The 254,267-nt window shown below is 35.6% G+C and overlaps 17 protein-coding genes across 30 annotated transcripts; 7 read left to right on the top strand and 10 right to left on the bottom strand.

The window, feature by feature from the left end:
• Window positions 1-4,519: 4,519 nt before the first annotated feature.
• Window positions 4,520-34,528, bottom strand: LOC105226668 (protein patched). Its single transcript, XM_011205664.4, has 6 exons — window positions 33,001-34,528; window positions 8,756-9,309; window positions 6,725-8,660; window positions 6,445-6,652; window positions 6,058-6,329; window positions 4,520-5,982 (listed from the first exon to the last, which is right to left on the bottom strand). Exons 1-6 carry the CDS (start codon window positions 33,136-33,138, stop codon window positions 4,987-4,989), a joined length of 4,104 nt encoding a protein of 1,367 aa, XP_011203966.2. The 5' UTR covers window positions 33,139-34,528; the 3' UTR covers window positions 4,520-4,986.
• Window positions 34,529-80,031: 45,503 nt separating this feature from the next.
• LOC105226667 (zinc finger CCCH domain-containing protein 15 homolog) lies at window positions 80,032-81,672 on the top strand. Its single transcript, XM_011205663.4, has 4 exons — window positions 80,032-80,211; window positions 80,331-80,633; window positions 80,692-80,829; window positions 80,889-81,672. The coding sequence occupies exons 1-4, from the start codon at window positions 80,143-80,145 to the stop codon at window positions 81,597-81,599; spliced, it is 1,221 nt and encodes a 406-aa protein (XP_011203965.2). The 5' UTR covers window positions 80,032-80,142; the 3' UTR covers window positions 81,600-81,672.
• Window positions 81,673-81,702: 30 nt separating this feature from the next.
• Window positions 81,703-84,239, bottom strand: LOC105226666 (mRNA export factor Gle1). The gene is made up of 4 exons (XM_011205662.4): window positions 84,081-84,239; window positions 83,761-84,006; window positions 82,634-83,707; window positions 81,703-82,570 (listed from the first exon to the last, which is right to left on the bottom strand). Exons 1-4 carry the CDS (start codon window positions 84,090-84,092, stop codon window positions 81,884-81,886), a joined length of 2,019 nt encoding a protein of 672 aa, XP_011203964.2. The 5' UTR covers window positions 84,093-84,239; the 3' UTR covers window positions 81,703-81,883.
• Window positions 84,240-84,384: 145 nt separating this feature from the next.
• On the bottom strand, window positions 84,385-85,214 carry LOC105226665 (vacuolar protein-sorting-associated protein 25). The gene is made up of 2 exons (XM_011205660.4): window positions 85,056-85,214; window positions 84,385-84,994 (listed from the first exon to the last, which is right to left on the bottom strand). Exons 1-2 carry the CDS (start codon window positions 85,106-85,108, stop codon window positions 84,520-84,522), a joined length of 528 nt encoding a protein of 175 aa, XP_011203962.2. The 5' UTR covers window positions 85,109-85,214; the 3' UTR covers window positions 84,385-84,519.
• A 1,785-nt stretch (window positions 85,215-86,999) lies between these two features.
• On the bottom strand, window positions 87,000-102,890 carry LOC105226664 (latrophilin Cirl). Of its 4 annotated transcripts, none has more exons than XM_049453659.1 (15): window positions 102,848-102,890; window positions 101,068-101,842; window positions 100,444-100,991; window positions 100,013-100,381; window positions 99,634-99,947; window positions 99,239-99,566; window positions 98,003-98,230; window positions 97,724-97,943; window positions 97,373-97,613; window positions 93,994-94,159; window positions 92,257-92,486; window positions 92,068-92,165; window positions 91,711-91,897; window positions 89,830-91,637; window positions 87,000-89,506 (listed from the first exon to the last, which is right to left on the bottom strand). In XM_049453659.1, the coding sequence occupies exons 2-15, from the start codon at window positions 101,391-101,393 to the stop codon at window positions 89,062-89,064; spliced, it is 5,508 nt and encodes a 1,835-aa protein (XP_049309616.1). In that variant the 5' UTR covers window positions 101,394-101,842; window positions 102,848-102,890; the 3' UTR covers window positions 87,000-89,061. The 4 variants fall into 4 exon arrangements, with proteins under 4 accessions (XP_049309616.1, XP_019846013.2, XP_049309618.1 ...); XM_019990454.2 differs by lacking the exon at window positions 102,848-102,890 and having other exon boundaries at window positions 101,068-101,257; window positions 101,600-101,842; XM_049453661.1 differs by lacking the exon at window positions 102,848-102,890 and having other exon boundaries at window positions 101,068-101,257; window positions 101,674-101,842.
• Window positions 102,891-104,245: 1,355 nt separating this feature from the next.
• LOC109579569 (uncharacterized) lies at window positions 104,246-154,249 on the bottom strand. Its single transcript, XM_049451838.1, has 6 exons — window positions 152,225-154,249; window positions 112,287-112,388; window positions 111,870-112,214; window positions 111,396-111,779; window positions 110,624-111,251; window positions 104,246-109,507 (listed from the first exon to the last, which is right to left on the bottom strand). The coding sequence occupies exons 1-6, from the start codon at window positions 153,287-153,289 to the stop codon at window positions 109,152-109,154; spliced, it is 2,880 nt and encodes a 959-aa protein (XP_049307795.1). The 5' UTR covers window positions 153,290-154,249; the 3' UTR covers window positions 104,246-109,151.
• A 6,616-nt stretch (window positions 154,250-160,865) lies between these two features.
• On the top strand, window positions 160,866-161,658 carry LOC105226662 (39S ribosomal protein L41, mitochondrial). The gene has a single exon (XM_011205655.4). The coding sequence runs from the start codon at window positions 160,959-160,961 to the stop codon at window positions 161,463-161,465; it is 507 nt and encodes a 168-aa protein (XP_011203957.1). The 5' UTR covers window positions 160,866-160,958; the 3' UTR covers window positions 161,466-161,658.
• On the bottom strand, window positions 161,319-162,493 carry LOC105226663 (serine/threonine-protein kinase prpf4B). Of its 2 annotated transcripts, XM_011205657.4 has the most exons (3): window positions 161,671-162,493; window positions 161,517-161,608; window positions 161,319-161,461 (listed from the first exon to the last, which is right to left on the bottom strand). In XM_011205657.4, the coding sequence occupies exons 1-2, from the start codon at window positions 162,298-162,300 to the stop codon at window positions 161,528-161,530; spliced, it is 711 nt and encodes a 236-aa protein (XP_011203959.2). In that variant the 5' UTR covers window positions 162,301-162,493; the 3' UTR covers window positions 161,319-161,461; window positions 161,517-161,527. The 2 variants fall into 2 exon arrangements, with proteins under 2 accessions (XP_011203959.2, XP_049309897.1); XM_049453940.1 differs by having other exon boundaries at window positions 161,456-161,608.
• Window positions 162,494-162,661: 168 nt separating this feature from the next.
• On the top strand, window positions 162,662-169,909 carry LOC105226661 (uncharacterized). The gene is made up of 9 exons (XM_011205654.4): window positions 162,662-163,693; window positions 163,821-164,125; window positions 164,233-164,757; window positions 164,829-164,919; window positions 166,149-166,999; window positions 167,079-167,214; window positions 167,305-167,408; window positions 167,466-167,593; window positions 167,655-169,909. The coding sequence occupies exons 1-9, from the start codon at window positions 162,805-162,807 to the stop codon at window positions 168,490-168,492; spliced, it is 3,867 nt and encodes a 1,288-aa protein (XP_011203956.2). The 5' UTR covers window positions 162,662-162,804; the 3' UTR covers window positions 168,493-169,909.
• LOC105226660 (nischarin) lies at window positions 169,748-172,350 on the bottom strand. Its single transcript, XM_011205652.4, has 5 exons — window positions 171,855-172,350; window positions 171,565-171,798; window positions 171,359-171,490; window positions 170,499-171,291; window positions 169,748-170,421 (listed from the first exon to the last, which is right to left on the bottom strand). Exons 1-5 carry the CDS (start codon window positions 172,062-172,064, stop codon window positions 170,264-170,266), a joined length of 1,527 nt encoding a protein of 508 aa, XP_011203954.2. The 5' UTR covers window positions 172,065-172,350; the 3' UTR covers window positions 169,748-170,263.
• Window positions 172,351-172,618: 268 nt separating this feature from the next.
• On the top strand, window positions 172,619-174,978 carry LOC105226659 (Golgi pH regulator). Its single transcript, XM_011205651.4, has 7 exons — window positions 172,619-172,827; window positions 172,897-173,167; window positions 173,230-173,455; window positions 173,516-173,700; window positions 173,761-173,942; window positions 174,005-174,190; window positions 174,266-174,978. The coding sequence occupies exons 1-7, from the start codon at window positions 172,786-172,788 to the stop codon at window positions 174,533-174,535; spliced, it is 1,362 nt and encodes a 453-aa protein (XP_011203953.1). The 5' UTR covers window positions 172,619-172,785; the 3' UTR covers window positions 174,536-174,978.
• Window positions 174,773-176,123, bottom strand: LOC125777254 (protein GVQW3-like). The gene is made up of 2 exons (XM_049451574.1): window positions 175,698-176,123; window positions 174,773-174,778 (listed from the first exon to the last, which is right to left on the bottom strand). Exons 1-2 carry the CDS (start codon window positions 176,121-176,123, stop codon window positions 174,773-174,775), a joined length of 432 nt encoding a protein of 143 aa, XP_049307531.1.
• Window positions 176,124-176,760: 637 nt separating this feature from the next.
• Window positions 176,761-233,942, top strand: LOC105226658 (centrosomin). 8 transcript variants are annotated; one of them, XM_049450653.1, is made up of 13 exons: window positions 194,511-194,679; window positions 194,869-194,972; window positions 198,908-199,486; window positions 215,224-215,267; window positions 218,061-218,284; window positions 218,358-218,516; window positions 220,011-220,106; window positions 220,285-220,488; window positions 220,745-220,912; window positions 223,989-224,261; window positions 225,153-227,217; window positions 228,333-228,464; window positions 228,543-230,485. In XM_049450653.1, exons 3-13 carry the CDS (start codon window positions 199,404-199,406, stop codon window positions 229,022-229,024), a joined length of 3,930 nt encoding a protein of 1,309 aa, XP_049306610.1. In that variant the 5' UTR covers window positions 194,511-194,679; window positions 194,869-194,972; window positions 198,908-199,403; the 3' UTR covers window positions 229,025-230,485. The 8 variants fall into 8 exon arrangements, with proteins under 8 accessions (XP_049306614.1, XP_049306606.1, XP_049306612.1 ...); XM_049450657.1 differs by lacking the exons at window positions 194,511-194,679; window positions 194,869-194,972; window positions 198,908-199,486 and adding exons at window positions 176,761-177,116; window positions 232,671-233,942 and having other exon boundaries at window positions 228,543-228,673; XM_049450650.1 differs by lacking the exons at window positions 194,511-194,679; window positions 194,869-194,972 and adding an exon at window positions 180,738-181,370.
• On the bottom strand, window positions 211,477-212,944 carry LOC109579568 (lysozyme 1). The gene has a single exon (XM_049451022.1). The coding sequence runs from the start codon at window positions 212,074-212,076 to the stop codon at window positions 211,477-211,479; it is 600 nt and encodes a 199-aa protein (XP_049306979.1). The 5' UTR covers window positions 212,077-212,944.
• A 2,996-nt stretch (window positions 233,943-236,938) lies between the features above and the next one.
• LOC105226656 (ubiquitin-associated domain-containing protein 1) lies at window positions 236,939-240,053 on the bottom strand. Of its 2 annotated transcripts, XM_011205648.3 has the most exons (7): window positions 239,908-240,053; window positions 239,228-239,801; window positions 238,482-238,989; window positions 238,212-238,417; window positions 238,016-238,145; window positions 237,649-237,952; window positions 236,939-237,588 (listed from the first exon to the last, which is right to left on the bottom strand). In XM_011205648.3, the coding sequence occupies exons 2-7, from the start codon at window positions 239,611-239,613 to the stop codon at window positions 237,440-237,442; spliced, it is 1,683 nt and encodes a 560-aa protein (XP_011203950.2). In that variant the 5' UTR covers window positions 239,614-239,801; window positions 239,908-240,053; the 3' UTR covers window positions 236,939-237,439. The 2 variants fall into 2 exon arrangements, with proteins under 2 accessions (XP_011203950.2, XP_011203951.2); XM_011205649.2 differs by lacking the exons at window positions 239,228-239,801; window positions 239,908-240,053 and adding an exon at window positions 239,093-239,219.
• Window positions 240,054-240,542: 489 nt separating this feature from the next.
• Window positions 240,543-246,783, top strand: LOC105226655 (poly(A) polymerase type 3). Of its 2 annotated transcripts, none has more exons than XM_049451016.1 (8): window positions 240,543-241,177; window positions 241,928-242,161; window positions 242,246-243,051; window positions 243,124-243,320; window positions 243,827-244,041; window positions 244,106-244,463; window positions 244,541-244,768; window positions 246,508-246,783. In XM_049451016.1, exons 3-8 carry the CDS (start codon window positions 242,262-242,264, stop codon window positions 246,781-246,783), a joined length of 2,064 nt encoding a protein of 687 aa, XP_049306973.1. In that variant the 5' UTR covers window positions 240,543-241,177; window positions 241,928-242,161; window positions 242,246-242,261. The 2 variants fall into 2 exon arrangements, with proteins under 2 accessions (XP_049306973.1, XP_011203949.2); XM_011205647.4 differs by having other exon boundaries at window positions 240,543-241,189.
• Window positions 246,784-246,888: 105 nt separating this feature from the next.
• On the top strand, window positions 246,889-254,050 carry LOC125777101 (probable serine/threonine-protein kinase DDB_G0282963). Its single transcript, XM_049451017.1, has 3 exons — window positions 246,889-247,534; window positions 251,318-251,491; window positions 253,649-254,050. The coding sequence occupies exons 1-2, from the start codon at window positions 246,889-246,891 to the stop codon at window positions 251,320-251,322; spliced, it is 651 nt and encodes a 216-aa protein (XP_049306974.1). The 3' UTR covers window positions 251,323-251,491; window positions 253,649-254,050.
• The last annotated feature ends 217 nt before the right edge of the window (window positions 254,051-254,267 follow it).

Below are 254,267 nucleotides of genomic sequence, written 5' to 3'. Positions count from 1 at the left end.
ATACGCCCTGTATCGCTGAAGTACATAAAGTGCATTTGACGGCTTTCACGATGAGTGAAATTATTCAACAAAGAAGTTCGATTAAATTTTGTGTGTGGAATTGAATTTCTGATGCCGAAACGTTTAGAATGTTGGAAAAGGTCTACGGTGATAATTGTTTGTCTAATTTGATTGGTACAAATTACTCAATGAGGGTCACGTTGACGACGAATTATGTACGTCCATGAAGGCCATCAACATCAACAGATAATCAGCACGTCAATAAAATAAAAGAATTGGTGCTTGAGAATCGACTGTTAATCGTGCATTGACCTTACTGGCATCGTAGGAATATTGGAAGGATCATTAAAAACTATATTTAAATATTTTTTGGGCTTAAGGATTGGTTCCAAGATCACTCTTTTTTTGTCGCCTTAACGTTTGTGAAACAAAGCTTTCCGCTTAATAGAATATCATGAAACGTATCATTACTGGCGATGAGTTTGAGATCTATGCTTACGACCCGAAAACAACCGATCAATCAGTTAAATAACGTGGCAAAGATGAACCGAAACGGAAAAAGCACGTCAAAGCAGTCAAAACTCAAGGTTGCGTTGACAGCTTTCTTCGATAATCGAGTAGTGGTGTACTCCGAATACCTTCCGACCGGCCAAACTGTCAACAAGGAATGGTATTTGAGTGTTGTGCGTCGCTTGGATGCTGTTATTCGTAAAAAGAGGTCAGAATTATAGACCGAAAACGTTGAGGTTCTGCACCATGATAATGCAGCGTGGCATAGACATAGATTCTTCGTGAGTTTTTCACCAAAATTTCAACCAATATCGTTGTACTTTAAAAGCATGTCTTTCAGTTTTTAAGCCATATTTATTACGGCCCAATGTCGTCGCTGGCCCATAAAGCGCACCAAATTGTAATTTTTTCGGGTTGCAGTGGTAACTCATATTTTGTTTATTGACTAAACCATTCAGCCGGAAATGAGCCTCATCGCTGAATATGATTTTTCGAAGAAAGCCCGGTTCCTTTTTAAGTTCAGCCCAATTCACGAACATAAGACGATTCTGGTTCTTGTCTCAATTTGATCTTGTAAGGATGTACATAGGCCAAAATCTTTTCGCAAAATTCGCCACAACGACGTCACAGAAATGTCCAACACCTGAGAGTGTGTGTGAGAGACTCATTTGGGTCTTCCTTAATATTCTCGATGCTACGGGCACTTCTTTGCCTCACTAGCATGGGAACATTTTGTACTGTGCCTGTGGATTCAAATTTTTCCACTAGACGCTCAATTGTTGATCTGACAGGACGATTATGACGACCATAAATTTACTCCGAATTTCAGTAGTTATTTTATGAATTTCGACTCGTTGTTGGATCGTATATCTTTCCATGATTAAATGGCATACCTTACCGAAGAGAAATGTCAAAAGAACGGGGAAAAATATGACGTCGGTTCCTGTCCCTATTAGCCTACTTTTTTTGGCCTTTCTATTGAAAACCCCTTTAGAAGGAGATTTCACGCATGGGCCTTAGAATGCTAAAGTAAAAGCATAAATCAGCGAGGGCTTGCATTACTCAAAGCCTTCTGGCTACTTGTTATTGTGTTGCTAAATTTTCCAAATTCTTCTTCGTCTATAACCGCGTTAGCGCTTTCTACGCTAGTAAAGAAATCCTCCAAATAATTAACGCAAACAAAGCACATTCGTTTTCAAAAAGTTTTTAATTATATTTTCTTTTTTGTTTCGAACACACGTAATACAATGATTTTGTTTTAGTGCTACACTTAGAAAAAATACCTAATCAAAATTATTAAATATCGTTTCGCTCTTGAATCGGTATACATACAGGGTTGCTTATAATTAATATAATTAAATTATGAAATAATAATAATATTATTAATAATAGTAAACAACCATTAACTATGCACTTGCAAATAAATTTCAAGCGCAAAAATTAAAAAAATAAAAATAAAAACAACATTTACAAAATATTAACTACTAAGCGTCGTACAAAACGACGCAGTCAATCTTGTGTTCGTAAGTAGATCGCTAAAACGCTGTTCTGCAAGCGAGCTAGCGATAAACTATGCATGTGATAGCTAGTCGAAAATGCCTTTTATATAACATTAGAGTATTAGCATTAGTTAGGAATTTTGTTTAAGTAAATTTTGTGTTGGCTTAAGTGTAATGCCGTTATGTTTAATTTTAGTGCCACATATTTTTTTATGAATACAATTTTATGCGCAAACTAGAAAATATTTTTAAATTATTGTAGGTAATTTTAAAAAATTTTGAAATTTTAATGCATATTTTTTCATAAACTAAAAACGTGATAAATTAAATTTATTTTAGTAATAAATAAGTTTTATAAAATTTTAAATTTTCAACGCTTTTTAGTTACGATAGTTTACATATTATTACGACTACTAGCAATTGGCGAAATTTCCTCAACATAAAGCAAGCTGGAATACTTTGCGTTTAATAAGTAATTTAAGCGTTATTTTCTAGACATTCAATTGTGCGGCAAATGCAATACTTTTTATATACAAGCATATATTTTTTTAAATAAATTTTAATTTCTATAATATTTACAAACATTTTCTTTCATAATTATGTGCATTTTGGTGCATAAATGCAGCTTTGAGACGTTAGGAATTGTGCTAGTTTAAATATTATATAAATTTATATTTTTATTAAATTTTTGTTTTTATTAAATTTATTTTTTTTATTAAATTTTTGTCTTTATTAAATTTATATATTTATCAAATTTATATTTATATACCCAACACATGGTAGAACATGCATACGGTTATTTTTTTATTTTAAGCAATTATGAGTATTTTCCGTTTTTATTCGTTTTATAATTTTTTTTCTTTAAAATTATATTTTGTTATATTTTTTATACTTTTCACTATGTTAAGTTCTGTCTGTTGCCTTGAATTTTCATTAACTTAAAATGTATGTCATACTATTTGGTTTACAATGTAACACTATTTACACACGCGCATTTACCTAAGAGCTAAATAGTTAACAAAATGCTTATAATACTCAGAAAATCGCTTTACAATTACAATGTAACACACAAATTAAGGCATTGCTGCAAATTTTTTAATTAAAAATTAACTTTAATTTTTGTTTATAATCAACTCTTTACTGGGAAGTGTTAATTTTGTTGTTTTATAAGGCATTGGCCGGCTACAGTGCTGTGCAAAAAAATGAAGAAGCATTTTTTGAAGTAAAGGTGCAGTGTGGGCTATATAAAACTTTACAAAATATTTTAGTAACATGTGGTGTGAAAAAAATGTATTTAAAAAATAGAAAAAATTAAAAAAAGTATGCAAAATTGATGAAAATGGAAAATAAAAAAAATGCCAAAGTAAAAAAATATGCAAAATTAAAGAAAAAATAATTTCCTAGACAGTGATAAAGAATTTCTAAATTTTTGAAAACTAATTACAAAAATATTTTTTTAAAATGTATGCTAAATTAAAAAAAAAAGTATTTCTTTGATATTTCACTGACACTAAATTTCTGAATTTTCAAAAATTAATTATAATTAATATTTAAAAAAATATGTAAAATTTAAAAAAATTTTTTTTGACACTGATACAGAAAATCTAATTTTTTTAAAATTAATTATAAAGGATATTAAAAAAATGGAGAATTAAAACAAATGCAAAACTAAAAAATATGCATAATTAAAAAAAAAAAATAATTTCTTTGACACTGATACAGAATTTCTAAATTTTTGAAAATTATATATAAAAAAATGCAAAATTAACAAAAAAAATTATTTCATTGACACTGATACAGAATTTCTAAATTTTTGAAATAATAATAAAAATAAATTTTTGAAATAATAATAAAAATAAATTTTTGAAAATTATTTATAAATATTAAATGAAAAATAATTTCCAAAATTTGAAAAAATATGTGAAAAATTAAAAACAATGCAAAACTGAAAACTATTAAATACAATTTACAATTAATTAAAAATAATATTTAAAAAAAATTAATGGAAAATTTAACAAAAATATATATTTTTTGAAACTAATACAGAATTTCTAAATTTTTGAAAATTTTATTGTGTGATAAAAATTAAAAAAAAAAATATTTCCTTGACACTAATCCGAATTTTTTATATTTTTTTTAATAAAAAAAATTAAAAAAAAAACAAACATCAATTATTTATACTGTAAAAAATTATTGTAAAAAGTCAAACAAATATTGGCTGGTTCTTCAAGAAAAATATTAAATTAACAAAAATAAATATTTATATAAAATAAAATATTTTCCTTCACAACAATTCACAATTTCTAAATATTTTAGTATAGTGCAGTTAAAAAAATAAAATAAAACGAAACAAAACTAAATATGAATAATTTATATTGCAAAGCTATTATCGCAACAAGCCAAACAAAATATTGGCAAAGAAAATAAAAAAAATGCAAAAGAAAATATAATTTTGTTAATTTTAAATTAAAAAAAAGAAATTTTTTACAACAATTCACAATTTCTAAATATTTTAGTATAATGCAGTTTTAGTTTAATTTAAAAAGTTTTAGTTTAATTAAAAAAAAATAAATAAAACTAAATATGAATTATCTATGTATATTGCAAAACAAACATTGTTACAAGCCAAACAAAGTATTCACAGTGTTTGCTTTAGGAATTCACAGTGTTTGTTTTAACATTTATGTACATATAACTCAGCTGTCGACTGACAGCACCACACAAATACTTCAAAGTGCGCTTTGACATTTCATTGCTTGCACTGCTGCATTTCTTTTGAAAATGAATTTTAGTGATTTTTGTGCACTAGACGACCAATGCTATTTAACTGCATTACTTCGAGCGATATTTGTGCGTAAGGAAAAAAATGTAGCACCGCTTTAATTTTACAACTACTACTACTACTTAACTAAGCAAATAAATACATGCACCCGTTACACTAAAGCGCCTATTGCGCACATTCAACTAAACGTGAGCGCTAGCTGCTGAAGTTGTAGCTACGCACCGCGCGCCCAGGCGTCACCAATTCCACTTTGATGTTCGCCGTCGCTGTTACTTTTGTTGTGTTCGTGTCCGAGTGGTGCGTTTCCACAGTGACTTCCGGTTGCACCACGATACTCTGCAGCTCGGGAAAGTTACCCGTTTCGTGTGGCCCACCCAGCGTATGCGTGCTGTGTTGTGCTGACGTTGTTGGTGGTGGGGTTGGCTGCTGCTGCTGTTGCTGCGGCTGCTGCGTTTGATGATGCGCATGTTGCTGTTGTTGTTGCTGTGCTGGATGTGTTGTTTTGAGAAATGTAGGCGCACCATAAATGTTTTGTTGCGTGCACTGTTGTTGTGCCGGTGGTGCTGATGGTGCTGACTGAAAGTGATGATGCTGCTGCATGTAATTCGGTTGCTGCCGATGCATATAGTAATTATTCATGTTGTAATTGTTCATTTGTTGTGGCGCGCCATTTGTAGCATAATGTGCGTTATTCATATTCATATTGGTGCCATTCCATTCGTTATTCATTTGTATGGATGAGGAGGAGGATTTCCATGAGGGTGGCTCTTCGGTAATGGTCGTTAATGAGGGATCATTAATGTTGATATCCTTGTGATGATGCATATTCTTGCTGCAGGAACGTGACGAGCGACCACCATGCACCACCACCGTTTTGTTGGCACGTTTGCAACGCGACATTACAGGGGATGGTGTTGAAATGCGATCTGGATGTTCGAGTGGCACCAGTTCAGCCTCAGGACCGCACATGCTTAAGATAATAGGAAAGAGTACGAGTCCATTGCAAGCGCCGACGCAGAGCACAACAAGGAGTAACCAAAAGAAATGACGTATGACGAATTCGAAGGGTGAGGTAGAGAGCATAAATACGGCTACAGCGGAAGTGAGTACGCCGTGTATAAGTGGACCGAGTGACATTTGCATGGAGAGATGTATGCGACGCTCGCGATTACCCACGGAAGTGATGAAACCCTGTTGTTAAGATTAAAGAAAAATAAGTTTTAAGTATAAATTCATGAAAATTTTAAAGTGTTGCTGTAAATTTACCAGTGAAATTTGCACTGTAAGACAGACAATCATGCCGACACTTAATATCAGTATCACTGCCGGGATGGCTGAGAGTTTTATGCCGAGTATTGTCATGGCGCCGAATATTTGTATCAACGATGCGACAACGCTGAATACGACCAAAACGGCAGCCCAAACAGAAAGCAGCAATATTGAGATCAACATGAAAGCAGCGACAAGCGAAATGCATAGTATTAGTGCGAGTGACCAGCGTAGCGTCATGTACTGTTCCCAGAATATAAAGGGTATGCCTGCAAATTGAAGAAATAAAAAGAAAAAATATTATACGAATGCTGCCACAACAAATTTTATCATCATATTTTATATCATAAAAGTATTCATGCAACATTTACATCGCCTGCTTACCTGATGGATAATTTGGTAGACCGCGCGCCTCAAATTTCACGCTCAAATCACGTATATGTCCAATTAGCGTCTTAATTTCCGATGTGCAGTTCAGCCCATGCAAATAGAAAGGCATCTGCGCATACACCAATGGTAGACTCTTCGGTATTTTGAGATCGTATTCACCGGCAGTGTGGTAAAAGTGACGTGGCTCTGGATGCAATTTACCCTAAAATATGGAAAACAGTAACATTATAGCTATTTTACCGCTATATGTATACTCATTTTTGCTTGAACTTACCTGTGATGCACCGTAGGCGAATACATCATTAGTGGCCCAAGCTGACAGATAGTTGTAAAACGCCTTTGGATTGATTATGCCCTCACTGTCGACTAAACGATTTTGTGTGACGCCACTTTTGTCTACAGGGTTATCAACATAACCGGTTTGCACGAGTAATTTGTACGCCAATATAGCATCGCTTGTAGCATTGGGCAGCCAACCTTCGGGCGTTAGACGTCCCTCACTAAACTCACGGTCAAATATGCGTTGCAGGTTGATTAACCAATCACGGAATAGTGAGAGCCAAAAGTCGGGCAAACCGCCATTATCATTCTTAATAACGTGTGGTACACGCACAAAAGCCTCATGGTACTCATGCAGCAAACGTTGATTGGTGGGATATTCAAAATTTCCCTGCGTCACCGCATACATGCTATAGAAACCGAACATCGATGCTTGTGCATTAAGAAATTTAAACTCATTTGTGTCCTTCGGCACCAGATCGATCAGATCAAGTCCATCTTGTAGACGCGTCGAGGCGTATAAACTGAAGACTAGCGTACCAACGAATGTGCTAATTGTTAAGAATTTCACCCAGCTTTGCAACAAGAATGGCGTATAGTATTTGAAAGCGAAATTCGACAGCGAAAAGGATGGCATGCGTTTCTCGGCGCAGGAAAGTAGTGCTTCCTCTTGCTGCTTCAGTTGTGGCTGTTGTGCCGACATGGCAGTGGAACGATTGTTGCAGTTCTTCACAGCATACGAATTACGGCGATTAGTGTTGTTGTAACGCGTGTTGCACACAGCTGTCGCTACCGGTTTCTCCTTCCACACAGGAAAGCAACAGCAGAAGATATCCGCACGGCCAGCAGTACGTCGACGTAAATCCAAAGAAATCATGGCGGGGAAAACGAGTAGCGCCGCAGCTAAATTGAAGCACATAACAATAGCAGCTTGTAGGCAGAACACTTTCAAGGCGGGCACTGGTATAAAAACGGCTGCAAAGAATGAACCCGATGTGACGCTAGCGCTGAAGAGTATGCTCGGTCCGACTTTCTTCAATATGTATTTTGTCTGCTCTTTACGATTACTCTCCGCATAAGCAGCGGTGAGCATAAAAATGTGATCAACGCCAAAGCCGAGCGCAAGAAAGGGTACAACTTGCGTGCTCGCGGCATTGAAAACGATACCGAGTAGCGCGCAAAGGCCCAAACCAGCAGCGGTCGAGAAACCGATGAGCAGCACGCCCGCTACACCAACACTACTCTGTCCCTTAACCGGATCCTTCCAACGTATGAGCGTACAAAAAGCATAAATTACCGTCGCAATTACGCCAATTACAATACTAATCGGACTGGGATTGGAATACTTGGCCAGTATATCATCCAATGTGGCCGATGAAAACACATAAATGTCATACTTATTCGATATACGTCGATTGCTTTTCAATAGCGTCTCAACCTCTTTGGAAAAATTACGCTGCCACGCATTCAACACTTCCGCGGCTTTCTCCTGTGTCCAACCGATATGATGTACTTTATAGTTTTCATTCCACAAATCAAACATTTCTTTCTCGGTCATCAGTTGCACCACCGTTTGTAGACCTTTCGCCTTACGCAAATGACTGGAACGATTGCGTTGTACACCGCCGACAATGAGCTCTTCCGGCCAATGCATGTACTTGGTGGCATAGCCGTAACAGCCGCCGGTGAGTATAGCACCGACATCAGGTGGTTGCTGGCTATCCTTATTCGGCGCCGTTTCCGGACACTCAGCACTCTTGGGATCCAAACACGGCTTCTCCGTATAACCAGCCGTAATGCCGGCACGCTTCATATACTGCTCCACCATATCAAAGTCGAATGGTATTTTCTGATCACTCATTTGCTGTTTCATCGTCTGCACGAGATTCGACGGATTCATTGTGCTCCACATGATGCGCTTATCGATGCCACTGTGGAAAATATCGAAAAATAACGTCCAATTAGTATTACAACCGAGGTTTGCCGTTTCTAACTTAAAGTTTCACAAGCTAACTTCGCTACTTACGGTATTTGCACTGGAAATTCCGGTCCCAACAGTTGACTACCCTCCCAGAAGCAATCCAGCGGCGTTATTATCGAACAAGGTATTAAATGCTTAAATATCTGTTCGATGTAGTAGTGACCCTCAAAGCTTGGCGTTGTCGGCGAATTGCACATATCACGTAAACCCCACTCCGTATCGTACATATGCACCTTTACCGCCGTCGCCTTCTTTAACACTTCCAGATGCGCCAGCAATGCTTGCGGATGCAGCACCGACGCATTCGCATCTTGCGCCGTCTGTATGACAAGCTGGTGCGTTGAGAACTCATCTTCACCAATCGTTTTTTGTGTATAGGCGAGTTCAGATTCTAAGCGGCCACCTTCTTGTATCCACAGTTGGTGTACTTTCGAATGTATTTGTGCGCTCTTCAGTCCCACACAAAATGTGCTTAACACTAGTATGGCCACGAAGAGCATTTTACCCGCATGCTTTTGTACCGAACTACCCAATGATTCGAGATGCGATTGAAATACTGAACGTAGGTAGATAGCGGTGCGGTTCCCTCGCGCTTTGCCCTGTAAATATAAGAAAATTAAGGAATTAGTGCGGTTCGAACAGCAAGAGGTGGCTTAAAATTGAAATATAATATGTAAAGCGTAAGTCACAATCGGTCGAATTTCGTGTGCAATATCCTTATTAATACTTGTATCATAAATTTGGTGGATTTGTTTACCAGTCGAAGGATCGTGACAGATTGAAACAAAACAGAAAACACAAATAATATTGAACTCTGACAAGATCGGTGGACAAGGGAACGGGTTATGGATCACAGTAGGAAACACAGCGAGGAGAACTAATACGTAGCCAGATGCTCTAGGGCCACATCTATTTCCGAAAATACCGCCACAATATGGCAAAAAAAGAAAGTCCTATATGCATTTACGGAGAAGAACCACTGGACACCGCGAACCATAACTTTTTAAGTGAGGGCGATGGAAGAAAGCATGGAAGAAGCACGGAAAACGTTAGAAATATACTTTGGAGAACTCAAAACGGAGTAAAAAACATGATTACCAGAGACAAAAACTGGCCGCAATTGTATTGTAAGTAAAATATTTTCTGCAGACTAAAAAAGGAACATGGACGCAGACTCTGCGGCCCCAAAGAATTAAAGTCAATAGAAGGTGAGCCAAATACCTTGACGCTGGCTACAACATCGTAGGCATTCCTGCACGCAGGGAGTGTAAAAACTGACCTGCAGCAGGTCCGCCTGGGCCTTGCCCTGAAGTAATGCAAAAGTAGTCCCGAAGCAAGGGAAAAATGCATACCAGAAGGGACAGAGTATTTTAGTGGGTACACCACTCACGTACGATAACGATCCCTATATGGTACGAAGGCAGTTTAAATCCTCTTTATGGCCTAAAACCGGTCAGTGTATATGACAGCTATATGCCAGAGTTGTCCGATATCAGTGGTTCCGACAAATGAGCAGCTTCTTGTAGGGATAAAGACATGGAGAGGATTTCATAAAATATCAATATCTCAGAAAATAAGGTTCACCTATGTATAGGCAGACACAGGACCATGGCTAAATCGACTCAGACTGTCCCGCTGATAATTTATGTTTCCGAAGGTTTCTTTTGGATGCTCTAACATCGTGGAAACTTAATATACTCTGTTCGGGATATCAAAATGTTTAGCTGAAGACTTTCCTTTCGACTTTCCTTTTGCTTCACCAACGAAAGTCTTCCTTTCCGTCTTTCCTAGGGTGATACATCGTACTGTGGTAACCGACATAGAACTCAATCTAACGTAAACTCGCATGAAATCGTTGAAAAAGTACGAAGTACCGTAAATGAGAGCGTATTTCGCTATAAAAACGTGCAAGAGCGCAGGTGCTTGCAGGCACCGTCTCACCTTGCATTGTTTTTTCACCAACAAAAATTGGAATCTAAACCCAAAATGGAAAAAAAATTGTTATTCAGCACATCTTGCGCCAGACTCAAGAATGTGAGATACATTTCAATTAATGCTTCTATTTTGTACAGTGTTTCGGCAGCATTACCTGCTTGCCTTCCAAACGATTACTTAATTTTCCTTCATTTTACCGTACGCGCAACACCTCACCTCACAGCGCCTGCGTTGCAGCGGACGCACATTGAAGTCGTGCTGTGCACGCTTTCGAGGTCTTAATTTCGTTGCAATTTTCCGAATTCGAAATATTTCACTCGCTCCCGCTGGCGGCACATTTCGCTTGGAAAACAACATGCGGGCATGCAGATAGATGCGCCTACAAAGAATTCCTAATATACCCATTTTCCACTTAGACGTCATTTCTTTGAAGTCTCTGACAACTACAACGACGTCGGTGCCACAGCGCTCTGTCTATTCGTTGAATTGTACTCCCTTTCGGTGTATTTGTATGTATTTTCTAACGTTTTCTTGTTTTTGTTGTCTTAATTGTTTTTGTACTTTGTCTGTTTTTCCGTCAATTTCTCGGTATTGAGCGCACATAAGCACGCTACGCACAAACTCAGCGCGGACATCGTCCTTTCGTTCCGCAGATTAGGCGGTACTCAGTGGAATTAAGTTGTCGTTGCTTCGTCGCTCTTGTCCGAGTTAATTGTGTTTGTCGTTTCGTTGCAAATGCACCTAGCAGCCAGAATACACCTTTCATGTTTTCTTATTTGTTGTATTGTTGTTGTCATGCATTGCACGCAACTGTCGGGGGTGCGATTGGTGTGTCATCGCCCGGATCTTTCATCAAACTCATGCGCACAGCAGTGCAACACACACTCATACAGCTGTACTTATCTTCATACATTTATAAATAGACATATCTACGCAGGACAATGCACGTTCTGCGCACAAATCAATTACCCTGAAGTGTCTTCCATGTAGGCTGTGTGTGCCTGTTGCTCTGCTGCTTTGTGCTTATATCCCTAATACGAGGAATTTTTTGGTTTTGTTCGTGCACACTATGACACGATCGTTAGGTGGTCGATCGGTCATACACCTTAGACGTCTTATTTTCAAAGCAAATACAATGCGCATAATTGGAAATATCTGTTTTTGTTTTTTTGAGCAGAGACAGTCTTTATTGTCTTCATTTCTTTCTTTTTTATATAGAAATGTATTAGAAGATCTCGGTAATTCATCATACATTTTGGCGATCTCTTACATCATTTTAAAATTTTATTTTTAAATTTTTTTTGCGAAAACTAATTGTTTTTTCTTTTAAGTTTCGGCCTATATCACTCATTTATTCTATTTTTAGTTTTTGAGTAGCATCCCTGTGTTTCAAATCACAATATTTCAGGTATCTGTATATGATATTGATTGAAGGTTGATCGCTGGGTTGAAAGCTTTACGGCAACATTGAGGTTAAAGACTTCCCATGCAAGCTCTTAAGCAAAATGTAAAATATTGACCGAACATTTTTGAGGTTAGGATTGCTCAGAGCCATGTTAGTAGATAATTTACTTATTAGAAAGCAAACCCAACAAACGAACGAACAAATGGTTATACAAACGGAAAGAATAACACAAGAAACGAGCTGGTAGCTTTAGCTTTGATCGAGAGTTCTTCGCTAGCATCGAGTTCTGCGACAGAATTCAAAAAGAGTCAAAGAGTTTGATATAATTCTTTACAGAATAGGAAAAAAGTTTTTTGAACAAAATCGACAAGAAGTGAAGGTGTTTAAATATTCTTCTTTCCAGAAAGAAAGACCGATTCGATGAAAATACATTCTCATCTCAAGAAACGATTTGGCAATGTGTAACAGGAAAGCATTAAAAGGTTAGAGTCCCCAGCAGAACTAAGAACGGCGATTTTATTAACCTCAAATTTATAGCAATTTTCTTAAAAAAAACCTGCCGACCGGTACGAGGCTTCCAAAACCGCAAGGAGTATCAATGTAGTTAGATTTTCGACGGCACAGTAATAGATGGCTCGCATCTCTATATGGGTGCATTAATGGATGGAGCCATATGTTGAAGTTCACGCAAGTGAGGAAAGTTCTTTGAGCAGCTCACAACTTCCAGTGTTAGACCAAGTATCCTCTGGGTGGCCAAAAAACATCTTTTTGAAGGCGAGCTAAAGTGAGAAAGCGAATCACCTCTCCCCAGGGTTGTGCGCTGGGTTTGAGATCCGGCACCCCAAATGAAAGGCATTATGCATAGATTAGAAAACTTTATTTAGTTTCGGTCTACATCAACTTAAACTTTTGAAGTAGCATCTTCTGTGACTGAATACTTCAGCCATACGATGCATTGAGGTTAAAGACTTCCCCAAGCTTCAGCCAAATGTAAAAGATAGACCGAACTAAAGGTAGCTCGCCTTGATTTGCCATAATATTATATATGATTACAGGAAATGCAGACATTCGAAAGGATGCTCCTGTTCAGCTCAATTTCTTTTACATTAACGGTTTAAATCATTAGATGACCCAGAACGTAAATAATTCTTTGATTTCTCGAAGCTGCGATAAAGACTTAGAATTTGTTCTCAAATTACTTCGATCAAATTGATTGATTTCAAGTTATACCATATGAATGATCTGGCTTCATCAAATAACTGTTTTAGATAATGGATCCTAGGAAATTTAGACTTCCCTAGTACTACCCCCTACAACTGTATTTTTCTTACAATAGTTTCCCTCAGACAACCTGGGATGTGTATAATGCTCTGATTATTCGTAGATGCTTGAGAGTGTTAGAGAGAGAGTTGGAGAGACAGAGACTTAGGAACTTATTTCTTAAATTATTACTGTCAAAGTGATGTTCAGAGAAGGTTGTACATATATCAAATTCTGAATTTCACTCAAACTGCAGACATTCGATAGAGCCAAGTAGACATGTAAAGGAGCTCAGTTTTAGTTCCTAACTCCACCTTACATAAAGCTAACTGCTAGTCACCCACGAAAGGAATATAAAAAGAAGCTCACAAGGCAATAAGCAGTTTACGGATACATATAAGGTATTGATGATTGAGATCTTAATATAGCAATACTTCAGCTAGAGCATTGGATCTCTATTCTAATAGCTTGCAATGTATGTATGTGAAAGGACAATAAAGTTTAGTTGAAAGCTCAAATGCTTCCAAGCTCAAAACAAATTTAAATGGGTTTTCAAAAGCTCACGAGTGAGTCTAAGATTGACAGATAGCTCAAACAATCTAACAGGTTATGTAAATGTATCCACATATCTACATATATATACATATATGTATGTATATCACATCTACAGCGGAATATACGTGCTTCATATACTAATTAGGCACCTTTTAGTTTACTGCTTGTTTCTCCTTCGTTTTATTTTCCCATGACTCGAGCCAATTTAGTTATTTTAAAGCTCATATTCTAATCCACGGAAACTATAAAAACAGATAATCAAAGATGCTACCAAAAAATAAAAAAAAACACAACAACAAAAAAGAGAGAAAAAATTAAGCACTTGTCATTAGAACGAAGATCAGCCAATTTAAAAACCATTACGAATGCCACACAGGCTAATGGAAAACCCATTTTTGTGAGAGGGACGTGATTGCCCTACAAATTTTGAATATATACATATATACATACATGTACATATGTTCACCCGTACTTAAATATGTCTGTATGTATATAAATAAGTATATGTGGTTACTTTTATACCCAGCCAGATGTGCAGCATTCCCACATGTACTGGGTAATAAAATCAGTGATCTTTCCTCAACTCTAATCAGCTCCCACCTCTCTCCTCACCTCTCATACGCTTCTAATATGCATTACTCGCCTTTAGTTCAGCAAGCGCGTAATTTTCATTTTCTATTTCGTTAACTGTTGAATGAGTTGTATTGAATCGAAGACAAATGTAAGCAAAAAAAACAAAAACAACAATAACTGCAACTGCAGTAAAAGACAAAAACCCGAAATAATAATAATAATAAATGAAATATCAAAAGCAATAACTCTACAACTCCTCTAATAATACAATATAAAAACAACAATGAAAACAGAGAAAAACAAAACATTATCTGAAGCAATAAAGCAAAGAAAGCGCGCATACATATGCATATGTATGTGTGTTTGTGTAGCGAGTGGACCACCCAGTCGGCTGTAGCGGCAATGCCGATGATGATATCCGGCGTTGCTTGGTTGGCTAGCGTTTTACTACACACACACATACACATAAATATGTACAAATAATTAAACCTATATTTGTACATACATATTGTCTGTGTATGAATGTTTGTATGTAAATTTGTATGCACGGAAATGTGTACTGTTTTGGCGGCCTAACTAATGGACTGTAGTAAAAGCATAAAAATTGTAGATAAAAGAGAAAAAAATATAATTAGAAATAATTAAGCGCTAGAAAGGCAAAAGCACACACACACACAAGCACATACATATTTATGTGTTTTTATGGCGGTTTAATCGATGTGCGCGCGCTTGTCGGCTGTCAGTTTGAATAGCTGGACCGCACAGGCAGTCGGCAACTCGCTACGACAACAACAGTAATTACAGATACAACAAATACATATATGTATGTATGCATGTTAGAAACAACAACAACAACAACAAAAGTAATTCCAAATACAACAAAAAATTTTGTCGGATACACAACAACATTTATGTTAGGTACAACAACAACATAGATGTGAGGTACAACAACAGTAATTACAAATACAACAAAAACATGAATGTTAAACACAAAAACAACAGTAACAGCAATTTCAGATACAACAAAAAAAATTCGATCAGATGTCACAACAACATACGAGTTAGATACAACAACCATTGCATTTATGTTAGATACAACAACATTCGCTTTATATCATTTTACAACAACAAACACATTTATTTTAAATACAAAAACAAAATTCAAGCTTGTTACAGCAACAAAAAAATAATATGAGTTACAACAACAGCAACATTGATGTTAAGTACAATATTAATGTTAGAGATAACAATAACATTTATGTTAGATACAGCAACATCAATATTGGTAGCAACTCTCAAGTTAGATACAGCAACATTGATGTTAGCTACAATAACAGCAACATGTATCTAACATACAAGCAACAGCATAAGTGTCAGCTACAACAGCATTCATTTTAAATACAACGACAACAGTGTCACAAGCCAATTTACGTAACAACAACAACAATAACACGAAATATTTCTACATTTTTACAACAACAACAGCAACGTTTCACAAGCAAACTTGCATAACCACAACAACAATAACATAATATATTTCTACAACAACAACAAAAACAACAATAACACAAACGTTTATTTCCACAGCTTTTGACGTATCAATGAAGACAACTAGCAGCGCTTCTAAGCTCCGCCGCCTAGCGCCTTCTAATAATTTACTTATGTATGTACAAATGTATGTATGTATGTGCTGCATAATTATAAGCGTGTAGCTGAGCTTAATGCCCCACACAGCGTACGCTATAAAATGATAAACGATTATTTTCACATGGGTTCATGTACAATTGTAGTGGATACATTTCAACTCGTGGCCCAGCGCACGTTTTGGCGCTGTGGCTATACATACACATACACATTTGTGTGCGTAGGTATGTATGTGTTTATACACAAGTAATAAATATCGGCTTTGCGAACAACTCAATTAAGCGTAAATTTTGAATTCTTGTTATTTGCGATTGAGCAATAGAAATAGTAACAGCAACAACAGGAATAACAACAGACACGCTAATGAAGCAGCGGTGAAGAAAAAATATTAAAAAAGAAACAATTAAAACTAAGAAAAAACATTTAATTCGGCGGCTTAATATGTACCTTGCAGATGATTTCTGATTTTCAGCCATCAGTTTGTATGACAGCTATATGCTATGGTGGTCCGATCTGAACCACATATTAGAAGATTGTAGCGCTACCTTGAGAAAGAATTCACACCAAATTTCATGAAGATAACGTGTCAAATAAAAAAATTTTCATACAAGAACTTGATTTTGATCGGTCAGTTTGTATGGCAGCTATTAGATATAGTAGTTCGATCTTAACCATATATTTTGAGGTTGTAGCGCTACCTTGGAAAACAAGTTGGACGAAATTTCGTGAAGATAATTTGTCAAATAGAAAAGTTCTCCATACAATGACTTGATTTTTATCGATCAATTTGTATGGCAGCCATGCGTTATATTGGTCGGATATGAGCGGTTCCGACAAATTAACAGCTTCATGACCATAAAAGAACATGTGCAAAAATTCAGAACGATATCTCAAAAACTAAGCGACTAGTTGGCATATAAACATATGTATGTACGTATGTATTTTACAGGGTCTACGATGTTTCTTTCTGGGTATTACAAACTTTGTGGCAAACTTAATAGTATATCCTGTTTAGGGTATAAACAAACTCACAAACCAAAGCGTTCAAATTTTATTTTATAGCTTACCGGCATTTTTGTATGTCCGTTTGAGGCGGCGTTTGCTACTGCCCAGCGCTAACGTTCGTGCATGTTTTATTGAATGAATATATATTTTTTTTTTATAAGTCTCTAATGTATGAATTTTTGTGGTAATTTGGGAAGGCTGTTGCCTGTTGTCTGTTGCTACAGGCTATTTGCGCACGTATGCCTGCATTTATCGTTATTGTGCTAACTTAATGAAGGTGGGGCGCCTGCATACATACCAATACATTTATATATATGTATGTACGTACATGTGTATAAATAGACTGGTTGGAGAACACCGAGAGCGTTGATTAAAAACTTTTTTTATGAAAATGTGAGTTTGTATGCATGTTTGTGCGGTCAACTCTTCAATATGCAAGTCGCGCAAAATATTTTATGTATGTATCTTTAAAAATCGGCGTGTGTTGTTTCGCCATTAATTGACGTCAAAAGTCAGAAAGTTTGCAAATTGAAATAAGAGAAAGGATTAAATAAAGAACATGGCTTTAATATGACAATAATTTTCATATTTATCGATAACACAATATAAAATTTATCGATAAAAACCAAAAGGTTATCGATGACACAATCGAAAAATCCAAAAACAACAATAATTTGGTAAAATTTATAATAACTTAACATAAAATTCATCGATAATAAAATCGATAAACGTGAAGAAAAATTTATTTTGAAGACAACTTAGAAGCAATAAAAGTAAGCCGATAATTATAATGTAAGACAAAATTTTACATCCGGTCTGATTGATTTTTGGTTGAAACAAAAACGCCAAATTCGATCAACAAAGCATTCTTGAATTTAAATGAAATCAATCCCAAATAAGGTTTCATTTTATTTTAATGACTTCACAACAAATTTGGTATCTTTCATCAAAGTTGATACGCTATTAAATCAGTGCTACCTAATCAGATATTAATTAGTGTCTAATAAGGAATAGAGCCAACAATTTTGGTTAGCTAGAGATTATGGACATAACCAAACTGAAATATTCTGAAGAAAAGCTAGAGCTTATAGACATTGGCATATTTCGAAGAAAATTAGAATTTTGGATATTTGCTCAGAATTTAATATTTGCTAATTGTATTGGAGACAAGCAGAGCCAAATGAGCCCATTAGCCTATTTTTATTGCTCCTAAGTTGTATGCGGTATTAGTTGTCTACAATACTTATTGAAATGAGTTATCGTTATAAACTTTTGTACTGAGTTCAATTATACAACTATTTGATGTTGTGATGTATCTCAAATGCGCAATACAAAATAAATTTTCGATTTTTTTTATCGATAAATTTTATGTTATGTTTTTATAAATATCATCGAAAATATTTTTATCGATTTATTACCGATAAATTGTTGCTCTGATATCGATAAATTTTATGTTATGTTATCGATAACTATGCAAATTATCGTTTTTTATGCTGCCGATAACTTTTATATTGTGTTAGCGATAACCATGCAAATTATCCTTTTGTTATTTTAGCGATAGCTTTTGTTATCTATAACTATGAGTTCACTTATGTATCTTGTTGTTGTTGTGACGTATCGTACTATTTTAGAAATATTCAAAATAATTTTTTTTTCACATTTATCCATTGTGTCATCGATAAATTTTATGTTATGTTTTTATAAAAATAAACAAAAAAATATTTTTTTTTCGATTCTGTTATCGATAACTTTTTTGTTATGTTATCGATAAAGTTTATATGTATTATCGAGAAAATATTTTTTGTTTTATTGATTGTGTTATCGATAGCTTTTTTGTTATGTTATCAATAAATTTTATATTGTATTATCGAGAATTTTTCAAAATATTTTTTATGTTATGTCATCGATAAATTTTATATTATTTTATCGATAACTATTCAATTTTTTTATGTTATCGATAAATTTTATATCAAGCTATCAATAACTATACACACTGGCTTTTTGTTTTCTTTAATTTCTTTACTTTGCCTATCAAATGACACGCACATTTTGCTTTATTTGCCTGTTGACAGATCCATATCGAACGAAAGGCAACCAAACAAACATACAAATGTATATAGGCACGCATTTATGCACCAAATGTGGTGATTATAGTGAAATTCAGTACAAAACACACCGTGTACTTTGTGTAGGAGTACTTGATACATTTACTTTTTGTATTTTTGTGTTCTTATGTGTATGTGTGTGTGTGTGACTTGAGCATGTGTGTCGCCATGGGTCTTAATAGGCATTTCGAATGAGTTATTGTTGTTGTCATGCCAATGCAAGCAAGCAATTTAAAGCAGTCAGGCCTGCCAGACGACAACGACGACAAGCATGAGACCACCCAGCTTGACATATAAGAATTTTCAGTGTCTCAAAATATGTACATATGAACATGTATGTATGTATATATGTATGTATGATATTCGTGAAACAGCTGCTGATGATATGCTCGATTGTTGTAGCATTTGTTGTGTGCATGTAAAATATCAAAATACATGTATGTATGTGTATGTGCGCGCTCTCAAAAATCTCACAAAATGAAAGTGAGCGACAAATTGAAAGCAAAAGATCACTCGTAAGAGTACGTGTAAGAGAACCATTTACATGTTGATTAAGAGTTCATATCAAAAACTGCCAAAATGTCAGGATATGGCAAAGAAAGATATTTTCATTACGATATTTAGATCCAACTAATCAATTTGGATGAGAACTGGTAATAAATATTTATATTAAAATATATTTTTTGTCAGTCCGGTTCAAATTTGATCACATGGTATATACATTCCTTATCATATCTCGACAAGTAATTTAAGTAAATACCCACTGTTATATGTATGTATGTACACATATCCGTGCTGATCACCAACTAAGCTTGCGCCTTTTATAGTTTGTGGTAGCGGCGGTCCATATAAAAGCTAATTTTTTTTTATAAAAGCTGAATTTTTCGCTCACACGCAGCGAAACGCGGTTATACTCGTAAATAAGCGGATTTCCTGCAAAGGCGCGCTTGATCTTCTTTTGCGTTTTTTCATCTTTACAACAGTATTATAGCTGCGGCGTGCAGGTATTATATGAATTTATTGCTCAGGACGCTATACGGCAGCAACGAACGGCCGGGTGTTTTCTAAGAAGCTCAAATTCGTACGGACGATCGTCGATCGGTCTTGTGGTCAATAAAAATTCATACACAATGTACTGTGTGTGTATTTTTAAAGGTAAATTTGATGAGTTGCTGCTGCCTAGGGTAGATTACGACAACACGGTTATTGCTAGGTGAGTTTAAATTAGTGTCGCAAGGGTATTCTAGGAAGTTGCTTGCTGGATTTCCAGAAGGATTAAGCGATTTGAGCGTCCTCAAAACGGATTTGGCAGCAATTTTGAATGCTTTTATAATGTATTCTCTGCAATGTGGAATATCTAGTGCATAGTTAAGAACTGTACAGCACTAAGTTCTCGAAACCCTGCTCTCAAGCAGCCATAATCTCAGTATGGTCAAGTGGTTCAAAGCTTAGAACTGAACTTAAGAGCTTACAACTATTAAATGTCGAGAATATTTTAGCTTAGAGGGTGGAAAATCGCCCAGGAAATTATATCAAGTCTTCGAAAAAAGGGACGCAACTAGTTCCTCAGTTATTGAAATATTTCTAGGAAATTTCGCAAACGTTCTTTGCCTCTCAATAAGTTGCTTATTTGTCGAAACTGGCGATACCGGACCACTACAGGATATAGCTGTCATACAAACTAACCAATCGGCAGCTAACGCTTGTGTAGAGAATTTTTCCATTCGATGAGGTATCTTCCGAAAGTCGGCATACATTGTTGTCTAAGGTAGCTCTACAATCTACGAACATAGTGTTCACATCGGACCACTATAGAATATAGCTGGCATACTCTAAGTTCTTGTATGGAGCTTCACTACAGCGCTGCACTCTACGAATATAGTGTTCATGTCGGACCTTTAAAACATATAGCTGTCATACAAACTAACCGATCGGCATCCAGCACTATAGATTATTGCCTAAAGCAGTGTTACATTAACAAATTGTTCATATCGAACTAATATAACAACTGTACAAACTCTGATCAAAATCAATATACAAATCTTTTTATACCCTTTTATGCTATAGGAAATGCAACTTTGGGGGTATTATAACTAGGTGCTGCTAGAAGTTAATGTTATTTCTTGTTCTTTTTTTCAATAAAAAAATCTGTAATTCTCAACCGAGTTACAAAATCTTTTCCCTACAACAAGCTCTTCTGTAATTCACGGTGTACCCACCCTAATGCATTCAAAACTGCGCAACGGCAAACAAAATATTATTAGCAGTGTTGCCACTAAGCACAGTACGTACGTTGTCATACTGCACGCGCAAAACGGGTACAAAAACAAACAGACAACAACAGCGAGGCGCACTTTTCGTACAAAAAAGTTAAAGAAATTACAACATTACAAATATTTCCTCTAACATGCTAGAATATTCTGCTGACTTCTCAGTTACAAACATTCTTTGCTTGCTTTCGTTCACCTTCTCCTAAAACGCGCCCACATAAAGCTATTAAGATACGACATCTTTGCCGTGCGGTCGCGGCCGCAGCTGCTGCAATCTACAAACATGCTTTTTTCTGCTGGCTTTTAACGTCATCGACAACAAGAACAACAACAAAAATATAGACACAAAGCCGTAGCGTTTGCCTTGCTAGCTGCTTTATACGAATTTTCTTATTTTTCGTGTTTTTTTTTTTTCATATGGCAACGTCACAACATGACTCCCTTGACTCCCTTTTCTGCTGACTTTGCCAGATTGTGCTCGTAGTTGCATTGTATGTATGCATGTGTATGTGTGTATGTAAGTGGTATACGTTTGCCGCTTGGCGGTCGCCGTCAACATCAATTCTCCTGTTGCTTTTTAACAGTTTAATGTCTTTATTATTGCGCTGTGCGGTTGTTCACGCCTTTATTGCCCCCAACGTTTGCGCTGTGGTTGTTGTTATTATTGTTATTAATGCCTGCCTTGCCGTTGCTTTCGTATCGTTGGTGCCGTTGTCGTTGCTATTACAGTTGTTGTTGCCATTGCTCGCGCTGCTGTCGATCCGATCGACATTGGTGCCCCGGAACGCGGCATTTACTATTACCGTTGTTGTACTTATTGTTGTTGTAATTTTTCTTATTGCTTTTGGGTTGTGCCCTGATATGCTGTTATTGTTGTTGTTATTTCGATTTTTACTTTTATCGTGTTGTAGGTAGATAGTGTTTGCGGCACATGCACTTGGCTGCGCTCACCGAAGAAGGTAAGCGAAGCAGCACACAATGCCGTTTAACATTTGGTGGCACGCTGAGTGTGGCATCATACCTGGCTAGCTACCTATCTACCGACCAGCCTACCTACCTACTCTGACTGCCACACACCGTCGTGTCTAACTACTTTCGTACTTTCTTATAATACTTTATACATTTGTATGTGTTTGTGTACGAAGTAAGAGTCGCGCGCATGTGGAGCTTACTTCTCAGCGCGGTCGGCCTAGGCGTCGAAACGGCAGTTTTTTAAGAAACCATGATTGTTGTTTTGAATATCTTGTTCCGGCATTTTAGTCTTTGCGTTGATATACCTTTTACGTTAACATTAGAGAGGTGGAATTATGCGGAAAAGATGCTCCTTACAATTCAAGAACAGATCTACCACTGCAACGAAAGGACTGATTATAACAACCAAAGGACTCATCATAAGATTCAATAGATACAGAGTTGATCTCAAAAGCGTAAGTACTCTCGAAGTCGTAAAGACTCTAGTAAGTCGTATAAAAGTCGGAGTGGATTTCCGCCACAAAATCAAATTTTGAAATATTTTTTACGAATTTGCGATTTAGACATCAATAACAGATCTCCGTCTGAGTTTCTATCCGGTCGAATTGTTCATAAGATCCCTTAGTGTCACAGTTAAACGCAAAAGTGTGAGGACTCTCCACTCATTAGACAAATGCCAGAAAATTAATACATGAAATACAATTTAAGAAAGTATACCAAGAAGATGTTTCCAAGAGTTATTATACAGATATCCGACTGAGTTAGATTTAATAGTTCCAAAGACTTAATTACTGTCCCGAAATAAACTGAACTTAAGATTCAATAGTTCCAAGACTGAGTTACTGTCCCGAAAAAACTAATCTTAAGATTCAATAGTTCCAAAGACTGAGTTACCGACCCGAAAACAATGATCTTAAGATTCAATAGTTCCAAGACTGTGTTACTGTCCCGAAAAAACTAATCTTAAGATTCAATAGTTTCAAATCCGACCCCAAAGATTTGAGTACTCTTCAACTGTTGGATAAAAGACGGAGGTCGAACTCTCGACCAGAAAATTAATATATCGTAAATGGTGTGTACATTCTCTACCAAGACTTGGAAATATGCTAGGAAGACAGTCGTAGAGATCAATGACAGATCTCCAACTAAGTTACTTTCCTCAAGACATTATTGAAGTTTGTGGCATATATATGTAGATCTACAGAGGTCCACAGTTTAAAATCATCTTTGTTTATGAGAGCGAAGATGGGAAGTAGCGAGTTTTCCTAACGATTGACAAGTAATCGAAACACCAGCTAGTCCCTTGAAAATAGCGAGTTCTACTAACGATTGGCAAGTAGTCAAAAAAGTTATTTATCGATTCAGCGAAAATTTCGGCAAATCTTCTTCTGACCGCGAAACTTTTGTCACTCGTATATGGTATAAGGATTTGTGTCGCCTTTAAAGTTTTGTCTTGTTATTGTTTTTCCAGTGACTGTGCGCTCCACTCGCCTGCTCGTAGCTCCCCGCATGCAATATGCATACAAACATATGTACATGTGTATGTGTGTGTGTCTGTATTTGGGAGCTCGCTTGATCTTTCGCTCGTTCACTATTCGTTAGTTCGACAATGTGTTTTGTTTTTCTCGTTTTGTGCTTTGTGCCGTAACTGTGCGAGCATTTTTGTTTTTGTGTGGCACAAATTGTGTGTGTTCGCCTTTTACCGGCACGCTATGGCACAGCACAGACGGTGGCCGCCGCACAGGCACAGGCGGCACAACAGACAACCGCACAAATAAGTGACTGCCGCTGGGGCGAACGATCGTCGTCGGCCGTCCGTCCGTCCATCTAAATGTCTATATTTCCATCTTTCACTTTAGGCTTGCTGTAATTTGTGTGCGTTTGTGTTGTTGTTATTGTTGTGTGGTTGTTGCTGCTGCGCTGTTGGCATTTCGTAATGCCTTTCGTGGCGGCAAGGCACAGTTGTCGATTCTGGGCATTGGTACGAGTATGTGTGTGGCCAAGTTAATATCTTCATAATTCCTACGGCCGTTCGTTAGTTGTTCGCTGCTGTGTTCTGTTTTTGAATTTCATTTTTTTTTTGTTTTTAGTTTTGTTTTTGCTTTGCGTTCTCATGTGCTTGTGTTTTTGTTCTTGGTAGTAAGTTGACGTTGCCCCCTCTGGCTGCTCAAGGTAGTCATTTGTTGCGCCGTTTTGATTTTTCGGAAACTGGAAATACGCTCTTTCGCCTGCTGTCATTGTTATTAAAGTGGTCGTTGTTGTTGTTGCTGTTGTTATTTGCAATGTTGTTGCCTGTATTTTGACTGAAAATTGACTTGTCCCCTGAATTGACGGACGCTAACACACGCAAGCAACCACAAAAGGTATGTTGAAAAAAACCTGTGAACCTGAAACGCAAGTCAAAATTCACACAAAATGCAAGAAAAAAAAAGCAAAAACAAAAAAACTTTATACAAACAGATAAAACCGGAAATGCGAGTAGGTGGTGTGCGCGCTTATATCAACTAATGTATTTGTTATTGTAGCGGCGTTTGCCTTCTACACGCTATTGACTGCGACTTCGTCATTAGAGCGAGCGCCAAATGCATGCAAGCAATCAAAGAACAACCGTAACAACAGCAACAAGCAGTTAAGTTGCCGTGGCCAGCACTCCAGTTGACTCGCCGCGCCGCCACGCCACAAAGGTCGTTGTTGTGGCCGCCTGGCGCGCGCATTTGATGGCTCAATCGTGCGGCGATAAAAATGTCGGGATTAGTGCTACGACAAGGCGGCGCGCAAATACAGATACACACACATATCGGAGCTATTGAGCCAACTAGCACACATACTACTATACATATACATATGTGTATATGTGTGCGTCTGCAGTTTTGTTGCAAATGCGGCTTAAATCGCTGTTAGTCTAACAGATGTTGATGAGTCAAATCAAGCGCCTTATAATGGCCACACGCAAACATATATAACATTCTCATAGTTAAAGCCGCTTTCACAGACTCCTACGTTGCATGCGTGTTGTGCGCATGTTTGTGTCCATATTTCTTGCTTCATTATGTTTGCTTTAATGACTGTAATCGTTGTTGTATTTATTTGAAGAAACTAACAATTTATGTTAGACCATAAATTATCGTCTACGAATTCTTTTCGTTAAATAGTTTTCAGCAGAAAATTGTGAAGACTTTGGAAGGCTGAACTCTGAGAAGACTGAAATGCCGTGCAATTCCGTGAAATTCGCTTACACGAAGCATTTACCGCGTTTCTACTTAATAATCTCAATAAAAATATAATAATATGGCGCTTAAAGTTCACTTTGCCTCGTATATTTGTGATTGGTAGCACTGGAGATATACGGCTGCAACGACATATATTGACAAAATACGAAAAGACTTTATCGACTACCCAATATTAGAGGTTCTTCGGAACCCTTGTTGTTGTTGTGCCGGCATGAAATATTTCTAGCATAATTTTGAAGATATTCTTTGGACTAATTCAAATTGTCAGGCGGTTGGATATTATTTTTCTTCTAATGCATACCGAGGCTTGTTAGTGCCCACCCACCCCTTTGAATTTAATAATATATTTATGGATGAAATTATGCTATTCAGGCAACGGAACTTATGTCTAAACGATGTCAGAGATACATAAAAATGTCCATTCCATGTCGAAGCTTGGTAGTGCCTCAGTATAACCTCTTTTCAACAAAAATTTCGGTGATACTAGATTACTACGGACGGAATTTGAATCACAGATTCAGCATGCTGAGTAGTGAGAGAACGACACTGTCAGCAGGCAACAGGAATGCGCCACGCCAAACTACATACTACTAAAAGCGTACAACCTTGCAAGGTTTAAAGAAATGATTAACCTCCCCCGAGACAAATTTCGCCTCCTTGACGTGCTCTATACTGAGCATTGCCGGTTTTGCAACAAGTAACAGGAAATGCCAGAACACCTGATTTTAGATTTTCTAGCAATTTGTAGAAGCAGGCTCGGGGCCCTAGGTTCTATATACGGGACGGACAGGGATCAAATCACCTCAGTCGCGTACAGCAAACTCCTGGAATTTTTCAGAATGTTGGATCTTTGTGACCATATGTGATTTAGCAGAGGGCACAATAGGCTATAGGTCGCAGTGAACAGCCTCAATTATCTATCTATCACTCATATACGCAATTTGTAGTTTGGCTGCCTCTGCAGTATATTTGAGGTTAGACTACATTGCAAACAGCGGGTTTTTGGTGAGTGTAAAGTTCCTTTTCGTTGAAAAGAATTGTCTGCAATAGTTATATTCTATATTTATTTGGACCTATAACTTTAAGAAATCATATACTGGCAAGTAATTTCAGGACCACGGATCATTTTAGGCCCCAACAAGGCTATACTCGTATTAAGTAAGGTATATTAAGTTTGTCACGATATTTGTAACACATCCAAACGGAAGGGAACGTAAAAAGTATAGATTTAACTGATCAGCGTTACGAGCTGTGTGAACTTTAGAAATTTGGCAAAGGTTTTTTCTTTGGATTGGACCACTATAATAATGAAGTCTTTGTATGGAGAACTTTCTTATTTGACAATATATCTTAGCGAAATTTGGTATGGTCTCTTATCTTAAGCAAGGCTATAATCTCCTAACATATCGTTCAAATCGGACCGCTACAACATATAGCTACCTTACAAACTGCTCGTGATAAATAAAGTGCTTGTATGAAAAACTTTTTTATTTGACAAGATATCATAACGAAATTTGGTATGGAGAATTGTTCAAGACAAAGCTATAATTTTCTAACAAATTTTTCACATCAGAGCATATGGCTGCCATACAAACTGTTCGATCAAAATCCAGTTCTTGTAGGGAAAACTTTTTTATTTGACAAGATATCATAACGAAATTTGGTACAGATTATTGTGTACAACAAAGCTATAATCTCCGAACGTATTGTTCGGATCGGACAACTATAACATATAGCTGCCATACAAACTGATCGATGAAATTCGAGACAAAAATCCATTATACCCTTTTATACATTAAAAAATGCTCGATCTTCGGAGAGCCGAAGTTAACTACTTTGTTTGTTTTCAAATCTAATAACTCCATCCTTCATGAAACTTGATTCATAGCTGCACATAGGCATAATCTCTTTTTTTAGAAATTTTAATTTTCCAAGGATGTATTAAGCAACAACTTGTTGCCACACAAGACAGGTAGCTTTTAGTTATTTATATTAAATATGTTTACGTACATATACACATATGTATGATTGCGTATCTCCATCAAATTTTTGTTTATACATTCGCAATAGGCACCCACCATGCGGACATACAGACGGACATATACAGCTTTCAATTTATATGAGGAAAATATGGAAAAAAATTATATATGTAACTACACATAAGTATACATATATATACTCATAAGTGTATAAATACATACACAAATACATACATATGTATATGTAAGTATACTCCAACAAATAATTGCCACATTTCTGCCTTTGCGCGTGTGCAGTTGTGCAACTTTAGCGGACGGTAGCTGTCTAACCCGCTGACAGCTGAGTTAGTACGTCATTTATCAAACAGATTGCGTTGTTTTCTCTACAGGATGCTGCTATACACATTTGTATGTTATACATATATATGCATGATATTTATTTGATTTTGTGATAAACAAGCAGAAAACAACATGAGCAAGCATACTTATAGGCGCTTACACATATAACTAGCGAATACACGATCAGTTTTTGAGTTATTGATCTGAAATTTTGCGCACATTTTTGACTTTTCAAGAAATAACGAATTTTTAAGAATCTGTGATATTAAAGCACTATAGCTTATGCATAGCTGTCATACAAGGAAAGATGCAAATTAAGTTTTTATATAGAAAACTTTTTTATTTGAGAAGATATCTTCACGGAATTTGGAACAAATTATTACCTGAAATAGTGCTACAATTTTTGAAGAAATTGGTCAAATCGAATAACTGTAGCTTATAGCTGTCATACAAAGTGAACGATAAAAATTAAATTTTGTATGGAAAACTCTGTTGTTTAAGAAGATATCTTCAACAAATTTGGCAAGCATTACTGATTAAGTTAACTCCATAATATCTGTATATTATTTTATAAATCGGAAGATTAAAACATATAGCTGCCATACAAAGCGAACCACGAAAATTAAGTTCTTGTATGGAAAACTTTTTTATTTGATCAGTTATCTTCATGAAATTTAGTATAAATTATTATCCAAGTTAACGCTACAATCTCCAAAAATTTTCTTCAGATTGTATCACTATAACATATAGCTGCCATACAAAATGATCGACAAAAATCAAGCCAAAAACCAAAAATTTCGCATACTCAGCCATTAACGTGCTTACTTACGTTTACGTACGAGTATATTGTTATTATTTTATTTTGGCACATTGTTTTTGTAAGCAATTTTTTCTACGTTCAATTGACAAGAGCATGGGGCCACAAGCAGTGATTGCAGTCAGTCTGTTGTTGTCCGTCACTCATGGTGGCTCCATTCAGTTTATCTTCAATGAGCTTTCAGACATAATTACATACACAAACATAGTGCACAGACATAAGCGTGTGTGTGTGTGCTGATGCGCTCGTGTGGCGTGCTTTGCATGCGAGCGTATAATTTCCCTCCCAAAAAGCAACTGCAACAACAGCGCAAACAATCGGCGCATATATCGATGTATGGTGTGGGCCACAAGCATGCTAACAGCTAAATTCGTTGTTATTGCAGTTGGGTTGATCATCGTCTGACGACGACAATGACGCTGACGATCAGTTGGAGTGGCAGCAAACGTAAAATTTAAGTGCATTTGTTGTTTTTGTTGCTGGTGAGTCGTTTAACTCGCACGAATAATGTTGCCCAAAATACATGCAAACTTTATGTAGTTGTTGTTGGGATTGTTATTTTAGTTTTTGTTGTTGCCGTAACATATGCAAACAGCTGTATGAACATATTTATTTGTATAGTACACGAGCGCCGACTGAACGACGTTAAGGCACACACACACACACTTGCACGCAAATAAATTTAGAGTATCCGTAAAGGCGGCAAAAACCGCAACGACCGACTGACAATCCATGCTGCAAGCCACCGCCGGCTTACACAGCCTACGGAAGCAATGCCCCAGCGAGCAGCTAGTCAGTCAGTGAGTGAGTGAGTGAGTGTGCAGCTAGCGGGCAGCAGCCAACGCTGGCGACACGACGCTGGCCACCCATGTTGTGCCAGGCGCATGGGGCTGCCACACAGTTGCTTAAAAACGAACATGCAAATGTAAAAAAATTTTCTTTATGTCTGTGAGTGTATGTGTGTGTGGCTGTAGACGGCTAAAGATTTGTTTGGTTGCCAATACTGACTAACTGGATAGCTGACTGACTGACTGAGTGAGAGACTGCAAAAGCAAAAGCCAGCAGCCAACTGGCAGCAAATGACGACAAGCAAACGTAAACAGAAACAGAAATGTAGCCAGCAGAAAAAATGGAAGGAAAAAAAAACAAATAAATGCAAAAAATATTTAAAAAACGCGACAAAGTCTGTTGTAGTGAGTAAGTGAAGAAATGTACGTAAGTAATATGTGAGCGTATGTCCGATTACTGTGTGAAGCAAAAGTGCGTGATAGAAAATTGTATAAGATTGTTACGAGTTTAACCAATATAATAATAAAAATATAACATTTTTAAGATTTTACTATCTCGCTAGCCTGACATTGATGTAATTTCTCAGTAACAAATAATTTTTATAAAATTAAATTTTTTAATGATATGTATAAAAATAATAAGAAAATAAATAGAAAATAATAAAAAAGTAAAAAAAAATGGAAAATTAAAAAAAAAATAATAAATTAAAAAATAAATATTTTTTTTATTATTGATAATATTTTAATTTATTATTAATATTTTTTAAATAAAAAAATATTAATAATAAATTAAAATTTTTTATTAAATAATTAAAAATTAAAAAATAATAAATTAAAAAAAAAATATTAAGAAATATTTTTTAATTTATTATTATTTTTTTATTTTTTTAACTATTTTATTATTATTTTTAATATTTATTAAAAAAGTAATAATATCAAACAAAGATATGAATATTTTTTTTTTTTGTTAATATTTTAGTACAATTTTTTACTTAATTTGTGATTATTATTAGATTTTTTTAGTTTCTTATTAATGAAAGACATCAATTGAAGCTACAGATTTGTTTTATGTTAAACATTTAAAAAGCAAGTTTAGTAACGGCAATATTTCAGCAAAGCACACTTTAGGCAATTTAAAATATTTTTCAAACTATGAAAATTTTAATTAAAAATTATTATTATATTTTGATATTAAAACATTAAATTATTCAAAAAAAAAATATTAAAAAAGTAATAATAAATTAAAAAGTAAATATTAATTTTATTTTTCAATAATATTTTAGTACATAAATAATTTTTAGATTTTTTGTTTTCTTTATTATTTTTTTAAATTTATTATTAACAAAAATTATTTATTTTAAAATTTTTTTAATTCAAAATTGTTTTTTGGTAAAAAAAAACAATTGTTGTTAATAAAAAAATAAATTAATGTTAAAAAAAAAATGTTTTTAAGTAAAAAAAAACAATTCTTGTTAATAAAAAAATAATTCAATGTTTTCACGTTTTATTATTAAATTATTTAGGCTGCAACTCTCATTAATTAAAAACTTGAAATTCAAATATTATGTATATATGTACATATAAAGACTTCAGTTATGACAAACATTTCTTTTTAAACTTTCATTTTTTTAGATTTTTTTTTTTCTAAAATTTTTTTTTATTGCAATTTCATTTACTAATTTTTATATTTTAATTTATTTTTTATATTTTTTGTATGAAAACAAGTATTTATGTATAATAAAATTAAGAAATACTCATTGTAAGTGTGCGCTTGACTTTTACGACACACTGTTTGACTCACTACTGGGCACATTTCAACCAGCAAAAGCAGTGGCCGCACTGCACAGGAAAGTCAGCAAAAAATACACTAAAATAATACAATAAAATATGCTGAAAGCGAAGGCAGGAAGGCAGCTTTTATTTATGCGCAATCGCACAGTTTCTTTTGTTTATGTACATATTTACAATTTTTGCCTTAACTGCCGCTTTTGTTGCAGCTGCCAACGCTTAAGGAGCGAACGATGCGCTTTGATTGAAATGTTGCACTGTTTTTTTTTTTAATTTCACTTTTTCTTTACTTCTAGCTTGTTAAAAGCAGGCTTACAGCTAGTAGCAGCAGCAAGCGCTTAACTTATGTGGACAGTGTTTAGAAGTCAGCTGATTTTAAAGTGAGGCTTTGCTGATAAAAATTGCTTACTAAATACAAATTCTTATCGGTTTTGGAAATTAAAAAATAATAAATTTAAAATAAAAATTAAAAATTTTGCTGAATTAGTAAAATGAAATAATAAGATTTTTCTTAGAAAATTCTTATCGCTTTACTTTTATATTAAAAATAAAAAATAAAAAAAAATAAAGACAAGAGAAGGCGCATGAAATTTCAAACACAGCTTCTTTGTGATTCATCTTCCGGCTGAATATTCCTTACTTATATAAAAAAAAGTTTTTTTTCAGAAAATCTTATCGGTCTACTTTTTAATTGGAAATAAATTAGTAATTAATAAACTCGCTTTTTCACTGCTAAGCTGCTGACAAGGGATTGTATTTTATGAGAAATTGTTTAACGAATGAAATGCTTCTACTGTTAGGTCCATTGAGAGAAATTGTTTATTGAGAGATCGCTATTAGTAAAAAATTAATAAAAGTAAGTTATTTTGGGTGTTTAAAATGTGTGAGTTCGGAACTCAAAGCTAACGGTATTTTTTGACTAACTGTTGATATTATAATAAAAATACAGCTTTTAGGAATGATTTAGGCTAAGTAGCTCAGAGAATCAGTTGACTAATATGTATATGTGAAGCACTTGCTTTAGTATAAAAACTATGTTAAAAATACATTTTCAGTGGTATTAAATACAAGTGTTATTGATTATCTTTAGCCGTTCACTTCACGTATGATAAGTTGATAGATAGAAAATAATTGAGAATTGCACAGCGACCTATGGTCTTTTCTCCTATATCACATATGGTCACAAAGATCCAGCACTCTGAACAATTCCAGGAGCATGCTGGATGCGAATGAGGTGATGGGATCCTTGTCCACATAAATAAAACCAATGACCTTGAGATTGTGAGATTATGATAGAGAACACATTAAGACTTATTCAAAAACTTTTATTTTTCAAGCGTAAGTCGCTGTGTGTATACTTTTTCGAAATATACTTTCAATGAATAGATGTCTTCTTCTTTCTTATAAAGAAATTTACCAAGAAGTCTCAATTCTTCAGTTCTCAACATTCAGTTGAGCAACATACAAAATTTCCGCATATTTTTTATATCGATATACATTAAATTTGAACTTGGCTGCATATTCGGCATTCTTTCCAAAACAAACGATAATCATTAAAAATGAACGATAGCAGTACTATTCACCACAATACATTTATCTAGAAAGGAAATAGATAATTTACTCACCTTATCGATTTGATCGAGTGCAACGTGCGCATCCACCCAACTGGTGCGTACATATAAATCTGAAAATAATTTCTCATCGACGACATCGCCATGTGTGTCCGGCACTCGCGGCAGCCCATCCATGGTGGGCGCAACCATTTTTAGGCGGTTTTTGTTTTTTTTTATTTATACGATTACTTCACCACAGTCGCCTGTGCGCAATGTTGATTAGCGATTTATTGAATATTTTTGTTTTTGCTTTTGCTTTTGGTTTGCAACTTCACATACACAAGTGCCACACATAAAATTTGCTGCGCATGCACCCTTATGTTGCCGCTGTGGCAGCGAATGCGCCGAGCCTTATTCTGCAGTTGACGCGCTGCTGTGCGCGTTGCGTTGCAAATGAAAACCGAAAAGGTTAGTCGGTGAAAATGTGACGTTTAATGAAGCTCGTGGGCGCAGCAGGCAAGCAGTTGACTTTAATTGTATTTATTTTTTGTTATATATGTTTGCATAAATATATATTTATTTCATTGATACACTGTGCATAGTAATTTATTCAAATTACATTTTCGTATGCATTTTGCTTTGCCTAGCTTTGTTCAGTAGCCACGCTTTACGCACGTTTTAGTAATATATTATATGTTTGGATTTTCCGCACTCGATTGACAAATTTATCGGCACATACGCGTTTGTTTTCATTCATTAATTTCTGTTTTCATGCAAATATACATATTTATATATGTATGTATGCAAGCTATACGTATAAGTATACGCGTGTAAAAACAAAAAACTCAATTACTCGCTCAACTACAAATCTTCGGCGGCGATTTGTGTGGCCATCTTCAGCAGTTGTTTTTCGCTGTCATTCATTTATTTACATATTTACTATGCTTTAATCGCGCTTTTCGCTACTTTTGTTACGTTTTTGTTTCGATTCGCATTTAATTTCGTTTCTTACACTTCTTATATACATATATAAATTTGTATTTATTTATTTATTTTTTGCCTCTTTCACATACACTTCGCTCACGTCAAGTGAATAGCGTCGTTGTCGCACACGAAAATTCCAATGAATGTCGTTTATAGTAGCTCACAGCAGTTGTGTTGTTGATCCTCGTATGTATTTCAAGGAACTCTATATTTTGTTTTCTTACTTTATACACTTTTATAACATGTACATACATACGTACACGTTAGTAAATCACTGTTGTGTTATGTACGATTCAAAAATAAAGTGCACATTGACGCAAAGACCACCAACGAATTTCTTTACTTCGACTTGCTGCTAAAGCAATTTGGTAGAAGTTGTGGAAAAAAAATTCAATATACACTTTTCACCACGCGACGTAGAATTGCCAACGTGCTGCCACAACGAGGATCGAATGAAATCTGAGCGTATTGGCTGAGTGCCCTGCACTCTAATGCCAGAAATTCTGCTGCTGCTGCTGTTTGTGCTGCTGGCAGTGGCAGATAGAGTTGTTGCTATTAATGTTGGTGTGCTGCTGCTGCTGTCTACCGCCTGTCGCTCAGCGCCAGACCTACCGATGGCAGCGCAGATAAAGCAGAAATAACTTCATTAATTCATACAAAAAGTCAGGCACTCATCTCGCACATTGTGTACAAACGCTGCTGGCGTTGCGCTCACATACACAAACACTTGCCAATGCACTCTCATTATAACAAGCAAAAGAGCGTTAACACTCCCGCTCCGACGGTTTGTTGGCATGTATGTGTTTCCTGTCAAATGCGGCCATTTTGATTTCTGCGCTCACCGTTACTCAACTGAGCAGCATAGGCGCTCACTGCCTTGCTCATAGCAAGTGTTTTTCTTGTAGGTGTGTGTGTGCATGTGTGACTGCGCTCCCGATTTCCGTTGGCGCTTTATCCGGCAATGTGCGGAGCACGCCGCTGAGTCGTTGTTTTGTATAGTTGGGTGTGTGAGTTTCAGTTAGTGTTTCGCAGAAGCCAGTGCGCACTCTCTGGTCTCTTATTAGACAGCGTTTCTCTTGAATCTTGTTGTGCGCATAAACAATGCAGTTTTCGGAAATAGCACTATAGTGCAGTTTGTTAAAAATCATGTGCGGCAAAACATTAATTAAAGGTAACCAAACTTTTTTTCTCAACGTCTGTAGAACTCACATTGATTGTCTTCCCGATAAATAATATATGAGATTTTATTGTAAAATACTTATGTATGTGCTCTTATGAACACTGCTTGGCGCGAAAGCAGCCAATTTTTGAAGTTGTTGCTGTTGCCAAAGACGATTCTAGGCTTTTCAGGTGTACGACCGAGCGCGCGAAAAGCGAGAGCTGAGCATTAAAAGTTATGCTCTTTGTAGTTACAATTGAATTTTTTTGTTCAGAGTCATCTCATTGGTATGTCTCAGTGGCGTTTCCAAAAGAAAATAAAGTTATTAAGACGCGCTTAACAATTCAATTAGGAGTACAGTGGTACAATTTCGTGAAAAGGTATTTAAAATAATTGAAAAAATATATTTAAAAATAAAAAAATTTTTAGTTAATATATGAATAAAATCCTCTAAAATTTTAAAAGAGGCTACCCATCAAAAGAAAATATTGTTAAATGAAAGCACATAAAAATTCAATTAAAAGTACAGTTCGAGTAAAATAAATTAAAAAAATTAAAAAAAAAATTAAACAAAAATTATAAAAAAAAATTAAAATAATAAAAAATAACAAAATTAAACAAATTTATTTTTTTGACAGAATTCATATTTTCAATAAAATACAAAGCAAAATACGCCTTGTCTGAACCTCGTTTGGTATCGAACAGCTCAGAGAGGTCCTTCCCGATATTGCTCAAAGAAAATTTATATATAACCTTAAATTTGATGTTGAGGAGGCTTGTCTCACGGTAGTTGGCGCAGATTGTGGGGTCTCCCTTTTTGTGGATTGGGTACAGCACACTTAAATGCCAATCGTCATGCAAGCTTTCGTTCGACCATATTCTACAAAGAAGCTGATGCACGCTCCTTATCAGTTCTTCACCGCCGTATTTGAATAGCTCGGCCGGCAATCCACCGGCCCCCTCCGCCTTGTTGTTCTTGAGACGGGTAATTACTTTTCAAACTTCTTCATGTTCGGTCAATGGAACGTCAGCTACATCGTCATCAATTGGTGAATCGGTTTCACTATCTCCTGGTGTTATACTTTCACTGCTATTCAGCAGAGTGGAAAAATGTTCACTCCATAATTTTAGTATGATCTAGACATCAGTCACTTGGTCACCTCTGGGGGTTATACAACGTAGATTGGTATAATTTTGTACCGAAAACATCATATTCCCCTAAGTATAGCTGCGAGTTCGGACTTTTCACCGCAACTTTTGGTGAATATTTACTTGGTTCTCTAATTTCAAATTTGGGGAAGTAAAAATAAGTTTTTTCACAGACATGTTTGTGTAGCAAGTCTTTTAGATCAGAAGTACACAAAATTGCTATTGGCACTCGATAGAAGAGACTTTAGGAACATGATCGGAGTACTAACTTGTCACTGTCTGGTACGCCCGCAGAATGCGACTGACAGATGGAGAGGACTGCAGAAGATGTCGAGAGCAACGGACCAGCGAAACAATGGATCGTCTCTTCTGCACTTGTTTCGCATTGAAAAGACAACGTTGTAAACATCTCGGGTCACCACGGTATGATATACTGGAGGAAGTATCGATGGTGAGGCCACAGAGTTTGTTGGAATAGGCGTCAAGCCCAGGCATCCTAAAGGATGACTACTTCTCATGAACTTAGTAATTGGACTCAATTTAGTATCGCAAAGGACCAAAACTGATCTATGCGTGGCTCATTGGCCTACCAGAGTAACCTGACCTAACCTTTTATATTATTTTATTAATAATTTAGTTATCATTTTGAACTTCCATCAACTTTTAAGCTAGAGTCAAAATTTGGCATAATATTACACCCTTTAATCTTGTTCAAATCAGATAAATTTAACGCAGTTTTTCTCTCTACCCAATTACTAACCGAAAAAGAGTGATACGCGGTAAAGGAAGAAGACTGTAAAAAATTATATTTTAATCCTTTTGTTCTCTTTTTTATGGCACCCAAAAAATACGTATGTTATTGGTACCCTTTTCAGTTGAAATAGAAATCCCAACGTTCGACCAATACTTATTGCCCATGCCGCTTTTTCGTATTCTCTCCCTTTATTATAAATGTATGTATGTTTTTTTTTGTGCTTTCCCTTTATCCTGCCTGTGGCACAAACATAGTACTACTGCTATTGATATCGAGCCCTGCCCTCTAAGCCTTTCTAAAAACAATTTATTGTATAATCACAACAGCTTGGCTGAATTTAAGTAGGGTGCGTCGCACACACACACACGCGCACACACATGCACGCGCTTGTAGATTTTCAGTCTGTCAGATCACTTAATTCAAGTGAGCCGCGGAACTGCGCCTAGCTGAAGCGATCAGTCGTCCATGCTATGCTGCCGCCGGTGCCACCGCCATCACCCAACGCCATGCCAGTCAAATCGAAACAACTACACCAACAACAACAATAATAATGCCGCTTTTGTAGCGCATACAAACGACGTTAATGTCGTCATTCACAATTCAATATCAGCGCTTTGACGTGTAGATGGACGAATCGCGGACGGACAAACTTGTGGACGGACGGACATGAGGAATGGCGCGGCTTCGCTGTAGGTCGTCTGGTTGGCGGCTCATTCGCTCACTTGCTTGTTCGCGACTCACAGTTCGCGACCACCCACAATGCTTCCGATTAAGGGAGACACACACGCATACACACACACACACACACATATGTAGGCATACGTAAAGGCACTCATTGCTGCACAAACAAATCTACATACAAATGTACTCGTCTGAATATGTGGAGATAGTAGCAAGAGCAACAGCGTCGACGACGTTGGGGCTAAGTGCCGAATGCTAAACGAAATCCGCCGCAGCATTGATAAATGGTTATCATAAATTTGCGAACTTGATGCAGGCAAAATCAACAGTCGGCAGGCAGTCAGCGGTCGAGAGTCGGACAGTGCACAACACTCGCAATGTGGATGGTGGTGGCGACGGCAGCGACAGCGGCAGCGTTGACGATGGCGACGTCGCGTCCCCCTTCGTTAGCGTTGTGTGTGGTGGGTCCAGCGTAGTGGTGCCGCTACTCTGATTGCACGGTACGAGTGGTGGTGCCTCTTATCGTTTGTTATTTATTTACGTGCATGAAAGTAAACAAATTTTTGTCATGTTGTTGTGTTGAAATTTGTAACATAAAAAATGGCATTTTACGATTTTATTTTACGATACAATTTCAGTTAATTCAATATCCGATATCCATATGCTTACAAACCAATACATTGTATGTCAAATGTCATTTGTTCGAGGAATGTATGAATGTGTGTACATATACATATGTACATATGTAGATGGGCGCATTACGGTGTGTATTTATTAATTTAAGGGTTTATTTCCACTTGCACATGTTTTTTTCTTTTGAAAAATCATTTAATATATTTAATAAAAAAGGGCAAAATATTTAATGTACTTTAATAATCAGCGATTAATTTTGAAAAAATTTGTACTTTCCTGATCACTGAGCGGAGTTCCGAAAAAAGTCCTCTGGCGGTAAGGAAGATTTGTCTGCTTAAAATTACCGCAAATTCAAAAACCAACAAAAAAATTATTATTCCTATAGATAAGTACAGGTAAAGAGCGAAGGACTGGCCAAAATGTTAAAAATTAGTACTTTTTTCTGAAAAAAAATTTACTTCAGAGAGTATCAGAAAATTACAATTAATTTCAAAAAATTTATTTCTTCCATTATTTTATGATAAATACATCTAGAAGGTCGTGTGAAAACTTCAGTTCGATTGGGCGTTTCGTAGAAATTTTCCGCACTGGCTCTGAGGACAAGGTTTCGACAAAAACATGTTGAAAGTTGTGGCAGCCAATCACACTACTTTTTAAAAATACGTCTATACATATGTATCTCCGAAAGTACTAAGCGAATCAACTACAAATTTTCTGAAAAAAATAAAAATAAATTAAAAATAATAATTTTTGAAATTCAGAAGTGGATATAACACTTAAGAATGTAACGTTAGTAAGGCTTACGGGATTCAAAAATTATATTTTTTTCATTATCTCATTAAATTCTACAACACCTTTAGAATAATGTACTAAATTTTCAAGTTCATCCGAGTAATAGTTTCTGAGATACTGTCTTGTGCGCTCGAGGCTAGCTAGGCTAAGTGCATCGTCTTTAAACGCATTTTTCTCGGAACTCTTTTTTTGAAGTCGATTGCAAAGATTTTTCGAGAACTGCTAAATCCATCTTCATGAAATTTTACACAGGCCTTTGAGATAAAATTCTGACGGCTTGGACGAAGGATTATTTTTTCGATTACAACTATTTGAAAAAAATTTCGCGAAATTTTCATTGAAATTTCCATTTTTTTTGTAAAAAATATCTGCCAAAAATCCAATTTTCAGTATTTTTTTCCTTCGTCCAAGTTCTAAGTTAAGGTTTTAACGAAAACACCTATTTTTTCACTTTAGATGATCCTGTAAGGGGTTATCCTGCCAACCCGGGAGCTTTTATTTTCCGAAAATTCACCAGAAATGGCGTCGCAATGGCCGGGTTTAAAATTTTTTTCCAAAAATTTTCAATTTGTTAATAGTATATGATTGTAACAATAAAGAATTCTAAGAAAATATTTCATTTTTTATGAAAAAAAAACATTTCGAAAAAGGCTATTTATTACCCTCCTGAAAAAATTAATATCAATTTTTATTTAAAATTTAATGAATTGTTCTTGTTCTTCAAAGGAAAAAAAAATTGTCTATGTAATTATTGCACTAAAACCAGACCCACCCTAATGCTCAAGCTTAGAAACTATAAATTTAATTTTTAAACTATATTTTGAAATAAAACCATAACCAATTGTCATAAAAAACCGCTCACCCTAATGTGCATGCAACGCACTTGCAAGCCTTTTTGTGAACTCTTATATTTCGAAAGAGTTGAATTTAATTGCATTGCTCGTTATTATCGCCCAGCGCGTTAAAACTACATACGCTTGTCTCTGTTTGTTTTCCTGTTTTTTATAAGATTTCATTGAGTAATGTCGAAATGTCACTTATTGCGGGAAAGTGCTCAATGAGCGCGATATATTTAAGATGAACGACAGAAACGATAATGCTGACTCGGCGATGCCTTCGAATTTTTATTTGTTTAATTTTATTGCTGTTATCGCACAATGCTCGAAAGCCGAATGGGTAATATAATATTCTATTATCATTATTTTTTTTATTGAAATTAGTTCGGTGTTGATCTTAAACCGCTTTCACATTGTTATGACTGCGCTGATAGGCACACGAAGTCAAAGTTTAACCGTTTTGTATTTTGGAAACAAACGTATTGCTATTTGACAGTCTGTCAAAGCGAGGTCTCTATGCGAAACGAGTTAAATATTTTTCTTTTATTGTTAGAATAATATCATGCTTTAAGTGACGACGAGTTTTTCCCGGGTCATCAAAAATGTGTGTGGTCTAGCGTTGTTCTGTTGATCAGTTCTGGCCGTTTTTTTCGATTGCTTGCTTCAATCTCATTAGTTGTTGACAGTAAAATGTAGAATCAATCGTTCGGCCAGGCTGGAGCAAGTCATAGTGGATGATTCCTTTGCAATCTCACCTAACACTCAGCATAACCTTTCGAAACGTCAATCCTGGCTTTGTGACCATTTGTTGAGCTTCATCACGCCTAGGTCATGATCTTTGTCGCACATTATTGTCGTATTTGATCCACTTTTCGTCTACTGTTACCATTCGCTTCAGAAATGGTTCGATTTCAGTTCCTTACAGCAAAGAATTGCAGATGTTAATTCGGTCCATTAAATTTTTCGCAGACAATTCAGGTGGTACCCAAACATCGAACTTCTTTTTGTAGCCTTTTTGTAACCAACCCTTTTTAAATAGTTCAAACCCGTTTTATGATGAATGTTAAGTTCCTTAGCGATGTCATGCCTGCTTATGTGACGGTCCTGGTCAATCCTTTCCATAATTTCATCGCCTTTTTCAACGATAGGTCGACCAGAGCAAGATGCATCTTTCACATCGATTTTCAGAACAGAAGCGAGCGAATCATTGTTGTGCTACACGAACTGCATCGCCTCGGTAAACTTCACAAATTTTATTGGTGGCATACTTCCCTTTTTATACAAAAATTTCAAAATATAGGTACTTTCTTCATTATTTTCATTCATTTTTGAACAGCTGTAAACTTTTTTCAATTTCCCCGATTTTAATTTTTTTTGGTTAAATGAAGCTTAAAATCTCACCTTTCTAACACTATGCGGCATGGTAGCACTGGAGATATACGACTGCAACGACATCTATTAAAAAAGAACGAAAGGACTTTTTCGATTACCCAATATAAAAATTATCTGGGAGACGAGCTGAGTCGATTTATCTGTCAAAATTAAATTCTGGTATAGAAAATCTTTTGTTTTTTTGACAGGATATCTTCAAGAAATTCTTAAATAAAATTCTTGGTTTAACCTAAAATTTGCCGCGTCTGAGCTCGAACCTAACCTCAACAACTTCGCTAATAGGAGTAATAACACTTAGAGAGTAAGGTAATAATAACAACAATAAACATATTTAAAGGCCAATAAGCCAAAAACACAGTAACGGCAATTATAAGAGAAGATAAAAAAAACAACAGTAATTACAAGAAAACACGTGATAAAGAGACGGTTACTCTAGCTGGACCACAAACAACAGTGTAAACAAGATTTATGAAAGGAAGGTATAAAAAAATCACTATCAACGTAAATAACAACATTTCCCTAACAATAGCAAAAAACAAGATACGTTATAATTACAAAAAGAGCAAAAACAAAAGCAAACGAACTGCCATACGAAGTGGCGCAGAGAAACGAAATGACGAAAATATGCAGCAACGGCACCGAAAGGCGAAAAAATGCAACGCTGAGATATGAGGACCCACCAACATGCAACGTGCAACCGCAATAACAGCAGTGACAACAACAACAACAATTGCACATAACCGACTAGGCATTTACAAAAACTCGGGAAAGAACAGAACTATTAAAAGATCACAAAAAACGCAAAGTTGGAACACCACCAACAGCAACAACAACAACCAGAGCATTAACAACAACACTGACAATCGCGATAGCGTCGTAAACAGCGGTAACAACAATAGTAACAACTGCAATGACTATATAAAGCTCAGAGTTTATGTTATCTGCAAGTTTTTGCTTTTCTTCTTCTAGTTGTTGTTGTTGTTCGTGTTAGTAGTAATAGCAAGCGTAAAAAAAGCACTGTACAAATAGCAAAGACTCATCAAAGTTGTCGGCTCGTTGCGCTCAAAAGCAAAAGCAAATAGCGGCACAGGCTTTGGCACACGCTCCCGAGAGGACGGACAGACAACTGTATCCACAACGCCTATATGTACATAAATATTTGTATAGTTAGACAAGCAGATCATGCGAGAAATTGTGTTTGCTGGTGGGGTCGCATTTGCTCCAACTTTTCAGCGTTTTTGTTTATTGAAATACATACATACACATGAGCAATACAAGTGATCGGTCTAAATGATCTCCAAAGGCATGGCTCTGGAAGAACTAGTACACCAAAACCCTAGAGTTAAAAGAAGAATATAGTTTGGGAACCAAAAGTCCAGCTGCTGCAAATTCTGATTTTGTCTCTTCTAAAGTTCCAGCTATTGAAGAACCTCAACCCAAGTCGAAACCCCGAAAGGGGAAGAAAAATATAGTTTCGGATCTAAAAGTTTGTACTAAATCTTTCCCAAGTTTCCTTTAGTTTATTTGTCAATCCCCTCTGAAAACATAGGAAGGGCGAGAAAAGCCAATATACTTACTTCGAGGAATGGGCTATGGTGGGGTCTTGTGTGTGGTCGACCGCTGTCAGAGAAACTGAGTGAAGTGATGTTGATCTCAGGTTGAGTAATCAGAGTTTTATGAATTCCTCCTACCTGGTATAAACCAAATTTTTGGCAGTAAAATGGCGTGACTACTAGAGCGGGTTTATTTACAGGGAGCCAGAAAATCGGAAAAATCTGATACGGGAAAATATTCTACGGATCATTTCGAACAACTTTGCCTAAGAGGCTATGGGTCTAAAACAGGGTTGAAACAAGCATTTTTAGTCGAAGTCTTATTGATTGTTCATCAATCTATGAGATATCCGAATGAAATTTAATACCTAGGGGTAGGTGCATTTTGATATCAGACGGGTCTTTTGATCGAATCAGTTAAATCGGAGAACTATAACACATAAGTATCTCCCACACAACGAATTATTCAGATTTTTTTTAATTCACTGGCCCGAAACCGGTTTTAGACTCTTGGTTTCTTAAGCAAAGTTGTTCAAAATGACGCGTAGAACATTTCCCAGCTACACGACTCTATAGAAACCTAAAACTACAACTTGAAAAAGTCGAGCAGTGAAAACCATTTGAGCATTGGAAACTTAAAAGAAAATACCTTAATTTATTAGGCACTTTGAAATACCGTTGTATATTACCGATATTCCATCTGTACATAAACATATCTTGTTCCAAAGTACACTCCGTAGCCGAAAATCTATGACGTAAAAAATAGTAGATCGTGTTCCTTTCCGAGGCTTCTAACTTATTGGAGTCCTTCCGAAACATGTTTTATAGATCTCCGCTCCCAGAACAAAGCCTTATTGGCGCAGTTATAACAGAGTTTTCAATTGGGTCAGTCGTTCTTCTTTTCGCTGTTCCTAATGTAGCCAGGTCCTTCTCCACTTGGTCTTTCCAAACGAGTGGAGGTCTTCATCTTCCTCTTCAGAGCTGGAGTGTATTCGTCCATTCGGACGACTTGACCTAGCCATCGTAGCCGCTGTCTCTTAATTCGTTGAACTAAGTCAATGTTGTCTTATATCTCGTACAGCTCATCGGTCATCGACTACGGTATTCGCCGTTACCAATGTTTTTCAGGATAGAGAAATGGGGCAATCTGTTTCGATACCAAATCGAAACAAAACGAAACTGATGTTCAGACGTTCATCGATACCTCAAATGTGGAACATAAGAACGTTTGAATATCAGTTTGAAGCACAGCCAAAGGCCATTAGACCGAAGATCGATCTACGTCCGTTCGCACGACAGTCCTGTCTAGGTAGCCAGAATAAACCCGGATTTTTATGCCGCAAGGACTGTCATCTCAAGAGCAAGCCTGCAAATTACTTTATGGAATATATGAACATTGGTCCTACTAAAGTAATAAAAATTGTAAACAAGGAAAACAAAGAAAATACTCAAAATCAGTAAAGAATTCCAAAAAAATAAAAAATCGAAAAAATGCTGCTCTATTTGGCGCGATCGCTGGCTCCGAAGCTTTCAACATACCGTCGCCGGCTTGGGTCGACCGGCACAAAAAATTGTTTACCCACACAAAAAACTTATGGCAGGCAAATATTTATACAAAGATACCTACACATACATATGTATGTATGTATGTATGGTTAAAAAAAATAACGTCATACAATTGCCACCAATGATGCGTGTGCCTACGCGCTGCACCTACCAAAACAACGACAACCACCGCCATCACTTTGCAAACCACTACACCAACAACAAACAACGGCGCACGTTATAAAAGCCCCTTTCTTAGCGCGCGCCTCTATTACCCACCAGACGCACCCAAAAGCCGAAGCTATCGCACCAAAATGCTCGTCTAAATGCTTAACGAGCGAAACTGGCTGAAAAGCGTGCGCCCCCCACTGCACCTACGTGTCGGAGCGCTCGGCTCAATCATTCGCAGTTGATCTGTGAGTGTGTGTGTCTGTATATCACACTTCGTCGTTTGTCGGTGAATCGTTTGTATGTGAGTATATATGTGTGTGTGTGTATGTTTGTTTATGGCATCGTCGGCGGTGAGGCCCAGCGACCACCAACGTCGTATGCCAATCTTTGGTGGCAAGTTTGCTTTGACTTTAACGACGCTGTTTGTTTTTAATCGTATAATGTCTTAATTTATAGTTTTTCGATTTTTTTCATTGCTTTGTTTTTGCATGTGTCCAATTGCCTAGGCGTACTCTAGGCACAACAAAAAATAGCAATCACAACAACTGCAGCGCCAACATTAAACAACAATCAAACAATCGCATGGCAAATAATCTCGCCGCGCACCAGATCGCCACCACCAACCCCCTTCGCTGCCGCGCTCTCCTATGGTTTGGCTGGCGAAAAACTAGTTTGCAATTGCAGTCAATCGCATAGCCATTGCCGTTACGGACATTTACCGAGCATTATCTAGCTCTAGCCGTACATTGCCACCCGCCAAGCGCTGCGTTCCCCATTCCCAACAATCCGTTGTTTAGATACTATTACTGCGGATCATTGCCAGCGTAAAAGCTCCAGGCTATTGACTGTTGCATTGGCAGAGGCGACAGTGTTGTCAAGACAAGGTGACCAGTTGACTTTACCGCCGCTTAAAGCTCGTGGAAGTAGAAAGCCGTGATCTCATGTGTTAAAATGCGACTTTGCTAATAAAATTTTGGAAATCTGTGTAACCATTGGAGAGGCGGACTGAACTCAACCAAAGTGAAAACGGTCTGAGATTTCGATATGCGTTCCTACAAACTTTCTTTTTCATAACCTTCAAGGCGAATAAGTATTATTTGTACTTAATAAGGATATGGGCCGGCCCGGCACTTCTTCGTGATGATCAAGATCAGCACGTTACTATGAATGGGAATTGCGACCGCTCTATGATAACGGAATAATTTTGGCACGAATTGAATGATATGGACTTGGACAATATGTGGTTCCAACAGGACGGTGCCACAGTCGATTTATTGAAAACCAAGTTTGGTGAACGAAATGGCCCACTAAATTGGCCGCCTCGGTGGTGCCTATGATCTATGCCAACAAACCAGCGACGATTGATAAACTTCGTATGAATATCGAACGTGAATCGTCGAAAATTGGGTTCAGCGTCTGGACTTCTATGACGTAAAAAATAGTAGTTTGGATGCCTTTCCGAGGCTTCTAACTTATTGTAATCCTTCCGAAATGTGTTTTCTTAGTCTTCTTTATTAGCGCAGTTATAACCGAGTTTTCATAGGGTCAGTCGTTCTTCCTTTTCGCTGTTCCTAATGTAACCAGGTCCTTCTACACTTGGTCTTTCCAAACGAGTGAAGGTCTTCATTATCCTCTTCAGACCTGGAATGTATTCGTCCATTCGGACGACATGACCTAGCCATCGTAGTCGCTGTCTCTTAATTCGCTGAACTATTTCAATGTTGTCTTATATCTCGTACAGCTCATCGATCATTGACTTCGATATTCGTCGTTGCCAATGCGCAAAGGACCATAAATCTTACGCAGAAACTTTCTTTCGAAAACTCGTAACGGCGACTCATCAAATGTTGTGAACGCCCATGCCTCTGCACCAAATAGCAGGACGGGGCTGATGTGTGACTTGTAGAGTTTAGTCTTTGTTTGTCGAGAGAAAACTTCATTTCTCAATTGTCTTTATCCGATAACTACCAGATTGGAAGAAGGAATTCGACATTATTGGTCCTTACCTGATAACTACCAGGTTAGAGAAGAGAATTATTTCGACTTTTTAGCTAACGGGGATGCCGTCGATTGCAAGATTTTTTTCTCAGCAAGTTTTGGTTTCAACTCACTTTCATTCGCTGACTTGTAAAATGACCATCAAACCATTTTCCAAGTGGTCCTTGCGTCATTTGCCATCAGAAGCGCCTTGTAAACATTTGGCCACCCTAATCGGCCGTCTTGGAATGGGTCTCCTTTAGTTCGCTCGTTTGCAATGATCAACCAACTATGACTATTGGCATACAATGACACGGCACTTACATTCGGACACACTCTAAGCAAACATACACATACGAACATACATACATATGTACATACTTATATGCAAATAGCACGCCACCCCACCCCGTGCCACCACTTCATGAGCCGCTGCACGCCGCGTCGTGCCTTAGATACAATTCATGCGCATTTTCTGCAATGGAGCTCCGGGTCTGTGGGCCACACACCACTACCGCACAACAACAAAAGTGGTAGCGAACAACACAACAACACTAATAACAACAGCAAACAACGATCGCGCCATGGCGTCTCACATTTAATGTAATAATTACTACTTGCCACTGGTGATACTCGTCGCCGCCGCTATAAACATCGTCGTCGTCGTCGTCACTGCCTTTGTGGCTGTAGTCGTGGTCGCAGTCGTGGCCGTTATTGCCGTAATATCGATGCCGTGTACTTGAGGTGTAACTTGGTGCATGAATGATACATCTACATACATATATACATATGTACATATTTATATTTGTGTTCGTGTGTTTGTCTGTCGTTATGTAAATATGGTATATTTTGCCGACCACTTTAGTATGATATGCCTGCGTGTTGCGGTTTTGAGCGCCGCTTGCGGTTAACGTTTGACCGTTGGCATTTGCGGCAGTTTGAGTTGTTGTTACGGCTACTGGATAAAACAAACGCAAATTAGTTGATAGTTGCGGTCTATAGATGTACACTAGTGTAGAAATTAAAAGCAGCGTGTAGATTTATGGTTAAGGGAATGGTTAAAGGGAGTGGGAATCCTTACTCAATTTGGACCAAACTGTGAATAAAAGATTGAATCTTTTAAGTCGCTGTGTATTTAAGCGTTATGAGCTAAATCGCTTTTAAATCGAAGCAAAGTCGATCCATTTTCGAAGCGCATGATTATAGGTTATGAAAAGTGAATCACATAAGACAAGATCAAGTGAAAACGGTGGTGGTCGAATTGAGGGGGCTCAGTGACTAGGTCAAACTCTTAATTTGGACCTATACTGCCAACAATTGGATCGCCCGAAGGAAGCAATCATCCAGAAGCGACCAGTTTTGGTCAATAGGAGAGTAATTGTGTTCATTCAGGGCCACACCCATCAATAACGACATGTCAGTTGCTCAGGAATCTGGGTCCTGGTTCTGGCACCAAGTAATTAATAGCTGTTCTTGTATATGGCGAATGACGTTGGCGAAAAATTTCCTTCAAGGTGCGCAACTCCAATTTCAGACTTCCTGACTATTGCAGTGTCTTCCAGGCCGAAGTTGCAGCCATTAAGGTAGCAGTCGATTTACTGCTCCGGAGTGCAGCATCGTTCAGAGAAGTGACCATCCACTTAGATAGCAGAGCGGTCTTGAACTCATTAACAGTGCGTTCAGGACTGGTCAAAGAGTGCCTAACCCCGATATCAATAGCATCTTTGTGATAAGACTATTATGGGTGCCGGGTCACAGCGAAATCGCAGTACAGTAAAACTAGCAAGTCGAGGCATCCTAGAACCTCTATCGGTAGAATGGGAGCGGATCGGTGCTCCCGTATCCTCTTGTGTTCTACTACTAGATAGCTGGGCTTCGCGGTAGCTTGGCCAACGCTGGGCCACCATCGGTACATGCGCTGTCACAGAAGCCTTTTGACCCAAGATCGATCACAAGAGATCTAGTATCTCTTTGCCCTCAGTAAGGATATGCTCTTTCTATTTTTGTAGCTTTTTACCTATTACCGTCAACGCAGTATGGCTGGGAATCCTACCACACGCCATCTGCAAAAGCTGTATGGAAGAAGATGAGGTGGAAACCACTCAACACTTCCTTCTTGACTTAAACGCATACCTTAAGACATCGCACCGAGCTGGCGGAAATGGAAGTTAAACTCCAGTGCAAATTTATATTGGCTGCTAAGCGTTTTGCTAATTTATAGTCAAACACAGGAATGCTTCTTTTCTATGGCTTCACAAAGAACTACATATAGTAGTCTACGGGCGGTCTTTGATCAGCCAACTGACGTAACCTGACCTACCCGAACTAGTCTTTCAATGTTTGAAATATGATCTGAAATTTCCCACCCTTAAGAAGCTACTCAATTATCGGAACCGATATCGGACATATGGCAGGCATACAAACTGACCGAACAAACTCAAGTCCATGTATGGGAAGCTTTTTTATTTGATCAGATATTTACCCGAAATTTGGCATAGTTTGTTATTCAAGGCATAAATAACCGAACAATAACGATCAACATTTTTTTTCTATAATTTTGAATTGCGTTTGTAGCCAAGTTTCAAACCCATAATGCACGAACTGGCTGTTATGTGCTCAACTCACTCAAATGCTTGTCTTACTCACTCACTGCTACTTTTCTGCCCTGAACTGTGGTGTTTAAATGTTTGAAAGTGTATTTGTACATACATATGTATGTTCGGCGATGGCATGTTCAAATTAATAAGTATGTTTGCATGTAGCTTGTGCCTTCTATCGGTTATTACTGCTATTATTTTTTGCTTATTTGGACGCTTGTATTATTATTTTTTGCGTTTTTCTTTTCAGTTTTATTGTTATTATTTTTTGTTATTTTTACTCGCTGCTAATAGTGGTTGTTGGCGCTTTCGACACAACTTACACTTAGGTAAACCACAACTTAGGTGGTCTTCGTGGTGGGTATAAATGATAGCCAACGGCAACCCATGGCTAAATTAGCTCGATCGCCAACGTCTTATTTTATGGCCAAATAACAATAAATAATTTGTATGTTTTCATTAATGTGCACATTTAACTACATACATAGGTATTTATGTGCTAAATAGCCGTTAAAAAATCGAAAACGTTTTTCAACGGAAATATAAATTCGCAAATAAAAAGTGTTATTGGTGTTATTGCGGAATGGCAGAGTTTTCTTCGGTAAATGACTTTGCTGGGCGGTGAAAAGGCATTTTTCTTATTGAAATTTTTTTTATTTTTTTGTGTAATTTTTTATGATTTTTTTTTTTGTATTTTTGTTTAAGGATTTTTAAAAGAATTTTTTGTGATTTTTTTAAAGCATTTTTTTAAGTTTTTTGTTGTATTTTTTTCTGATTTTTTGTTGTGAAATTTGTTATGATTTTTCTTTGTGTTTTTTTTTGTGAATTTTTTGCTGAATTTTTTTGTATTTAATTTTCGTATTATTTTCTTTTTAGTTTTTTTTTATTTACCAAACTACCTAAATGTCTCTAGAAAGTATAAAAACAAAGCATAAAATACGCAACCGCATAAAATGCGATTTGCTGAAGACCAGTGGTGCTGTGGCAAAAAGGTGTGAGAAAATTGAATCCACCCCAAGCGCATGACGACAGTCGTGTCAGTGCATTAATTGTTGCGGCTTTCGGCGGTCTTTTTCACATTTTTTTCAAATTTTTTTAGATTTTATTTTTGTGTTTGTATTTTTTTCGCCAACACAGTTCGCAGCGAGCAGTTTGCCACCGCCTTAGGTGCGGAAGTTATTATTATTTTTAGTCAATAATCCAGCATGAAGATTAAAAAGTCAACGATGTATGTACATAGCTCCCTCTGAATGCGGCACTTTGATCTTGAGCGCAAGAAAAATAAAAAAAAAACCGAAAGAATAACAAACATATATACATATAGTATATGTATGTACATGTACAGCCAGGTGAGCCCGACAGCAGCACAACAACACAAACAATTCCCGAAACAACAATTATGTAAGTGCAATTGTAGAAACACACTAATACATGGCTTAATGAAGTTGTAGGTATATATTAGGGTGGGCCAAAATTTATTTTTTCTTTGTTTTTCATTTTATACACTGAAGAATTGGTTTGTAGACACTTCGAAAGACTACAGATATTTCGGCCGCCAGCAAAGTCGATCAGCCTCATCCCATTTGCCATCATGGAGGCTGAATCTACCGACCGTTGTGCCAAAGATATCTTTTTTGCTCAACCGGGCGATAAAGTCGCCTAGCATGATTTTGAACTCGTGGTGAGGGCAGCTCTCATAGGTGCGCTCCGAGCGTTCATAAAAGACATCTTTGGTCACATCGTCCTCTTCTTTCGTCGACGCGTTGACGCAAATCAGCGATGTGTTGAAGAACCTCGCTTTGATGCGAATTGTGGCTAGACGTCCATCCACCGGGGTGAATGCCATGACTCGGCGACGGAGTCTCTCTCCCACCACGAATCCCACACCGAATTCGCGCTTCTTTATATGGCCACTGTAGTAAATGCAACCGGGACCTACTCGTCTCAATCCTCATCTCATTCATCGCACTTCTTGGAGTAGAGATGGTTCGCTTCTCAGTTTTGTTCGCCTTCAAACGTTTGTTCTTTGATCCAGAGGATGTTTTGTCTAAGACTAGAAGTCGTGAGCTGCTTGAGTCATATATGAATGACGATCAGAGAACTTTCCTCACTTGCCTGAACTTCTACACTCCATCAATTTGCTATCAAGCGAAAAAAAACACTTTTTGTACCCACCCTAATATAAACATAGTATATGTGTATGTGTCCATTAAATAATGATGTTCCAAATAATCTCTTACTTTTGTTTCTGCCTCACCTTTTGTTTGCTATACATACATATATACACATAGATATATATTTGTGTGTGTATTGTTTTTTGTTTGTGACTAGTGTCTCTAGCTGCTGCTAAGCGGTAATGTTTGAACGCGGTCAAAAAATCTTAATTAGCCGTAACAGCAGTAACACCTCTATTTCGGGTCAAACGTAAACACTTGTTGGTCGCTTACATTAGCACTTACCCGTACTTAAATATATATGTACATACTGAAAAATATATAAATACGTAAAAATACTGATGTACTTATGTATTTATTTAACGTAACCGTGTGTAAGTGTGCGCGTGTGTACTTTCGCACTGTGCCATTAAGTAATTTTCTTTTCCCATGGAGTTGCTCAAGCGCCAAAAACGATTAAGCAGCAGCTGAACTAAAGAGTATTTGCCGAATTACATACATAAATTCATAGGTACATACCTACATCATGCTAATTATGCAATGATTGCGTTAATCTGATCTGATTTCTAGCTCTAGAAAATTAGCTCGACTGAGTTCGGAGCTCCGCGTTCCAAGCTTGTTTAAAAGAGGTTTTTCTTTCTTTAGGAAGCCAGCTTGAGACTATTGCTAGCATTGTTCTATTCTTCCGTTACTCTATACTTTGATCCGAAGATCCCGGATCCAAACATCAAAATCAAAGTTAAATTCCAAGACAAAGAAGTCTGATAGTTTGCAAAACCGTAGATCCCGCATCCACACATCGAAATCATTTTCAAATTTTAAGACAAAGAAGTGTAATTGTTTTGGGAACAGTAGAGCTCGGATCCACACATCGAAATCAAAGTCCAGTTCTAATGCAAAGAAGTCTATAAGTTTGCAAATCCGCAGATCCCGGAGCCACACAGCGAAACCAAAGTTATATTTTAAGACAAAGAAATCTGATAATTTACAAAACCGTAGATCACGGGGAAAACACGTCGAAAACAGAGTCAAATTCTAAGCCAAATAAGTCTGATAGTTTGGAAAGCCGTAGATCGCGGATCCACACATCGAAAACAGAATCAAATTCTTCCGTTACTCTATACTTTGAGGTTACCTTAAGAGGAACTCAAAACAGTTAGAAATATGAAGTATACCAGAACTCGTGATGAGTAGAATACGTTAGTCTAATACAAGTAGTGCGTCAAATGAACTGCCGTTACATTGTTCATGAGAAGTAATCATCGTTCAAAATGCCAGTGCAGGACCCGAACTCCCATAGGTTCTAGACCTCACTAGTAAGTATGCCAATCATCTTCCCACAGTGAGATTATTGCCTTCACCGCTGCTTGGCTGTCTACGTAGACGTTAACTCTGATATTACCTGCTGATGCATTTGAGGCTAGATCCGCGACTTTTCTAATAGCAAAGACCACTGCTTGTATATTTCAAGCAGTGATTCGGCAATCTAAAAACTACCTTATGCTTAACTCTAGAAAGTGCTTGTATGTATATCGCCGCACCAACTCCAAATGTTGGCCAAACCAAATGTTTAATGTGTTGCTTGCAGCTGACGTAGTACGTATGTACCTTTAGTCCAACGAACTTTTGCTATGTTAAGTTAAGATTAGAGTTAAGATTAAGATGAGAAGTTAAGATTATCTGCCATCTTATGCCATCACGACGACAGACACTGTCTCTTAACCTTTTCGATGTTATGGTCATTAATAGAGATGGATGGACAACTTGCATGCAGCAAGTTTTGGATGACGAACACTAACACGACCACGACGTCGTCACTCAAATATGTCATTCAACGGTAGACCCAGAAAACGCACCCTTTTGAAGAGGTCGGACCAATGGAAGAAGAGTATCCGATGTGTAGAGTAAGCAGGGTATGCAAAGAAGTGGCTAGTGCGGGGACTCAGTGCACCCTGGATATATGATTGATATGTCAGGGACTATTCTGAATAAATAGGAGTTTAACCTGCTACAGCATCCAGAACGAAGCTGCGCAAGGATTACTCTCGTTTCTCGTGGTAACTCGAGCTCTTCGTCTGCAAGGGGCTTGACTCCACGTACGCCATACACTGAGAGCGAGTCGGCGAAGGTGTTATTGGCTCTACTGTGAATGACGGTCATTGCATGTCTGAAGTTAGTTGCGTGCGAAGTCTGGTCGGCGTATTGTTTTCATGTCGTCGATATAGTTAAGGAAGGATCTGGAAGCGGTTCCGTTCCAAGCAGGTGACTTGCAAGGTGATAGAAATATAAATTGTCCATTTTTCACCCCGACTACTTTAAAGTTCGGTGGTGAAATTGATTTCACTGGTGTATTTATTTTTTAACAGTACCATTATATTAGAGAGAGATCGGGATTATAATCCGATTTCATCAGTTTTCACAGTGACGGTAGGAGTTGTTATTATATTTGCGTGAGGCGAATTTGGTTGTTGCAGCTTGAGTTGCTTAGGAGATATGTACATTAAACCTATTGGAGGGTGGGGCCATGCCCACTTTTTCAAGTGATCCAGTAAAATTTGGACCATCAGATGGTTTTTAAACAATTTTAGTAAGAAATTAATACCTTTAAGATTCGACTAAGGTACCGTTAAAAATCGGTTGATCCATTAATAGTTGTTTGTGGAGATATTACATAATTATTCTCTGTTTTCACTGCCTAACCTTTATTTTTGTTTCCATTATTGAGTATTATTGCCCGCAGAGCTAATTACAGCGGAAAATAAGCGTAAACTTAATCAAGACATTAATTTAATGTGATGCTTCTAAGCTTTGCACACAAAACCACACATACATATGTATGTATGTATACATGCTTATACTATATATGAAATTAAGATACCAAAAATTACCAACAGCATCCAAAACGAACGAAGTGAGCAAGTATAGTAAAAAAGTACAACAAGACAAAAAAAACAACGAAAATTGTTGTTTTGATTGCAGCAGCAAAGGGTGCCAAGCCACGCTACACGTAGTCTAGAGTCTAGACAATTTCGACGGCACTTAAGCGCTCCCTGCGTCAGTGGCTTTGGTAATGCCCTGCCATTGTGTTGCGAAGCTTTAAGCAGTTCTTGTACTATAGACACACATACATATTCAGGTATGTGTGTATGTATATGCTACACTAAAGACGTATGCATGTATATGTTGACGGTATACGTCTGTATGTAGGTAGGTAGGAGGTCGATTTGATACCTCCATCATAAATTAAGAATGCACTTACCCAGCTATTAGTGGCTTGCAGCTGTTGTTATTATCAAATGTTGTTGTTGCTGCTGCAGCTTACTGCAATATTGTTGTTTTGATTTTCTTGTGGTGCTTGTGGCATATTCGGCGTCCAGCTTATAGAAAGCTTGGCTGGCAGTGAAGGCACTGAGTTCAGTTAAAAAGCGTACGCAGTTGGCAACTTTTATCACAAGTGTATATACATACAAGTACATATGTATGTATGTAGGGCTCTACAGCATTTAGTATATATTTGAGGTATAAACTAAATCTCAACGAAAATATAGAATCTCGTAAGAATTTAGAAAATGTTGAAAAATTGAGATAGTTTCGAACGAATGAACGTGCTTCATTCAAGATCGATTGGAATGGCGCATGAGGTCTAAGGACCAGAAAAACAAACAATTTTAGATAAATATCTAGGAAGAACTTAGAACTTTTTCTACGCAAGTTGCTTCATTCAAGATCGGTTGGAATGACTCATGAAGTCGAAGGACCACATAAAAAGTCTTCGCAGCCGTAGATCCCGGATACACATATCGAAATCAAAGTCAAATTCAAAACAAAGACAAAGAACACTCATAGTATGCAAAACCATAGATCTCGGGTCCATACATCGAAATCAGAGTCAAATTCTAAGACAAAGAAGTCTGATAGTTTGCTAAACCGTAGATCCCAGATCCACATATCGAAATCAAAGTCACATTCTAAGCCGAAGAAATCATATAGTTTGCAAAACCGTAAATCCCGGAACCACACATCGAAATCAAAGTCGAGTTCCAAGGCAAGAAGTCCGATAGATTGCAAACCCGTAGATCCCGGAACCACACATCGAAATCAAAGTCCGATTCTTAGACAAAGAAGTCCGATAGTTTGCAAACCGCAGATCTCGGTTCCACACATCGAAATCTATGACAATTTTCAAATCTTCATGCCGATCTCTGGGCAATCGCCTAATGTAACGCTAGAATATTATATTTTCTACTCCATTTTTCCAGTTAACCACGCCTTTTCTCTGATCCAGCTTTTTCACCCTTGATATTGGTCGACGAATAAGGAATCCTTCCAATCTAACAGCGCCTACAAAGGTGTTAATGGTTTGTATTGGAAGTTCTTAATACAAATAGCGCTTCGAAATTGCCTGCCAATGAATAATTTCAATGAAAATATATTGCAAAACAACTTTGGAATCGGATGAGATTGGAATTTTAGGAAAGCAAAAGCACTGTTAAACCTTAAACATTTCTTTCAAAATACTTAGTATGTCCTACCCCATTCTGCATACGCAAGCAGAAATATTTGCTTGTGTATTTTGATTATTAATGCAAACAAACAAACAAATAGCCGGGGTCCGCACTGTCCTGCGGCAATGTCCGATTTTAAGCTGACCGCCGCTGCTGTGCTGATCACGGCCGCCATGACCGCTGTTGTTTTTACAAAAAATGCTCGTACATACATCGCGTTATATGCGAGATCGCAGTTTTATGATGCAATCGCGTAGAACAGTGGCAGCCGAAAGCGATTTACCCCACACCCATCAACATTTCAATTCGAGACTGCGGATTACTCACATGAACGCATGCGCGTTGGCTGCAAAGCAAAGGCAAACATAAACGTACATATAGACTTGCAGCTCCCAGCTTCCAGCTTCGAGAATATTGCAATTTTCGGCTTGCACTTGCTTATAATCTTGTGTGCCTTCTGGCAACTTCTGGTTTCTTCGGCCTTGCCGGACCGCCCTGAATACAAGCTGCTTAGCTGCTGCATGTTGTGGGGCGTATTCGCTGTGTATTCGCTTATTTTTATTGCAATCGTTTTTTAATGTGTTTTCTTTGTTTAAACTTTTCTACACAAAAAAGCATCAATTTATTACACAAAAAAGACTGCGGCGCACCGAAACGGTAGCTGTCCGGTTGGATCGCATAACCTTTTGCGTTGGCTAACACCGTCTACTGCCATACACATTCTTCCAAACATTGCATACACTTTTTTCAACGATATTTATTCACTTTGTTAAAGTGGAAAATCCGCTTAAATTTGAAAGCCGCTTTACCAACACAACTTTGTGGGTATCCTTCAATTACAACAAATGTCTTAATCGGCTGTTGTGCAGGGAGTTCGTTTTTGTACTGCAATGCGCTTACTTGCGGACGGCAGGGCAGTTGGCTGTATGACCGCCGGGTGTGAATGAAATGAAAATGAATAATGATGTGCGACTCTACTCTGTTGTTTAAGATGTAGGTTGGTTTAAGCCTGAAGTCAGCTGCCACTGTTAGCGTTTTGTAGGAAGCTCCAGTGCAGGTCCTGCCGACTATTTTTTTTCTTTTTTAACCGAAGTCAACAAACTTGGCTATGATGATACGCCGGCGTTGCTCTGCGTTATACTATAGGAACTGTTTTCTATTAGCCGAGTGTTGGAGAGTAGCGAATCGAACCATCTATGCATGTCAGAAATTCAGGCAACCAGGCAGCACTTGTGGTTCAAACCTCACTTGCCTGATGACGGGACAAATGTGTCGCGATGCTCGATGTCTCGAAATTCTAGACACAACGAACTTACGATTCGATCTTAGCATAAAATACATCAGGTTCGGTGAAAAGAACCCCTCAACGACTTTTTTTTGTGGACCTAGGTCGTTAGTCGAAGATTCACTAGATTTGCGATCTCCAGCAGAACCTTCTAACCTGACAAATATATTGAAGAAAGTTGTATGAAAATTTCAACTTGATCAGTCGAGCAGTTTCGAAGAAATTTTCCAGTCGTTTCACCTTCTCTTCATTGATCTTAGACTTTCCCTCGGTTCGGCTACATATCCCAACCGCCGCCTTATATCAAGCTTTACCTACAGCCCTTTCTGCTTGACTTTTTCGGGCACCCCCTCTTGCCACCAAATTTGGAATCCTCGGTCACCTGCTCAGGAGTGCGCAAAAGCTCTTCTTCCATTTCCTCGTTTAAGCTCCCAGCGATTTCTTGGTCGTAGTCTTCATGGACTGCGGAAGTTTGACGAATCATTGTGCTCGCCGGTGGCAACACTCTCGTCTGAAGAAATGAAGAACTTCGTTGTTGTATTCCTCTGTTCAACTCCATCTGAGGTTATAGATAAAGGAGTCCATCACAAGGAGGGGTTAAATACATAAGCTTTCGCTGGACGACTCCTGACTGTAATGTCAAAACTCAGGCATCTCCGAGGCAGCTTGAGAGCACGACATTACAAGCAGCGGCACCCGCGCGGTTCATGCAGCTAAAAGTAATTCTTGCCGTCCTAGATGACTGATACATTTTTTTTTTAAATCCTTACGAGGTTGTTGCACTGCCCAGTTGACAGTCCTTGGTCGGATAAAAAAATCCAAATCCGTTTCGGTCGGTTGAACCCGAATGTCGTGGAAATGGGTCCTAGCGAGGACTTCGTCATCAGCTTGTGTAGTTATATAGCCTTTAGCTCTATCCTTCACGCCTATTGAATCTGAAAGTAAACCAAACAAAAGTCGAACCATCTCTGTTCCGATAAATGTAGCGGTGAAAAACTCGGCCGACGTTCTGCTTAAAAACTGTGAGGGGAAAAACGAGCAATGATAAGCGATGCCTTTAAATTGTTGTATAGCTCAGCTTAATGTGTAGAAGCTGTGTGATCTATACCACAAACTCAAATCTCTAAGAAAACTTACAAAGCTATAGTTGTGCCGTTAATAAAGCGACCGCTGTTTATCAATTTTGTTCCTGTTTACCGCACACAACTCAACTTTGTTTTGTTTATTGGCCAACAGCAAAACAAAAATGCCACCGGCATTAAAGCGCGTGGGTATTCATCATGCCGATCGGTGCCGGCGCATATAATTTAGAAGACAGTAGATGAAGTTATTTGGCCGCCACACAGTGGCACTTCCTGAGGCAATGGGGCTAAGGCAGGGGTTGGCGCTGACGTGCAGACGACGGCTGAGACGATGACAGCGACGAGGACCGTCAACGGTGGCGTTCATCGCCACGCAACGGGTAACGCGCACATTGAGTTGGCAATGCCGCTGCTCGCAGGCAACGTGGCGGTGGCACCAGCATGGCGGCCTAACATCAAAGCAAGCGCCAAAATGAAAATTATTACAAAGTGATGTAGCATGACTAAATATAATTTTATGTTTGTGTATACCAAAGTTTCTGCTGTGTGGCGGCAGTTGCCGCATGCCGCATGCCGAAAGCGAAAACAAAACAGAAAAAATCAATGGAGCCCACAAACAACCCAATCAACTGCAGGAAACACTACGTGTGCATGCACAGCTACTGGCGCAACTGGTAGCTCGTGTGTGGGGGAAAATGCAAAGAAAGTCTGGTGTGTGATTATCAGTATTTGAATGTTGCACATGCAACACAATTTACATACATACATGTATATATGTATGTGTATGTTTTGAAAGAACTACAAGAAAAGGTGTTTTCGCGTTATTGACGTGCAACATTGACGTTTGCATAATTGTTGTTGTTGCCACAGGCGGTACATTGGCCAGCTCAAAGGCATTACTGCAAAACGTTGGAGATATGGATACAAAGATAGATATAGTATATGTCATATATTCTAATTAACCTGTTACGATTGTAGTGCTCATAACCAATTATTTAGTATACTCCAAATACAAAAATTCAATATAAACAAGTTAAACAGTAACGTCGGTGACACCGATGCTATAACAACCTTCACAAACACAAAATATTCCCTAGAAGAACTTGATTTGGATTGATCAGTCGTCGGCGTCGAACCTTCCTTGTGTTTGTTGATGTGCGCATCTTGGCTGGATCAAAATAATGAACCGAGTCAAGGTCAGGACCTCGGAGCATAAGCATGTCGAAAACACTGGTGATGTATCTTCTGTATATCACAACATGATCGATCCGGTTGGAGGCTTTTCGATCCGGAGATAGCCAGGTAGCTTGATGAATTTTCTTATGCTGGAATCTTGTACTACAGATAACCATATTTCGGGTACCAGCAAAGTCGATCAGCCTCAACCCATCTGGGAATGTTTCATCGACCGTTGTGCCAAAGACACTTTCTTTGCCCACCCTAGTCGCCAAGCACGACTTTCACATCGTGGCGAGAGCAACTGTTTAGGTGCGCTCCAAGCACTCATAGAATTCATCGTCCTTCTCTTCCGTCGGGGCGTGGTATCAGCGATATGTTGAAGAACTTCGCTTTGATACTGATTGTGGCTAGGCGTTCATCCACCGGGGTAAATGCCAGGACTCAGCGACGGTGTCTCTTTCCCACCACGAATCCCACACCGAATTTGCTCTCCTTTATATGACAACTGTTCTTTTTGGTACTAGGACCTACTCGTCTCAGTCCTTGTTCTGTCCATCACAATTCTTGGATGCGGGGTTGTGAGTCTTTACTCTTATGAGGACATCAACCAGCTGGGCAGCGGCACCTTAATAATTAACGAACCGGACATTCCAGGTACATGACCTCAAATCATAATCCTTAACACGTTTGCAGGAGTCGTCATCAAAAGGGGGGTCACTTATCCGAGGTTTTTGTTTCCTTTTCATTGGTAGTGTTTTTTACGTGGCCTCAAACCCAGCTAACCCAAGACTTAGCTAAGAGGGAAGAGTACACTAGGTTTCTTACGAGTTACCTCAGGGCAGAAGAACCTTGCGACAGCACAGTTGCTTGTAGTTGACTAAGGCTTGCTGAGCTGGCCCATTCCGCAGTTATTGAAATTGAAATACCTGTCTTAGCAAGCTCATCAGACTTGCAGTTTCTTGCAATACAAACATGGCCAGGCACCCAAAGCAATCTAATCCGTACGGGAAAGTCATAGTTAGCCTTTTTAACAAAGTATTGCTGTATAATCTTAGCTCCATATACGCCCTGCTAGTGGAAAAGTATGTCTCCAAAATTAAAAAAAGAAAAATAAATTATGTGTAGATCGTGGTTGAAAGAGAAATTTAGGTTCGTTGCTTAAGTCTTTTGTTTTCACTCTCAGCTATATTTCTAACGCAATATTGAGTAGTCGAAAAAGTCTTTTCGTATTTTGTCAATAGATGTCGTTGCAGTCGTGTATCTCCACTGCTAACAATCACATTGTGTCATACCATATAGTTAGTGTTGGAAAGGTGAGCTTTTAAGCTTCATTTAATAAAATGAAAAAAAAAAATTAAATTCGGGGAAGTTTGAAAAAAAGTTACAGCTGTTCAAAAATGAGTGAAAATTATGAAGAAATTCGGTATATTTTGAAATTTTGTGTAAAAAAATATGTTAAGCTGTTTATTTGTCGGAATCATCGGTCGATATCAGCTTTTCGAAAAATATTTTCAAATATACATACACAGCTCACAGACGGACATAACGTCTTAATGCGTTTTATTTGAAGAAACCTCCTTAGAGCTTCTTTTTTATTAGTAACTAGCTGACCCCGCAGCCGTTGTCCTGCGTGAAATTATATGCTTTGAAATGAAAAGAAATTTGAAATGAAAATTCATATTGTGTTGATATCATTTAATTGAGATTTTTCTACATTTTTTTCAATGTAACGCAGCTTGATAAACATCATTTTTTGGTTTCTGTCCCGGTGCGTTAATGTACAGAGAAGATGGTTTTCCAACTCGTGTGCACGCCACTTATATCTGGCCGTGTGAAAAACATAGCATTTTCAAATTTATGTCACCCACTATGCGACTATCCTGTTGATCGTCATCTCAAATTCAATTTTCACTGGAAACGGAATACATTTGAGCTGAAATGGCAAATCGTTAGAACTCAAAGGAATTCGTACAATCAAGCATTCTGCGCCCTTGTTTTCGATGGGTGCTTCACAATCAGTCGGGTTTCATTACACAGTTTCGGTGCATGAAGATTGCGAAACATAATAATGACAGGTCCAACTTTGAGACGCACAGGATGCGGTGGCATACCAAGCCTCTCCAAAGAATTTAGAAATTTCACTGGATAATTGACGGCGTCGTCGTCATTGTCAAGATGATCGATTGATTTGTATGAACGCAAGTCTCCCGGAATTTGACTTTGAATCTTCCAGTTTAAGTCATCAACATCGGTATTTTTGGCAGCTAACATTGCGCGTGCACTTAAGGAATCGTAGTTACGATAATTTGGCCAATGTCCGAACATTCGTGATGAGTTCATCTTTCGTGAATTGATAAAGGGAAGATGGAATTGATATCGAACCACCGGAAGTATCAACCGTTATTGTACCATTTCCAATTTTTAGCGAAGACGATGTAAAATGTCTTTGACAATCTTTATATCGAAAAGTATGCGAACTTCATTTTCATTCCAGTGATTAACGTGTTCCAGCATTTGTAATTGCTGGCTTACTTCTCCAAAACTTTCACATATTCCCATATACCATTCACAGTAAACAATGACTCAAATAAAGTTGAACCGCGTACCTTAATCAATAGCAACCGAAGGTAGAAACAATCGTTGTTTTTCGGGTGGATTGTGTAAATTCGTCCTAATGCATTAGTTAATAAGACACCTGGATGTCAATCTACTGGTTGGCCTTGCTTTCTGCGTAACTATTTCTTCGACGATGCATCCCAATTATAATATCAAAGTATTTCCGAATGTCCTTGCAAATGGATCACTGACGAAAGTTGTGCTTCCTTTGGTCACGTATTTCCAAACGTATTTTATCGATTTCACCAAACTGCAATACTAAACACTGATATGAGTTTTGAATGTGAATTAGACAATAATGGTGAATACAGTACGATCCATGTGTTGTCAACTTCGATATTCACTCTTCTAAGTTGAATGCTGAACGTTCTGTTATCTGGTGAGCGACGCCGATAGAGTTGATATCTACCATTTCTAGTTTGTGCTTCCGAAAGAAAAGCAGAGTGAATAGTGTTTCGTGCATTTATTGTCAGACATACAAACCGAAGTGGGATTGTAATGTCCGCAAGGTCCATGAATCATATTATGGTGTAACCATCATCCAAAGAAGAATGTGTGCATGCAAAATAGAGGTTTTTGCCACTCAACAAAGTACATCTCATCCAACAGCACCACATATACGTTGCTTCAAGATAAAGACAATCAAACATCGTAACTGTTGTAGGAAAAGTCGTGCTGTAACATCGTGACGATCACTTGCTGATTGACCGCGAATTATAATTCCGAACGTATGTCTCCGCATCCTGGGAGTACTTCTTGCCTTGCCTTGCCTTGGCCTGCCATACTTTGTTGGCAAAAAGAACACCGACCGATATTAGGTCGACCTCTTGGTGGCTTCGTAACAAATTTCAATCTGCAATTGACCTCTTTGTGTGAAACACACTTAAAGTTTTCACTGAATAATTTTCAATAATTTTTCTTTTGAATAGACGAAAAAAAAAGCAAGCGACCGAAATTGAACGAATCAAATAATTTACAAATCAAAATATTGAAAAACAAAATAAACAAAAATTGAAAAAAAAATGTGTATGGAAAAAATTTACTTTTTAGAAATGTCCAATTTTCCGACTTTTCCTCATAATGATATATATCCAACGATATCGCCTTTTACTTTGGCATCGTTTTGTTTCATACACGTTTACGCCAATTTAAGGTTTGAATATTGGATACTGCGATGGTAGCGCCATCTATCGATCAAACATTACAAAATTAAAAATTGATTAAAAATGAAAAAATAATTTAAAAAACATTTTCCAGTGGACCAAATTGTAAACATAAACCTTTCCCGAATCTCCTTGAACGTACAGACAAAATTTCATCAAAATCGGCCCATCCGTTTAGGAGCAATCTCAAGGCAAACACACGGTCAGAAGATTTATATATATAAAGATAAAAGCAGTTTAGACAAAAAGTATGTTAAAATTTTCATTTTCTAATTAGCATTAAATATGCGCTCAAACTCGAAACACTTCCGCTGTTTTCTCACCCCTTCTTGCAAGGCGTCGAGGTCAAAGTGGTTGCTGTGTTGTTTGTGGTACTTCAATAGTGACACTTTATATGGTGATTTACAGCGGTGATACTGCCACAAACAACAATAACACTAAAGGTCGATATTCTTACAAACAACAATAACACTAAAGGCCGATATTCCTACAAACAACAACACTAAAGAGCGTTTAAAGTCATTTGCCCTTCAATCCTTTTTGGTGCAGCCGCAAATGCACTTTACATGTAGCCGAACGCTAAGTACAATATTTATTAGTTGCATTTACTACAGTCGTAATTTTTTTCTGATTATTTTTTGTTGTTTTTGTTTCCTTCATTTTCCAGCACAGCATGCGCGTAGCTTCCTACATACACACAAGTGCGTGTAGGAATTCAAACTCATCACATCACAGCCAATGTCAATGCCGAACGCAGCTAATGCAACGGTACGCCACCAGCCCACACATACTCGTGTGCATAGCGAGCGATCCAGAACAAAACGACAGCATAAAACGCAGTGCCATCAATCCATTCACAATGCTTTCCTACGCACTCGTCCGCCTTGCAATGGCAAGACAATGCATGTAAGTATGTATTAGTAATATTATAGGTGTATGTACAGTATGTGCTTGAGGAAAATAACAGCATTCGGAATTGGAAATAGAGATGTACCATTATGAGCCTACGCATTCAAACTCACAACAACACACACATTCATATACATACATATGTGGTGCATTCATATATTTATACCTTGAATAAGAAAATAAGAAGGAAAATGAATGACAGGCGAAGAAAAACCGTTATAATAGAAACCCCTCATATTAAATAAAATTTGAGTTTTGGTTATAAAATGGTTATATATTGGTTACGTAACGGTTATGTATTGGTTATGTATTGGTTATATATTGGTTATTATATCTGACAGCGTTTTTCGATTTTTTTATGATACGTTGTTTTGCATTTTGGGTGACGATGATATAGTATAATCGAAACAAAAATTGTGTTTTGGTTATAAAATGGTTACATAATGGTTATATAATACTTATATATTGATTTTATGTTGGTTAGTATATCTGACAGCAATTTTCGCCTTTTTTTTTTTGATGATACATTGTTTTTTTTTTTTAGTATATCGAAATTCAACATAGACTAGTCTACGTAGACTAGATCGCACCGTGATGACACGATCAACCAACTTTAATGCTGATTCAAAGATTCTTTGGACTTTAACATCGCTTCGCAACTTTCAAAAAATATCTAGCTCTAATGGCATTCGTAGAACTTCAAGATTCCTTACGTATTGTAATTGAAATTTAAATAAACGAGGTATGAACTCAAAGCAAAAGGAAAATTTTCTCCCTAGGTTAGGTTCGGTTGGGTTTCAATGTGGGTCCCTGTAAGAAAAAACACAAAGAACTCACTTGATAGTACTATAATCTACATATTGTTCAAATCGGACCACTATAACATATAGCTGACATACAAACTGACCGATCAAAATCGAGATAAGGACCATTTTATAACCTTTTATACAATAAGAAATGTAACTGTTAAGGGTATTATAGCATCAGTGTAGCCGAAGTTGACCTCCCTATTTGCTTTATTTAGAGATTCCCATAAAGTGCATGGAAATTGAAATGTTAGCCCACATTACCAACTACGGTGCATTTGCACCGGCACTTATCTAGCCCACACACATACATACATACATAAAAACATACATACACGTAAGTTACATAGCTGCGGCTCTATAGGCAACTTCACACCGCCGCCTTAGTCTCTCTGCACTCGCTTGCGATTCTATTCAATTTCCATCCGCAACTGATTGCTTTGAAATGCATTGTGTTTGTTGTCGTCTTCATCTTTGAGCTCGTTCATCATTTGTTACATTTGTTTGAGGCTTTCGTATTGAGTTGTTGTTTGTTGCTTTGCGTGCCGTAGGACATCTTAATTGGTTGTGCGCTTCGACGTTTTGAAAAGAATACCGCACACAAAGGTGTCAGAACTGTTGCTGGAGTGTGCGTTGTTAAGCTAAAACAACAACAATAAATCTTTACGCATACATCCAATAGGCTGGTGTGGGCAATAGCTTGAAGCAACGCTTCAATTTCGGTTTGTTCATCGAAATTCAGTTGTCTTCGATTTTTTCCAACTATTTTTTTAGTTTCGTTTGATGCTACGAATATGTGTCTTTCTGTGCTGAGTTGAGTTGATTTGTATTGGCCGAGATTAGTCGTTTGAATGTCTTCCTCATTTCAATGTGTCGGGATTCCTTGAATTCAACTCAACGCGCCACACATAAAATAGTTGTTGTATTCATAAATTTGGTGGAAATTTAAGCCCATTATAGGGTTTGGCTTTGCAGAGGCAATGCTTTAGTTGTCACTGGCGACCATGTAGGAAAATACAAGATCGCTTTTAAATTATTTCACAATATGCTACCGCAACATGATCAATCTGGTTGGTGGTTTTCCGGAGACCGCCAGGTTGCTTGATGAATTTTTCTATGTTGGAATTTAGTACTACATATAACCATATTTCGGGCCCCAGCGAAGTCGATGAACCCATTTGGGGTTGTTTCATCATGGACGCTGAATTTCCCGACCGTTCTGCTAAAGATACCTTCTTTGCCCACCCTGGCGTTAAAGTCGCCAAGCACGATTTTGACATCGTGGCGGAGTCAGCTGTCATAGGTACGCTCCAAGCGCTCATAGAAGACATATTTTGTGGCTAGACGTTCATCCACCGGGGTGGATGCCAGGAATCGGCGGCGGAGTCTCTCTCCCACCACAAATCCCACACCGAATTTTCGCTCCTTTATATGGCCAGTGTAGTAAATGATACAAGGACCTACTCGTCTCAGTCCTTGTTCCGTCCATCGGACTTCTTGGACGGCGGTAATGTCAGCCTTCACTTTTACGAGGACATCAACCAGCTGGGCAGCGGCAACTTCGAAATTAAGGGTCCAGTCATTCCAGGTTCATGCTCTTAAGTAGTAATTCTTAATGCGTTTGCCATGGTCGTCTTCAAAAGGGGAATCTCTCATCCGAGGCTGTTGTTTCCTATTCATTGGATGGCGTTGGTTCCAAACCATGGAAAGGATTCTCACTTTCGCTCGCCTTCAAGCGGATGTTCTTTGGATACCCAGAGGATACTTGGTAAGTCGTGAACTGCTTGAGCCATATGTAAAATAAATAATTTCTGGCCACTCCCAAGTGAATGGCTTTCAATGAATTTTCCTCACTTGCGAGAACTTTTACACATAACTCCATCCTCCAGATAAACGCAATCAGTTTAAATTTCTATCTACTTAAGAACTATCTGTTGTTGTTGTTGTAAGAGGTAGAAAACATTACTCAATTAATTTTGAGGAAAAGCTGCCAAGTTCTCAGTCTTTGGCCGTATAAAAATCTGTGTCCGTACCGATTACATGAATCCGACTGTCGTGGAAACGGACTATAAGAACTAACTTCTAAGAAGATTTATGGAAAACTAGTACATGAATGTTTTACGAGGCTTCGACTCACGTTACTCAATTCTACGTAGACTAGTTGAAACCGCGACGATATGATCCAGCATATTTAACGCTGCTATAAAGATTCGCTGAACTCTAACACATCTCTTCGCTCATTTCGAAAAATATTTAGCTCGAATGGTATCCCTAAAACTTCCTGCTTTCGCCGCGATGTAGTTGAAATTTTAATAAATACGGTTCGACTTCAAAGCAAGAGGAAGATTTTTCTTTCTAGGTTAGGTTAGCTAGGGTTTCGGTGTTGTTTCCTGCGAGAAAGCCCTTAAGGAGCCCACTTGTAGAGATGAAGCACCGGTTCTTATTATGTTCTTGAACTCATAAGTGTGAGCCAAAAGTTCCGTCTATTGGACAGTTGAAGCACCGTTCTTGTTCTTAAATTTATAAGTGTGAGTCAAAGAACAGTCTATAAACGAAGCTCATTTAACTTGTTGTGGCGGCTAATATCGAATGGGCTTACTCGTTCCGTTCCGGATCATCTGGAAAGTGTTCCACACTCAGTCTGTCGAAAGTTGAATAAAGGCGAGGAAAGTGATATGTTGTTTCCATCTTGTTTTATTCTAGAAATTTTTGACAAATGGTATCCGTCGTAACCCTTAACCTCGCCATATATACATACATATGTCTCTTGGACAGTGTCCCATTAAAACCCCAGCAATGTCCGCCAAAATGACAATTGCTGAGAGCAAGTAATACAATAGACTTCTAGCGTAACACTCTGGGCCAGAAAAAGCTTGCAGTCGCGTGGCTTATGTTCTTTAAGCAATTCTTCCAATACTACTGAAAGTTAATTCATTAGTCTATAATGGTCCCTAACATATGTATACTAGAAGATAAAACTACTTCATATAACCGATTTTCCCTACGTGGAATGCTTTCGTATACAAATGGAGACATACATACATATACATTTATGTACCAATATTTAAATATATACATACATACATATATTTGTATAAATGTCTGTGTTTGTATGTTTATGCCTGCGCCTGTCTTCTTTGACTTTGTTTATGCGTGCGCATCTTACATTGCGTGGGTTTGACAGCTTTAAAAAATTAATTTTCGAATTGTCTTCCCCTTTTACTTATGCCGTGCTCATACATTCCATATGCATGTATGTATGTATGTTTGCATGTTTGTCTACAGTTGCTGCATGCGTGTGTGTGGTCACAGCCCATTTGAATTTATGCCTCAGAAATGGAGCTCTCCACATACGACACCATTGTAATTGTTATTATTGTGAATGCTGTTGGTCTTGATTATGTTGCTGTTGTTGTTGCTGTTTGGGACTATCGATGGTGGTCCACAACGTATAAATATAATAAATCGTTTTGGGAAAGAGACGATCGTTTTTATTTAAATCTGTTTCCTTAGTTTGAAACTTCTAATGTTCAATAACAACATCAACAACAACACAACAACTTCATTGAATTTTTTCGACTTGAATGGAGATGGCTCTATGCTGTGTGTCTTTATTACCGTTCGCTTTCAAAAGGGTTTTAACAAGCCAACCCCACACATAATAAATTCATATTATAGTGGAAATAATGAATGGCCGAGCTAAGCTTGAAGGCAATACCGTCATAAATATGTACATACATATTCAAATTTATTGAATGTGAAAACAGTTTGAATGCGTTTTTGTTGGCGATTCACACGATTTCCGGTTAACAATTCAATAATACAAAATAATCTCCCGACTAATCAAATCGTTACCAAGAATTGTTGATGAACGGTTTGGGGGAATACATCGTGTCATAGCAGGCCATTCGTGCGTACATTCGGTTATGGCAATATTTGACACTCAAAACCTCTGGATATACATACATATGTATGCATTTATGGAATCAGTAAGAGAGTAATCCACATCTATCATTATTATTAGGTCCTTTAATCTTTAAAGTTTAGTGACTGATGCCCAGAACATATTAAAATTATGGAGCGAACACTTCTTCTGCCTGCTGAATGGCAGTGAAAGCATAACGCCAGGGAATGGTGAACCCGATTCCCCAATCGATGACGTTGGGGCTGGCTTTCTTTGCCCGACCATGAAGAAGTTCAAAAAGCATTTGTCCGTCCTAAAAACAGCAAAGCAGAGTGGGCCGCCGGACGAGCTGTTCAAATACGGCGGCGAAGAACTGATAAGGAGCATGCATTGTAGAATATGGTCGGACTAAAGCATGCCCCACGTTTGGAATTTAAGTGTACTCTGCCCAATCCACAAGAAGGGAGACCCCCCACAATCTGTGCCAAATTCCTAGGGATAAGTCTCCTAAACATCGCATATAAGGTTCTATCCAGCGTATTGTGTAAAAGATTAAAGCAAACCGTCAACAAACTGATTGGACCTTATCAGTGTGGCTTCAGGCCTGGGAAATCAACAACTGGCCAAATATTCACTATGCGCCAAATCTTGGAAAAGACCTGTGGAAAGCGAATGACACACACCACCTCTTCATTGATTTTAAAGCTGCTTTGACAGCATGAAAAGGAGCTGCCTTTGTCTGAATTCACCGCAAGACTAATGCGGCTATGAACTAAAGCTGACGTTAAGCAACACCAAAAGCTACGTCAGGATCGGGAAAGACGCCATTCAATACCAAGCGAGGTTTCAGACAAGGCGACTTCTTCTACTAGTAGGGAAAATAATTCGAGGTGCAGAGCAGAATAGAGAAGCTATAATCATCTACAAGAGTGTACAACAGCTGGTGTACGCCGATGATATCGATATCCTTGGCCTCAACGTCGCGCCCTTTCTTCTGCTTTCTCAAAACTTGATAAGGAAGCAAGCCTCTGAGTCTGGCAGTGAGCTCGGGCAAGACGAAATATCTCCTGCCATCAAACAAACAGTCGTTGCATTGGCGACTAGGCCCCCACGTGACTGCTGATAGTCATAACATCGAAGTCGTAGATAATTTCGTCTCTCTTGGATACCTATAACAATGTCAGCCTGGAAATCCAACGCAGAATAACCTTTATCAAAAGGTGCTACTTCGGACTGAGTAGACAATTGTGAAGTAAAGTCCTCTCTCGACCAAACAACAAAAACCAAACTCTATAAGTCATTCATCATTCCCGTCCTGCTATGTTGTGCAGAAGCATGGACGATGACAACATCTGATGTGTCGGTGATACGAGTTTTCGAGAGAAAAGTTCTGCAAAAGATTTATTGTCTTTTGCGCATTGACAACGGCGAATACCGCAGTCGACGAAACGATGAGCTGCACGAGATACATATGTATATGTACGACGACAATCACATAGTTCAGCAAATTTAGAGACAGCTCTGAGAGTATTCGACGCAGTACCCGCCGGGGTATATCTATGAAATTTAAAATAATTGATTCAGTATTTTTTCTGATTTCCAAAAATATTTGTTTTCTCTGGAGAAGAAAGAACTTTTTACTCGAGTCTATCCGATATGACTTTTACAATAAGGTTCTTTGTTACATACTTATCCTAAAAAGTAAAAAATATGTATTTTAATAGAGTGAACACTATTCATATTTTGGAACTACTTGAGAACAATTACATATGTACATCTTAATAGAAATTATTTGCCGGTCTTTATAATATGAGACCTCCAACGGAGCCACTTTAAATAACCATTTATCATGTGATACATATAACTCCAGCTGTTTCCTTATATTATAAATTGCCACACATACATACTTACATATGTATGTATGTATGCTGAAGTGCCCTGCGGGAAAAGAAGTGACGATATCATAAGCATGATCTAGCCAGCGCAGCCGCTGTCTCTTGAACCTCATACAGCTCATCGTTCCATCGACTGCGGTATTCGTCGTTGCCAATTCGCAAAGGACCATAAATCTTCCACAAAACCTTTCTCTCAAACACTCCTAAGATCGACTTATCATATCATTGCCCGTGCCTCCGCACCATATAACAGGATGGGAATGATGAGAGACTTCTAGAGTTTGGTCTTTGTTTTTTTGGAAAGTACTTTTCTTTTCAATTGCCTAGAAATTAGTATTAAAAATTCTCTGAGTTACGGAGTTCTGCGGTAAATTATTGAGAATTCTATATCTATAGTTAATTCTAGAAGCTTTCAAATGTTACCATCTTCATAGCAAAATAATTCGAAAATTTTAAATCAAACGGAGAAGACCTGAGAGTTCTCATATATAGTACACAAACTGGTTTCAGCTCTAAAAGCTTCAAGTGGGGTCCTCATAGCGAGATAACTCGAAAATATTAAATCAAAGAGAGAGACCTGAGATCTGCTATAATAGAAATCGACTACACCTCGGTAAACTTGCAACTCCGGACTTCATTACCGAAAAATCGAACTCACCTTCGTCTTTTTTATGCTTGACTAATGATGAGTCCACCGCGCTTATAATTTATTGGTTACTAGGAGTGCGGAGCCTTGGACCATGGCTTTCAACTCTTAGTCCAATTAAGGATTTACCGAAGTCTGCAGCTAATATCCATCTATCGGAAAGTATGGTCGCTAAAGGATTTCTGGAATTGCTATATCTATAAACATCAGCTTTGTAAAACTGAAAACAGTCCTCAGTTAATTTTGAGGAAAGCTCCCGAGTTGGCGGTCTTTGGTCGTATAAAAACCTGGGTTCGTACCGATTACATAGATCCGACTGTCGTGGGAACAAACTATAAGAACTATTTCCTCAGCAGATTTGTGGGCAACTATTACAAGGATGTTTTAGGAGGTTTCGACTCACGTTACTCAGTTTTACGTAGACTAAATCGAACGGCTACGACACGATCCTGCATACTGAATCCCTGAACAATAACACAGCACTTCGCTTATTTAGAAAAATATCTAAGTAGTTTCAATGATATCCCACGAACTTCCTGATTCCTTCGTGATGTAGTAAAACTAAGCTTCTGCGCTGGGCTTGAGTAAAGCATAACTATATTGAAAAAAGTCATGTCAATACAATAAGGGAGAGGCTTGGATAACATCTACGTCGCTGTGGGCGTCAATTAAGAACAAAAATAAAACCATGTCTGATGAAGCGATAATGTTACATGAAGTAGTTTTGAGTTTATTTTGAATCTTCCGCAGATCTAGTTGTAATTTGTTCCCCTCGTTTGTGCTTACTCGTACATTTTCACTGCAGGGTATTTTGAAACATCCTTGTGAACCATCTAATATGCATACCTACGGTACTACGGATACATAACTGTACAAACATATGTCCGTCTTGCTGAACATAATAATATTTACGAGTATTATTTAAACTTCCACTTCAATGCAACGGCGTATGTGCACAAGTAAGTATGTCTCCGTGTGTCTCCATGGGTTTAACGCTGCGAATGTATCATCACATTTTGTCCATGTTTGTTTGTGACACACGCGACCACACACATGGCGACGCATTCGGCGCACTGAGTACCTCAATCGAACCGAGCCAGCAAGGCAGCCGCAAGAGGCGTGAGGAGAAGCCAACAGACGCGTAGTGCAGCTAAATGAAACGACCACCCGACTGAAAGAGCAGTGTGGCGACTGCTATGAACAATAATAACAACAAATACGAGGGTGGTGCGATTAGTACTTGATCTTAAAGAAAGAACCGGTTTATTTCTAAATATATGCACCTTTTAGTTCGATATACTCAACCCATGTGTGCCGTGGTGAGGGCGGAAGTGTCAGCAGATTAAACCGAGATGGTTTCATTTACTAGAAGATATAAGATCTCGGTGCCACCGGTGCCGCTAATGGGTGACATACGTCTGCTACGGTCGGATACACTGAAATATCTAGGGCTCATCCTAGATAGGAAGCTTTCATGGAAGCCGAATATCGAAAAGAGAGCAAAAACGGCAGCGATTGCCTTATACTGCTATAGAGGAGCCATTGGCAAAAGGTGGAGACGAAAGTGGTCCGCTGGCTCTAAGACACCATAGCCAATCCCATTGTATTCTATGGAGTCTTTAGGTGGTGAAGAACTCTAGAAAAGGCCACAGTTGCAAAGAACCTCGAGAGCGTTCAACGAACGGCGCTCATCAGCATGTGTGGTACACTAAGGCCCATTCCAACCATGACACTTATATCGGTATTCTGCGTGAGACGATTGTCTCATGTCTCTAATTGTCACAATAGTAATTTAGTGACCCTGTTAGTCAGGAGTCTCATTTTGGTATTCTGGCAGACACAGTAAAGTAGTATACTGTATAGTAATATACTGTATCTGCCAGAATACCAAAATGAGACTCCTGACTAACAGAGTCACTAAATGAAGATTGTGAAAATTAGAGACATGAGACAATCGTCTCAAGCAGAATACCGATATTAATGTCATCTTGCACAAAGTGCCCGTAGACATCATCGGAAGGTTTATGGCTACGAAATCTAGTATCAGACTCAGAGAATCTGAGTTCTTAAAACAATGCGTAACTGAGTACTCGGATAACCTCAACACTTTGACTTCAAACCGGATCAGTTGGATATGCTTCTCTGTCCATATACCCACGACATACCGAGGGGCAGTGAGCTTCTTAACAGATGGATTGGTTTGGGGGGAAGGTTGGTGGAGGGGCTTACAGTCAGAACCTATCTATCAATTCCTGTTTCAAACTTCCTAACTACTGTACTGTCTTCCAAGTCGAGATTTCAGTCATTAAGGTAGCAGTAGATCTACTGCTCCGGAGTACAGCGTTCTGCAGAGAAATGACCATTCACTCGGATAGCAGAGCGGTGATACTAGCATTGAATTCATTAACAGTGTGTTCAGGGTTTGTCGAGGAGTGAATAACCTTGCTATCAATAGCATCGAGTATCTTTGTGATAGTACTGGTATGGGTGCCTGGCCACAGCAGAATCGCAGGAAACTGTAAAGCTGATGAATTGGGAAGAAAAAGTACTCTAGAACCGCTCTCGGTAGAATTGAAGCGGGTCAGTGATCCCGTGTCCTCTTGTGTTCTACTATTAGATAGTTGGGCTTCGCGGAAGCTTGATCAGCGCCGCGCCACCAGCCAAAATCTATCGCATAAGATCTTGTGATCTCCTTGTCATCAGTAAGGCTAGCTTCTCCCTAGTTATGTGCCTTTCAACTGTAGCATTCTCACGACCTATACTTCATGCAGGTTATGTCCACCCGGTCTTTCGTGCGCCCGTGCACAGGTAGCAAGCGTGCCTTCAATCGGCGATCTATCGTGAACTTTAGTCACGCTATCTTATGTGGTAGTTGTAAAAGAGGCATAGAGGGAAAACCGGGACCTTGGGACCACATAAGTTGCAGGCCATCTGATCCATTAATTGTTGGAGAAAAATATGCGCTAATTATTTTGCCGAGCACCGGGCCGGTCTGCAAAACCAAGCTCCGCGTGAAATTATCCCCGGTCCACGTCCTATCTCTCTGTAACTAATAATACTCATCGGACCGACCTCGTATGTTCATATGTATGCTTGTATACAATGGAAGTCACTGACGTTAACGTAACCGTTGCCGTTGCCATTGCCGTTGCCGTAAATCAGGAGGTAAGGAGGCGGCAAATTTTTTCACTGACGCATGAATCAGCGTAAAAGCGATGTCAGTGCGGCAATAAAAACGACAATAACAATAACAATAATTCAATTAAAGCTGGTATGCACAACAACAATGCGAAATGCGTAAATTGCAAAACAATGCGGTGGCGGCAATGCACACAAGAAACAGCTAAGCCGTCATGTAAACATGCAGCGGAAAATATATTACAAACCAACACATTTCAATATGCTTATAAAATACTTATAGCTGTTACTTGTAATGCTAATAATTTGCTGAAGTGCCTGCACGCGCAGGATGAGTCGGCAAAACAGCTGCTGCCCAGCAAGAAAAGCATTCGTACACATTCATGTACATGGGCGCATACTCAAAGGCATACTTGAGCTTCGCGGCCAACACCGGCTGTCACCTTCGTTAAAGTAATCGCGCGATGAATTTACGATATTCGCCTGTCATTTGAATCAATTTGTGTGAGCACTCGCGCAATTTCCGCCCCACATTGAAGTGATTGAGGCAGCCGCAGCAGCAGCATTAGTAACAACAACAAAAAGACCACAAATGCGCGACGCGTCGTGTGTGGCCGCGTTGAGGGCGGTGAGACAGACTAACCGCAGCACGCGACTACAACACGAAATCGTCGAAAATAATAATAAACAATAAACAAGCAAACACCGGGTGCCGGTTGCCGTGTGCCGCCAATGTAGACCACACGCAAGCCACTCGGGCATGTAGAGGAAGTAAAATTAGTTGGCAGCAGCAGCAGCGACAGCAAGCGCTGCCTTCGTCGCGCCAACCGTAGCTGACGGCCTCGGCAATCCTTTACTTTGCCCGCTTTTGATTGGCTGTTTTGGCCCCCTGCGCGCTGCCAGCCCCCTCTGGTGCTGCTAATGCGGTGAAATGTTATTGTTGCTGTTATTGTTGTTATTGCAATTGTTACTCTAGCCATTGCTGCGGCACTAAGCCTCAACCGCAACCACTGCTCCACTTACGTAGTTCTTCTTACTTTGTGTGTGTTTGCTTTTGTTGTTGTTGTTCTGGTTTGTGTTGCATGCTTTGTTTTATACACATGCTTTTGTGTTGTTGTATGGTTTTCTTGTTCTAGCTTTGTTATTATACAGTTGTTCACTTTGTTGCAGTGTTTTACTTTCAGCCTGGCTGGCTACCCAACAGTGTTGGTGACTTCGGCGCAATCGCATCAGCTGCGACTTTCGGTACAAAGCACTCATTTTAGATAAAATAATAAGACTGGTACTGGGTCAGTGACCATTGCTATTTACATGACCATTTTGGGGTCTATCTGGATCTGTAAAAATTTGCTCTCATTTTTAAACTCTTACTAAGAAACGAATTGCGCTGTGTTGGAGAGGGAGTGGTCCAATTTTTGTATACCCTGAACATGGACCATGGGGTTTGTAATTCCCATTGGAATCGGAGACCCTATGATCATGACGAGCTGATTCAATTAAGGCTTGTTCGACTGTCTGACAGTCCGTCGGTATGGTGTCTTTTTCTCCTCTGAAGTCGGACGGCTAATATGGAACCACTATAGCATATAGCGGCCATGCAAACTGAGAGATTAAGATAAAGATCTTTTTACACACTTTATATTATAAAAAATACACCTGTGAAGGGACTATAATTTCGCAGCGTCCGACGATCCGATCTAATCGTTAGATTCGCTTTACTGTGTCTTGGTTTCGTTTCCGAAAGCTGTAAAAGCATACCAGAGGAGCTGTCGATTGAGTTCATAGGAAATCACTGCTAAAACTGAAACCCATCCCGTAGAGTGCCTATTAAAAATGTGTGCATAGACTTAATGGGGATAATAGGGTTTGGGCCAAAATTGATGGGATGATCCATTCCTTCCACCGTATCGTTTTCGGTGCAATAAACATTTTATATCAGTATTACTTAATAGACGTGTTTAATATTTATCAAAAAACACAATCCTACGAGTGATACAAAGCCTTCAAAGACGGTCGAGTGATCGTTTAAGACATGCCTCGTTTTGGACAACCTTCGAACTGATGCAAATATGAAAAAAGTGAAGGGTATGGTGCTTGAAAATCGTCAGACAAGTGTTAGAGAGATGGCAAGAGAGCTCGTTTGAATGATTTTGATGGATATTTTGGGTATGAAACATGTTTTGGTCGAATGTTTTTCAAAATGAGTACCGTAAACAGGTCTCTTTGGACTTGATGCTTGATCATATGAATTCCGATCCCACGTGATGAGACATGGGTTTATGAGCAAAAAAATCAATCATCGGAATGGAACCCGTTTACAGTCTTCTTGAGTTATTGTGACATTTGTAGACCCAAATAGAATTTCTAACAAGATTTATTATAAGACTAAGTGTCCCTTAAATCCCTAATGGACGAAAACACTTCAGCACTGAAAGTATTCGACGCAGTACCCGCCGAGGGAAGCAGAGGAAGAGGAAGAACTCCACTCCATTGGAAAGACCAGAAGAAGTACCTGGCTTCGCTTGGAATCTCCAATTGGCGTCACATTGCGAAAAGAAGAAACGACTGAGCCGCTGTTGTTAACTCGGCTATAACCACGTAAGGGGTGTCTACGCCAGTAATGAAGAAGAAGTCCCTGAAAAATTTTACATTTATTACGAAAGGAAAACGAAAACTAACCTTAACAGCCGTTTTTTCAATGTCTGGTTAGCAACCATCTCTTAGTTAAGTTCTGGTTAACCTTCCCATAAACTACTTCTTTTGGTTAAGTTAACCACAACTCAACGAGACATTGAGAAAACTGCTCTAAGCAAACTTACTTTAACTAAAACTTCAGCTTTAAATCACTTTACGGTACATTTCATACAAATTTGGTAGTGTTCCAACGATACTCAAGGGAATTTTGTCCAACACTGGCACACAAAGCTGCGGCAAGTACGTTATTATGCTGCTCCGTCGACCGCGTCGCCGCTCTGTTGCCTACGTCTGCTTGTGTGGTCTTTAATTCGCCTTTTGGGTGGTCTCATCCAAATTCGGTCGACGTCGTGTGTGGCCTGGGTGTACCGAACGTCCGTATGTACATATACATGTGTATGTATTTATATGTATGAATTTATTTATATTATCGGCATGTGTGGTCCACACCACATCATGTGTGTGGTCCAAGCATCAACATCAATAGCGTACTTATTGTTATAGCTGCTGCTGCGTGCATCATACACCTTCTGGCGCTTCGTTGTTTTTCGCATAAAACTGTTGCTATTTTACCCCCTCGACTATAATTTATTGTTCTGCCATACAGACGTTTTGGTTTTTATTATTATTTCAATTTGCAATTGCGGTAATAAAAAACCGGTGGCACTTAAGTAAATTCATTCATGCGGGTATACACTGCATGTGGGTACATGTGTGTTTGTATGCAAATATCTATTGTGTATTGGTGTAAGTGTGTGCTTTTTAAAAGTCCATTTAGAATTTCTCAAGTGCCCATAAGTATTTTATTGTAATGTTAAATACATTTTTGTACACAGTCAGCGGGTCATAAACTGTTTATACTATGTATATGTATATGAATGTGTGTAGATAGCCTTGCTTTTTAGAGCCCCATTACATGTATGTATGTACATACATATGTATGTTTCATATGGCTTTACTATAGGTCTCTACAATTCTACAGCTTCACTGAGTGATCGGTCGATTCTTTATAAATGAGAGTAATCCACTTGAATTGCTCGCAAGAATGCATAAGAGGGATGATTAAATATCTTCGAATTGTCCACAGAGTGTTCCTACATGTCAACGAGTGGTTAACCTTATAAAAGAACTTTCTGACTGGTTTAGATGTATTGGGAAGGCTTGTAAGAACGATACGATACTAAGTCGATATCGTTTCGAGGTAGACAGAGTACGATACTCCGCTATGGCTGTACCTTAGTCGGGTCTACGTAACCAGACTGGATCCAGATTTTTATCCGGCCAAAGACGGTGATCTCAGCAGAATTATGCCACTACAACAACCCGTTACCACGACAGTCGGGTCTACGTAACCGGAACAGACCCAATTTTTATCCGGCCAAGGACTGTCAACTGAGCAGAATTCTGCCACTACAACAACAACAACATGGCTGTAGCTTCCTCATCTACCGCTTTCAAGTCTCTAGCACTTATATCACATGGGCCTAGGTCCAGCGCAAATTGCCGATAATGCGGCAGGGAGCCTGAAACTCCAGAACACCTCTTAACTGACTGAATAGCAGTGTGTAGACGCAGGTTAAGGGACCTGGAATCCAAGTTTCCAACTAGGGATCACGTCGCCTCACTAGCACCTAGCAGTATATTGAACTTTATCAATATACTGGGGCTAGGTGAGTATTTTGTGAATTAGGAAAAGGGCACAGTAGACCTAAGGTCGTGATGCAATACTCGTCTATTTATATTATCTTACAAATCTCTTGCGGCAATACCGGGCGATCCGCTTAAACCGCACATAGACGTAGCTATTTATTTGTCTCGTTTGCTTCTCTGAAAAATTATCGCCTTACGATTTGAGGCTATTGTGCGAGTCATACCTTGGTAATAACTCGACCGTCTGTTAAGTATTAGAGAGCCGCCTGACACCGACTGTCAAAGGTAACATCGGATATTTACAGATTTGCACTTACTTATCCTCCAGTTAGTACAAAAGACCGACGTAGAAATCAAGGTGTAAAAGATAGGCTTCTAGAAGTGGAGAAATTGAAAGGACAGGAGAGCTTGGTTGATTGACTTTCAAGATATTTGTGAACACTTTCAGTATCCGAAGCAATATCTACATTTGATGTGAATGATATCTCTTCAAGTAATTCGACCTCCATATAAAGACGAAAGTGGAGAGAGAACATAACCCTATGGAACCCAATTAGTACATACCTCAACTCTAACGATTGATAGATATGTGCCGAAATGATGTATTTATCCTTGATAACAGAAGATCCAGAACATTTATAGATAGCTAATATAACTCAGCCTTGTAAAGATTTTTGGGTATTTATGCTTTAGCCACCACATATAGAATTAAGGATAGATTGAGAAACTTATAAGGTCTGCGACAAGTCTCTTAATATTAAAATCCGTTGGCTATCCTAAGCCAAGGTATCATTCAATTACATAAAAAGCCTGAAGTTCTCAAACTAATACTGGCATTGGCAAAGTCAAAACATCGGATCCATTGGAAACACCAAACTCAAGACGACTTTAGGCTCGCAAAATGGGAATTGATAATAAACAAAATATGTGTCCTGATGCTGTTAAGCCCGGCTTATATGGCACCGAGCTAGAAATGAAGTCTTGAAGCTTGAATTTTTTTGTGAAAATTTCGTTATATAAGAAAAAATAAAGTAATAAGAAAAATGTTTTCATATTATTTAACATTTTTAACAATTAAAATTAATTTTAAAAAATTTATGTATAAAAAATTTAAACTATAAATACAAGTATTAAATATTAATCCACTTGTAAAAAATAGAATGGCAATACTGTTTGTGGACACTGTATCGTTGTCATTTCCCAATTGCTCTATTGACATTTGATAGCAGTCTTTTGACAACCAGTTGTCGAATGCAATTTTCATATTTCTTTTAAGAACTGTTTTCATTTTGGCACACGGACGGAGTAAATTGCTAAGCTGTAAGGAACAAGCAAGCTTTCCAAAATGCCACCAAAAAAAGCACCAGCGACAAGCAAAAAAACTGAACAAAAGAAGAAAGAGAAGATCATTGAGGTAAGATGTCTCTAGAGTTATATACTAAAGGAATGTTAAAGTAGACCTAACCTAACTTTTTATTGCTGATGTCAATTCGTGTCCGCCGCAAACTAACCAATACATTCAATTGAATACAGGATAAGACTTTCGGCTTGAAGAATAAAAAGGGTTCTAAACAACAAAAATTCATACAGCAAGTACAGAAACAAGTGCAGTCGGGTGGTCAACACCCACGTACCGATGGAGACAAGCGAAAGGAGGATAAGGAGAAAAAACTGCAAGAGGCAAAAGAATTGGCCTTGATTTTCCGACCGGTGCAAGGACAAAAGGTTGAAAAGGGCACCGATCCGAAATCAGTGGTATGTGCGTTCTTTAAACAGGGTAGTTGCACAAAAGGCGATAAATGCAAATTCTCACACGACTTGTCCATTGAGCAGAAGGTGAGTTTGTTTGTAATACGTGCAATTTTTTAGCTTAATTTTATTTGTTGCTGTATAGACCGAAAAGCGTTCAATGTACGTTGATATGCGCGATGATGATCCCGATGACAACATGGCCAATTGGGATGATGCCAAATTGAAGGAAGTGGTGGATAAGAAGCACTCCAATGAGAAGAAAAGGCCAACTACTGATATTGTAAGAAATTATATATATTTTTTCTCGACTTGCTACTTATTTAAAGTATAATTTTCCAGATATGCAAATATTTCTTGGAAGCAGTTGAAAAATCCAAATACGGTTGGTTCTGGGAATGTCCCAATGGTGAGAAATGTATTTACCGTCACGCATTACCGCAAGGTTATGTATTAAAGAAAGATAAAAAGAATGTTGACAAACCCAGCGAGATTTCATTGGTTGACCTTATCGAAAGAGAGCGTGCCGCATTGGGTTCAAATCAGACGCGTGTAACGCTGGAAACATTTTTGGCTTGGAAGAAACGCAAAATTCAGGAAAAGAAAGAAAAAATGGCTGCGGAAGAGGAGAAGAAGAAGAATGACTTCAGCAAAGGCAAACAATTCGGTATTTCAGGTAGAGAAATGTTCAGCTTCAATCCGGATCTGGTCGATGACGGCCCAATGGAGGATGGTGATGCTGCATTCGATAATTACGAGCGTTCGGACGATGAAGACGCTGTGGAATTCAAAGAATTGGATTTGACGGCGCTTTCGCTGGCAGCACAGGAAGCGGATGGTTCGGGTACAGTAGCATCAGAGTCACGGTTGCAGGAACAATCCGAGGCGGCGGCAAAGCAGTCGTCTGAAGAGGAAGCAGCAGCTGCAACGAACGATGGTAATAGCACACCTGCCAATGATGCGGCACCCATAAACAAAGAACTGTTTATGGGTCTCGTAGATGAACTGGAAGATTTAGATATTGAAGATGGTGACGATGATGATGATGACTAATGCCAGTAAAGAAATTTTGTTGTATCTATTCAGAATGGTGAAAACAATATTAAAACAAAGGAATATCATGGAATTCGTAACTTTTTCAAACGTACTCCAATAATTATAATTTGCAGGGGAATGCGAGATTTTATTAGAAATGTGTTATTCTGCTTTCAAGTGACATCATAATTAATTCGAAATTTATTTGTGTAGTCCGTGAAACAAAACAAAAAATACTACAAGCACAATGTTTGCAAGACAATAATTGTTGTGTACGGTAAAATGAAAAATCCGTCGAGCGACTACCAGAAAGAGGCTGGTAGCATGCCTTGTGGCTCAGGAATCTGTTGTTGATTCAAGTAATTCATAAAGAGCATTTCCAAGCGCGTACGCGGACCACCCTCATCCACTTGAGCTAGTTTTGCGAAATAATCGCGTTGTATGTGTAAAAGTAGCTTCGTAAATTGTCTGCCATAAGCACGACACATCGAAAAACCTAGTGTCTGTAGCATTTCTAATATTAATGTAGCACTAATGTCGGGCAGTGGTTCAAGACTACTAAAGTCGACCAGCCAACGCCAAGCGTGCTCCAACCCAAACGGGTGTTCTGGGCCTTCAGCCCGTCGTCCATTTGTTATCATGACAGCGGCATATAAACGTGTTATACCCGCTTGACGTTTCAGATCGTTATACTCTTCCACCGATTTGCCACGTAAGGGCACCAAAAACGGTGACTCCTTAAATATGTAAGCTAAGAAAAGTTTTCCAAAATCTGGTATAAGCTTCCATAGAGAAACCACAACCGAAGCGACTGGGAAAGCAGCTTGTGGATTGCTGGAAATTGCTGTTTCGCCCTGATTAACAAATCGTTTCGCTGTTAGTAGTAGACAATAGTTGCGTCCCAAGGGATGATCGTTGGCACTAACTTGACCATCTGCAGTGGAGAGCGGTTGTCCATTAAGAAAGTTAAATATTCGTTCAAATTTATCCTAATGCGTTGTAAAAAAAAAATTATAGCAAAGGTGATATTGCAGTACTTGCCGGAAACTAACCTGCAAATGTTGTGGGCTGACTGCAGAAATGGCATTTAACGGTATATTAATGGCTTTTTGGCAGGCGAAACGATATTTTTTCATATTCTCATCAGTCTGTAGTGGTTTCACGCTGTCAACCTTTTGTTGATAGAAACCGTGAATCTCCTGATAGAAAGCCAACGCTGCTGTTGACTCCTGGGCACTTGTGGTTGTTGCGGATTGGCCCACTTGCTCTGATTGCACTGTTTGTTGTGCTACATACTGTGTTGGCTGTTGTGGTTGCATTGTTTGTTGCGACGTCATGGTTTGTTGTGATTCCACTGTTTGTTGTGCAACAACACTCTGTTGTACGTCTACTGTTTGAGGGGCCGCTTGCGCTTGTTCTGCATTAGGTGGTGGTGTTGCTGCTACAGCTTCAGCAGATACTTCAGTGGTTTGTGACAATGCCAATACGGCAGCCACCGCTTCTTCCTCTGCCGCTTTGCGCTGCTCTTCTAGTTGAGCTTGCTCTTGTTGCTTCAGCAAAGCATCCAGATCGTCATGTATTGTACCATGCAAATCATCCATCTTATTGCATAGGCTGTCGGCAAGTTTCAGCTCCCCCGCACCACAGTCGTCTGTTTTTATTTTACTTGTGAGCTGATCAAATAATTCGACTAATTCCTTCAACTGGCGGTTATAGTCATTACAAGGCAGCAACGATTGCTTATCGATGGATATAAGCGCCTTGGCAACTGCTTCATATTTACTGCGAAACACGCCGTGGTACTTTGCAACACATTGAAATGAGAAGAGTTGAAGTTGACGTTTGGCATTTAGGCGCATAGCATCCATTTCGCGTTCGCTTTCCTGTAGTTCGAGCGCTGTTTGCTTTTCAGCCTTTTGTATGATTTGTGCATCAGTGCGTTGTCTCTCCGCGATTAACTCTTGCACCAGCTTACTTTGCTGCTCGCGCTGACGCAGTGCATTGTCACGTAATACTACCAATTGCTTTTCCTGTATTTCAATCATTTGCTGACGCACTTGCTTTTTGCGTTTCTCCTCTGCGTCGCGCAGGAATATTGTGGCGCTGACAAGTTCGTAGTCCAATGACTTCAATTTGAAACAAATTAGAGCGATTTAGCATTTTTAAACTTGCTACTTACTGTGGATGGTTTTAATACGGGTATTATTAGCTTAGATGAACTTTCGTTTCTCTGCGGCGTTTTTTGTTTTTGTGGTGTAATTTTCTTAGGTGTACTCGATTCGAGGTTCGCTTTCTCATCTTGCAAATCTGGTAAATCTGGCCCAATTGTGCGCTCCTTAACCAAGGATGAAATTTCAATTGCGTGCTGGAACGTTATTTCATGTGGCTTCATATCGCCTATTTCAATAATCTCTATCTCCACGCCCTTGCATTTAAAAAAGACAACGATATAATTTTGTTTTATGCATAAATAATGTTTCTTTGACGTATTTCACTTACCGCTTCGCCCATTATAAACGATAGAGATCAACAACTTTTTTCTTAAGATTTGTAATTACATATAAAAAATTTATAATAATCGGTAAACAAAACTGTGCAGCGGTTTTGGCGCATAAATGTTGATGAAAAGTGCAACTTTATGGTATTATGGAACACAGGGCGGTGCATTTCTGAAAAATAACAACTGTAAATCTGCTTTCGATCGAACAGCTGATTAACAAAGCAAACAAATTGACAAAACAAAAGAAAAACATAATTTTATTTTTGTTGTTTTTTTTAATGCAAATGATTATCATAATTAAAATGCTTTATTGATATTTCAAACTTTTTATTTATATCTGTACCACCTCATTAACAGCCATGAGTAATACTTACACTGTACACATATTTATGTATGTTTAAAATATAAAATCTAACATCATATATATAACTACCCATCTTAAAAGAATTTGATGCCGAAACTATCGTCCAACTGCACCACCTCACATTTGCCTTTATTTTCCAGTGTGCGAAACGCATTTAGTAGCACAGCCTCATCTACACCATGAAATTCTGTCCCCTCTGAGTTCTCACCCGACGCAATCTCATATAATGTACAAATCGTATTCAATTGTCCCGTCTGTTGTATCCAATCGTAAACCATATTCGCATACTCTTCCAGTGTATAGCTATATACTTGCCACTCTATACGTCGTTTGTCCAATGGCGCTGCATGCCCAGTACGTTGCAGTTGCTCCAATATCACTGTTATTGTTTCAGGCGATAAACGTCGTTTAATGGCGTCATTGTTAAAAAGTGGGAATGTATTTTCATTAATGTTCACTTGAAATTTGTTTAAATATTTGAGGTAGCGCAAGAAAAGATCGGACCACACTTTAATTTGCTGATTACGTGTTTCTTCATGTGGTTGTAAGCTATGGGGGAAAACAAATGCTGAGTATTGTAAGAGCTGTTTATATAGTTTTATTAACTTACGTGAAAAAGGGTGGAAATGTATATTCCCATGGCCATTCAAATTCCGTCATCATGCAAATATGCAATGTTTACAATAAATACAGGTAAAAAATAAGCTTTTGTTTGCAGTTTTTAGCTAAGTGACTAACATATCAGAAATGACAACTACAAAACAGACAGGGTGTTAGCAAAATTAATATTATACTTATGTGGTGTTCACAAAGTACTAGTAAAGAGTTATCGTATATAAATATGGTGATATCGATAAACAACATTTAAACATCTCGAAATACAATTTCAGCATTGTTTATGTTAATATCGTAACTATTTCCGAAAAATAACTAACATTTAATAGATGGACTAGACTAAATTTGCTTTATACAAGGCAATCAAAAGTAACACAAGTGCTATGCCGTAATAATTATCAATAAGGCTTACGTGAGTAACAATAAAATAGGCAACTGTTGTTTTTGTATTGTCAGACAATATTCTTGAACTAATTTCATAGATATTTTATCTTTGCTAATTTCGAGAAGTGATGCGGAGTTGACAGTCAGTGGCCGGCTAAAATTCGGGCCCGTTCTGACCCCATTGACGGGGAAACAATTTTAGTCGCTCTATGCTGTTGCGTTGTAAATAAAACACAAACACTTATTACATTAAAATGATTTTAGTATATTTAAATATACACATTTTTACTTATTATTTTTTTTAGAAAAAAATGCTTTAACATTTCTTGCTATATAATTTTTCTTCTTGCAATTTTCATTTTGTGTCTTTGTATTGTGTTTTTGTTGCGAATTCCTTCGATAAATATTTTCTTTCTTCAATATATTTTCTTATAGACTTTTTAATATACAAAATGGGACCGACCAGATTTTAACCTTTGCGACGCCACGCCTTCCAAGCTTCAACTGCGTGAAAATATTAGCGATTTTTAAAACACACACTTTCAGCGACATAAACATGATCGATACATACTCTTTTGTTTCTTTTGTTTGGATTTTTATTTTCTTATATATATGTATATATACGTATATATGTGTATATATAGATTTATTTATTCATTTAATATTTATAAATATACGCGCGAAACTTACTGCTATTTTACATATACATTTAAAGTTTTTTTTCACGATTCCTTTCATATTTCAGCATTTGCTCTGCGCCTTCTATACGACGTTTGTGGCAACAACACAATACTAAACTTTTTATTATTTACTAATTTTTAGTGTATATATTTCTCAGTTAAACATTATTTACTCATCAATTTGTTTTACATACAATATATTTCAAATATACAAGTTACATAGAGCTATGGCAGCGTGTACACATATAAAACAAAATTATAAAATCGCTATAATATGCAAAAAATTAAACAAAACCAATACTATGTTATTAATATACATACATACAGTGAAATTATTTGCAATACAAAATAAAAAATCAAATTCAGCCATTGTATAATATTTATAGTTACAAAATTATCGCAACGCATTTTTGCTGCTTTTATAACAGCATTTTCAAAAAAAAAAAAATAACAAAAATAAAAACAAAATTGCATTGCGTTTTCTTTTAGACTTACAATGTAATAAATGCCTATATCTGCTTTTTTACTATTAATTTTTAGTACAATATTTATAAATGTATGCATAGTACTCAATTTTATTGCATGTATATACATATGTATATATGCAAGTATATAAATTACACAATTTGTGTGCGCAAGTATTTTGTTTTTATGCTACAAATATGCTATAATTTTAATACAATCTTTCGTGTTTTATTTTTTTCGCCAAAATCACACATAACTACGCCTAAATGTTTGCGCGTTTCATTTTTTCTTAATTTTTCAAACGTTCATGCTACTCTTACGCCATTACTAAATACAAATTACTTGCGTTTATTGTTATTCAAAGTGTTGCATTTAATTAATTAGTTTACTTTTTGCTTTTGTTTTGCTGATTTTTGGTGCGCAGCGATTTGTAAATTACAACAACACATAGAAAATGTATACGAGTGTCCTACATGCAGATTGTTTCATTATCGCGTACTATTTCGGGTTGCATATAAACCGTTGCTTTAGTTTTTGCTTTTAACCATTACTTAATACTCAACACTTTTCATAAAAGTTTCATTTATTTTCTCTAGAGGCTGATTTATATTTTTTTATACACTTTAAAACACTACAATTTTTTAGTTTGCCTATTTGTTTTCTTTTTTTATTTGTTTGAAAGATTTAGTTGGTGCGATTTTGTAATTTAAGTTGCTGTTGTTATTGTTGGACCACAATTTGCTGTTATGTTTCTATATTTATTGTATCCTAGCAAACGGACACAATTTCAATTTTCTTCTATGCATTAAATTTTTTCCTGCAACTAATGCGCCTCGCCGTGAAAATACACAATTAACAACAACATTGGTAAGTGCCTGCGTTTGTTGTGGCCGCACAACTACACATACAATAATTATTTGAACATTTATTTGCCTTCTCATTCTCATAGGTCAGTAGCTACACTAATGTACAACAACTTTAGTTCGACAGGATTCGAGTGGAGGTATTCGATAGCGTTTTTAGTTATTTACTTATTTATTTTGTTTAAAGTTGAAAGGACCTTTGCTTTATTTTTGTTTTTTTTTTTTAGCAATTATGTAAGTAGGTTTTAACGGATTTTGAAAGTTTGGTAGACTGAAAATTTATTGATTGTGAAGTGTTGTAGGATTCTCAATTAGTTTTGAAAACGACTTTTTGGAGTTTAGCTTTTAGTTACAACGCCAAATTCGCAAAAATTTGACAATTTCAATTAATTAACATATTTATGCGCTTATTTATAATTACAGTAGAAGCGTTAGTTTTTAGTTGCACTTAAAAGCTATGTTGATTGCATTTAAATAATTTTTTTTTTACAATTTAAAGAAATTTAGAAAATAAACGGAATAAGTTTTAAGAAAATTTTACAAATTAGGTAAAGTCATTGAAAACGGTAAAAGTTTTAAATTAACGGAAATGTTATTTTTTTAAATAAATGTTGAAAAAATAATTAAAAATAATAAATCTTCATGTCGACGAAAGAAATCAAAACAAATGCCAAAAATGTATACAAATAAAATAACAGGGTGTTTATGAGAAAATGTTATAAACTTTTGCATGACAGTTGCTTAATAAATATTGAACAAAAAATTGCAGGTTGTACATTTTAAAGCGTATTTTAAAGCAAACGAAGTTAATTTTTGAACGCAAAATGTTAAATTATTCTAATTTTTGATTTTGTTTAGAAAAAAAACCCGCCAAACTAACTCAAAAACATAAAATTTAGTTTAGAAAATTAAATAAAAAAGTAGCGAAATATACTCAAAAACATAAAATTTAGTTTAGAAAATTAAATAAAAAATACTCCCTTTAAAAATGTAAAATCTAAATTTAAACAAAAAATCCACCGTTAAAAAATCTTAAAGTCAAACAAAACAAAAATAAAATTTAACCTCCACTATTATCTGCGCTAAACGACGTATACTTGCAAGAAGCGTGCCCTAATGAACAAAAAAAAGAATTGCTACTTAATAGTTGCTTAAAGCTTTAAAGGTAACAACAAAAAGTTTCATACTTTTTACAACTGCAAAACTCAATGGCTTGGTTTACTTGAGTGTCTGCGTGTTTCGCGCAGCTGTGCTGGGAATCGTATGGTGTGCAGTAGGAGTTTCATAGTTTCTCATTGTCATATACATACATACATTTATAATATACCTTTTTGTTTTTAATTACTTTTAACATTTCATAATTTATTATTATTAGTTTCCTTACTTCAACCGACGCTTAACACGTATGACATACACACATACATACACGATTAGTAAATGCCTATAAACCGAGCTATGATTTCAGCCGAAAAAAAACAAAAGCTAAACACTAATGTCTTACGCTCTTATATAGCCTGTCTTTTGCCATACGCTCTGCAGTTAAGCTTATTACATATTTATAATTACACTACCTCACCTATGTGTGGGTTGGTTGAGATACGCATGCACTTCATTTGGGTAACGGTTCGAGATAACAACGTACCGTATTGTTCTCATCCAGCATTGCAGAAATGTTCCGGCCAATTGGTTGTGTGTGCGACGATGACGGTGTTGTTGCTGTTAGTGTTGTTGGCGACACTTGTTGCCTCTTCGACAGCGGATATTGTTGCGCTTGCTGTTGATTGGCCGGCGGTAAGGGAGGACCTAAGCTGCTTCCACCACCACCTGCAGCGCCGCTGCTATTATGAGTCGTCGTGAATAACTCATGCACACCTATTCGATTATTCGGTGAGATCTTTTTTATGGCGCGGATTGAGCTCGCGCCGCCACTGCCACCGCCGCTAATGCCAAAAACCGCCGCACCGCTTGACGTTGCCGCATTGTGGTGATCAAAGTATGCCGCCGCCGCTGCCGTTTTGTCATTTAATGAGGCCTCGGCTTTCTTGCGTTGCCTTCTGTTGAAGAGAGAGAAAGATATAGAGTGAGTGACGTGAAAGAGAAATAAGAAAGATAGGGGAGGAGAGAAATAAGGGAAGAGAGGAAGAGAGAGAAAAGGAGGCAGAGTAAGAAAGAGAGAAAAGGAGTTATAATAAGGAATAGAGGAAAAAAGAGAGAGTTGAAAGGAAAAAAAGATAGGAAATGAGTTAGAAAGGGGAAAGGAAAGAGAGAGAGTTAGAGGGAGAGAAATAGAGCAAAGGAGAAAAGAACGAGAGAGAGACAAAAAATACCGTTATAGTCAACAGTACCAAATAAAACCACGAAAAGTTTCAAAACTTACTGAAACCGCCGCTGAAACTCTTCATCTTGCAAGGCAATCAGTCGCCGCATGCGTTCATCACCCTGTGGCAACCCGCGTCGCTGCGCGTTTTCTCCATCATCGTCGTCCTCCTCGCTGGACGCGCCGCTCTCCGCGTGACCATATCGACTGCCACTGTTGCCTACACCTGCACCAACGACGCCATTTCGCGCCGCCTCATAATGATGCCTTTGACGCAGCTGTTGCCGACGCATAGCGCTATTGCTAACACCACCACCACGACCATTGTTCACTACCACATCGTTGTCGCAATCGTTAACATCATCGTCATCATCATCATCATCGTCGTCGACATCGTCATTATCACGACCATACATATTCAAATCCATTTCGTAATGTTGTACATCGGAATTACGATTGCTGAGAATCTCCTCATAAACCGGGCCGTCACCGCCCATTGAATTTTGATTGTAGTACTGTTCGCTGCCCGCGCGTCCGCTCGGGTCGTACTCCTCGTGGCTCAGATCACAGTTGGAATGCTTATTTCTATAGTAACGCTGTGTGGGCGTGTGCGCGACACCCATAAACTCTGGCGAGTGATGATGTGGATAATGGTAGGCGTGCGATGCGGGCGCTGGCGGTGGTGGCAATTGTGAGTTGGCGCGTCGTCCCAAATGCAACAAATGCGCATGCGCAGCGGCTGCTGGCTCCAATTGTTCCTCATCTGAGGACAATTGCTGTTGTTGTTGTTGCTGTTGATGATGTGCCGCCATCATCATGGCCGCTGATGCATGACGCCGGTGTTGTTGTTGCTGCTGTTGATGCTGTTGTTGCTGATAGTAGGCAGCAGCACCGACCGCCTCATCGTAGTGCGGATATTGTTGCTGCTGCTGCTGCTGCTGTTGTTGCTTCAGCGTGGTCTTCTTGTATGACGGATAGAAAAGTATTTGCTGCGACGCCGCTGTTGTGCGACTGTGCAATGAACCGCTCGGCGATTCACCGCCAATACCGCTGCCGCGCTTCTTCTTGCCATGCGGCTGATGCTTTTGCGTCCAGTAGAAGAACTCATGCGCCTGCTGGGACGCAGCCGCGTTACCCACGTAATCGCGCGGATGTGCCAGGCTCAATGCATTGTTGTTGCCGCCAACGGGATTACCCATTTGCTGCTTCCAACCATAGTAATCCGGCTGATGGTAGTACGCCTCTTGTGGTCCACCACCTGCTGAAATACCTGCGCCAATCATTTGCTGCTTTTGACCACCGAAAATCAGATGCGTCGAGCCGGCCGATGAGGTGGGTGAAGTGTGACCAGCGCTGGGCGTACGCAGCCCACCACTGCCGCCAACTGAGTGCACGCCATTCGCGCCACCGCGTTCCAGCACAATATGGCCTTGCATGGCATCAATAATGGAGTGGCCACCCTTGCCGTGCTGCAACGTCATATTGCCGCCGCCGCCCTTCACCGCATCCATATCGGCATCACTAGTTAACGACAGATTGCGCGCATCATTCAATTCACAATCTGATGATGCAATAATGGCATCCTCAGCGGCCGATATAATACCGCCGGTGTCATCTGATACCAAACCCTCGCTGCCGATTGGCAATTTGGACTTCTTCAATTGCACCGTGTTCGAGTTGCCACGATGTGTGCCGGAAAGTGTACCACCGCCGCTACCGTTGCCTGGACCGATACCACCGCCACTGCCGCTGCCACTGCCAATGCCGTTATTGCCGACAATGCCCGAGGAAATTGAGGCCTTCGAGCAGCGCAAACACTTGGGCAACCAAGAATTTTGCCGCACATATTTACGATATTCGCGACGAATCTGCAGAAAATTATAAAAAAAAAAGTTAGGAAATAAGAACATTTGTGTAAGGTTAAGCGCCTGCGCAGCTTACCTTCTCATTTTGTATGCAATGAAACACGAAAATATACAATCCCATTAGTGTGTTGAAACTAATGAAAAGATAACCGCATACAACGGCCAAGTCGTCCTCCGCTTTGGCCAGGCGTAGATAATAATAGGCGGATATCCATACAGCGCTTAACAGTAGTAGGAAAATGAAGGAGCAACGCATGTCGAAGCTGTAAAAGAAATTTAAAAAAAAATTACAAATAAGAAAGAACTTCAAAGAAGCTTTAAAGCTCTTCACAGGTGCATTTTCAAATTTTCATTTTTTTTTTCAAAAATTTCTAATGATTTTTCAAGTTCTGCTTAACCGATTTACTTGAACTTGCTTTACGATTTTACTTACCGCACATTGGCGAGTCGCGTATGCTCTTTATTTTTCAGCGTTGTGTGACTCTTGCGACACATAATGACCCATGACAAGAAGGTGTAGCCCAAAGCTCCCTATAAAATCAGACAAATCCATATTGAATATCACAGTTCACAAAGTGAAATTTATTTATTTTTTTTTTCAAATATATATATTCGCACTTACCAGCAAAAATAGCAGCACAGGCGCCACAAAACTCGAATAGAACAGCGTATTCGCCTCCATAAGTACACAAAAGTCATTTTGTGTGTAAGTATTTGGATTAATGACCAGTGAAATGGCCACAATTGTAAGGGATAAACCGTAGGAGAGTAAATAGTAACAATTCACTTTGGAAGTCTGATCAACTTCGAGTAACATGTCATCGGTGGTTAGTGTAGAATATGATTGGAATGCTGAGAAGAAATTGCGATGAATAGAAATTTGTAGAGAAATTTGAAAATTTTAGAATTACATAAAAGAAAACAAAAATTTGGAATAAAAAAATTGAATACAAAAAATAATAAAATAAATTTATGCAAATATAAAACAAAAAAATAACAATTTTGATGCAAAAAAAATTTAATTAAAAAATAATAATTAAAATAAATTAGAATAGCAAGATTAGAAATAATAATTAAAAAAATTTTGAATAAAAAAATTCGAAAAAAAATTTGAAATAAAAACTAAAAAAAAAATGAAAATTGGAAAAAATATAATTTAAAAACTGGAATTAAAACAGAAAACATAATTTAAAAAACTTAAAAGTGAAAAAATATAAGAATCAGATTTAAAAAAGAAAACATAATTAAAAAAAATTAAAAGTGGAAAATTTTGAATAAAATAATGCGGAATAAAAACAAAATTTAGAATAAAAACTTTATATTAGAATAAAAAAGTTTGAATTAAAAAACTTTAGAATTAAAAAAATAATTTAGAACTAAAAAATATTACAAGTAAAACTAGAATTCCAAAAAAAAGTAATAAGACAAAATAGAAAAAACAAATTAAAATTAAAAAAAATAATAAATTAAAATTAAAAAAAAAATAATAAATATTAAAAAAATAATAAAAATATAAAAAATAATAAAAAAAGTTTGAATTCAAAATAAAAATTTAAATAAAAAAATTTAATAAAAAAAAATTAATTACAAATAAAAAAATTTGAATTAATAAGTAAGGAGGGCTTACAGTCGAACAACCGAATATTTTATACTCTTGGATTAAAGCCAGCTTCCTTCAAGTACTTAAGGCTTGTTAGTTATAAAGGATTTATTGCGAGTTTTCACACAATCTTATTCATTCTAAGCACAAATGTGCATTTATAATAAAAATATATGGGATATAAAGTCCGCAGGAAGTTCGAAAATTTTTATTTTAGGGGGGTGTCCAAGGGAAATATTGACCCGGTTCAACTTATTTTTGACACACAGACACACCATTGGTAGGAAAGGTTATCCCAGAATTTCAATTATATACTGACCGATATTTTCGGTTCAAATATAGGTACTGGGGTCCAGATATTCGGTATCATAGGGGCTAATTCATAAAGTGGCACACCGCAATATAAAATAAATTTAGGATTAAAAAATTATTTAAAAAAAATTAAATTATATGAAAATTTTCGCTTCTAATTTTATTTTTATCATTGAAACGGTCTTCGGAGTTCATATTTTTTTCCGATCTTATACACCAACGAAATGTAACAAAAAAAAAACTAAACTGCTTCAAAAACTAAACAGTACTTATAAGAATATACTTCAAGTTATCAAAAACAGAGTCCCTGTGTCTCTAAAGAAATTAAAATAACGGATTTTCATAATTGTTTCAAATACCAAAAAATCACTTATTTACCCTCAATTGAACACCGACGAATTAATAGCTATATAAACTAAAAAAATAAGTCATAAAACCTTAACTCACCTTCGAAACAGAACCACGCTATCGCCGACAATATCGAACAATGTAGAAAAACAGTAGTGAAACCACAAAGGATACTCGTCTCATTCTGCTCAATGCCAATTAGGAAAAGAATTTCAATGAAAAGTAGGCATATATAAATGCTGCGATAGATGGAAGTGCGCGCAGACTGCAAAAAATATGAAAAGAGAATAGCGAAAATTTGGAAAAATTTTGTCAAAAAAGTTGAAAAGCAGTTTATGGCATTCAAGTGAAAATAAAAGATAGTTTGCTATTGTTGTAGGTGGTGGTATACAATTAACGGCAGTTGCGCTGTTTTTCGTGGTAGATAAAACAGTAATTTATAATGCAAATAATTTGTAGAGTATTAATACAGTTATACATTAAACAAATACTTTTCGAAAATACCAAAAAACATTAAAAAATGTTGGAAGTTTTAAAGTTACGAAAAAAGTCTGAAATCCAAATTTTGGTTCCGAAATTACAATAAAAGTTCGAATTTTTTTCGAAGTTAGAAAAAAACAAAATTATTTCAAAATTCCAAAAAAAAAAATAGAAAAAATTTTTCAAAATTACAATAGAAACGAAATAGTTTCAAAATTCCAAAAAAAAACAGACAAAAATTTCGAAGTTACAAAAATAAGTTTTTTCTTGACGGAAAACTATTTTTTTCGAAACCTATTTAAATTTACTTTGTAGAAAAATTAAAATAGTTTCAAGATTACAAAGAATTAAATTCGAAATTTTTCGACGTTAATTAAGTTCAAAAAATTACCGAAAAAATATTTTGAAGTTAGAAAAAAACGAAATTGCTTAAAAGTCCGAAAAAAAAATTTTTCGAAGTTACAAAAAAGTTCTTTCTGGACGGAGTTATTGTTTTGAAACCTATTTAAATTTGCTTCGTATATTCGAAACCGCAAAAAAATTCGATTAATTTCGATTTTTAAGTTAGAAAAATAAACAAAATTACAAAAAATTAAATTCGAAAATTTTTTCCAAGTTAGTTAAGTATAAATTTCCAAAAAAAATATCGAAAAAACATTTTGAAGTTAGAAAAATAAAATTGTTTAAAAGTTCGAAGAAAAAATTTTCGAAGTTAAAAAAAGTTGTTTCTTGACGGAAAATTATTTTTTGAAAGCTATTTAAATTTACTTCAAATATTCAAAACCGCACAAAAATTCGAATAAGATCAATTCTTAAGTTAGAAAAATAAAAAAATTGTTGCAAAATTACAAAAAATTAAATTCGAAATTAGTTAAAATTAAATTTCCCCCAAAAAAATATCGAAAAAATATTTCGAAGTTAGAAAAACGGAATTGTTTAAAAGTTCGAAAAGAATTTAGAAAAAATATTTCGAAGTTAGAAAAAACGAAATTGTTTAAAAGTTTGAAAAAAAATTTTTTCGAAGTTTCAAAAAATTTGTTTCTTGACGGAAAGTTATTTTTTTGAAATCTATTTAAATTTACTTCGTAGATTTGTAACCACACAAAAATTTGATTAAGTTCGATTCTAATGTTAGAAAAATAAACAATAATGTTTCAAAATTACAAAAAATTAAATTCGAATATTTTTCGAAGTTAATTAAGTTTAAATTTCAATTTTTCAAATTCATTCAAATTGTTCGAAAAAATGTCAATTATAAAAATATATGCTTTTGCCATAATTTTTTTGCTGCCATAATTTTGAAACTTAAATTTGACTTTTTAGAATACATATAATTTTTTTTTTCTAATTTCGTGCTTAAATTTAAGTATTTCTTTTGTTTTATAACTGTATTAATTATTTTATAGTAAAGTGGTGGTGGTTTTTGGTATTTTTGGATATTATAGGATAGGTTGTAGACACACAGCAAATGAGACGAATATTAAAGAACAAAAACTACACAATAATTACAACAAATTTAATTAAATTAATGAACACAATGACAAATGAACGAAAAAATTCAAGTTTTCAAATAGACAATATGACATTTATTATTTTAATTATTATTTTGCATGAAATGTGATGTGATAAGACTTGAAATAAATGTCAAATTTAAATACATATATTTTAAGCTAACTTATTTAAAAAAAATATAAACAAAAATTAACATAAAAATGGATATGCAATCTAAAAGCTAAATTTACTAAAACGAAACAAAAAATGCTACATAAAACATACAAACTAAATAGCGCGTAAAATTAAGAAATGTATGTTATGCAATGCTATAAGAATACACATATATTATAAGGCACTAAAATATAAAATTTACTTACGTCGCTGCTAAAAAAATTATACTTAATAGTATATCACATTTACTACTACAGTAATCAGTACAGATAACAATGAAATGCGTTTAAAATTAAATAAAAAAAATTTTAAATTAAAATTAATTTTTTTTTTTTCAAACATGCTATGCAATGCTACTTAAGTAAATACGCTGTTTTTCAGATTTTTCACATGCGACTAAAATAAGCTACACATATACTTACTTACACATAACCTATAAACTACTTAAAATAAATTTTAGTTATTATACAGTAAACAAAGCATGTAAATTGCTTTAAATATTTCACCACCACCACCACTTATACTGTAAATCTTCCATATTGCCTTGCATTATAATATTATTTGTATTCGTATTCGCATCGCTCAAGCGATTGTTGGCGCCCACATTGCTGTTGCTGTTATTGCGATTGACATTCAAATTATTATTACTGCCGGCATGTTGCAGCGCCGCCGCGATTGTGGCCGCGGCCGCCATTGCCGCCACCGACGTGGTGTTACTCATCGACGTCTCCATGCTGCCGTGATGCGGTGTCGTATGTGCCGTAGCCGTACTAACATGCATATGTGTGGATGTCGCCGGCTGATTGAGGTTATGTCCGTGCGGATTGTGATGATGCGGCGGTTGCAAGTTCAAGTTCAAATTCAAATTATTCATTTGTAAATTACGTTGATTGTGTTGGGCGACAACAACGGCAGCAGCAGCAGCAGCCACAACTTGTTGCTGTTGCTGCTGCTGTTGTTGTTGTGCCGCAGCGGCTTGCTGTTGCAAGTTGAAATTATTCGCATTCAAATTGTTGCGATTGGAATTGCGTATGGAATTGTGTTGTATGAAATTTGTGGGCGCCGTTGTGCCAAGATGACTACCCGACGCCGCACCCATTATATTTGGAATGTGTTGTAAATTCAATTGTTGTTGTATATTTTGTATATTATTTGTGGGCGCCGGTTGGCCGCCCGAGGCAGTTGCTGCCGTCGCAGATGTAGTTGTGGTAATCGCAAGCGTTTCATGCGTCTGATCGCGTATATTATTTTGACGACGGCCACTGCGTTGACGCTGACTGCCGCCGCCGATTTGACCACCACCACCACCACGTCGATTACGTCGCCCGCTTACCTTTATGAAAACGCCATTGAATATCTTCAACGTGAGCAAGGCGATAACGACGAACACCAGGCAAATGGCGACACTTATGTAGATGAGTATGCGCATATTGCCATCGAAGACGCCAAACAACGAATGATTGTGCTCGTCCATGACATCCATAAGTATGGCAAAGTTGGTAAGATGATTGCACATGCAAATGCTGTGCGTGCGATTTGTTGACTCCAAAGTGCAGCCATTCGCTGACCAAGCGCTGTGTGAGTGGGAATGAAGTGGTGCACAATAAATTTAAAATTTAATAAATTTTAAATGTCATAATATAATTTATGTTATAATTCAAGTGAAGTCAAAAATATGACTTACTGATCTATATAGTTCCAAAAGACGCAAGTCGGATTGGTGACATTTTCGGTTTTGATGTGTCGCAACACCAATTTGATGGGTTGTGAGAGTTGTATGTGTCGTCCTTTACCCAAACTCGCTGATATCACCTTACTATTGAGTATGCGTATGCGTTGTTGTTGTAAATCAGCGCTAGCGCCCGAATCGTTGCGCTCGCTGGCCAGCAAGGCTGTGTTGCGCACTATTTTGAAACGTGTTCGGTAATAAATTATAGTTGAATGTTTTTATAGCAAAACTTACCATAACTGCGCGAACTTTTTGTGTCAAAGTGATCGTAAGACGGTTTCAAGATCGACTCCAAACGATCGAATGCGGCGAATACTATGCGCACAAGGCCGCCTTCGCTGTTCTCCACGAGTGCAGTGCGCGGCAATTCTATGCGGTCGTCACTGATTTGCCATTGCTCGAGATCGGGGAACACTTCATTGCCCTGAATGTTCTTAGTCTCCAAAACACGCACAGACAACACTGCGTGGAAGTGAAAGAGAAAAATTTAATAACTAATAATAATAGTTATGTACAAGAAAATAATTTTATTTACTTTACAACAGTGACTCAAAATAATCTGTTTGGCTTGGAAAATAATTTTTATGATTTCGTTAAAAAAATTAATTGATCGATAAAGTTATTATTTTTTGTAAATTATAATGAAATTTGATATTTTCTTTTAATCATAATTTAAATTAATATTTTTTTTTTGGAAAATATAATTGATATTCTTTTTGTAAATTTTAATTGAATATTTTTTATTTTTATTTTTACATTATAATTCAATATTTATTTAATTTTTTTTTTATTATAATTTAACATTTTTAAATATTCTTTATTTTTTTAATTATAATTTCTTAAACAAATAATTATTAATGTTTATTTTTTGAAAATTAAAATTTAATTTTTTAATTAGAATTTAATTTTTTTAATTAAAATTTAATTTCTTTATTATAATCTACCATTTTTTAATATTATTTATTGTTTTTTATAATTTCCCAAAAAAGAATTACGAATTTATATGCATATTGTTTTGTAAATTATAATTTAATTTTTTTTTAATTTAATTTTTTTTAATTTTAATTTAATTTTTTTAATTATAATTTTATTTTTTATTTATTATTTAATTTTTTTTATTATAATTTTATTTTTTTAATTGTAATTTTTTATTGTAATTTAATTAAAATTTTACGTTTTTAAATATTATTTATGTTTTTAAATTATAATTTCCACAAAAAAAAGAATTAATTAATAATTTATTTGTATATTTTTTTGTAAATTATAATTTAATTTTTTTAACTATAATTATTTAATTAACTTTTTTTTACTATAATTTTACATTTTTAAATGTAATTTTTTTTATCATAATTAAAAAAAAATTTTAATTACTCTTAAATTTTTTAAAGTATAATTTAATATTATTATTTTTTTTTTAATTATAATTTAATACTATTTTTTTAATTTCCCCCCATCATCCTTATTACTTACGTATATTCTTGACCTTCTGCACAATATTGCGTTCACGTATGATAGTATCGGCTAAAAGAAATGCATTATACTCCAGTCCAGTCAGCAATGATGTGGCCACACGCATTTGATCTTCCTGATTCAGATCCATCCACGAGGACAATTGTGATTCATCGAGCAAATTTGAACCAGTCTTTACCACACCATGTAGCAATTCTAATATGATAGCCTCACGCTGACGCTGATCTGGTAAGGTCTCTTTGTCGTGGAACATTTTCTCCGACATGGTTTGTATGATTTTCGTAGTTACAAGCATGTCACCACCATATAAGGTTTTGCTACTAGTTACCTATTAGCAAACAATTAAATGTCAACACATAAATTTAATACAAAAGTGTGCAAAGCAGTAAACAAACCTCTGATAGATCGTTTGCTATCGAAATAACAGATGATTCGCGTTGATTTACGCGCACCTCCAAGCTGTTCAGCCACAGACTGCGGCATTGCGTAAGATCTGGCGTCATGGGATGCCAAGTGGGCTCGAAATTGCCGATGCGTTGACTTAATCTATCAGCGGCATTTTCGCAGCTGCTGTTGCCATTACTGCTGCTGCAATTAGTACGTGGTATTGCACGCATTGTGGTGGTTTCCGCTATGCCACCATCCTCTTCTTTGTAGTTGACGCGCTTCATAAGTACACAACGCCATTTGGCAATGCCAGTTGCGCCACCTAATAAAACATTTTATATTTACATACAAACATATGATACATGCAGTTATTGTGTAATATATTACCTGGACAGGGCTGCACATTTACATCACCAACGCGTGTTATATTCCAGAAGAGATTACGCGCATTCGTTGGCCCGCAGAACATATTCGACTCGTCCTCGGCTACCGCACCCAAACCCATATTCAGATTATTTATATTGTTTATGGTACGTATACCATTACCTCCACCGCTAGCTTCAGCGCCCATTACGTTGTTATTGTTGTTGCCAGCAGCATGTTGTTGTGTTGGGGTACTCTGCTGTTGATTGCCACGATTTTGTGCGGTTTTAGCGGTGAGTATGGTGCCGTCATCCGTGCCGCTGCCACCAACACCACTCAGTATGCGCGTATTGGGTGTGGTGGTTGTGTTGGACGGACCCACATGTGATTTGGCTATGCGTAATCATGTGTTTCAACTTAAGCTTATAAGAATTAAACAAAATTGCTTGACTTACTTTGATTTGTGCCCGGCGTGCGTGTTGATAAATCATTTTTCGCCGTTGGTCGCGTATTACTGACAGTACTATCAGCCGCGTTGACGCCTTCCGCAGGCGCTGCTGCATGATGTCCCGTATGATGATGATGATGCAACGGCGGTGGTGGTGGTAAACCATCGTGTCTGTTGGAATTTTTTATCACCGTTGTATTATAGTTACCTTTCAGACGGCCGCCTGGTAATGTGGGTTGCGGTGGACCTGGCGTTGGCGGCAGTGTATGCCATAGACCACCTGCCGATGGAATGCCACCATTGGCAGGTAGTGGTAGGCGCCCTGGTCCTTGCGGTTGCAACGGCACACTTGGATTTATTAATGTGCTGCCATTGGCAAGCAATGGTGGATTATTCGCTAATACCCATGGTGGACTGGGTCGATTGGTGGTAGTTGATGTTTGTGCCGCCGATATGCATTGGTAATGCGCCTCGAGATACTTGTGTGTACCAGGACAGGGATCGCCAAACATACTCGTCGTTGCTAGCACACTGCAACTTTGTTTGTGCGCGCATCTAAAACAAAAAACGAAATGTAGAAAATCGTGTGATGTTATAGCTTATGCCTCTAAATGTGAAACGCTTTACTTACTTTGAATTCAAAACGGTCAAACTCTTTGGGAACATGCAGTTTACACTCCATTCGACATTGCCATGGTCATTGCATATCGTTATTGAGAAGCGTCCGTAATTCGCACGTATCAGGTTGATCAGGTCGCCTGGATCGCATTCTATTGTTAATTTCTTACCTTCACAGGCGTATGCAGTTTGGTATTTGGGCGCTATTAAGAGAGGAAAGCATATAATTAGTAAAAAAAAATTGTTTAATTTATAATTTTGCAACAGAGCAAGAAATTTTTTCGTACATAAACATATGAAATATACAATGTAATGAATTATATAATGTATTATATGCATTTTTATAAATATAATAATTAAAAGGTTGTGTTAAATGTCGTTGTTGTAGTTGATTTGGTTTGGTTTAGATTGGTTGGATGATGTTGATCTGAAAATAGATTAAAAGCTATGCATGGCAAATGTATGATTTTATAAACATGTAACATATAAATACATAAGTATACAAATAGCAATAATTTGTGAGCACAATCATGTTTTTAGCCTACGTTAGATACTTAGAATGCTTCCAGGCATGCCTGCCACATGATTTCTTAGCTTTGTTGCTTATGTTCATAAATACCAATGCCATCTGTAATAATGTAAAACTCAGCGTACACTTCCGGACATTCTGTGAACCAGTTCAAGATACATCGCCATGTTGATGAGTCACCATATGCTGCTTTCTTTTCACCCGTTTCTTTCGCTCATGAAATGAAGTCATAGTTGAAGTGGAGATACTTGCGGCCAGACTGTAAAAAAAATTGGACAAAATTAACAACATTTGGACAAAGTTCTGTTTCTACATCAACTTTATATATGCATGTCACCGAATTCAATGAGACAATAACGAAATGGCGACTTTTAAGCAAATACTGAGATAAGTTGGACCTACACACACATGACCCACAAAACAAATAACATGTATTGAAATACCATTAGCACTAATGTGGTGTGTGAGGATAAGTAAATACCAGAAGGTATTACTGGATTTCAGTGGAATGCACTTGGTAAGCACTTTTAGCACAAAAGTACACAGTGAAAGGGAAAATCTCCATTCACAGCACATTCCAATTACGACCAAAGAGATAGCAATAAAGCAACGAGCACTTTTGCTGCAAGCACGAAAATAACCCGAACAACGAGCAGTTGCATGCATCGGCATTCACACAACACGAAATGTGCAACGCTCAACAATGCATTCTCAATGCAATGCTAAGTGTTCCAGTTCATAATATTCCACAAGACACATTTTTTTAAAACAATTTTCATAAATTCAGTCGACTATATTAAAGTATATACAAAAAAAATTCACTGGAAAACTTTGATTTTGTAACACATTTTATTATTTAAAAACTATCCAGCCAATTTTTGTTTTTAAAAATTTCCAAGCAATTATTTACTAACAAAGGCCAACACAACCATCTGCTGCTGCACCACTTTACATTATAAATGCTATTTACAGCGGTTGGTAACATCATGCTGTTAAAATTGCGTTTGAATTTACAGCGCGGCTTGTGTTAACAGTATTTTAACAGCGGCGCCCGACATTTTTCACCAGGCTACTGTTAAAAACTTTCCCCAGTCAATTGATGGCTCAAAGTTAAACAAAGAAAAATCCTTAAAATATCACTTTTTTTCAAAAACCTTTAATGCAATCATCATCTATAGTTGCTATTTACTATATTTAAGCACATTTTACTATTTAAATGTAATTAAAATGACAAATAAGACGAAAATATTGAGGAGCTACACACCTTTTACTTTGCTACTTGTAAAAATTCTCTACACTAAATAAATGTCGAATGCAAAGCGAAAATGTTAATTGGGCGAACAAAATGGAATCAGAAAACTAGTGGATTTCAGAAAAACCAAATTGAGGGTTTGCGGAGACAATTTCAAGTCTCCAAAACTACTTTTGTACATAGTTGCACATACATATAAATTATTTTTAAATAAAGTTAAATGCGTTAAGTTCAAATATTAATTCTTTTATTTTTTAATTCAAATATTATGATTTGATAAGCATTTCTGCAGAAATTTATGTTTGGGGTAAAGCAGTTTATCATAGTGCATCTTTCTTAACCACTTAATTTCTTAACCAACGGACATAAAAACGACAGACGAGGCCCTAAATTAATTGAATATGTTTTTAAATACCCTCCAATAGAAACGAACTTAATTCAACTTTCTTGGGCTATCGATATCAAATCGATAACTATTTATTCCCACAGGCCCGCTACACTAAAAATTTAAATTTATTTGTGGTCAAGCGCTGTTTCTTCAGCATAATATCTATGAAGCATTCTGAGCTGTGCCAATAGAAACTACTATCGACTAGCTGTTAAAGTATTTGCTCCCTTATATGGGTAAGAACAGCTGGTGCCTTTTCCTGTACAGATATAAGTTGAATTATTTGCTGGCTTAGAAACATACATACTTATGTATGTATGTATGTATTACAATGCATATGTGTACATGCTATCTCATTCATTGGTCTCAAGGTTGAAATATGTTCGTGCATTTTATTTCCTGTCCCAAATTTCCATCCTTCACTACATACATGTATGTATGTATGTATGTATATACGTCGATATGCACAAATAAAAGTAGTTTGCTTTGCTAAACCAAGGAAAATTAATTTAAATATTTGCATTTCTGAAAGCCTTTCATACATAAAATCCATCATCAATTAAAATTTTAGAAATTTTGTATATTTTCTTAGCAAATAAAAGGCATGACAATTTTAATACTTATTTTTTGAATTTTATTGACAGACACTATGGCAAACAACGACATCAATTATATATTGACAAACTTTTAAGTTAGTGGGATTAATGAATATAGAGTTTATACAATGTCGCTTAAGCGCTTTGCAATAACAACTATCACATACAATGCATGTATGTTTGTACATACACAGTTCCATATACTTATGTACTTATTCATATCTATACAAATATTAACTATGGCATTCTTTTTTATTTAAGTAACTACACATTTTATCGCTTATCATAAGTTTAAGTACTAAAACAATTTATCAATTCCTTAATCTTAAAACTAAAAAATTTAAGCATAATTAAATAAAATACAGCTCACTTGTTTGAATTGTTTTTTTTTTTTATTTGATATATTAAAATTTATTTATATGTATGTATGTACTATATGTTAACATGTGTGGCCTGATATGTTATAATTGAAATCGGTTGCGACAGGCTTAATATAATTTGTGTGTGCCTCTACATGTGTAAATTTGACTGCATCATGCATCTTTATTAAGTAGAATATTTTTCATGCTGCATACATACTTACATACATGTATTTAATATAGACATATATTATTGTATATTTTCTTTATGTATGTACATATGTATATAGTAGCAAGTCAGTATAGATGCACTTTCAATTGAATCCGCACAGACATAAAAATAACTATTTCTAAATATTCCGTTGGTGAAATTGCCTTAAGCCTCAAATTAATTGCTACATACATACTGTACATGTAATGCTTAGAGTCATCAGTCTGTGATAAAATAATAATAAAACAAAATTAAGTAAATTGTGTCCACAATTGTACATTTGTCCGTTGTTACTTACGAGTATATGGGTCAAAGCAAATGTATTTATTGTATTGTACATTTCATGTTTTCAAATTAATTGCAGCCATTCAATTAACGATCACAAATGATCACATATTCGATAGAAAGTTATTGAGAGTATAGCTTTGTGAAAGACCGTCGTCTTAAGGGTATTGAGTGGCTTTTATTGGGGGTGACTATTGATAGTAATCTTGAATTCTTATTTATTGTGGGGAAATGCACACACGTCAAATGCACTTATATATATTTATTTATTTAGATTGCCGGCAAGCGTGAGAAAATGATTTTGTAAACAATATGACATGATGGGAATGGCACATCGTTGGTCATGACTGCTATTCAATTCGCAATTAATTCTGTTTCAAGCTAAATATGTTACTTAAAGGGTTGATTAATAATATATAAATTAATAATAAATATAATTATTAATAAAAAAAATATTATAAAGAAAATTATTAATAAGAAAATATTAAGATAAAATTAAATATTAAAAAAAAAAATTAAAAAAACTACACTGAAAAACTTGAAAAACATGATTGAAAACAAGAAATGAATAATACGAAAATATTAAAAAAAAAATTAAACAAAAAAATGTAAAAAGCATAAAAACAAGATTGAAAAAAATTTAAAAAGCATGACTAAAAACACAAAATGAATAATAAGAAAATATTAAAAATAAAAATGAATAAAAAATAATAAAAAAGAATTTTGAAAAAATTTAAAAAGAATGACTGAAAACACAAAATGAATAATAAGAAAATACATATTTAAAAAAGGAAAACAAAAACAAGATTGAAAATTAAAAAAAAAAAACATAACTGGAAATAGGAAATTAATAATAAGAAAATATTATTAAAAAATAAAAAAAAACAAGATCGAAATTTTAAGAAACATGATTGAAAACAAGAAATGAATAATAAGAAAATGTAAAAAAAAATAAAAAACAACACGTTTGAAAAAATTTCAAAAGCATGACTGAAAACACAAAATTAACAATAAGAAAATGCTAAAAATATTAAATTAAAAAAAAATCAGTTTGAAAAAATTTAAAAAGCATGATTAAAAATAATAAATGGATTATAAGAAAATTTAATTTAAAAAAAATTTAAATAAAAAATTTTAATAAAAAACGATTTACAAAAAAAAAATATAAAAAAAAATTATAAGAAAAAATTAATAAGAAAAGATTAATAAAAAAACATGAGTAAAAAAATATAAATATATTAATAAAAACTTATACTCAAATTAGAAAATCTTATATTTAATTCAATCTTAAAAACTCATTTAAGTAAAAACTGCAAAAATGTTATGATACCATGCGTTCAGACTAGTAAATTTTTTTTTTTTAACAAAACAAAATTAATTTTTTTAATACCTAAATTTTGCAACGAATTTCATATTATAAAAATGTGAAATTATGTTACCACCGTGCGAACGGGTAGCATTTTCTTTATACAAAAACTTTAAATTTTTTTTTGAATTCCTGAAATGTGAAATTTAAATGTTTTCTATTAATTAAACAAAATTATTATACTTAAAATAGCATTTACAGCAACAACAAAGGGTGTTATTTAATAAAGAACTGCTTTGTTATTATGTTTGTCAAGAATGTCATAATACCCGGCACTATCACTGAAGCAAATAAAAAACAAACAAATTTAATAAACAAACAGTGAGACCTAGTAGACTTTCTTAGAAAAAATAAAATTAACTGTAATTCAGTTGTGGTGGCGCATTCACAAATAATTAATATTTATGTATGTATGTACTTATATGGAGATATTAATGTTAATGAGAAATTTATATATTTTAGTTTTTTGTCAAAGATTTATAATTTTTATATTGCGCCACGAATAATAACTTTGAAACTTTGCAAGAAAACAGCTAAGTATTGTCTAAACACGCAAAGAAATTGTTGTTGTTGTGCAATAATTTATAATGGAAATATTATTGCATGCAAGTACGTATTTACAATATTAAAATTAGTTATAGATAGATATGTGCCATCTGATCAAAATTGATCCGGACTGTGAAAAAATTACATTTTTGCGTATTTTAATACCAATATTTATTATAACATTCATATGCTTAGTTTAAGTGGGCCAATTCGGTTCAAATTTGAACAGCTGGTAAGTATATTCAAAATTAAAATTGGTGGCTGGCTTGAAATACGAAAATATAATTTTTGTTATTGTATTTAAGTTACTGAAATTTCGGTGTACATACAGCGCGCGGGAGCAGAGTAACTTTTTGGTCATATTTTGGCTTTTCGCGGATTCAAGTTTTGAAAATGAAAATCCGTTACATTTTTGTGTTAGTTTTTAAGGGGTTACATGGGTTTACGTGTTTCAAAAAATCGATCTTTTTATTGTCTTATTAAATTCTACAACACCTCTAGAATATTGTCCTAAATGTTCAAGTAGATCGAAGTAATAGTTTCGGTATACAACCTTGAAAACTTGTGCGCTCGAGGCCAGCTAGGCTCAGTGCGCCGTCTTTGAGGGCGTTTTTTTTCGAAACTGTGTTTTTAAAGTCGGTTGGAAAGATTTTTCGGGGACTGCTCAAACGATCTTCATGAAATTTTACACAGTTCTTTGAGATACAATTCTTAAAGACTTGGACGAAGAACTTTTTTTTCGATTACAACCGTTTGAAAAAAAAAAATGTTGCGAAATTTGAATTTTTTTTTTGAAAAATGTCCGCCAAAAATCAGTTTTAAGTTTTTTTTCCTTCATCCAAGTTCTAAGTTAAGGTTTTAACTAAAACACGTATTTTTTCACATTGGATGATCCTGTCAGGAATTATCCTGCCAACGTGGGCGCATCTCTTTTCCGAGGCAATCGCAATGGCCGAGTTTAAAATATTTTTTTCCAAAAATTTTAGAATTTCTTTATTAATAGTGTATGTTTGTAACAATAAAAATATAAAAAAATAAAAATAAATAAAAAAGAATAAAATATTTCTAATAAAAATAAAAATAAAAACAAATAATTGTAAAAAAAAATAATAAAATATTTAATTTTTTATATGAGAAAAAATTGTTGAAAAGGTTGTTTTTTACCCGAGGAAACCTATGTGACATCTTAAACTTCTTTACTCTATAGAAAAGGTAAAAAAAAATTCAGAAATTATATTAAAAAAACTTATAATGGGTTTCAATAGAAAAATTTTAAGTGTACATATGTTTATCGTCACCTAAAATGCAAAACAACGTGTTATCAAACAAAAATTTAAAATCATTGTCAGATGTAATAACCTATATATTGGTTATTTTATAACGAATACTCTAATTTTGTTTCAATATGATTGTAGGATAACCAATATATAATATTATATAATCATTTTATAACCAAAACTCAAATTTTGTTTCCGTAAAATTGTAGGATAACCAATATACATATAACCATTTAATAACGAAAACTCTAATTTTGTTTCAATATGAGTATATGATAACCGTTATATAACCATTTTATAATCAAAACTCAGTTTTACTTCAATATGAGTGTATGATAACCGTTATGTAACCATTTTATAACCTAAACTCAAATTTTGCTTCAATATGAGTGGCTTCCATTATAACGTGTTTCCTTTGCCTGTAAACTTATAAAAAGTGATTTTACGTGATTTTGCATTTTAGCTGTCGATATGTATTTTGACGTGTGCATTTTAAACTGCTTTCAGTTTCGCAAGTGACAACCGTACGGTAACTACTGTAACTAATCTTGAATTGTGCTAGTCTTTTTTTAAGTAGCTCGATTTATTTGTCGGAGTATGACGTTTTAGACACTAGATAAAAATTCTATTGTTTTTGCATTTGTTTAAGCGCGTAAACGTGTGCAAGTGCATAAGTGTAAATATGTATGGCGCGAAGTAACGTGTGTAAATTTTTTGTTCTAAATGCTAAGTGAGGTTACTTTTGACTACTTAACAACAATTGCAACATTATATTATTTATTGTTGTTTTTAATATATTTTTGCAAACTTTTAGTAGAGGCCACTCCAAAAAGCATTCAAAATGCGCTGGCAGCTTACGTACAGGTGTTTACATTTACATTATATATGTATATGTATGTGAGTATGTGTTGTGGTCTACTACTCGTAAATACCGCTAAAGGCACTTTAAAATTGATTGTGTGCATAATACTCGTAATTGTTTATTTTACTAACAACTAACAACTACCGACTACTCACTATCAACAAGCTAAGTACACGCTTGCTTACATATGTACGTATCTATATACATATCTATGTATTCCTAACTATTTATATACTGGCATTTTCTATTTAGGATTCATTTAACGTTAAATTTTAAAATTAAAAATTAATAAATTATTGAATACGCTAATAACTAAGTTAAACTTTGTTTGAACCACCAGCAGTGAAGTAGCACTATTTTACCAACATTTAAAATGCCACATTTATATACACTTCAATCTTCAATAGGCTACTAATTTCACCCACATCACTGTTCCATCTGTTGCGCATGCGTTTTACGCTTGTGCCAACGCACGCTGGCGAATTGCGCAAAACGCTGCCCGCAAATGTCGCATTTGTACTTCTTCACTGGCAAATGCAGTTCGTTGTGCTTCTTCAAATTGGCGAATGTGGTGTAGGCCTTGCCGCACACATCACAAACATGTTTACGTATATTCAAGTGGCCATTCATGTGATCCGTATAACGATTGCGCTCGTAGAAGGCCTTGTCACAGATGGGACAATGAAAGTTGGACTGGTTGAGGTGGGCGCGTCGGTGTGTGTCGTAAAAGGACCAAGTTTTGAAGGATTTGCCACAGAAGCTGCAGATGTAAGGGCGCTCGCCTGAAAGTATGAAGAGTGGAAATGTGTGTTAGTAATGTGATAAAGTGTATATGAAGTTTATAAGGTTAGAAAATTGTTATAGTATAAGGGACACTATGCGAACTCCTTTAAAGTCGGTCAAAAAACAAAGTGATGCAAAACATTTGCTTTGATTACCATCTTGTGGTTCGAAAGGAATTCGTTCCACAGGGTCAAACGATTAATAAGAAATACTGCTTGATCGTTTTGAGGCGTCTATGTGAAGCGATTCGTCGTATTCGATCAGTTTTTGTCGACATAAAATTCTGTTTCTTTACCAAGATAGAGTGCAGTCACATACTAGCCCTGTGACCGACTTTTTGACGAAAAACAATCCCTTAGCTTTTTCGAAAACTAAAAAATCTAATTAAGGAAACACGCCAAAAGTTGATTGAAGCCATAAAGTAAGTTACTGAAGGCGTTAACGGTCATTTCAGCAGGGACTTATAACATGTGTATGGAGAATTGTGTAAAGCGTTGAATACACTACGTGCAAATTTTTAGTCAGTCCGGGTTAAATTTGATCATGCACGAATTACACCCATATTCGGCATTCAATCACAGTATTCCAAAAAATAGGTATATATTTTTTTTGCCAGTCCGGGTGAAATTTGATCATGCACGGATTTCACCTATATTCGGCAGTCCCAACCACAGTATTTAAAAAAAATGGTTTTCTTTTTTTTCAGTCCGGGTCAAATTTGATCATGCATAGTATTCCAAAAAATGTGTTAATTTAAAGTACTTTATAGGGTAATAGTATGTTATGGCATAGCTACGGACCGCTGTTGCCGTTCCCACGACAGTCGGGTCTAAGTAACAGGAACGGACTTAGATTTTTATCCGCCCAATGACTCTCAACTCGGCAGCATTTCTGAAAATTACTTCAGGAATGTGTTCTGTCGCTACAACAACAACAACTGCCGATCTTGCCACTTTCAAAAACAAGTTCCAAGTTCCAAAGAACATTTGCACCAAGTTTTATAAAAATATCACAATTTTTCCACAAGCTATAGCTAGCTATATAGGACTCACGGACGGACAAAAAAGGAAATTCAATTTATATTTGAAAACAACCAATAATAATATTAAGCTCACCTGTATGACTACGCATATGAATGGCGACCTCGGTTGATGTAGCAAATTTCTTATCGCATACTTCGCAAGCATACGGAAAATCACCTTTATGACGACGTATGTGTATGGTTAGATTGCCCGGTATTTGGAAACCCTTACCGCAAAGTGTGCAAATAAATGGTTGCATGCCATCATGGCCAGACTTATGAATCTTATACTGATCGGAGGTCTTAATTAGTTCAGCGCAAACATCACAGCGAAATGGTCCCAGATTAACATCGAGAAATTCCATCAGCTTCGTTTGTATAATTGACGGTGGCGGTGGTGGCGGCGTTGTGTTGTTTTGTGTGGTTTCGACTAGACGCTTATGCTTCTCGGCTGAAAACTCTTTACGCATCTCATATAAGGTTTTCTGCAATTCTTCCAAGGTACTATCAATGCCAAGCATCAGATTAACCTCCTCGAGCATTTGGTTGAGCTCCTCATTGCGGTATGTGGTCGAACGATAGTCGGGGTGTTCGACATCCCAAAGCGCTGAATAGCTCTTGTAGATCTCAATGAATGTCAGATGATCATCGTTACTTTTAAACTCGATAGTTTTAGCTTTTAAATATTGTATCTTTGGTTTGCAAGCGATAACACCTTTGCGCTGAAAGACGTTAAATATATTTTGTTAGCGGTTGCTTGCGATTAAGAAAACCTTATTTAACTCAATGTTGGCAAACATACATAGAAATATATGATCAATCACAACTGAACTACTATGTCATGGCATATAACCAAAATGGCTTACCTTTTTTAGTCGATCGCACAACTGATCCTCGAAGATCTTCTGCAGGAACTCCATTTGTTCAAAGCACCATAATTTTGGCGCATACAGTCCTTTTTGTTCGTGTACTATACGTAATTCGCGCCGAAAGCGCGTTCGTAGTTTTTGTATCTCGGTGGCACATTCATCGGCGGTCATGTTAACATCTTTCTCCAGCAGCAAATTTATTGAGATCTCACGCATCAGTTCATTCTTATTACATAGTAAGTAGTTGGGGTGCTGCGGATTCCAGAGCGCTTCCTGTCTACGAAATGCGTCCAAAAGATAAGTAAGTACGGTACGATTATGTGTGGAACGTGTCGATTCTGTGCAGTCTTCATCAAGTGATTTATCAGTATCTAATTGTTTCTACAATGAGGAGGAATACAACACATTGAAAGAGTTCAATACAGCATGTACTTAGTAAGGCAGAAGGTGGCTTTCTTCAACTAATCGTACCTTGACTCTACGTGCAGCACGCTTATTCTCGATAATATCACGGAGAAACTCCATTTTCTCGAAATATTTGAAACGTGTCTTATATTTGCCCTTGCGTTCGCGCGCTTTAGCCAATTCTAGTCGATAGCGTGAACGTAGACTCTTAATGATCGCATAGATCTCTGAGCCGTCCAATGAGTAGTTCATATCTCGCAATAGTGGGCGCGACAATTCCTCGAACATCTTACGATTTGCGTTGTATTTGTATTGCGAATGATTGGGATTCCACAGTTTTTCATTCTTTTTGTACGCTTCAAGCAGGTAAAAGATCACTTCGGTGCTATGCTCATTCTCGTTGACCAAGGGCTAAAAGGACAGACATAATCGCTATACAAAAATACGTATGTATATATGAGTGCTCTTAAGTTTGCTAAGTACCTTTTCGCCATTTTGCGTTTTCGATGAGTTCAACGGTAATGCTATAAGGTTTCTACGCAATTCTCTGTTGCTATATGGACTGGGTACATCATTTTCCGGACACTGTAAATATGTAAAGAAAGACGTGTCATTTTTTTATTACACTTTTTGTAGTTCTAATCAACAGTTACAAGCAGAGATAGAGACAACTTTTGCATAAAATTTAAGGAATCTGGAGTAATGGTGAACTTTACGAACCAAAATCGAGTAAATATATAACCATACTACCACCAATTAAGACCTAGCGCTTTTAGAATGGATTTTATTAATATAAACGAAAAGAAAGACTGGGCATGAATCGATATTTCAAGTTCGTGTCAACTTGAAGAACCCTCGAATGGATGCCGCGACATTGTAGACCCGACCAAGCTCGAGCTCAAATAATTTAAGGGGCCGTGCCATGTGTTGGTTACTGGAATAATCTGGTGTGTTGCATAGCTATTTTTAGCTCCAATTACTGGATCTTTTGATGTCATACACTAAGTTAGTTTAATCAGGGTTTGGCATGTGAAACATATTCGCGAAGACGTTCGTCATTTTAACCACAAATATTCATATTATCGGACAGTATAGAACCAGGGTTTGACACTGTTGCAGCGCAATCCAAAGCAATTTCTGCGTGGTTTCATTGACGAAACGAAGGTCCAAAAGTCACCAGAGACCAAGGAATATTTGAAATAGTGGTTCAAGTCTCTGAAGAAGAAGAAAACTGCCCTATTAGACTAAAAGATAGTGGTAATCATTTACTGAGATTCACAAAGTTGGTTTATTTCGATTATCTGGCGAACCCAAAAATGGTGACTCTACTATGCCGAATTATTGAGACGATTAAACGGCGAGTTGCATGAACAAGAAAGTACTCTACCACTTTGAAAGCCCAACGGCTCACAACTTTACTGTCTCAAAGGCCAAATTCGTCCAATTGGCTAAGATATGTTCGACTGTTTCTTGTTTCCGAACATGATGAAGTTGGTTGGCTTGCAGCATTTTGGCTCAAATGAGAAGGTTACTTGCAGAATTTTCAGAACAGTTCAAAGAGGTGGAGCATTGCTGGGTCAAGTGTTGAGTCTAAATTGCAGTCTTACATGGGTGAAAAACTCGTTGATAAATTCCAAGTAAACTCTCATCATCTCTTTATGGTAAAGCTCAATTTTAGCGTCCTCTCTGCAGTCATAATGAACCGGTGTACATGTTAGTGGAATCATTTTTTATTATTTTCCTTTACGTCAAAGCTATTAACTAGCTATTAACCACCTCTCACTTGCTCCAAATTTACAGGAAATACTAAATACAGTTATATAGTACATCAAAAATTGCCTGGCGCCCATGTAGAAGTGTTCGTGTTTGTTAAAGACTTGCTTTTCCTGACTTTTGGTATCGTAATATTAATTGATTGGCGAAGTAAATTGCTCCCAATTTTCGCGAATTCAAATGTCTAAGCATTTATTTGACATTTCTTGCACAACATACAGTACATATTTATGTATATACATATATATATATATGTATGTATTTTTAGTAATCATACACAAACAACCATAAAATTATTTTGATTGCCTTGGCTGCCAAATATAAATATTTATTTATTTGCGGTACATATATACATATGCAGATATGTATATTAATGTACTTATAAAGGTTTCCAGCTATGTTTGTATGTTTATGTGTAATAATTCCCAAAACCCTGATAAACCAAAACAGCAGTCATTAAACAAGATATGCATCTTGATTTGCCACGCGGCGTACAAACATAACTGACAAATAAATTTCATATTTACAGTGGGTTTGATTAGATTGAAGCGCTTGATTTTTTATTAAATATACCGCCCTTCATTATATTATTAGACGGTGGAGAGATCGTTGAGGACATGCCTCGTTCCGGACGACCTTCGAACTCTTCAATTGATGAAAATTTAAAAAAGTGAAGCTTATGGTGGTTGAAAATCGTCAAGCAAATGTTTGAAAGATGGCAATAAAGCTCCACATTTCTCGCGAGTTCGTTCGAATAATTTTAGTGCATATTTTGGGTATGAAAAGCGTTCTTGCTCGACTCGTCCCACTACTACTTTTTCAATAAGAGTTGGTTTTGACTGCCTTTAAAGTCAAAAACGCAATGAATGCCATCGATTCACCAGGTTTGGCTCCGCGTGATTTTTTCTTATTCCCCAAACTAAAATTGCCGCTCCTTGGAACCCGTTTTCAGTCGATCGAAAAAAATAAAACCAAACTCGCTGAAGGCCATCCCAAAAGGTGCTTAGCGTTTCGAGTACTGGCAAAATCGTTGGCATAAGTGTATTACATCTGGAGGGGATTACTTTAAAGGTAACAAAATAAATATTGACGAATAATTTAATATTTTGCGTTTTATTTCTAATTTCCGGGAATTTTTTGTCACAATGTACAACAGAATTTTCGCCAGATTTCACTGAATTGATACTAGTCCGAATAGGCGGAACTGACAGATATACTATAACTATTTTTTCAGGCATACCGATCTTTCCTGAACACTGAGTATTGATATTATTAGAGACAGTCATCTGAGATAATTTTCTTTTTAGAATTTTTGATAACTTTTGTAAATTTTTCCTTTCTAAAAAAACATTCGACGGCACTGCTTGCTACTAGGTGGCTGATAGTTCCCTATGTAATCCAATTTTTATTGTAAGAAATCGGAGGAGTAATGAAATCAGATCGTCATCGAATTGATAACTAATTTTTATGAGAGCTCTTCGGGATTTTTAAGCAATACCCAAAGACAACTGGCTCAATTCACCATAAGAAAGTGTAGAAAAAAATGTCAAAAGCAGACGAACAACTTCACAACTTACACAAGAAAGTAAAAACTACATACCCATAGGGACCCTGGTTCTTTTGTCTTTTAAAATAACTGGGACAGTTTATTTTTCCAAGCTTCTCTTAAGAGAAATTTTTCACCATAATCATTCGCCATAGACAAGTAGTATTCAATTGCGGCTAGGTCCGAACTATAAAGTGGAGCCATAAGAGCTTCCCAATCAAGTTTTCGGAGCTTCTGACAAGACACTATCGATGTGTTTGGCCCAGCGTTGACCCTATGCAACACAATTCCTCTCCTTTTTTTCCAAGCTGGCCGCTTCTGGCCGATTCCTTACTTCAGACGATCTAATTTTCAATCGTACAGGCCCGAAATAACAGTTTGGATGTTTCGAAAGCATCTTATAATAGATTATTACTTGACAATCCCACCACACATAATAATTTGCGCAAGCTCTTAGTGACCAGTTTCGCTTGGCATTATGCTAAGTGATCCACTTTTCATAAACAGTAACCATCCGCTTAGTACTAAGCCACAGCGAAATCACAGGACATTGTAAAGCTTATGAGCTGGCAAAGAAAGGCATTATAGAACCGCAATCAGTAGAATGGGAGCGGGTCGGTGCTCCCGTATCCTCTTGTGTTCTACGATTGGATATTCGGGCCTTGCAGGAACTTAGCCAGCGCTGGGCCACCATCGGTATATGTACTGTCGCAACAGCCTTTTGGCCCAAGATCAATCTAGTGATCTCTTTGCCTTCAGTAAGGCTAGCTTCTCCCTAGTTGTGGAACTTGGGAGCGTATACTTTCAGACATTCTGTGCTAATTTATATTGGCTACTAAAGGTCTTACTAATTTCGAACACAGGAGTTCTTCATTTCTATGGTTTCATAAGGGAGTCCATATGCGAGCACTCTAGATCAGTCATCTAACCTAACAACCATCCGCTTCAGAAATAGATTGAGTTTTTTGCGATTCTACAGCCATTAGTGATGGAAATTCCGTTCATGAGGTATGACATCCATACATCGATACCATTTTTATATCAAAAACTGTCTAAAAATGTTTGGTACGAAAGTGCGCAGTACGGAAACCATAAACCGATCACTTCATACAACACGAGATACAGATTAGCAAAAGCATCTATTAAAAAAATAATGTATTTGCTTTTACTAGACCTCGGTGCGAATCTGAAACTAAAGATACTGACGGAGTCATATAAAGTCAGGAGGGTTTATACTATACATTTTCATGTAATGATTTCCTTGCAGGTTCCATTCACTCCTCATTACACCCCGGTTAGTATTCGCATTTAAGCTTTGATGATTGCCGGAAGACAACGTCTACTAATTTCTTAATCTGCTGAAGTTGCCACATCGGTTTCTGTAGGAGACTTTTTTAACGTATTTAGTCGTTTGCTTCGCGGAATCTTTATGGACTATACAGAACGAGTATACCTATGTATATACTCATGAACGGCATTTTAACCGACAAGAAAGTCATGTGACCACAAGAATGTTTGTAGAAGCAGGCGGTATCAAGAAAAAACTTCTTCCTGCAATGCTGCTACTAAGCAAAATGTCAACAGCTGGATTAAAATTAATGCGTGTTTGACTTTGTGGGGTGCCTCGCCGCAAACGCCGTATGCTTGCATATTTCTACATATATAATGATATATGGAATTATTAATCAACTTATGATGCTCATGTCCTACATAAGTAATTATAAAAGCAGTGAGTGTTGACATAGCAAGCACACAACAGCTGATATTTAGTGAGCACTCCTGCTTGGTAAGAGTATTTTTAGCTTGAACATCAAAACTTGTTTTTATGTGGCGGCAAATTTGCCATTTTATCAAAGAATTTCAAATTCAAAGCATAAAAAAGAATATGCAAAAAGATATGTGTGCATATGTGGCCACCATATCTGCAACCAGAAGACCGAGCAAACACACATATATTTTATGCAAGCATACATAATGTGTATAAATATGTAGGTATACAGGATTAATCAGATATACTATTGTAAGACATATACGAATATACTCAAACGCAGTAGTGGAATTCGGACCAGATGTTTTATAGCAGCCTGGAAATTCAGATAGGTCCTGAAATCCTTGAAAAAGTGAATATGAAAACGAAAACGAAACCGAACAATCCGAATTGCACTGAATATGAACTTCAAGTATATATTTATAACATACTATATTTGGTTAATTACAAGTATACTCCCCGTGCTTTTTCTATTTTCGAAACAGAAAAACCCGATTCGCGCAAACGCTGGAGACACTGACCATCCTACATAGTTGTTGCTGTAGCGATAGAAAATATTCTTGTAGTAATTTCGAGAAGGAGGATGGATCCACTTGTAGTAGTTCACGCCATTCATTTGGGAGTGGCCAGAATCGTTTATTTTACATATGTCTCAAGCAGCTCACGACTTCCAGTCTTAGACCAACTATCCTTTGGATGGTAGCCAAAAAATATCCGTTTGAAAGCGAGCTAAAGTGAGAAGGCAAACATTCATTCCGAAGGTCGTACGCTGTGACCAAGTATACTCTGAATAGTCAAAAAACAGCTAAAGTGAGAAGACCCTCAATGAAAATAACAAAATAGTTTCGGATGAGAGACCCCCTTTTGAATAGAGCGAAAGGTTCTGTACCCGAATGTGGTGGTCACAGCCCAGTTGAGGTTTATAAAAAGTGTATAGAAAATTGGATTAGGCGTTGTCATCTTTGTATAGGGTGTTTATGAAATTGTTATTAAAATATGTCAAAATGTTTTTTTTTTAGTGAGTCCAGGACAACTTTTAGTTTAGTTTTGGCCTGTCATTTGCTCTACTGGGATATAAATACATACATATGTTCTTACATACACTCAGTTGATTAAAATCCATGTTCATACACTAGTCTGCACTTGTTTCAGCCAGTGTGCCGCTTGAGCTTTCGTAACCCTTTTCATTTTCGATGAGAGCAGACATATATGTACATAAGTATATGTATATACATCGATATGTACTAGATTCATAATACAGGTAGTCAAAAAATTGCACAAGAATACATTTTGAGGTTTCATCAAACACCTGTGTATTTAAAATTTCCAGCATTAAGGATCGAACAGTAGTTTGCGACCAGACTTGGAAGTGCGTTCAAGGTCAGTATTTAATAAATCAATATAGCTGATCAAAAATCTTTTTTGAATAAGAGAGAAATAAAAGTCAGTGAAAGTGTTACTGAATGTGATGGAAATACCGTCCAGATCGATGTATAGATAATGCACGGGTTTTCCAATGTTGATCACGGTTTCGGGAGTTAGCCGTCCAGGAGCTATACATTGCACAAAAAACCGTCTGGAATCTTTTGAATTTTGAAGCTGGATACAAAAGAGCCCAATGTACATATGTATATGTATACAGGTACCACATGAGTTAAGGCAAAAAGCCACATTTACCGAATTTCCATCGAGCCATCCCTGAAGCGTGAAGTGGTGATGAAAAGTGGATCCCTTAAGATAGCATCAAGCCTGGTCGAATCGAGGTAAATCAGCGCAAATGGTGGCCAAGTCAGTTCAGGAAGGTTTTGGCGGATTTACCAGCGAATCATTCACTAAAAGCTGCTATCATACTGCAAAACGCTCAACTTGAACCTGTACGGTCACCAATTGGACCGTCAAAAAAAATCAATAGCCCAGAAGCAGCCAGTTTTGGCCAACGCCAGATCTTACACAGCGATAGTGGCTCACCAGAAGCTCGGGAGCTTAGCTGGGAGATTCTAATGTAGGCCAGACCCAGCAACAAATTATTATTATATGTTCCTGCCTATAGGGAATGATAACATCAACACCCATCATTCATATTTGGGTAATATCCGACCGAATAGATCACACAGTGAGGAAAATATAGCAGCCTCTGCTGAGAGTGTACACGAAGACCGTGGAGAGTCGATTCACCGCTGCTCGTAGCAGTTCGAACTGACGTGTGGAACAATTTGGTGCATTTTACGTCGAGATCTTAAATTAAAAGCGTACAAAATGTACAAGAACTGACACCGCTCAACTTCAAGATCCCATGTTTTCGACCCAAATTTTGTTCAGCGATGACTTCCTTTTATGGGTATGTAAACAAGCAAAATTTCCGCATTTGGGACGAAGAGCAAGTTAAAGAGAACTGTCATTTCATCGGAAAAAACAACGGTTTGGTCTAGTTTGTGGGCCAGTGGAATCGACGGTGCATTTTTCTTCAAAAATGTTGACGGTGACGACACAACCGCCAAAGGCACCTGTTATCGCGCCATGATAATCGACAATTTGATGCCTGAATTTGATGCTCTACAAGCTCAACAAGACGGCGACATTTCCCACATATCGCACCCTTCAATGGGTTTATTGAGAGAACACTACGGTGAGTAGATAATTTCACGTTTTGTGACGGTCGATTGGCCACCAAGATGATGGCATATCACAGCATTAAAATTTTACTTTCAGAGATTTCATGTGTAAAGTCTATGCGGACAATCCCGCTTCAATTCAGGCCTTGGAGCAAAACATCGCGCGTGGCATCCACCACTTACTAGTCTAAACGTTCGAATGATTCATCGAAAATTGAACTCAACTAATGGACCATCTGAGACGTAGCCGCGGGCAACTTTTGAAACAGATAATCTTCAAAAAGTAAGTAGCAAAGATTGTTCTTTCGAATGATAGTAAACATTCCGCATAAAATTTGAAGTTTCTGAGTTGTCTCTTAAAAAAAAAAGTAGAGAACCTGAAAATGGATCACTCTTTATATAGTTCTCGTAAAGAGTGATCCATTTTCAGGTTCTCTTATATAGTTCTCGTAAAGAGTGATCCATTTTCAGGTTCTCTACTTTTTTTTTAAGAAAAAACACAGAAACTTCGAATTCCCCAGTTTTTGGGATACTGCTCTGAAATTTTGCATACGTTCTTTTCTTTACTAGAAGCTGCTCATCCGCCACTATAGCATATATTTGCAAGATAACTGTTCGATCACAATCAAACCTTTGTATAGACAACTTTTTTATTTAATAAAATATCTTCACAAAATTTGGAATGGATTATTGTCCAAGGCAGCGGTAAAAGCTCCGTATATTAAGATCGGCATACTATAGCATACATCCGGTGAAATTTATACTATACACTTGAAGGTAGTCTCTCGGTGAAAAATTTGACTACACTTGTGCGCGAGTCCGCTGTAAAATGGAAAGCTGTCAGCAAAGCCGCAGCTCTAACTATGAAAAGATTGAGACATTTACAATCTATTAGACTGACTGATGCAGTCCGTTCAATGGAGGAGACTTAAATATCCTCTTTTCTCCCATGAAGTAATACTTTGTCTAGTGGCCTCGTGGGCGAGGCAAGAGATGGCAGTAGGTTAGGTTTAGCGGATGGAAGTTGCGCACTCCGACATTCGATGATTCCTACTAGAAAAAAATACTATTTTAAATGATCACTTCTAGCGTTCACTGTAGCTGACATGCAAGAACCGCCAAGAGCAACGCTAGTATCTGCATCCATTCACGTCATATTGACATGTGTGACGTAATTTCACAGCGACAATACAATCGAGTCTTTATTCCTGACTTCAATGATTCAAGCAACACTAATTGCTGTGAACCAAACAAAGGCACATACATGCTGTACACATACACATATACATACATATGTAAATATATACATGTGGTGAGTACATACAAAGTCTGCTCCACATGTGAAATGAGCATAGAATTTACGAACCTTTGTAAGTCCTTTTTTAATAATTCATGCATAGCCTTCATTTAGGGTTTTTCGGTGGCAACTTGTACAGAGTCCCCAACATATTATATTTATACACACACAACACAACGACAATGTGTGTACGTGTCATTTTGAAAGTACGTTTATTTACATATGAAGCTTATATCTAAGTGTGTGTATTACTGCAGGTCGGTAGGCTGTTATTTGCAGGCATATTTTATGCCGCTACTAAGTGGTATTTAATGAAAGCAACATGACTTTAGTCACACCCGCACTATTGAACACAAAAAAGTCCGCTATTTGCGCGCTGGTGCTAATCAATCTTTTATGGTTTAATTAAGTCGTCTAATTTGTGGTGGATTTTCCAGTATCAAGTTATCTCTACATGCGCTATTTGCTTAACTTAAAGCTTTTTGTAACTTTATTTTTTTAGCTTATTTTTGGGGGCATAAAATATTAGTTTTCTACTTAGTTAGTTGTTAGTTGTTAATTGAGTGGTGGCATTAAAGTGCAAACCTTCAGCACCTAAGCGTGAAATCGCATAGCAAATAACGCTGTATTTAAATTTATTTATTTATGCCGCCTTTATTTGCTTGGCGTGGCTGGAAAACCGCATTGCATGCCACCTTGACGCATCCACGAATGTGGAAAATGAAGCATTTCCATGCTTGGCATTCTGCAGTGCGACCCAGAAAAGCATGACGACGCGCCGGTATATATAGTATATGTATATAGTATTTTATATACATATGTATGTACAAGTGCAAGTGGTTACGTCACAGTGATTCAACGATCGATCGATCGTTCAATTGACTGGTTAACGAGCGTCGATAAACGCGATCATTCCATTCCATCATGAATGGATACTGAGAACACTGATTACTTTGATATGCAGGCAATTGGCGGCGCTTCAATTTATGCGTACATAAGCGGGCAGACTAGCCGAGCAAGAGCGGGTCATTTTCAATACTTTGGTAGTAAAAAAAAATCGCAAAGTTAACAATTTGCGACGCGTTTTAAACAAAAAACGATAAAATTTGCGATAAGACCTTCTTTCGGCTTCAATTTTTGTCCGGCAAGTGATTTTTTTCAAGCTTGGCAGCAAAGAGAGGGAGTCCGATATGGGGAATACGGTGCTGAGGACAACAAATCGTAGGCCAATTCGATAAATTTGGCCATGGCATTAGCGAAGGTTTAAGGTTTTGCGTTGTCATAATAGAAGAACACGTTTTCTTCGCCAAATAGGGCAGCTTCTTTACTATGAGAGATCAAGCCGGCTCAATAATGTGGTTGAGTAGACCCTCTCGACCGTTTTGACTCTTTTTAAGTAGTCGATGTAGATCACACCTTGTGTCACCAATGGATTATCACTTTATCGACCGATAAGACAGTCTCCGCTTTCTTGCGAATATGTACGCCGGGTGAAGTCAACTGTTTCAATTATTCCTCTGACTCAGATATCTACCAGTCGATTCATATTACGTTGACGGTTAAAACGCGATGCAGAAACCTCCACGGGTTGCAATTCAACAGTGTCAAAAACTGGTGTCTCGCTTGCGCTTATAGTCCTGATATAAAAGAAGCGACGCATTGTCATAAAGTGGGGTAGTCTGGTTTGAATAGAAGCGACGCAAACAGCTTTCTCAAGGACAATAGAAGATAAAAATTCGCAGCCTACCATAGTAAAACATTTTTTTTGGCAACATTCGTTTTTTTTTTAAGTCAACATAGTTTCCTTCAAGGCTGACACTGATTATAGCGAGCCTGCCACTTTTAAATACAGTTTTTTTTAGTACATATGATTTGTCCTTTTGCTTCAAAATAGGCTTCAGTTTCGACGTTCACCTCTTCATTCGACGAAATTTTTTTTCCAACGAAACTTCTTTTGATATCTGAGAACAGAAAATGGTCGCTGGGGGCCAGATCTGAAGAATACGGTGGATGCGGAAATAATTCGAAGACCAATTCGTGGATTTTCTCATCATTTTCACTGACTTGTGACACGGTACATTGACTTGGTGAAACAGCACTTTCTTTTTCTTCAAATGCAGCCATTTTTCGGCGATTTCGTTCTTCAAACGTTTTAATAACGTTATGTAATAGTCGCTCTTGATGGTCCTACCTTTTTCAAGGTAGTAAATAAAAATTGTTCCCCGCGCATCCAAAAAATACAGACGCCATAACATTGCTTTCCATCACGCTTTGGAGCGGGTTCACCGAGTGCATTGCAGTCGGATGACTGTCGATTGGACTTCAAAATAAAATGAAGGGGGTTTCATCTATTTCACATATCGAAGTAAAAACTCCGGTTTATTAGGCTTGAACATCTCCAAACACTGATCAGAAATATTAATTCGTCGTTGTTTATGATCAAAGGTGAGCTCGGGCGGCACCCACTTTGTACACAGCTTTCTCATACCCAAATATTCTTGAATGATATGACATACACGTCCAGTTTATATCTTTAGGTCTCAACTATCTCGAACAATTTCACTTTACAGTCAGCCAAAATTATTTTGTGGACTTTTATGATGTTTTCGTCGGCAACAACCTCTTTCGGGCGACCCCTGCGCTCACCATCTTTGGTGCTCATTTCATCCTTCTAAACTTAGCATACCAATCTTTGATGGTTGATTTTCTTGTGGCAGTGTCCGGAAACTCGTCATCAAGCCAAGTTTTTTCTTCAACTGTACTTTTTCCCAACAAAAGGAAATATCTTATCAACAAATGAAATTCCTTTTTATCCAATTTTATTGACAATAACAAAAGTTGGTACATTCAAAATGATATATGTAACTCATAAACTAACGAGCCGACAGATGTCAAATTTATACACGCGCCTTTTGAAGGTTAGGGCTAATTAAAAATCATATGCATTCTATTTAGTAGAGCCACAAGTCTGGCCAGGGACTTTTTAATTGACCTGTTATCTAAACGCTATTTGGTTGCGTTGCGTGATTTCTCCTCTAAAAATCTTATCGATGATTGTTCTAGTGGAGAAGAAATTATCTTCAGCTAAATTATGACTGGTTTTCTTAAAGAACACAGACTTGATTATTATATTAGCTTGAGACAATTCTTTAAGAAAGAAGTAGGGAGAGACGTTTAGATAGAGGAAAGTATTTAGAGTAATTGAATCTCTTTGTATTTGCACGACTAGCACATATTTCTTATATCTGACAGGAATCCAGATCCGACTGAGATTCACGACTTAAAAATAATAACAGGTACTCCAGTTGGCAATTATATAGTCGAATTAAGCTTTCAACGCCCTATGAGGTATACATACCTATGTACAATATAGAAGTATATAAAGTAGTTATAGTATTAAAATAAGTCCAAAAAAACTAACTAATATATTTTCATTTGAAGCGTCTGGAAAAGCGCATTCATCTCAAATGCCACTTTACAAGCTTGCATATACCAATCATATACATATATGTATGTACCAAACATTTACATTATATAGGGTGTATTTTTGAGAAATATAGAATTTCACAGACGAAATGCTGACAGACCTGCTGTCAAAATATATACATGAGTTTGATATTTATGTTAGTTTAATATGATTTGGAAAATTACCGTGCCAAGACTCAAGCGAACAGCTCTGGAGAGACAAGAGGCTCTCAAATGCCTCAGTGCAAAATGGTTCCATGATCAACATACATATTTTGGCAAACTTCTGTCGCCCAACTCGCATCTAGAAATGTGCTTGGTCAACTGTTTTACTGGCACTGCTGATAAACCAGCTGTGACTGCTCAGTTAGAAACCAGCATTTACTGAATCCTCCAAAGTGGAGATTTAAATGTCTTATCACTCCCACGAAGTAACCAGGTGGTTCCGTGCGAGAGTCTGAAATTGGCAATATGTTAGATTTAGCGGATTAAAAAAAACCGCACTCCGTCTTTTAATGCTTCCCCCCACTTAAAAAAAACAGCATATCTCTTCTGGAGAATGTGATACAAATATCGACTGAGAGAATCGCCTAGAGAGTTTTTTCAAATTTAGTACAAACACCAGATGTCATGTCAATTATCACTCTTTTTATTGAATTTTTTGTATTTTTATTGAAACTGAAGTTCTATATATCTGGAAAGAACACCCTGTGTTTTCGTTCGTGCCATATAGTAATATTTATATGCATGGGTCTGTGCGCACGGCATGCATTTGCGCCAATTGATTAGTTAACAACAATTCGTTTAAAGTTAACTAACGAGTGCATTCACTTGTCGGCCAATAAAATGTGCGGAGTTGTTGTTGAGCTAGTAGAGTGTCTTAATTGAGCAGGCGAGAAAAAAACTTAATTTTGAAATTGGGACATTATGTGCATTTTAGAGAAAGAAAAGAAGTTTTTGATTACAAAAAAATATATGGATTACATACTAATATAAAAATGTGTATAAATAAGAACGTATGTAGCCTTCTGATGAAATAGAAGAAAATTTTAGAACAGTTTTGGGTCTTAACGCTAGATCAAGCATGCTTCCTAATAAATAATAATAATGTTGTGATGTGAAAGTCGCAAGTTAAAATCACTGTAAGCTGGCTGCCAGCTGCCTCTATAAAAGAAATGCAGGCACCGTGCCTGGCCAGTGCTTAGGTGACACTCGCACCGCGATTTGCTGTAATGTGAAAGTCGCAAGTTAACATCACTGTAAGCTGGCTGCCTACTGGCTAGTAACATCACTGTAAGTTGGCTGTTAGATGCCTCTATAAAAGAAATGCAGGCACCGTGCCTAGCCAGTGCTGAGGTGACACTCCCGCCGTGATGTGTTGTGAAAGTCGCAAGTTAACATCACTGTAAGTTGGCTGTTAGATGCCTCTATAAAAGAAATGCAGGCACCGTGCCTAGCCAGTGCTGAGGTGACACTCCCGCCGTGATGTGTTGTGAAAGTCGCAAGTTAACATCACTGTAAGCTGGCTGCCTACCGGCTAGTAACATCACTGTAAGTTGGCTGTCAACTGCCTCTATAAAAGAAAGGCAGGCGCCGTGCCTAGCCAGTGCTTAGGTGACACTTGCGCCGTGATGCGTTGTGATGTGAAAGTCGCAAGGTAACATCACTGTAAGCTGGCTGCCTACTGCCTAGTAACATCACTGTTAGCTGGCTGTCAGCTGCCTCTATAAAAGAAATACAGGCACCGTGCCTAGTCAGTGCTGAGGTGACTCTCCCGCCGTGATGTGTTGTGATGTGAAAGTGGCAAGTTAACATCACTGTAAGCTGGCTGCCTACTGGCTAGTAACATCAATGTAAGCTGGCTGCCAACTGCCTCTATAAAAGAAAGGCAGGCGCCGTGCCTAGCCAGTGCTTAGGTGACACTTGCGCCGTGATGCGTTGTGATGTGAAAGTCGCAAGGTAACATCACTGTAAGCTGGCTGCCTACTGGCTAGTAACATCACTGTAAGCTGGCTGCCAGCTGCCTCTATAAAAGAAAGGCAGGCACCGTGCCTAGCCAGTGCTTAGGTGACACTCCCCCCGTGATGTGAAAGTCGCAAGTTAACATCACTGTAAGCTGGCTGCCTACTGGCTAGTAACATCACTGTTAGCTGGCTGTCAGCTGCCTCTATAAAAGAAATGCAGGCACCGTGCCTAGCCAGTGCTGAGGTGACACTCGCACCGCGATTTGCTGTAATGTGAAAGCCGCAAGTTAACATCACTGTAAGTTGGCTGCCTACCGGCTAGTAACATCACTGTAAGCTGGCTGTCAGCTGCCTCTATAAAAGAAAGCCAGGCGTCGTGCCTAGCCAGTGCTGAGGTGACACTCGCACCGCGATTTGCTGTAATGTGAAAGCCGCAAGTTAACATCACTGTAAGCTGGCTGCCTACTGGCTAGTAACATCACTGTAGGCTGGCTACCAGCTGCCTCTATAAAAGAAAGGCAGGCACCGTGCCCGGCCAGTGCAGAGGTGACACTCCCGCCGTGATGTGTTGTGATTTGAAAGTCGCAAGTTAACATCACTGTAAGCTGGCTGCCTACTGGCTAGTAACATCACTGTAAGCTGGCTGTCAGCTGCCTCTATAAAAGAAAGGCAGGCACCGTGCCCGGCCAGTGCAGAGGTGACACTCCCGCCGTGATGTGTTGTGATTTGAAAGTCGCAAGTTAACATCACTGTAAGCTGGCTGCCTACTGGCTAGTAACATCACTGTAAACTGGCTGTCAGCTGCTTCTATAAAAGAAATGCAGGCACCGTGCCTAGCCAGTGCTGAGGTGACACTCCCGCCGTGATGTGGAAGCCGCAAGTTAACATCACTGTAAGCTGGCTGCCTACTGCCTAGTAACATCACTGTTAGCTGGCTGCGAGCTGCCTCTATAAAAGAAATGCAGGCACCGTGCCTAGCCAGTGCTGAGGTGACACTCCCGCCGTGATGTGAAAACCGAAAGTTAACATCACTGTAAGTTGGCTGTCAGCTGCCTCTATAAAAGAAAGCCAGGCGTCGTGCCTAGCCAGTGCTGAGGTGACACTCCCGCCGTGATGCGTTGTGATGTGAAAGTCGCAAGGTAACATCACTGTTAGCTGGCTGTCAGCTGCCTCTATAAAAGAAATGCAGGTACCGTGCCTGGCCAGTGTTTTGTTTTTTTAAGTTACAGTTCATTTCCCATAATCCAAGAATATGTATCTAATATATAATAGTAGTATATATGTATCTGCATAGAATCCAAAGCTGATGTATATAAATATAAAGAGCAATAAAAAATATTTCGAAAATATGCAAAATCTGCTTTTAATGCGTTGTATGAGCATTTTATATCTAATTACGCCTAGCATTTGAAAAATGTAAAAGATTTTTTTTTTTTCAAAATAAAAAATAAGCGCCCGATAATAACAAAACAACAATAGCTTATTGCCTGCATTGTATTTGTTACTCATACGACCTGTTTGACATAAATCTCAAAGTACTAAGCTGCTTTGCGGCGTAAGTTAAAACACCACGTGATAACACAATAATTTTATACAAAATCAGAGTGTTTTTAAATTACCATTTATTTCATATTTAATTGCAATTTGATTTCGCGTCATATGCAAATTGCACAATGAAACCGCGTCTGTTGGACGGGTGGTATGAGTAATTTTTTTTTTGATAGAAAGGAAATACTAATAAACTATGAAAGCTCTGACATTTATTATAAGCTTGAAAATTAATAAATACTTTCAGCGCACGGAAATATCTTCTTATTAGAGCAATGCAGATAAGCAATAGCTAAATGTGTAGATGATGTAATAAGAATTTTATTCATTGGAAAATTCTTAGTATTTTCAGTAAGAGCTAAGAATAACCTATTATGATTTATCATATATGATTTAAAAGGAAATTGTTTGTTTTATTGTTATTAATTAATTAATATTTGGTAAATTGAATTCACTTGGCAATAGAAAATTAATTTTTAAGGAAACTCCATTGTCAAAAATATGGAGAAATTAATAAATTAAAAAAAAAAAAACAGTCTACAACTGGAGAAAATAATTCGACGAATAAAGACCAAATTCGATAAGTCACACATCATACTCGTATATACATATGAAGCAGAGACAGAGGAAGACATCCACTCCACCTTTGCGCCTCGCCACTACAAACATATACCATATACCTAGATGCATGTACATATGTATGTGTAAACTGTATTTGAAAAGTATAGCACACTTTCACCTTTCCATTTAACTCATTCCTCTAACAAATTTTTGATTACAATTTTTAATTAAAATCATTTTGACAATTTCCGTCAAGCACCGGTAAGTCGAATTCATTTCTGCAATTTCCATATGCAAATTGACATGCTAAATGGTTGATTTTAATTAATACAAACAGTCGTACATGCTGCTTACCCATGTCTGGGGACAGACATCAATTTCTATGTTTGCATTAAAGAAAAAAAAAACATTTTTTATACAAAGAGAGAATGCCAAAAAGACGTGAATGAAAGTATATGCGTTATAAATATAATAAAAGACGCGTAAATCAATAAAATAAACAAGTGGACAATCAGAGACACTCACATACTGACACACAAGCTGATATTTGATATGTTCTATATATGAAAAAAGACCATTGCCTGCCTGGCATTGTTGATTTCCGTTTGTTTTCCAATACAAATATTTATGTCTGCGCTTAAAAATGTGTCTGTATATGTATATGTATTTATGTATGTCAATTTATGATTTATGTACTCGTCTGCTTGTTCCGCACATAAATATATTTATAGCACTGTGTACCTTTGTAAGTGGAAATCATTTTTATCGCCTTTTGATTGGACATCAGTAATGGACAGTTTAGCGTCTTTTCACGGAAACTCAACTGATAGCGCAAAAACACAGTCGTACATGTGTCAAATGACGTAGATATCTTCAATTAGACAGCTGGAGGTACGTACATACTTGTACATATGTATGTATATACATATCTATGAGTAGCTTCTAAGGTTTGCAAGATCGAAAGAGACTATGAGATTCGCACTTTCGGGACAAGCAGTTGATAGATAGACGCAACAGTTACAATCACATTCAGCTGCCAGTTTAAGGAGGTGCCAGTATTTAATCAAATGAAGGCAGACCAAAGCTTATTTGTCGTTTTTTTGGTCATGAAACCTTAGACTCCGGAGCAACTGCTATGAAAAGTTCTTTTCATAAACATTATCTATAACCTGCGTAAAAGAGCATTTGACCACTTAAAAGACCACGTCTGACCTATCCCGCATAAAATATTAGGCATTTAAAAGCTATTTGCCGACTCCGAACTACTTAAAATCGCAACCGAGAGAGTTTACTCCAATCTATAACGCTATTTATGCCGAAGTTTCGAGGTTTCTTCGTCGTTTCGTGACCGTTGACAAAGCTTCAGTCCACTAGTACACAGTCAAATATGTGGACGAACTTGATTCGAACAGGTAGAAAGTTGTCCAATCGTCCGGAAATATGATCACTACCGTTTTCTGGAAACTATATATTCCGTGTGAGTTAATGGGATTTTCAATAAGGATGCACCAAAGTAGACCGATAAAAACAGCAAAATACGCCATATTTTTTCTAGCTCTTTTGACATTTCTTCAGTAAGGTTTGCCATTTCATCATGGAAAGATATATGATCCAACAACGAGCCGAAATTATTAGAATTTACTAGCAAAATTCGGAGTCAATGGGCTCACCTTTAAGAGCACTATGTCTAATTTATTGTCGTCATAATCGTCCTATCAGATTAACAACTGAGCGTCTTGTGGAAAAATTTTAATCCACAGGCACAGTACAAAATGTTCCCAAGCCAGTGAGACAAAGAAGTAACCGTAGTGTCGACAATATTGCTACAGCTAGCGCATCAATTGAGGAAGACCCAAATCAGTCTCTCACATATCTTTCTCAAGCGTTGCAAGCATCGCCAACCCTGTGACGACGTTGTGGCAAATTTTGCGAAAAGATTGGACTACATTGCTACAAGATCAAATTGACGCAAGAACTGTAGCCGTTTGGGCACCAGAGTCGTCGTTTGTTCGTGAATTGGGCTGAGCAACAACTTGAAAATGAACCGGATTTTCATCAAAAAATCATCTTCAGCGATAAGGCTCATTACTGCCTGAATGGCTTCGTCAATAACGAAAATATGCGTTCTTATTCAGGCAGCTATCCACTCATGGAGAGTCACTATTGCATTCCGAAAAAATTACGGTTTGGTGCGGTTTATGGTGGCGTCATTGGGCCGTACTTCTTCCGTTATGATCAAGACCGGCACGTTACTATGAATGGGAGTCGCTACCGCTCAATGGTAACCGAATATTTTTGGCCCGAATCGAATGACATGGACGTGGACAATATGTGGTCCCAACAGGATGGCGCCACAAGCCACACAGCGAACGTCTCAATCGATTTATTGAAAACTAAGTTTAGTGAAGTTGTTATCTCACGAAATGGCCCAATCAATTGGCCGCCTCGGTTGTGCGATTTGACGCCGTTAGACTATTTCCTGTGGGGCTACGTCAAAACTATGGTCTACTTCAACAAGCCAGTGCCGATTGATGAACTTCGTACGAATATTGACCGGAAAAATGAAGCAATATCGGCGAAATAATGCTTGAAAACCGTCGAAAATTGGGTCAGCGTCTGGACTTCTGTAAGCGTGTCCGTGATGGCCATGCAAAAGAAATCGAGTTCCATACATAATGGCATCGAATCTGCTTTCACAGAAATAAATAATGTCATTGTTAACCCAAAACGTTTTTGTAGCGTTCTTCTTGAAAAACCCGTTATATCGACTACATGGTGAAGGACAAAAACCACAAAGTCGAATTATTTGACGGATTCGGTGGCGAATTGAAGAAAAAACCACAGTGGTCGAAAAAATAACTACGCTAGTTAATGTACTCGCTCAAAACTCTACCGTCGACACCTAAAAATTGGTCGAATTAGCCTATGAACTGCTCTTGAGTGGAAAAATTTATCCAGACTACATTGAATTCTGAAATAAAATATTTAAGTGGTTATATCCACTTACAGGTGAGAAAATTTTATGCACATCAAAGTGGTTTATCGAAATCGAAATGATTTCTTCCATCATTAGTGAAATCTAAGAAGATGAAGTATACGAGTATCAGTAAATTTACAAAAATGTTAAGGTAAGCAGCTGATGTATAATTTTAAATAATAAGTGTGGTAGGTTGCGAACCTACAACTCAACGTGTTTCAGTCAAAAGCTAATCTAACTCTGCTTTCCTCCGCCAGCCAGCCATTAAAATATTAATTTAATAAATTTATAGTTATATGGTTCGAATAATAAACACTTTTAGCGGCAATAAATGTTGGCGTCTATAGTTTTTTAATATTTTATTATTTTAATATATGCATGTAAAGTTGCATGCTTATATTTATAAACCATATATAATATAAGCGTATATGTATGTATGTGTGTGTAGATTAAAGGCACTTCACTGTATCCATAACGCCAGATAAGCAATTCAAAGAGTGCTAAAAGTTATACTAATAGCAATTAATTATCACCGTCACAATGTTAATTTACTATACTAATTTAACACCCGCAACCAGCAAATAGACACCGACATGCATATGCATACATATGTACCTAAATATATACATATACTTAGATATATATTGATTTTAGATAGACAACTCACTAAACCAAGGTATCTTCCTCGCTCATTTTTTAACATCACACAGCTTTGAATGCGCGTGTTTATTATAATATTCATCAAAAGCAACTTGTTGCTGACGTTCTGCATTAGCAACATGTTGCTAAATGTATTTGAGTTTCATTTTAGTTAAATATTGACTGAAATCAAAGCAAAGTCATAATTAAAATGGCTTAAAGCCCATAAATTAAAAGATTAGTTGTCGGAACATCCGCCGATTTATTATATTTCTGAGTAGTCTTCGATATGCTAAACTTTACAGAGTAGCGAATCGAATAAACAACGGGTATAAATCAAATAATCCAACAGCGATAGCGATTGTAACACCTTATGGACGTCCCCACATGCTATATTGTATTGAATTTAACTGGCTAATTTTGTGGTTACTGTCCCATGAACAGTTTTTGATAACACCAAAAACACCGTCAGTCTCGAAATTCAACGTAAAATATCTTTTCAACAGGTGCTGCTTCGGACTGAGTAGGCAATTGAGAAGTTAAGTCCTTTCTCGACGAACAAAGACAATATTCTACAAGTCACTCATCATACCCGTCCTGCTATATCACCGTCACGAGTTTTCGAAAGAAAGGTTCTGTGGAAGATTTGTGGTCTTTTGTGGAGCTGTACGATATAGATATAGGACGACATGGACATGGACTTAGTTTAGCGAATTAAGAGACAGGCGATGGCTGAGTCATGTCGTCCGAATATATGAAAACACTCGAGCTCTGAGAGTATTCTACGCAGTACCTGCCGGGGAAAGCTGAGGAAGAGGAAGATCTTTACTCAGTTGGAAGGACCTGGCTACAATTATAATTTCCTGTTGGCGCCCAAAACGGCGAAAAGGAAGAAAGGCTGACCTATTCGATTTTAAGGAATAAAGATGATATATTTGGTATATTCAAAATTCAGTACGTGACATCTGGCTACAGCAGTGCGCCTATGTACTTAAATACTAATTATGATAAAAGTGTCGAAAATTATAGCAATTCAGCGTGAATTATTTTCAAGTAGTCCAATTTGAGCGAAATGCCATAAATGTATGATATAGCATTATTGAAGCAATCGCTCAGGTCGCAGCACTCATTATTGGTATGTTCTAGTGTAGTTCTCAAGTTTTTATTAAGTCTATTGATTTTTATGCTAGTTATAAAAATTTGCTGTTATTAAAACACAATTTGGCGGTATTTAATTAAACATTATTTTCTACTTAAGGCTTATCGCTCCAAATACATACATACATACATGCTACAAACATAATAATAAAATTCGACAAGCTCGAGATAGTGTCGCAGTTGGCGGCAGTAATTGGCATGCGTTGCGTATCTTGTCGTGCGTTGGCATAAGAATTCGAGTCGAAAATTCAGAAAACTTGTACCTGCTCTGTGCAATATTTACCAACTTTTTGTGCAAATAAATATATCGCATTGATTAGGCTTAGTATGAGTGTGTGTGTGTGTTTGCGAAAGACGCGATGAGTCAACTTGCTGATCAAGTCACGTTACAATGTGAACAGTCCGTTCGAAAATAACGGTTATATTAAATATAGATTTAACTCTCTTGTGAGCTTCACTTATTATTCTAGGCAACAGCCGTCCCTTTAGTATCGACAATCACCGGAGAATTTTCATATAGAAAGATGTTCAATGTCCCATAGCTCCTGAGGTTCTACTTTAAACTTCATATTAGAGAAATTAAGAAAAAATATTTTTAATTACCATTTTCATGTTCTAACAGACTATTTGACTTCGTCATGTATTTAGAGTAAACTGTGTCAGTCGTTATTATTAAACGACTGGCAGAGATTAAATATCAACAGTTCTACTACTAAGAAGTTACAGAAATAGTCTTTTCAAAGGTTTGGCTGCAAAAGTACTCCAACAACTTCCGTTGAACTGAAAAATAAAACCATCCATGGTCAGAAAGAAACTTTCTTTACTGCTTCATTTACTTTGTTATCTCTACGTTTTCTATCACCGGTTCTCTCATAAAATACAGTTTTTCTGAAGAATCATCAACACTACTCAAAACATGTCCAAGCTAGCACTGCCGCTGGATCTTTATTCGCAGGACCATGTCAATGGCTTAGTACAGCTCATACAGCTCGTTTTTTGTCCGGATACGATAGAATATATGTATATGTAGGTAATTCAACTAAGGTTTGCACCGCGAGTGCGGTAACGACTGAATTCTTCACTAAAACCTTTATATGTAGATCTCGTGATACTCAGCTAATTCCTAAAAACGAGTTCTTAAACTACATAGAGACTAAAAAACACTTTTTCTTTACCTGTGAATAAATGTAAAGAGTTCTGAGGACACTATTTGATATTTAATTCTTCATAAGCGCCATGTCTTTGACCCATTGAAAGATTGTTGAGTGTTTGAAAAATAATCAACCAAAATAATTTAGCTTTTGTTTACCTAACTAACCAATTCTGAATAGCTGTATACATCAATGCATGTAAGACATCAGATAAAAGTAATTTAACAATTTTTCTAGTAATATGGTTCTTTCCGTGGATGGTTTATAATGTAACCTAGTCGGTTTGAAATCCCCTAAGCTTACCTCTGCTCAGATTTTATTAAACGAACCTGCAAGTACTCGGAAATGGTCGAATTCGTATGACCCATGTCTTCCTCAGTGAAATAATATATTGAGATTAAGAGAGATTTTTGAGTTAAGACATCGAATACCAGTGTGATAATCCCACCTTACGGTGATTTTCCAGTTAATTAATATAGAGATGACACTGAACTTTTTTGGGTATATAGATAAGTGTATTACGAATTGACATATTGAAAAAAAAAATTATTTGAAAAAAACTATTGAGTTGTGACTCTTTTGAAGAGAGTGTGCGATATGTCTGTATGTAGTGATTTTATTCACTCAAGAAATTTGCTTTCCACCACTTATCACGTTTCATAAACACCCGGCAATGCAATCAACACGATGGAGACGATATTATATTACAACAAGAAAAAAACATCAACTTCAGCTGCACCGAAGCTATTATACCCTTCACAGGTGCAGTTCTTCCTCGACGCATAAACTGGAGTCTATTACGTTTGGACATCTCCAGACACTACTCCGAACCATCAACTTGACGTTGTTTTTGGTCAAAAGTGAGCTTTGCACAGAGCTTTCTGATATTTGGGTATAATATTCGTGAATGATATGGTGTACACGTTCAGTTGTTATCTTTAGGATCAAAGCTATCTCAAACAACTTCACTTTAAGATCATCCAAAATCATTTTGTGGAAGTTTTTGATGTTTTCGTCGGCAACAGCATCTTTTGGGCGCCCACTGCGCTCAAAGTCGTCGGTGCTTATTTCATACGTCTAAAGTTATATACCATACCATACCAATTTTTGAAGGTTGATTTTCCTGGGTCAGTGTCGGGAAACTCGTCATCAATCCAAATTTTTGCTTCAATTATATTTTTTCCCTTCAAAAGGCAGTATTTTATCAACACGCGAAATACCTTTTTATCCAATTTTTTTCAGAATAACAAAAATTGCCTGACTCAAAATGATATACAAGGTGCGTTAGTAAGCAGGACTTTTTGAAACTAGCGCACCCTGGTGGGGTTAGAATCTGCTATCTTTATTGACTGTCTAGTAAGAATTTCATGACATTTCATCGATTGGAAGTGAAGTTATTGCGTTTTAAGTTTCAGTATGTTTGAGTTATCGGCTTCGAACAAAGTGCCGACATTAAATTTTGTTTTAAAATTGGAAAAATTTTTACCGAAACGTTTCAATTGACAAAACAAGTTTATGGTGATGATTGCCTATCCCGTAGCAGAATGCACGAGTGGTTTCAACGCTTTCAAAGTGATCGTGAGAACATAAATGAGATCAACACGTGGGCCAATCGAAATTCGTGATTACCGGAAATTCCATTGAAACTGTGCGTGAATTCATCAAAAATGAGCCGAAATCATCATTGAAATTCATGGAAATGGAATTGGACATCTCCAAAACATCGATTTGTCGCATTTTGACCGAACATTCGACGTGTTCGGCCCGAATATCGCGAAGATGAAAGTTGGCGTTTGTTGCACGATAATGTGCCGTCTCATCGATCGACGCTTGTTACCGATTATTTGACCAAAAATCACATTTTAACCATTAACCACTCCCCGTATTCACCTGATATGTCACCATGTGACTTCTTTCTTTTCAGAAAATGCATTTGCCCATGAAACGAAAGCGTTATGCAGACGTAGAGGCCGTTCAAAAGGCTTGCACCGTCATACTGACGGCCATACCAGCCAACGAGCTAAAACACACGTTCGACATGCTTTTGGACCGTGCAAAAAGCTGTATTGAAGTAGAAGGAGACTATTTTGAATAAAATAAATTAATTTTGCCGAAAAAACCATTTGTTCTGTTTTTTGTCCTGTTTTAAGTCCTGTTTACTTTGGAACACACCTTGTAATTCACAAACTAATGATCCGATAGTTGTCAGCTTTATACAAGTGCCTTTTGAAGGTTAGGGCTAACTAAACATCACATGGACTCAATTTTAGTTGCGCCATCCATGTGTAAGACCGGGGACTTTTCAATTGACCTGTTTTATATCTTGTTGAGGGTCTAGAAACAATTATACTGTAGCAAAGATTAAAGATTGTCGTTTAGCGAAATACGACTATTTGTTTACTTGTGTGCGCATTACTTGTCATGAAGATCTCAAGCGTATGCCTTTTAATATAATTGATAGGGAAGGTGCTTTTTATCGATTAAGAACTAGAGCTGCCGGCACTGGCGTGTACGACTAAGCATACAAGAAACTAAGCAAGGCACATACAAATATACATATGTACGTATACATATATGTATGTAGAAATGTGTGTTGACATATCTAAAATAATATGTCGGTTGATATAGTACATACAAACATATGTATACTATGTATATTGAAAATATGTTAGCTGAGTATGCGTGTAAACAGTAACGCAAATTGGAATCTATTGAGTACACATAGCCATGGAAGAATGTCAATATGTGCATAGGCGTTAGAACAGAACTTGCGACTGCGATTTCGCGATTTTAATTCGGTCACGCACCCAGCACGATGCACAACAACTAAAACGACACTAGCTACGAGCTTTACTGCGGCAAGGAAAGCAATGGGAAATGACTGCTTAGGCACCTGCCGGCACAGCTGTTTAGACCGTAATAATAATTATAAGTACATACATACATACTTACAGGCAGGCGAGCTTACATAAATAAATATAAATTAAACGGTATTTAATAGATCAAATTGCAAGGATTTTCAATGAATTTTGCTAAAAAGACTTTGCTGAAGTTGAACGAAACAGCTGAACAGCTGATTGTCAACAAACGGCGCTTTCCAAGTGTAGATAACTATTATTTTTAACTATATAATTATGTATGTAGGTATGTATATACATATGCATGTAGGTACGTATGTATGTACCCACACTTTTGTATTTGTGTGTTTACATAGCAAAATAGTGCGCACACAAGAAAGGGATTTCAATTTCGATTTCAATGGCAACATGACGTAATGCGATAGGCCAAATGTAACGGAAAATATGTATGTACATATGTAACTTTTATGCGAAAACAACGCCGCCGCCGCCCAGCAACACCCACCGCACACTTCACATAAGCGGCGTAGCAACTCCTTCGGCGGCAGGTGTCGGGAGGAAAAATGCGTGTGCCGAAGCGCGTAGGTGTTGCAATTCTTGTCAATAAGGCAACTATAACAAGAAGAAGCACTTGTATATGTACATATATATATATGTAAGGGTATGCGTGCAAAAGCTATTTATTGCAAAGTTGTTTTATTGTCTATGTACACAAGTGCGGCGATATCGGTACATGGAATGTCATTATGCTGTTGTTGTTATTATTATTGAGCAATATTATTATTTTGGGGGCGAATGTTTCAAGCACGTGTGTTTGCAGACGCACATATGTACATATACATAAATAAATAAATATGTACATACATATGTATGTATGTATGCATGTAAGCATATTTTGTGCGAGTGCTTTTGGCCTTGTTTACTTTGCTAAAGGTTATGATAAGCAGATAAGGCGCAGGAAAGTTCAAATGAAAACGAACGCACTGCAAGCGCTACAAGTGTGGCGGTGAACTCATGCCAATGTTGTTATTAATTTTTTATGTATGCTTGTAATGTATATGATATCGGGCATAAACAATATTTTATTTGTTATCTTGCAAATTGAATGTCGGTTGTCCCACATTTTTTATGAATATCGAGTGTGCATTTTTCTTTTTTTATCGTCTGCATAGCTTTATAGATAATGTAGAAATAAAGAATTATTAATTTTCTGTTGAACAAGGCATTCGGCGACGGAGTCTGTCCTCGCCCCGAATCCAATACCGAATTCGCCTTCCTATCCTTATATGGACCTCGTAGTAAATGCCAGGAGGACCATACGAGCACAACAACCAGCTGGGAGACATTCTAGGTGCATGCCCTTAAATCGTAATCCTTAATACGTTTGCAGTGGTCGTCATCAAAAAGGGGCTCTCCCATTTTTTGCAACGTGACCTAGGGTCTATCATCATATGCATTACCAAAGGACCAGTACTCTGACGAATTCTAGAAACTTGCCGGAAGCTTTTGATTGGTGATGTGATCTCTATCCACAAAAATGGATCTAATAACCTTGAACCTGCAGCTGCAATTTGTTGTGCAAACTCGAATCAGGTGTTATGGAGTTTCCGGTTTCATGTCATAAAACCCTCAGTTTGCACCTATTGCTTGCTGCCAGTATCTTTCTCTACCTACTCTCTCCCCCATGCGGAGCAGTTCTTTTATGGGACCCCACCGCAATACATGATTCCGGCACCATCATCCTAGAACCTGCAGCAGAGCGGACGAGTTCGTCGGCCAGCTCGTTGCCGGCTACCCCTTTATACCCCGGCACCAAGATCAGGTGAACTCGGTAGCAAACTAATAGTCGGTTCAGCCATCCTATACACTCTTCTAACGGATGGGCCATATAAAATTTTAAATTTAAAGATAGGGCGTAAAAGATTGAGTGTAGCGTTTGCTGTATGGCACGTAGCATCGTCCTGCTGGAACCAAATGTTGTCCAAGTCTTCCTCTTCAATTTGACTGAAGAAAAATTCGGTTCGGTTCCTGATATCACTCACCATTGATGGTTACGGCGATTCCTTCTTCATTTTCGAAGAAAAATCCCACCAGACCAAAATCCGCACCATACAGTGATTCGTGCTGGGTGCATTGGCTTCTCGACGATTACGTGCGGGTTTTCTGTGCCCCAAATGCGACAATTCTGCTTGTTAACGTAACCATCGAGGTGGAAATGAGCCTCGTCCGAAAAGATGATTTTTCGGTAAAATTGACCATCCTCGGTCAAACGATCTTCTGCCCAATCTGCGAACTGTAGACGGCTTTTTTCTAGTGAATAGCGACCCATTTCGTAAATTTTAGACTTTTTACTGAATATCTGTCACTTTCCGAATGGTATTTGATGTTTCCAATGTCGAAATATAGATAATTCAAATTTAAAACGTTAGATGACCCACCTTATACTAATAGCAAAATCGCTATATCATACACTGAGATCGCTTGTAGTGCCGCTTGACTGTCGCTAAGTATAGAGATATGCTGGTTATGATAATTGCATTGGAGAGTAATTTCTGCACACTGACTTTAAGCTAAGACTTCATGAATATGGAAAGCTTGATATGCAATCCCGCAATGCCTACTCCAATGCCCTCCGATGTGATGTTGAGACGAAATTATCCTCACTTTCATGGTATTCTTCGCTGTCTATTTGTTCACTAGATGGAGCGGTGTGAGCTCCAGCATGACCTCAAGTGCTGCGGTTGGACAATTGCAAGTTAACCCGAGCACTGATACAGACGCCTAACAGCAAATGTAAACAATTACATAACTGCAACTGCATCTGCAGACCACACAACGCGCTCTATCCGCGGCTTAATTAGATATGATATTTATTTAACTTGCGAATATGCGCATTTCAGTATTCTAATATTTCATTTTTTGACTTGCAGCTTTCTAAAGTCTAGACCCTCAGTCAAATCAGCATAACTTTAAATGCAAAAACAACTGTTTTCTATATTCATAGTTCTCCAAACAATGACGTACCACTTCCACATCTGAATAAAAATCGAGTTTCGGGTAAAATTCAGCTTATTTTATGTCAATAAATAATTATAGACCTGCCTTAATCGAATAAAAATGATTCACAGAACTGTATGAAATATCAGAAATTCCACAATTGAGCGGGTTTTTAAAAAATTAAATTGAAGTACGTTACTAGCTTTGGTGTTAAAAGATAAGACGATGCTACAATAAAAACGTTTCTTATTGTATCAATTACTCATGTCTGTTTGTTTACAATCAATTAATTTATTATTATCAATAGATAAGAAAAAACCCTATATACGAGTATGTATGTACATAGTTGATTGTTGAAAAATATTTTTAAAACTGATAATTCAAGATTACTTCCAGATCTCAGACCGCGTAAACAGTTGACACCGGTTCACGGCGTTTATCAATATCTTTTCCTTTTTGACTCAATAAAATACAAACAACATCACTTTGTACCCTTCAAGAAGTATTCGAAAAACACTCAGATTCCTACTTTCTAGGCTACTAGCGGCACTATGCACAGGAAGAGGACTAGCACAGAGCGTGGCAATCATAGCTTAAAACCGTTTGTGGGATAACTGTAGAAATCACATCGTCGCGGCGAAACGGATCACCTCGGCAAAGTATCTAATAAATATTTACATAGATGTCTAGTCTCCGTTCGGAGTTGTCATCGAGGTCGTCTAACGGTATGCCCAGAAAACGTGCTTTTTCGACGGGGTCGGACCATAAGAAGAGGGTGTCAGATGTGTAGGGTTAGCTGGGCATGCAGAAAGTGGTTAGTGTCATGCAAGGACTCGTTGCGAACTGGACAGATGTTTGATGCGTCGGAGTCGATTCTAGATAAGTAGGAGTTTAACTTGTTACAGAGTCGATTCTAGATAAGTAGGAGCTTAACTTGTTACAGAGTCGAATGAAGGAACACTCTCGAGTTTTCGCGGAAACTCGAGCTCTTCTTCTGGGTGGTAGTTTGACGCCATGTACGCCATTCACTAAGAGAAAGTCGGTGAAGATGTTTATGGCGTCACTGTGAATGGTGGTCAGTGCATGTCTGAAGTTTATTGCGTTCGAAGTCTGGTCGGCGTACTGTTTTATGACATCGACGTAGTTGAGGAAGGTCCTGCAGGTGACGGCAGGGATGATTTCTACAAAAGCACCCTACCTGAAACTGATTGGAGAGGAGTTCATTATGCTCCTTAACTGGCAGTATGCGGGCCTTATAAAGCAGTCCGGATAAAGTATACTTCGGGAGATATAGTGCAGTGCTGTTCAAAACTTTACAGATAAATATTTAGGGTAAGAAGCGCCTTATTGCACTCTTTTTTTCTTATATTGAGTAAGTATTGAAGGACATAACACTTGAATATAAAGGAGTTGCAGGCTTAAACTGTGAAAAAAAGAAATTTATCGAGAATTTAGTTATAAAAATAATCGATTAATTCATAACTTTCTTGGAAAAATAGTCGCTTGTTCTATAAATTCGCTGTAAAATTAACGTTTAACTGATAATTTGATTGTGAAAATAATCCATTAATTTTTTGGTAAAATAATCGATAAATTTTGTTGATAAAATAATCGATAGTTTTGCATTAAAAAGAAGATTTAGTTGTAAAGAAAACGATTAATCGATAATTTTTTTGTAAAAGCATTCAAGTACCAACAATTTAATTCTAAAAACAATCGATAGTTTTATTGAGAGATTAATGTTATTACAAAAAATAATAAATTAATCGACATTTTTGCTATAAAAGCAGACCACATATCGATATTTTTTTTAAATAATCGTTTCACTCATGCTAATGAAAAACCCCTCTCAGAATTGTAATTTCATTGTAAAAAAATCGATAATTTTATTGTAAGAATTTTCGATTAATGTTATTATATTAGAAAATAATCGATGATTTTGCATTAAAAAACAGTTTGAACTTGTAAAGCAAACGATTGGTCCAAAATTTCATTGTAAAACTATCCATAAATTTATTTTAAGAAGTTTCGAATAACATTATTACAAACAATAATCGAGTAATCGATGTTTTTGCTATAAAAACAGACCACATATCAATATTTTTTAAGTAATCAATTCGTTGATAACTTTGCCGCTGAAATTAATGAAAAGCCCTTCTCAAAAATAGAATAATTAATACATGTAGACCAGCATATACATACATACATATGTACCTACATTTCTGTGCATATATTTCGCAATTAAACAGCATATCACTTTTAATTTGCTTCATTAAATTATAAACAATTTGTTTTATTAATTGAAATAGCAATTAATCAGTTGTTGTAATGAAGAACGTTTACAACCGTAATCAAGTGCTGCTACTCTTCTTTAAGTATAACGTTGTAACATGTCAGTATAACACAAGCATGCGCTCAAGCATCGGAGAAAATTATGAAATTAAGGTTGGTACGCAGCTCTCAAGTAATTGCTCAAGAACAAAAATACATTATTTCTCAAGTAATTTTGACAGCTGGTTACGCATTGTGAATGATCCACATTAGAAGAGCAAGAGAGAATAAACAAAGTAAACAAACTTTGTGCGTATGTATGTATGTATGTATGTGTATGGTAACACAAATATTTTCATTGAGATTTAAGGAATGTTGTTGATGATTGGTTGGTTTTATACAACATTTCAAAACGGAACATACTTTATAATAATGATTTCAACTAATTTAGGATGAATTTGACGATTACTTCGAATTTCCTGCAAGAAACAATTGTTGATTTGATGTTTCTTTGCAAAACCAGGTTTGCCATATTCACATTTTATTGAAAAAAAGTATTAAAAATTAGTACTAGCTTTCTTAAGAGCTGCGTACTAGCACAAGTAACTTTATCGCAGGAACGTTTCTGGACCGTTTCTTAAGCGTTTTTTTATATGAAGTTTTTACGTTTCTTGAGAGCTGCGTACTAAGCTTTAATTTGAAACGTCACGTAAACGACAAATTGCCAGCGAAAAAGTATAAATAATACAATAGACGATAGATTATAAATATGTATTTCCAGTTCTATTTTAATGACACGATGCTGAAAAGTATGAAGTATGTAAGTGTATGCATGCCATTGCATTAATTGTCGCAGATAAGTGCTCTTTTTTGCGCTGGAGTAAACGAACGGGTTACCGATAAGCGAAGTTCATTGTAGCTACAAGCAAATATTTACGTAAGGAGCGTACGTTTAACATGTGGCAACCATATGCTAGTCAACCCTAGAATGTAGAAAAAGGTCAGGAAACAAAGCCGAACACACGCTAATGTTTATAGCCACGGCTGTGTTACTAAGTACTCTTTGTATATATGGGTGTGTATGTAATATGATTAAAAGTATAATTATCACAAAATATTTAACTTCAGAGGGCTACTTCGCCTGCTATGGTGACTAATACTGTAAATATATCAAGTGCATGACCGTAAGCCAGTTTGGGAAAGTCCCCCATTAGAAATTAATAATTGGTGGTTCGTGGACTTTAACCGAACTAATCAGAAGAGCAACGATTACATTATTCTTCACCAACCATTCAAGGATACTGTCGCTTTTCATTCAATAACAACAATAAACTTATGTTCAAGGAATAATCCTTGCTTTTTTTAAATACCAACTGATCAAATATGACCCGGACTGACAACATTTTCATGTATTTTAAGCCAAATCTTTATTATCAGCTTCAAAATAGACTTCTTTTTAAACCATTACAAGCATCCCAACGCTAAATTTTTCATACAATAACAGACCTCAACTGGGTTGGATTTCAGTGCCTTCAGCGAATGACTTTTGATAGCTTCAATGGCGGATTTTTCAGTTTAGAATATGAAAAAAAGCCAGAAGGAACCAAAAATCTGGCGAATACGTTGGCTGACGGACGACTCTCGTTTCGTGCTTAGCTAAAAATCAGTCACAATAATTCTAGAATGTGACAGCGCATATAGTGGTGAAAAATCCAGGGAATTTCGGCCCACAAATCAAGTCGTTTACGACGAAATTCGCCACGTATACGCCTCAAAGCGACGAAGTTAGATTCCGCTCGATCTTTTAACCTTTTGGAACGTATTCAGGTAGAACCAAGCCATACAATCAAAGAAGCAATGAGCACTTGACTTGTTTTTTGACCGACTTTGACGTGATTTTTTCGGTTTCCGCGAATTTTTGGAGCGCCATTGGCTAGATTAATGGTAATTGGCTACATAGTTGGATATTGCCTATTTTGTTGGGGAATTTCGACGCTAAATTCGTAAAGGCATTTCAAGAATGCTCGGGATTGCATTCTAATAACAGGTATTTTTTCTCCGCTCTTCAGTAAGGTTTGCCATTTCATCACGGCCAACAACGAGTCGAATTTATTAAAATTTACTACCGAAATTCGGAGTCAGTGGCCTCAACTTTAGGAAGACCACGTCCAATTTATGGTCGTCATAATCGTCCTTTCAAATCAACAATTAAGCGTCTAGTGGAAAAATGTAAATCCACAGGCACAATACCAAATGTTCCCGTGCCAGTGAGACAGAGAAGTGCCGTTCCCATGATCAGATGGATGCAAAAACTAAAGCCGCTTGACTACTAGAGCCGTCGTATGTTCGTGAATTGGGCTTCGCGATTTTCATCGAAAAATCATCTTTAGCGATGAGCCTCATTTCTGGCTGAATGGCTTTGCCAATAAGCAAAATATGCGTTATTGTTATTATGTAAATTTATTAATTATAATTTCGATAGCATTTGAGAATCTAAATACATATGTTATGTCATTGTTAGAAAATAAACGCCTAGGAAATGGTTGCTGACTTCACTACAACTTTGAGAGTACTCGATTTGAAACTTGAGTGCGCCGAATAGCAAAATTATTCCGAAAGAAATTTTCCCCGCTGCAGAGGAGTCACAGCAGACCAATATTGTATTGAATGTGAACCCTTAGAGAGTATTTTTGATATAGAAATGGTATTCATAACAACATTATAGCCCTTCAGTGAACGAGTTTTAAGCTTAGCATGTTTAGTATCGATTTGATATCAAAAGGTTTCGAATTCGTCTAGCTATCACACTTTCGAGAGACCACTTTTTCAGCTGACGATACATTTAAAGCTTAAAACATTAAATAAGTTCTACAAAATCAGCCAAAGAAATGTACTCCATTAGCCAAAAAGATATTCTTCTTCTTTATTGTCATACACAGCGCTTACGCGGTTATAGCCGAGATATAGCCTGTCTTAATATACGCAGGCTTGTTACTAGAAGTCTTAGCATATTTAACAGTACAAGCACCTCAAATTTTCGTATAAACAAGGCTATAGCAATGAACTTTCCTTTATTGTCAACCTAATTTATTTGTTTATTTATGCATTTTTTTAAACATTTGTTTAATGCGATCAATTAGAAAACGAGTTTGTCTATGCAAATTGATTTTATAAAAATTAAAAACCAGTACACAAGACATTTTAAGAAAGCTTTAACTGAATAGCCGAAAAAATATTCAAATATGTGTGAAGAAAGTCTAATATATTCGTGATTAAGAAGTGTTTGTGCAAAAATATATTCAAATCTAAATGGATCTATAATATGTACATATGTATATACTATATATATGTATATGCATTCACTTAACCTCTCCCTTTATTGCAATTCTCAAATGCAATTTAAGTCATAGATAGTACGTCATATCAATTCAAATTTTTACACACTCACACGCGTGCAGAGATACAAACTACAGCAGCGACAAGTGCTAGTCGAACAGACAGTTTGCATACGAAGCAAAGTAATGCGAGTAAAAGTGGCGAAATGAAAGCGCAAATCCTTAACAGACAATGAATTGATTGCACTGAAAATGATTTCAGATATTTTTTAAAGCAAAAAGTCGACAATGACCGGTAGAGAGGCTTTAAGAGAGACAACTCTATGCTATCCAGTGAAGAAATCATGTCGTTAGTATAATAATTGTAAGCTAAAACGGTTATAAATGTGAAACTCTCAATGTTTTATCGGCGAGGACATTTTTAATTTTTTTAAGTTTCACAGTAATTCAGTTTACTTCCTGAATCCTTAGATGACCCTGTAAGGAGTTATTGTGCCAACGCGGGCGCATCTTTTTTCCGAGTAGTCACCGGGAAAGGCGTCGAACTTGCGGAGTTTAAACTATTTTTTTCTAAAAATTTCAGATTTTCTTTGTTAATAGTGTATGTTTGTAGCAATAAAAAATTCCAATAAAATATTCCATTTTTTATATCAGAAAAAAATTGTTGAAAAATGCTTTTTACGATGTTCCAACGTTTGTCACATCTCGACTCAATAAGAACTGCCGAGATTACTGAGAGTCCGCTCGACAATCAAAAAATCACAATTTATTTCGAGGTTCTCTAATATCATCAAATCAAATACATTTTCGTTAGTAAAATCCAACATTTATAGCTTTTAAAATTTCTGCAAATATTTAGCCCAGTTTTCGGATGTTCCTATTTGTGTGTTCGCCACTGTATATTGATAGGTTTTTATCAGTGTGTAGCACAACGAAATGCCACAATTTCTTACAGATAAAAATTGAATACAATAAAATTACTTAGCGTTTTTATTTTGCAGTATCAGCAGGTCATTGCGTCGCGCGATACCGACAACGAATACGCTGAATTTTTTCTTTTAAACGTGTTTACAAATATTGGCTTGCGCTTTGTACTCTTGGGAAAACAAAATGTTTTTTGCCTGGCTATTATTATGTGAACGAAGAAACAAAAGATTGAAAACAAAAACTACAAATCTTTCATACTGTATAAATAAAATATGTATATATAGATAGATACATCTGTATATGTAACATGCCTGTACTTGATAGCTTTTCTGCTTTTGTTTAAATTGTCTGGCCGCTTTGCAATTTTATGATAATGCAATTTTCACGCAGAGTTGTGTGAGAAGCTCTGTACGCACTTATCCTGTATTTTGTTGAGACTGTTTTGGTGAGGGGATGCTCAAATATATGTCTACGTACATATGTATTTACTTATTTTAGTCTTTCTTTCTTTGTGCAGTAATCTTGGTTCAAAATAGCATCTAAAGCTTGAGCTCAGTAAGGAACCCGGAAACAAATCTCGCAGGTTTATAGTTAGTCCTTGGTTTCATTTTTCTAAAGAAGTTCCTGTAGTGTTCTGAACGGTTTTCGAATATCAATATCCTTCAGTAAGAAAATAAATACAGTAAGCATTGCTTTTCACATGGCAGTCATTTCTTGTGGAGTCCTCTAGGTGAATATCAGTGTGATCGACAAGATAACAAGGTTTCTGAATGAAAAACGCTCTCCACATTTCGTATATATGTATATATCTTGAGTTCACTTGTTGTATCTCTTTTTCTCTGAGAACCACCAATATATTCCTGAAGCTTTCTGTCACACTTTTTAAACTCTTCTCACAAGGTTGTGATTCAATCGCTTCAATAAAATCAACACTTTCCAACCTTTATAGTTATTCAACAGTGCCGGTAATTACCTAAAATGTACAAGTGTATAGAAGAAGAATATAGGATGTAGGAGAATAGGGGCTTTCATACGGATGGTTTAAAGCTTGTGAAGAAGGTTAGTCAAACTAGCGTTTGTTGAATACTGTCCATGAGCTCGACACTTCATTTATATAGTCTCTCAGGCTTCCTGACCTGCCTTTTCAAGAGATATATTGAGGCAGCATTGAATTTACTACCACGAAGCGCAACCGCCTTCAAAGAAGTGAGCAACAACAACGGATTGTAAACTCGATAAGACAAGTATGAATGCCTGGCGAAAGCGATGTCACAAAGTTACCTAAAAGTGGTAAGTTACAAACCGAACTGTAACCGAAACTTATAGTGACAAACATAACACATAACACTAAAAATTTTCAACTAAAACACGGAGAAGAAAAAAAAAGAATTTGAAGTGTTAATCGAAGACGATTATTATTAGAAATCAGTAAGGACTAATCTAATTAAAAATGATTGGAATTTCAGAGTAAGAGGTTAAAAAGACAACGACTGGAAAAATATGAAAAATGACAAAGCAAAAGCCAAAGGCTTATAGAGTTAGATGCACATGCATTGTTTGTCGAAAATATCTAAAAATGTATTGCTTTTTCTCAAAGTATAACCTTTTGAGATTGCTTCTTCTAAATTTCGTAAAGAACTGAGAACTAGAGCCAAAGTTACAGCTGCCAACAACGCGCTTCTTACATATGCCCCCAAGTACGTGCCGACCGTTTAAACGTAATTATCTCAAAGTAATGCTTTTCAAAAGGTCCCATTGCGATTAGCAAGGTGTTGCAAGTACCTATTAAGTGACCTATCGATGTAATTTTTTGTACTGGGATGAAGAATGTATTTTTTTTGCCATGAAATAACTGAAATTAAAAAAGAATCGAGCGACGGTGCAGACTATTGTAAAAACTTAGAAAAATATGGACTTTACTGAAGTTAAGCTACTCGGTGCACATTCGAGTAAGCTATCTCATAGAGACGTTAACTTGAATCTCATAAAAGTGGACAAATAATGAAGGGGCACTGCTGCAAATCTAGCCGAGCACATAGCAAATAGATCACAAAAAAGAAAAAGATAAGAACTTTTAACGATAACCGGTTCCGTAATAGAACACTACACAAGAATCCTTTTAAACCAGAATAAAACGAAAATTCCGTTTAGAATTCGGCAAAGAACTTAAAGAGAGGGAGATGGATTTTTGTAAAAAAAAAATATTTTATCTCCAGATGAGTCCAAATTTAACATTTCTGTTAGCGATGGAAGAAAAAAACGTTTGAGGCAAAACTAAAGCTGAGCTTGAACCGCAGAATTTAGTACCAACCCTAAAGCACGATGGCAGCAGCGTTAGGGTTTGTAGAGCTGTTGCGGCCTCTAGAGTTGAAATTTTAGCCTTTAGTGGGGATAATATGGTCAATTAGAGATTCCAAGCGAAGCCAGGTCCTTCTCCACCTGGTCTTTTCAACAGAGTGGAGGTCTTTTTCTTCCTCTGCGTCGAATACTTTCAGAGCTGGAGTGTTTTTGAACGCCAATAAAGAGCATAAGAGGGTAGTATGGATCCTTATAAGAAAAATACGCTATTGGAACATAGTAAATTGATACCTTTGGTGGATAATTTGGACCTCGCTTCCAGTTGAATCTTCGAACATGATAGAGACTCAAGGCACAGGCTGAAAATTATTACGGATTGGCCGCTTTATTACGGTCTCAAAGCAATTAAACATAACAACTAAAATCACAATTTTGAATTTTTTTAATGTGTCTAGAAATTTTTAGGAGAGGCATTAGGAAAAAAACAGATTTTTACCGCTTTTATACTGAAAGAACGTATAGTAAGAGCTTGGAACAGCATTACATCTGCATAGTTACCAAATTTGGTAGAATGGATGCCAAGGCGGCTTCAGGCAGTTATAGAACTAAAACCTCAAAGAGTCATAGATGTAAACGGTCTCAACTAAATTCTACAAGTATAATACAATAATACCTAGAATTATCTCCACTTGAAAAATGGTGTGTATGTAGACTTTTGTCTGGCACTGTTACACACCAGTTTTACCAGTAAAAATACATGATTTCTGCAAACTAATCAACACTTCAAATTCTTTTTTCAAAATTATGCAAATTTGAATTTTGCTTCTCTCTGTTTTAGTTGCAAATTTTTGCTTAAATTGTATACATTTTGCTTCGTGCTAAATTTGTCTGTGGGTTGAGGAAATGTAAGGCAAAATCCAACGCAAATCAAGTTTTTCTTTTCTGCAATTTTAATGAAAAAATTTTGTTAAATACTCGAATAAAAGAGAAAAATATCTAATCGAGCGTTGCAAGATGCAAATTCGAAGAAAAACTGCCAAATATGACTTGCGTTTGCAATATTTTTGGTAATAAACTATGCATTTTATAAATATAAACACTTGTGGGTGCCAGCAACAAGCTGTTATATATATAGGTGATTTTTTAAGAGCGGTTGATTTTTTTTTAAAAAAAAACGCATAAAATTTGCAAAATCTCTTTGTTTCATTTAAATGTTCGAGTATCCGGAAATGTTGTCTTCCAAAGCTGGAATAGTTGCTGGCTTATTTCTGTAGACTTTAGACTTGTGTACATAAGAGCGGGTCGATTTTTTTTTTTTTTTTTTTAAAAGCGAGTATCCGGGAAATGTTCTACGGATTATGCTGAACCACTTTGCCTGAGAGACTATGTGTTTAAAACCGGCTACATATTAAATTCCATTAGGATATTTTAAATATTGGCGAACAAATTTTTATAATCTCTGAAAAAAACTTCGCTTTAAGCGGTTACATGAGCTTACGGGTTTCAATAAATCGATTTTTTTTTATTGTTTTATTAAATTTTACTACATCTCTAGAATATTGTTCTAAATTTTCAGGTTGATCCGAGTAATAGTTCCGTAGATGCAGCCTTGAGAACTTGTGCTCTCGAATTTAGCTAAGATAAGTGCGCCGTCCTTAAAAGCGTTTTCAGAAAACTGTGTTTTTGAAGTCGGTTGGCGAGATTTCTCGAGAACTACTCAGCCGATCTTCATGAAATTTTAAACAGGTCTTTGAGATACAATTCTTAAAGTCCTGGACGAAGGATTTTTTTTTTTCGATTACAACTATTTGAAACAGGTCTTTGAGATACAATTCTTAAAGTCCTGGACGAAGGATTTTTTTTTTTCGATTACAACTATTTGAAAAAAATTTCGCGAAATTGTAATTTTTTTTTGTAAAAATGTCTGCCAAAAATTCAATTTTCAGTTTTTTTTCTTCGTGCAAGTTCTAAGTTAAGGTTTTTTAACTAAAAAACGTCAATTTTTCACTTTAGATGATCCTGTAAGAAATTATCCTGCCAACGCGGGCGCGTCACCGGAAATAACGTCGCATTTACCGAGTTTAAAAACTTTTTTCTTCCAAAATTTTAGAATTTCTTTGTTAACAGTGTATATTTTTAACACTTAAAAATTCTAAAAAAAAATATTTCATTTTTATATGAAAAAAATATTGTTGAAAAAGGCTGTTTTTACCCGAGGAAACCCATGTAACCCATAAAAAATCGCTGACTCGAAAAAACCGCGAAAGCGGTTTTAGACTCGCAGTCCCTTAGACAAAGTTTTGTAGCAAGATCCGCAGAACATTTCGTGGATACGCGACTTTATTGAAAAAAAAATCGACCCGCTCTAATGTATTTGTATGTAGAACTGTATATTTATAAGTGTCATCTGCTCCTTGGATAATTTAACGCAAATGCCATTTTTCGTTTTTTTTTTATATTTTTTTTTGGTTTCCTTTAAATCGACCCGCTCTAATATCCATATATATAAATGCATATTATTAGATATTATTAGATTTTGCAATAATTTACTATTGGCTACAGCATTTGCAGCGCTGAAATGTTTACTTTACTGTAATTTTATTATATTTAAACAAAGTCTGTGTGTTTATTGCGAAAATAACGCGCATTTTCTACGTCTGTATGTGTGTCTTATATAAAACACGACTTGGAATTGCAATCTGCCTTTGATATAAAAACAAATATTCGTGTCAACAACACTTTTAATGCCATTTAAATACAATTCTCTAAGAACTAAGTCAGAGAAGAATGCATTGTGCGGAATATTTAGAAAGAAAGAAACCAAACAAAGCAGCAAATGAAAGCAATTATGTAAATATCGGACTAAAAAGCGACGCGAATTTTTCCATATCATTTTACATTCACCTCACAAAGCGCTACAAACATATGTACACACACACACAAACGCTCAGCGCACAACTCGCGCCGCGTATCCGCCTGCCAAAGCTTACAATAATAAACTGACCGGCCAACCGCGCCGCCTACCGCACGCTTTTCGGCACACCTGCCCAACGAGGAGCGCTACTGTTCGGCGCAACACCTTTTTGCACACAATACAAACATACATACATACAAATGTATGTGGATCGCATTAACCCATTTCAATTTATAACAGTATTGAATTAAAACCACACACATATACACAAGCGCTCTCGTGCGCTTCGCAACCCTTCGCTGTATATTTCGCACACTAATTTATGGCCACACGTTTTGCTTTTTCGCACACCAAGTACTCACCTCCGATGAATCTGTTGAACGCCGCCAGCCTTGCGCCATTTCGAATGGATCGACCACGGTCTCCTCTTCGATGACACCATCTGGCGTTGCACTTTCCATTATATACACCAAGTCCACTTGCGCTTGCGGCGCTTCCGGTACACTGTTGTGCGCCTGCATATCCACATCGTCGTCGCCGTCGTCGTCGTCGTCGCACAGCAAAGCGTTCATGTCTATTTGCGCCGCCAAACTAATGTCGAGCGTGTCGAGTGTGTCCATTGCAATGGTCGCCGTTTCGCTTTCGTTTTCAAACGCGTGCACAGTGTTATTGCCGTCTTTAACATTTTGCACTGGCGTTGTCCAGGGCGATGGTGTCGGTGCCGGTGTTGGTGGCGTCTCTGTGTTGGTGAGTGTTTTGTATTTACCCAAAGTCCCATTATATTTCGCTGACGGCGCTTCATTCCAACGGCATAGTTTGCGCGGCTTATCTTCTTCGGCGCTACCATTTACAACAGCTGTGCGACGTCGATGGCGCTGTGGGTAGCGACGCGGTGGGGGCGAAACTTGTGCCGTGGCATTAGTCGCGGAGTCGGTGTCAGTGTCACTGCCAACGTTGGCGTCGGCGGCGGCGTCGCGTACAACGGCGTTGTTATAGTTGCAATTGAAAGCGCACTCGTCACCGCCATCAATGCACTCTACATCGATATCGTAATCGTCGTGGTCGCCGCGGTCGCCGTCGGCAGTGTGATTGGCAATGGCAGCTATGAAGGCAGCGTCGTCATCATAATCATTATAGGTTTCCAATTCGGTTTCGTTTGGTGTTTGCGTGCTCTGCTCACACTTAGCCTCGCCACCGCACGCGTCCGTTTGCTGATAGAGCGCGCTCACACGCTCCGCATGCACCTCGCGTATGTGCTCGATGAAAACGTCGAATTGCAGACAAATGCCGGCACAGAAGCGACAATTCATGCCGTAGGTTTGCGCATCTGGGGACACGGTGATTTCGCCGCATTTGCGAAAACAAGCAAAATCCTCCAGCTGCCAATTGTAGACTTGTTGAGCCAGCAAAGTCGACACAACACTCATCTTCGGCGGTCGAGTGTTTTGTAAGCGCGCGCGGACAAGGCAGTTGCTGAAATATGCGCCACGGAAAACACAAACAAACACACTCGAACTGAAGCACGCGCTGTCGGTGATTTATGCACGGAAGACGGCGCGCGTTACATATACAATTAACGACGCAACGGTATATGTATGTAAGTATGTATCTATGTAATTTTATAAGTAGACAGCGCAGTCAGCACTTCCGATCAACCCCAAATATCACGTAAATTACCGCGAACACACGAAAAACACTAAACTTCGCATACACATCCACAACATTCACAAAATTTGACGATTTTTTCTTTATTCCTTCAACGCCACTAATTTTTCCTACCGACTAACTTCCACTTCGTGTATTATATGGGCGTTCGAATTCCTTAGATTTTATTAATTCCTTTTTGCACCACTTCAAATTCGACACACAACAAGCCGCTTATGTTTAAAGTGCGAAGGCTCTACGTAAACGCCCGTGCGTCGTGGCCGTTTTGCTACCAGAGAGACCAGCCAACCGATTCAATGTTACTCGTTCCACTGCCGGCCGTCAACTAGTTCCAGCTGTTTGGTCGCAACTTCGGCATGGCGTAGTATACACGAATACACAAAATCGGAAAACACTTTCTGCGCTGCAGCGCGTCACTGCTATAGACGCGCGCCAAGTCGTAGCGTTGCTCGTAATGCTCGCATACAATGGTTACGCAGTGTTTATCAAGCTTTTTTTTGGGGGGCTGTTGATAGTGACTTCTCCACTACCGACAGCCAAACGACAAACAACACAAACAGCACAAACAACAATGGCAGCAGCAGCGCTACCGTTTTAGGGGTGTGTGAGCGAAGTTGGAAGGCAACGCACACATGACACACACAAATACATACATACATACAGGCATGCGAGTAACTGGCATGTTTGCTTATAGCGCAGCGTTGGGAGCGCGTTTTGGTTGCACTAATAACTTTTTGAGCGAAAGTAGGTAAAGTGGCATTAACGGGAAAACAGGCTTGTTGTTGATTGCTGCTTGGTGCTGAAATGCTGAGGATCTTACTTGAAATTGTTATGCGGCAACGCAGAACGCAGCTTAATTTCAACGGCCTTGTGATTATACTCACTCATTTCTTCAAGCGTGTGTGTGTGTGTGTGTGTGTGCGTCTAAAAAATAAGTATTAGCGTGTCTTCTGCTTGTCATTAAATATGTTATTTATTTCCTGTTATTTCACTGTTACACCATTACAACGTTATATTTCATGGAGAACCTCAGCTGCGGGTAAAATAAATTAATGAGGGGTTATTTTTCAACATTTTGTAGAAATATTTTTGTTATCCTGCAAAATGAAAATGAACTGTTCGAAAGTGTGCTCGATTAACTTGACTAATTAAGGCCCAATTTTGCTTAAATTCTGCAATTAATTATTTTTTTGTTTCAACCAACAGGTGTCGCAATGAAATCAACCAGAAGTGATGCTAAACAAACATTATAAACTCCCCATTTTGGGGAGTACAACAAAACAGACCGTGAACATTAATCACAAGTGACGCTTTCGCATCAAGCTTTCGAGTTTGTGGTGAGTACCTTTGGTGTTAACCAATAAATGGGAGTTTGAAAACTGCTTTTGTGGCGGTATTGGATTATAAAAAGTACTCTTTCAGACAGAAATACAGAAATACACTCGGAGATTCGATATTGCCGGTTCAGTAGCAATCACTAAAGCAAAAATGTGGTAGATAGATAGATATGCCAGGATCGTGAAGGACCTCTCCAAACCGTTCGATACCAAACCAGATTTCAGACAAGATGATTCCCTATCGTGCGAATTCTTCAATCTACTCCTGGAGAAAAAAATTCGAACTGCAGATCGGAATAAAGATGGCTAGGTCATGTCATCCGAAAAGATGAAAATACTGAAGCTCTGAGAGTACTCGACGTAGTACCCTGCGGGGAAGCAGAAGAAGAGGAAGACCTCTACTCAGTTGGAAAGACCAGGTGGAGAAGGATCTGCCTGCACTTAGAATCTTGGCGTCAAACAGATAAAGGAAGAGCGACTGGCGCGCTGTTGCAAACTGCGTAAGCGGTGTGAACGCCAAAAAGGAAAAAGAAGATAGACAACTGGCATTGAAAGGGTTTTGCAAAATTCGAAATTTTTAACTTATAACTTTTCTTTAGAAATAAAAAACTCATAAATTCACGAAGTAAGGGAAATCTTACGAATTTCCAGTAGGAAAATCATAAGTTCTTGAAGCAAAGCATAATTCTAGTCAGTTTTAATAGAAACTGTCTCTGAAAATATTTCTGTGAACCAGGATTCTAACCACGATTTTCAATTTTTTTGAAAAACAGCGTCGCGTTAAAGTCTTGGGAACAATACTTTCCGACTACCAGGATCTCATGAAACGTATTATTACCGACAATGAGTCTTGGATCTATGCTTACGACCCGGAAACAAATGATCAATTAGCCGAACCATGTCAAAATAAGTCAAAAATAAAGGTTATGTTGACAGTTTTCTTCGATTAACAAGGTGTGGTGCACTCCGAATTTCTTCCGACCGACCAAACTGTCAACAAGGAATACTATTTGCGTGTTATGTGTCATTTGCGTGATGCTATAAAAGGTGGATGGAATTAAGGGCTGACAAATCTTGGTTTTTTAGCTACGATAATGCACCGTTGCATACTGCATTGATTCTTCTGGAGTTTTTCTCCAAATTTTCAACCAATATCGCGCCGTAACCACCGTATTCACCTGATTTAACTCCGTGTGACTTCTGGCTATTTAGCAAACTCCAACGACCGGGGAAGGAACTTCAGGGAAACCGCTTTGAATCAATTGAAGGCATTAAACATGAATCGCTACGCACGTTGAATGTTATTCTGGAAATTGATTTTAATAACTGTTTCGAAGATTGGAAAAGTGTATTGGAGCCAAGGCGGATTACTTTGAGACGGACGACAAAGATTTTGAAGAATAAATTAAGAATTTTAAAACTATGAACAAAGTCTTACTATTTTTGGGTATACGTATAAACAGCTTCTAAAAATCAAATAAGAAGACCTATCTTTCCGCAGCTAGAGTTTTTACTGTTCTCTAGAGAAACTTTTGAGGACGAAAATGCTGCGAATCAATTTCTTTATTCAACTCCACAGCAAGGAGACATATTTAAAATACTAATTCCAATATCCAAGCCTTTTATATAACCTCCTAACCATCCTATACACTCCTTGCGTGTGCACCCCAGTCCACGTTACTACTTTTCTGTCAATATTAATGGAACTTGCGCCTGTTTAAACTGAAGAGAAAAGAAGCACAGCACAGATAGTTAAAATACTCCTGCAAATTACTTCTAGACCCCCTCGGACCCCAGTCGTATACGCCCATGTTCAACTTTATTGGTGCACTTGATGGTGGACATAAAAATTCGACTTTTTATTACTTCAGCATGTACATACTCTACATATGTAAGTACATATGTATATGCTACTGTGTCCTCTACTCTGCCGCTGTCATAGTTTATATGGTATGTAAAAGTATGGGTTTTCCGCTCAAGCTTGTAATATTTTTTCACTTTTCTAATTTTATTATTATTTTTATTCTTTTTTGTATTTTTTGCTTTTTTTTTTGCTGAGTGCACAATACCAATCACAAATGCAGTCTGCGCTATACGAAGTGAAATTAAAATCGAAACGGCCACGCGCCTTCGACAGCGACCAGTTTACAGTTACGCACAAAGAAATTGCACCGCAAGCTTTTTTGGAATTTTTTTATTGAAATATAATAAGTGATTTTCAGTTTGATTTGATCGGAGAGTTTATAGGGCAGCTATATGCTGTAGCCATTTGGCTATTCTGACAGGTGACATTTTGCCAGTTTTTTTGACAATTCGGCAGTTACTTTGAAATTTTAACAGTTTACTTAATATTTTGGCAGTTTGTTTGACGCTTTGACAGCTTTTTTTGACATTTTGACAGTTTTTTTTTAACATTTTGACAGCAACTTTGACAATTGCTTTGAAATTTTGACAGTTTGCTTGACTTTTGTTTGGCTGACATTTTTATAGATTGTTTGACGTTTTGACGGTTTGCTGGACATGTTGCCAGTTTATTTGACCTTTTGTTAGTTTGCTTGACATTTTGACAGTTTGTTTGACATTAATATTTTTTAGAATGACTGAGTGTTTTGGCAATTTAAGCGTTTGTTTAACATATTGACAGTTTACTAGACCTTTGGACCGTTTGGTTGACATTTTGATAGGTTGTTTGACGTTTTGACAGTTTGCTTGACATTTTGACAGTTTGTTTGACATTAATGTATTTTTGATTGACAGTGTGTTTGACAATTTAACCGTTTGTTTGACATTTTGACAGTCTGATTTTTTCAAAATTTGATAGTTTGTTTGATATTTTGACAACTTCCTTGACATTTTGACAGTTTTTTTTTACCTTTTGATAGTTTGCTTGACATTTTGACAGTTTGTTTGACTTTTCGGCAGTTTGCTTGACATTTTGACAATTTGTTTGACAATTTAACCGTTTGTTTCACATTATGACAGTTTGTTTGACATGTTGACATTTACACCTTTTTCAAAACTTTTGCGCTCAGCATAATCATTGTTTAGTGCTTATACAAAACTATGCAATTATGCCATTTTTAAGCACATACATGTACGTGTAATGCACACATAGAATTTTTCATACGAACTGATATAAACAAACCAACTTGCGCATTTATTATCAATGTAACAAGCGGATAAGCGCACATATCCGTTACCACCCAGGCGGAATTCCATAAAATGTTTTTGGCATGACATCAGTCATGACATGTCAGTAAGTAATAAATTGTTAGAAATTATAGTACGCATTAAACGCATAAAATATTGTCAGATTGGTATGAGCAGTAGACAAAAAAATTAAATACAGTTGTTAGGTGCAGTGCTAAAGATAATTCAACATGCAAATTTGTTGTTTTCTTTTGCAAAATGTTCGCGCTGTTCGCACAGTTTGTGAGGAACTGAGCGCTGTAATTTAACATAAAAGGCACTAGAGTTGAGTTGGCCACTAACAATCTGTTGGTTCGTTATAACTTCTTCTGTAATATTGGATAGTATATCAGATATGTAAGTGTCCAGGTTCCTAGCTGGTTTTCGATAATTAAAGACATTGTATATGCGAAAATTCTCTGACATCTGTTAACAAGCGGATCTTATTGTACCAAGCAGGAAATTTAACTAGAGCGAAGGTGATATGTGGAGGGGTATAACAAACTGTCGAGAACCAGTGGCGGGTTCGGAGGTGAGAAATGGATGAAGATTAACTGTACATTATTATTTTTTAATTTACTACCATATGTCAGTCAAGTATTGGTTAAAAAAGGGTTCTTTACCAAAAGCAGGAGTCTCGGTTAGTTAACCAGAACTTAACTGACGGTTAGCAGCCATCTGACTGATAGTTACGAGCTGTCTATCAGTTGAGTTTTGGTTAAAAACATGTTCTTTAACGAAAGAAGTAGCCTCGGTTACCAGTACTTAACCGACAGATAGCTGCAAACCAGACTTGTGAAAACGGTCCTGCTTAAAAAAAAGGTTCTTTATCGTAAACAGGAGTCTCGGTTAGTTAATCAGAACTTAGCCGACAGATGGCTGCCAACCAGACCTTGAGAAAACGACCCTAAAACTATGAATTAACACGCAAGAAACTCTCTCAAAATTTTCTAAGCCAATATTACAATATTTTCCTACAGGGTCTCCTTGCTAGTTTGAGTATATGTATATGAATGTACGTAAATAACTTTTGTGAATCGCGAAAATTGTCCATATTTTCAGAAATAAACGTGCGGTGACTTGGCAAATGCACTTTCTTCCCACTATACAGATACACTTATGTACATATGTATGTATGTACAAATGATGCAAAACACAACCTAAATGTGTATTCATGCATATGTATGTATACGTATAACCGTGTATTTATAAATACAGAAGTGCACGCCCGGAAAATGTGCATATGCAGTTCAGTAAAAACTTGTGTTTCATGCATACACACACACAACTACACCCACACATGCGCGTAATATAATAAATTATTGACCAACAAAAGTTAAGGTCAAAGAAACTGCTTGTGAAGGCCAATCAATTGCAATTAGAGGTGCACCATGAATAAAGTTCTTTGTATTTATGTTTGTAAGTAGCTACTATAATTTCCCTTTTGACGGTCAGAATGCGTAATGACAAAGACAGGCAAGGATAATGGGCACAATATGCACAAATGAAGTAATGTAGTTTATGAAAGTAAATATAAGGAAAGGACGACAAATGCACATACATACATACATTGTACGTATATGGTAATTGCATATTTTACTATGTAGGTTGGTTGTTTGCATACACATATACATATATAATTATATTTCTGCATATAACATACACACATATGGTATTCTATATCCAATGAGGCGTTCAATTTTTTTGCTCAAAAAAGGAATTAAAACATGAAAAAATGTTTGGTACGGCTGCACCGAAGCTATAATACCCTTCACATATGTATTTCTTATAGCATCAAGGGTGTAAAAAGAACTTTATCGTCCTTTTAATCGCTAGGTTTGTATGGCAGCTATAAGCTTTAGTGATCCAATCTGGGCAAAATTTGCGGAGATTGTAGCGTTTTCTTGTACAAAAACACATGCCAAATTTCGTGAAGATATCTTATGAAATAAAAAAGTTTTTCATACAGGGACTTGATTTGGATCGATCAGTTTGTATGGTAGCTATACTTTATAGAGGTCCAATATAGGCGATTCCGACAAATAAGCAGCTTCTTGGCGAGAATAGAGCATGTGCTAGATTTCTGACCGATATCTCAAAAACTGAAGGTCTAGTTCTCGTATATACCGACAGACAGGAATAGATAATAAATATATTTATAAGAGTTTATTACAGATTATAGGGTCTCAGATCTTTCCTTTTCCGGTAGTACAAACTCTGTGACAAATATAATATATCCTGTTCAAGCATTAATATCTAAAAATATCTAGATACATAACCAGCCACATCCCATACAATCGATGGGAAGGTTCAACCTAATATCTCAATCCACACGCAAGTACTTACGTACATATGTATATTTATACATATATACAAAACATTACATTGTAAAGAATACCAGTTTCCCTATTAGATTACATAACAACTGATAAGAAAATAGTGTTTATTTCGAAACCGAAATGCATTTTCATTCAATTTGTTATGTCAGTTTGTAAAAGATTATTTCTTTACCAGTCAACTACAGCAACTGATAAGGATAGTGCATTGATACTGATCGATACTAATATATGAGAACAGTTATCGATAACTGCTATGATTACAAACGCAAAGGCGATAAACGAATGATTTATTACTTGAATTAAAATAAGTAGATGGTTCAACTATATGATTATATATATTTTTAAATATTCTAAATATATAGCAATATAAAAATCGGCAATATTACACTTACCGCTTTTGTTCTTTTTTAATTCATTTACCAATTGCATGCATCTATCACTCACACTACACTGTTTCACTGTCATCGTTCCGTTTTAAATCGCTACCAACAGCAACTACTTTACTTGTGTTTATACATGTGAAGCTTCAGCTGGTTATTTAACCATATTCGTTTAAAACTGAAAATATGCAAAACTGCACAAAGTTAATCCGTATTATGCCAGTTATTGGCAAAAGTAGTCGCGGTATTAGCACTACAACACCACTTGATGGTAAACGAAATTTTCGCAAATTTCAAGTACCCAACAAACGGGGTACACGCAGCGTCAAGGAAGCACAAAAAACATTAGCAAATCCTCCAGTACCTATTGACAAGCGTGGTGTACGGGACACGGGCGTCATGGTTGATGGCAGATTTGTTGAAATTCCAGAACGCATACCCGAATTAATAGTACCGGATCTGACTGACTGCAAACTGAAACCTTATGTATCGTACAAAGCACCAGAAGTAATTCAATCTGAGTTTACCAGCCTGGATTTGTTCAATGCAGTTTATTCTAAGAAGATAATTGAAGATTTCAAAGAAGGAAAACTGAATGATGATGGTAGTCCTGTGACACCTTCAAAAGATGAACAGTTGACTGCTGATGAGGCTTTAATACGCGCACGTAAAACCGGTTCAGATATATTCTAAAGCATATATTTTCATTATTAAAAGCAAATTAGCAGTGGTACTTATACTAACATAAGCTACAATTACTCTTGATAATATCTTTGCCGGTAATTATATAGTTTTCGCAACCATTTTTCCGCCTTCAAGTCTGCATCACCAATGAACTGTAATGTGTAAATAAACTATATAAATAAAAGTTGTTACTGAAATTCTATATATTGTTTACATTTGGGTGGAATATTTTCTCATCGGCTTTGGTGTCTTTTGATGCATCGGTAGGTTTTGGTAACTTCACTGTTTCCGATTCCAAATCAATAATCACCTTTTCTGGTAGTGGTTTCTTTTCTGGAGCTTCTCTATCACGTGTGCTAAAAAATGTTTTTGGTTGAAACGCCTCCTCCTCAATGGCGTCCAAGGCCTTTCGCACCTGTGCATCAATAGCATCTATACCTTTGAGGGTAGCAACGGCCAATGAAGCGGACGCTGCTGTGCGTGAATTCTCTTCTGAACTAGGTGCACGGGTACTTCTGGCTTGTGAACGGGATTTGTGTGAATTTCGACTGCTACGACTAGCAACAGAATAACTGGAGGAGGATGATGAGCTGCTACTGCTTGGACTGCGTCTTGAGTATTTTTTTGACTTCTTCGATTTTTTGCTTTTTTTCGAACGACTGCTGCGGGACTGTGATCTGGATTTTGAACGATATTTCCGTGTGTAGTGACGATCTCGGTCCCTTTCCCTATCTCTCTCGCGGTCACGATCTCGTTCACGTTCACGTTCACGATCCCGTTCCTTATCTCTATCTCGTCCACGGTCTCGATCTCGACGGGAGCTCTTGGATTCACTCTCCCGCATTATTTATTATTGAAATATTTTTTACCGGCAAAACACAGGATTCGTTGTATGTGGACAAAAATTTGTTCAGAAGTACATTGTCATTCAATGTTGCCATATTTTTTTACGTAAACGAACTGTTTGCAGAATCTGTTTGGTGTAATAAGTCAAATAAATGTACATACTGTTTTTCTCAAAAGAATCACAATTTTTGTATAATATTTATTAATACGCAATATATACAGTATTATATATTGTACTTCATTCTTAATGCATACATATTCTAAAACTTTTTATTTAACTTCTTACCAATTTGTGCTCCCAATAATCTCTCTTTCTTAAATTCCTCTACTTTTCGTAATATTGGCAACGTCAGCATAGCAACGCCGCCATCGCCATTTTTCTCTATGTGAAAATTTTTATCAGTCGAATTGAATTGTTGCGTGTGAAAATATAATTACAATTTTAATAAAAAAACTTGGATTTTTAACATTTTAAAACGCGTTTTGCTTGCCAAGGAGAAAAATGCGAGTTACGAAAAGTGATATAAGCTTAGAATTAGAATGCTGGGTTGAGGAGTTATCCCCAGCACAATTAGCTGCTTACGAGAAAGTTACCAATGAGCACAATGCAATTAAAAATGCACTAAAATCAGCATTGACTAGCAATGAGGGTCGTGAGCTCTTCAATGGACAGGTATTTCAGGCGTATTCATTTAAGGGTAAAGTTTTACAGGAACTAAAAGAGGCCACATTACCACCAAAAAAACCCGCTAAAGTTGATGCACCTTCTACGCCAGTGGGCGGCACACGCGGTGGTGCGCGTAAACGTCCATCTAACTTTGTATATTTAGAATCTTCGGATGAAGAGGAGGACGATGTGCCATTAGCGAAGCGCATTGCTGTAGCTGCAGGCAAAAAGGGGTTAACTCCTGTTGCTGTTGGCACACCTGGAAACGTTACAAAGGGAGCTAAAGGTCAAAAAGGCCTGCAGGCCTCTACTTCGCCAGGCACAATTGGTAAAGGTGGAAAAGCTGGTGCAAGCGGTAAAGCAACCACACCAAGTAAAGGTGATAAAGGCGCATCACCTACAACCCCGCCAACAAATTTCAAACCATCAGAAATTAGTTCCGTCGGCGGTTTGGTTATTGGTACGGATGGTAAAGATGGAAAGGACGGTAAAGACCAAGGTAAAGAAACTAAACTTCAGGGCAAAACATTTCCATCTTTGGTGGTTTTGGCCAAACCTTGGCTCAAAGTTAAAGATATGTCAAGTACACGTAGCAAATTGGATTCAAAGGTAAAGTTGGTGCTGATGTTGACACCAAATAAATTTACTGAATGGCTTATACAAGAGGGTCTGTTAAAAGCAGAACAAAAGTGCGCAAATCATCGCTCAAATGAGTTAAAATTGGGTGAGTTTATCGTAATAGTTTGAAATATTAAAAATAAATTGATACATTTAGTTTTTTTTATGTTCAAATCTGAAAAGTTGCTTTTCTTGGTAACTATTTAATAACATCTTGCATATTTATTTTCCAGGTGTTTATTCTGATGCCACAAAGTTTCCCTACACCGGTGGTTATGTTTGGATTAGTGAATGCTGTCCAATGCGTTTTGTTTCTGTATTTCACGGTTCCATATTTGAAGGTGCACCACACCCACCATCATGCATACTCAAACTAATTTATCATTGGTCTTGTCAGACAAATATACAAAACGTCGTACAGTGGGTTAAGGTGGACAATGTCTATATAAAGGGTGTTTATACTTGGCTGCGTGCAATTTGTACATTAGCAGTGCACCAAAAGTGTAAAAAGCTAGGCGGACCAGAACGATTTGTAGAGGTAATTGAAAATGTTTATTAGAAAAATATATATATTTTGTTTGTTTTGCTTTCACTTTTTGTAAAATTGTATGTTTATATATATTTATACATATATATTTTTTGCAGGTTGGGGTTATCTCGTTGGGCACCACATCCCAGGATGGTCAACAACGTCAAGTGAAAGTTGAAGTTTTAGGCGTTCTTGATTATGCAGAGAAAACCATACGACTGCGTGCCGTCGAACCGGTATCCGATGCTGATCGCAATTATAAAAAACGTTTTCAGACTATACTGGAGCCATTGCAACGTTGGGTGCACAAAGACAGTGTTATTTGCATTGATTTAACTGTGGATAAAATGACCCTATACACCATGGGCTTCAAAAACATCATACAAGCTGCCGCAACCGATAGCTCTGCCAAGCACACAAACTCCGCCGTAATGGATTACTTGCGTCGCATTGTGCCACGTATGTTCCAGAATACCTTATCTCTGCTGTCTCGTCAAATGATCCAACAATTTTTGGATGAATTAGTTTGGCGTGAACAATTCGGCACATATGCATTGCAGGCTTTCAACAACATAACCTCACATATAGCAGAGCAGACACGTATGAACACCAACGAAACACTCACGCAGCGCTTATATCAGGTGTGTAGTGCGTCTAAAAATGTTATAGCATTACAAATTCATTACTTACATGTAAATATATTTTTAAACAGGTTGCAACAAATCCCTTCAAGGATTGGAGCGTGCTGCCAGCAAATTATCGAGAGACGCCAGCAAATACAACACCGAAAAGGTTGAAAAAACGTTAGTACCACATTTTAGCACTTAAGGATGGCGACTATTATTTAACATTTGCAAAAATATTTTGGCGGCAGTAACGCCAGGACGTATATATTATTATGCAACTAATTTTGGAATAATGTTTTAATATTTTTTATTTGACTAATGTATAAATTTTATTTATTTTTATTTCTTCGTTGCAGCGCTCGTTTAAAACCACAAGATGCAAGTTTTTTTTGCTAAATCATGTCTTAGTTTTAGCTAATGTGCTTAATCCTCAGGCCTTATACCTCAACTAGTTGCTAAGTACCACTCAAAAGAGCAGTATATTGTGTTGTCATTACATTTTGATTGAGCGAAAATTGTTGCAACGTTATATGTTACGATATTTCTTAAAATATTTTCATGTTTAGAGTACAAATTCTTTAAATAATTTCAATTACTTAAAACTTTCATAATTTGTGCTAAAAATTATAAACTTAATGTATGATGCTTGAAGGTTTCATTCCAAAACAAAAAACATAATAATTTTTGTTACAAAAAAGTGTTACCATAAATTTGCATATAATGCCAAATTTAATCATTTGCCCAGTCTCTTGTTGTTACTGTGTTTTTTCACTTAATTTTGGAAAAAACCTTCAATATTGTTCACGTTGCATAATAGCTATGTAATAAAAAGAAATTAGTCGTATTTATATACAAAAAGCATAATATCTTATTTATAAATAAGTGTAGTGAAGTTAAAATAATGGCTATTTGATTTTAAATAAATTTCTTGTTTTATTAAAAACTAAACAAACAAGACAAGCTTTTCTATTTTTATTTTTGGTGCACATTGATGATATTTACTCTTGGATTGAAAAGTTGTGATTGTTAAAAAGTCTTCATAGAAAATCTTAGAAAAATACTTAGCTTGTGGTATTATGCTTTTTGTATGCGATTTTAACGCAAAATTTGATAAACTAAATAACAGTTGAGATATAAAGGCAACATTTGTTTTGAGGTTAGGATGTAAATATGTAAACAAGAATAGGAATTATTAACAATCAAAAGAGAAGTTGCGCTAACAAACACAGAATTCTTTACAAGAATATATTCTTCTTTAAATGAAAATTTCATTTACAGTATTCTCTCTTGCTCACCACAACTATTTTTGAATTTCAAACGCTAATCCAGTTAGACCACAACAACTAGTCTTGATAATACTTCCTAAATTTCTACTTTAAATTATTTTACTACTATCTTGTTTACAGCCATCAACGAAGCTGATTACGTTCAACCGGAAAAAGTCAATTTGAAATCTATTAAGAAGGAGAAACCCGATACATCTCGTCATGACACTTCATCGCCCGTTACAAGTGGCCGCCGTGGACGTCACGCAGCTGCTGCTGCTGCTGCAGATGATGATTACAAGCCGGAACCGAAAAAATCCTCGGCAAAAAATAGTAGCTCGTCAACGAGCAAAGCGCCAGCAGCATCAAAATCCTCATCCTCTAAACATCATGCGTCTAGCGCTAAGTCAGAGCCCACTTCTAGCAAGAAACTGCTTATCGAGGCCAAGGTAAAAAAAGAAAAGGATCTTGAGGACGATTTAAAGGGTATTGAGGAATTGTACTATGGCGTACGCGATGGTTTGGATGTAAATTTCGAGAGTTTTCCTTACAAGAATGACGCCGGCGCTGTTGTTGAGGCCACCAACGTTGATTGCCCCATTTGCGATCTTACCGAGTCTTTCGATTCAAATGAGAAATTACAAACACATTTAGTCTCACATATTATTGCCGATAAGGATCATCAGTTCCAATGTTTATTCTGTTTGGATAAGCATCCCAGCGAGTCGGTACTCACTAAACACAATCAAATTATGCATCCACTCGAAACGAAGTCAGCTGCGTCAGCTTCTTATCACTGTTTAATTTGTCAGCAACGCTTCAATTCGTTACATCATTTAACGGTGCATTTGCAGAAGATGCATAATATGTTGGAATTGCCATATGTTTGTCAGGCATGTGGCTATCGTTCATCGTCGCATCGTGATGTAGTGCGTCATTTCTATGATGATCATAAAAGTCAGAATTTCTTGCAATGTCCATTCTGTTTGGATGTGAGTAGTGATAAAAAAAATGCAATTTATTAATTGCCATAAACTATTTTTATTTTATTTTATTTTTTGACAATTACAGATTTTCCGCTTCTCCTACAAAGGACATGTTAGCGTATCCAACATTGAAAACTATTATATGCATCTTCGTGCCCATCTTCATAAGAAGGATATACAGTTGCGCTGTCAAAAATGCGCACTCAGCTTTATCGAAAAGGGTAAGTGTTATGAATTTAAAATTTTTTATGTTATGTTTCATTTTATATTTTTCCAAATAAACTAATATTTTCAATTGCTTGTATTTTCAGGTGCATTAAAGCAGCACTCGGCCAATCATCATACTAGCCTTTTGAAGAGTACGCAAAAGGTGCTGCCACTGCTCGCCAACTCTATGCTTATTGCACCACCGAAGGTATGTGTGTGTTCCTGATATAATAAATTAAATAATTAATTTCTTACACAATTACAGATACGCAGTCATCATCGGGAACCACTACCTTACACCGTAGTTTCGAAACTCGGCGAGTTCTATGCATTCATTGACGGTTCCATTTGTGCGGAGTGTAACTCCGAAATTCTAAGTGAAGAGCATTTCAGGTACTTTGATGCTTCTCCTTTAATTTTTGTACAATTTTTAGTTTTACTTTCAACATTTCAGTGGCGTTTTGAAATGCAATAAATGTAATTACAAATCGTGTTGTGAACGTGCTGTCTTCGAACATGCGGCTGAGTGCAGCGGCGGTAGTGTTGCGCACGAAGTTATGGAATTGCCACTACCAAATGAAATGCATTGTATTTGCGGTTTCTCCACATCGATTGGCAATAAGATGGCACATCATTTGGCCACATGTGGTCAAAAATCGGCATATGCCTCAGTGGAGGCTGCACAAGAAAACACCGTCAAACGCAATATGTTAGATATGTTAGGTTTGGTGCGACGCGACGGTGAATCTGGTGCCGAAGGTGATGAACCAGTTGGCGAACAAGCCAACGACACTGCAACCGAAACTGTAGTTAACGCGGCGGTAGAACCAACCGAATTGCAAGCACCACAACCGGCAATGGACACCGATACAGTGCAACCAATACAATTCGGTGACATGGAGGCCAGTCCTCTATTGGATGGCCAAAATGTAGAGCAACAGCAGCAGCCGCCACAGCAACAAGAGCCGGCGACACTCGACAACACAAGCGTTGTGGATCAGCAAGCTGCCACGGCATATAGCACTCATATGGTTGATAGTGGCGATGTGCAGGCAGCACAATATCACATTGGTTTTGGACAGCCAGAGCAACAACATGCGCTCAATACATCCGATATTGATATGCCGTTAATTGGTGAGTTGGCCGATCCAAATCCGCCAGCAACGCCACAATTTCTTGGTGAAGTGCACACACCTATGTTTGATGCGGTGGCAGCTGCTGAGCAACAGCACTATCATCAAATGATGCAGCAGCAGCAACAACAGCAGCATCATCATAATCAACAGCAATGAAAACGAATGAAACAGCGCCAACGTGACTACACGTTGCCGTGGCAAAGCTATTAAGTAACGCAAAGTGACGAATTGTGAGATACTATTAAATAAGAGTAAGTTTGTAAGGGATATTCACTTGGTGTATAAATTTTTCGTTCATCAACATGATTGGTGTATAGGAATTTGTTGCAAAATGTAGTACATAATAATATCTACTACATTTCGCAACTACACTAGCAAATGTTGCATATTTTTTCTTTTGCAATCGTTTGCCATAATTTAAATTAATAAAAAAAATCAAATTTAATTTCATTAATATTTACAAATAATTGTACTTTTTATAAAAAATAACGATTTTGTCAAAACAGTTTTGGAGCTATTCACGGAGCTGCGTATGACAGCTGCTTTGTTTACATTAAAAATATGGCCGGCACGTTAGCGCTACCCAAAACTCCAATGCATTGAAAATATTAACACAAAAAACTGATAAGTTTTTATATATTATTCTTTTTCTAATGTGTATGTAATATAAACAAGCTGGAGCTTCGTGAAAACCTCCAATAAACAAAATACTTAACGATAGCAACTTATCAAAATCAGAATATCTATAATTAAATATTTTTTTTATTATTTTCGTTTTTATATTTTGAAAAATAAAATATTTATTAAACTTTTTATCAAAGGTAAAAGAAACATGCGCAACATTTATACCGTAGGTGAATATTCCTTTTACTTTCAATTGTCTCGTAAGTGCTTTTGGCTTTATTTTACTAAATTTGTTTTATATATGTATGTATGTATATATAAATATGTTTATAATGTCTAACCTAGTATGTGGTGCACTTTAAAGTTAATACAGGTTTGCATTTTGCTTGGAATTTCGCCGTTTATTGTTTAGCAAAAGTTCTTATTTTATTTTTAAATAAGCAGAAATTGTTCAATGCTAAATAAATACAACCAAAATGTAATAATCATATACAAAGTACACAATATATTTATATAAGGACGAGAATAATTGAGAAAAACATAATATATAAATAAATGTGTAGTCAGAAAAAAGTAAAAGCGTGATTGCATACATATATAGGAATACATAAAAACAATATACATATATACAATAAAGATATAAACTACAACAATATCATACGTATATACATACATACCAAATTAAATTGCATTAAAATGCTTCAAAAAGTATATATATATATATGAAAAACAAATTTTAAACACAATAATCTTATATATGCATGTGCATATATATAGATATATATATATAAACTTATAGCACATTTATTTGAAAGCAACTAACGAGATATTGTAAAGCGCAAGCGCACGAATGACCACTCTACGTTAGATTTGCTAACTTGGTTAGCCGCAAACTCAATGTGTATAAAATTTGTTCTTTGAAAACTGAATAAATTCCTTTTAAAAATAACCGAATATTGCTTTTTTAACATAGTTGTTTGTGAATACGTCAGATAGCTAGAAATAAGTTATTGCACTCGCGTAAATAGTAAATAGCAACAAATAAGAGGTATAGGGAATGTATACGCAATTCGGTGAGCAAAGAATTGTTTCAAAAATATTCGTATACAAGTTTTGAGCAAAAGTTGTGACCAACATAAACATATATAATATTGCTAGTTTTTGTTGTTTTTTCTCTAGTTTTTTTGTTTTGATAATTTTGCTACTTGCTGTTCGTCATAAGCGTAGTCTACTTTTAGGTACTCTATGCAGTTTGGCTTCTTGTTTTTACGTATTTGGCATCATCATACCTGTGACACGCACACTAACGCTGGCTACCACTGCTCAATTGACGCATTTTCGATATATGCAACGCTGACAGCACCAGTGCTGTGTCGAGCTCCTTCTGTGTGCCACGTTCGCTATCAAGTGAGATTTCAGCGGCACGCTCGTGAAAGCGTGACAATACGCGTGGACGATAATCTGGCATAAAAAAATTATATTAATTTTTTTTTTTAATATTTTTTTTAAACGTATGCATGTGTGCGTTAAAGACTCACCAACACTGCCCGCTAGTGGATTACCGGTCAAACGTAATGTCTCTAATATCGGCAGACGCGCCACGCAATCCACTTCTTCGAGATCGTCAATTAAATTACAACTCAAATCCAAATTTACCAATGAAAGTAACTTACGCAGCCCACTTAGCTTTTTTAAACGATTCTGCGCTAAGTTCAACGTAACCAAATTACCTAATTCTAGATGCCAATCAATGCATTCAGCTATTAAATTTACCGACAGCGATAGTGTCTGCAACTGTGAGAGTTCAGCGAGATTCTGTACGGCCCGTATACGATTCTGATCTAATACTAGTGTACGTAGTTTCGGCGCTGTACGTACACTGGCGTCAATTTGTGTTAGTAGGTTGCCGGTCAAATCGAGATCAGCTAGATTAGCCCAATCGGTTTTCAAGTATGGTAAGTTTACTGAAATGGGTGCATCAGTGCAGCAACTACTGTTCGACAATGATTGTGCTGCCGCCGAACTATTCGAGGTGTAGGAGATAGCATCTGGCGCTGTTGTTGTTATAGCCGCAACTGTATCTCTGTGTATGTTATCACACATGAGTATCTGATTGATGTGTGTCATCGTTGTGCTATGTACGCAAATAGTTTGCACAGTTGGCTTTAGTAACGCAATATCGACTATGTTCTCCGTGGACAGACCATGAAATTTGAGTACCTTAACGTTACGGAATGCATTGAGTGTAAAACGGAGGTTTTTGGGTATAATATTACTACGTTCGATGGGTACATCTACCGTATTGTAATCGTTGCTAAAAGTAGTATTGTCCTGTTGGTAGTAAAACATACTAGTATAAGGAAATATTGTATGTATGTATATTTAAAAAATGGCTTACCTTAACTGGCGTCACAATGAGCACCTCCAGTTGTGTACAAAAATCAAGCACATGCGAAAAATCAAATTTACCGCGTTGCTCGATATTCTCCGGGGAGCAAGGCAGGCACAAGCGTTCACTTATCGCATAAACCTGTTATGCAAAAAAACATAAAAAAATTACACATATAAAGCTTTTAGTGTTTTAGCACAAGGTCATACAAATACCTCTAGCGCAGAGAAGTTAAATGCTTTTTTCGAGCTCAAAAGCGTACTACCAGATTCGTTGAATAATTTTGCCAAGTCGTGCAGCAAATATACTATGTCGTATTTATTAAAATCCAGGAATTCCGCTAATACACGCGGTAATTGTATGCGAAAGAATACAAGCAATTCTTGCAAATATTTCTCCAACTGTTCACGTCGTTGTTCTAGAAATGCTGGGTTTTTGTTGCCCACCAGCTGGAATGCAAACTTACGTTAAATCAAATGCATGAGTTTTCAATAAGCGTATATACCTTTTTTGGTGGTAGTAATTTTTTTGATATTGCGATTTCATCAACTAATTTATCATGCAGCTGCGCGAAGTCACGATAACGTCGTTCTACCAGCCACTCCACCTGATGTACGCGCACTTTGATATCATAATACACAACACCAGTGGAGGATTCTATATATTTTGGTATAGTTACGTGTGTATCGCCGTTTTGTCGGAAGTAACAGGACATCTTTAATATTTATGCGCTTAAACAAGTTGACTTAAATAACTCCTAGGCTCTTTTTTTACGCAGAAAACTGCAGTCCCGTGTTACGTTGCGTATATACTTAATTAGTCATCTTTCTTAATTTTACAATTTCGTTAATACTTAAAAGTTGTTAAACACATACAATAGCAATTTATACACCTTAACGAAACGAGTTAATTAAATTACACTTTCTTTTTTTATTATGAGTGAGAAAAACTAGACAGACAGATTTTAATGCCTTGGAACTTATGAGCAAACAGCTGTTCAAAGGGGGCGTATAAGTTGCGTTGGCTTCCAAACTGTTACCTTTGAAAAGCGAAATTAATATTAAGTCAACTTATATAAAAAGGTTTTCAGTAGCCTATATTTATTAGAAAATGAAAGTATTAGCGTAGAAAATTTATTAATATATTTCCATTAAAAAGTCAAGATATATTTTGGAAAAAATGAGACGAAAATTTAGTTACAATTTCTATGTTTTTTTTTTTAGCAACTGGTCACTTTATATCACACAGCTGTCAGCCGGCAATTGTTTACATCTGTTTTTTGGCATTAGTGATTTGTTGGCTCTTTGCGGCTTTTGCGTTTTTAAAAAAAGACATCGGCAAATCCTTTTTTTTTTGTACAGTAAAAAATGGTACTAAATAGACGAAAAGTGTAATAAGATTTTAAATAATAAAGCATTCGCAAATACCACATCGGTATGGCATTTTTGGAAGACTGTATAATCGTGTTCGTATCACAGGTGGGCATGCACTAAGTCTAGTATTTATTTTGTAAATTTTCTACAAATTTTTCACAATTTTTCTTACAGATCCTGTTCTTTACAGGAGGCTGGTTATTTTTTATGAAACAACTATTTAAGAATTATGAAATACGACACATTTCCGTACAACTCATATTCTCGGTGTGCTTTGCACTCTCGCTCACCATGTTTGAGTTGATAATATTCGAGATTTTGGGCGTGTTAGAATCAAGTTCTCGTTATTTCCACTGGCGACTAGGCTTAACGCTGTTACTACTCATGGTAATAGCTGTCATACCACTATACATTTTATATTCCGTGATACATAGTTTATCTTTTGGTATGATTCTGTGTTTATGTACTAGTATTACTGTAATAATATTGCTTTAAATACTCTTACAGTATCTGACAAAGCGGTGCGTATAATGACCGTACTCTGTTGGTTCGTATTTCTATATGGCTTATGGAAAATTGGTGATCCCTTCCCACTACTTAGCGTTTCACATGGAATTTTCACCATCGAACAAGGCGTATCACGTATTGGCGTAATTGGTGTTACCGTGATGGCTGTACTTTCTGGCTTTGGTGCGGTCAATTGTCCATACCAAAGCATGACTTATTTTATAAAGTAAGTTGACAGCGTTTTCTATTACATTATATATTCATTCATTCAACTTTTTATTCTCAGACCTGTTTCGCAAAGTGATATTATAAATTTGGAAAGGCGCTTGCAGCTAACAGTCGATATGATTGTAGCGAAAAAGAAGCGTATTGCGCTAGAAATACATCGGCGCAAGAAAGAAACTCAGAACAAGAAAGGTTTATGGAATATATTGAGTTCGGCAGTTAATCGTTTGGATAGTAGTGGTCAAGGTTTGCATTTATACAAAATTTGGCATTGTTTTTTATTATTTACATAAACGAATTCTCTAGATATTGGCCAACTACGTTTAGAGATCTACGGTTTAGAAGAACTGATGCGTCAGCTGTTCATGGAAATCAATTCTATGAAAAATATGCAAGAACGTCAAAGGTGGTCGCAAACCTTGCAGGGCAAATATTTTAATGTTTTAGGACACTTCTTCAGCATATACTGTCTGTATAAGATTTTTATTGTAAGTAAAGTTGTAACATTTACGATTTTAATTTTTATAACTACCGTTACTTTTTTACTTAGTGTACAGTTAATATTATATTCGACCGTGTGGGTCGTAAAGATCCTGTTACACGTGGTCTGGAAATTGCCGTGCATTGGTGTGGCTTCGATATAGATCTTGCCTTCTGGAATCAACATATATCCTTTTTACTTGTTGGCTGTATTGTTGTGACGTCTATACGTGGTTTGTTGTTGACATTGACGAAGGTTATTTACGCATTTTTCATATATATATATATATTTTTTTTTCATTGCTTAAATGTTATGCTCCTCTCTTTACAGTTTTTCTACAGAATATCGTCTAGCAAATCATCAAATATTATAGTGTTAATAATGGCGCAAATAATGGGCATGTACTTCTGCTCCTCAGTCCTACTGATGCGTATGAACTTGCCCGCCGAATATCGCGTTATTATCACAGAAGTTCTAGGAAGTCTGCATTTTAATTTCTATCATCGTTGGTTTGATGTTATATTCCTCGTTAGTGCACTGAGCACTATATTAGTTCTATATCTATCACAGAAACCGAAATATGATGCCAGCATAGATTAGTGAAACGTTTGCCTACGATTTGTAGCAACAAAAAAGTTATTTATAGCTAAAAACCTATTTGTAATATAATGCTACAAAACCTATAAGTAAGCACATATGTGTATGTATGTGTGTTTTCGTACAAGTACATGTACTCGTATTTAGTAAACCAAAAATATTTAATTGAAATTAATTGTAAATTTTGTTAAGCTTAGTATATTATATAATTAACTGAAACTACTAAAGCTGTAAACAATTTTATGTCTGCATGTGAAACATATTAGATTATTTGGATTATTCCGCTAACGCACAAATCGCATGCGATTAATACGGAATAAACTATTTCACCACTGCTAACGCATATTGCATTAAAATGTTCCATTATTTTAAAGCAATTATACTATATGTATTCTTATGAAATTATTTATAATAAATAAAAATATTAAATTTGTATACAAAAGGAGCATTACTGATTTTTATTATGGACAGAAAGGTTCAAAGAGCATTTCCATGAGTGGAATAAGCGATATCTGCCACTTTGTGTGAAAAATTTTTTCTAAAAAGTGGATTTACTGAATGTGAACTAACTTTCATAAAATTATAATTTTCATACATGTATGTACGAGGTGTGTTCAAAAAGTATCGCGAATTTTGTGTTTTTTCAAAAATTATTTATTTATTCATGAATATCTATTTTGTCCCCTTCAAAGTAATCCCCATGAGATATTATACACTTGTGCCAACGGTTTTTCCAATCTTCGAAGCACTTCAAAAAATCATTTTTTTTTATCTTCTCCAGCACCTCCTTCGATGCCGTCTTTATCTCGTCAAGAGAAGCGTAACGTCGTCCTTTCATGGGCCTCTTCAGTTTAGGGAACAAGAAAAAGTCAAAGGGGGCCAGATCTGGGGAATACGGTGGCTGCGGCATCATTAGTGTGTTGTTTTTGGCCAAAAAGTCGCGCACAAGCAACGATGTGTGAGCAGGGGCGTTATCGTGGTGCAAAAGCCAATTTTTGTTCTTCCACAAATCCGGGCGTTTCTGGCGGATTGCCTCGTGCAAATTGCGCATAACTTGCAGGTAATATTCCTTATTGACCGTTCTTCCCTGTGGCAAGAACTCATGATGCACCACGCCCCTGCAATCGAAGAAAACTGTCAGCAAAACTTTCACATTCGACCGAACTTGGCGCGCTTTTTTCGGTCTTGGTTCGTGCGGCAGCTTCCATTGAGATGATTGAGCTTTGGTTTCCACGTCATAACCATAAACCCACGATTCGTCACCAGTTATGACCCTCTGGAGCAAATTTGGGTCGTCGCGGACAGAATTTAACATCTCATTAGCAATGTTCATGCGATGCTGTTTTTGGTCACAATTGAGCAATTTTGGTACGAATTTCGCGGCGACCCGTCTCATGCCCAAATCATTGATAAAAATCGAATGGCACGAGCCAATCGATATGTTTAGGTCCTCAGCAACTTCTCTAACGGTGATTCGACGATTGGCCAATACCATTTTCTCCACTTCATTAATTTTTTCGTCTGTTGTTGAAGTGCTCGGGCGTCCGGCACGCTCTTCGTCGTTCACATCTTCTCGGCCTTCTGAGAACATTTTGTACCACCGATAAACGTTGCTTCGGTCCAAGGTAGCTTCTCCGTATGCCACAGTCAACATTCGGAATGCATCCGCGCACTTAATTTTGTTTTTCACACAAAATTTGATACAGGTTCTTTGATCCATTTTTTTGAATAGGTAAAAATCGAAGACGATCCAAAACACCTGCAAGCGAAGCAGCTGTCAACAATTAAATGAACATTTAAAATGGCCAAGCTTGTCGGCATAAGTGGGCGACATGAGTACAAACATAAGGCCACAAAAAATTCTAAATTCGAATATTCGTAAACCGCGAAAATTCGAAATTCGCGATACTTTTTGAACACACCTCGTATGTATGTGTATATTTTGCACTGATCATGAAAATTCGGAAACATATGACACCACACACTTTATCAAATTGGGAATTATAAAAAACATACTGTTAATAAATGAATGTAATTTCCTAATAATTGTTCGTTTTTATTATTATTATTTTTTGTTTTTTATTAAAACTTTCAGCAATATTTTAGTTTTTACCTGCACTCAATTTTTCATTGACTAATATAAATATATTTGTAATATTTCCAATATATGGCAGCACCACCGCTGTTCGTCTTTGTGCCATCCACAATCTGCATATTTCGCTTTCATAAATTCAGTTGGATTTCAATTGGCGCTTATTTTACCTGTGTAAAAATATTTGTTTGTTTTTCTTTTGACAATTTTGTTAAGGAATTTTTAAAAACTTATCAGTATTATATTTGTGTTATAAGTAAACAGTTTAAGAGCTATAAACATGAGTGATAATATGCGTGTGAATGTTTCAAAGGAACGTGCCGATGCTGAAATGGCAAATGCAGCAGCTGCTGCCGGCTCGCATCCTGACGTAGATGAAGAGATCAGCGTGATCCAGAATATGACATCATTTCTATTGGAGCATGGTGGTGCAGAAGTGGACTCGAAAGTGCTGCGTACAATTGCGGAGGCGCTTTCCAAACGTTTAAATGAGTAAGTAATTGAAATAATGTTTAAAAAGCCTGTTGTGACCTAACACTGCGTACAACGAGCAAGAATATGTTGTTAAATGCACTTTTCACTAACTAGTAAATAACGCCATTTGCCGATTAACAAGATTGTTTCAAATTATCCTAGGGGAAAATATCACAATTTCACCACATCATTTGATGAGTAATTAACACAAGTATGTTGTCTATATCGCATGCTTCACTTTTGATTCACATACCCAAGTCAATACTCTATATGTTGCAAAACTGAATTTTAGATAGTATATTTAATATTTTTACAATAGCTTATGTTGTAATATCACAGCGACATAATCATGTCGCTACGTCATATGATTTAATTAGCGGGCTCATATCATATCTCACGGCGAATATATCTACATCACATCATATCGTCTCAACATCATAACAAAGCGACATTTATCGATTACAAATTTTAATGGTTGGTGAAATCGAATAGTAACGCTTTAAAGCGTTCAATAAGGGGTTTAATGGAGCTGTTATATTACTTTTCATGATTTGGCAATTAACGAATTATAAATATAATATTTGTGTAAAAAGTTTGTTTAAATATATTGTAATGCTTGTGAGATATCAAAACTATAATAATAATAATGCAATGAATTGAAAATGATTTATATTTAATTGAAAGTTGTCAGTCAGCCAATATTTTATCATTGTTTATCAACATCAAATTAAATAGAGAAATCTCATAAAAAAATTTTCACTTCGAACAAAAAATTAAATAAATGTATAAAAAATTAGAAACTAAAAAAGTGAGAAAAAATAGAAAATAAATTAAAAATAAAAAATAAAATTAAAAAATTGAATAAAAAATAAAAGATTTCTTTAAAAAATCTCAGTTTGATGTTAATACTAACATCATACATACCATATGCATATGTATATTAACTTAACTGAAAATATTAGTAAAAATACTTTTCAATAAAATATATACAAATCCCAATGAATCATGTTATTGTTTAAAAAATTTGATAAGCTTAGAAATACTTTTAAACGAATTTAAATTTTTTGAATAATTTTTGTTTATGTAGGTCACTCCTTACAAAATGAAAAATACATTGATAACGCGGATCACCAGTTTGATTTCATTACATTACAACATAATGCCGCTCTCATTTTGCTAACGACAGTCGCTCGTATTTACACGACTCTCATAATGCAGGGAATTTTATTATGAAGTTTCACTTTTTTTTAAGATAACACGCGACAACTCATCGATCAGTTTCTGATAACATGATATATAAATAAGTTAGCGTCATTTGTTTGTTTTCGAATGATTTTCTTCCCCTTCTCATTAGTACCCTGTAATCTAGCATTAAAGCGCACGCTCAACTATATTACAACCCTAAACTGTGAAAACAGCCGTTACATTATGCTCATTTCATGTAGTTTGTGCAGTGTGTACCTCATTCACCGTCACTTATACAAATGCAACGACAGGAAGAAAGTCAAAGGGCTAAGTAGGAAAAACTGAAAGGTGGGGTCTTTGTTTTATATAAAATGGTGTGTTTGGTTTTATAAAGTTTGATCTGTTCAAACCCCATAGCACTACTGAAAATGTCTTGTTTGGCATGCAATTACCTATTTCTTAAAAATACAGCGAGATTCTTAACATTTTTATTTTGTTTACTTGAAACGTTATTCAAAAAATATATGTACATACATATGTATTTGTATATATTTTACATGAAAAAATTGTTAATGACTTCTACAAACATCACGTCAAGGTCACGAGAGAAAAGGTAAGAAAAAGTTTTGGCGATTGTTGATTTTTTAAAATACTCGTAAACGGGTAATTTTATAAACTAACTATAATAATGTATTCTTTTCTGTATGGCAATGAAGTTTCGTTATTCTTAGTAATATATGGTATAAAATTAGAAACTTCGAATTTTTGAATTAATCGAAATTTTTATAGAAACGATTTATAGGAGCTATAATGCTAGTGTAATATTGAGATTATAAATCATTTCGGATAAAAAAGGGAAACTTCGAAATTTCGAAAATCATTATTCCATTGAAATACCATTATAATTTATTCTAATAACTTAGTTCAACAATTCGAATATAAAACATAAAACTTCGCATTTTCGAATTTTCGAACATGCTGAAATTTTCTTATTGAACGTAGTTTTGCGACGTGGGTATAATCCAAGCGTAAAATAGAGGCTAAAAAGTCTATTTCGATTAAAAAAGAGCAACTTTATTACTGCTTCGCATAAATGATTCCAAATAATTTTAACTTCTCACCTTAATTCGGGGTTTCGAAAACAAAACTTGAAGCTTCGAATTTTCGAACGAGCTGAAATTTCTATATTAAAAGAAGTTCTGGCACTTAAACCGTAAAATTAAAACTATAAAATCGATTTCGTATTAAAATGAGAAATATCGAAATTTCGAAAATCTTAAATGATTCCAAAAACTTTAAACTTCGGCACTTAATTCGTACTACAAAACTTTAAATTCCAAACCAGTCGAAATTTACCCTTGAAACAATGTTTTTTAGTATCTAAAGCGTAAAATATTTAGATGCTATAGAAGTCATTCCGGATGGAATAGAGCAACTTCGAAATTTAAAAAATAATTCAAACATTTGACTTAATTCAATTTGAACTTAAAATTTCGAATTTTCGAACGAGACAAAATCTATATATTGAAAGAAGTTTTGGTACCTAAAGCGTAAAATATATGCTATAAGTTATTTCGGATGGAATAGAGTAACTTCGAAATTTCAAAAACTGTATGTATGTATACTTCTCCGTTTGACAACGGATAACAAATAATTTTTGCTAAGGAATTGAATTTAAACTTTCGAATTCAAAACTTGAAACTTCGAATTTTCGAACAAGACGGAATTTGTATATTGAAATGTTGGTATTTAAAGCGCAAAATAGAGGCTACTGAAGTCATTTCGGATGGAATAGAGAAACTTCGAAATTTCGAAAACCGTATATTCCTCCGTTTGATAAGGATAACAAGTAATTTATACTAAGGAATAGAATTCAAATATTCAAATTCAAAACTTCGTAATTTCGAATGAGACGAAATCTATATATTGAAACCCAGTTTGGAGATAGTTTTCGATGTTATCGCGAATAACCTTGAACTATTGAAATAGTTAGGTTAGGCGACTCGTACATACAAACTTTCCTCTTTAAAAAGGGTTGATAAGTCGGGCAAAGTTAAATTGATAATTTATATGATAATTTTTGTTATTTCTATAAATATTTCCCTGCAGGGGCGCACACAAACATGCAATATTATCAATCTTCCACCTCTTTTGCTCTCGTAACAACACACACACACATGCGCGTTTACTAAATTGCCGAGGAAAACTCTGGCATCGACATCTGTTCTTTGCTTGTGGCTGACATTTTCCACACACACACATTTGAACTCGTGTATTTATCTATGTATGTATGCAACTATAGAATTTCACTCGCTCGTGAAAATGTTTACTGTGCCGCTGCTACTGTTGTTGTTGCTCCGCATTTATGAGCGCATGTTTACACATTGTTGCATAGTGGCTCGGGCGCCGAGTTGTGAGCACACTGTGCTTCAGGAGGCAGTATTCGTGCATTGAGTTTTCAGTTGCGTTCTTTCTTTCGGTTTAATTAGACGTTTCATTTGTGTTTGCTACATTCGTTCGCACGTCCGCATGTTCTTAATATACATACATATATACACATAAATGTAGAGATATGTAGTAGCAATCGCATTTATACAACACACTATATAAAATCGTATATACGCCGCGTTTTACTGTATATTTTTATTGTGTTTTTGATTCGAATACATTGTCCGCGTATCACATTAAAGTAGAATTTTGCAAAATTTCTTATGATTTCGTGTCGGTCGCGTGTTTTTATTATTGTTCCTGCAAATGTCTTTGTTTTTATGATTGCCCAAAAATTTTATTGCTTGGCAATTTTGAATTTCATCTGCTGAATGATGCCGCTGGCTGGCGGGCTAAAAGTGCGCCTAGAGTCGCTCAAATCACACCAATTAATATACTATGTATGAATGAAACGTGTAAAAAGCGCGTGAAAAGTGTTGAAAAATATTATGAAAAAAGTGAAAAACAAAAGTTTGTGAACCAAAAAAAAATTCGAAAAATAAAGTTTTATAAAAATAGTAATAGTGGCTGGACTCAGCGTCGCACAAGTGAAACAGAAATTTCGTAAATACATATACACGTGTGTGCATATGTTTATGTGTAAGTTGGTGTAAAGAAAATATAAAAATTAATTCCGCTTTTAAATTATCAGCGGAAAGTAAGAAAAATAACTAAAAACAACAAATATAAGCTCTGTGCTCAGCAAGTGACAAGGAGAATTGTAAATTGAAATATGCTTTCTTGACCTCCCCTTTTGCTTTTTGCTGAGCACACTATAACACTATAGTGCATGTATGTGTATGTGTGTATGTACGAGTTGGGAGCGTATGATGGATAGACAAATGGTTGGACGGATGGATGCTGTGCGCTAGCAAGGGCACGGAAATCTATTATATACATACATATACATACGTATATGTATGTATCTAAAGGGGTTGCTATATTTAGTTTTTTTTTTCTTTAAATTTATATGAAATTAAACACAACAACTGTGTGCATTTAGTGCTGCTGAATTATAAAATTCTGTGGTTTTTGATATGTGATTTTGAAAAGTTGCAAAATCGGCATAATTTTTATTACGCAGCCACTACGTGTTGGCTTACTTCTTAAATGCAAATAAATATAGTGCTGCCCATAAACCATATAAAGGGTGATACATTACGAGGTTCCCTATTTTTTGAAAGAAAAAACTCAGAAACTTCAAATTTAATGGGGAATGATTGATGTCATTTCAAAGAATCTTCTTTGGCATTTCTTTTTGAAGATTATCTCTTTCAAATGTTTGCCGTGGCTACGTCTCAGATGGTTCATCCGTTTAGTCCAATTTTCGATAACTTGGAGCATTTCGACTGATAACTGGCGAATGACACGCGTGATGTTTTTCTCCAAGGCTTAAGTCGAAGTGGGATTATCCGCATAGACTTTAGAATTTACATATCCGCACAGAAACAAGTCTAACGGTATGATATCACACGATCTTGGTAGCCAATCGACCGGTCCAAAAAGTAAAATTATCTGCTAACCGAAATGTTCTCTCAAGAAATTCATTGATTGATGCGATGTGGGGGACATGACGCCGTCTTGTTGAAACCAAATGTCGCAGAGATCACGAGCTTCAATTTTAGGCATCAAATAGTCGGTTATAATGGTCGCAATTGACGGTAACGTTCTCACCGGCATCAGTTTTGAAGAAATATGAACCAAAGATTTTACCGGCCTTCAAGCCACGCCAAACCGTTGTTTTTTCTGGATGAAATGGCAGCACTTGAATCAATTTAAGCTTATTCTTCGTCCCAAATAGGGCAATTTTGCTTGATTACATACCCATTGAGCCAGAAATAGGACACATCGCTGAACAAAATTTGTGTCAAAAACTTCGGATTTTCTTGGAAATTTTTCAAGAGCCCATAGAGCGAAACTATGATGATGAGGTACCTCTACTTGGATCACCCTTTATATAGTATAGTTCTTGTGTTGACACTTGCCGCGATTTTGTAAACATCGTTGCACATGTAGTTAGTTGTATGTGTGTATAAATTTATATCATATGCAAATACATATTACATACATACATATGTATGTGCTTTTGCATTTATTCTTTCTTCTCATATCATTTATTGTTTTCTTATTCATTAAACAAATACTAATGATAAATTATATGCATTTATTATCGCAACGATGACTATACTTACAGATAAGCATGTGTGTATTCATATATAATATGTATGTACATAACAAAATCAAGTATAAAGCAATATTGAAATCATAATTCAATATTTAAGAGATTAATAACAGTAAAGAAAGTCTGTTAGATAGCTGATCGAAGATCGCACGTGGACTGCTATACATATGTATGTAGTACTTTGGAAGCCATTTCTATTGCTTCACATCTAACCTAACATAATCTTAAGACGGTAAAGCGCGGCTGAATCTTTTTTGTTCTCTTACTAACTAAAGCTATGAAAAACTGAACAAAATTACCATCAATCGTTTTGAAATTTTTAGCTCATATTATATTTATAAATATTTTATTGAGCTCTTTCCGCCGCGCTAATGTGTTTTTAATTATCTAAAGTTACCAAAAAGTCTAAATTTCGAACTTGACTGCATCGTTTTTGCTACTTCTTTGCCACTGTGTATATTTCCATTTAATCTTTTGACTTTGATAGCGTTTCATTGTAATTTTGAGTACTAATATGTCCACTAAAATGCTATTTTATTATCCATGGTAGTAAAAATGTTGCGGTCAGTGCCCAAACCACAGTTTTTAGTTTTTGCTATAACAGTAAAATCACAAAATTACTTGTTATAAAACTTTTTGGGTTTTGTGATCTTTCGGGGATCATACATTCTTGTAATTTATAGTTCCCTAGATACGTACAACTAGGCTATAACCGAAAAGAGGTAGAAGATATGTACAACTTACCGTTGTAAAAAGGGTTACATCGTCGAAATAGCCGCACTTGATCCGAAAAATGTGTAAATTTCGAAACCGCCTTTTATGTGAATTGTTTTTAAATTATTCTGTCATGACTTTACCCCAGTTCCTGGCGTTGCATGCTCTCTATGTTTCATAGTTGCTTGAGTAAAATTATATTTTCATTACGATTACCCAATTTTATATTGAATTGTGTGTGTTTCTATTCGTAATCAGTTTGACGTCACTTCAGGGAAGTGAAGTTCACGACTTCTCGCATTTTGTTGATAATTTGAATTGGTTTTGAAAGATTGCTGTAAATGCTGCTTAGTATATGTAATATAATTAAGTATTACAGGGGAGCTAGGAATACTTGTAGCAAGTTGTATAGAGGGTTTTATTTTCATAGGTTTTTATTACAAATAATTATATAATTATAATTATGTTAGTACGAGTATATAACGCAATTTCTGTAAGACATTTAATATATGAAAATGAAATATTGATTAGAAGGCAATCAGAGGTCTTAAATAATAATATTGTTCATTTTCAGTATCCTTAATAATTCTTATACAGAGAATGTTTTAACCTTAAATCCAGAGTTTTCGAATTTTCAGACGCTCAGTATTCGCAAGTAAGCTTCTAATGCTCACTGGGTTGAAGGACTGAATTCCAATCTGTAGACGTTTAATAATTTATTTTAAATGTTTTTGTTATTTTTTTAATATATTTTTTTTTTAATTTTTTTAAATATTTTTGTTTTACTTTTTTTTAAATATTTTGTTTTTTTAATATATTTTTTTTACTTTTTTTTAAATATTTTTTTTTTTTACTTTTTTTTAATTTTTTTTTTTACTTTTTTTTAAATATTTTTTTTTTATTTTTTTAAATATTTTTTTTTAAACATTTTTTTTTTAATATTTTTTTATATTTTTTTTTAATATTTCTTTTTACTTTTTTTTTAATATTTTTTTTTACTTTTTTTTTAAATATTTTTTTTTTACTTTTTTTTAAATATTTTTTTTTTTAATTTTTTTTTAATGTTTTTTTTTTAATATTTTTTTAATATTTTTTTTTATATATTTTTTTTTATATATTTTTAAATTTTTTTTTTATATATTTTTAATTCTTTTATATTTTTTTAAATTTTTTATTTGAATTTTTTTTTATTTTATTTTTATATTTTTTTCTTTATTTATTCCTTTCTAATAAATTATGAGCCAACTTTTATTCTTCCATCCCCTTATAAATGTTCACTCTGTGCCTGCAATTTATTTCAATTAAATTTGATTAACATATCGGCCAGACTTTAAAAAAGCGCAGAAAATAAAACAAAAAAGTGGAGCTAGCAATAAAGAAAATACTAAAGTTCCATACCTACACTTGTATCGGCATGTATGTATACATTTATGTATAAGTTTAAAAATGTGTATGTTAATAAAAACGGAGAGTAGTTAGTGGAGCAATAACAGAGAAACCTGCCAACAGCATCCACTGCTCATGCTCAAAGCGCCACCCGAGGGCAGAGCGCCCTTATTGAGCTACTGAACTCTGGTTGAACGCTGGTTGCCTTTATTGACATATCTATGCATCTACATATGTATGTATGTATGTGTATGTAGCTAGTATAGCTTTTCGCTCTTCTGAAGTTACTACCCTTTTCTGCTCTTACAAACATTTTTCTGTGTAGAATGAAGTCAAAAGGAAAACTCCGAAAGTTATGAAAATTTACATATTGACGACTGAAAATCTATGTACTGTGAATATTTTTAGTAAACAAAGCGTTTATTTAAACAAATTAGTATTTACATATGTACATACATATACACGGCCATTTTTGTAAATATGTATGTGAGCAAACAGCGGCACATGCCTGCATTTGTCGAACTAAGAACAATATTTGAAAGCCATAATTTTCTCTATAAAGCAATGAGAGCAACGCCACCACCGCCGCATCCTGGCTGGTCCAAAGACAACACATACTTACATACAAATAATTCGATTGCCTTTATGATATTTTTTTGTGCAGTTCGTCACTACTTTTAGTTCATATGTATTTTGGCTTTGTTCTTTAATTTTTTTTTGTTTACTCCTTGTCTTTGTATTATTTGCCTTTTGTCTTGTTTGTGCTGTTGTACCTTTTAAATGTATCTTTCAGCTGGCAAGGGTTAGCTTAGCTGTCTTCCGTGTGTGCTCCTTGAAATTTGCTTGGCACAAATATGTTTTTCATCTCATCTTACTTACTGTTGTTTACTTCTTTTGTTGTTGTTGCATGCATTAGTGATGTGTTGCGTGCGCGCTTGAACCTTTTTCAATTGTTTTACTCATCATATTTCGACACTTGGCTCTTTGTATGTGTATGTGTGCTACCTGCGCCTAAAATATAACCACAAACATATTGATTCTTTGTAAACAACAACAACACATATTTACTTGTGTACGTGACACCAAATGATGCACTTTTTCCTTTGAAGCACTCGTGCGTGTAGTCGGGGGTGACTATTTTTGTTGGTAAAAAGACAAAAATTATAGTGAAAATGCTAATGATTTGGTCAAGTAGTAATTTCCTTCCGCTTTTCTTGACACATACATATGTACATACATTTATATATATTTGTATACTATGGAACATGGACGGAAGTTAAGTAACACGCTTAGAAGTCTAAAGTGTGTGCCTTAGAAAGACTTCTTACGCATAATGTTATGTGCATTAGAATTAATTTTAACTATAATTACTTAACAAGTCTTCTAGGCAACATGTGGGCAGGCTTTGTTTTTCCTTTTTTATAGAAATAAACAAGAAAAAACATTAACTTCGTTTCCAGCGGGGCTATAACCCTATATACCCTTCACAGTTACATTTCATATACCAAAAAGTTTATAAAAGGATTTTATCTTGATCTTGATCGGTCAGTTTGTATGGCAGCTATATGCTATAGTGCTGCGATCTGGACCATTTCTTCGGAAATTGTAACCTTACTTTGGGAAGTAAACTATTCCAAGTTTCGTGCAGATATCTTGTCAAACAAAAAAGTTTTCCATACAAGCACTTCATTTGGATCGCTCAGTTTGTATGACAGCTATATGCTATAGTGGGCCGATATCGGCGATTCCGTCAAATGAGCAGCTTCTTGAAGAGAATAGGACGTGTGCAAATTTTGAGTACGATATCTCGGAAACTAAACGATTGGTTCTCATATGTACGACGAACGATCAGAGAGACGGATATCGACTCAGCTCTTCTCCCAGATCTTTATGTGTATACGCTTTATATGGCCTTTCCTGTTTCCTTTTAGGTGTTACAAACTTCGTGACAAACTTAATATTTCCTGCTGAGGGTATGAATCTGGGCCTGAGATTGTTTCTTGCAAGTCTACTATAATTTTTATTATTATTAACTTAAAGTCTTAATTTTTAAAAATGAACCCGACATAGATTGTATGTATGTATTTACTACTCTTAAGTATTCCAAAAAGCCATTAATTTCTGACAGTCGTTCGAGGGATATATATTCGAGTTCTTTCAGTTTACGTAGACCAGATCGCTGGTAGAACGATATTATCTCATTCTCTAGGAAATATAGGAAACTTCTAAGTTAACATTAGGATCGAGAGTATCTGAAAAAGTTATATAGGATTTGCAGGAAATGTCTAGAGCAAGACTTCAGTGAAATAATGGAGCATCTCCTGTGCACTTGTCACGCATTGGCAAGACTGTGCTGTAAGCATCTCACGGTATGATACGCTGGTGGAGGTATCGATAGTGAGGTCACAGAATCTGTTGAAATTCACGCCAAGCGCAGCCATTCGAAAGGATGACTACTCCTCATGGATCTAGTAATTGAACTCCATCAGCAGCCTTTCGAAAGGATGACTACTCTTCATAGACCTAGTAATTGAACTCCATCTGGTATCGCAAAGAATCAAAACTGGTCTATGTATGGCTCATTGGGCTACCAGGTTAACCTAACCTAACTTATATAGGATTGGAACAAATGAAAATCTCTATAAGCAATTAAAATCGTTTCAAGATACGAGAACTTAATCCTATCTAATCTAATATTCAAAACTTGAATATATGAAATCTGCCTATTTATTATTTAAATTAAATAATTTATTAAGTATATCTTTTATAATGTAATTAGTGCCACACTTCCTTCTAACAAACCGCCTCCACTGTCTATTACTTAATAACTTTTTGTTCCCCATACATCTATGTATTATATACTATACATATGTATATGTATCTAAGCATTTTACTGTCTGTGATTTAATTTAATATTTGTACGCGGTGACAATACCCAAGTCAAGTCCAGTCCAGTCAGTAAGCTGCAGTAGAGCTCATGGAATTTATTGTGTGCGTCAACTTTTTTGCTCACTCTTTTACCCACTTGCGAATATGAATGTGCAAATTCCAAGGAAATTTGGGCAATTACGATAACCATACACACTTTAGAACTTATGTACATTAAGAATTTAAGTGACTTAAATGGGTAAAGTGAAATTAAAGAGCGGGAACGGAACGAATGAGGAACAACCGCACATTATGAGTTCATACATAAGTTTTATGCGGTTATTTAATTAAAGAATAACACTTTGGAAGAATTAAGTAGTAAGAATGAGGGGTGTGAAGTTGGAGTGCTTGTTTAATATAAGCATATGCCTAAAAATAATAATGCGATCATTCTAGTAGAAGTGGTAGTAGGTGTATTAGGTCTGCAATAATTATTACATAAACTATGAGGTCATTGAATCTGCGACGTAAACCCTAAAAAAGCGCCATTAAATAATTCAATGTTATAATGTAAGGTATGCGACTTGGCTGACTTAGGTGTGAGACTTTGATAGCTGGTTAATTGTAAAATTTAGTATTAATTGAATGGAATTGCAGTCTATACTTAATTGAATACGTGTATTTTATTTTCTTTAATTATAAAAAAGTCGTAATATATTTATACACTGAACAAAACACTCAGAAGAAAAAAAAGGAGAAAGAAGGCTCTGTATTTACGCGTACTAGTCCCTAAGTGTTTGAGATATCGTTCTGAAATTTTACACACGTATTTTTCTTTCCAAGGAGCTGCATATTTGCTAGAACCATCGATATCGGATCATTACTTGATATAGCTGTCATACAAAGTGATCCATCAGAAGAAGACCTTGAAAGGAAAACTTTTTTATTCGACAAGATATTTTTATGAAATTTGGGATAGCTCATTTTCTAAGACAGCGCTACAAACGCGGAGCATATTTTTCAGATCGGACCACTATAGCATATAGCCACCATACAAATTGATCAATAAATTGAAGACCTTGTAAGGAAAACTTTTTTATTCGACAAGATATCTTTATGAAATTAGGCATAGCTTATTGTCTAAGACAGCGCTACAAACGCCGTACATATTGTGCAGATCGGAGCACTATAACATATACATAGCTGCCATATAAACTGACCAATCATAATCAAGGCAAAGATCATTTTATAACCTCATATGCTAATAGAAATGCATCTGTGAAGGATATTAAAGTTTACAGTTAAAGTTTTTTCTTTTTTTTTTACTTTGCTACAAATGTCACAATATATTTTCAAATACTTTACAAACATTTAATTTCCGCATAGAAAACCCATCAAAGCAAATAAATTTTCCAATTGCTGCGTCAAACACCGCATTTACAACTGAAATCAATACAATTTAATAGATCATTACGTTTACAACAAAAAAACAGATGTCCACAATAAGACAGCAACGCCATTAGCACTACAGAACTACCCATCAGCGCTATAATTCCCAGGCAGCACAATGCTTTGACATTGTATTTGAACAGTGCAATTTAAAATGCTTCACGGTTTACATTAAAATACGATCGCAGTTGTTTTTGTTGTTCTCACTCACTGCTACTTCAAATTCAGTTCAATCGCAAATCGCGCACTTTGTTCGCGCAATAATACCAAATTTGTAAAGTAGCCCCTATTAAAGTCGATTATTTTGCCCCTTCGCTTTTGCCGTTTCACAAACATTGATTTTCAAAACGTAATTAACTGCATTTCGTCGCAAAAATAAATCACAACAAGCGCGGCAAAAATAGAAAAATAAAAAATAAACATACTCGTATGTGAAAAATACGAGCACTTTTTGCGCTTAATCGAAAATAAAATCCATTTATGGTTAAACTACTGTGGGCAAATAATTACAGATTCGTTACACTCATACGCCATTAAGTGGCTTCAAAACTTTTTTGCCAGCAAATCTGTAAACTTTTGATTAATTCATCAAATTGTTGTTACACCCACACACGATTGGCGTCGGGAATCGAATTGAGTTTGAAAAATTTCGTGATTTTAATGAACTGAAACGTTTTTGATACAGTTGGATTGTTGTTGTAGTACTTAAACGCGAAAGTTAATTTGAAATATAATGATTCGATGTGTCAAGAATGCACTTGCATTTGAAATTGAATATTGAAATCAATCAAGCAGAAATTTACCGATATTTTGTTTTGATAAGTGAAAGAATTTTACAAAATAAATCATACATTCCAAATAAAATACAGAAATTAATATTATTATTCACAGCTAAGTTGCCTACTATAAATATGATGTAATTGAGTAACCCTTCTCACTTAATGCTAGAGTTATTGCAAAACGCTGTTCGGTTTAAGTTCTTTATATAAGGGTCCATTTCGAGGTTCCCTACTTTTGTAAAGAAAAAGCACAGAAACTTTCGGAAGAAAATTCTTTGGCATTTACCTTTTGAAGATTATCTCTTTCAAATATTGGCTGCGACTACGTCCCAGATGGTCCATCTGTAGTGTTCAATTTTCGATGAGTCGTTCGAGCAGTTCGACTAGTGACTAGCAAATGATATGCGTAATGCTTTGCTACAAGGCTTGAATCCATGTGGAATTCTCCGCATAGGCTTAAGACTTTACATATCCCTCCAGGAAAAAGTCTAACGATGCTATCGCACGGTCTTTGTGGCCAATCGACCGGCCTCGAACGTGAAATTATCTCCTCACCGAAATGTACCCTCAATAAATCTACTGATTGATGCGATGTGTGAGAAGTGGCGCCGTCTTGTTGAAACCAAATGTCGCTGAGATCACGAACTTTAATTTCAGACATCAAATAGTCGGTTATCATTGCGCGGTAGCGGTCGCCATTGTCGGTTGAGTTCTCTTCGGCATCATTTTTGAAGAAATATGGACCGATGATTCCACTGGCCCACAAATCACACCAAACCGTTGTTTTTTTCAAAAAATGGCAGCTCTTGAATCTTTTCCGGTTGCTCTTCATCCTAAATGTAGCAATTTTGCTTGTTTACATACCCACTGAGCCAGAAATGAGCACCATCGCTGAATAATATTTCGATCGAAAACGTCGGATCTTCTTGGAATTTTTCAAGAGCTTAATAGCGAAGAGATGTCGGTTGAGAACGTCGAGTGGCTTCAGTTCTTACACAAGCTGTATTTTGCATGCTTTCAGTTTGAGATCTCGGTTTTCGTGGAGCTATGGCTCCACTATGACTTCCTACAGCTGGTCGCTTCTGGCCGACTACTTCTTTCAGACGATTCAATTGTTGTCAGTACAGGTTCGAATTAAAAGTTTGGCCCCATCGCTGAACAAAATTTGGCTCGAAAATGGATCGTTTTTGTTGCGTTTCAGCAGTCTTTCATAGGTGGTCATGATACGGTCCATGAGATTTTTTGCGATAGCTCCCACCATCGAGCCTCTATTTATATCCACCCTTATTTAAATGATTTCAAACGGGTTTTGTTCAGCTCATAGCCAATCAAAACAGTGCTTATACAATCTCAGTGAAATTTGTTGTTAAAGCGGTTATTTTCAGCCTGTTAGTTGTCATCGAAATCATATCACAGGAGGTCTGCTGTTTTGACGGGGTGATACCATTGGGAAAGGGCTATTAGATAAGTGGGATTCATTGGGTATTAAAAGAAGGTGGTTAGAGTCCCGCTGGGGCTTGTTGCACTGAGGGAGCCGACGAAGGTCTTAAGGGCTCCACTGGGAATGGTCATCGATGTAATCAAAGAATGACCACTTGATGATCCTAAGAGGCGGCTCCGCTCTGGTGCGTGCTCGAACTATACTGAGCCAAGCAATAGCAAAACTGTCTGAGAGTATTTTTTGGTACAAAATCTTATTTTTCGGACGCCATATAGAGTAAGCCGATTGCACTCGTCTCGCGTTGTACTAAAGTCATCCCTTGGAGAAATAATGAGTTTCATTTTACTAAACCTTGGTATTTATAGAAAATAAATATTGACTCGTTTCAATTGCAATTTCAATCAGAAAATATATAAATGAATGAAACATACATAAATACATATGTATATTTATATTTAAATAGCTCTATTAGAATTGTTGATCAAAGATAACTTCACAGTTTTCTTTAATAAAATGCTTTGCGCAACATAATATGAGCTTAAGATAACGGTAATATATATTTTCTTCGCACATGTAACCTGAAAGCATTCCGTTAAGCAATCTAACACTTGATTGCAATTAGAATATTTTTGTTCAAATATTTTTATTCAATACTTAACTTTTTCACCTAGTTATCATCAACGATCCAAGCAGATAATCCGCTGCATATAGGCACTTAATTTTGTTGCAATTATTTGTTTCTCATTTTTAGTTGTTTTGTTTTTCTTTTGCCACTCGTTTCAGGCGCATAATCAATATTTTTACACCTCATAACAGTTTTCACTTTGCAGCGTTTGGAGAATTTTTTCACGCCACTCCACACGCCTGCTTATTCTCTTCGATTTCCTACTTCAATCGCGCGCAAGATGTTTTACAACACCACAAAACGTCAAACGCTGGGCTTGATTGCACCTAATCTCGTTTGTAATGCATGCTCATTACTACATTACTAAATTCAGCGGCGTTGTTATCAATTGCAGTGAGACGCCGCTGCCGCGCCAATTAACACCATCGACATTGCATTGGCAATTGAGCTTAAGCAGCAGGTGCAGCTAGTTCAGCGATGTTTTTACTATTGTTTGCAACAAAATCTAACACCTCAGGGTGCATCGCGCTAATTACTCCAATGGCAAGTGAATATTACACCTGTGTGCAACAACAACTCAGGTAATAACAGCGTTGCTCAGCTGTAAAGCGGAAAACTGGAACTCCCAAGTGTTTTGTTGACTTGTTCACACCTTCGCAGCTACTTAATTAAACGCTTACGGTCAGTTGTTTCAATGATAACTGCAATAAGCTGCGCTGGCTTTGAGAGTAATTGCTGTTGTTGCCTGCACAGCGTCAACTTGTTGCATGCGCCTAATAATTTTGTTAGCAGCACATAAGTAAATTGCCATAGAATCGATATGTGGCATCATTTTACATACAAATACACACCAAAGACATACAGTTAGGTGCATATTATTAGCAGTGCTAGTTGGGAGATGCTTCAATGCAAAAATCTGAACTGTTAGTAATAGTGATTTGAATTAGACTTGTCATAGAATAGTCGTTGATCTTAAGGGCTTATTCATATTCACTTGAATCTAAAAAATATGAGCGATCTCCAGGAGAACCTCCAAAAATGGTGCCTGGTGACGAAAAAAATTTTTCGCTTTTTCGTCGCCGTTATATTTCAATATGCTAAGTCATCCTGTTCCATCAAATGACGGCATGGGTGCCCTCGGGTCGGCGTCCATTCTCGAGAAGAGCGCTTCAATAGTTTCATTTCCACTATTTTCCTCCGCTTCTATAACAAATGTCCCAGCGGGTTATTGTGGCCTATGAGATAGACGGTCAACTGCCGTTTCGCAATCTCATTGGCCTCCGCTGCTGTCTTGGACGTTGTCGGTTTCTCGTGCGCGTGCTTGACGTCTAGCTTCTCGGCTACGTCTTCGCATTTTCTCTTTTTCAAGAGCTTCTTCGGTTCGCTATCCGTCGAACGCTGCCTCTTTCCAACGATATGCTCCTCAAAGCGTTTAGCTTATGCTGGATCCGAGGCATTACACCAATTTCGATTGGCGCAGTGTGCCCGGCCGTTCCTCACCTTCTCTCTAGGCCAAGTCAGCCGTTTCATTCCTTCTGCTTTCATGCTGGACTTGCCTTCGAGACGGTTGCATATTCCGACCGCCGCCATGTAGCTCGCTTTTGCCTTCAACACCTTCTTGCTTGGCTTCTTAGGGACCCTTCTCTTGCCGACAGAGTTGGAACTCTCGGTCGCCTACGAAGAAGTTCTTCTTACTTTTCTGCGTTTATGCTTATAGCGCTTTCTTGGTCCGAGTTTTCATGGACTGTGCCACCTGTGCGCTGTAAAGCTGGTTTGGCAGTAGTACTATAAGTACCACAACCTGCTCCCGTTCCAGTGGAGGTGTGGCCGCTGTCGCTGTGCCCACCGGTGGTAGCAGCCACGTCTTCCACCCTTGTTTGGACTGATATCCCAGTCCGCTTGTTCACCCCCATGTTGAGTTTTTGATACGGGGGTCTCTATCCGTAGCGTTTTCAACCTACCGTCAGGTACCTCATTAGCAATGAGACCATACACTTACTTCTGAGGATGCACATAAAGCAGTCCAACGTCAAACGTCAGCTTTAGCAGCTAGGAGCCTACAATGTAATGACTCTGACGAAAGCCAGCTTGAGATCATGACATTGTAAGCAGCGACACCCATTGCCCAGTCGACACTGGCGCGGAGGATACAGCTAAAAGGGAGTTTTTACCGACCAAATCAATTCCGGTACCTTTGGATGTATTGAGAAATCTTCATCCCTACATGAGCATTGCTATTTTTTCGAACATAACTGTATATACACATATGAGTCGTAGTTAGTCCTTTCGCCGTTGCCATAGCTATTTCAGCGAGTTGTCAAAACAAAAGCGCTACTGCAGTAGCTCGCTAGTATGCAATGCGACATTGCCTTCAATTTTCGTTTTGTCCATTTTAAATCAGTATTAATTTTCACACTTCACACGCATTTATCGGTTGTGTGTTGCTTGGCGTTTTGTCGTGATTTGTACGCGTTTTTAGATTTTTTAGCACAATTCAGTGCATAAACATAAGTTTGCTAATTTCTAAATATAAAATTTGTGCTCAAAAAGTTTGTGTTTTTTGTGTGCAGCAAACACCAAAATACAAACATACATATGCATGTATGTATGTATGTATGTAGGCACGCACTTTTCACATAATATTATATTTTTAGGCAATTTGTTACTCTCGCATTAAGTAGTGCATTTCCCAGCGCCGTCAGACGTCATCTTCATCTTCGAAGCGTACGCGCTCGGTCAGCGCGCGGCTGTGTGAAATGTGAGTTCCCATTATTTGGATTTTTGTGCCTGTCATTTTTTTCGTCTGTTGCACTTTTTTCACTATTTATAAAGACGCGTTGCAATGAGTTTCTCATTTGTCGCAATTTGTTGCCGAACTGTGTCAATATTTTTATCGTGGCGTTGCTTGGGCTGCCACTTAAAAAAAAAAATAATTGCATTTGTGTTTATTGAGTGTGTATATTTTTAAGGCTGTCCAATTATGTTTTATTGCAGCATTTTGTACTGATAATTCCTCATTATTGTGACATAAAATATGTGTTTAAGCAGGCAATATTAATTTTATGATTTTTAAAATTATAGTAATAACGTTCAGAAACAAAAACAAGACAAATTGGAGTGAAAAATTATTCGCCATAATTTTTATCAGCAATTTTGAAGGATCTGCTTTGCTTTTTATACAAATCGATAGTATAGCTGTATATATTTTTCATACTTGGAAGTACCGGGAAATTGTAAATAAAAAGCAAAATATTTAATTATTCTTCAATATTTATTTTTTTGCCTTTAAAATAATCCTCACAGGTTGTAATACACTTATGCCAACGATTTTTCCAGTTCTCGAGACACTTTTCATAAGCACTTTTTGGGATGGCCTTCAGCTTCTTCAGCGAATTTTGTTTTATCTCTTCGATCGACCGAAAACGGGTTCCACGCAGCGGCAATTCCAGTTTGAGGAACAAGAAATATCATACGGACCAAATCTGGTGAATACGGTGGTTGATCGATGGTATTCATTGCATTTTTAGATTAAAATTCAGTCACAATCGTGGCTCGGTGCGATGCTGCATTACCATCGTGTAAAATCCATAATTTTTTCTCCACAATTCCGGCCATTTTCGACGGTTGCTCTTACGTAAACGCCTCAATACGGCCAAATAGAACTACTTATTGACCGTCTGTCCCTCTGAAACGAATTCATGATGCACCAATCCACGAATATCGAAAAAAAACAATGAGCATAACCTTGATTTTTGAGCGGCTTTGGTGTGATTTTATTGGTTTCGGCTCGTTTCTTTCCATCAAACTCATAAACCCAAGTCTCATCGACAGTTATAATGCTCTCCATGAATGTGGGATCAGAATTCTCACGATCAAGCATGTCCAAAGAGAGCTGTTTACGGTACTTCTTTTGAAAAAAATTCAGCTTTATCATGACGAGTCGAGCAAGAACGCGTTTCATACCCAAAATATTCACCAAAATCATTCGAACAGACTTGTGAGAGGACTCTCTAACACTTGAGTGACCATTTTCAAATACCATCTCCTTCACTTTTTTAATATTTTCATCAATTGAAGAGGTCGAACGTGTCCAGAATGGGGCATGTTTTCAACATTCTCACCGACCGTCTTTGAAGACTTTTTACAACTTCTAGACTTGTATTTTTGATAAAACTAAGTCACCTTAAGCCTTTTTCAACATTCGCAACGATTTAAGCAGCTGCTGTAAACAAACTGGTTGACAGATCGCGCTCATATTTGGCATAGTAATTGAGGACACTCCTACCAACTTAGCAAAATAAATTTTTTAAAAAAGCATTTTCCTGAAGACCGATTGCATGGAGGTAATTAATTTCAACAATGGAGTTTTCGTCAGCGAGTCCAGCGGACAGTCTCTGGAGTATCGAGGTTTATTCGCATGAAAAGGTCATCCAAGTAGAATTATTGTTGCTTTTGTGTTCTATGATTCATTGCCTATAACAACTTATCGAGCTGCATTCTATCGTTTCTCAAAGCGATTAGTCATAATAAGGTGTGAAAATAAGGGTTTTGAGCGCTAAAGATTTGTTCGTTTCGATAGAAAATATCTTTTCAGTAGTCCAATAAGAACAAATATACTAACTTTACCAAAAACGGTTCATCAACTAATCTCTAAACTGAATTTGAAATTAAAGATAAACCAGCCCACGCCACTCTATATCATTTGATCTCAAGACTGACATAACCTAAATTGAATTGAGCAATTTTCATTTCATAAGAAAACTGTATTTATCTCAAAGTTCCAATTCTTTGTTCGTTCTCCCCTTTTATGGTGCTCTATTTTCTTTTAATTGCTTTTTTACGTTGACCAGCTGCCCCTCTGACTGCAAAAGTTCACAGCGAGCAGCAAATAAATCATTTCGAAATTCGTTCATTAATTCACTACACACAGCCAATGTTCATCAACGTATTTTTAGGTGGTTCGCTCTCTTTGACTTTTCAGTTTTTCTCTCAACTTTTTTTTGTGCAAACATATCCATTAACAACTACGCGACAGCGCTCCAACTTGCGCCTACCCCTTTCACGCCATTTTCGGCACAGGTGAATCTCGCCGGCGTTGCTGCAAAAATAAATGCAAAAACAACAAGCGCAACAATGAGTAAAACAACAAAATATACCGACTATAAAAAAATATTGCTGATGCATGCAACTGCAGGCCATTTTGCACGGATTCACAACAACGCAGCGCTAGGAGCAAGTGACTCATTGCGTTAGGCGCGCGCCTGTACTGGCGCTACTTTAGTTATTTTAGAACTAAAAACGTGAACGCGTAGCAAAAAAAAAACCAAAAACAAAACCAAAAAAATATTTGAGAAAAAAATTGCAATAAACATTGAAAGGAGTCCCGTTTGTTTATCGCAACCGTGCTTTTTATAGGCGGCGAAAAGAAGGGCAAACGAAGTTTTGGCGGCAATTCAAATTTCGGAACTTTTGGTGGCCTCATTCGATGTGTGGTAGGGGATTTGCTTTAATCTTGCTTCAACTAGTTTTGTATACCCTTATGTGCTGAAAGAAGTATTCTCAAGGTTTGGCACGAAGCTTTTAACGCCCAGAAGTATACGTCCAGCTGGCCGTATATACGAGAATTAGTCCCTCAGATACCACTCTGAAATTTTGCACATGACATTTTCTCCTCAATAAACTGCTCATTTGTTGGAATCGCCGTTATCGGACGACTTTACATAAAGTATAGCTGCTAAACAAACTGACCGATTGGATTGAGTCTTTGTATGAAAAAGTGTTTCATTAGACAAGATATCCTCATGAATTTTGGCATATAATATTATCCATGGCAACGCTATATTCTCCGAAGAAATTTTTCAGATCGGGCGACTATAGCATATAGCTGTCATACAAACTGACCGATTAAAATAAAGTCTTTGTATGGAAAACTATTTTATTAGACAAGATATTCTCACAAAATTTGGCATAGATTATTATCCATGGCAATGATATAATCTCTGAAGAAATTGTTCAGATCGGATAACTATAGCATATGGCTGCCCTACAAACTGGCTGCTCAAAATCAAGCTCTTGTATGAGAAACTTTTTTATTTGAGAAGTTATACTCACGAAATCTTGCATAAATTATTCTCCAAGCCAACGTTATAATCTCTGAAGAAATTGTTCGGATCGGATAACTATAGCATATGGCTGCCATACAAACTGACCGATTAATATAAAGTCTTTGTATGAGAAACTTTTTTATTTAACAAGATATTCTCACGAAATTTGGCATAACTTATTCTCAAAGCCAACGTTTTAATCTCCGAAGGATTTGTTCAGATCGAACCACTATAGCATATAGCTGCCATACAAACTGACCAATCAAAACCAAATTTTCATATGGAAAACAATTTTATTTGTGAAGGGTATTATATTTTAGGTGCGAAGTTAACAGTTTTTCTTTTTCTAATCTAATTTTTTTCACTCTAATTTTTCGACGTGTCTTGCATGCGCATGGCTTTTGATGTGTAAATAAAATTTCAAACGGTGTGAGAGTGTGTTTATGTGTGTATATGAGTATAAGCATGCCTGTAGGTCTGAATTTTATTTATGACTTGCAACGAGTCATCAGCATAATAATAAACAAAAAATGCAAAAACAAAATAAATATACAAATTGATTAATAAATTTTAATACGAAACGCTACAGGAAAAGGGTTTGTCAGCGTGACGTCTTTTTGTTTAGATAACAGCGCGCTTATCAGCACAAACCGGAATGGACGTCGATAACATGGATAAATAAACGCTACCAATGTGATTAGGCAAATTCAAACCAAAGAAGACTGAACAAAAAATAAATCAAAAAAAGATAAAACAAATAGAACACTGATAAGGTTAAACTAAAGAAAAACCACAACAACAATACGACAAAAAAATTTAAAACAAGTAAACAAAAAATACAAAACTAGCATAATACAACATTTGTGCCATCTATGGACTTGCAGCAGTATACCCTTAACATGCAACAATGTAATGTGCCAAAACCTATTATATAAAACCTAAAACTACAACAACTAAAAAAGTAAAAAAAGTAACGAAACCAAAGATCTTAAACCAAAATTAGTACATAACACCAAATCGAACCACCAAAAATTAAAAAAAAAAATAAATATATAAAAAGAAGAGGAAGACAAAAATCACCAAAAATGTCGGGCATATTTCGTACGCATTCATTGAACAGCACCAGTCACTCAACGCCGCAGAAACGCTACTCCTTTGGCGCTTTTTGGTAAGCACAACTTCGCACTCTCTGCTAAACTCTTAAATACTGTACTAAAAATACATTTTCCTTATGTACTAACTTGTTTATGGCCATTTCCGTAGCATTTTGAACAGACATAAAATGCATGCGTTGCCACTTTTTCAACGAAGCAATAAAATATGGAGTTGAAATTAATCAAGCATTGGCTAGAATTAAAAATGTCTTTTAAAAATGTTAAAAAAATTTATGTAACGGAAGTGTTTTTTGGACAAAATTACGCATAGTTTTATGTATCAAAGAAACAGAGTAATAAAAATAATTATAAAAAATTGTTTAATGTCATTTATGACAACAAAATTTATATAGAATTACTGTAATGACTTTTGTGAACAAATTTTTTTAAATAAAAAATGTTCTAGCATGCCATTTTCGAAATTGAGATATGACGAACTTGTTATATTTAATAATTTAAACCAAGTATTTCGAATTGTTTCTCAAGCAAACAAATTCAACGTTATTAAAACGCTTGACATATTCTAGCAAAAATCAGCATTCCGCCGAAAATGGGACACAGAAAGCAGTAAATATTAATAATTTCTATTGTTGGTGTGTTTTTAATGAGAAATAGTCTAGTCGAGTCTGAATAATTTTCCTTTTAAACGAAATTTGTAGCATAGTAAGTATAATCTATTAGTTGAACCTTTGATTTAGACTTCAGCCGCGATAAAAACGTTTAACGTAACTTCAAATATCAGCTTTATGTTCCAAAAAATATTTTTTCATCCAGTAAATCCGTATGATTCGTAAAATGTATAGCCTTTCCTAATCATTATTTTAAAACACTGAATCACTTCCGATTGCGTTGTGCTGCTTGAAGCAAAGCAAATCGAAACTTTCGACTCGGTTTTGTTGTCATAAAATTTTTTCGAGAAATTCCAAAGAAACTCCGTTTTTTATATGATAGAAACTATAGACACCTGTGTCATTTTATCGAAAAATTAGTTAAACTCACGTAATATCTGAGTGGTGAGTAATTAAAAAAAAACTGACATGTTAAAAAAAACCGTAAAGTGGTAATAAAAAAATGGTAATAAAATAGTTAAAAAATTATTAATTTAATTATTTTCTATTTTTTTACTTTTTTATTTTTTTTTTTAATTTTTTCTGCATTTATTTTTCTTTTTTAATTTTTTAAAATATTTTAAAAATTCAATTATTTTATTTATAATTTTTTATTTTTGTTAAAATTTATTTTTTAATTTTTTTAAATATATTTTAACTTAATAAAATATTTTTTTTTTTTTAATTTTTAATAAAATAAAATAAAAAAATATTTATTTTAATTAATTTTTTTCTATTTCTTCACATTTGTGATTAGTTTTTATTTTTTAGTTATTATTTTTAAATATTTATTTTAATATTTTTTTCAATTATTTGAATTTTTTTTTTAATTATTTGAATTTTTTTTTTATTTATTTGAAATTTTTTTTAATTATTTTATTTTTTAATTATATTTTTTTGTTAATATTTTTTTTTTATTTGAATTTTTTTTTAATTATTTTATTTTTTAGAAAAATATTATAAAAGTTAATATAATTTTGAAAAAGAGTAACTTTCAAAATTTATGAATAATTTTCACACCAATAAAAATTCGACATAAATTTTTAATCGATTTTTTTTTTTTTATTTAGGTTATTTATAAAATAATTAAAATAAATATTAACAAATCTTGAATAAATTTATAAATAATTATAGCTCGTATAAAAATGTTAATGCATTTTTGAAAATTTAGACTATAAAAAAATTAAAATAAATAGTAACAAATTAAAAAAATTAAATATTTATAAACTATCGCACATCTTCTATAAAAATTATCATGTATTTAAAAAAACTTCAATATAAAAAGATAGTTTGGAAAAAATCTTAATAAATCTTAAAAAAAAATTATATAAATTTCAAAATTTTTAAAATATGGTATAAAAAAATTCTATATAAATGTTTAGGCATTTCGTTTCATATATTCTTAAAATATTTTTTTTTTTTAGAAAATTAAGATTATTGCAAAAATTTAGGAAAAAATTGTTGTTAAAAATATTAATAAATCCCGAAAAAATATAATTTTTAATATTTATAAATAACCATAGCTTCAATAAAAATTTTCATGTTCTTTATTGCATAAATTCTAAAAATAACAAGTAAGGAAGGGCTAAGTTCGGGTGTCACCGAACATTTTATACTCTCGCATGATAAGGTGATAATCGAGATTTCATTATCCGTCATTTACATATTTTTTTATTTTGGTTCCTAATGTATATACATACTCGTATTATACAGAGAAGGCATCAGATGGATTTCAAAATAGCGTTATATTGGAAGAAGGCGTGGTTGTGAACCGATTTCGCCCATATTTCGTACATGTCATCAGGGTGTTAAAAAAATATTATAAACCGAATTTCACTGAAATCGGTCGAGTAGTTCCTGAGATATGGTTTTTAGTCCATAAGTGGGCGACGCCACGCCCATTTTCAATTTTTAAAAAAAGCCTGGGTACAGCTTCCTTCTGCCATTCCTTCCGTAAAATTTAGTGTTTCTGACGTTTTTTGTTAGTCAGTTAACGCACTTTTAGTGATTTTCAACATAACCTTTGTATGGGAGGTGGGCGTGGTTATTATCCGATTTCTTCCATTTTTGAACTGTATATGGAAATGCCGGAAGGAAACGACTCTATAGAGTTTGGTTGACATAGCTATAGTAGTTTCCGAGATATGTACAAAAAACTTAATAGGGGGCGGGCCACGCCCACTTTTCCAAAAAAATTACTTCCAAATATGCTCCTCCCTAATGTGATCCTTTGTGCCAAATTTCACTTTAATATCTTTATTTATGGCTTAGTTATGACACTTTATAGGTTTTCGGTTTCCGCCATTTTGTGGGCGTGGCAGTGGACCGATTTTGCCCATCTTCGAACTTAACCTTCTTATGGAGCCAAGAAATACGTGTACCAAGTTTCATCATGATATCTCAATTTTTACTCAAGTTACAGCTTGCACGGACGGACGGACGGACAGACAGACATCCGGATTTCAACTCTACTCGTCACCCTGATCACTTTGGTATATATAACCCTATATCTGACTCTTTTAGTTTTAGGACTTACAAACAACCGTTATGTGAACAAAACTATAATACTCTCTTTAGCAACTTTGTTGCGAGAGTATAACTAGAAAATTTAGATTATCAAAGAGTATAAAAAATATTAAAAATTCATGAAAGATTAAAAAATAACGATATTTCAAAATTTATAATTAAACATCGCGTCCATAAAAGTTTTATGTATTTTTCTGCGTAAATTCTTAAAATAATTTTTTTATTTGATTATTTAGAAAAAAATTAAAAAAAAAAATAAATCTTAAAAAATAAATAACTCAAAATTTATAATTAATCATCGATCCTATAAAAAGTTTCATGCATTTTATTGTATAAAAGAAATTATTTAGAAAGATTAGATTATTACAAAAAAATTAAATATCAAATTTCAGAAAAAAATAACTAATAATACATAATAAATCCTTAAAAGAATTTTTTTCAGTAAATGTTGTTTATTTAAAATTTTTTTTTAAAAAATAGTTGGTTATTTTTTTTTAAATTAAAAAAAAAGAATTAATAAAACTTAAAAAAAAACAAATTTAAAAAACTTTAAAAAATTGTGATAAGTCTTGAGAAAAAATAATTAACTTTCAAAATTATATACATAACTATTAAAATCACAATATATAATAATCTCAACACTCTCCTCACAAAAAGTAATAACCATATATGTACATACATACATATATGTACATATATGAATACTTTGTTTTACACCTTTTACAGCATATATTTTTATTACATAAAATCCGTTGAAGTCATTTTTATGTGTTTTTGACAAAAAAATATATTTTTTTAATAATTTCTATTGACTTGCAAGTCATGTACGAAATGTCTGTTTTGACAACGCAATAAAAGTAAAGGAACTGCCTTAACTTGAAATGCACTTTTTAACTGTTTATTGAAAAGTAAGTGCAACTGCCATTTGCCCTACTTGCCCATTGCTCTTTTATGTCAATATATGCACATAGATACATACTTATGTGATTATACATAACTGCATCAGTTGCCATAAACCACAAATATACTCCTTATTGGCGCAATACGCGTGCGGGGCAACACGTGCGCCCTTTTTGCTTGTGGCACACTCAATGCTTTCGAATTCGAACATACGCTCATTGACACACGCATGTAGGTGTGCATGCGGTGGTGCGAGAAATTTCTTTCGCCCACTTCACCTTTCATTGAATCATAATAACTTTATAAATAGTTGTTTTTCTGGTTAAACTCAATTTTTCCTTCGTGAAGCCATAAAAATTGTATAAACTAAGTGAATAATATTGCGCATTTGATCAAAAGAAGTGCGAAGAAATGTAAGAAGAAAATCATAACTGCGCTACATCCTCCTTTGTTAGACTGGCTCTGGCTGCACCGCCCCCCACATTTAATACAATATTATGTACTAATGTAAGTATACGTTTGTATTTTAATCGGTCGCGCATGTTTTCTTCACTTCTTCAACAATTATTTTCTTAGATTACATTAAACGGCTTCAAAGTGCATTAAAATGTTCTTCAATTTATCTCAAATGCTCTTAAAGCGCGGTCGACCGTCTTTATCACTTTATTGTAATACTGTTGTTGTTATTTATTTATTTGGTTTTCTACTAAAAATACTTACAAGTATCTCGAGTGTCTTGGTGTCGCTGATAAAGCAGTAATTCGCCAATGCAAATAAATAACTGTACAAATATGGTACTTGTAAGTATAAAGGGTGTGCAATTTCAACATCCATGTTGTTTGACAATACTTAAAAAATAAGGAATTAATTAGCTTTTCTTGTTACGTGATATATATAAGCGGCAATCCATTTCGAGGTTCTCTACTTTTTATATAAAAAAAAACACAGAAACTTCAAATTAAATGGGGAATGTTTAATATCATTCGAAAGAACATTCTTTGGCATTTATTTTTTGAAGATTATTTCGTTCAATTGTTGGCTGCGGCTCCGTCTCAGATAGTCCAATCATTGAGTCCAATTTTCGATATCTCGTTCAAGCATTTCGACTGATAACTGGCGATTGACACGCGTGATGTTTTGCTCCAAGGCTTGAATCGAAGCGGAATTATCCGCATAGACTTTAGACTTTACTTATCCCCACAGAAAAAGGTTAACGGTGTGATCTTGGTGACCAATCGATCGGTCCAAAACGTGAAATTATCTGCTCACCGAAGTGTTCTCTCAATAAATCCGTTGAATTATTTTTATCGACTATTTGAGGAAAAACTGTGACGGCGTTTTGTTGGACAAGCTAAAGGAAGAAATTTCGAAAAATCGGCCTCATTTGCAGAAAAAGAAAGTCTTGTTCACCAAGACAACGCACCATTCACACCTCAACAGTCGCCATGGCGAAAATCCACGAATTGCGGTTCGAATGCTTGACCATCCACCTTATTCACCGGATCTAGCACCAAGCGACTTTTTTTTTCCCCTAAACTTAAAACTTCGCTCGGCGGCCAGAGATTTTCGTCAAATGAGGAGGCAAACTCTTTCGTGAACTAGTATTTTGCAGACAAAGACGACAAGTACTATTTGGAAGGGTTGCAGACGGAGTTACAAGGAACTATGTAGAAAAATAAAAAAAGAAATTTTTGAATTGTCTATAGTACCAAGTATAGAAAATAAAACTTCTACTATAACCAAAAAATGTTAAAATTTGAGGTTATGTTAATTTAGGTTTAACAATCGCAAAAATAAACTCCATAGCCAATATGTAGTCCCAAGTGCGCTTCCTAAAACAAAAAGCCTTAGAAAACTTTCACTAGAACCAGAAAATTTTACTATTTGAGGTTATGTCAATTTTAATTCAACAAAGAATCACTCACTGTTGTATATAAATGTAAACACATGTAAGAATTAAAACAAATAAACTTAAACTGACAACGTGAGTATGTTTTAAATTATGTAAACTGTCAGTTTTGTTTCGCATTGAGTAATTCTGCCTTCAAACGAAATTTGTGGCATAGTTTAACCCATTAGTTGAACCTTTGATTTAATCGACCGCCGCACTTTTGATGCATTCATGTTACCACATCAAAGTAAAAGCTGCAATAACAGTGCATTTCCTACATAAATATTGTATGCGATTTATTGGGTCACTAGTTTGCTTCGGTAAAGCTTCGTACTAATCGATGTGGCCATAAATTGCAGTGGAACATCACTTAACGCCCAAAAAATGTAATTACAAAGAAATATGCTGCACTTGTGCCAAACATAACAACAACAGCATAACATAAAGTGCAGTGTAAACAAAAGTGGAATACAACTAAAAAAAAATTGAGAAATGTGAAACAATTTTTGGGGAAAAAATTTGAAAAATGGAAATAAAAAAGAAGAATTCCGAAATAAAAAAAAAAATATATTTTGAAAAAAACTAAAAAAAAAATGGAAAGAAATTAAAAAAAAACTTAAAAATAAATTTAAAAAAATTAGAAAAAAATTTAAAAAATTGATAAAAAATTAAAAAAAAAATTTTAGAATTGGAAAAAAATTAAAAAAAAAAAAATTGGAAAATTTAAAAAAAAAATGAAAAAAAACATATATGGAAAAAATACAAAAAAGTTTGTTTAAAAAAACCAACAACAAAAAATCAAAGAAATAAATCTCTGCTCAAACCACCAACGGTTGCCACTGGCCTCCTGCCGTTTTTGACCAATTTGTCTGCCAGCAATTTATGTTGGCCACTCAATTGATAGCTACAAATGTATACAACATATTTGTGTGCAATTCATTTACAATTTGATTGTATACACAATATTATTGGCATCATCATAGTGCGCTTGCAGTAGGGCATTTGGCTGCTTGTTGGGCTTTTTGGCCCATCTTGTACGCGGTCGAAAGCATCAAGCGTAAACAAGTGTTGTTCCTCTTTCATTTGACTTTTTGTTTGCATTTGCTCGTGTTGCGGTTGTTTAGTTTTCACTTTTGGTTGTTCGATTCCATATAGAAGGATTTATGCCAAGCGTCAAATCGCTTAACACCTCATTACATTCGATTGTGTCGGTGGCATATTGTTTGTGCATGATCCTTTCACGTCGAAAGTAATGGTCCACAAGACCACAAGAAATAGTGTTGCTTATGTAGTAGGCACGTACATATGTACTTATGTTTATGTGTGTGTGTGTCAATATCCATCAACATTATGGTAGTGCACTCAGAGTGATGCTTTGTTTCCAACATGCTTGCCGTTCCCTTTCCTTCATTCTTACTCCTTTGCTTACCCTTTGCATATAGACATTCATTACTATTTTATATATATTTTCTCAATATTATTATACCCTTTATGACATAGTATTTTCGGTTTTAGACCCTAAACTACTTCTCCAGCAATCCAACGTCAGAGAATATTCGCTAATATAATCTAAACAACAAAACAAACGAATCTCGTCAGCAAGTCTAGTGATGTTTCATAAAAAATCGAGTGAACTTTCGCACAATCTCAGTTGAAATCACTCAAAATACCAACAATTAACAGAATGTGGCTTATCATCTGATCAATCCTTTCACAAAAAACACACATTGACCACACAAATCATTATTATCGCCTTCAAAAATCACTCCAGAACCCTTACAAGCATGCTTAATCCTATTTTCCATACACTGCTTACTCTTTTCAACAAACCTGAAAAAATTCGCGACTGATGCGCTAAGAGGTCTGTGATGTATTTGAGGTGTCCTGATTACGAATTTTCGAACAATCTGGCTTGAAATCACTCAAAATACAACAATTAACAGAATGGAGCTTCTAATACGATCAATTTTGTCAATAAAAAAAAACACTTATCGAAGTATTTCAACATAAAACTTTATTATCGCCCTCAAAAGAACACTCTTTAACCCTTCCACTACCCAACAAAACTGAAGGAAAGATTTGCGACACATGTGCCTGATTACAAATTCGAGTTAAAAAATTTTCTGTAGCTATTTTTGTCATTTTAGTAAATGATTGTAGTTTGACTCCTACACCCCTTGACTGTAACACATAAAATCCTACGTGTTAGGAAACTTATGCTATCATTTTCGGTTTTAGCAACCCAAAATTGACAAGAAACAGCTTATAACATCGGAAAATTACTAAACTAGTATTCTGATATAAGGTCTCAGCTGTGATGGCATTTAGTGCTTTCAAACGACTTTCGGTTTCCTTGGTTTCGGTGCAGGACAGTTTCTACGTTATAAACCCACGTTTCGTCACCAGCAAAGATGCGTTTGATGAATGTAGTGTTGTTGTTGACGGGACATAAAACCTTCCTGAAGCAATATCGGTAATAGTGCTGAGTTGACAGTCCTTGGCCGGATAAAAATCTGTGTCCGTTTCGGTTACTTAGATCCGACTGTCGTGAGAACGGCATGTAGGGTTCTCAGCTGTTGTCAAGCATCTCCTTTGCGAACTCTATTTAACGCCATTTTTCAAAAAAGATTTAGGACCCAAAACATTAACCAAAATGTTGATACATACGTTCATTAACCAAAAATTTTTCTTCCTCTGCTATCTCTCTGAAGCCTACACGACAATTTTCAAGAACTATTTCTTTAACTTTTTCGATGTTATCGTCAGTTATGAAGGTGGGTGAACAGCTCTCAATCTAGGAAAAAAATAATTATCGATTTGGTTTGTTCCTCCGAATTTGTCCGGGTCAAATTTGATCACATGATGTATTTGGCTGTTAAGATTTTGCCAGCTTTCTAAGTACGTTCTTGGAAATTTATATTCTATGAAGTGATTTCCATTCAACTGACAGTTCCAACTTAAGATTTTGCTACAAGTATTTTCGTTTAGCACCTAAGAACCTACAAATGGCTGTTAGGCTGATGCCAGCTTTATAAATACCTTTTTGGAAACGCATATCGTACATATAAGATGGTTTCCATTCAACTGAGAGATTATGATTATGATTTTGCTACAAGTTCTTTCGTTTAGGTCCTAAGGCGTATGGTACGTGGAAATCATAAAGATCAGTCGACAACAACGAAGGGCGTCAATACAAGCCATTTTTAGGTATGAGATTTTGGTCTTTAACTTTTCTCGGTTGGGTGCTGAGAATACTAAACTTTGATGATAATTTTTCACTTATTGTGTCTTAAAAGTGGTATGTAGAATCATTCAGATCGGTCGACTATATCTAATAATGAGCTCCCAAGCTTTTGTTCTGATATTAGGTCTCAAATATAAGGTTTTCCTTCGTTTATGAAATACGAAAATAAACTGAAATGAGTGTAAATTGTACCAGTTTTATAACGGTTTCCTAAATTTATATTACTTATTTTAAACTTTGTGTTCGTGCATCAAAGGTATAACATCTTTGTCGTGGAAGCAGCCACATTTTCTCCCAGTTTGTCTTTGTGGGTTTGTGTAACGAGAGCTGAGTACATATGTATGTCTTCATTCTGATTGATGTGTATTTGATACTCCGGCGTCTGATGCGCATAAATACAAGTTGGGCTCTTCGTCTAGCATGTCAGTCTCCCATTTTTATGCTGCTTCCTTTATATGTATATACGTATATATGTATGAAGAATATAAATGTTTTTATGCCTGTTCGCATGTCTGTAAACCTATCATATTGACAATTCTGTATCTCTGTAACTTGTAATTTTATTTATTTATTTATAAATTGTGGCGTTCAAATAAAATGGGGATACACAGTCACCTTCTAGCATTGACTAAATCGAACAAAACTCTACATAGAAAAAAAAGCAACAAAAAAAGAAAAAAATACGCATTTCGACTATATTATTTGAGTTCTATGAACGAAATTGAATGTTACGCATCATTGCGTGCATTGAACTCACAGACAGACGGCTGATCTACATTTGAGTACATGACAGAAGAGACGGTGGCGTGCACTCACCCGCATTTGACATTTCCATACTGGTTGCTTTATGACGACATTTACAGTAAAAAAACAACGAAATTTACACAAATTGGAGATGTAAAGGCTTGGCTGTTGGGAGCTTGTTGCTCGGCTTCACTTAACAATTAGGCGATTGTGGGTGTTGCTTGGCGTTTACTCTCAATAAGTCGAAAATAATTTCTCATTTTGGCAAAAAAATCTTTAATTTATTTGAATATTTGCACAAATTTCCCTATATAGCCAGTCATAAATTGATGGCATGCCATTTATAATCCATATTTCAGCAAGCATATTTTATAACCTCATTTTCTATATATGTAAATGCGTAATTATTGACAATATTTTACTGGAAATACCACTTAAATTGAGTTAATAAAGGATGATCCATTGCAGAGTTCCTTACTTTTTTAAAGAAAAAATCACAGAAACTTCAAATTTAATGGAGAATGTTTATTATCATTCGAAAGAACATGCTTTGGTATTTATTTTTTGAAGATTACCTCTTTCAAATGTTGGCCACGGCTACGTCTCACAATGTTTATCCGTTGAGTCCAATTTTCGATGGCTCGTTCGAGCATTTCGACTGGTAACTGGCGAATGACAAACGTGATGTTTTGTTCCAAGGCCTGAATCAAAGCGAGATTGTCCGCATAGACTTTAGACTTTACATATCCCCACAGGAAAAAGTCTAACGGTGTGATAGCACATGATCTAGATCACCAATCGACCAGCCTAAAACGTGAAATTATTTGCTCATCGAAGAGTTCGCTTAATAAATCCATTGATTGATGAGATGTGTGGGAAGTGGTGCCATCTTGTTGAAACCAAACGTCTTAGAGATCACGAGCTTCAACTGCAGGCATCAAATAGTCGGTTATCACGACGCGATAACGGTCGCCATTGACGGTTACGTTCTCACCGTCGTTATTTTTGAACCGATGATTCCACCGGCACATAATTCACACCAAACCGTTGTTTTTCTTGGATGCATTGGCAGATCTGGAATCTCTTCAACTTGTTCTTCGTCCCAAATATGCTTGTTTACATACCCATTTAGCCAGAAATGGACCTCATCTCCCAACAAAATTTGTATCGAAAACGTCGGATCCTCTTGAAACTTTTTAAGAGCCCATAGCTTCAATTCTTGCACAAACTTTATGCGCTTTCAATTTAAGATCTCGGTGCAAAATGTGCCAAGTTGTTCCATACGTCAGTCTGAGCCGAATCGTAAAGAACACACAGTTCCAAAAGAACATACAAATCTTCAATCTTAATCTAAAACCTACCGATCCAAACGGGGTTAGATCTCCGAACAGTCCTTGGCCGGATAAAATCCGGATCAATTTCGGTAAATTAGAATCGGTTGTCGTGCTAATCTATGGAGCCTCAAGAGTTGTTTCTTCAACTACGTCGACGACATAGGACAACTAACTTCAGACATACACTGACCGCCATCCACAGCGGAATCATAAACACCTTCACCGACTCCATCTCAGTGAATGGCGTACTTGGAGTCAGACCACCACCCATTGCAGACGACGAGCTCGAATAGCAGGTTAAGCTCCTACTTATCCAGAATCCACCTCGGTATACCAAATATATTTCCAGCATGCAACGAGTCCCCGTATGACTTTAACCACCTCTTTGCATGCCCAGCTAACCCTACACATCTGACAACCTAAGACTTACCGAAATAACAGCCTTTGGGCGGATAAAATCCGGGTCAATTCCGGTGCGTAGAACCAGCTGTTGTGGGAATTGACATCTGACACCCCTCTCCCTAGGTCTGAGCTCATCAAAACATCATTTTTCCTGGGCTCACCGTTGGATAACGTCGAGGACCTGGATTTTTAGTCGACCAAAGATTGTTAAAACTCCGACTAACCTCCGAATTTCGAATTGACCATGTAAAATACAACTTGAGATGTAATTTTTATTGTAAAACTTAGTTATTTTACATGTACATATTTAGAACACATTGGGTAAAATCACACACTGTAACTTCACAAAACTTCTTCATTTCTCAATCTTGCTGTCCACATGCACTTCTTCGGAAACGCTTTCAAAACAGTCATCCACTTCGTTGAGCGTACGATTACAGTACACCGAGTATACGCTCCAAGCGCTCCAACCCTGACGCCGCTGTATAGTCCTGGCGCAGTCCACCGCCTCGGTTATGTCATCGAGCAGCAAAGCGCTACATTTGACATTGCACTCATTGAACGCGTAATATTTGGTGCCATTGTCCGGTTGACACCAATAGCGACTGCTGATCTGAAACAGACCATAGTCGCTGGAGCCGTCCGCATTGCGATTGCCCACGACATGCGTGTTATAGCGACTCTCGTAATGGGCAATGCACAGCCACAGCGACAGCTCCGATTTCGGCACATCCAATATGTACAATTGGCCGGCGAGTTCGCAGCGTTGCAGACGACGCGTCTGGGTGGGGGCGGGTGCGTGCACAAGCAACAGCCAAATGCAGCAACAGGCGGTGGTTGTGGTGGCGGCGGCAGTGGCTATAAATGTTGGCAGTGATCGTTGGACGGCTGTTGCTGTTGACACTTCTTCATGCCGACGGCGGCGTCGCGTTACGTTTTGGCACTTCATTTGCATGACGTTTTTTGATTAATGAAAACGAATTGGGGAAATAGTTTTGAAGCGTGCGTGTTGGAAATTTATACGAACGCGGATGTAGTTTATTGGCGATAGCTGTCTCGTCGCTGGTAAATGTCATACTGCGCTGCGGCGCATCGCTGTCGTATGCGTTTGGGGGAAGTCAGTAGCAAAAGTTAATTTAAGAACCAACAACGCAACAACAAAACTATGGTCAAAACCGGTTTTATGTTTTGCGAAAATTCATTATGGTAATTACATAGTGTGACTGCCATTTTGTTGTTGTTTTTTTATGGGTTGCACTATTACATTCTGGACGTCCTCGCCAACGGCTTTGTTGCCGCTAGTCGTCTCCGCTTCTTTGCCCCCACAGTCAGCTGCGATATCACACATCTTCATTTATTGCAGTTTGTTTTGATCATTGATGTGTTTAATAATGAATATTAAAGAATAAAAGTGGCGTGTGAATTATTTATCGTTATCGCCGTTACGCGCATCTTTGTTTACTGCTACAGTGGTGTTCACAGCACGAACAGCTGACTACGCGCCAAAAAGTGAATGGAGGGATTATTTTTATTTTTATTTTAGAAATGTAAATTCTGACTCATAATTAGGGAAAGGCGGAAGTTTTAGTGACCTTCAGTAAAATTTCTCACCTATAGTACTCGTCTAACCGATAACCAGCTCTGAGAGTATTCGACGCAGTATCCGCCGGTGGAAGCAAACCTCCACTCCGTTGAGAAGACCAGGTGGGAAAAGAGCTGACTTCACTTGGAATCTCCAATTGGCGCCAAACAGCGAAAAGGAAGAACGACTGGCGCGCTGTTGTAAATTTGGCTATAACCGCGTAAGCGTAGTCTACGCAAATAACGAAGAAGAAGAAACTTGATACGGCATTTGTTGTTGTACACGTTGGAATCTACTTAATTTAAGCCTTATCTTTGAGATCAACCAGTAGTAGATACAAAAATGTGTAATTTCGACAGAATTGATCCAAAGAATGGTGTTCCAAGCGTGGTTTGTGTCAAGTCCACTAGAAGTAGGGTTTCAGCTTATCATCGGAGATTATTCACTACTTATCGCGTAAAAGTGAGCACAGAACTTGCACTACTTGCTATCGCAAACTTCACTAGTCCTTTCCCAAACAGTTTTTGCACTGCATGGACCTTTGAATACGTTTCCGTCGGATAGGACCCCTTTTCAGCTGTCAAATGAAACCAAGTCCATTAGATAATATATAGTTTTAAAGGCTGGCTGATCAGCTGTACATGGTAATCATAATTGGGATGTGGTACGTTTTCCTTCAGACCCTCATTTCTTTAAAGAGTATGCTTTTTTAACCTAATAAACAGTCTAACATAGAATATCTAAAAGAAGAGTCGAACTATGGGATGAAAGTTTGCGGAGAAGGGGAAATAATTAAGTCTGAGGTGCCATAACGGATCTATGTAACCATCGAAGAACCGTTCCCACGACAGTCAGGTCTGCGTAAAAGGAACGGACCCGGATTTTTTTTAATCCGTTCAAGGACTGTCCACTCAGCAGAATTCTGGTGCTACAACAACAACAACAACAACCAGGGAAGAAGTTGGGTTTTATATCCGGAAAGAAACTATCAAATCGGCAGAATTCCTCCAAATTCTTTAGAGAATATGTCCTGTCTCTAAAAGCTCAACAAAATCTCTTCGGTCCTACGCATTTCGAACGGAACCGATTTAATGTCTGGACGTTGAGCCATACACAGCATAAATTGTTTTCTCTCTTTTGGCAAACTTACTACTTTGTAGAGAATGGAAAGTAACCAAGCCTCGTAGTCCTCCATCGAATAATCGGAAGAAACACGGATTTATATCCGATAAAGGATTCAACAGAATTCATCCTACTTGTTTGAAGAAGGCTTCTTGTCGTTACAAAATCTGACTGGCCCTGCGCATTCCGAACGGATCCGAATATACATATAACTAGCCCTTGAGCCTCACTACTACATAACTTTTTTCTCTTTTTGGCAAAATAGCATTTCCAAACCGATTGTTTCTTTTGCTGAAAATCTCAATAAAAAACAGTTTATTTAATTCCTTCACAGTAAGAACTATTAATTTGCCAATTATTTATTATATTATGGTGTAATCTACAATTTCTCCTCCAAGGAACCCTTTCATTCATTTCCTTCACGGTAGGAACTATTCAATTACTAATTTATTTTATAGTCCACTAATTCTTCTCTTTCGCGGAAAAGAATCGCCGTCGTTCTACTTTGCTATAAGTTTTCCAAAACTACAGATCAACTCCAGACGCACATATTTAGACTTCCGTAATGCAATAATTAAAATGTACTTTAGTATGCTGCTCATTTTCCTTTTTGTTTTTGCTCTTTGGCTACGCATGAACCCAGCAATACATTGCGGTGCCATTGAAGTGCATTAATACACGCTGGCCCAACACATACTCCCATAAACCCCGGGGCCACATGTGCAACACTTGCACTCAAGTACACGCCGCCCACCTACTGTGGTGCCTCAGCGCGTTGGCTACGCTCGCATCTAACGTTACATATGCTCTGTCGTTCGGCTTAAAGTGTTCATAATTCACGCAGTGGCGATCGACGGGTGATCTCGCGGCAGCCTTGTGGTGCGCCCAACTGCAAGCATATGCCACCGCGTCATGCCTCATTTATTGGAAAGTAAAAAATAATAATTACAGTTAAAAACAAAGCAACGAGATTAAACACAAAGCAAACACATTGTATGTGTGCGCGTCGATCGTTGGAGTGAACTCTAATGTGCCTCGGGACATAAGTACCATCGCGGATCCGAGCGCACATATATCACTACAGTGATGGCCTGACACACAAACAAGCTTGTCTGTGTTATACAATATTATTTGTTTGTTTTGCTCCCTCGTTTGCATCTTAAAATTTGCTAGCCTTTGCAATTGCTCGCTTTTTCATGGTTTATTTCTTTAATTTGATCGCTTCAAGTGGGCGCAATCGTGAACTGGAAATATGTTTGCCAATTCTACATGGATTTTTATTTTTTAAATGTATCTGTTTTGCTTTAACATATATCTTCCATATGTGTGTGTTTACTGGAGTGTTTAGCTTAGTACAATGTTTTGAAATTAATATTTTTCTCTCTTTTTTCTTTGCAGCACGAGTCCGAGCACACTGAAGGATGTTACAATGGAGCATTCATGTGAGTATTATGTAACAATATGTTATGGCAAATATAAAGTAGTATTCTATATGCCCAGGAAGTCCGTCTAAAGCTATGTATAATAAATAGGCAAACATTCGATGATACATTATAGAAGTTAGGTTAGTTTAGGTTTTCTAAACTGAATACCGATTGGTAAAACAAAAAATTCTCGAAGCTGGGCGAACTTTCAGATACCGAAGAAGTACTCTGAAATCTTCACAAATATATTTATTTCGTTCGCAGATAGTGTCCTTAGTTTGAAAACCAATGAACTTTAATTTTAGTCTCGAAAAAAGCGGAATAACCATAAAGAATGCGGCGATTTTTCAAACAATTTAAATAAAAGCATCCGACAAGCTTTATAGCCTTACCACAACAATACTAATCAGACGGAGGCAAACCTCTATAAATAGTGAGAGTCGAGCCCACCTGAATTAAGGGTTATCACGTGACTTTATCAATTCAAGATGGGTAAGAAGGATTAGTCTAATGACTAAGAGAAGATTCCAAACGACTCAAGGATTACTTTAAAACATTTAGGAAGGTCCGACTTATTACTGCAGGAATGGTTGGTAGAAAAGTTAGGGGCGTTAGCGCCGCACTGCAGGATTAGTTATTTGAAAAGTAAGACGCGTTAGCGTCAGACCGCAGGCGTCCGCAATTAGACCATCATTAGGTCTATTGTGCTTGCGGATGCTAACCAAATTAAGCATAATCCAGCAACTAAGTCGAGTTAATAAAAAAAACCTTGATTTTTCTACCCCAGCTGCTTCATCCTCTTATGCCTCTTAAGTTGTAGCATTGGCAGTCGTGGAATATATGCCGTCTCATTCGGCTGAAGGCTAGGCATTCGTATAGATAATGTTCCTGCGTCTCATCATCCTCCGTGCGTTCTCTTTTTTCCGCCAAATCCACTTTTCCAGTCTTCTAAAGGTGGGATCTTCAAAGAGGGTACCCGCTACAATATTACTAGGTTCCTTTGTTCCTAGAAGTAGAAGCTTTTTGGTCTGTCTATCATCAATACTACCCCAAGGTAACTTTGTAGTATGCCCCGTGTTGTCAGCATTCCAAGACTTGAAATGTTCCTCTAGTGTCCATTGCTTCAAACAACTCTTGAAAGAGCTAAGTGGTCTAGCTGTTTCCAGCTGCCACCGAGCGAGTCATCTCGTCTGTCTTTTCATTTCCTTCTATTCCTATATAATCCATCGTAAACACACTCTTCGCCACCACGAAAAAAAGGCTAGTTATTCAAAATAGATTCTGAAATTTCCGCAAATTTCTCAGTTTATCCTCGAAGAGCTGTAACTAGCCACTGCCAAGCTGAAGGCCAACAAATCTCCAGACCCGGACGGGATCCCAGAAGAAATCTTGTAAATAATCGCTGCAAAGCGACCGGCAGTACTAATGAATACGTAAAACGCCAGCCTCGAAGCCGGAATATTCCCTGAACCCAGAAAGAAGCAACGACTGGTACTAATCAGTAAGGGAAAAGGAGATCCCTACTTGCCATTAGCATACCGACCACTTTGCATTCTTGAAACAGCGAGAACGCTCTATGAAAGGCTACTTAAACCCAGAATCGAAGCGGCTATCAACGAAGCTGGAGGGCTCTCCCCTAGACAACAAGGCTGTAGATCCGGCAGATCAACTCTAGGAGCTATAAAATGCGTAATTGAAAGTGTAGAAGCCGCAAAGCTTAGATTGCATAAATCCAAAAGGATAGTGCTGCTGGCGATTTTAGATGTCCGAAATGCCAACAGCGTTAAAAGGGTGGATGTGATTGATGCTCTTGGAAGAAGTGTGATCTGCAAGTGACACATACCGCTGCTATGACGAGAGCACTGATAATGCGGCAGGCATTTTCCACCTATATGACTGAAAACCCAGATAATATTAATCTAGTTACCTACCGAGAGTCTAGTTATTGCCTGCTTGCAGACTGTAGGAATACTTCACCCCCTAACTATATGAATAAACACAAAAAACCTGCCTTTGGTTGAGTCGACATTAGAAATATATAATAAAAAATCCAGACTTTTTCAAACCGCGAAGTTAGACGACCACTTAAAAAATCTATCCATGTCCCGAACCACAATTTATAAGAGAGTTGGGTTTCAAACCCACAGTTGCTTACTTGATAATCAAGTTTGCAACCCACAAAATACCATTTCTGTATATTTTCGCCTTAAATATTTTTCGTTATTTGTTCTACTACTTAGTTCAATAACTTTTCATAGTAGGTAATTGAAAAAGTCATAAAAATTTCTGACTTAAAGTTGAAAAATAGTTTTGAATTGTGTAAAAAAGAAAAATAAAAAAAGAGAATTTTTCATAATCGTACTTTCAAAACTAAATTGAACAACTAATTTAACAAAAATTTCAAATAACTGTAATAAAACACTCAGTTTTGGAACCACTACCAACACATACACACAACGCATGCATTAAGTGCAAATACCGACAATAATAGCAAAAACAAATAGCGAATTATAATTAAATAAGGAAAAAAAAGAAGAAAAGTTTAGTATTTCCAGAAGAACAAAAAAGAAAACGAAACGTCGCCATGCGTCGCAGTGTGTGCAGCATGAATAATACGCAGGAGTCGAAAGAGAAATTATTCGTCTTCAAGCGCAGTCCACACACGCCGCTCAGCGAGACGGATTCGAGTGCGGATGGTAAAAAAGCGTCAGCGTTGCGCTTTGAAAATTTGATTTATCATTTTTTTTTTAATTTTTCTAATTTAAATCATATAAATAATGTTTTTCTTTTTACATTTTTTCCTCTCCGCAGATGGTGTTGGATTTCCCTGTGTCAGCCTACAGGGCCACGGCACGACCTCGCCGCCGGTGCAGGGTCGCTCCGTGCGCGAATTCGAAGAGCAAATGGCATCGCTGCGCAAAGAAAATTTCAATTTGAAGCTGCGTTTATATTTCCTCGAGGAGAGTGTGCCAGGTTATCATCAAGCGAATGCCGAGGGTCATGATTCGCTTATGAAGCAGCTGATCGAAACAAAGGTAGGAACAATTTAATAATATTAAATATAATTTAGACTTTATTGGTTATCATTAAATGTGTACTTTTTTGCAGGTTGAAATTGAAATTTTACGTAAGGAACTGGAGCAGAAACAGGAGTTATTAAAGGAAGCTGCGCAAGCTATGAATCACATGGAGGATATACAGAAAGAAACTGAGTCAAAGGGGCAGGCTTTTATTGAAGAACTCAAGCAGAAGATACAGTTTTTGGAGGTGAGTAAAAAAAACAATGAATTGGAAAGGGATTTTGGTGAAGAAAAGCGTGGAATTTAAGTTAAAGAAAATAATAATATTTTGGAAATAAAAATATTAAAAAATAATAATATTTTTTAAGAGAAATAATTTCTTTAAAATAATGATTTTTTTTTGAATAATAATACTTTAAAAATATTTTTTTAAATAATATTTTTAAATTAATTATGATGAGAAAATATTCTTCTTTGATTAATTATTAATATCAAGTTAAACAGTGCAAATTCAGTGAGATTTATGTTTCTAAAAAAGTTTTAGTTGCAGTAAAATTATTTAAATTATTTTGTATGAGAAAATATTCACAAAAAATTTAATTATTATTTTTTTTACATTTTACATTAATTTTCAAGTTAAAAAATAGAAAAATCAGTCATAAATATTATTGTCATATAAATTATTGTTTCGAGAATTTTTTCCCGACTTGTTAACCAATTTTTAGACGGCAAAAAATAATAATAAAAGTTATTTAAAGGATTTTTACTAAAAGCATTTAAAAATAATAATCTGAACAAAAAAATTAAAAATTCTAAAAAAATGTATACAAGTTTACAATAAGAAAAAAATTATTGCAAATTCTATTTTCGAAAAAATTAAATTAAAAAAAATAGATAAAACTCTACAATAAGAAAAACAAATATAATCGCAAATCCAATTTTTGAAATATTTCTCTCCAAAAAAAAATACATGTAAAAGTGATAGAAAAATTAAACTAAAGAAATCTACTTAAAATCTTTTATTTTTCCAAACACAAAAAAATTTAAATAAATAATTCGTTTTTAAATTTTACATTAAAATTATTTTTTTTTGTCTTTCTAAAATAAATTCCAAATTAAAAAAAGTAAAAAAAAATCTAAATGAAAAATGTAAAATAAAATTAAAAAAAATATATTTTCTAATATAACTAATTATAAATAAATTAATATAAATATATACTTTTTAATTTTCCGTAAAAATATATTAGTTTTAAACTTCCTAAAATAAATTAAATGTTTTTTAATGAATTCTGAAAATAAAATATATATATTTTTATTTTTCCTAAAAAAATTTATATGTAAAATAAAATAAAAAAATATATTTTTTAATTTTCGATAAAAGTATATTTGTTTTAGTCTTCCAAAAATAAATTGAAATTTTTTTAAATGAATTATGAAAATAAAATTTATATTTTTTTTTAATCTTCCACAAAATAAATTTGTATAAGCATTTAAAAAATATAGTTTATTGCTTAATTTAATATGAATAAAAAAGCTAAACATCTGAGGTATGCTTGTACAAAACATTCCTTAAATAATTTTATTTCGCTAAACCAAAAACCGCTGATAATTAAGGCATTATGTATATAAGACAGAGCGAGAGATAGATTAGAAAAATTTAAAAGCTAAAAATACTACTTAATTCAAGCCGTTTTAAAACTCTACTCTTAACTAACCCATTCGCTTTCATTTCTCATCCTAGATGGAACGCGACTTGGATAAGACTCAACAAAGCGGTTTTATGAACGATTTGCTTGGACATTCAGAGATTTCGGAAAATGTCAATACTTTACAAAAAGTTTGTATAATTTTACTTAATTTATTGCTACGCATTATTTAATAATAAAATAACCTAAAAAATAATAATAATAAATGAATTCACTAAACTCACAAAAAACTCTTTTTATCTTTTACTTTTCCACAAACGCCTCTGCAACATGTTTGTTTGACCGTTTCGACCTGCATTTACACCATAGATACGTGAACTTGAGGGCATGGTCACACAGTCGGAGAGCAAAATAATGGCAATGCAAACACAGAATAACAAGTTCGAAGAGCTGCTTGCGAAGCGTGATGAGACAATCAAGGAATATGAGGAGAAAGTGAAGGAATTGGCTTTCCAAAATGCTGAACTCTTGGAGATGATGGAGAACAAGGAAAAGGATATGGCCAATATTGAGGTAAGTGTGCTGCGCATACACACATAAAACAATTTTGTGGCAGTCAGCATAAAGATTTTGCGTTGCATTTGAGTTGAGGTGTTGCTAAAGTTTTTCAAAAACTTTGTTGCTCACATTAAACTAATGAATTATGTTTTGCTATAAGAAGTGTCTTAATTCCCTGACATTTTAGCCAGAGTTGTAAAGTTTTTACCTTTATACTTGTATGCTTTTTAATAAAAATCAACCTCTCATTGCTTGAAACTTTCACTTAAAGCTTAATTTGAAAAGTCTACGTCTGTGTAATGCCGATCTGAAGGAAGATAATAGCAACTTAATTGAAGCTTTGAAGTCCACACAAGATAATTTCCATAAAGAGTTTTCAAATATGAAAGTATGCGAAAAGCGCATGCGCGAACAGCAGGATGCATTGAGCCAAATGCAAGTAAGTTTCTCAAAAAAAGAGTTGTGAGTTGAATTATTAGTTAGATATGTAGTTAAAGAGTTAGCAATTGATTCTTCCTCTTTTTTATTGGTTGTAGAAATTAGTTAACTATTAGATATTAAGACTATTAAATATTCTATACTTAGTTTTCAGATCCTTAAAATATAATACATGAATAAGGATTTTTTAGTAGTAAAAGAAAGTTCTCTTAAATTCACATTTATTGTATAAAGTTTTTAGTTAGAATGTACGTAGTGTGGTAGGCAAAGCATTTCGAAATCGAAAATTTTCTTCGAATATCCATTTCTTTCGAATTCGAAACCTATGGTTCGAATATCATTTCATTTCGATTTCGAAAAAGTTAATTCCAATTTCGAATGATTTGTTCAAAACAGTTCATTACAATTTTGAAAAACTAGTTCCAATACAAATTCATTTCAATTTCGAAAAACTAGTTCCAAGACAAATTCATTTCGATTTTGAAGGATCTGTTAGAGTGCCAATTTCATCTCGATTAAAAATATAATACATTCGATTTCGAAAGATTTGTTCTAATACCAATCAATTTCGAGTTCAAAAAAAAAAAATCGTTTAAATTTCGAAAGATATGTAGATATGTATGTATTTTAGAATTGCAATTCTTTTCGATTTCCAAAATTTTCTCAGCTCACATCGGTTTCGTAAGATTTCTTCGAATACCAACTTATAACAAATTCGAAAATGTTGTTCGAATATCAATACATATCGATTTAGTAGAATTTGTTTAAAATAAATTCATTGAAATCTCGGAAGACTACTTCGAATAATTTCGATTTCGAAAAATGTGTCCGGTTATCAGTTCATTTCGATTACGAAGGGATTCTACCACTTCTAGTTCAAATTCGAAAAATACAAATGTATATTCGAATGTCAATACATTTATATTTCGAAAGATATTCGAATACCAATTCATTTCAAATTTTTTTCGAATATCAATAAACTTCGGAAAACTACTAATAATTTCGATTACGAAAAATTTGTTCGGATATCAATTCATTTCGAATTCGTAAAGAATCTGCCAATATCAATTCACTTCAAATTCGAAAAATGTCTTCGAATATCGCTAAATTTCGATTTCGAATTATTTGTTTGAAAACAAATTCCTTGAAATTTCGAAGAAACTATTTCGAATAATTTCGATTTCGAAAAATTCGAAATTTTTGTTCGATTATCAATACATTTCGATTTCGAATTATTTGTTTGAAAACCAATTCATTGAAATTTTGAAAATTACTTCGAAAAGTTTATCCGAATCGAAATTCGAATTTCAATTTTAAATAATTTCAAAATTTTACAATAAGAATTAGACTTAAAAACTGATACCTACTCGCTTACGCTCAATAGTTGATTTCGAAACGTTTTATTACTCGTTATATTAAATACTCGTTGAAAAACTCGACATATTACTTTGTGAGAGTAGTCATAGGCTTGAGTTTTCGAAAATTACCGTATTTATCAGCAGTTGTACAAAGTATAAGTAATTGTCGCTGTATCGAGACTTAATTTTCTATTATCCACCTAAAAATTATTTCCACCTACGCACTGCTGCTACTTTCTCTCCCATCAACTAACCTACCCCAACAGTCGACAATTTCTCTCAAGACCGCGAATACCGCACGCCTGCTCGAACGCATACAAGACTACGAGAAAATGGTGACCAAAATGAATTTCGAACGCAATTTAGCCAAGCGCGAGAATCGCTTTTTCCGCGCCATCATCGGCAAACTGCAGCGCAACAAGAACGAATGCTTCACCATCGAAAAGGAGGAGTTCTACCAACAATATGCGCATGAGTACGACGAGAAGCCCGTCGATTGTAATAAACAATACGATATGAATTATCGCGACATGCTGAAGGGACGTGGCGATTTTCATGGTGAATATTTGCTAAAGCACAAATTGCTGGTCAACTATAGCAACAATGCCAAGTACAGCAGCAGCAGCAAAGTGGTGGAGAAGTGTGAACACGATTTGCCAGAGAGCAAGTCCATTGTCAAGTGTTGTTATCTAAATGATGGTTGTGCGCGCCACCGCGGTTTAGGCTTGAATAGCGGTGATGGTGGCGGCTATGGCGGTGTTGGCTTCAGCTGTGAGGAGCTGGAGGATGATGGCGGTCATGAGCCAGCATTTCCCATACGCTATACAATCAGCGATGCGAGCATGTTTGGCGGCTGTGATGCCGGCGGCGTTGGTGTTGCTTGCGCATCGCATTCGGGTAGTTGCACTTCGTTGCAGGCAAACTTTTCGGCAGCAAGCCTTTATTGTGGTGACGTCGAACCGGCGCCAGTCGCAGATAGGGAATGTATGCAGGTGAGGGATGTTGAGTTTTAGTGACTTTCAACGTCATTTTTATAAAAAAAAATTGCAGCATAAGCGACACAGCCCATTGTCCAATGTGGATGGCGTACGTTTTGTATATTCAAAATTTGGAAATTTTTAGCGCAACTCACGCATTACTATATAACACTGCAAACGCTCTATCTCAATATTGGTCCGACGTCTGACTGGAGTCGTGCGGCAATTGCTAAGTTCAGGGGCGCCGAAGCTTAAATGCCGTTCAAAATTCTATGCACAAAACATTGTATGCAACGGCGCAGTGAATGAGCGTTAAATATGCTGTTTTCAGTGCGCATGCGCAACAACTGGTTCAACATTACACTGATTTCTTGTATGACAATACAATTTTGTTGCATATTCTTATAAATTACCACAAATTTCTTTTTCTATTATATAACATTAGCTCTTGTATGTATGTATATGTATATATATATATTTATATGTGTATTTTACGACGGATTTTTTCATATTTGAGTTTAGTACACATGTATGTACATATATTTTTGTAAAAAAAAATTGCATGTTTGTAAAAAATTTTGAGAATCTAAATAAATTGCATTTATTTTTGCTACACTTTTAATCAAAGCTCAACTCAAATGCAATGCAAAAGCTCGCAAGCATCATTACCTACTTTCATTTGTATAAATTTTTGATATGAAATTTACTAATTCCAAAATTTATTTTACATGCGCATGCGCAGCGCGACTTGAAGGAGAAGAAGATCGCGTTGGCTGATAAATTGTGCGAGTTGGACGATGCGCAACAGGAGTTGGTGAAGCTGCGCAAAAGCTATGACACCGCTTGTCGTACGCTGCAACAGCTCTTGCAACGCGAGAAGCAGCAGCAACAAGATGGCGTCAATCGTGCCTTGAGCGACTCGGAGGCTTTACAAAATCACTTGCAGAAATGCGATCATGAGAATACGATCAAGAATCTGGAAGCCGAAGTCAAGAAGAAGACTGCAGCCTTGCAGGTAAGGAGCAACATTTTATTGATTTTTGAGAAATTATAGATAATAAGATTAAGTAACCGAGCAAAAGACCCAATGAAATCGATTATAGTTATACACTGAGCCGTAGAAAACATCGGAGACGCTATAAAATATAGAAATATATATGTTAAGGATAAACAGACATGGCAGAATCCGAACAGTAACTCCGCCAAAGAGTAATTTCCAGATAGCTAAGCACCTTCAGCCGTTGCACCACTCGACCCCAGCGAAAGTGGTTAAACGCGCCCTTAAAGTCAATAAATATGCGAAGGACATACGGACATGGCAGCATCCTCTTAGCTAGCGTATTATATTTATTGACTTCAAGAGGACGTTTAACTACAAAAGCTGGGAAGGAGTGGTGCAACGGCTGGAGGTACTTGGCTGTCCGGAAATTACACTTTGGCGGAGTTACTTTTCAAACAGTAGGGCCTTTTTAGTCGACATGAATGGGAGTGTGGAGATTGAAGTGGTTCGTGGCTGCCCGCAGGGTTCCATCTGTGGTCCACATATTTGGAACCTTATTATGGACTCTCTGCTTGGACAGCCTGATCCACTCTGTAATGGATGACCTTCTTCTTCTAGTCGAAGGTCGCTCGCGGTCGGAGTTAGAACGGGCGGGATGACAAATCTTAGAGATAGTAAATACTTGCGATTTAGGTGTGGGGGTAGACATATGGATGGAAAAAGCGATGAAAATACTGCTTAAGGGCAGGTTGTCGCCGGTTCATCCACCAATTATCTGGGGAGGCATCCGAATGTGTTTTCACTTCACACTTGGCAAATGTGAAGGAGCAACTGATTGGGGTGATCAAAATAAGCGAACACGTAATTCTAATTTTATTTTCTTCTCATGTTCTCTCGCCTACACAGAATCTCGTCAACAATGAACTTTGGCAAAAGAATCGCGAAATCGAACGTCTCACAAAGTTGGTCAATGCTAATACGACGACGACATCGCCACTCTCACCAACAGCCGCACGCAAAAATCTTGAGTCCCTCCAATTGCAGCAATCATTCACCGAAAGTGATTACGCCAAAGCGCTGGAGCACAACAAGCTGCTACAACGTAAAGTGGATGTGTTGAATCAGCGTTTGATCAGCGGACGTAGTAATGAAGCGCTGATCGAAGAATTGCGCTTGGAAGCGCGCACAGCACGTGCCGAAGCCGACAATGCAGAAACCTGTCGAGTCGCATATGCCAAAGTCTTCGGTGCGCTATCGGATCGTCTGTACGAGTTGGCCGGTTTCCTCAATTCGCTTATGAAGCACAAGGAGGTGTTGAGCTTCCTGTCAACGGATCGCCGACGTGCCATGCGCACGGCTGTCGACTGCAGTCTCGATTTGTCGACAAGCATACGTGAGACACTGACCACCGGCGATCAAAGCTTTGAAGGTTTAAGCAATTTATCGCGCCTGCTATTGGACGACGATGAGCATGACGTTGTTGGACTCACCAATAAGACACTAAATTCGCACGAACACTTGCGTGCGCGTCACTCCTTCGATGTATTGCGCTCGGAGAATAAGGCATTGCGTAAGATATTGGATAGTCGCCGCAGTTGTGGCGGCACTGCGGACTATGCGAAGGATGCCAAAGACCGACGCTCATTGCCACCATTTTTGTTAGATAATCTGAGCGAATCGGAGGCGTGGTCCGAACCAGATCGTCAAGTGTCGATGGCGCGCATTGGACTGGAGGAGCACGGCGCTACAGCGACAAATGTCTCAGTGAAGGACACGATCAGCAAGCAAGCGCCAGCAACGGCCGACACGGACAGCGAGAGCGAAAGTGATGCGTTGCAACAGAGCCGCACAACAAAACTGCGCAATCAGGAGCGTATTACGCAGCTGGAGAAGTTGATAGCACAGCGTGATGAGCGCATCTTAATGGTGCAGTTTCAATTGGTCGAGGCTGACAACAATCTGAAGAAAGAATCTCTACGTGCCATAACGCTGACGCAAGAAGTCGAACAGTTGCGTCAACGCAATGAAGAATTAATCACCGATCTGATCGCGATCGGCAGTGAGCCATCCAATGCTAGCAACGCAGCCATCAACAGCTCGGTTATACAGCGGCAGATTGATGAAAAAACGCGTGCCGTCGAACAACTGCAAGGGGAGCGTGATCGTATAGCGGTGGAGGCGCGACTCGCCGAAGTGCAAGTGGGCGCGCTGAAGGCCGACATTGAAGACATCAAGCAGAAGTATGAAATACAATTGAAGTTGGCCAGCGAAAAGGAACGCCAACGCTTGGATACGCTCAAGCATGAATTGGAGGAGCTCATGCAACAACGCCTGAAGGAGCAGGAGCGTATACACAAAGACACATTGACGCGTGAATGGATTGCGCGCACCACTTACGAAGAGTGCAAAGCGCAACTAACCGAACTGCAAACACAATACATTGAGGCGCAACGCAACATCGACTACCTGACGGAAAACGAGCAAGAACTCAAAGAATCGCTGATCACCAGCGAAATGGAAGTGCGCAGCCTCAAAAAGCAATTGGACGAAAGCGTGCTGCAAGCATCCAAATTTATTACCGAACGCACAAAACTATACAATGAGAAGTTGCAAGTGGAGAAACGTTTAATGGACTTGCAACAACAGCTGAGCTCAGCTGAAAGACAACACACGACAACAGCACAGCGTGTCAAAGAGCTGGAAGCGCTACAACAAACGCTGAACGAACAATTGGCGCAAGCACAATTAGCCTTGGCAGCTAAACGTCTTAATGCCAGCGATGCATCTCAATCGGGCTATGCCTCGGACGAAGTGCAGAAGTCGAGTACGAAACGCGAAAGCAATTCGTCGCCCGATTTGGGTATACACAGCGATACGGGACGTGTGTCCAGCGTGGAATTGTCCAATCTGCAACGCTCGCTGCTAAAGACTGTGCCTATGCCAAGCGGTGGTGAAAAGGTCACTCAGGAAGGTGTGTATACATATGTATATATTATTAACGTTTTGTATTTAAAACCTGTTGAAAGTTATTCCAATAATATTGTGGCTAACGTTCCAAAGTAATTTAGAAAGTAAGATAGTTTTCAGTAGAAAACCTCGGAAATCTTATAAAATATATACGATGCTGAGTCGCTAATTTTTTGAGAAATCAATCCGAAATTTTGCAGCTGTCTTTTTCTCAATAAGAAGCTGCTCATTTGTCAGAACCATCGATATCGGACCACTGTAACATATAGCTTTCATATAAACTGACTGATCCATAACAAGTGCTGGTATAGAAAGTTTTTTTATTTGACGAGATATCTTCACAAAATTCGACATTTATCATTTTCCAAGGCAACGCTTTAATCTCCGAAAAAATTGTTCAGATCGGGCCACTATAGCATATACCTGTCATATAAACTGACCTTTCAAAAACAAGTTCTTATATGGAAAACTTTTTTATTTGAGAAGATATTTTCATGAAATTCGATATAATTTATTTTTTAAGACAATGCTGTAATCTGCGAAGAAATTGTTCAGATCGGACAACAGTATAATATAGCTGTCATACAAACTGACCGTTCAAAAACAAGTTCTTATATGGAAAACTTTCTTATTTGAGAAGATATTTTAATGAAATTCAGCATTAATTGTTTTCCCGGGCAACGCTACAATCTCTGAACAATTTGTACCGATCGGGCCACTATTTTATAAAGCTAGCATACAAATTCGACAGATTTAAAACAAATCTTTGTATGGAAAACTCTTTTATTTGAGAAAATATTTTCACGAAATGCGGTATCTATTATTTTCTAACGCAACGCTATAATTACCGAAGAAATTGTTTGAATCGGGCAACTATAGCATGTGACTGCTATACAAACTGACCGATCCAAGGCAAGTCCTTGTATGGAAAGCTTTTTCATTTGACAAGATATCGTCACGAAATTTGGTATAGTTTATTTTCTAAGGCAATGCTATAATCTTCGAAGAAATTGTTTGGATCGGACAACTATAGCATGTGGCTGCTATACAAATTAACTATTATAGCTTTAGTATTTTTCTTGTCTTCTGTCACATTAATAATAACAGTAATATTTACAGATATCAGATACAGCAAACAGGATAAGGGTAACATCAACGCACTAGTGAGCAAGCGCCCACAACACAGTTCATCCTCTGATCTGGGTATTGAGAGCGATACGGGACGTACGTCCAGCATGGATATCAAAAATGGTACGAAAATTTTTTAAAATATTTGTTTTTTTTTTCTAATAATAAACGCTTTATTTACTTTCATACCAACTTATGCAGAATCCCCAACCCGCACAGAGACGGATGACAGCAACACAGAAAATAAGATGAGTGTGGCGAACGTGAATACGAGTGCTACCGCCACCGCTGGCGCCAACGCAGGCACCCACCCCATACACGATTGCATTAAGGTAGAACAAGAAAATGCCGAATTGCGACGCAAACTCGTACAAACGAAGCGCGCATTCGAAGAGACGTATAAAAAATTGCACATTGCAAATCAGCGTAAAGAAACCTTCCAGAAAGAGATTAAAGATCAAATACTAAAAACGAAAAATGTACTAAAATATGCGCGCCTACATATGGCTAAAGTGCAGCAACCTAATGCACCGCATCATCATGAAACCGAAGCACATGAGCAAGAAACACAACACAATCAACAACAGCAAAAACAACATCATCATCATCAACAACAACAACGTAATGTAACAAATGATGGTGGCGCCAGCACGTCAAAATCAAGTAGTGATGCACCGCATTAATGTGCTATTATTGTTTTTGGATGGTACATCCAAATACATACGCACACACACACACTCACGCACATACAAACAGCGAGATTACTAAATTTTAACGCCAAGTGAATGTAACTAATTGCACATACAGTCAATTAATTGCAATTGCACTCACTGCGCATTAACCATATACACCTACACACAGACAAATATATTTACATGACATACCTATATGCTAATTTAGACAAATATTAGTTTATTTAGCACTAAATGCTTAGTTTTTAAGCTAATTTTGTAGCATTTAAGCACTTTACCCATACATACATACATACATACATATTTATATATAAGGAAGTTATTTTTGTTATTGTTTCATTTTTGCTATTCAACCTATGCACAATGTATGTATTTATAAAATTTGTTTGTAAGTTTTACTCGCGCCTAACTTTAAGTAATTTAATTAATTAACTTCATATTTCCATTAGCATGACATACACACTTATATAGACGTATACAGCATATATTAATTAACAAAATGTCCTAAGAAAATTAGTTTATATTTATAATATTATTTTAGTATAGTGAAGGCCTCATATTTCATATTTTTGCTTAAATGTTTTAAGTTTTGCTTTGTTTATTTGAAGAAATCAGTTTGTTGCTTGAGATTTTATAAGAAAAATAATTTAATTTAATAAAAAAAATCAACGCTGTTTTTGAAACATTTTGGTTTTTAAGTAAATGAAGCCCAGTAGTGTTTACAAAAATCCAAATTTTATTTTTATTTATCTTAATAATTTTTTTTTAATAACTAACAGCAAAAAATAATGTTCATTTATTCTTTAAATGTTTTATATGGAACCATCAAAAATCATTTTTTTTTTTATTTATTTTAAAGTTTTTTCTTTTTTAATAACTAACATCAGAAAATAACTAAAAAAAACATTTTTTTTCTTTAAATGTTTTATCCATAACCATCAATAAAACGTTTATTTGTTTAGAAAACATTTAATTTTTAACCTTTTCTCCTTATACACACCCAAAAAAAATCAGAAAAAACGCTACGAGTCCTCACAAAACTGACCAGAAATCCTAACGAGTGCCATTTTCACCGTTAACTGGAAAAATAACGCGCCATATTTTGAAATCACTTATTGAAATATAAATAACTTTTAAATAAGAATAATAATATTAATACAAAAAAGTAATAATAATATTAATAGACAAAAAGATGAACACAAACAATTTAATAAAGCATATATCCTAATTTATAATGCCATTAATTTAGTCTATTAATTAGCATGTATGGTACTATGTAATTTATACTTTACAGATGCATATAGCTATAATTTTAATTTGTTAGTGTATAAAACTAATATTTTAAGTATGTTAATAATCCCTGCTAAAAGACTTAAATACTAGTAAATAAAAAAATATTTGTTTTAATGGAAAAAACTTGGCTTGAAGCAAATTTTATTAAACAATTTTATTTTTTGTTTTTAATTTTTTTATTATTAATATTATTATTATACTTGAAATATGTATTATATATTTTTAATCATATTTTTTTGAATTATAACTTTTATTTTACTTTAATTATTTTTTAAACTTTTTATATTTAAAAAAATTGTCTTTTTAAGTTTTTGTTTATTATATTTTTATAGTTTTTTAATTTTTAAACTTTTTTATTATTTTTAATATTTTTTTAATATTATTTTATTTTAAATTCTTAAAATTTTGTTAGATTTTTTATTGATTCTATAATATTTTTTATATAATTATTTAATTGTCTCATTTTGTTACCCCAAAAATATATTTTTTATGCATTTTACATTTTATTTATTTTTTTTTTTTCTTCTATTATTTATCTTCTGACAAAGTATTATTTACTTTTAGTTTTTGAAAAAAAAAAAATTTATCTGCAAAGTTTTCTAAATTATGTATTTTTATTTAATAAATTAAATTGCTCGTGCATTTTAAAGAAAGTTTATCGTTTGTTAATATTTCGTTGTTATTATTTTTTAATTGTGTTTATTAATTATTTTTTGTTATTATTTTTATTTCTTAATTTTTTTTAATTTTGTTTGATTTTTATTTTTAATTTTTTTGTCTTATTTTATTATCTCAAAAATATTTTTTAAATCATTTTGCACATAATTTATTTATTTTGCCTTTCTATTTTATTGTTATAATTTTTATTTTTGTTAATTATTATTTTTATTTATGAATTGTATTTTTTTTTTAAATTTCCTTAATTTTTAAGTATTTTAATGTCCATTACATTTTTCTGAAAGCTTATCATTTATTTTATTTTTATTTTCTATAATAAAATAAAATAAAAAAAAAAATAAATGACAAGCTTTCACAAAAATGTGTTTCATTATTTTATTTTATTTATATTTATTTCATTATTTATTATCATTAATATTTTATTATTATTATTATATTTGTTTTTACGATTATTATTATTATGTTCTTTATATTGTAATTTTTTTTCTCCATTATTTTTTTCCGCAAAATTTACTTTTCTATCGTTTTAATAAACATTTCGTTTTCTACTTAGTTAGTTGTTTTATGCCAGCATCAAAAGAATGTGAGATAACAACATTAACAAGTCCCTCACGATCTCTTTTGCAGTAATTTATGTATAAACCTGTTAAAAACATGTTCCTTAACTTCATTAACAGCTCTGCAGGTAACAAATAACATTACATTAAAAGTATGCAAATACAGCACTTAAATAAAAAATAATAATTTTTTAAAAAATAAAAAACCATCAAAAAATAATAGAAAATATCCGAAACGAAAAAAAATTAACGGTGAAATTTTTTTTTTATAAATTTTTGTTTAGAAAAACAACGACAACTTTAGTTCAAAAGAATTCGTTTTGAAATATAGCGAATAAAAATATGAATATTAAATAATATATATTATTTACCAAGTGCACTAAATGCGCCGCATAATATGAGTAATCCGCCATTTTGAATTCCGCGTAATCCGTGATGTATATAGTTTTTTCTTTTTCTTAAATTTAGTCTAATAAACCATCAAAATTTACAAAGTGCATTAAACAGATCGCATCATAATACATATGAGTAAATCCGCCATTTTGAATTTCAAGGAAGCGATGTACACACTCTTTTTCTTATTTCCAATTGGAATAAAAGCAAATGCAAACCTTCACATATGTGCTTATCAACAATGTTGCTGGATATATGTTGATGGACACATATGTAGTATGCATAAGCTGCTTAGGCGAATATGTTTGCATGCTTTAAAATTATAGAAGAGAAAATGCACAAATATTTATATGCTAACTAAATATTTATTGTTATAAAAATGACAATTTTATTATAATTAATATATTTTTTAATTTGCATATCATCTGCATACATCTATCATCTGAAAAAATAGTAATGCATAATTTTCAGTTAATTTTTTTACTGCATATAAATGTATAAATATTGATTGGTTACTGCTTGTGCAATTCGTAATCAAAATACCAGCTAAAATCTACACTTAACTAAAAAATTATAAAAAAATGCAAGAAAAATAATTAAAAGTACATAATTAAAAAAATTAAAAAATATCTTCAAAATTAAAATCGAAAATCTGTTTTCTCATATGCTTCTGCCGCTTAGTATTATTTTATTTCTTTTTTAATTATTTCTTTTAGTTAGTTATCGCAGAGGATATTGAGGACTTCGTCTAAACATTCTGGCTTTGAAACGATAAACGGCATGGAAGAGCGCTACAGCCAAAAAATTATGCAATTTTTTTTATTATATATCAATTTTTATTTATTTTTAAAAACTCTTTTGTTATTAATTAATATTTATTTATTTCTGTTTTTAATTATTAAATGATATTCTTTTAGATGCTTTTATAAATAATTAATTGTTTTTTATTTTATTTTTTTTTAATTTTATTAGTTCAATATTTTTAATTATATATTAATTTGTATTTATTTAAAAAAAAAATATTATTTAATTATTCATATTTTTTAAATTTTTCAATTATTACCTAATATTTTTTAATATGCTTTTATAAATGATTAATTTTTTTATTTTTCAGTTTTATTATTTTAATTTCACAATTTATTTAATTTTATATTATTAAATTAATTTCAATTTTTTAGACGTTAAGAAATATTATTTTATTATTTTCAGTTTTTTTTTTATAAATTTTATGCAGTTTTTGCCTGCTTTTTGAACCTAACAGTCTGACACAAAAGAGTTGCTACTAAAAACTACATTTGTATACAGCTCTTAAACGACACAAATTATATTTATCAACTTAATAAAAAAAAAAAAATTAAATAAAAAAATTGTAAAAAAATTAAAAAATAATAATTCACTAAAAACAAAATAATTTATTACAAAAACCCAATGTTTATAATAATAATAATTTTAATGAAAAAAATATTACTAAAAAATAATTTAAAAAAAGTGATTAAAAAATAATTTTAATAAAAAAAAATATAAATAAAATTAATAATATTAAAAAATACAAATTTTTTAATACAAAAGGTTCGAAAAATGTAAATGTTAAAAATATTAATGTAAATAAATAATGTTTGTAAATTGTTATTAGCTATTAGAGGCAATTTAAAATAGTTTTAGTAATAATTTCTTAAAAAAATCATTAAACAACTGTTAACAAAAATAATTATAAACCCACTTAAAGTAGTATAAAAAACGATTTGGTTTTGAATGTTACACATAAAAACCCGTAAGCAATAAAACACAAACTCAGCGCAACATTAATACATTTGAATATAATATATAAACAACAACAAACGTTTTTATAGATTTAAATGATGTAGTTATTTATTAAAGAGAATGTATACACAATTTGTAACAAATGTATGTATGTAAATAACTCGTGTTTTTATATTCATAAAATGTAATTATTTAACGAAAAATAAAAAAACGAATTTTAAAAAAATGTTTTATATCATTTTTATAAAGTGAAGGCTCCATTAAGTTTGAAGTGAGTAACAGCCAGGAAGGAAACGTCGTAGACACTGCAATAGATAATATGTCGTTTATACGTATAGTATATGTACATACATATGTATGTATGTATTAATGATTAGCGTGACGAGCTAAATCGATTTGGTCACGTCGTTCTGTTAGTCTGTCTGTAAATACGCGTTCAAGTTTATCAGTATTTGAGATATAAGTCTAAAATTCCGCAAACGTGATTTTCTGCACAAGAAGCTGCTTATTTGTCCACACCGACCTTTATCGAACCCTTATAGCATACTGCTGCCATACAAACTGATCGATAAAAAACTAGTCCTTGTATAGAAACCTTTTATATTTTTGGTAAGATATCGCTATGAAATTCGGTATAAATTATTATTAAATAAATGCTACAAATTGTGATGATATTGTTCAGATCGGACCACTATAGGATATAGCTGCCATACAAACCGCACGATCAAAATCAAGTCTTTGTATGAAAAACTTTTTTATTTGACAAGATACCCTCATGAAATTTAGCATGGAATATTGACCAAGACTATGGTATAATCTCCAAAGAAATTGTTCCGATCGGACCACTATAGCATATAGCTGTCATACAAAGTGATAGCTCAAAATTTAGTCCTTGTATGAAAAACTTCTTCATTCGACAAATATCGTGCCGAAATTTGGCATAAAATATTGTGTAAAGCAACGCTATAATCTCTGAAGATATTGTTCTGATCAGACTACTATAGCATGTAGCTGCCATACAAACCGAACGATCAAAATCAAGTCTTTGTATGAAAAACTTTTTTATTTGACAAGATACCCTCATGAAATTTGGTATAGACAATTGCTAAAGGCTATGCAACTATCTCCAAACATATTGTTCAGATCGGACTACTATAAGATACAACAGTCATATTTTTTTATACCTTTTATGCTATAAGAAATGCTTCATAAATAACTAGTGATGCGCTAGACATAACTTTAAACACTCTTTATGTCATAATTTGTTGTTATTGTTGTAGCAGCAGCATAAAATATTGATAAAAAAGAGTTTAACAGCAGTTTATAGTCATTTTTTTGTATATCCGGCCTCTATGTAAAACCGATTGCCTGCCGTCCATCCGACATTGCATACTTTTAGGCGCCCCAATAAAACACAAGCACTTAATTGTTTGAAATAAAAATAGTTTATTGATATTTCTAGATTCCATGATGTGTTTAGACGTGTACGCAAAGCCAATGCGGTGTAAGTTTCATGTTTAAAAATTTAAAATTGTAAACATTTTATATGGACTAATGTGCTAAAGCAACTGTTTTTTGTTTTTCAAAATAGTTTTAGTTTTTTTTTTGTTTTTTGCGTGAATGTACAAAACTTTTTTGCGTGAATATACAAAAATGGTGCATTATGTAATTGCTTTCGTTAGTTTTTACGCTGTTAAAATTGGACGTACCAATGCGTTATGCAAAGATTTGCAAAATTTTGGAAAATAATTGGCATGCGCGTGCAGACTTAGTGCTTAAAAACGATTTCGTTATTTTTTTAGTTTTCTTCTTCACATCGTAAGCTAACTAAAATATAAGCGCTTGTTCCTATATGTACCACTAAACGCCTAATTCGATTGTGCTAAGCTCTAGCTGTTCAACATTTTGTTATTTTTTTTTGTTTTTGTTATTTTTTTTTCGTTTTGTATTTAATTATGATTTTTTTTTAAATTATTTTTTTTATTTTTTTTTATTTTTTTTATTTTTTTTTTTTTAATTTATTTGTTTTTTTTTTTTGAGACTGTTGCACAATTGTGTAGATATGATTCGTATTCCAAAAATAATTTTATTTTTTACAGCTATTCGTTTAAAATGCCACATTTTTACTAATTAGTCATTATGTAATACCGCTTAAGGTACTACTTAAATTTGGCGGCTGGTGAAAGGTAAAATAACGGACTATTAAACTAATGCAAACTTTAAAATGCGTTTTTATGTGTGTGTATGTGCAAGGTTTCGAATTTTTTACTTCAAAATTTTTTCATTTACAAACTAAATTTTCATTTTTTAAACACAAAAAATTATAAAATTCGAATTCCCCTTTTCTCAATCTAGTATTTAGGATTGAAAACTGAACTCTTAATATTTAATCCGATTTTTGGTAATAAATTTTTTCAAATCAGTATTTTGGATTCAAATTTTGTTTTTAATTTTTTTAACCGATTTTTGGTATAAGAAATTTGAAAATTATTTTCCTTTAAAATTTTCGGTATTACAAAATAAAACGAAAAAATAAAAAAATAACATTAAAAAATACAAAATTAAAAAAAAATAATAAAAATATTAAAATAAATAAAGAACTAAAAAAAAAAAATAAAATAAAAAGTAAAAAAAAATTTAAAAATATTTCAAATAAATTTTTGGTACAGAAAATTTTAAAATTACTTTTAACTCAAATTTTAAGCACTAAAATTGAACAAAATTACAAAAAAAAAATAAAAAATAAAGCATTAAAACAAAAATACAAAATTAAAAGAAAATAAAAATAAAATAAAAAATTAAAAAAAAAATAAAAATGTAAATAAAAAAAATTTAAAAATAAAAAAAAAATTAAAAAAAATAAAAATGATTAAAAAAATAAAAAATAAATTAAAAAATTAAAAAAAAAATAAAAATTAAAAAAAAAATAAAAAAAGTAAAAAAATTAAAAAAAAAAATTTAAAAAATTAAAAAAATATTTCAAATTAATTTTTGGTACAGAAAATTTTTAAATTATTTTTCATTAAAATTTTAAGTATTAAAAAATGAAAAAAAAAAACAATAATAAATATTCAAATAAATAAAAAATAAAAAAAAAAACATTAAAAAAAAAAATAAAATGTAATTAAAAGAAATTAAAAAAAATATTAAAAAATAGTAAAAAAAAATAAAAATAATAATTAAAATTTCATTTAATTTCTATTGCATTATTTGCAACCCTGTGTGTGCAGGCAAATGCAAACTTATAATTTTTATTTTTTCTTTTTTATCAAAATTAATAAGCGCTAAAATTGCACTTTTCATTTCACTTTTTTGTTGCTTTTCAATTATATATTTAATTTTTCGTTTACGCCAAATATTCACACATGTACATATACATATATATAAGAGGCTGTGCGTTGCGTACATATTTATATTTATTTTTTTATTTTCTGTTAGCTATTACAAAATGTTCTCATATGCGGTAACTACTTCGACTATTACAACAACAGCTTGCTATTCTTTGGTATTTGATATTTTTTACTATAAGTAATTTAGTTTTAAAAATACGATATTTCACTAAGCTAAACGCAAATTCATTTTGCCTTTTGTCAGTACGAAGCAAAATATAAGCAAGAATGCTTACAAAACGCATACAATTTGTCTTAACATTGCGTGTGTTGTGCGCATGCGCAACCGCGCAGTAAGTGTTAGCTAATTGGCGCACCGTTATTGTTAGTATATGCTAATGACGATTACTATAGAATTGATTGATGCCTAAAACATGCTTCTCTTCGTGATATTTCTGCAGGATATGTGTAATAACGGAGGTGGTGTCATTGTCGCCACCCCAAACGCGTATCGAATTCTCATTTTCGAGTATGGACAGAAAGGCTAAGTAAGAGAATTTACTTGTATCTAATATTTATAGCGCCAAAAACATTGAACACTCACCTATTAGTATTTTGGGATTACTTAAGTTCATCTGTACTTGCGGCATTTCGAGTATGGCTTTAAGTATGGGTGAATCTTGCGATAAGCCTTCGCGCAGCTCAATCAAACTGCCTGTACGATTGCCACAAAGCCACTCACATGCTGCTGCTTTATTATTGCAAGTCTTTTTTAAAGCTTTCAGTACTTCAGTCTCTTCGAAACCCATCTCTACCAGTGAGTTTATAGTTTCCGGCGCCGGTGGCATATCACGGTGACTATAGATGCGCACTATTTCTAGTAAAGCTTCGGTGTTTTCAACAATGCTCTGTAATTAATTGAAATATATGATAAAAACTGATAAATTATAAAAGAATTTTTGTAAATTTACATCATTTGTGAGTATGCCCGAGGGTGAGAGCACCGATTGGCTCTTTTGCAGACCCATAGCAGCTTCCTCTATCGAACTCTCTTCGCTCTGATGTTGTATCAGCCACTCCAGCGCAGTTGAGTAGACACCTCTGTAAAAAGAGAGCAATATTTCGTAAAAATATTGCAACTAACTGTGATTTTAACAAAGCACTTACTGCGTAACCTTAAGCGCATACTCGGCCTTCTCCTTTTTAAAACCCATATCGACAAGGCACTGCAGTGTATCATTCTGATAGTTACGTTTATTGATTAGCTTTTGCTTAAGCATCGCTATCAGCCGTGTGGCATATGGGCCCGCGCCTATAATGGCCGCAGAAGCTTGCGCCAGTGAGATGAGCACTTTACGCACGTCGAATTGCAGCTGCAAACCAACAACAAAAATACAAATTCAATACAGTAAACGGAAATGCGGCAGCTACACTCACATTGGATTGCTGAAATATCTCATTGATGTCCACCATCGGCATGTCCACGGTATGCGGCATTACATTACGCGTAGCCGTATTGATTTCCAGTTCACGCGGCGCTTGCAAATCACGCGTCACTGCAGTCATTTGTTGCAGATGTTGCCGTCGCGGCACCAGCAACAACATTGCATTGTCTTCAATTTTCAATTGCGCCAGCGTCATGGTTTCGTTCAATTCGGCGCCTTGGTATTCAGCGCGCATTATGCGATAACGTGGTCCCAGTTGCCGCACGTCAGTCGCAAATAGCGGTAAGGCGCTTGCATCATCAGACAATTCGAGCATTACCTCATTTTTCAGCTCGGCAATGCGTTTGTTTATGTCTGTTTGGAAAATTAGCACACGTGCGCTGGGGCAAATGACACGCACTCGGATGTTTTGTTTGGTCACATCACGTTCGATGTTGTCGCTGGAGCCGTGCGTAGCCGAGTCTGAGCTCGAAATGCCTGATGAACGACGGGAGCCTCTTCTGTGAAAAATAGAAAAATTCAAAATTGTAAATAAAGTTAAGTTTTAAATAAGTTAAGTCTTCTTTAGCACACTGTCTATCATGTAATAACCGTTAGTCATACTTAGAAAATAAGTTTCGCAGTTTCTGCATATTGCGCTGAGCAGCTTTTCCTCGGACTCGTTTGTAAAAGTTTTGACAGCGAATTTAGAAACTAAGAAAATTGTATTTTATTTTTTATTTTGCTAAGCTTACTCACATTTTTGACACACGACGTGGCTGCGGCGTAAGTGTAGGAGTTGCATGTTGCAGTTGCAGCTGTTGTGACTGTGACAGCGACTGCATCGTAGTTTGCCCGACACGCGTTCCTTGCTGTTGATTTAGGCTCCGTGCTGGTGAAGTTGGCACCACACTACGGTTACGTCGTTGTGGTGGCGCCGTATGACGCGCTGGTGAGACACTATGCTTTATATGTTGTTCGCATGCTACACTTGTTGTAGCACCTGCTGTTGTATTTGAATTGGCACTTGTGGCACGTAAACCCTCGGTTGTTCGACTGCAAGTCGCCTGTGCAGCATTGGTTTTATCCTCACCGGCGGTTCGTTTATTGCGTGCCGCCCACCTGGCACGCATCCAAGGGATCATTAATAAATAATAATTTTTACTGAACGTTGTAATGTTAAAGTTGTACAATTTGCGTCCAGTTCAGTTGAAAGTATTTTAGTTGGCACGAGCATCATGGACATATTGGACTTTGTTGCATAGGCATTGCAGTAAACTGCGACCTTTTTCGACTTTATAGTCACAAATACTACCTTTGTTAACTGGCATAGCTGAAGAAAAAACGTGAATTATTAATAAATACAAAGTAGTACTTAAGCATACAACGCTCGGATTTTGATATAAATAAGCGAAATTTACAAATATTAAATTGCTTACTTAATTTGCGCATTTTTACTTTATTGTTTATACAATTTTGTTATTGTTTTTGTCATTATACTAAAATTACAAAAAATTTTATTTTACTGCCTAAATAATCAACTTTTTCACTTTTGTTTTGCTATCGTCAGTTTTCTCTTATCAAGCAAGAGAGCTGTGCTTTTGAGCAACATAAATTTACCGGCGGTAAAATAGAATTAACGATACTTAAAACAGTTAGCAATCAGTTAACATAACCGGTAGTTATTTTAGATCTTTTTTGTATATAAGCCGATATTGTCTTTCTGTAAAAGTCAAAACAAAATTACTAAAATGTCACAAGTCGACCAATTAATAATAAGAGAAACAATATTGCTACAAAGAATCGATTGCTCTTGTATATTTGTTCCACTTCAATTTTTGCATTTGAAAGTTCAATTTCCATAGCTTAGTACACGATTTGTGTTTGGAGCTCTTTTATTTAGCATTGCCGTTATTATAAGAGAATTACCATCAAATAGTTCATATTTGCTAATAAGTGTAACAATAATTATGTCTTGACAAATCCTTCAATTATTGATTTATTTAATTTTATTAAATTTCAAATGCAACTCTGTGTTGCCGCAACGACATATTTGCCGATAAAAAAATTCGATTAGTTTTTACGACTTTTCTGCGCGAGTGAGCGTTGTTTGTGCTGTGGTGATTGAAATTTTTTTTGGAAATATTGCTGGAAAATCGATGATATTTCTAATTGCAAATATTAGAATTGATATAATTTAAAGAAAAAGTGTCTTATTAAAGTGATTGTGAGTGTTTGAGGATTTCGGGAAGTTATATACAATTCGTTGAAAGTTTTGCGTGCAAAGTCAAATAGTTACATGTGTGCGTGCAATGAATGGATAAAATAATCGGAAGAAAGAAAAATAAGAACGCATAAAAAGCAGAGAGAAAAGAGTAGCAGACGACGACAAAGGGAAGAATCGCCATCACCCAAGACAACGGCATTTGAGCAACAGCAGAATAAATAAAATTGATACAAATATTATAATGGAAATTTGCAAAATAAATAGTTGTAAATACATTTAAATAAATAAATAATCCAAATAATAGTCAAGCAGTCATATATATTTATGTACGCGTAAGGAGTATTGATAGCATTGGCATTTATTACAAGATAAGAACTTGGAAAGAATTACGCACAGTTAGGACGCGGCAGCAGTGAAAATAACTTGCTAAGCACGAAAAAGGGATACATAGGTATTCATGCGTACATACGTTTGCATATGCGGTAAGTAAGCAGGTAATATTGTGCTATGCTCCAAGCATACACAAGAAATGTGAGTCGACGCAAAACTTGACCAAAACACCTTTTTTTTTTTTGCTCTGCTCCACACTTCTCCCAATAAAAATGAATAAGCGCTTTTGGCGTTGCTTAATATGTGTGTTTTTTTATGTACATTATAGCACTTTGTAGTTTATTTGTGCTCGTGGCAATTATCTCAAAACCTTTCGTTTGTGTTTTTTTTTGTTGGTACTATAATGCTTTCTATGCTTTGTTTTCAATGGTACGACTCTTTTCTGCTTGTGTTCTGCGTCACAAAGCCTCTTAACTGATTCTGAGAATTATGTCTTATTATGTATTTGTCGCGCATCCTGGCCATATTTTATGGAGTTCTCCTGATACTGGAATACAATTAGATTAAAAGATAAAAGTTAATGTTTGGCATTATAGCATATTATTGTTATTGATTTTGTTGAAGACACAAAGTGTTTTCATTTGAACATTCATATTCACTCAATGGTATGTAAATGATGTTGTTGTAGCGGCAGAATTATCTTTTCACTGCTTTAATTAGTTTACAAAAATCCACAACAAATTTAACAATGAACTTAACTATTTAAATCGTGTTCGTTTGAGAAAACATTTATCTGTAAAGGGTATTATTTCGTGCAGCCGAAGTTAGCATTTTTTCTTGTTTTTATCTTAATTTAGATAAATAATCTTCATATAATATTTTAGTATTTTCTCTTCTTGCAGCACCCTCGACGCCTATGATTAATACTCGTATCATTTCGTCAAAGTACATAAACTGCTCATAATCTAACGATAGCTTGTATTTAAACAAATTTGGTAAAATAAGCACCACAAAAAGAAAAATTAACTGCCATTTAAACCAGAATACAATATAAAATTAAATAACAAACAACGACCTAAACAAAAATAGGTCATTAAAAAGCAAACATTTAAATAAGTCGTATTAACTAATATCAGGTAAGTGGAAAGTTCTTTTTTCATTAAATATGATTAAATAATTTTTTCGACCTTCGAAATTAAATTCATATATTTTTCTTACAGTTTATACAGTTCCAAAATGTGGAACTCCGATACACGTTCACAGAACGGTGTGAGCAATTCATCCACTGGATCGCCCAGTTATGGCGGTTACAATTCCAGCAACGGAAATGGCAGAAATGGTTCGCCACATCATCAGCAACAACAGCAACAGCAGCAAGTTAAGCAGCTGGGTATGACATCTGCCATCAGCTTGGCAGAGCCACGTAGTGAAGATTTACAGAAGACCGAAGAACTACGTAAAGCTTTAGAACCGTTTAAAGTGTTCGAAACTCAAGATGAGCTTAATCATCGTATGGAGATTTTAGCCAAACTCAATACGTTGGTCAAACAATGGGTTAAAGATGTGTCAATGTCCAAGAATATGCCCGAGGCCGCTGCCGAAAAATTAGGTGGCAAAATTTACACTTTCGGTTCATATCGCCTGGGTGTACATCATAAGGGAGCCGATATTGATGCGCTTTGTGTGGCGCCGCGCAATATCGAACGCACGGATTATTTTACTTCATTCTTTGACTTGTTAAAGAAGCAATCCGAAGTGACGGAGTGTCGTTCGGTGGAAGAGGCTTTTGTGCCGGTTATAAAAATGAATTTTGATGGCATTGAAATTGATTTGTTATTTGCGCGTCTCTCACTCAAGGAGATACCGGATGATTTTGATTTACGCGATGATAATTTGCTGAAAAATTTAGATCCACGTTCGGTGCGCAGTTTGAACGGTTGTCGAGTGACGGATGAAATTCTAGCGCTCGTGCCAAATATAGAGAATTTCCGTTTGGCGTTACGTTCCATCAAGTTGTGGGCGAAAAGTGAGTATGAATTGGATTTTTTTTTACATAGTGTTTGTATATGCTAAAAAAAATGTTTATTTACAAATATAGAACATGGCATTTACTCAAATTCTCTGGGTTACTTTGGTGGTGTGACGTGGGCTATGTTGGTGGCGCGCACCTGCCAGCTTTATCCAAATGCTACAGCCTCAACGCTGGTGCATAAATTCTTTTTGGTCTTCTCCCGTTGGAAGTGGCCAAATCCTGTGCTACTCAAGCACCCTGACAATGTCAATTTACGGTTTCCGGTAAGTAGCAGCTGAAGCGTTATTCTTTAGTTTTTATTTGATATTTTTTTTGTCATTCATTCATTTTGTTTATATTCTTTTAATTTTTTAAAATATTTTTTTTTAAATTTTTTGAAATATTTTTTTGAATTTTTTTTTTTAATTTTTTTTTTAATTTTTTTTTAATTTTTGAAAACTGTTTTTTTTTTAATTTTTGAAATATGTTTTTTTTAATTTTTTTTTAAATTTTTGAAATATTTTTTTTTAATTTTTTGAAACATTTTTTTTTTAATTTTTTGAAACTTTTTTTTAATTTTTTTGAAATATTTTTTTTTTTTAATTTTTTGAAATATTTTTTTTTTTTAATTTTTTGAAATATTTTTTTTTTTTTAATTTTTTAAAATATTTTTTTTTAAATTTTTTGAAATATTTTTATTTACATTTTTTTTAATTATTTTGGGATATCTGTTTGTTTTTAATTTTTTTGAAATATTTTTTAATTTTTATACTTTATTTATACTTCTTAGGTTTGGGATCCACGTGTAAACGCTTCGGATCGCTACCATCTAATGCCCATCATAACGCCGGCATATCCACAACAGAATTCCACATTCAATGTATCGGAATCTACAAAGAAAGTTATACTTAATGAATTTAACCGCGGCATGATTACCACGGATGAAATAATGCTTGGACGTGCTGCGTGGGATCGTCTCTTTGAGGCGCCAAGTTTCTTTTACAAGTATATATTCGCAAGTAAAATGCATATGTGTAAATATTTATTAACATTTTGCTTTTGTTTATAGATATCGCCACTTTATAGTGCTTTTAGTCACATCTCAGACAGGCGATGATCAACTGGAGTGGTGTGGCTTAGTCGAATCGAAGATTCGTCTATTAGTTGGTAATTTAGAGCGTAATCAACACATTTCATTGGCACATGTAAATCCAACATGTTTCGACTATAAGAAAACCGCTGCCACCACACAAACCAACAATGGCAATGAGGAAGACAAAACACAGCCGGGTGGCAATCCAACAGTTTGTCAAGCACCATTCTGTTCGATGTGGTTCATCGGTTTGGAATTTGAACGCACCGAGAATTTGAATGTCGACCTTACAGAGAGTATACAAAACTTTACCGAACATGTCATACAACATGGCGTGAGTAGCATGGTTTTTGTAATAATCTTTATATATTTTTTATGTATTTATTTTTTTCTACTCTTTACCTTTTGTAGGTAAACATAAAAATGCTGAAAGATGGCATGCATATTGAGGCGCGCCATGTGAAGCGTAAATCGCTCTCGCAGTATTTGGATACGGATTTTTTGAAGCGTGAACGCAAATCCATGGAACAGCATAATAATTTTAATAATGCAATTTTAGCGAATCGCAAACGTTTGTCGACCGAATTGTCTACACAGAAAGAGGGGGGTAGCGCTAAAAAGCCGCGCTTAAGTGAATCGGTGAGTATATAATTATTAGTGCTAAATTTTAAACTAGAAGAAAATATTTTTAATTGAAATATTATGATAATGAGCGTAGTTATTCGGTTTAGTATCATAAAAGAGTACTAGATTCAGTAAAATATTAGAAAGAATTAGTATTAAATTTGTAATGTTTTATAGTTTTTGTAAAATTTTCATACATTATATTTTTTTGAAATTTGTAAAAAGTAGTTTTTATTATTTTTTTTATAAAAAAATATTTTTCTTATATATTTTTTTTTAATTAATTTAATTTTTTTTTTGATATTTATTAATTTTTGAATAATATACATTTTTTTAATTCCTTTTGTATAAATACTTTTTTAAATAGTAATTTTTTCATATTTTTTTTTAATTTAATGTACTATTAAAAAAATATTTATTTTTTCTTTTTTTTATACAATTATTATTTTTTTTTTAATATTTGCTATATAAAAATGTCTAAAAATTTAAATATTGTCGTTTGTAGTTTGTTTTTAATTTTTTTTAATTCAATCTACCAAAATAATAATAAAATTGATATTTTAAAAATTAAAAAATATCAGTTTTTCAAAATTAAAGACTAAAAAAATCGAGTCTAAGTAATTTATATTGTTTTTAATTATTATATTTTTTTAAATTAATTTTTTTCTTGTAAAAACGTATTTGTTTATTAAATTTTTTTATTGTTTTTATTAAAATTTTTCTTTTTTTTGTAAACATTTATTTATTTTATTATAATTTTTTAATTTTTTTTTTTATAATTAAACAATTTTTTTAAATACTTTTTTTATATTTTTTTTATAAATTTTTTTTATTTTACTTTATAGATTTTTTTATAGAAATTTTTTTATTTGTTTTTATAAAAGTTAATTCTTGTATTGTTCTTATAGAAATTACTCTTTTAGTTTTTTTTTTTATAAAATTATTTTTTATAAAATTATTTTTTCTTATAAAATTATTTTTTTTTATAAAATTATTTTTTTTTATAAAATTATTTTTTATTATAAAATAATTTTTTTATAAAATTGGTATTTTTTATAAAATTATTTTTTTATAAAATTATTATTTTTTTACTTATTTTAAAAGTTATTTTATTATTTGTTTTTTTTTTATAAAATTATTTTTCTAAATTTAAAAAACAAATTATACAAAAATTATTTTTTTTTTTAATTTTTTTAATTTTTTTTTTTATTTTTCATTATACATATGTACATACATATATGCTTAATAAAAAGTCTCACAATTTAAATATTTAAAGAACTTTCAACATTATGTGATTTTTAGCCAATAAACTATAAATTTTTATAAATTAAAAAAATACTAAAAAATTTCCAAATTAATGACAAACAAAATTTTTTATAAAAAATTATTTATTTTTTTAAATTAATTTTTTTTTATTTTTTTAAATTAATTTTTTTTTATTTTTTTAAATTAATTTTTTTTTATTTTTTTAAATTAATTTTTTTTTATTTTTTTAAATTAATTTTTGTATAATTTTTTTTTTTTACTTTTTAATAAAATTTTTATGTTTTTCAAAAAAATTATTATTTTTTTTTTCATAAAATTGTAATTATTTTTATTTATTCTATTTTGTACCATTTTTTATATATGTACATATGTATATGCTTTTTTTTTGAATAAAAAAAACACTCCTAACGCTAAAAATTCCAAAATCTTGCCTTTTAACCTCACTTTAGCAAATTCATTAAAAATAAGCAATTTCGCTTCATTTATAGCAAACGGAGGAGAACTCAAATGCGTCAAGTGATGCCGGCGGCTTAACGCCGACCACACAGCCGACAAGCGCACCGAACTTCACACCCGACGCAAAGAGCACCAATAACGGTGGTTCTGGCTCGGGCTCCGGTTCGAATTCGCCACGCAACAGCAATGGCAATGGCGGTGGCAATAGTGTCAACAATCAAAACACAAATAGTAATAGCAGCAACAGTACAACAACAACACCAACAGCTGCAACTGCTGCTGCTAGCGCGGAAGTGGCCTGCTCGTGACCGACGCTCACCACAGCACCGAATCCGATACCGCCGTCGCTGCCGCAACCGCCGCCGCCGCCACCACATCAACAACAACAACCACAACAAACACAAACTCATTACATGTCGCATTCACTTCATAACACCATACACAACACACACGCCACACTCCATCACACACACTCATCCATCGTTTCGCATTCACAGAAATTTCGCAAAAACAATAATGCCGCAGCCGTTGCCAATTCAAATAGCATATTTAGTCAGCGTGCTACCTCCATACCGGGACACACCAGCAACACCGCAGCAATGGCCTTTAAGCAGGGCTTGCCCACGGCCTCGTCCATCTACCAAAGGAACAACAATAGTCGACGTTTGCAACATCATATGTCTTCGGCTGGTATGCCGGGTGTATTGGGTGGTAGTGGCGGTGGTGGTGTGATTGGTGGTGAGAAGCCGCTAACCTTTTCCACCTCAAAATCGACAACTGTAAATGCCAACAACAATCAGCATCAATATACAAATTATACAAATTGCGACAACAACAATAGGAATAGTAGTTATAATGCCGGCGCTGCTTCGGCAGTTGCTTCAAATGCTGTTGTTGGCAGCACCGCCGCAACAGTTACAGCCAGCATTCCCAATAGCAACGACAACAACAGTTTTAGTTACAATAATTCATGCAACACAACAGCGGACGCCGATGACAGCGACGATCTGTTTATGATGAGCGATAACACTACAACAACAACAACAACAACTATTAATTGTAAGTTTTTAACACAGCAATACTATTTATTATTGACTTTTAGCGTCCAGCAGAGCGAAAGTATTAAGACTGGATACCGATTTTTACCTCTTATGCTCCTATTTCTCCTCTAACTGTACCTATTTATATATTATATACATATTCATATATATAGCTGTATTTTATCTATTTACTTTGATTTACATATTACTTTTATTGCGATTTTACACGTACAATTTTTACAGAAAAAAAATATTTCTCAGTGAAGCATAGAAAAATAAAATAAAAACAAAGAAACTACAAAAAAAAGAAAAAAAAAACAAAAAAATTAAAAAAGAAAAAAAAAGAGATATATTTTTTTAAACAAAAAATTATACAATGACGATTTTTTACAAAATAATAAAAATAAAAAGCAAATAAAAAAATTACAAAAGTACAAAAAAAAGAAAGAAAAGTGAAAAAGCAAAACAAAATCTTATTTTTATTGATTTATTTTAACTGTTGACTTCTTTGATGGCAAGGCGAAAATTAGCATGATTAAGACCAAACAGTTGAAGGTTTGAAAGGTTTAACTTACAAATAACCATAGCAAGTTACTTCAAAATAAATTTTATTAAAATTAATTAAAAATTTAACACAAATTTTTATCAATCGAAAAATTTCAAAATAATCCTTTCTATTAATACTAATTATATATTGAGGGTTGTCCAGTTGCAAGTCAGGAAAAATGCGTTTCGAAGAAATATTTTTTTTTTATTTTTACATAAAAATAATGAACATTTACAGAATATAAACTAATTTTTGGGTGGGTATTCTGGTCTGGACGTTTAAATGTTAGACATTTTTCCAACTAAGATAAAAAAAGAAAAATATTTTTCTATCCACTTTTTACTTGATTTTTACTAAAAAAAAAAAAAAAATTAAAAAAAAAATAAAAAAATTCAAAAAAAGTTAAAAATAATAATAGAAAATTGTTGAATTGCAGGTAGGTGGAGTGGGGGCTGCAAAACTAAAAAAAAAAAGCGGCGCTTCCAGGTTGATATGATTCCAACCCGTGTAGTCAAAACAAAAAAATTGATTCTTTGCCAAAAAAAAAAATCATCAAATGGCGTGAACTTGAAAAAAAAAAACAATTATTTTACTCCTTTTTTGGTATTTCGAATTTTGTAAAAATACTCAAAATATTTTTTTTTTCTAAAATCCGATCAGACGTATAACAAAGATTTGTATTAAATTTCAAAGGTAAATATCATGTCAACCATTTCAAAAACAAATTTTTACGAGAAAAACGCGTTTTTGAGCATTTCGCTTCACAAAATCTGCTGTCTCTTCGAAAATAATTCGAATTTTTAAAAATTCATTTAAGGGCATATTTTAAGGTGTAAATATTGAAAATATGCAAAAATAGATTTTTTCAAATTTCTAGACCAGAATACCTCCTTAAGAGGTTATATACAGTTAAAAGCCGAAATAATCGAATTTTTCTGTTTGAAATTTTCTCAAATCCAAAAACCCAATTTAATTTTACTACAGATGACTGCAGGTAATGAATAGGTGGATACAGGCAATGATCGAAGGACTAGTGAAATTTTTGATTTTTTTAAATAATTGCGGCTTCCGAAAATAAGTATTTTTTTTATGAAAAATTTCACTCTTCAACGTAGCTTGAAAATTTAAATTATTATCAAAACACTTATTTATTCGAATATTATCTGACAAAAGTAACTATGAAGGTCGTGTGAATGCTTCAAGTCGATCGGTCTTACAAATACGTTTATATCCCCGAAACTGTTTGCTGTATCAGCTTTCAAATTTCGAAAAATGGTGTCACGTATCCATTCATATGAAGATATCTGTTCGGAGACACATTTTTTCTAAATTCGATATATCTCTCAACCAAAAAATTATTGCTTAATTTAAGAATGTCTAATAGTTAAAAAATAATAAAAAGATTCTACTAATAACATTAAAAATATTTAAAATCAGTAAAATATTATTTTTCTTGCATTTTTCGAATTAAATTTTCACTATCGCTTAAAAAAATAAAAAAGTATTGATATATATACATACATATATTGTATATAGAAAGAAATCATAGCTTTTATACTTGCCATCAAAGATAGCATACATAAATATTTAAGCTTTTGAGCAGAAGAGTGTTGTGTTTAGCAAGGATTTATAGCGTATATTTAAGGGGAAGTGAACTGTTGTTCGAAAAAAACAAGATTTAATATTATAAAAAAGGTGCTCCTCACTCTGAAGTTGTTCAATGTAACCAATAACTTCCTAACTTTTAAGTATGGTAAAGATTTGTCCTTCCACAGTTGTAGAACTCCTTCTCGAAAGTATAAAGTTTAGTTTGGCAGAAGCTTGGTTTGTTTCTTATAGACCTCTTACAACTCTTCAAAGTCAAGTCTCACTACTGCTATTTACTGATACCAACCGTTTCCCCGACATTCGGGTCAAAGTAACCGGAACGGACCTGGATTTTTATCTGGTCATGGACTATCAACTCGTCACTAATCCTCAAAAAACAACTACCAACTGTGTAAGATCGTTCGAATTGCTCAGAAATTTTCAACCTGTTTTGCATGAAAGTTAAAATTTTAGTAGTTAGGTTTCGAAATTTTTCGTCTGTTAACGATTTGGTGTTTTTAAGTAAACTGTTTCAAAAGTTGGGGCTTTCATCGGTTTAAATAGCTTGGTCAGTGAAAGCTTTCTTAAAAGACCTTGTGTTGCCTAAATTGTTATGAATTTAGTGTTTTGAGACTTAACTGCTTCAAATACAAATCATTAAAAACTTTTAAGATATTTTCGAAAAATTTTTATATAAAATTATTAAATCTATTTCAATTCATTTTCGAAAGCATACGTAAGTCAAACCTTTCATAAATTCCAAGCTATTAAAAAAAACGCTATAAAATATATGTAAGCTTTGCTGTTTAAGCTTTATGACCTGAGTGCCTTTTCGAATTTCGAGAGCTTTCCTAAATCATAACTTGAGTGCTTTTTCGAAAGTAAGAGCTTTCATATACTTGAAGTTTTATGTGAACTTTCATAAATTTGCTGTTTTTTATAAGCTTTCAGCTTTCAAGCTGCGATTTTCCTGTGTTAAAATGAAAATTCAAAATTCAACGAATCCGCTAGGAACTGAGTGGGATCACCAATGATTACAAAAAAAGCTTAAAATGTGACTTTTGAACTTTCAAAATGAAAGTTTTTAATAAACGAAAGTCCAGTTTTTCATATAGTTTGAGATTGTTTGTTGGTCAAAAGTTTTTTATGCAATAAGAAGCAGAATTATAAGCATAAGGGTACGCTCGGATCGGCTTTGAGCGTCCACTCTGCGTAAACCCTAAAGTTTCTAAAGAGTTTTAGCGGTATTTATAGTATGTCCCTATTGTCAGTTTACTTGCCAACGGCTCAGGTAAGCTTAGGTATTTGTAGGTGAAACCTTGTTTTTCCAGCTCAACATCACAGGCAGGTTGCTCTAAGCTACTTCTCTCTTATTATGGTGATCTGTTGGTATTTCCGTCTACTTGCTATAATTTTCTTCTATAATTCTATTAGAAATCGTATCACTGAAAAGTGACGTGATCAACTATCCACTGTTGGGGTAAGCTAAGTAATTTATATGCATATAAGGTGGTAAAAGTAGTAAGTAAAAGCTGAACTGTTGTTCATAACGGTTCTATATTTTATAATATCAATATAAATATTATTTTTGTAAATGATTAAAATGCAAACAAAAAACTAAAATATTTACATTTTTTTGTTTTTTTCTCTTTTTTGACTCTTTTGCAGCATAAAAATCTTTTTATTATAAGGAATCATATATAAACACATGCATATATCTAAATATATATAGCCTAGCTTGTAAGGATACTTAAAGCAGCGAGTCGATGTGGTTCACCTAACCACAAATATTTGCGTGTATACAATTATATACGGCCTATGGCTTAACTCCACAACTCATTTGTAAGTAAAATTTTTAGAAAAATATACTGAAAATTATTTAAAATATTAAAAAATATTAAAATATTAAAAAATTTTGGGAAACATTAAAATTAATCTATAAATAACATATTTCAAAAAAATATTAAAATTTTTGGAAAAATTTTAGAAAAATATTAAAGTTTTTGAAAAATTTTTAGAAAAATATTGAAAATTTAAAAAAAATATGTAAATTATTAAAAAAAAATATAAAAAATTTTAGATGAACGTTAAAATTTGATAGAAAAATTTTAAAAATTTTTTAAAAATTAATTAATACAATTTTTTGGAAAAATAATCAAAAATTATTAAAATTTGCAGAAAAATATTAAAATGATTAGAAAAAATATTAAATCTACAATTTTTAGAGAAAATTAAAACTTTTATAAAAACATTGAAATTTTTAGAAAAATATTCAAAGTAATCTAAAAATATAATATTAAAAATAAATTTTTATTGAAAAAAGAACAATTGCTACAAAAAAAATTGTTTTAAAAAATTGAAATTTTTCGGAAAATTTTACATAAGCAATAAATTAATTAAAAAATAGTAAAATTTGTTGAAAATTATTAAATAAAATTTTTGGAAAAATAATCAAAAAGTTATTAAAATTAAAAAAAAAGTTTAAAATGATTTTATATGAATGGATATAAAAAATTATTCTATAAATATTAAAATTGAAAAATATTAATTAGTACAATTTTTAGAGAAAATTAAAATTTTTATAAAAATATTGAAATTTTTAGAAAAATATTAAAAATAATTTAGAAAATATTTAAAAAATATTAATTATTAAAATTTTTGGTAAAACTTCAAAATTTAAAAAAAAATATTGAAATTAAAAAAAAAATTATATAAAACTTTTTTAAATAATTAAAACATATTAAAATTGGAAAAATTTTGGAATAATTTTATAAATAATCTGTAAATATTAAAATTTTTATAAAAATATTGAAATATTAGAAAATATTAAAAATTTAAGAAAATTTTTAATAACAATATTGAAACTTTTAGTAAAATATTAAAATTTTTAGGTAAACAAGCAATCAAAAAATACTAAAATTTTTAGAAAATTATTAAGTTAAATTTTTGGAGCAATATAATATTTTTTTTATAAATAATTTAAATTTTTTGGAAAAATTTCAAAAAATATATAAATATATTTGGAGAAATATTAAATTTTATTAAAAAATTTTGAAACTTATTATTACAATTTTTAGAAAAATATTCAAATAAACGTAAAATAAATTTTTAAATAGTAAAAAGTTATGAAAAATATTGAAATTTTAGAAAAGTTACTCATATAATTTTTACAATTTATTCAAATTAATATAAAAATTTATAGAATATTATTAAAACTTATAGAAAAAGACAACAATTTCTAGAGAAAAACTAAAATTTTTTAGAAAAATTTAAAATTTTCCCAAAAATATTAAATATTAAAATTTTTTAAAAATGTTAAAGCTTATAGAAAAATATTAATATTTCTGGAAAAATGTTAAAAATTAAAAAAAAATAATTACATTTTCAGAAAAATATTAAAATTGAGCAAAAAATATTAAAATTTTCCGAAAAACACTAAATATAAAGTTTATAGAAAAATATGAAAACTTTCCGGAGAATATATTTTATATATTTTTAGAAAAACTATTACAAATTTTATAAAAATGTAAGATATAAAATTTTTAGAAAAACTATTACAAATTTTATAAAAATGTAAGATATAAAATTTTTAGAAAAATATTAAAATTAAAATAAATGTTAAAAATTTTGAAAATATTAACATTTTTGAAGCTTTTGAAAAATACTAAATATAAAATTTATAAAAAAATATTAAAATTTTTAGAAGAAATATTACAAATTTTCCGAAGATTATTAAATATAAAATTTATGAAAAAATATTTAAATTTTCCAAAAAATACTATATGTGACCTGGTCTACGAAAAGGGAGCTAACGTGCGAAAACTAGTTTTCTGGGAAACAGCTGTTAAAAAAAAAATGATTTTTTGACACCTAAGCCCCCTTTCCGTAGACCAGGTCACATATATAAAATTTAAAAAAGAAAAATATTTACTTCGAAAAATATTAAATTTTTTAAAAATATTAATTAATATATATTTTTTTTATTTTTTGCCTCCACAGTAACATTTAATTGCAACAATTGGCATAGCGTGCAAGTTCATCGTTTTAAAATTACACATACATGCATAAATATGCTGATTTATAACGGAGAGGATGCTTACATTGGCGCAAACTCCGAAGATTTGGCCAAGAGATTTGGATTTCAGACACGACACTAAAAGAGCGTTACATGCGGCACATAAGGGTCCATATACATACATACAACGGGCCACCAATGCTGCTTTAATTGGCTGAATGTCCTTCCCAACGTCATACATACAAATGTGTCTATATTTGGCCAAACATTATGCTAAACAACATTTCAATCCTTCTCCTAGATAGAACCTTCTACTACTACTACTACTCTTAAGCCACTCTACATGGATAACAATTCGCAATAATTGTTATTTAACTCTTTTTTTTGCAGCGATTTCGCAACGCATACAGAAAGCGTAAGAAAGATGCAAGCGCTGTGTTGCACCGTTTGACAACAAAAACAACTGAATTTTTATGTTAGGCTTTATCTCACGAACGACCGTATACTCTGACCACACATACAACACAACTTGACTATGGTTACATACATACATACGTATTTACTTACATAAATACTCTACAAGACCGCAACAACAATTAAAAT

The sequence above is a fragment of the Bactrocera dorsalis genome, chromosome 3 (assembly GCF_023373825.1).
Source record: "Bactrocera dorsalis isolate Fly_Bdor chromosome 3, ASM2337382v1, whole genome shotgun sequence".
In the NCBI taxonomy this organism is placed as follows: Eukaryota; Metazoa; Arthropoda; class Insecta; order Diptera; family Tephritidae; genus Bactrocera; species Bactrocera dorsalis.
Note: the sequence above shows the minus strand (reverse complement) of the source record. Positions and strands in the feature narration are given on the sequence as shown.

Excerpts from the sequence above, each read along its gene's own strand:
- LOC105226668 (XM_011205664.4), bottom strand. The coding sequence starts at position 33,138 with ATGGTTGCGCCCACCATGGATGGGCTGCCGCGAGTGCCGGACACACAT. Across the intron at positions 9,310-33,000 it reads CACTCGATCAAATCGATAAG|GGCAAAGCGCGAGGGAACCG; the intron begins GTGAGTAAATTA and ends TTATATTTACAG. Across the intron at positions 5,983-6,057 it reads TTACAGTGCAAATTTCACTG|GGTTTCATCACTTCCGTGGG; the intron begins GTAAATTTACAG and ends TCTTAACAACAG.
- LOC105226667 (XM_011205663.4), top strand. The coding sequence starts at position 80,143 with ATGCCACCAAAAAAAGCACCAGCGACAAGCAAAAAAACTGAACAAAAG. Across the intron at positions 80,634-80,691 it reads ACTTGTCCATTGAGCAGAAG|ACCGAAAAGCGTTCAATGTA; the intron begins GTGAGTTTGTTT and ends GTTGCTGTATAG. Across the intron at positions 80,830-80,888 it reads AAAGGCCAACTACTGATATT|ATATGCAAATATTTCTTGGA; the intron begins GTAAGAAATTAT and ends ATAATTTTCCAG.
- LOC105226666 (XM_011205662.4), bottom strand. Across the intron at positions 83,708-83,760 it reads CCGTATTAAAACCATCCACA|TCATTGGACTACGAACTTGT; the intron begins GTAAGTAGCAAG and ends TTCAAATTGAAG. Across the intron at positions 82,571-82,633 it reads TCAGCCCACAACATTTGCAG|GATAAATTTGAACGAATATT; the intron begins GTTAGTTTCCGG and ends ACAACGCATTAG.
- LOC105226665 (XM_011205660.4), bottom strand. The coding sequence starts at position 85,108 with ATGATGACGGAATTTGAATGGCCATGGGAATATACATTTCCACCCTTT. Across the intron at positions 84,995-85,055 it reads ACATTTCCACCCTTTTTCAC|CTTACAACCACATGAAGAAA; the intron begins GTAAGTTAATAA and ends TTTCCCCCATAG.
- LOC105226664 (XM_049453659.1), bottom strand. The coding sequence starts at position 101,393 with ATGCATATAATACATTATATAATTCATTACATTGTATATTTCATATGT. Across the intron at positions 100,992-101,067 it reads TTGACCGTTTTGAATTCAAA|ATGCGCGCACAAACAAAGTT; the intron begins GTAAGTAAAGCG and ends TTTTTGTTTTAG. Across the intron at positions 99,948-100,012 it reads AAATGTGCAGCCCTGTCCAG|GTGGCGCAACTGGCATTGCC; the intron begins GTAATATATTAC and ends ATGTTTTATTAG.
- LOC109579569 (XM_049451838.1), bottom strand. The coding sequence starts at position 153,289 with ATGAGTGTTGTGTCGACTTTGCTGGCTCAACAAGTCTACAATTGGCAG. Across the intron at positions 111,780-111,869 it reads GTGCTGCACGTAGAGTCAAG|AAACAATTAGATACTGATAA; the intron begins GTACGATTAGTT and ends TCCTCATTGTAG. Across the intron at positions 111,252-111,395 it reads TGTGCGATCGACTAAAAAAG|CGCAAAGGTGTTATCGCTTG; the intron begins GTAAGCCATTTT and ends AACGTCTTTCAG.
- LOC105226662 (XM_011205655.4), top strand. The coding sequence starts at position 160,959 with ATGCAAAACTGCACAAAGTTAATCCGTATTATGCCAGTTATTGGCAAA.
- LOC105226663 (XM_011205657.4), bottom strand. The coding sequence starts at position 162,300 with ATGCGGGAGAGTGAATCCAAGAGCTCCCGTCGAGATCGAGACCGTGGA. Across the intron at positions 161,609-161,670 it reads AGAAAATATTCCACCCAAAT|TTCATTGGTGATGCAGACTT; the intron begins GTAAACAATATA and ends TACACATTACAG.
- LOC105226661 (XM_011205654.4), top strand. The coding sequence starts at position 162,805 with ATGCGAGTTACGAAAAGTGATATAAGCTTAGAATTAGAATGCTGGGTT. Across the intron at positions 167,215-167,304 it reads ACTCAGCTTTATCGAAAAGG|GTGCATTAAAGCAGCACTCG; the intron begins GTAAGTGTTATG and ends TTGTATTTTCAG. Across the intron at positions 167,409-167,465 it reads TGCTTATTGCACCACCGAAG|ATACGCAGTCATCATCGGGA; the intron begins GTATGTGTGTGT and ends ACACAATTACAG.
- LOC105226660 (XM_011205652.4), bottom strand. The coding sequence starts at position 172,064 with ATGTCCTGTTACTTCCGACAAAACGGCGATACACACGTAACTATACCA. Across the intron at positions 171,799-171,854 it reads AATTACTACCACCAAAAAAG|CTGGTGGGCAACAAAAACCC; the intron begins GTATATACGCTT and ends TTTGCATTCCAG. Across the intron at positions 170,422-170,498 it reads TCCACTAGCGGGCAGTGTTG|ATTATCGTCCACGCGTATTG; the intron begins GTGAGTCTTTAA and ends TTTTTATGCCAG.
- LOC105226659 (XM_011205651.4), top strand. The coding sequence starts at position 172,786 with ATGGCATTTTTGGAAGACTGTATAATCGTGTTCGTATCACAG. Across the intron at positions 173,456-173,515 it reads AGCATGACTTATTTTATAAA|ACCTGTTTCGCAAAGTGATA; the intron begins GTAAGTTGACAG and ends TTTTATTCTCAG. Across the intron at positions 174,191-174,265 it reads TGTTGTTGACATTGACGAAG|TTTTTCTACAGAATATCGTC; the intron begins GTTATTTACGCA and ends CTCTCTTTACAG.
- LOC125777254 (XM_049451574.1), bottom strand. The coding sequence starts at position 176,123 with ATGTTCTCAGAAGGCCGAGAAGATGTGAACGACGAAGAGCGTGCCGGA.
- LOC105226658 (XM_049450649.1), top strand. The coding sequence starts at position 176,905 with ATGAGTGATAATATGCGTGTGAATGTTTCAAAGGAACGTGCCGATGCT. Across the intron at positions 220,913-223,988 it reads ATGCATTGAGCCAAATGCAA|CGCGACTTGAAGGAGAAGAA; the intron begins GTAAGTTTCTCA and ends GCGCATGCGCAG. Across the intron at positions 227,218-228,332 it reads TGAAAAGGTCACTCAGGAAG|ATATCAGATACAGCAAACAG; the intron begins GTGTGTATACAT and ends TAATATTTACAG.
- LOC109579568 (XM_049451022.1), bottom strand. The coding sequence starts at position 212,076 with ATGCAAATGAAGTGCCAAAACGTAACGCGACGCCGCCGTCGGCATGAA.
- LOC105226656 (XM_011205648.3), bottom strand. The coding sequence starts at position 239,613 with ATGATCCCTTGGATGCGTGCCAGGTGGGCGGCACGCAATAAACGAACC. Across the intron at positions 238,146-238,211 it reads TATGCGCTTAAGGTTACGCA|AGGTGTCTACTCAACTGCGC; the intron begins GTAAGTGCTTTG and ends CTCTTTTTACAG. Across the intron at positions 237,589-237,648 it reads TAATCCCAAAATACTAATAG|CCTTTCTGTCCATACTCGAA; the intron begins GTGAGTGTTCAA and ends TCTCTTACTTAG.
- LOC105226655 (XM_049451016.1), top strand. The coding sequence starts at position 242,262 with ATGTGGAACTCCGATACACGTTCACAGAACGGTGTGAGCAATTCATCC. Across the intron at positions 243,321-243,826 it reads ATGTCAATTTACGGTTTCCG|GTTTGGGATCCACGTGTAAA; the intron begins GTAAGTAGCAGC and ends TATACTTCTTAG. Across the intron at positions 244,769-246,507 it reads AGCCGCGCTTAAGTGAATCG|CAAACGGAGGAGAACTCAAA; the intron begins GTGAGTATATAA and ends CTTCATTTATAG.
- LOC125777101 (XM_049451017.1), top strand. The coding sequence starts at position 246,889 with ATGTCGCATTCACTTCATAACACCATACACAACACACACGCCACACTC.